The sequence below is a fragment of the Trichosurus vulpecula genome, chromosome 9 (assembly GCF_011100635.1).
Source record: "Trichosurus vulpecula isolate mTriVul1 chromosome 9, mTriVul1.pri, whole genome shotgun sequence".
NCBI classification, from domain to species: Eukaryota; Metazoa; Chordata; class Mammalia; order Diprotodontia; family Phalangeridae; genus Trichosurus; species Trichosurus vulpecula.
The window spans coordinates 37,100,915-37,381,302 of NC_050581.1; the positions used below are offsets into that span (position 1 = coordinate 37,100,915).

General features: G+C 39.8%; 1 protein-coding gene across 1 annotated transcript; it reads right to left on the reverse strand.

The window, feature by feature from the left end:
* Positions 1-2,120: 2,120 nt before the first annotated feature.
* Positions 2,121-234,658, reverse strand: PGM5 (phosphoglucomutase 5). The gene is made up of 11 exons (XM_036739286.1): positions 233,740-234,658; positions 206,257-206,419; positions 198,609-198,755; positions 193,460-193,585; positions 191,747-191,937; positions 188,270-188,424; positions 95,422-95,537; positions 80,683-80,818; positions 74,410-74,593; positions 36,252-36,386; positions 2,121-3,685 (listed from the first exon to the last, which is right to left on the reverse strand). Exons 1-11 carry the CDS (start codon positions 233,998-234,000, stop codon positions 3,596-3,598), a joined length of 1,704 nt encoding a protein of 567 aa, XP_036595181.1. The 5' UTR covers positions 234,001-234,658; the 3' UTR covers positions 2,121-3,595.
* Between the last annotated feature and the right edge of the window lie 45,730 nt (positions 234,659-280,388).

Consider the following 280,388-nt stretch of genomic DNA (forward strand, 5'->3'; position numbering starts at 1 on the left):
AGAAGAAGACAACAAAGTCAAAGCTCCAACAACCGAAGCCTTCAAGAAAATATCAATTAGTCTCAGGCCATGGAAGAGCTCAAAAAGGATTTTGAAAATCAAGTAAGAGAAATAGAGGAAAAATTGGGAAGAGAAATGAGTGATGTAAAAAAAATCATGAAAAATGAAGCAATAGCTTGCTAAAGGAGACTCAAAAAAATACTAAAGAAAATAATACTTTAAAAAATAAGTCAAAAAATACCTTAAAAAATAGACTAGCCCAAATAGCAAAAGAGCTCCAATGAGGACAAGAATGCCTTAAAAATCAGAATTGGCCAAATGGAAAAGGAGGTCCAAAAACTTACTGAAGAAAATAATTCCTTAAAAATTTGAATGGAGCAAATGGAAGCTAATGACTCTATGAGAAATCAAGAAATTATAAAACAAAACCAAAAGAATGAAAAAAATAGAAGATACTCTGAAATATCTCATTGGAAAAATAACTGACCTGAAAAATAGATCCAGGAGAGATAATTTAAAAATTATTGGACTCTTTGAAAGCGATAAACAAAAAAAGGTCCTGGACATCATCTTTTAAGAAATTATCAAGGAAAACTGCCCTGATGTTCTGGAACCAAGGGGTAAAATAGAAATGGAGGGAGTCCACTGATCACCACCTGAAAGAGATCCCAAAAAGAAAACTCCTAGGAATGTTATAGCCAAATTCCAGAGTTCCCAGGTCAAGGAAAAAATATTTCAAGCATCCAGAAAGAAACAATTCGAGTATTGTAGAAATACAATCAGGATAACACAAGATTTAGCAGCTTCTATATTAAGGGATAAAAGGGCTTTTTGAATATGATATTCCAGAGGTCAAAGGGGCTAAGATTAAAATCAAGAATCACCTACCCAGCAAAACTGAGTATAAAATCCTTTAGGGAGAAAAACAGACATTCAATGAAGTAGAAGACTTCGAAGCATTCTTGATGAAAAGACCAGAGCTGAATAGAAAATTTGACTTTCAAAAACAAGACTCAAGAGAAGCATGAAAAGGTAAACAGCAAAGAGAAATCATAAGGGAGTTATTAAAGTTGAACTGTTTACATTCCTATATGGAAAGATGATATTTGTAACTCATGAGACCTTTCTCAGTATAAGGATAGTTGGAGGGAATATGTGCGTGTATACATATATGATATATTCAAATATATATGTATGTTAATATATATATATATATATATATATAGAGAGAGAGAGAGAGAGAGAGAGAGAGAGAGAGAGAGAGGAAGGGAGGGAGGAGCACAGGATGAGTTGAATATGAAGAGATGATATCTGAAAAATAAAATGAAAGGGTGAGAGAGGAATGTACTGGAAGACAGAAAAAGGAAGAGGTAGAATCAGGTAAATTATCTTACAGAAGAAGCAGAAAAAAAGCTTTTACACTGGAGAGGAAGAGGGTGAAGGTGAAAGGAAATGAGTGAACCTTACTCTCATCTGATTTGGCTTTAAAAGGGAATAACACACACACTCAATTGGCTACGGAAATCCATCTTACCCTACAGACAGGTAGGGAGAAAGTGGATAAGAGAGGGAGGAATGATAGAAGAAAGAGCAGATTCAGGGAGGGGGTAATCAGAAGCAAACACTTTTGAGGAGGAACAGGGTCAAAAGAGAGAATAGAATAAATGGGGAGCAGGATAGGATGGAGAGAAATATAGTTAGTCTTTCACAACATGACTATTATGGAAGTGTTTTGCATGACTACACATGTATAACCTAGATTGAATTGCTTGCCTCCTTAATAAGGGTGGGGAGAGAGGAGAAAGGGAGAGAATTTGAAACTCAAAGTTTTAAAAATGAATGTTAAAAAGTGTTTTTACATGCAACTGGGAAATAAGATATACAGACAGTTGGGTATAGAAATCTATCTTGCTCTACAGGAAAATAGAAGGAGAAATGATAAGGAAAGGGGGGAGGTGATAGAAGGGAGGGCAGATTGGGGGAAGGGGCAATCACAATGTACACTGTTGGGGTGGGGGAGGGGAGAGATGGGGAGAAAATTTGGAACTCAAAATCTTGTGGAAGTGAATGTTGAAAACTGAAAATTAATTAATTAATTAAAAAAAACACAACCCTTGATGTAGACTGAAATACAGCATTCCATTTTTTTTTATTAACTACTAAATGTCATTGCAGTTTTTGACAGAAGCATAGATTGAAAACAGGAAAATTTTTACTTCCTGGGGACATTTTCCCAATTGGGCTCACCTTGGCCATAGCCACAAGATCCTGTCAAACAAGTCAGACTACACCAGGCTATCTCAATGGGTGAGCTGATGAGTGAGTGTGTTGTTCCCAAGGAAGCAAAACATATGCAAACAAGTCTCATGCACAACGTGTTTGTGTTTCTTGTGGAGTACAGAGCCATGTCACTACAGCTGCAGTATCCTTTTCCCAGTGAAGAAAGCAAGATGTTTCCATCTTTTTTCCTCATTCTTATGAGGATCCCCTGGCTCTTCTTCTATCCCAAGGTCTACAAATGAATCAAGTGTCCTTCCCAGCATCCATTTCACACCTTAATATGGGTTCTATGTTCCCTTTGGCTCCTATCAAGGAGAAAGTGAGACCAACGAACAGACAAATGCCCTTCTTTGTGAAGTAGGCTCAGAAGGTATACACTGTTCATCATAATCAACAAGATAATGGACCTTGGGGGACTTTGACCTTCCAGGATGAATCTATACAAACACATGTGTCCTGTGATCCTGTGCTAAACATGTGAGACATGTTCAAGGCTTGGGAGAATTAAAAATGTCCATTCCCATAAGGTTTTCCCAATGAATAGTTTCCCTACATGGCCAACAAATGACAGATTTGTAAGTTTAGGAGATTTTGGAAGGAAACTAACATTTTGGTTGAAATACCATTCTTTAGAAAGTTAATGGGGAGAAATGCCCCATCGATGTGTACTGTTGGAAGAGTGCAAGTGTGTTTTAGAGGAAGCTTTGGTGAGGAATTGAGAAGACAAGAAGAGAAGAATTGCTTAGGAGTGGGCAGCTGGTGATCAGTGGGACCTGCTGGGGAGAGTCACATTGGAATCATCTGCTGTAGACAATGAAATCCTCCTAACTATTGAGCTCCAGCTGCCTTGGGTGCCTACTTCTGAGTTGCCCAAGGGAGTCTGTGGTCTTCAAATTCATCTGGCACCCTCCATACTGATACTACTGTTACTCTCTCTGCTCAATTCTGAACCTTTTGTCATATTGATAAGACAAACAGGGCACTCAACTGTTTCTTTTCTCTTTGTGACTGTTGAGAACTAGGGATGGAAAGGAAGGAAGTTTAATTCTTGATTGTGAATTACCTATGAGGGAAGATCTAAAAAGATATTGCAGCTTTAACAGACTACTAAATACACAATTGCACTGGTAAGCCAATGCAACTGGCTAAGGCTGAAATGAAATTGAAGTCTTCTTTTCCCACCCACCTCCCCCCAACAACAAAACACCATTTCAAAGTCATATAAGGCACAAACAAGTAGCAAGAAGGCATCAGCAAAGGCAGCTCTCCCTCCTGGTGCTCTCTTGTGGCCCCAGATCAGCAAGCCTTCCTTCATTCAGGTGATGACAGTGGGGCCCCGACGGCCAGTCCTCTCATGGATCTGGGAAATTTTCAAGGCAATGGCTATGAGAGGACTCAGCACAGCCTGGAAGGGAAAAAAGAAACACGGTGAACAACTGGACTCATTCTTATTTCACAAGAAAATTGCTAAGCTATACAGGCTAGTCAGCAAGGTGGCACAGTGGATGGCATACTGGACCTGGGGCTGGGAAGCCCTGAGTTTTAATCCTGTGCCAGACTCTTAACAACTGTGTGACCCTGAACAAGTCACTTAACCTCTGTCTGCTTCAGTTTCCTCTTCTGTAAAATGAGGATAATACTAGCACTTGGGTTGTTGTAGGATGAAAGGAGATAATATTAGTAAAGAGCTTTGTAAACCTTAAAATACTAAGTATGCTAGCAACTGTTAGGATTTTTGTTGTTAGTTCAAAAACCAGCACTCCGCATGAACCTTATGTATGAAAGAAGAAAGACTAAGAAAATTCCTTAAAGGCTATCCTTTCACCTTCCCTTCTATTCTCCTATAACCTCTTCCATCCTCCACCTCCCCATCTCCAGTACACACACACACACACACACACACACACACACACACACTCATACACGCTTGTACATACACATAGAGTATGGAAGCTTTAGGAGAAAAAAACAAATCCTTTTTGGCCATCAAATTATAGATCTAGAAAAGATATAGAGATACATGGTATTTCGGAGAGAATTATAAATTCTTCAGCAAACATTTAGTGAGCTCTACAGTTTGCAGTAGTTGACCAGTTAGGCGGTACAGTGGCTAGAGCTCCAGGCCTTGAGTCAGGAAGACTTGAGTTCAAATCTGACCTCAGATACTTACTACCCATGTGACCCTAGGCAAGTCACTTAACCCCATTTGCCTCAGTTTCCTCATCTGTAAAAGGAACTGGAGAAGGAAATGGCAAACCATTCCACTATCTTTGCCAAGAAAACCCCAAACAGGGTCACAGAGAGTCAGACATGACTGAAAAATGACTAAACAGCTGTTCAGAGAGTACTGTGCTAGGCGGTAGGGATTCTCTGAAGCTGAGCTAAGACACGGTGTCTGCCCTCAGGAGCTTATATTCTAGTACAGGGATAAGATATAAATACACAATTATATTACAAAATATTACATGAGAAGTATATTAGCATTATAAAAATAAAATGCTGGAAATCAGGGTTAGCTTCCTGAAGGAGGTGCCATTTAAGCAAGGTTTTGAAGATGAATATGACTGCATCAGATAAAGAGAGTATGGAAGGGCATTCCAGGCTTAGGGTATAGCCAAAACGAAGGCACAAGAAGAAGCATGAGAGCTCGGTGGATGATCAGGAACATAGAGCTGTCTAGTTTGACTAGAGCCTGAAGTAAGTAAAGGGAAGTAATACATGATAAGGCAAGAAAGAGACTGATACCAGGTTATGGAGGGCCTTGAATGCCAGGCAAAAGTCATTTGAACTTTACTGCATGGGGGATAAAGGAGACACTCAAGATTTTTGAGAAGAGATATAACATGGCTAGAGTTAAATGTGAGACAGATTCTTTCAGAGGAGTTAGGAAGGATGAATTAAGAGTAGAGGCAGGAAGCCCTGAAAGGAGGTTGGAACACCAGCATATGGCTATGGTACTGAGGGGCTAAGCTAGGGTGCTGAGCAGTAGAAGTGACAGATCCACACCTTGGTGAATCTATCAGGTCCAGGAGACGTTAAACATTCCCTCTCACCACACAATACTGGCTCCATGGCCCAGTGAATACTGAGCTCAAGATCAAGAGGGGAAGGGAGGTGGGATAGTTAAGGCATTAAGCACAGGCAAAAGACTAGACATTTGGGGATATGTCAGAATCCTGGCTTTGAGCACCCTAAGGCCAGTCATGAGCACTAAGAGTCTGGGACACCACCCCCCAACACACATATCACATGAAGGGAATGACCTAACAATTATGTGGTATATTGATTTATTGTAATGTTTCACTATAGGAAATGATACATGTAAGTAATCCAGAGAAGCATGGAAACACATATGAACTGATGCCGGGTGAACTAAATAGAACCAGAAAAATAATATGCACAGTAACGAAAAGAATGTAAATGAAAAGAATGCAGTATCATTAATGGCTGAAAAGGACAACATGCGATTTGCTTAATTGCTTTTCCTTAGATATAAGAGAAACCTGTGGAGTGGTGTTATATCTGGAAATTACTGTGACATAAAAACAAGAAGCATCGATAAAAGTTTAAAAAATACGGGTCACATAGATATATATGTATTTTAAATAAAAATCTTTCTATAAACAACATTAAATGGAATAAAAGATTAGGGACCTAGGCTATTAAAAAGAATCAATATGCTTCCTTGAACCATGTGGGCTACCTGTGAGCGAAGCTGGCATTTTAATACCCTGTGTTTGTATTTTTACGGTCATGAACTCCTAAAGCCTAAAGTGGTATCCACTTATCCCATTTTTCTTTTAAGGTACTTGGCTCTTGACCACTTTCCGCTTTCCAGTTACAGGATGATAAATACTGACTGTCAATGAATATAGATCTATAGATAGGTACAAAACTTCCAACTCACAAACAAGATGTGTTCTAAAATGGGTCTTGAATGTTTGAAATGCAGAATGCCCTGTTCTATTGAAATTATGTTATAAATAGTGCTTAGGGTCTCAGGCCAAGCCATAAATACCTATTTAAACCCTGGTATACATGGAATGTTAAAAGACTTAAAAGGCCTCTCATCTATTGAATGGATCCTCTATGGGCAAGAATTACACAGGGCAGAAAAGCATGCAGGGATTATAATACGCGCTGAGAAAACATGGGTTTATGCAATCACTGAAGCCAGTACCTAAAAAAATCGTTTCATCTGTAATAAGAAGATAGTGGGAAATCACGTTATTGCAAGAATAGTAGTTAAAACAGAAAAAGAATATAGTTGAATAACATGGCTTCTTATTTATCTTGAATGATGAGGCTTCAATTGACTTTAATTCAACCAGCATTTATTTAGCACCTGTTATATGTGAGTACTATCCTCAGTTCTAGACATAAAAAAGAAAATGAACTTTCATCCCATTGGGCTTTAGGAGAAGCAGGTTTAATATGAGGAAGATGAGGGGCAGCTAGGTGGCGCGGTGAGTAGAGCACTGGCCCTGGAGTCTGGAGGACCTGAGTTCAAATCCAGCCTCGGACACTTGACAAATGCACTAGCTGTGTGACCTTGGGCAAGTCACTTAACCCCCAGCTGCCCTGCCAAAAACAAACAAACAATATGAGGAAGATGAAGAGACAGCTAGAGGGTTTTGTGAAGGTCCTCAAGGTTGTGTCATGGGTACTTTCAAGGGTATCCAAGATGTAAATAATGAATACAGTTATTCTACATTAAGCAAAGTATATGGATAGGGAAGTGAAGTGAGCATGTAGCCTGGCATAAAAGAAGTCCAGAGCTCTGATTTCAAGCAGCTCAAAGTATAGATTCAGTTCAGTTTGTCAGTTTCCTTCCTACTTTGCTCCCATCTTTCCTTCCTGCTCCCTTACTTTTTCACTGAAGACTTCTTTTACCACATCATAGCTGGATTTTTGTTTTACCATTGCTGCTCTGGTTTCTGGGACCTGATGGGGCTATTTTGGATAGACAGATTGTAGCTAGATAGATGGATAGATAGTTGGATAGATAGACAGGTAGATAGCTGGATAGATAGATAGATAGATAGATAGATTTGTTGTGGTTCAGTCATTTTTTCAGTTGTGTTGAACTCTTTGTGACCCCATTTGGAGTTTTCTTGGCAAAGATACTGGAGTGGTTTGCCATTTTCTTCTCTGACTCATTTTACAGATCAGGAAACTGAGGCAGATGGGGTTAAGTGACTTGCCCAGGGTCACATAGCAAGTAAGTGCCTGAGGTTGGATTTGAACTAAGGAGGAGTCTTCCTAATTCCAGGCCCATTGCTGTAGCCACAGCACCACATAGCTAGCTAGACAGATAGACAGACAGACAGAAAATAGAGTGATAGGCAAGAAAGAGAGATAGACAAAGAGAGAGATAAAACATTTATTAAGCACCTACTATGTACCAGTCACTGTGCACTTTTACCCTTGGGTACCTAATACAATATCTTGCCCAAAGAATTCCTTGCTCAAGGAACATCTATGGACTGAACGAATGGAAGGGAGAAGAGAAGGAAAGAGGCTAAAAAAGCATGTGTGCATTATGAGAAGTACCGTCTAAGGGAGAATTAAATTAACTATATGAGGTCAAGGAGAAGGAGGGGAACTGGCAGTTATATAGGGAGCTACCAGGTGAGGAAAGGAGGTCACCTACCAATGGAAGCTGGCAGCTTTACTACATCTTAAATAATTGCCTAAAGCATTGAAAAGTTAAAGGACTTTCCCATGGGTCACATAGCCAGTATATGTTGTAAGCAGGACTTGAACCCGGGTCCTGCTGGTTCTGAAGTCAGCTATCTATTACACCACTCTGTCTCTTGTATGTTTGAGTGGAGAGGGGAAGAGGACACAGTCTGTGCAAAATCCTTCTGAGAGGTAAGAAAGCAGGTGGTGGAAAAGAACGGAAAACAATAATTCTTTTTGGTTGTTGCTCAGTCATTTCTCAGTCACATCTGACTCTTGGTGACCCCATTTGGGATTTTCTTGGCAAAGATACTGGAGTGATTTGCCATTTCCTTTTCCAGTTCATTTGACAGATGAGGAAACTGAGGCTTAACCAGTGGATAACACATAGCACTGATCTATAAGTGGAAAAAGATGCTTACTTTTCTAATTCTTAAGCAGCAGCCCTACTATTGAAAAATCAAACCAATAAAATTCTGACGAATACCAGTTAAATTCACTCAATTATTTTTTTTATTCACTGCACTATTTGGGGGAATATATGCTTATTCTGATATGCAAGTTAAATAAACAAACAAAACGACTTTCCTGGAACTTTTTTTAGGCTTCCCATAATAGTCTAACTGCTAGCCAAGAGCAGGAAAAATATTTTTTCCTCCAAAGCTATAAGCCTAACGAATCATACTCTGGCTCTATCATCAACATCTCAAAGCTTAAAGGCAACTTTCTAATTACAATGACCTTCAGATCATTAGGTATCTTTGAGATTCAAGGATAATGTAGCCAGCAACTAAGTCATAAGAATTTTGGGTTGATTCTCTATTAATTTACAAGGTTCTAGGCTTCCAGTGATAAAGTAAACCATCCCTCAACAATAAAACACTGAAATGGAAATACTGAATATGGGAGCAATTTACTTCTATTATAAATCAACTCACCATAAGCCGAAAGAAAACACCTTTTTTCCATGGTGTAAACCTATTTAGCAACCTTGAATTGGAATGGGCCCAATGTTGCTAACCAATATAGACATTGTAAAAGATTAGTGAGGATAAACTGAAACAAAATTAAATTGTTCCTGGCTCACATGGACTGGCTCTCAAAACATAAAGCCTGTGCAAGGAAAAGGGGAAGGGGGACCATTTCAAAGTTTAAAGTGATTAAAACATTCCAGAAAAAGCTTGAGCAGAACAACAACCAAAAAAAAAAAAAGCTATAGCTTTGAGCATGCTCAGCAATGACAAGCCTAACAAAAACCAGACTGGCCAGACAGGGTCTGTTTTCTCATCTACCCTTTCCTGCCTTTGTCAATTGTTTCGGAGTTTCAGGAGCCGAAGGACAGCATTCAGATGGCAAATCCAAACACAAACGAAATTGCATGGAGATGACTTTTTCTTTATTCAAATGTGAGCTCCACTTGGCTCCAAGGGCATAGGAATTGTGTCGGGGTAGTGAGAATAGAAAGAGAGGCTCTAACCCAGTAAAGGATCTGTTTACTCATACATCTGAAAGATATTAAGGAAAATCCCACTGTCCTCTTTTTGATGTATCGTAGTTTAAATATAAATGAGCCGATGATACTAATTTGCAAAAGGGGGCATCTTTACTGTTTTCCATATCCTTCTCCTTCCCACCTTCCATTCAAGAAGAGCTGGGTTCTGCCAAGAGTTGAGGCTGAGCAGGGGATCACCACAACCCCCGCACAGTATGGGGAAAACGGAAGGTTGTGCCAAGTTTCTGTGAAGGTAAGAACTATGAACTGAGACAGGCCAAAGTCATGAACCAGGTGGACAGTGTCATAGAACTGAAAGGATAAAAAGTGGAAATTTGTATCCGAAGTCTCTGGACACAGCTCAGGACAGGCCCAAGGTCTGATGGAACTCCCTTAGCTGGAGAGCACCCATTACCACTGTTTTCCTGATTATGGCAACAGCCAAATCTAGACAGCTTCAGTCACCACTCTCATGCTGTAGAATTTGTTCTTATTATCCTGTAAATTTAACTGATGCTGTTGATTGATATTTCAATTGACTTCTATTATAAATGAATGTTTCAACAATCTGCTAGCAGCTGCTGTGCGGGCATAAGACCCACCAACAACCAGTACTCAGAAAGCTGCCAATACAGGTTCTTTTGATCAGCTTTGCTAAGGAAAGCAACGTTAACTTACTTTAATCCAGCATACAAATATCATTCGCTTAGTTCAGGGGAAAAAGCCAGCACCCTGAACTTCTGAGAAAATACAAATTACAAACATCAACAGACAGACCTTGTCTGATTCAAATCTCCATGCATAGCTACCAGAGTTTAACAAAGTCCAAACATCTGGGTTTACAAGCTGGAGGGCTCTTAACTACAGCTGCCCAGAGTCTCCACTTCAACATGCCTCCAAGAGTGAGAGACCTCGCAAATAACTCTGTTCTAGCTTTTTATACCCTCCTTAGTTGTCATCAAACGTCATCTGAGCAACCAGAACTTAGGCTCCTACTATAGGCTCCGGTTTTAGCAGCTCCCTTTAGGACCCTGAGGGCTTCACACCCACATAGGCTTAGCACTTAGTGGATAGGGGTTTGGGCCTAGGGTTTAGCACCTAGTGAGACTTAATCAAAGACACCCAACTTAATTGATATTACAATGAACTCACCATGAACCCAAAGAAAAAACCTTTTTCATGACATAAACCTATTTAGCAACCTCGAATTGGATGTTGCTGTTTTCCCTTCCCAAACTATAATAAACAAAAATGGAAACTCAATATTTGATTCTAGCAATATCCTTCTTCCATATTGCTCCTCCACATCTCTCTTTTGGGGGGATATTTACCATGTATTTGAGAGTTTGCCTTTATGAGGAACATGCATGGGAACACCAAGAGAAACTAGAATCAAGTTGATTGCTATAAAATGGTTAACAGAAATGGAACCACATAATTAAAACCAGAACTAAACAGAAACAAACTGGAGGCTGCTTTCCATTTTTTTTCAACCTTGATGGACTCACCCAAAACACCTTGCCAGCATTTGCTTTATGATTTGCCCTCCATCCCTTGATGAATTCCAAAGGAACATTTCCATGATATAAATTCCCCACAGTCAGTTGTTATTTTCTTTAAAGTGTGACTATATTTGGAACAATAGCTATAGCTACAGAAAGTTTCTCCATTGCAAGAAAAATAAAACCTTTCACTGATGATGCACACCATCCCTCCTTACAACAGTTCCCTAAAATAACAGTTGGGTGAAAAAAGTTGTTCTTAAGAGATTCTCTAATTTAACCTAGGTTGCAAGAAACAGAGAGATTTTGGCATCAAAAAAGAACCAAAAAAAAGATGTTTGCCATAGGGCGTCATGCCCTAACAGTCACTGGGACTGTGCATCTCCTGACATGTAGCTGGTTAGGCTAGGACAATCCTTAATACATCGCCCTCCACATTCCATGTTGGTTCTAGAAAAGTTGTTGCTACCTCTGAGGTTTTGACTGGTACCATGAGGATGGCATTATAATGAAATAAATGTGAAATGAAATGAATAAAAAAGCAGTTTTCAGTGAAACTATGTGCTGGACTTGGAATCAGGAAGACCTGAGTTCAAATCTGGTCTCAGACACTTACCCTGGGCAAATCACTTAATCTGTTTGCCTCAGTTTCCTTATCTGTAAAATAGGCATGGGTAGCCAGGTGGTATAATAGATAGAGTGCTGCTCCTAGAGTAGGTAAGACCTGAGTTTAAATCTAGCCTCAGACACTTGCTAGCTATGTGACCCTGGGCAAGTCACTTAACCCTGTTTACCTCAGTTCCCTCATCTGTAAAATGAGATGATAAAGGAAATGGCAAACTGCTCCAATACCGGTGCCAGGAAAACACCATAATAGGGTCATGAAGAGTCAGACACAACTGAACGATCGAACAACAAAATAGGGATAATAACAGCACCTACCTCCCTGGGTTGTTGTAAGGACCAAATGAGATAATATTTGTACAGCGCCTGGCACGCAGTAAGTGCTCTATCAATGTTAGCTATTATTATTAGGGCAGCTAGGTGGTGCCATAGTGCATAGAGTGCTAGGTCTGGAGTCAGGAAGACATTTCTCTGAGTTCAAATCTGGCCTCACACACTTACTAGCTGTGTGACCTTGGGAAAGTCATTTAACCCTGTGTGCCTCAGTTTCCTCATCTGTAAAATGAACTGGAGAAGGAAATGGCAAACCACTCCAGTATCTTTGACAAGGAAACCCCAAATGGGGTCACGAAGAGTCCGATACGACTAAAATGACTGAACAAGATTCAAGATATATAGGGCAAATGGAAGGTAATATCAGAGGAAAGGAACTAGCAGCTTATAGGAGGGGTGAAGCATCTTACAGGAGGTGTTTGAGCTGAGTCTTGAAGGTATCCAGGGAAATGAAACCCCAGCAGTGAGGAGAGGACATAAGCAACCTTCTATCTTCTACTATTATGGATGTATTGTAGTCATCCCATGTTCTCTTGGAAATCTCTATTTAGGGAGAACCTACTACCCTCCCTCCAGGTGCTCATCATACTTTGGGACAGCTCTAATGCTTAGATGTTTCTCTTTACATCAAACCCAAATATATCTCTCAATCTTTACCCATCACGCCTGATCCTGTCCTCCAGAGTTAAGCAGGATAAGTCTGACTCCTTGTCTGTTTGTGGTAAATTCATTGGATCATAGAATTTATAAGAGACCTTAGAGATGGTTTAGTACAATTTCTCCATGATACTAAGGAGGAAACTGGGCCCTGGAAAGGTTCTCTTACTTGCCTAACTTTACATGGATAGTAAGTAGCAAAGCTGGGATTCATATTCAAATCTTCCAGTTCCAAACCTAGTGCTTTTTCCACAACTGCCATATGCATTTTTATTCTGTATTGATCTCTCTCTCTCTCTCACACACACACACACACACACATCTCTTTTCTCCTAATATCCCTTCTGCCATCCACTCCATGTCAGTCATTAATTAGTCTTTTGAGTTCTGAAGGCTAACTGATTTGTCTAAGGTAACACAGTCAGAGTATATCAGAAGTGATACTTGAACCCATTCCCCAGGCTTTGGGTGCTCTCCAAGGTGTCAAACTCAAATGGAAATGTTAGCTATTATTATTAGGATAGCTAGGTGGCATGGTGGATGGAGCACCTGGTCTGGAGTCAGGAAGATACATCTTCCTGAGTTCAAATCTGGCCTCAGACACTTAATAGCTGTGTGATTGGGTTCACATCCTGCAGCAAGGCCAATGATGTATGGTTAAAATGTAAACTTTGTTTAATGGTTTGTCAGTGGGTCATAAAGAACATAGGTTAATTTATAAACCAGAGCTACCAATGACCTGAAGCACCACAATAAATCTTATCTTGCAACATCAATGGAAGAAACCCATTCACTTTATTTATAAGCACCTGTGATTGAGCACAAGTAATTGGAGAGAAAGAAGGAATACAAAAAAGTCTGAAAAACAAGCCCAAGGCTCTTGATGGGAGTGAGAGTTTCCTAACTAGGAGGCAGTGAGGTGGTGCACAGGTAAAGTCCTGGACTTAGAATCGGGGAGATCCGAGTAAAAATTACTAGCTGTGTGACCCTGGCCAAGTCATTTAACCTTGTCAGCCTTAGGTTCTCAGCCATAAAATGGTGATGATGACAGTACCTACCTCACAAGGCTGTTATGAGGACAAAATGAGATAGTATTTATAAAGTATTTTGTAAAACTTCAAGTGCTGATATAAATGCTAGCTATTACCAAACAAGGTTTTTATGAACAAGTTATAAGCATAAATTCTATCTATATCAACCTTTAAAATTTTCTGGGCATAGCTGCTTATTAAAAATATTAAGATAGGGGCAGCTAGGTGGTGCAGTGAATAGAGCGCCAGCTCTGGAGTCAGGAGGACCTGAGTTCAAATCTGGCCTCAAACACTTGACATGTATTAGCTGTGTGACCTTGGGAAAGTTACTTAACCCCAATTGCCTTACCTTCTCCCCTCCAATAAAAAAAGTACTAAGATAGGGTTGCTACAGAAGAGGCTGAAAACAGAAAATGGGATGAGCAACAAATCCATCTTGCACAGAAGTTGTTTGTTGAAAACAGAAAGAGGGGCCCTATGGAGATATATTTTCAGAAATATCTTATTATCATTGACTGTTAATGTAGATGTGATATATAGGTTACCATGCCATAGCTGTCAATGTGCATTTCCTCTCTCCCAGAGCCAATCCTCCCCAAAGTATGATTTTGACGAACTAGTAAAATCTCATCAGAGTGATGACGGCATTGCTAGATTTTCACGTGATTATCATTTGACCCTAGAAGTTCACTAAACCTTTGTTTCTGCTGTTCAGTCATTGTGACTCCATGGACTCTGGGTGCAAACTGAAGTATAATTTTCTCACTTTTTAAAAATCTTTTTTTGCCTTTTTTGGTGATATAACTAATATGAAAATATATCTTACATAAAATTAATTGATATTTTGCTTGCCTTCTCAGTGAATGCAGGAGGGGTGGGAGAGAGGGAAAGACTTTGGAACTCAATTTAAAAAGAAAAAAAAACCATTAAAAATAAATAAATAATAAATGATTAAATGTCATGATTCTTAGCAAGATAAGAAAGATCACCTGAAATTTATGAGCCAGTGATATCTATTTTTATGGGAGCAATGACCGAGGTTTCTTCTACCCTCTGGAGCAGAATGTATCCTCGCATAGCTCCAGCAATTTAGTGTACCAACTGAATGCACAATAGTGATATATTTTAAATAACTAACCTTTTCCCTATCAGTTGCAATTGTGCTAGGCACTCTACCCACAATTCTTAGCGAAGCTTAGTGTTTTGATAAGATGAAATTGGAATTTGTTCTATCAGCTCACTATTTAAAATTTTTCAGTTTGACTCACATAACACCATGGAGAAAGATGTGGTTGGTTGCTTGTTTTAATGAAGTTTATAGCAGATTTTCTGTCCTCATTTCTGCTTACCGATCTCAGAAGTAGGGTTGGATCCCTCTGGGGGCAACTAGATATCTGTCTAGATCAGAAAATCACTTTTTTCCAAGAGGGAGAGGGAATCAACAACAGCCTGGCATTTTGGACCATATTGAGGCACTCTGTCCTGGAGGGAATCAAATCCTACTAGGAGGAGGCCCAAGCAAAGTCCCCAAAGGCTGTCCAAAATGATTATAGCATGATGAAAGTAAGCTACTTTTCAAATGCTTGACCTGGGCACAGAGAGAATAGTGAATTATAAATGACTTACAACTGAGAAATTTCAGTTCAAATCATATATACGCTAGGACTTGAATTCAAGAATCACTCACTAAATAGCTAATGTATAAATTCCCACAGAATCAGGGATGGGCTTTAACAATATGGCTGAATTTTCATAGAACGTGACTTAAAGAAGTATAATCATTGGAGGCTAGATTGCCCTTTCCATGTGTGCTTTACCAGCTTAAAATATGAAAAATGTTTTTATTTTGCCAATTATATAATCGTGGGTTTACTAAAGAATGATTTTTTTTAATAGAAGAATCTGGAGGAAACTTAGGGTCCACCTTGTGCAACTGTCTCAATTTATATATAATTGAAGACATGAGAAAAATAAGTAATTTGACCATGGTCAAATGGGTAACAGTGAAGGACAGAGTCAGAATTCAAACCCTAATCTAATTCTAAGTTTGGGGCTCCTTTCCCTATACCACACGACCAGTTGGGATTAAATCTGGTTACGTCTCAGAGCACTTTAAATAGCTTGGTTGCAGATTGCTAATTACTTGGTTACAGATTTCTAATTATTCACAGTGGCTCTCCCATGAAGTCTTCTTTCCGTTTGCCCATATATCCTTCCTAAGTATGTTTTCTTTCTCCTTAGGCATACTGGAATCATGGATCATCTGACTGCCATGTGTAAGCAGTTGCTTTAAATAGCAACAAAAAATTAAAAAAAAACTTTAAATCTCCTAAAAGAAACCAAGAACCTAAAAAAGTAATTCCATGAGTGCAAAAATACTCTAAGAAATGTTCTTTTATAAATTGAAAAAAATGGGGACGGATAAGTTCTATCTTGAGATAGAGTCTTAGGGAATCGGTTTCCAGGGCTGCTTCATATCTTTTCCAAAGCCCTTTAAACTCCTTCTAACATCTCATGTTATGAGATGTTAGATACAAATGGAATACAAATGGAATTTTATCTTTTGTGTAATTTGCTACTTAGGCTCCATTTGAGGCCTGCTTCCCTGTAGTTAATCAGTAATACTCTCTGCAACATATCATATCCAACTTCTTGTGGACCATTTTTGGTGTTCAACACAGTGGAGTACATTTGTTGCTCAACATAGGCAAGGTTCTCCTAGAGCTGCATTGGAACAAGTCATCGTTCACCCCACAGCCTCCGCACCTTCTGAATCTCTTTCCTCCACTCAGTGAGATAACACCATCCGATGAAGATGTACCATGAAAAGTGTGACTTGATTCATCTCTTGGGTTGCCCTATGTTCCAGGTGAGTGAGAAACTCAGACCCATGAATTCTAAATGCTTTAGCAGAAGAGTCATTGAAGGAAGAAATGATGGGATTAATGATTACTCACATGTATGTCATGAGAATCAAATAACATAACATGTAATGAGCCCCAAAGGAACCCCAAAGTCATCACTCTCTTTTTAAAACACCATATAGAGGCTAGCCATTATTATTATATAATCATTAAGGCTTACAAAGCACTTTTGTTTAAAAAAAATCTCTAAGAGTTAGGCAATGTAAATCTCATTGTTATCATCATCATACCGATTTTTTTATATGAGGAAACGGAGGCAAGTTAATCGATTTGGCCACATAGCTAGTAAATTTTGAACTCGGGATTCAAAATCAGGTCTCTTAATTTTTCTAGCCCCATACCATACTCTCTCAGAGAGGCAGCAAGGGGAATATTGGCCATCACCAACTAAGAGAGTGTCAAAGCATTTTGAAAACATCTTAGTACTATCTTGACCAAGATTGAGGTACCCAAGTTACCAGGACACCAGGCACACCCAGCATCCTACACTAGGCATTTATGTGCTGTCAATGCAATTAGTAGCAGTGGGGGAAACCCATCACCTTGTCCAGCCAACTATCCAAGAGCTGATAAGAGAAGAGTAGCCAAACTAGATGGACCTCTTTGTGCACCTTTGTAAATAAAAGGACACTGGAATTGGAGTCAGGAGACCTGGGGGCTAGTCCAGGCCCTGACATGTATCAGCTGTGTGACTTTGAACAGGTTTCCTCACCTCTCCAGGCCCCAGTTTCCTCAAATATAAAATGATAAGTTTGGATTGGAATTTGTCTAAAGTCCCGCTCTAAATCCTTTTACCTGATGTAGTTAAACCTAAGCATCTTTACAAACCTACAGGGCTGACATGTTTTTAGCCACCCTTACCACTTTCTCTGGGGCAGCTGGGTGGCTCAGTGGCTACAGCACTGGGCTTGACATCAGGAAGACTAATCTTGATGAGTTCAAATCCAGCCTCAGACACTAGCTGTGTGTGTAACCCTGGACAAGTCACTTGACCTTGTTTCTCTCAGTTCTTCATCTCTAAAATGAGCTGGAGAAGGAAACGACAAACCACTCCAGTATCTTTGCCAAGGAAACCCCAAATGAAGTAGGAAGAAGAGTCAGACGTGACTGAACAACAACACTTTCTCTGCCTCCTTCTCCCCTTACAGACATATCAACCTCACTCTTCCTCTTGTTCCTAAATCACTGAGCTCAGGAAATCCACGCATCTGTCCGACATAAGCGCTCTCAAGAATTTCTCTACCAACCCAAAGCATCATAAACCAGAACATAAAGGCCTAGCTTTGTGGATCTCCTCCAGGTCTGTGGTTTGTGGGCGTCTACTAGTTAGGGCTCAGCCTCTAGATCTTGCCAAACCTACCACCAATTTTCTAAGGCATAAAGAATGATGGGATACCCTTCAATCGTGTCTATGTTTTCTAATCATTTTTATGATCAGAGAGGAAACCAATCAAAGCCAAGGTGATAGAACCTAGGGTGATGGAAACCAGAGTTGATGCCAATAGGTGAATTAAGCATATATGCTATCCTAGGGCAAGATACAAGCAAACTCCTCCGTGCCCAGAGACCCTTATTTGCTGGATAACCATTCTAGTTCAGATGTTTACAGTGAAGGTCATGGACAACTCCAGGGATAAGTTTCAGGATTAATATTCCAAGATGCAAATGAATCATTAGGAAGGCAAATGACTTACTCCATTTGAAATAGTCACAGTGTTGAGAAGAGTCCTGGGTTAGCCGCACAAGTGGCTACAGTATCCTTTTGTTGAAAGGTTCAGCCAGTTAGCTAATGATGCTCATCTGGGTTTTGGGACACATTTGGGGTAATGTCAAGTTCTACTGTACCAGGTTCATTTATAGGAGAAAAAGTTATTACAACAAACCTTTATACAACATCTTTCATTCAGGGGCCCCAGAGTCATCACCAAACAAAATTCATTTACATTAACTCTCTAGGCTATGAAAACTTAGACCAGCAAGACCAGTCAAATCAAGTCAGGTGAACAAGCATTTATTAAGCACTTACTAAGTGTCAGGCAGTGTGTTAAGTATTAGGGACACAAAGAATGGCAACCCCCCCCCCCAAAAAATGGGAGTGACGACATGAAAACAGCTATGTATACACAAGACATATGCAGGAATATATATTACATACATGGAAACACAATATTTATATGTGTGTATATACATACCTATACATACATGCATACACACACACACACACACACACATATATCTCTCAAAGCAAAGGCAGTAACATTAAGGGAATTGGGGAAAGGCTTACTGCATAAAGTAGGATTTTAACTGGGACTCAAAGGAGATCAGAGACTCCAGGAGGCAGAGGAGAATATCAGCATGGTGGAAAGCCCAAGAAAATGGACAAAGTCAGAAAGCAGAGTGTCTTGTGTAAGGAAGAGCAAGGAAGTCAGTGTCACTGGATCATACAGTGTGTGAAGGGGAAGGAATAAGGTATAAGAAGACTGGAAAGGTAGGAAGGTAGGACCAGGTTATGAGGGCTTTAAAATCTAAACAGAGACTATCATATTTGATCCTGGACATAATAGGGAGCCACTGGAGTTTATTGAACAATATCAGATTAACTGACCTTGACAAGTATACTAGAAAACAGGACTGAAATCCTGATTTCCAACCAGGCACTCAGGCTTCTAGCAAGGCATCCTTATAGCTACAGGGAAATAAGACTCCTTTGTAAATGAAAATGATGTTGCCAACAGAGAGACTTTCTGAGCTGTATTTTGAGAATATTTCCTTTATAATATATGAATTATGTCTTTTTTTAAAAAAAAAATGATTCTTTTCAGCAATCCTAAGGGAATCAAAGAACAGCATCCTAAAGATTCTTTTCCAGTGAAGTCTTTCTTCAATAGGAATATTCAGTAGAAGTCCTTGTTCAATAGAAGTATTTTTCCACCTTCCCATATATAAAGAAAAAGTTAGCAAACCCAATTTTGTGGCTGTCAGGCCATATAACAGGATGAATCTAACAGTGACTTTTTAGAAGACATTTCCAAAGAAGGCACATTTTGGTAGAATAATAACAATAGGAATCTATACAAGAAGCTCACACTTATACAGCACTTTAAGGCTTGCAAAGTGCTTTAAAAATAGTCTCATTTGATCCTCACAACGACTTTGGGAGGCAGGTATTTTGTTATTGTTCTCCCCATTTTACGGATAAGGAGACTGAGGCAAATGGAGGTCAAATGCCATGCCCAGGATCACGCACAACTACCAGGTGTCTGAGGTTGGTTCTGAATTGACTCCAGATCCAGCGCTCTATCCACTAGGACAGCTAGCTGAATGTTGAAGTGTTGCTTCTCAGAGTGGTTCAGTAGTAAGGGCATTGGACTAGATGCACTATCCGGACTAAGGTTTTCAAGGGCTCAGTGAACTATTCCTGACACTTGTACTTGCTGATGGGGGACCCTGCAGTACATCAAACGACAATGAAGGTAAAGACAGAACAGAGGAAGACTCCTTACTGGAAATTCAGCAGCTCCATATGGGGAATAAGCTGAGGAATCTTCTCATACAAAGGGAGGCAGTGTGGGTGGGGATGGGTGGAAACAGTCATCAAGCCACTACTATGTGTCTGCCCCTGCCACTGATACTTAAGCCACTCTCTGGAGATACTAATTTGACCCTGTGATCTTTTCAAAAAGAAGCTACTCACAAGCAATGGGGACCTATATCCAAGCACTAGTTCCGGAGGTTGCTAAAGCAATTCACATCAGTAGCAAAGTCTGAAGCCAAGTTTTGATAGGCAAGAGGGGAAGATCAAAAGGTTTTAGAACCTTTTTACCAAACGTCCATCCAACTTGAGTAATCAAAGAGCCAAAACCCTAAATGTTCTCTATTTTCTCATCCCCCTCCAATGTACCAGGGTCTAGTTGGAATGGGAAAGAGTATTAGATCTGAAATCAGAAGACTGGGCTCAAGTTGACAATTTGTTGCTCCTTAGGAAAGTCACTTTCTTGTCTCTGGGATTCAGTTTCTGCATTTGTATAAATAAGGTGGGTGGGGAATTTGCCTGGAGTATATGATCTTGAAAGTCCCTTCCAGCTCCAAATTCTCAATCCTACAAATTCCAAATGATGTGGATTAAAAAAATAATCTATGTTAAATGCTTCTCTACACCACTAGAGGGAAATCTAACATACCTGACCTTATTTCTAAAAATGATAATTATGGAATCATAATTTCTTAAGTATGAAAAAGATCTCAAGATGGCTCAGCTCTTGACTTTTGGCAAGGTCATATTTAAAGCCAACCTGAACATGATACCAATATCATAATACTAAAAAGAAATAGGACCTAGACTTGCATTTTCATTAGTACAGGGAACTCCTAAATGAATAAACTCCCTTTATCAATGCAGGTAGTACTTCTCAGCAAATTATAGTCTTAGAGAGTTGCCTAGAGTTCTAAGAAGTTAAGTGACTTGCCCAGGATCATACAGCTGGTATGTGTTTGAGATAGGACTTTAACTCAGGTCTTCCTGGCTCTGGGATCAGCTCTCTATTTACTATGCCACTCTGCCTCCTGTCGTGGTAGTAGAGGAGGGTGTGGTGGTATTAAGAGGGGTTGGGATAATGTGACTGGTAAGGTTAAGGGTAGTAATAGTAAACAAAAACCACCTCACATTTGTAGAGCTTTTTAAGATATGCAAAGATTTTTCCTTACAACAATCTTGATGGAAATCTATAGTTATAAATATCTGCAGAAAAGAGAACGCTGCATATACCTTATGTTTGAGAATTTTCACTGATGGAGAATTCTTCTTTGTAGCTAATTTAGATCACTTCTCTCAAATTCTGTAATCATTTATTTGGGGTTTTTTTTTGGAGGAGGGAAAGGTAGGCTACTTGGGGTTAAGTGACTTGCCCAAGGTCACACAGCTAAGTAAATGTGTCAAGTGTCTGAGGCCGGATTTGAACTCAGGTCCTCCTGACTACAGGGCCGGTGTTCTATTCACTGTCCCACCTAGCTGCCCCTATTCATTTATTTTGGGAAAACAGCTAGTAGTATCCTTTACATTCCTGACAGCCATTGTCACCCTTTAGCCTTCTCCCTTCTAAATGAAATGAGTCGGGTTCTCTAACTTTTCTCATGTCTTACAGTTTATGGTTCCACATATATATCCACATCAAATGTTGGCCAGTTCTCTGATGTGGGAAGGAGACTACTTGGAACTCAAAATGTAACAAAAACAAATAAAAAAAAATAAAAATAAATTAGTCTTACAGTTTAACCCATTTACCTTGTCTTGGAACCATTTCCAAACATCTTCCACATTCTTCTTCAACACAGTGCTTTTAGTATGGGTCCGAACTCAGAGTGTAGAATATATATATATATATAGTCTTACCTCACGGTTTCTCGTGTATTATATGCTTATTTGTGTGTATGCATGTATGGTAAATACTTATCTGTGTATATTTAACTCTTCATGGGGAGTTCCCTATAGCAATGAAATTGTAAGTCCTCAGTCTGAATTCAGGACTCTTGATATTATATCACTTTTCCCTCTACATCTTGTTCTGACATATTTCTTAACAATCAGGCACTCTTTAGTCTTTACGTCCTAAGAATACCACCTGCACTTGCCTTTGATAAATTCTATAGTTTGTTTCTAGCTCTATCTCTGTGCGTATATGTGTCTATCTATCTATATCAGACATATATGCATATATATCATTTGTTCCTGTTCTTTCCTCTATTTTACCAAGACTAATTACCAAAATTCTAATTTTGCTGAGTTCCCAACTACCTAGCCTAGGATAATGTCATATGCAAACATATACAGGGATGTGGTGTTGAGAGTACCGTATTTCACTTCATGTAAGTTACAAAATCACTCCCTTTCACTTCATCCTCAAGAGTTTTATAAAGAATGAGCTAATTGTTCTTCACAGACCACAGTTACATTTAAGTACTCTCAAAAATGGCCCTGAAACCAGGTTCAAAATGAAGGTCAAGGGCTGAAATATATGTTGGAATCAATCATCTTGTCCTCATTCCCAGAAATGTCACTCCAACGCAAGGAGTATGCATAGTTAGCAGAAGCTCCCACAGACAGTGTCCATGCTGGGAGTGGAAGACTAGCTCCCAAGGCCATTAACCCATTGACCCAACACATTCTAGAGTAGTAGATGCTCTCATTGGCAAAGTGCATTTTTTTAAAGTTCAGCTCTTTATTGTATTATGTTTCCAGAGATATTTCGGGAAAAAATGAGTTGGAATTTTTTTTTGCAAAGTGTTGTCTCATAAACTTGTTCCTGAAGAAAAAGGACTGGATCTATCATTTCATTGGCATAGGAAACTACCTCTAATAATGCAGATGGGCATCTTCTTCACAACTTCTAGTCTTAGAGGGTTGCTTAAAGCACTTGGGAGTTAAGTGACTTGCCCAAGGTATGTTAGAAAAAGAACTTGAACCCAGGTTTTCCTGACTTTAAAGCCAGTTCTCTCTTTACCACACTACACTTCCCTGAAGAAGAGATAGAAACTGTTGTTCCTTCCCTTCTTTGAAGAGATGGGAACTACGAGTTAAGAATATTGTTTATATACTGTCCGACTCAGTCAATATGCTAGTTTTAAACAACTTATTTCCCTATTTTTTTATTCTTTGTTCTTTGTGGTGCCTTGCTTGGGAGGGATATATTCAGAAATGAAGATGATATGAAAATAAATTATATCAATGAATTTTTTTTAAAATGCAAACTGAGATCACAGATTCCATAATCTGAGAGTTAATCCTGACAGCGCTTAATCATCCAAATCCTGCCTAAGACAAATGGGGTGATCATGGGCAAGCCCCTTGTCTTTTGAGAGTCTCAATTTCCTCATCTGTGAAATGCAGATAACAATACTTGTACTACCTGTCTTACAGGAATGTTATATAGAAAGCATTTTGCAAACCTTAAAGTAGTACGGAAAGGTGAGCTATTAGGGTGTTAGCATGGTGAAGTAAAAGGCAGCTAGGTGAGGTGGTCCAGTGGCTAGAGTGCAGGGCCTGGAGTCAGGAAGATTCATCTTCCTGAGTTCAAATCCAGCCTCAGACACTTCCTAGCTGTGTGATCCTGGGCAAGTCACTTCACCCTGTTTGCCTCCGTTTCCTCATCTGTCAAATGAGCTAGGGAAGGAAAAGGTAAACCACTCCAGTATCTTTGCCAAGAAAATCCCAAATGGGGTCATGAGGAGTTGGACATGACTGAAAAACTACTGAATGATAAATAGTGCAGTGGGAAGAGTCTGAGGACCCACATTTGAGTCCTCTTCTCTGATGCCTTCTACTCATTTCCTCTTTCCTGGGCTTCAGTTATCTCCTCTGTAAAATGAAGGGGTTCACCTAGGTCCCTTTCAGCCTTAACTCTATGATCCTTTTATCATTATTCCCTGAGTAGTCACAGTGCTGCACTAGAGAATCCTGCTTTATCATAATGTTAACATTTCTAGGTATCTTAGCGATACAAATCTAGAGGATTAGTATTTCTGGGATGCTTACTCTGAGGATGACATTTCCTAATAAGGAAGAAAGGAAGGGAAGAAAGGAGAGAAGGAAGGAAGGAAGGGAAAAAGGGAGGGAGTGAGGGAGGAAGGAAGGAAGGAAGGAAGGAAGGAAGGAAGGAAGGAAGGAAAAAAGGGAGGGACGGAGGGAAGGAGGAAGGGAGAAAGGGAAGGAGGAAGGAAGGAAGGGAAGGAGGAAATGAAGGAAGGAAGGAAGAGAGGAAGGGAGGAAGGGAGGAAGGAAGGAAGGAAGGAAGGAAGAGAGGGAGGGAGGGAGGAAGGAAGGAAAGAAGGAAGGAAGGAAGGAAGGAAGGAAGGAAGGAAGGAAGGAAGGAAGGAAGAAAGGAAGGAAGGAAAAAAGGGAGGGAGGGAGGAAGGAAGGGAGGAAGGAAGGAAAAAAAGGGAGGGAAGAAGAGAAAAAGGGAAGAGGAAGGAAGGAAGGGAAGGAGGAAAAGAAGGAAGGAAAGAAGGAAGGAAGGAAGGGAGTGAAGGAGGGAGGAAGGAAGGAAGGGAGGGAGGGAGGGAGAGAGGGAGGGAGGAAGAGAGAAAGGGAAGGAGGAAAAGAAGGAAGGAAGGAAGGAAGCATTTATTAAGCAAGCAGCTCTATGTGCCACATACTATGCTAGGGCTTTACAAATATTATCTAATTTGATTTTCACAACAACCCTGTGAGGTAAGTGCTAATTATTATCCCCATTTTACTGTTGAGAAAACTGAAGCAAACAGAAGTGACTTCCTATCTCCAGGCCTAGTGCTCTTTCTGTGCTTTCTTTTTTGAATTATAAGTATTACCAAGCATACCAGAAAAGGCAATCTAATTATGATCTAATTATTCCACAGCAAAATGAAATGTGATATAAATAGAGATGGAACATCAATAAGTGAATTAAAGATGCAGAAATCCCTCACGTTTAAGAACCCCTAAATAAAGTTTAACAGATTTCTGTTGTCACTCCGGACCTGTGACTTCATTAGTATCGCAGGGGTGGGAAACCTGTGGCCTCATGCCACTTGTGGCTCTCCAGGTCCTCCAGTGTGGCCTTTTGACTGAATCCAAACTTTGTCTTGGGGGATTTGTTCTGTGAAGTTTGTATTCAGCCTAAGAGCTGTACCTGAGGACCTAGAGGGCCACGTGTGGCCTTGAGACGACAGGCTCCCCACTCTTACTTGCCCAGGGTCTACAGCCAGTAAGTATGTGTCAGGAGTTGGAGGTGGACTTGAATGGAGGTTTTCCTGATTTAGAGTATAGCCCTTCCAAACTTAAGTCTCATGGCCTCTCAGAGATAGAAATAGAAATCTCTGAATTTGAAGGAAATACAGAGGACAATCGTCATGTTATAATGGGGGTCATGGGGAAGGGTGTGCTGTGAACGCACAAAGCTCAGTTTAAGAACTACAGTCAACCCCTGATTATTAATCAAAGTTCATTAAAGTTACTGGATTGTCCAAGCCCTTAGAGGTTTCCTCTTCCTTTAGTTGTTTTCACTGCTCATTAGCAATTCTATCAGGGTGGAAAGGGCAAGGAAAAATGTGAAATTCAAATAATTCAAAGAAGTTAATTTTTTTTAACTTCTCATTATCTCCAGTTTAAAAAAGAACAAAATTGATGAAAAGAAATTTGAAATTGTAAGGAAGTTGTTTGTTTCATGAGAAGTGGGAGTTTTCTATGGATTTCAATTATTTAGCTTCTTCACAATGGATACAGCACCAGGCCTGGAGTCAGGAAGACTCTTCTTCCTCAGTTCACATCCAGCCTCAGACACTTACTAGCTGTGTGACCCTGGGCAAGTCACTTAATCCTGTTTGCCTCAGTTTCTTCATCTGTAAAATGAGCTGGAAACGGAAATGGAAAACCATTCCAGTATCTTTGTAAAGAAAACCCCAAATGGTGTCACAAAAATGGAATATGACTGAAACAACTGAAAAATAATTTTTAATTGCCCGGGATTATATAAGAGGGTTTATTAGTCTCAGTAATCCTAGAAAAATAAATATAACCCTACACACCTAAAATTATTGTTTCCCATTTAGTTTGGCCAAAGAGGGGGAAGGGAATATCCAAAACTGTCTGACTAGCATTTAGAATTCTCCTCTCTTCCCTTTACCCTTAGAATCTTAAAGTGAGAATCATCTAATCTGAATCTCCTCCTACACCACTTTACAAATAACTAGGTACACAAAGACTCGTCTTTCCACCTAACATATACTCATGCACACTGGTATCTGATTGAATGACTAGACCCAGAGAATGATGTTAAGTGGCTCCCTGAAGGGACGTCTTTTAGAGAAGTGGCCCCTTCAGGGCTCTGTCCTTGGCTCCATTCAGTTCAACATTTGTCTCAGTAGCCTAAAGGGCTAGATGTCCCATGCATCAAATGTGTAGATGACACAAAGATGAACATGATTGCTAATATGTTATACGGCAGAATTGGAATCCAAAAAGATCTCAGGAGACTAGAATGTCAGGCTGAATCTAATAAGATTCTGATGTAAAACACTTGGGCTTAAAAAAAACTGCACAAATACAAGATAAGAGAATCCTGGCTATGTTAACAAAAGTTCATGTGAAAGAGACCTGAGGGGTTTGGAAGGCTGAATTCTCATCATGAGTTAAGACTGTGTCAAGGCAGCCAACAAGATTAATTGTGATCTAAGATCATGTTAAAAAAAAAAGCAAAATAACTAGAAAGAGAGGTATATATTCCCACTCCCCTGGCTGAACCACACCTGGAATATGATGATCAATTCTGGGCGTTTAATTTCAGAAAGTGGGCTGACTGATGATCTAAGAGATATTTAAGATAGGAAAACTAGGAAAGTTGATGAGGGAAGGAGGAGGAGACTCAGAACCATGGCAAACCATGCCATATGACAATTAGCTGAAGAAACTGGGTTTGTTTAGTCTGAAGAAGAAAAGGATATGGGGGAGACATGATAGTTTTCTTCAAGCTCTTAATGGCTATTACATGAAAGATTAAACTTGTTTTTCTTGGCACCCAATAAAAGAAATAGAAATTTCAACAATATTTCAAAATACATTTCAACCTGATATAAGAGAAGTGGCTGGGGGCAGGGGAGAGAGAGGGAGAGAGAGGGAGAGGGAGAGAGAGAGGGAGAGAGAGAGAGAGAGAGAGAGAGAGAGAGAGAGAGAGAGAGAGAGAGAAGGAGGGAGGGAGCGAGAGAGAATCTTTTAATTAGAGCTGTCCTTGAGTAGAATGGACTGCCTTCTCTTCAATGTCTTGAAACAGAGGCTGGATGGCCACTAATCAAGGATCCCCAGTCAGGTATAAATGTATTAAGTAGCCCCTGAGGTTCTGTCCTGGAGATTCTTGTGATTCTCCACACACGTTGATAGACAACACCTATCTTGCAGGTATAAGGTATGTGTATGTGAGGGAGATTTGGTTTCTCTCTCCATCCCAATTCAGTTGATATAGCTTAAGATGTCATCACAGATATATTAGTGTATTCTCCCTTTATGAATTACAAGTACTTCTCTCCAAATGAGTCAGAAAGGAGCAGTGGGATTAGATGAGCAATGATTGGCCATGCTCCCAGATGGCCCTTAAAAATACTATCAGTTTGAATGTATGGAACACAGAGTCAGCAGCGGGGCGAAAACGTAGTTCTTTCCTCTTAGATGGGAGGGAGGATTTTCTTTCCTTTCTCCAACTCCCAATGGCCATGGCATTTAGCAGCTGGAACTACCTGCCTAGTGTGAGGCAAAAGTCATCAATTGAAGAGTCAGTCTGACACTTTGAGGCATAGATAAGAAAGCAGAGACACAAACTCCAGTCAGACATGGATACAAAGAAACAGTCATTTGAGATAAGAAGAAACCATAAGAAGCATGACCCTTGGCAGCAGAGAAGAGAGCTGGCTGTGGATTCACAAGATTCACATTGTGTGCTGTGAAAAGCTGACCCTGGGAGTCCAGCTGAATAACCTATATAGCAGAGATGATACATCCAGGGGGTAGCTTTGAGGGAGAGAAAGGTCTTCAAGGCTTAGTAGTATCAAAAGAGTAAGTAGCCTTTGTCACGTGTTCCCTACATGTGTACCTCAAAGTACACTGTACTTTAAGTTTATGTCTAATCTTACCACTGCGTGTATTTGTAGAAGATGGCACTTCAGACTCATGGGGGAAATGTTTTGCAGCTACTGTTTGTATTCATTCTTAAAAAATACAATTGCTTTACTCTCATTGGAATTGACTCAAAAACGGCATAACATGCACACTCATTTGGGTATAGAAATAAGTCTTACTTCAGTAAAGTAGGAAGGCAAGGGTATAAGAGAAGATGGAGGTGGGAGTTGATAGAAGGGAGGGCAGATTAGAGTAGGTAAAAGACAGAAGCAAAACACTTTTGAGGATGAACAAGGTGAAAAGAGAGAGAAAAGGATGAAATGGGGGGATAGGATGGAGGGAAATACACAGTTAATAATCATAACTGTGAAAAAAGTTTTACAGAATATTTCTCTGATAAAGACCTCATTTCTCAAATATATAGAGAACTGAGTCAAATTTAAAAAACTAAGAGCCACTCCTCAGTTGATAAGTGGTCAGTTTTCTGATGAAGTAATCAAAACTAGCTATAATAATGTGAAAAATGCTCTAAATCACTATTGATTAAAGAAATGCAAATTAAAACTCTCTGAACTGCCACCTCATATCTATCAAATTAGCTAATGTGATTGAAAATGAAAATGATAAATGTTGGAGGGGATGTGGGAAAATTGAGACACTAATGCACTGTTGGTGAAGTTGTATACTGATTCAACCATTTTATAGAGCAATCTGGAACTTTGCCCAAAGGGCTATACAACCATGTATGCATGTAACCTTTTGACCAGGCAATATCACTACTAGGTCTGTATCTCAAAAAGATCAAAAACAAAAAGGAAAAGGAGCTATATGTATAAAAATATTTATAGCACCTCTTTTAATGGTGGTAAAGAACTGGAAATTAAGAGGATGTCCACCAATTGAGAAGTGGCTGAACAAGCTGTTGTACATGATTGTGATGGGATACTATTGTGCTATAAGAAATGATGAGCAAGATGCTCTCAAGAAAACCTGAAAAGACTGATGCAAAGTGAAGTGAGTAGAACCAGGAGAACATCGTACATAGTAACCTTAATATTGTACAATGATCAACTGTGAATGACTTAGCTATTCTCAGCAATACAATGATCCAAGACAAGTCTGAAGGACTTACGATGAAAAATGCTCTCCACCTCCAGAGAAGAAACTAAATACAGATTGAGGCATACTTTTTCTTTACTTTCTTTATTTTTCTTGCTGTTGTTGTTTTGGTCTGTGCTTTCTTTCACAACATGACTAACATGGAAATACATGTTGCGTGACTACACATGTATAACCTCTATAAAACTGCTTGCTTTCTCAATGAGGTAAGAGAGGAGGAGGGAGGCAAAATTTTTTAAATGAATGTTAAAATTGTTTTTACATGTAATTGGGGAAAAATAAAACACAAAAAAAGAAAAAGAAAATACCATTGCTTTGAGCTAATTGTATCTACTGGTTAACTGTTGGGGGAAAATGCTGGTTGTGGAATTTGAGCTATAGTCGTAAGAGCCAGGACCATAGGACCTAGAACTACCTAGAACCTAAGGTAGTTCTAGAACCTAAGCCAACTTCTGGGGACCTCCATCATGAGTGTGAATATAAGCTGAGGAAGGGCACAGAGGGAGTGCTACACAGGTAAGAAACAAAATATCAATTTGAAAGAGGCAACACTCCTATGACTGCAATATGAAAAAGCTCTAAATGGAAAGCCAAGATACATACCCATGGGGGAAAATGCACAAATTATTAATTGCATGCTTTCCTTGGTACCATAGGAGATGATTCTGAATCTTATGGGATTATGGGTCACTTACCTCAAACTATTTACGAATACTTATGAGGAACTTACTCTATGATTCAAACCAGTGCTTCTCAAATGCCTTAACACATTCAGAAAAGAAAAAAGATCTGATACCTTTAAGAAAGAAATAGCGTCAAAAGAGAAAATTAACTAGTTAAAATTTAATGTCTGTGAAAAAAAAGCTACCACCGTATGCACAGAGAATGGACTGAATTGGTAGGAACAGTATAATGCAGAAGAAACACAGCTTCCTAATCAATCCTTGTTTAGAAGGTGCTCAACTAAGAGTATATGAATATGCTAAGAGTAGGCACTGGAGCAGCTAGGTGGGGCCATAGGGCATAGAGTGCTGGGCCTGGAGTCAGGAAGACTCATCTTCCCAAGTTCAAATCCAGCCTCAGACACTTCCGAGCTGTATGACCCTGAGTAAGTCACTTTACTCTGCCTCAGTTTCCTCATCTGTGAAATGAGATGGAGAAGGAAATGGCAAACCACTGAAGTATCTTTGCCAAATGGGGTCATGAAGAGTCGGTATGACTGAACAACAACAAGAGAATGTAGAATCACTATGAACACTGACCTTTCCTTCTCTCTCCACTGGAGCATGGAATAAAAAGAAAGATAAAAAGGCTAAAAGAGCAATTTAGGACCCCAGGTCCATAGCAGAGCCGAATTCCACTTCTAGATACTCAAATAATAATTAGAACTGCCACCAGGTCCTTTCTCTTTGGTAAATCTTCTTGCTAAGATACTCCTTTCTTCCAAAAGACAGAGCAGGCAGGAACAACAAGGGAAAATGTTAATAGGCCTCCGAGCACTATAGGGTAATGAAAGTTAAAAATTCAAGTTTAAACAGTGATTGAAACAGTTATGTTTAGAGAAAGAAGACACATACTTGGGCATTCGTATTTCTTTAAATCTTGCTCCAATTTGTAACTTGACTTAGGTGTGTTATGGAAATGGTTAGAAATTAGTATGCAGACTGTTTAAGGAGGTCTATTACTATAGAAGAAAGAACAGTGATTAGAATGTGTGCTTGAAAGATCAAAACTCAGTGAACTATGCCTGGAAGAAGCCTACCTAACCAGCCTATTTAACATAACTCAGGAGCCATCATTCACCTAATACACTGGTAACATAAAGTGCTAATACCCTACTGTCTCTCTTTCAGGGAAGAGCTAAGGGGGAAAGTTTAGATGATGACAGTACCTTATCCTTAGAGAAAGCCCAGAGTGGGGCTGTGGGACAAGTATGTGCTGACAGTTTGGAGGTCATTTAGGGTGCTGTTACCAGAGAAGGCACAAATGGATGTTGGGCTGTATTTCCTGCCATCTCTACGTCTTGTATTATCCTCTTTCCCTTAGTTAGGAGTGAGTTGGGTGGGTGTGAGAGATAGTGCAAAATCTGGGAGGGGGGAATTGGAAAAGGGGTTTCAAGGTGCTTGGCCCTTCCCTGAGCTAAGGAGACTATAGGTATGTAGGGTGACAGGCAGACTACCAAGGTGCTGCTCGATCCCTCTTCTTTCTCTTTTTCTTAATAGAAACCCCACTCCACTCTCCCACTTTTGCCCCCTCACCTACTATTGTGTCCACTGGGAGGGAGAAAGGAAGGACCCAACTTTTTTTTTCATTAAAATACTGCCAAAGATTTTTTTAAAAATAAAACAAAAATGCTTTGCCTGTGTCTATCTATAGGTATATGTGTGCAACAAATCTAAAGGAAGAGGCCTAGAAGAAGAAAACTGGAGAACAGCCACCTGTCTCTAAGCCAACTGCTTTGCTGGACCCAAAAGCAGATGTTGTGTTTTTGGTTTCCCCAGCTGAAATAGTCTATTGACCCAAAGTCAAGGACTTAGTGGCAAGAACTGCTACAATCCTTCTTTCAGGGAAGGCCTGATAACTCCTCTCTTCCCATCCTTCAAGAGATCCCTGACCCAGGCAGAGTTTTCTCCCTATAAGGAATTCCTCATTTATCTCTCTAGTCTTGGAAATTGCTGTATTTCAGCTGTGTGTACCAAGGCAAAGAGTACCAGAGATAGGGTGGGAAATATCAGTCATGAGATTCCCTAAACATTTTAATTGATAAATTACGTATTATATACAGAATAGGAAAACAAACATACTGACAGCTGAGTATAATATAAGTTATTAGTGGATATCTTCATAAGAAATCAAGTATATACACAAAAACCCCTAATAGCAGTTCTATGAGTTTCATCTTCAAGGGACATATATGTGTGTGTATGCCTGCACATATACGATGTATGGTGTGTGTGTATATGTATATATATATGTATATATATACACACATACAAATACATACATACAAATGTATATCTATTTACAACTACATGTTGTATGCAATACAAGATATGTAATATGTTGTAACTATATATTTACAACTGTATGACTAGTAATATTTGGCTCTTGTATTAATATCTTTCTAGTTGCTAATTGGTTAGGCTTTATAACACTGGAATCAGTGTGGTAGGGAGAGAGGGAAAGGGAGAAGGAGAGGAGGGGAAGAGAGAGAGAAAGAGAGAGAGAGTTAGCTAGGGCATTTGTCAAAAAGTACAACTTGGCAACTGTTCTGTAGATAGGGAAAGCTGGGTTTCAATCTAACTTCTGTGATCGTATACGAAACCTGCATAGGTAGAAGGTGTTTCTTTCCCCAGGGAATTCTCTATTTCTCCAAGTGTGGTCTGCCCACACCTGGGGGTCTTCAAGACCTTTTCAGGAGATCCTTGGGGTCAAAATTATTTTCATACTAATACTAAAACATTATTTGCCTAGTAGATTATCCCTCCCTCTTCCAACTATATATGTGTGATGCCAGATTTTCTTCATATACTTCAACCATAACAACATATTGCAACAGACTGGATGTGGAAAGCTGATATGAGAATGCAGCTGTCTTCTCTTAAACTGAGCATTAGAGAGATTTGCAAATAACATGTAAAATAATGCTACTCTGCTCACTAATTTCTTTGTTTTATAAAATGTACTTTTTTATATAGAGGAGCGAGTCAAATTTACAAGAATACAAGTCATTCCACAATTGATAAATGGTCAAAAGATATGAACAGGCAGTTTTCAGAGGAAGAAATTAAAGCTATCCATAGTCATATGAAAAAAAGGCTCTAAATCACTTTTGATTAGAGAGATGCAAATCAAAACAATGCTGAGGTAACACATCACACCTATCAGATTGGCTAACATGACAAAACAGGAAAATGATAAATGTTGGAGAAGATGTGGGAAAACTGGAACACTGTTGCATTGTTGGTGGAGTTGCAAACTGATCCAACCATTCTGGAGAGCAATTTGGAAGTATGCCCGAAGGGCTATAAAAATGTGCATATCCTTTGATCCAGCAGTATCGCTTCTAGGGCTATATCCCAAAGAGATCATAAAAATGGGAAAAGGACCCACACGTACGAAAATATTTATAGCAGCTCTTTTTGTGGTGGCCAAGAACTGGAAAGTGAGGGGATGCCCATCAATTGGGGAATGGCTGAATAAGTTGTGGTATATGAATGTAACGGAATACGATTGTGCTATAAGAAATGATGAGCGGGCAGACTTCGGGAAAACCTGGAAAGACTTATATGAATTGATGCTGAGTAAATGGAGAAGAACCAGGAGAACATTGTACACAGTAACAACCACAGTTTGCAAGGACTGATTTTGATAGATTTAGCCCTTCTCAGCAATCCAAGGACCTAAAACTCTAAAACTTTTCCAAGGACTCATGATGGAAAATGCCATCTACATACAGAGAAAGTACTATAGAGTCGGAATGCAGGGCGAAGCAGATTCTTCTCTCTTTTGCTTTGTTTTGTTTTACTTCTCATGGTTTCTCCCATTTGTTATAATTCTTCTATGCAATATGACTAATGTGAAAATGTGCTTAATAGGAATGTATGTGTACAGCCCATAGTGGATTGCATGCTGTCTTGGGGAAGGAGGGGGAGGGAGGGGGAGAAAATTTAAAACTTATGAATGTTGAATGTTGAGAACTGAAAATAAATCAAATATAAATAAAATGAAGTGTAGGGTTTTTTTTATTTAAAAATACATTGTTTATATTAACATGTGATGAGTTTATCATTGGTATTTTACACAGATTTTTCTCTACTTTGCATTTGCTGCCCTGCCGGGTTTCAACTGCCCCACTCAGAATAAGCTCATCACCTCTAAACTCATCACCATGCTACTGATTCAAGCCTTGATTGACACCACCTCCCACAGCCTCCTTTCCCTCTGATTGGAGGTCTGGAGGGTAGAGTACCAAACTCCTCCCAATGCCTTGTCTTATAGAGGGCAAAAAGTGGACTCAAGTCACTCCACTTTACATTTCTGCCCTTCCTGGTTTCAACTTCACAGTGTAAGAACCCCCTGTCCTGTAACTGACCCCCTTTCCTGCATCCTTTTGTGTTGTCTCCCCCTTTAGAGTATAAGCTCTTGAGGTCAGAGACTGTCTTTCTTTTTATTAATTATACCCTCAATGCTTAGCACAGTGCCTGGTACACAACAGGTACTTAATAAATGTTTATTAAATCTAAAATATTTTAAGATTTATCAGTTTTAATTTCTAATATGGTAAATATTGATAGATGCAACCCACATAAACCAAAGCTTTTTGGTGTCTTCAATACTTTTTAAAAGTGTAAAGGGCTTCCCAAAATCAAAAAGTTTGAGAACCACTACCCTATACCAACAAAATTAGAGGCGTAGTCCCTATTCCTTGTCCCCTATTCCCTAACCCCTATACCAGTGGTGCCAAACTCAAATAGAAATGTGGCCACTAAACCATTCATAAGGATTGCTGCCTGTGTATTTAGACTTAGAAAATCACTTATTACATCTAATTATATTTTTATTTATTTTGTTAAATAATTCCCAATTACATTTGAATCTGGTTCAGGTTGTATTTGAGAGTGTTGCAGGCCAAAGGGGTTAGTGAGGGTTAAGTGTGACACCTCTGCCCTATACCACAGCAGCCATTATCAAAATAAGCACTTGTGCCTAACCCAGGAGGGAAGGTAACTTCTCCAATCAGAACGCTTGGAATGATGGGCTGATCTTATCATTGCTACTAGATGGCTGCAAATGGCCACCATGAGGCAAGGTAGCTTTTATCTTCCAGTCTGGGAATGTTTATTGAACTTTCCAAGGGAAAACTTAAAAATGCTTCCTGGATCAAGAGTACTACCATCCTCCTAATCACTCGTGTATGCAATCTCAGTGTCATCCTGGATTCCTTATTTTTACTTACCTCCCTGTGCCCAATCGGTTGTCCAATTTGTCATTCCTGTCTCTACAACATCCCTTGCATAAATCCCCTCTTTCACATAGCCACCACCCTAGTTCTCTCTTATATCATTGCCATAATTTCCTATTTGATCTTTTGATCTCAAGCTTCTCCTCATACCAATCCATCCTCCACTCAGCTGCCAAAGTGGTTTTCCTAAGGCACAATTCTGATCATGTCATCCCCATACTCAATATACACCAGTGGTTCCTTAATACCTCGAGGATCAAATATAAAATCTTGCCCTTCACAACCTGGCTCCAGCATACCTTTCCAGCCTTCTTTCCATATTACTCCCCTTCACACACTCTAAATCCAGCCATACTGTTCTTCTTGCTGTTCTGTGTATATACAATGCTCCCTCTCTCAACCTTAATGCCTTTGCAATGGCTATCACCCATGCCTGGAATGCTTTACCTCACTCTGCTTCTTGGAATCTCTTGTCTCCTTCAAGACTCTGCTCAAGTGCCATCTGCTATAAGAAATCTTTTTCTGAACCTTCTAGCTGCCAACGTACCTGTGCCCTAAACTACCTAGCATTCATTTCTCATATTTTATTTACATATTTACATGTTTTCTCTCCTTATAAAATATAAGCTTTTAAATTTTTGCCTTTGTATTCCCAATCCTTAGAATACTACATAGTACACACTCAATAAATTCTTACTAATTGATTGATTTGAACCTCAACTTTTCACTCTTCCTCCCCAATATTCATTCAGTCACTTGCAAAACTTGATTGTTACCTTCACAATATCTCTTGCCTTCACCTACCCTCTTCTCTTCACCCACCTTGTCAACACCCTAATTCATTCACATATGTCCTCTTTCCCAGACTAGCACAAACTTCCCCTCCTCACCAAGGGAGAATCAACCAACCAACAAAAACCCCTTAACATGCTTTTGAAATAGCACAAGAACCATGTGACATAAAAAAATCACAGAACTTAGAGCTGGACATATGCCAGATGCCAAGAAACATCTGGCACTGTTACCTGTGGTTCCCTGTCATGGTTGCTTGGGTCCTTCTCATAGCTTTCTGCATAGATCCTGATTGTGGCTCTCACGCCACTGGATGCACTGAGCCTAAATATGAGCCTGGAGGCATTTGAGAAAATGATCCGGAGTCCCTAGGAAAGAGAAAATACAAAACAAGTGAATTAATGAATAAATGCATACACAAAATCAAAACCAGCTGTGGAAACCAACACATAATTATGTTCCCAAAGAAAGTGGAGCTGGTTGTGGACAAAAAAAGACAGGTCTACAATCAATGTGGCCTAGAAGCTACTTAACGTTCTGTACTTCCTCTGAATTCTATTCCTTTTTTGTTTTATTTCACGGAAAGTTAAGGTAGAGGAATAAAATGTACAAACTCTGAAAAGATTATGTTTTCTTGTGATGGGAGAATAAAAAGAAAATGGAGGGAATAATTTGGAATGGCATCTAATAAACATCTGCGTGGTCAAAGTCAATTTATGGTATTGTCACCAAATCGCCCACCATAGGACAATATCCTCCAGTCACAGGAGCTTAAACTTGTTTGTGGAGGGTCAGGTAGATTGATGGTTCTCTGGCTAAATCTGTAGGACACATCATTACTACTCAACCCCCCTTTTAGATGTATTCCGTGTCCTGGAGATTTACAGAACAAAAGTGCAGACCATGCAGATAACTAAAGGAACACAAACGTGACAGATGAGTTCCTAACAACCTTGTCTAAAGGGACACCAACCAAGATTGCACACAAAATTAAAGAAGACAGAAGGGGAAATGGTAAACCACCACAGCTGAGTTGCTGCAAGTTTGGATTTACGTACCCAACCTCCTACATGCTGAACTATGACACTCTAGTCTGTTTAGACTACACCAGCACTCAAAACAATGCAAAGCTTTTCCATATGATTGCTTCTCCTCCTAATTAGGTATGGGTAGAGATTCAGAAGGGTCTTTCCCCCAAATCAGTCAATAGATGTTTAACGGACAATAGTAATAATTAATAATAATAATAATAGCAGCTAACATTTTTATAGTACTTACTACATGCCAGACCCTGCGCTAAGCACTTTACAATCATTATCTCATTTGGCACTTGCAGAAACTCTGGGAGGTTTGATGCTTTTAATACCTCTACTTTAAAGATGAGAAAACTAAAGCAAATAGAGTTTATGTGACCTGTCCAGACATATGGTAATGGTGATTAACAAGTCAACCATGTTAGAGTAACTTAATTTGATGTTAAACTCCTTGCCGCCGCCACCATCATCTCCACTACAACCTTTATTTTTAATTAAATTTAATTTTTTCAATAAACATCTTGTTTCTCTCACTCCCACCTTCCCCCTGACCATTGAAAAAGAAAGAAAAACAAAATCTGGTGTCTAGTCAAGCAAAAACAAATTCCCACATTGACCATGTCCTACCACAAAATATTTCTCAGTCTGCTTTCTGAGTCCTTCACCTCTCTATCAAGAGGTGGCTTACATGATTCATCACAAGTATTCTGGAATCATGGCTGGTCATTGTATTGATTAGAGTTCTTCAGAGTTCAAAGTTGTTTGTTTTTATGATATTGTTGTCATTATATAAATTGTTCTCTTAGTTCTGCTCACTCCACTCTGCATCAGTTCATATAAATCTTTCCGGGTTTCTCTGACATCATCCCCTTTATCATTTCTTACCAGACCATAGTATTCCATCACATTCATATAACATCCATAACTTGTTCAGCCATTCCTCAGTTGATGAGTACCCCTTAATTTCCAGTTCTTACCCACCATAAAAAGCTGCTATAAATATTATTGTACATATGGGTCCTTTTCCTCATTTTTAAAAATCTCCTCTGGGTTTAGCCTTTGTATCTACTGCTTCTCATAAATACACCTCTTTGTCTCTTAGCTGATTCCCACATTCCAGTGAGATGGAGGGGCACAACTGATTGCTCAGTGCCAAAACCTCTGCTGGGTTCTGAAAGGGTCCCTGGACACCTCTTCAGAACTTTGATCCACTCTCATTCTTACCCCAAAGTACTAGTAGTCAATGGAATGGGATCTAAGGGCAAGGTTGCTGCTGGACACCTCTTCAGAACTTTGATCCGCTCTCATTCTTACCCCAAAGTACTAGTAGTCAATGGAATGGGATCTAAGGGCAAGGTTGCTGCTATTTCGCTTTGACCAGTTCTAATTCTGTTTCCTTTATAAATCCCTGTTGTTATTGTTGTTGAGTTATTTGAGCCATGTCTGATTCTTCATGACCCCATTTTGGGGTTTTCTTAGCAAAGATACTGGAGATGTTTGCCATTTCCTTCTTCAGATCATTTTACAGATGAGGCAGATAGGGTTAAGTGACTTGTCCAGGGGCCCTGCCTAAGGCTGTATTTGAACCCATGAAGATGCATCTTCCCGATTCTAAGCCCAATACTCTATCCACTGCACCAACCTACCTATTGATGTTAACTAGCTTTGTGACTTCAAGTCACTTCACAGCTGTGGGACATCTCTTCTCACTTGTAAAATGAAGGCTTTAGAAGACATGATCTGCAAGGCCTCTCCCTGCTCTTAACTTCTATGAATCTTCTCTTTTTTTGTGACTATAATAATACTTAGAATTTATGCTGTGCTTTAAGGTTTAAAAAATTCCTTCCATGGTTATCTCATTTGATTCTCACAACACCTGTGAAGTGGGTGTTATCAGGCATGTGCAGAAGCCAGCTCCAGCCAAGCTCTCAAGAACAAATTGTTAAATTTTTAGTATGAGTATTTATACCTCAGAAATCAGCAAATGCTACAAATCAAGGTTTGATTTACTGTCTTGTTGATTGTCTAAATTTCAGAAAATGATAGAGAAAACACTCATGATGCAGATTAAACTAAAAAACGTGCCCTTGCACAATTTTTCCACCCTGGAGAGCCAGTTAAACATTGATCAGTGCACCAATGCTTATTGTCATCCCCACTGATAGATGGAGAAGACATGACTAAGAGAGATCAAATGACTTGTCCAGGATCACATATCTAGTAAATATCTGAGGCAGGATTCAGACTCAGATGTCCTGGACTCTATGTCCAATACCTTGTCCAGTGTACCACCTAACTGCCTGGGATTCTCTCTGGCTTTCTTTTCTCAGACTTTCCCATTAATACCCAACTTTTTCAATGTGACTCTCCAATGCCTAGTAGACCTATCTCAGTCCCACTGGATCATTGTCATCTGAAAGACACCATAGGCATCCTTTCATTCAATTTATTCAGGCCATGAATCAGCGAATGGCTGGTGACTGAAACCTAATCACACATGATTGGGTTGATATTGAGTGGCCTTAGGTTTTTTACCTATAAAATAGAGACAAGAGCAGTCATACTAACTCATAAGGTTGTTGGGAGGATCAAACATAAGATAGATTATTCAGCTGTATGGTAAAGAATGGAGACCATCTTCTATCTATACTTTATATTACCTCCTCTACCCCACCCAAGCATGAGGGTAGTCCTCAGCACAGTCCTTGATAAACTTCTGCGGAATGAATGAACAAAATATTGTAAGATGAGACTAATAAAAAGAGAGCATTGTTCACATGTGAGTTGAAATCTTTCTGTTTGCTTTTCTCTTCTTTTTGGCTATTTAATGAGAATAGTTGGCTGAGTCTATGATGAGAACCGTATTCTAATGGGATTCCTCAAAGGGAGAAAACAATATGGGGAAAGGAATGAGGCCAGGAAAATACAAAGGTCTCGGGGGTGAAGGAGTCAATTACTTTAAAAGACAGCTGACCAAGGGCTGTATATCAGGCCCTTAAGTCCCCGTGTCCTTCATACTGAAGCCTATCAACGATGAAAGAAACTTGGGCATTCAGCTTTGGACCCAGAGGAAGCAATGTTCTTGCAGGTTCCAATCACGCAGGACGTTTGTTTATGCCAGGAAGAACTGCTGAGAGGAAGGCACATAGAGTCCAGAGGGATGGAACCTTGGTGAGAGAATAGATCCTAGTCCCTTGGAGGGACACGGGACAATAAAACCAAACACTTAAGAGCCAATAATGAGAATAATCATTTTAACAATAATTTTGTGTCCATTTTAAAAATAGAGTTTGCTCTTTGGTCCATTGTATATACTGAAAGTATACTATAGAGAGCTTTAAGGTTTGTAAAGCATTTTACACATTATCTCGTTTGATCCTCAAAACAATCCAATGAAGTAGGTTCTATTATTATGACCATTTTAGAGATGAGGAAATGGAGACACAAAGAGGTTAAATTTCCACTTGCCCCAGTCACATAGCTGGAAAGTGTCAGAGCTGGGATTTGAACTCGGTTCTTGCTGATTCCAAGTCTCACACTAAACCTACTATGACACCTACCTCCCTCTTTGTCAGCAGTTCTTAACCTTGGATCCCTTTAGCAATCTGATGGAGTAACACTACTGTGATTACTGACTATGTTCATAATTGAAGGAAATGCTAAATTTAAATTAGAGATAGCAAAAATAAAGATGTAACATTTTTTCCCATCCAGGTTCATGAACCCTCTCAAATGTATCCATGGACTCCAGGTTAAGAAGCCCTGATCTATGTGGAACTGACATGTATAAGAGAGGGAAACATGCACCGCAGGCCAACAAAAGCCCAAGCGCCAATTGAGGGAACTGGGAAATTTTCCAGTATAAATATGTGAATGATATTAGTAAGAAACTCATGCTTTCATCAGCCCTCCTGCTGCAATCACCACCAGCAGCTGTCTGCATAGGTAATATGACTTGAGGAGGCCAGAAAAGCCACAGTGAACAAATAGCTGAACTTTATATATCATTTTAAGGTTGACAAAAGCACTTTACAAACAGTCACTCAACCAATCTTTATGAGGGTCTACTATGTGCCAGGGCACTGATTACTCTGAGTGGTCGGTATTAGCAGTGAAAATTTATATTTCAAGTGTATTATATATCATGATGTCCAGTCTTGTCCCTGAAGAAGTAAACAGAAAACACATCTCCCTCTTTTTGTTGGAGAGAGAACTATGGGTGCAAAAGACTGCACTCTGTCAGATGCCTATTTGTCAGATGCATATTCTCATCATTGCTTTTGATGGGCTGGTTTTCTTGTTACAAGGGAAGATTCAATAGGCAGGTGGGTTGAGGATATATCCAGAAATGGCTGTTTCCCCCCAAGAAAACAAATATCAATAAAACTTTTTTTAGCCGATAGCAATTTAATTTATTTTTAGTTTTCAACATTCATTTCCACAAGATTTTGAGTTACAAAAAAAAAAGATTTTCAGTTACAAATTTTCTCTCCATTTTTACCCTCCCCCCACCCCAAGATGGCATGTATTCTGATTGCCCCTTTCCCCAGTCTGCCCTCCCTTCTATCACCCCACTGCTCCCCCATCCCTTTTCCCCTTTCCCCTTACTTTCTTGTAGGGCAAGACAGATTTCTATACCTCACTGCTTGTATATCTTACTTCCCAGTTGCATGTAAAAACAATTTTTTTAACATTTGTTTTTAGAACTTTGAGTTCCAAATTCTTCAATAAAACTTTAAAAGAAATACAAAGGATCATTCAAGTCACTGTTCAAGAACCTTCTATTTGAATAGACTGTAAGGTCCTCAAAGGGCAGAGACAATTTTGTCTTTTCTTTTCTTGGCGAGACATTCACTTCAGTTGTTTCTCAGTCATGTCCAGCTCTTTCCATTTGGGGTTTTCTTAGCAGAGATACTGGAATAGTTTGCCATTTCTCTTCCACCTCATTTTACAGATGAGGAAACTGAGGCAAACAGGGTAAAGTGACTTACCCAGAGTCGCACAGCTAGTAAGTGTCTGAGGCCAGATTTGAATTCCGGAAGATGAGTCTTCTTAACTCTAGGCCTGGCACACTATCCACTCTCTCAGGGAGCTTCCTGGCACATAGTAGGTACTTTAAAAATGCTTATTAATTTGAATTAAATTAAACCGGATGCTTTTCAGTGGTCAGAAGATGTTAAACTCATTACAGACTCAAAACATTAGATCCAAATTCCTTATGACCTTCCCTGCAACTTAATATTTTCCCACACAGTTTTCTCTTTTAGAATTATAAAGACATAAATAGTGTTCTCCCATATATGGACTTCCTGTTGAAGAAGCTCTGTCCCCTGAAACATCTGATAAAGTAATTTCCAATAAATATCCCACAAGTACTCACATACCACCTCCTCCCTAATATCTTAGCATAGTACCTTAAATGTAGTTGGTGCCCAACAAATATTTTATGAGCTGATATGGAGCAAAACTCATATGTTAATCAGGGTAGGAAGCTGGGCATGTCTCTGGAGCATGAAATTTTGCCAGATTTTTTTTTTCTTGTTTTTGTTTGAAGAATGAAAAACATATTTTTTACCAGGCAAGAAAGGAGGATTCATGAGCTAACCAAAGTCATTGTTATAATCATGACAATTGTCTGATCCAGATCCAAAGATAGTGTCCATCCCAGAGGAAAATGGGACAAGACACTGAACCAGGTTTAATTATGTCATATATACACATACGTGTATATAGAAAATACATACATGCATGCCTATATATGTCACATATACACACATATATACCTACACATGCATGACATATGTATTAGAAGCAAACGTAGAATAAAGCAAATTTGGGGAAGAGTGAATTGTGAGTGGGACTTTTTAGAGATGCAAGTGAATTTGAATCCTCTTGTTCAGGAGTTCTAAGCCCTTTTTGTATCATGGACCCCTTTGGCAGTCTGGTGAAGTCTATGAACCCTTCTAAGAACAATGTTTTTGTTGCCCTCACTCATAATTGAAGGAAATGCTCAATTTCAGCTTGTGGTTAATGAAAACAAAGATTTAATTTTTTCCATCTAAATTCGCAAACCCCTGAAATCTATCTACAGACCACTGTGGGAGGAAGGAGGGCGTCTAGGAACCCAGCTGAAGAACACATCCCCTCATTTTATGGATGAGGAGACTTGAGACAGGTCAGCAACATCGGTTATAAGGGCAGAGCTGGGATTCAAATTCTGGTCTTCCAGAGGTAGCTACGTATTGCGGTGGGCAGAGTGCCAGGCCTGGATTCAGGAAGACTTGCATTCAAATTTGGCCTCAGACACTTACTAGCTGCATAACCCTGGGCAAGTCACTTAACCTCTATTTGCCTCAGTTTCCTCAACTGTAAAGTGGGGATACCTTCCAGGCCTGTCGTGAGGATCAAATGAGATAATTATTATTAAGGCACTTCACACAGTGCCTGGCACGTAGTAGGGATTATATAAATAACGTATTCCTTTCCCACTTAATACAAAACCATCACCATTTCCTTGATGGCCTTATTTCATATATTATCTCCCGCAGGACATCCCAATAATATGTCTATAAAGCACAAAGGGAAAAATATTGCTATATGACATGTGAACTATATTTCATATGAGGAAAACAAACAATGTCTTAAGGATACTATAAAAGGCTTGGATTAAGCTGACACATCCTCCAGTGAAAAGACTGCCCAGAACTATCCGTTCACCTTGATTTATATCGCAGAGTTAACCATGGGCTCTTTCTTGTTCAGAACTTATTTAAAGCAAGCCTCTTAAAAGAACCCACATTACAAAAATATTTATGGCAGCTTTTTTTTTCTGGTGGCAAAAAAATTGGAAACTGAGGGGTCGTCCCTGAACTGGGGAATGGCTACATAAGCTATGGTACGTGAATGTGATAGAATACTATTGTGCTATAAGAAATGATGAGGGGATGGTTTCAGAAAAACCTGGGAAGATTTGTATAAACAGATGCAAAGTTAAGTGAGCAGAACAATTTATTCAGTAATAGCAATATTGTAAAGATAATCGATTTTGAAAGATTTGGTAACTCTGATCACCACAATGACCAATCACAATTCCAAAGGACTCATGATAAACAATGCAGTTAAGCTTCAGTTAGAGAGCTGATGAACTTGGACTGCAGATTGTGACATATGTGTACGCACAAACATATATACATGTATGTGCACATGTATACATATGCACAGAGAGATAGCTATACATATTTTGGACACAACTAGTGTGGGAATTTATTTTGCATGACTTTTGAAATGGGTTTTATTTTTCAAAGGGTAGAAGAGGGGGAGGGGAAGGGAGCGAATTGGAACTAAAAATAAAAATAAAATTGTATTATATATATGCATATATATGTGTGTGTGTGTGTGTATACCTATGTATCTATCTATATCTATCTATATATAGATATAGATATATATCAAGACAGAGAGAAGGGGGGAAAGAGAAAGAAAAAGGGAGAGAGGGAAGGAAAAGAGAGGGAGAAAGGGAAGGAGAGGGGAGAGAGAAAGGGAGGGAGCAAAGGAGAGAGAGAGAGAAAGAGAGGAAGAGAGACAGAGAGATAGAGACAAGAGAGAGACAGAGAGACAAAGAGACAGAGACAGAGAGAGACAAAGAGAGACAAGACAGAGAGAGACTTTTCCAGATTATTTCTTGGTCTTTTCTACAGTTCAACACTGCAAAGATATCAGACCTTAACCTATAAACCTGAATTGAGGCCAAAATGTCTGCCCCAAAGTCCACACATCTAGTGCTGGAGCCCCAGAGGCCATCTTGTCTAACACCTTCATTTTACAGCGGAGGAACCTGGGGCAGAGGGAAGTAAAGTGATTTACCCAAGGATACAGAGATTGCAAGCATTATTGGTCAGTCAGTCAATAAACATTTATCAAATGCCTATTATGTGCCAGGCATTGCTGCTAAACCCTGGGGATACATAAAAAGGCAAAAGACAGCCCCTGCCCTACTGTCTTCTGTCTTCAGGACCAGTGCTCTTTCCAACGTCCCACGTCACCTCCTAAGGTCACAATAAGCCTTCATTCAGTGGCTACTGCAGCAATATTCCATAATAACTCCTCTCAGGAGCCTAAAATCCAGGAGCCTTCGCTCATGGAGAAACTAAAAATCAAGTTAGGCACAACGGGCCACCCATTCCAATTTCTCATCTGGCTCTCATTTCCTGTTAAAAGAATGCTGACTACATCCGTGAGATGTTTTGGACTCATACCTGCTCCACCCAATCAACAGGGGGAGCTTCCTCTGCTGGTTCCTGTGCTATTTTCCAGCTTTTCTCCTTTGTGGTTCCTTCTCCTAGTGATAGCTGCCTGACAACCACCCATACAGAAGCATTTGTGTCAGAGAAGGAAATAGCAGCTGATGCATTTCCGCAGGCCTGTAGACTTCTGCTCTACCGGACCACAGCTGAGAATATCTTAGATAGCTCCCACTACTCAGGGAGGCTAGACGTTATTCTTTATAATAATAGGCTTGGGCAGGGAGAGCAAAGCCATCAGAATTCACCTGACAAGAATTTCTAACTCACTGGAATTTTTAAAAATTCCATTTTCAAATAATAGTTACATTTACACGGTACTTTAAGGTATACAAGATGTTTTCTACAAAACGACTTCATGAAGTGGGGAAGTGTTAGTATTAATGTCCTCATTTTAAATAGGAAACTGAGACTCAGGAAGGTTAATGATTTGCCTTAGAGGTCAAAAGATCTTAGGTTTAGAGCTGGAAGGAGCCTCAGAAATCATCTAGTCCAACCCCCTGATTTTACAGATTAGAAATCAAGCCTGGAAAGGTCACCTAACTTACAGGAGATCACACAGGGAGTAAATGTCAGCTAGCATTGGAACCCCGGTCCTCAGGCTTAAAATCCAACATGATAAGTGTCTACGTTTCTAACAATAGTGCTGTCTAAAGCGTATTAAGCTTCTAAAAATTTACCTGAAGACATTACAAGTCCACCAGCCATCAAAAACAAACGAACAGAACAATCTTCAATTGCCCTCACTAGACTGTGCTAAATTATGCAGGAAAATGAACAAAGGTACTTTAGAAATGTTTTTCTGTCTCTGAAGCTTAAAACAATTATTTTGGTTATATGGGTTTGGTCTGAGTTATTTAGGAAATTATATATTATGCAGGATATATTACTTGGAATTACATAGGTAATGAATTTAAACGTGGTACCCTTTTCTTCAAGCAGTCTGTTGTAGATAACCACTTTCATAATCCTCCAAGGTTTATCTACAGGCAGGTCAATTAGAGTAGTGAATGACAAAAGAGATAAGCAAGTTATTATTAGAGTGGGTCTCTGTCCCTCAGTTCAGTTGATTAGAGTGTTAGAGCCAAAGTGGTGGTGGGGAAGGGGGGTTTGTTTTGTAGAGAGAAAAATTCCACTCCATGGGGTGGGGAACCTTCGGCCCTGAGGCCACATGCGGCCCTCTAGGTCCTCAAGTGCGGCCTTTTGACTGAATCCAAACTTCACAGAACAAATCCCCTTAATAAAAGGATTTGTTCTGTAAAACCTGGACTCAGTCAAAAGGCCTCACTTGAGGACCTAGAAGGCCTGCATATGGCCTCAAGCCCACAGGTTGCCCACCCCTGGACTACACTCTGACTCCTGTCAGCTTCTCCTCTGTGAAGCCCTGGTAACCAGGTTAGAATATGGATAATTCATGGGAACATAAAACCACAATTGGAAAACAATTTATAGATCATGTTAAAAAGATTAGGGGGGTAATGATACTGCCTTTGCACATAGGACCAAACACTCCAGAACTGAAAATGATGTTAGAGATCATCAAATTCCGGATTTTACAGATATGTAAACAGAGGCTCAGAGTGGTGAACAGACTTACACATGAGTTTCCACTGTTATAAGTATATAGTAGAATTATCAATATTTGATCTAGGTGCTAGGGGGGTCCCTGATGTCACAGTGGATAGAGCACCAGCCCAGGAGTCAGGAGGATCTGAGTTCAAATTTGACCTCAGCCACTTACTAGCTGTGTGACCCTGTGCAAGTCACTTTACCTTGTTTGCCTCAGTTTCCTCATGTGTAAAATGAGTTGGAGAAAGAAATGGTAAACTGCTTTAGCCTCTTTTCCAAGAAAACCCCAAATGGGTTCATGAAGAGTCAGATATGACTGAACAACAATCTCTGATTCAAAATCTAGCACATTCCCCAGTTATACCATGTTGCCTTTCTAATTGGATCACCTCATTAGTTAAAGTGATTTATATCTATCACACAGGAAACATTAAGTAGGCACTGTGCTAGGCAATGACATTAAAGTATAAATGGAAACAGTCCCTGCCCTCAAGGACCTTACATTTTCCTGGAAGTATGTATAATGTTCACAGATAAGCAAATACATTCTAGATTTAAAATAAGTACAAAATGTTTTTGGTAGGGCGCTAGCAGCTGAGAGAATCAGAAAAAAGTTTTCTTGAGCTGACCCTGGATGTGGGAGTGAGGGATTTCACAGAGAAGAAAGGAGGATTCCAGATTGGAGTGCTAAAGGTACAATGACTAATGGCAGGAGATGGAGTATTGTGCAAAGGGATGCGACCATAGCCACTTTGGCTGGAGCGTGCAGCACACAAAGGGAAGTGATATGAAATCAATATGGGAAGACAAGTTGGAGCCAGATGTGGAGGGCTTTAAATGCCAAACAAAGGCAGTGGGGAGCCACAGAAGATTCTTGAGCAGATGGAAGGAATTTCAATTTAGCAGCTGTATGGAGAATAGTTTGGAAAGGGGAGAGAATGGATACAAGGACACCAATTAGGAAATGTATTGCGATAGGCTAGATGAGAGGTGATGAGGACCTGAACCACAGTGATTGTTGTATGAGTACAGAGGAGACAGATGTAAGAATCAACGGAGCTTCTGGATGCATATATCTCATATAATGCAGAAACTTTAAAAAATAGTTTTTCTTAAAAAAATACTAATTCTAAAAGCTAACCAGCTACCAACACAAAACTCATAATGTTTCTCTTAGCTCATTTCCAAAGAAGCTACACAGCAAACTGGACAACATTGGGAAGCAGAGCTGGAGTCAGGTAGATGGATTCAAATGCTGCTTCAGACACTTGCACTTTGTGCTTTGCATATAGTAGGTGCTTAATAAATGCTAGTTGGCTTGACTTGAATAGCTACATGACCCTGATTCACTTAACCTCTCTATGCTTCAATGTCCTCAGCCACAAAACAAGGGGGCTGGACTTGTCTAAATTTCCTTCCAGCTCTAAATGGTTAATTTCTTAGGCTGGAAGCAACATCAAAATACTTAGCTATCTTTTATAACTGAAAGGGGTAGTATATCCTCACAGTTAATCTGACCTAATTAAATTGGATTTATCTTTCCACATCAGCGCATTGGCATGCATTTATGTGCAGCCTGCTTTTAAAAAAAATTATTGATTGGCTCTAATACCAGCCAAAGTGCTACTTACAAATGACTTCAGAATTGGGAGAATTTATAATTTCTGGGCCCTTTCTTGATCGAAAAACCCAAGTGTTAGGAGAGTCATGAAAAAGAATCCAAGTTACTTAAAGTTGCACTCCAGAAATGGCAGGACTTCTTATTTCCAAAGTTCAGATTCCCACTGCTAGACATAGCAGAAAAACAGCACATAATTCCAACATTTATTCTGTTTTCAACAAGTGTATTGAAAGCCTGAGTGTTATTTAGATCGACTCAAGCCTTTTCAATATTACCTACTGCCTTAAACACAATAAAGAACATCCCCAGATTTATACAGGAGGCAACCAAACCTGGATACCAGAGAGAAGATCACTAACTTTAATGTGAGAAACCCTGAGTTCAAGTCCAAGAATCATAGATTTAGAGCTGGAAGGAGTCTCTGAAGCCTTCTGGTCCAACCCCTTCATTTTAGTTCTCACACTATGTGACACTAAACATGTCACTGAATGTCTGAGCCTCAGTTGCCTCATTTGTAAAGCAATGATAAATTAGCGCTGCTCTTACCTCTCTAGGTAGTTTTTAAAAAGTAATAAAAAAAACCCATAAAAACAAAAACAAAAAAACCCACAAAACTTCTTGCATTCCTTAAAGCACTTTACAAATGCAAACTATTATTATTAATTTTCTTGCTCAGAATCCAAGACTTAAGCATCACAAGTGTGAGTGGATTTTGAAAAAAAAATTAATTGGGGACATCCTCATTGGGAAAATCTAAGAAAAGATGGTTTGTATAATAAACATTGCCTCTTTAAATTGCTTTGACCTCAAGGAAATTGGATCTCTCAAACCATCTTCAATAGCACACATACTTTTGTCTTCATAGGATCCAATTGATTTAGGGCTGGAAGGGGAGGTTAAAGCTCTCTAAATCTAATCCCTATCACCTCTAGGATCAAATATAAAATCCTGTGCTTGACATTCAAAGCCCTTCATAACCTGTCCCTCTCCTTTTCCAGCCTCCTTCCACCCTACTCTCCTCCATATACTCTGATCCACTGACACTGGCTTCCTTACTGTTCCTTATTCAAGATAGGCCAACTCCTGACTCCAGGCATTTTCTCTGACAGGCTCCCATGTCTGGTATGTTCTCCCTCCTTATCTCTACCTCCTGGCTGTCCTGCCTTCCTTCAAATCCCAGCTAAAATCCCACCCTCCCCAAGAAGCCTTTCCTAATCCTTCTTAATTCTAGTACTTTTCCTCCACTGACAATCTCCCAACACATTCTATTTATAGTTTTTTTTGTTCATAGATGGTCTCCCCCATCAGACTTGTGAGCTCCTCAAGAGCAGGGACGATTTTTTGCCTTCTTTTGCATCCCATGCTTAGCAAAGTACCTGGCAAACAACAGGCACTTAATAAATGCTTCTTGACTGATGTGCGTGTATGTGTGTGTGTGTGTGTGTGTGTGTGTGTGTGGTGTGTGTATTATGGTATAGTATGAAGAGTTTGGTCACTGTAGCTTTGTGGTCACTGAAATTTTTCTTGGGAGGGAAGTGGGCCAGAGGAGAAAGAGCATCAAAGGTTCAAGTGTCCCTGGCATCATGTAGCATCATATATTAAATTATATCATATATTGTATTAATAATATAATATATAACCAAACACATAATAACAACTATAATTTTATATATGTATAGTACTGAATTTGGAGTCAGAAGATTTGGGTTTTGTCACTTGATAGCAAATTATGGGCAAGTCACTCACCTCTCTGGACCTCATTCCCTCGCCTATAATATGAGGCAGGATTGATCTAAATGATCTCTAAGGCTTCTGCCAGCATTAACATTCTACAATTCAATACATACTCAATTCTACGTGACCCAACTAACTTAAGCAAACGCCCAGGATCTGACTTCTGCCTCTGAGAGCTTCTGTAGTTCCTTCTTGATCTCTGAATGAGCCCCTGGAGTCCTAAAGGCAGAGGAGATTATGCTGAACGTTTCCACAGAAGGGGAAAAAGCCTTATCACCAATACATTTTAACATCATTTTGGATGGAGAAGGATTTCTGCCTTATCTCTAGAGACGTGTGTGAAACAGTTTTTTCCACTGTTGGTTTCCCGGATTGGGCAGCAAACCAGATTTAAGGAAAAAAAATCCTGAGCTGTGTGAAAACCTTTTTCCTTTTGTGAAACTAGGGAAAGGGTAGACAAAATGTGAATCTGAGTTAACCTACGGGTCACTCAGACACCAAGAAGGACTCATGATAAAAAGCTCAGTTGGTGTTCGCCTGTTTGTAATAATTTATTATTTGTAAAGGTGTTAAAAGAGATCATCTCTTTTTCTCTGGTGAGCATATTTTAATAGCATCAGGTGTTCAACTTAAAAGAACACACAGTGAAAACCTGGATTAAATGAAATGAGATTATTATTATTGATAATGATAATAATAATAAATAACTACTATTTATATAGTGCCAGGTACTATGCTAAGGGCTTACAAATATCACCTCATTTGATAGTCATAATTACTCTAGGAAGTATATGTTATTATTATCCTTATTTTACAGATGAGAAAACTGAGGCAAGCAAAATTTAAGTGACTTACCCAAGGTAAGTGTCTGAGGTTGGATTTGAACTCGTGTCTTTCTGAATCCAAACCCAGCACTCTATATACTTCACCACCTAGCTGTCTGAGAACAGGATGCTGAAGCTAAATCATTTTAATAGGGTTAGCCTGAAGTCAGTTTTTGTATTAAACTTTGCTACTAAAAATCTTACAAATAGTAGCTCACTTTTTTGATTTAGTAAATTTTTTTAAGTCTTTTTTCAGTTCTGTCTGACTCTTTGTGATTCCTTTTGGGGATTTCTTAGCAAAGATACTGGAGTAATTGGTCATTTCTTTCTCCAGGTCATTTTACAGATGAGGAAAATGAAGCAAACAGGGTTAAGTGACTTGCCCAGGGTCATACAGCTAGTGTCTGAGACTGGATTTGAACTCAGGTCCTCCTGACTCCAGGCCTGGCACTCTATCCGCTGCTCCACCTAGCTGCCCTAGTAAATATAGGGAAGCCAACTCAATGTTCACAGTATCGTTAAAGATTTAAAGCTAGAAGGGACCTCAGAAGCCATGTAATCCAAACTCTTTTTTTTTAGGTTCACTAAATTTATTTTAAAAATCATAAAACATTTCTTACAAAAGAGCATTTCATTCTGTACACTGCTCTGAATGGATGCCAGGGACACATGAACTATTGATACGCTCTCTTCCAGCCCACCCCCCTCCCGAGAAAAATTACAGTGACCACAAAGCAAATCCAAACTCTTCAATTTTACAGAAGACGCAAATGAAGTCCAGAGAGGTTAAGTGACTTGTCCCCAGTCTCACAGCATATCAGCTAGCCATCTGTCAGCTGGATCTGGGATGCAGTTTAATCCTCCAATAAGCACATACTCTGTGAGTGGCTTTAGCAGCAATATAAATTTTCTCCTCAGAACAATAGAAATACTCACAAATACCCCCAACTCACCACAACAAAGCCACAGAAGAATGATATAAGCCCCAGTACAATGGGTGGCAATGGGTGCTCCTCTTGTCTCTGAAAATGCATTGTAGGCTAGAGGAAACAGGGCTGGACTTGTAGTCAGAGAACATGGGTTAAAATCCCATCTCTGACATTTACTGACTGTGTGACTCTGGCCAAATGTAATAGCAATTTAGATTTGAAGATCTTTCCCACCCATTAATAGGCCATGTGACCTGCTTACATCACAGGAAGCCTTAGTCACATGTGGTGGGAGGAACTTGCTGAGAGGAAAAGGCAGTTGTGTCACAGGAAATATTGAGAAAGCCGTTATGGCTGTTATGACAGTTAGAAGCTGAGGTAAAGAGAGTCAACCTGTGGTAGCTGTACTGTGAGTTTTGGGGAAGGCATCAGCAGGGGGTCAGAGAGGTTTTGGGATGGCAAGGCTCTATGCTGTGATATTGTGTTTTAAGTTCCTTGCTGTTATGATAAAGTGGGCCCACTGGTGGTGGGAGCAGATTGCCTGGTTATGGGACGTGGTTCTCTGGTGTCTGAATAAATGTTTTACTTCTTCTACCTTCTATACAAAGGGTCATTCATACTTTGCAATACAGAACGACATAGGCATATTCACAATTATCGTTGATATTGTGTTTATTGCTTTACTGATACACCAAGTCACTTGACCTCTGTACCTAAATTCTGTATGGCCCAACAGATTTGGTAAATGCTTGTTGATTTGAATTATGTGTTTGATGCTTCTGTGGTTCTTTTCCTTTACAGATATGTTTCCTTATCCATAAAATGAAGGGGTTGGATGCAATGACCTCAAGGATCTCTTCAAATGCTAACTCTATGATTATGTTATCTCTCCAAATACCTGTGGTACCCCCTTGGCAAGTTCCTCTGACCCAAGACATTCTAGCCCCATTCCTAAAATTCATTCCAATGTAGAGAGCTAGTTGGCATAGATATAGATAATGCCGAACTTGGAATCAGGAAGATTGAAGGTCAAATTGGGCTTCAGATGCTACCTGTGTGATCTTAGACAAGTCACCGAACCTCTCAGCCTCAGTTTCCTGATTTGTAAAAGGAGGGTAATAATATCACCCACCTCAGGGTCATTGTGAGGATCAGATGAGATAATAATGTATGTAAAGTGTTTTGTGAATCTTAAAACACTGTATAAATGCTATCATCATCATCATCATCTGGTTCCCCAAAATACTCTGGTGGAGGTGTTTCTATATTCAGTTGCCACTTCATTCACCTGTGACACCAGGGACTGTCAGAGTAACCTAGAAGAATCTACTAAGTTCTTTATATCTTTATAAGGCACTGCTTCCACCTCTATGCTCAGTAACACACACAGACACACAGACACACAGACACAGACACAGACACACACACACACAGACACAGACACACACACACAGACACACACACAGACACACAGACACAGACACACACACACAGACACACACACAGACACACAGACACACAGACACAGACACAGACACAGACACACACACACACCCCACAGGCTCACATTAGTACACCCTCGGTTAAAGGATGAGAGCACGACCCTAGTTCACTGGATAGGTCCCCTATGGAAAATTTAACAAGAAACAAATCAGAATCATGACAAATGAAAAGGCACAGAGAGGTTGTGATCACTCTTTTTTCCTTTTAATCTTTCATCATTTGGCAGGAAGTCACACTGCCTATTTGTTATCCTTCGGCATTAGTATTTTACTGAGCCAGCTTTTTGAAAATTTTAAGTATATACAAAATTTAGCACGTTAGTTCCAAAAGCTGTCCTCCCTCTAAATCTCCTTCTGGTGTATGTGTTTTCTCACATTAGCATTACAGCACATACTACTGTTATTTTAAAAGATAATCCATGATGCATTATGATATCTTAGTTTATATCAAAGACCAGCAAAGGACTGTGTGCAAAGCAAACACTCAGCTATCTTTAGGACAAATGAATAACCCTATTTGAAAAATTGCATCAAAGTGTATTATTATTGTCTTTTATTACGTATAAACCATAATACTATAGAATAAATAAATAATACTATAGAAATATAACACACCACATACTTCAGTACCTGAATGGACATGTGAACTCATCAGTGTGGATACCCTTCTAGCAATGAAGATCATAAACCATCCATGCCTTCTCTTCCTGTGAGATTCTTGTCTGTTACTTCATAAATCCTCTGTAATCAAGTCAATGCCCTGCTAACCTGCCTTCCTTTTAAGTCTTTTAATATTCTATGGGTACTCACACTGTCCATCTTAGACACTGTTGTTATTGAGTCATTTTTCAGTCATGTCAGATTCTTTATTACCCTATTTGGGGTGTTCTTGACATACTAGAGTAGTTTGCTGTTTCCTTCTCCAGCTCATTTTACAGATGAGGAAACTGAGGCAAACAAGGTAAAATGACTCACCCAGGGTCACACAGCTAGTAACTGTCTGAGGCCAGATTTGAACTTAGGAAGATGAGTCTTCTGACTCCAGGCCCAGCAGTCTCTCCTCTTTCATTGAGGCTTGACCAATTGACCTCCTTTTTCAATTTTGTTTTGGCTTTGTTAAGTATAGACTAAATTTAACATATTATTTCAGTCAATCAATAAACATTTATTAAGCACCTACTATGTGCCAGACCCTGAGCTAAGGACTGTTCTAAAGGCTGTCCTGCCTGTTTCCCTTTAAAATGCCTTGCAGGTTTGTGTTGGGGTTTTTTTTTTGGTATAGTTTAAAATGCTCCATCAATATGTTTTCTTCCTTCTTTTCTTTCTTCCTTCCATTCCTACTTTCTTTCCTCCCTTTCTCTTCCTTTCCTTCATCTCTTCCTTCCCCTTGGTTCATTCCTTTCTTTCTTCCTTCCTTCCTGGCTATCATTACATCCCCCTTCTCAATTCTTCCATCCCAAAAAAGGTATTAAAACTTTACATTTTTCTAGCCCTTTATTAAAGTTTACAAAGTACTTTCTTTCAACAGTGAACTAAAACCATATATTTGAGAAATACTGTAAGGGTCCTACTTCTCTCTCCAAAAAGAAGTTTTAAAAACTCTCTTGTAACAAGTAGGCAGTTCTGCAAAAAGTATTTACATTTTGACAAATTCTAAAAATGTCTGTCTTATTCTGTACCTCTGGTCAATCACCTTGGTCTTCCACCTTCTGCCTCTGGAGATATGGTTGGTCACTACACAGATTAACACTTAAATCTTTCCAAATTGTTTTTCTTTACAGTGTTAGAGTCATTGTATAAATTATTCCATTGGTTCTGCTCACTTCATCAGTCCATACAAATCCCACCCCTTTTTCCGCTCATATATCTCCTATTCTGCCACACACAAGTTCATTTTAGTTCAATATGCATCTCTTGGGAATCTAATTTTGGTCATTTTGATATGATTTTAAAAAGGAAATGCTAATTTTAAAACTATTTCTGCATGAAATAAGGTTTTATCCTGCCTATACTAGATATCTCTTTTCCTCTCATTTGAGGAGATTTTAAATTATTAGTGGAAATGTTTTGTAAACCTTATGGGGCTAGAGAACTTTAGCTGTGATGATGGCAGTGGAGACTTGAAAATCTCCCCCTGAATTCTACCAGTGAACCAGATGGAATAACCAGGAGTATAAGAATCACCCCATAATGGGGATGACAATGAATGCTAACTTGCCTCTTTTCTAGATCTATTTTCTAGATCACTTCTATAGGGACCTCCAGGTAAGAAACTTCTTCTACCAATGCTTTCTATTAGAGAGTTGCTTAATTAATTGAGAAGTTAAGTGACTGATCCAGGATCACACAACCAATATGTATCATGGGTGGGATTTGAACCCAGACCTTCTAGATTTCACCTCCCCCTGCCATGTCTTACAATTCTCAATAAAAAAAAAGAAAAATGCTCCCCCATAACTGAGAAAACAAAACCATCAACAATCGCAGCCATACTGTGGCCATGCTGCAGCCCAACTACATTATCTAATAATGATGTCATTTAGTCCTTGAGTTTTTGAAAAATGAACCATCTTCTTTGCTTCATTCCTGGGTCTACCCCAAAAACCAAGCTCTGGTAGCACTTATCTCCTTATGGCTGTGTTTGATCTCACACCAAATTGCTTAGCTATCCTGACAACATATTCCACATGTAAGTCTTACTCAGGAAAGTAAAAAAAAATCAATAAATGTCCCAGTGTAAAAATGGAAACGGATTTTCAATGTGTTCTGTTGGTCATGAAGAAAGCGGGTGGGGGTGGTTATGGAATAAATGAGAGAATCAGTCTCAGCTCTACTGAAGCAATTAGCCTGACACAAAACAGCTAAAGAAAACAGAAGAAAAATGCAGTGAAATGTCAAGGCATAAAAATCATACCTCATATTTTTTTTAAATATTGGACCTATGATTTCATTGGTGTAAGGAATTCTCAGTTATGAAACTCTCTCTAACAATGCAGATAAGTAACTAGTCTCTAGCTCACAGTCTTAGAGTTACCTAGAGTATTACAAGGTTAAATAACTTGCACTGGGTCTCAGTAAATATAAGAGATATGACTAGAATCCAGGTCTTCCTGACTTAGAATCTGGCTCTTTATCCATTATGTCATGCTGTTTCTTTTACATTATAGTATAAGAGAATTTTTTCAAGTCTATACATTGGACACATTCATAAAACTAAAAATTAGATTCCTAAATCTCCATTAATATTAATCCCTGACCATTCCAAAGATAGAAGAGTAGAGGCAGAAACCTATCTGAACTCTCCCAATACTCCCAAACAATTATAAAATAATGCATCAAAATGAATTCTGGAGAGGCATAGACAACAAAAGGTCAAGGCGGGACATTCTTCCAGCCCCAGACAACTTAGGAGGTTGGCAGGAGAGCTCTGTGACACCAGGGTGAGGGTTGGCCCAGAGCACATATGTTGACAACACTAGCCTTGGAGGTGGCTGTGACAGCAGCAATAACTTTGGGAGCTCTCAACCCAGAGATAGTGAAGGAGTCAAATAGCTGCTCATAAAAAGATTACAAGAGACTCTGACCTGATACAGGGTCTAGGACCTGGCAATTTTGGGCAACTCCATTGCCTATACACAGTTCTGGGCTGCAGTTCCATGGTAGAGAGGAGTGCTAGCTCTTGGGGCTGCAGGGGATCAAGGGTCCTTCCTGGGTAAAGACTAGAGCCAGAACAGGAGAACAGTGACCGTACCTCTCCCCAGATCTCCTTGGAACCACTAAAAACTTAGAGACACCAAGAATTGGCTTTGAAAACAGCAGCACATAATTGCCTGAAATTTAGGAGAGTGCCTTCTCGTCTTCACATGAGTAGAGTTCAACATTAACATAAAGTTTAAAGTCAGGGAATAAGCTGAAAAATTATCAAACAACAAAAATAGGAACCTGACCATAAAAACTTACTGTAATGACAGGGAAGATCAAGACTCAAACTCAGAAGAAGAAAAGATGAAAACATCTACAAGCACAGCCTCAAAGAAAAAATGCAAATTTGACACAAGCCCAAAGAGAATTCCTGGAAATGTTAAAGAAAGAGATTAAAATGGCAGAGGAAAAATTGGGGAAAGAAATGAGAGTGACACAAGAAAATTGAGGGTGGAGGAAAGAATTAAAAGCTTGCTAAAAGAGGCACCAAAAAAATGAAGAAAATAATTCCTTAAAAAACACAATTGGCCAAAGTATAAAAGAAGCACAAAAATTCATGAAGAAAAGAACATCTTAAAAAGCAGAATTAGCCAAATGGAAAAAGAGGTATAAAAGCTCACTGAAGAAAATAATTCCTTAGAAATTAGAATTAGGGAAAGTAGAAGCTAATGACTCTATGAGACATCAAGAAATAATAAAACAAAAACTGACAATCAAGTGAAAAGAATGAAAAAATAAAAGAAAATGTGAAATATCTCATCAGAAAAACAATTGACCTAGAAAACATATCAAGGAGAGATAATTTAAGAATTGTTGGACTCCCTGAAAGCCATGATCAAAATAAGGACCTAGACATCACATTTAAAGAACCTATAAAGGAAAATTGTCCCAAGATCTTAGAACCAAAGGGTAAAATAAAATTGAAAGAACACACCAATCACCTCTTGAAAGAGATCCCAAAATAAAAACTCCCAGGAATATCATAGCCAAATTCCAGAGCTCCCAAGTCAAAGAGTAAATATTGCTAGCAGCAAGAAAGAAACTATTCAAATATTGTGGAGCCACAGTCAAGGTCACACAAGATTTAGCAGTTTCCACATTAAAAGAGCAAAAGGCTTGGAAAATGATACTCCAGAAAGCAAAGGATCTAGGAATGTACCCAAGAATAACCTACCTAGCAAAACTGAGCATAATCCTTTGGGGGGGGGATGAACATTTAATGAAATAGAGGAATTGGAAATATTTCTGCTGAAAAGACTGGGGCTAAATAGAAAATCTGATATTCAAACACAAGATTCAAGAGAAGCATAAAAAGGTAAACATGAAAGCAAAATCACAAGGGACTTAATCATGTTAAACTTTTTATATTCGTATATGGGGTGATACATGTAACTTCTAAGAACTTAATCATTATTAAGGCAGTTAGAAGGAGTCTACATAATTAGAAGGCATGAGTATAAGTCAATTATATTGGGATGATCTAAAAAATGAAGGGGAAGATGGGAGAAGAGGGAAAGAGAAGAAAAGGCAGAATGGAGGAAATTATCTCACATAAAAGAGAAGCTCAAGGAAGAGTTTTTACAGTGGAGGAAAAAATGGGAGGGGGAGGGGGGCAATGCTTGAACCTCACTCTCATACCAATGGGTTCAAAGAGGGAAGACTATATATACATACTCAGTTGGTTATAGAAATCTATCTTATCCAACAGGGAAGTAGGAGGGGAAGGAGATAAGAGAAAGAGAGCAGTGATAAAAAGAAAGGGGGAGGGGTGGATTAAAGGAGGCAGTGATCAGCTTTTGAGGAGGGACAGGATAAAGGCAGAGAAGGATAAACAGAATAAAATAGAATAGAGGGAAATACACAGTTAGTAATCATGACTGAATGTGAATGGGATGAACTCACCCATAAAATGGAAGCAGATAGCAGAATGGATTAGAAATCAGAATCCAACAATATATTGCTTACAAGAAACACACTTGACACACAGAGAGTTAAAACAAGGTGCTGGAACATAATCTATTATACATCAGCTGAGGTAAAAAAATACAAGGGTAGCAATTATGACCTCAGACAAAGCAAAAGCAAAAATAGGCCCAATTAAAGGGGATAATCAGGGGAAATACATTTTGCTAAAAGGTACCATAGATAATAAAGTAATATAAATACTAAACATATATGTACCAAATATCTGAGTATCCAAATTCTCAAAGGAAAAGTTAAATGAGTGACAAGAGGAAATATCAAAAACTATACTGGTAAGGGATATCAGGTTTCCCCTCTCAGAACCAGATAAATCTAACCATAAAATAAATAAGGAAAAAAAGTTGAGGAGCTGAATAGAATTTTAGAGAAGTTAGATAGATAGACCTCTGTAGAAAATTGAACGGGAACAGAAAATAGTATACCTTTTTCACATCTATACATGGCACCTTCACAAAAATTGACCATGTATTAAGGCATAACAACCTCACAAACAAATGTGGAAAAGCACAAATTTTAAATGCATACTTTTCAGACCACAATGCTATAAAAATCACATTCAATAAAGGGCCTTGAAAACATGGATTAAAGATTAATGTGAAATTAAATAATCTCTTCCTAAAAATGGGTGGGTTAAAGAACAAATCATACAAACCAATAATTTCATTAAAGATAATTACAACAATGATACAACATGCCAAAATTTGTGGGATTCAGCCAGAGCAGAATTTAGGTGAAAATATATCTCTAAATGCAGAAAGAAAGAGAGAGAGGGGGGGGGGGGGAGAGAGAGAGAGAGAGAGAGAGAGAGAGAGAGAGAGAGAGAGAGAGAGAGAGAGAAGGAGGGAGGAGGGAAGAGAAGGAGGGAAGGAGGAGGCAAGGAAGGACAGACCAAGAAATTGGTCATGTAATTAAGAAAGCTAGCAATAGAACAAATTAACAATTAAAGCACCAAAATAGAAATCCTGAAACTCAAAGGAGAAATTAATAAAATAGAACTAATAAAACTAGGAGCAGGTTTTATGAAAAGACCAATAAAATAAATCAGTGGTTAACCTGATTTTAAAAATATAGAAGAAAACTAGATTATTGATACCAAAAACAAAAAGGATATATATAGCACCCATGAAGAGGAAATGAAAGCAAATATTAGGAGCTATTTTACCCAGTTATATGCCAATAAATGGACAATATGTGTGAAATGATTGAATAACTGCAAAAATATAAATTGTCCAGATTAATAAAATAGGAAATAAAATACTTAAATAACCCTATCTTAGAGAGAGAAATTAAACAAGCCATAAATCAGTTTCCTAAGAAAAATTCCCCAGAACCTACCAGATATATTTACAAGAGGATTCTAACAAACAACTATGGAACAATTAATCCCAGTATTATAAAACTATTGGGGGGAAATTTTTAAAAAAGGAGTTCTATCAAATTCCTTCTATGACATAAACATGGTTTTTATACCTAAACCAGGGGAAGCAAAAACAGAAAGGAATAGACTATAGACCAATTTCCCTAATGAATACTGATACAAAAAAAAATTAATAAAATACTAGCAAGGAGATTACAGTACTATATTATAAAGATTATACACTATGACCAGGTGAGATTTATACCAGAAATGTAGGACTGATTCAATACTAGGAAAACTATAAGATTAATTCACCATATCAATAACAATAATAACAAAACCACATGATTATCTCCATAGATACAGAAAAGACTTTTGACAAAATACAACACCCATTCCTATTGAAAACACTAGAAAATATGGGAATCTATGGGAATTTTCTCAAAAGTATAAACAGTATACATCTAAAACCAAGAGCAAGCATGGGGATAAAGCAAGTATGGGGATAAATAGAGCAAGTATGGGGATAAATAGAAGCCTTTCCAAAAAGATCCCTGGTAAAGCAAATGTGTCCATTATCACCACTATTATTTAATATTGTATTAGAAATGCTAGCTATAGCAATGATAAAAAAAAGAAATTGGTGAAATAAAAATAGACAATAAGGAAACAGAACTATCACTCTTCACAGATGATATGATATTATACTTAGAGAACCCCAGAGAATAAACTAAAAAACTAGCCGAAACAATTAACAATGTTAGCAAAATCATGGGATATAAAATAAACTCACATAGATCATCAGCGTTTCTCTATGTTACCACTAAATACAGCAGAAAGAGACAGAAGAAGAAATTCCATTTAAAATAGTACTAAAATACTTGGGAGTTTACCTACCAAGACAAGTCCAGGAACTGTATCAATGCAATTATAAAATACTTTTCACACAAATAAAGACAGATCTAAACAATTGGAAAAAAAATTGTCAATATAAGAAATGACAATTCTACTTACATTATTTTACTTGTTCAGTGTCATACCAATGAAACTACCAAAGAATTATTTTGTAACTCTAGAAAAAATATTAAAATTCATCTGGGAGGACAAAAGGTCAAGAATATCAAAGGAATCAATGAAAAAAAATCTGAAGGAAGGTAGCCTAGCAGTAGAAGATTTCAAACTATATTACAAAATGATAGTCATCAAAACTGTCCAGCACTGGCCACACAAAGTGGTGGATCAGATTAGGTATCCAATACATAGTAGTAATTGTCCTTAGTAATCTAGTGTTTGATAAACCCAAAGATTCAAGCTCTGGGGGCAAGAACTCTCTAACAAAAAATAATTGTTAGGAAAAACAAAACTCAGTTTGACAAAAAAATAGGCATAGACCAACATCTCATACCATATGTCAACATAAGTTCAAAATGGGAGACATAAAGGCTAACATCATAAGCAAATTAGAGAAGCAAGGAGAATTTTACATGTCAAATCTATGGATAAGATAAGAGCTTTTGACCAAACAAGAGATAGAAAGGATTATAGGAAGTATAATAGATAATATTGATTGCATGAAATTAAAAGGTTTTTGTTGGGATTTGGGTGGGGGTGGGACGCCGCTTAGGGCTGGGTGGAGGGTGGGGCAGGGACTACAGCTTTCCGGGTATAACGCTTTTCCGGGTATATCGCTGGGCGGTGCCGGCTTAGGATGAAGCCCGTCCATATAAGGCAATGTTATAGCTCTCGCCACTGGATTGGCTGCAATAGGTTATATAATGTACGGGGATAGGGGAGGAGTCGGAGTCGAGCAGTCGCCGTGGAAGATGTACCAATAAAGACCGTGAGCGAGATCCTCTGGCGTTCTGTCTGGTGAATTCCGGTCTGGGTGGAGGCCAGGCCGGCCGGTGACGACCGAAGGCTCGGTGTAGGAGCAGAAGAGGTCCCCCGGGGAGGACTGCCCGCGACCCCCGGCCCAGGAAGAGGCCTAGGGGGAACGCGGCAGGTTGGCGCCTGAACAGGGACCGGCCTAGGACGGCTGGACCGTTGCAGAGTTCCGGAAGAGCCCCGGTGGTAGGGGGGACTAGCCCGACTAGGGCGGACCAGACAGCTTCTCCGTGCAGGTAACGGGGGAAAGGCCCGGAGATGGGGCAAGCGCGCAGCCTCCCTTTGCTGCGGCCAGAGGATCGGGACTTATTAACTTTACAGGTCAGAACTGCTTTGTCTAAACGGGGGTTGTCCGCCTCCACGGAGCAGCTAAAGCGGCTCGTGGAAAAGTTGCTGGTGGTGGCTCCGTGGCTCATACACTCGGGGTTTCAGCCGGACCGTTTTCCGGTCTTACAGCAGCAAATGCTGTCTTATCAAAAACAGTGCCCGGGTTTTCTTCTTCCGGAGGACTTTGGCTTGATGGCCGCCATTAAGGGGTTGCTCGACCCCAGGCCTCCTCCGGACACCAGCACGGCAGAGACTCAGACGGAGACCCGGCCGCTCGGTGGGGGCCCGGGAGGGGAGACTGATCTGACTGAGGTGGTGGTAACTGGGCCAAGGCCCGCGGCCTCTGCTCCCCCGTTGTACCCTTGGGAGGATATGCAGGAGGCGGGAAATGAGCGGCCTCAGGCGGAACATACAGGACAATGGCCCCTTTTTGAGACGAAAAGACTAGTCTCGGAGAACTGCTACCACGCTTCAGGCGCAGTTCGACTTTTTGGAGCGGTGGGCGCACCCAGCAAAGATGGCGCCGGTTTCCGGCCGAGGGAGGAGTCGCGGGCGATTCCCTCCTGCGGGGAAGGGGAGGCGCGAGGGAGGGGTGGTGTGCCAGAGGGCCGCCCACTGCCCCGCCCTCCAGAACAGGAACGCAGATCTACTTCCTCTTTTCCCCACTCTGACGGCGAAAGCGAAAGCCGCTATGAGCGGCTCAGCCTGGGGGATAGATCAGGCGGGTACCTTCCTCTGATACCTCGCGCAATCCGCGAAGCTATGCGGTCCGGAGAGGTGGTGGACTCAGAAATCTCTGAGGCATTTCCATTATTTCTGGATAATGGTACCCGAGTTTTTCAGCCCCTGCCGCTGAAGACCATTAGGGAATTTAAGCAGGCGGTGCAGGAGAATGGCCCCGCTTCCCCGTTGGCACAGCGCCTTCTTTCTAATATGACTGTCTCCACAGTCTGGACCCCGCGTGATTTCGATGACCTCGCGTTGGGGGTCCTGAGCCCTGTGGACTACACGGCGTTCCAGGCTATCAAAGAATCGGAGGCTAGAGCGCTCCAAGCGCGCACCGGGGGGCCCCCGGGGCGGGTAGACCTGTTGTTGGGCCGGGGACAATACAGTGATCCCCGGGTACAGGCCACTTTTAGTGACCAGGAGCTGGAGGATGTGCGGGTAGTGCATCAACAGGCATGGCAAAGGCTGGGGCGTACCTCTGCAGGAACCCCAGCTGGCCTGGCCGATATGCGCCAGAAGCCAGGGGAGAGCGCACTTGAGTTTGCCACGCGAGTGCGGAGATACGTGGACAGCACGTTTGCAGGGCCGGGCCGGGAACTCATCATTAAGCAGATCCTCCGAGAGGGGTTCCGGGGGGAGGCGAAGACAGCTCTGGCGGCCTTGCCCCCCGACGCCACCCCGGACCAAATGATAGAAAAGGTGATGTCCCTCGCTCCTCCCTGTCCCATGGAAGTCTTGGCGACGGCCATAGAACGGGACCGGAGGGATCGCTTGAAAGAGGAGGCCGCGAGAAATGACGCCCTGGTAGAGACTTTGAACCGCCTCGCGGTCTCCCGGGACTCCGGATCCGACCGTCGGTGCTTTAAATGTGGTCAGCTGGGTCACTTTCGGGCCCAGTGTCCACAAAGCTGCGGGTCGGGACGAGGCACCCCAAATTGCTTCCGCTGCGGAAAGCCTGGCCATATGGCGAAATTTTGCCGCTCCGACCAAAGGAACCCCACCCAGGAGTCGGGAAACGAGCACGGGGGGCCGAGAAAGCGGGCAACTCGCCCCCCCCAGGTCCAGTCCTTACGGCCCGAGACTCAACCACCCTTCCCTCGTGGGGGGCAATAAAAATCCCGGTCCAAGGGCCAGCAGGAGTGCTCCTGGCCACGGGGAACCCTTTTCAGTCCCGCTATACCGTTCCCACCCAGGTGCTGGCCCCCGGTGACCCGTTACTGGTAGTTAACCCACACCCTATTCTAGTTGATATTTTCCCAGGTGAGGTCCTCGCTCAGGCAGTGCCGTTCCAGGACACAGAGGCTGATTCTTGCCTTTGGATGGAGAAGATCACAATGGACCGCCCCATGATGATCCTCCTGGTGGAGGGACAGCCAGTGCGGGGTCTAGTAGACACGGGAGCCGATCGCTCCGCGCTGCCCCGCAACCAGTGGCCTCCTCAAATTCCACGCCGACGAGCTGGCAAGCCAGTAAAGGGAGTGGGAGGAGTAGTGGAGGCATGGGAGGCCGCCAGGCCTATGACTTGGAGACGGGACGCGCTTGAGGGCCAGTTTAGCCCTTTGTGCGTTCCCGGTCTCACCTATGCACTATGGGGTCGTGACATCCTTGCACAGCTCGAGGTTACCTTGTCCGGCCCGGATACTTTAAACTCTTGAGGGCCACTGATCGTGACACGGGCACCCCCACACCCCGAATCACTTGGACATCTACCACGCCAGTGTGGGTAGACCAGTGGCCCCTCCCGTTGCAAAAGCTCGTTGTAATGGAGGAGATTGTCCAGGGTCTGCTCCTTCAGGGCCAAATTAGGCCCTCCACTAGCCCTTACAATTCTCCTGCCTTTGTCATTAAAAAACGCGGTGGAAAAGGCCGCTGGAGACTCCTGGTGGACTTGCGGGCCATCAACCGTATTATGTTACCAATGGGGAAGCTCCAGCCCGGGCTTCCTTCTCCCACGGCCATTCCGGCTGGATGGCCTTTGGCCGTGGTGGACATAAAGGACTGCTTTTTCTCCATTCCCCTCCACCCGAAAGACACCCCCAAGTTTGCGTTCTCTCTGCCATCTACTAATGTTTCTCGTCCCCACAGGCGGTTCGAGTTCAAGGTTCTCCCGCAGGGAATGGCCAACAGCCCTACGCTGTGCCAGAGACATGTGGACGGGGTGCTGGAACCGGTCCGTCGGGACCACCCTTCAGCTCTCCTTCTTCATTATATGGATGATATCCTGGTGGCGGCGCCTACTCAGCAATTGTTGGACCCTTGCTTGAGAGATGTTCGGAGGACGCTACACCGTGCGGGCCTGTTCCTGGATCCTGAGAAGGTCCAACTTACGGTCCCGGCTAAGTATCTTGGCTCGGTGGTGGGGGAGACCTCCGTGCGGCGCCCCTTTCCTGTGCTACAGGAGGCGCGCTGCAAGACTCTTAATGATTTTCAAAAACTTGTGGGCTCGGTGCAGTGGGTCCGCTCTTATCTTCCTATTCCCCCCGGGGATATGCAACCCCTTTATGACCTTCTCAGAGGACCCACGGACCTTAAATCTCCTCGAGCTTGGACCCCTGCAGCCCGCGATGCACTGCATCGCATCATTGCTCGAGCCACGTCCGCGCTGACACGATATGAGCCAAATAAGACAGTTTATTTTAGGCCCCTGCAAGACGGCCTATTACCATGGGGTGCCTTGTATCAGGCCCATGGAGTAATTGAGTGGATCTATGTTTCAGGCGCGGCCTCCTCGCTGGAGGGGCGCTTGGATGCTTTGGCTCGCCTTGTAATAGCAGCCCGGCGTCGCTGCCTAGCGTTGCTAGGCTGTGTGCCCACCCTGGACGCACCGTACCTTGTTCCCGTCCTTCCTGAACTGATGCAGGCGTCCTGGGCGTGGGCGGTGACACTGCTTGACGTCCCGGTGGGCGGCGGCCCTTTGCCCAAACTCTTGGAGACCATCCCCCTTTTCCCCATCTCCCTCGCCCCGTCCCCGGTGAGCCCGCAACCGGTACAGGGGCCCCAGATTTTTACCGATGCTTCTAAGGACCACAGAGTGGCGCTGTATATCCCCCATTTGCAACAGTGCCTGCGACTGCTCTCTCCATATCCCTCGGTGCAGCCCAGTGAGTTGTGGGCGATCCTTCAGGCGCTCCAGTTGTTCCCTGATACGCCTATTAATGTGATTTCAGATAGCAAATATGCCGTGGAGCTTGTTTCTGGCCTCCCAGACTCCTTTATTTCTCCCGGTGTACCGCTCCACCCACTCTTTTCACAGGTCCAACAGGCTCTGCAGACTCGTTCGGCCCGCGTTTACCTCCTCCATGTCCACTCTCACCGGACGACCGCGGGCCCCATCTATTCGGGGAATGCTGTTGTGGACGCCGCCCTCAGGTCGCCGCCTGAGACTTTCCTTGCTGTCGCGGATGAGGTTTCCGAAGATCCGGCCCAATTAGCCCATTCCCGTTGGCACCTCTCCGCCCGATCTCTCCGTCATCTGTACGGAATATCTCGACAGCAGGCCAGAGACATTGTCAAAGCTTGTGCCTCTTGCTCCCCCTTTCAGCCCCGCATCCCGGAAAGAGCTCGCAACCCCAGAGGGGACAGTTCTAACGCTCTCTGGCAGATGGACATGACGCACATTGGCTCCCGGGTTCTCCACGTCTCAGTGGACACGTTTTCGGGATTTGTCAGCGCCTCCTTTCAGCCTGGGGAGACGGCTCGCTGTGTTATTGCTCACCTCTACCAGGCGTTCGCACACATCGGCGTTCCTACGGAGATAAAGACGGACAATGGCCCTGCCTATGTCGCAAAGGCCTTCGAGGACTTCTGCCATGAGTTCGGCATCCTACATACCACGGGCATCGCTTATAATCCGCAGGGACAGGCGGTGGTCGAGCGCACCAACCGCAGCCTGAAGGATTGTTTTACTAAAATGTTCGGCAAACTCCCTCGTCGACCGTCGACCCCAGACCTCGCCCGCGTGCTCTTCGCCCTAAACTTTTTGTCTGTTCGCGCAGACGGGACGACACCGGCGGCCCGTTTTTACGCCGGTCTCGTCGGACACTCAGACCCCACCTCCATACTTCCGCCTCCGGTTCGCGCCCGGGAGGGGTCTTCAGTTCTTTGGAAAGACCCCCAAGGACAATGGCACGGCCCAAGTCGGGTTGTGGCCCGACGCCGCGGGTGCCTGGCTGTACAGGGCCCCCAGGCCGGGGACGGGCCCTTTTGGGTCCCTCTCCGTCAGGTTCGGGACGTCCTCATCAGGACGGACCCTAGTGACTCTGAAGAGGTAGAGCAGCCCTGACTAATTCCTTTTCTTTCCTTTTTCAGCCATGTGCCCGACACCTGGACTTCGCCTGCTCTGGGGGTTCCTCATCGTTCACCGGGAGCGGCGGTTCTCTCTTGGGAGAAAGAGGGAGAAAATTGGACCTTGACTCCTCAGACTGTTCCCCCCCCCAGGACGTTTGCGTCCAACCCCCTTTCTTCTGGCTGTGTGACGAATGCCCCTTATTCTAACTCCTCTATCGCGGCCGAGCTCAGCCGCAACCTTTCCCGGGCCCTGACCGGGACCTGGGATGAGGATTTTTGGGACACGCCGCACAACCTTCGGCGGGAGTACCAGGCCATCAATGGCACTAGGGTCTCCCCATGGGTCCCGCCCAACCTCTCCTCCTGGTGGCCTTCTTGGCTTTCAGGTCCGTGGTTCTCCTGGTGGCCCTACCTGGCTGCTGCGGCGGCCTTCCTCGCCCTGCTTATTGCGGTCCGCGTTCTTTGCGCCTGCATCTCCCTGCTTTCTCGCCGCCAGCGGGTTGGTTACCGCGCCCTGCGGGCCGTAGGTGTGGGGGAGGACCCCTCAGGTTAGTTGGATCTTGATTCCGCTTTATGAGCACTGCCCTATGTTTCCCCTTCTTCCTTTTAATTTTAGTTTAAGGGGTGAATTGTTGGGATTTGGGTGGGGGTGGGACGCCGCTTAGGGCTGGGTGGAGGGTGGGGCAGGGACTACAGCTTTCCGGGTATAACGCTTTTCCGGGTATATCGCTGGGCGGTGCCGGCTTAGGATGAAGCCCGTCCATATAAGGCAATGTTATAGCTCTCGCCACTGGATTGGCTGCAATAGGTTATATAATGTACGGGGATAGGGGAGGAGTCGGAGTCGAGCAGTCGCCGTGGAAGATGTACCAATAAAGACCGTGAGCGAGATCCTCTGGCGTTCTGTCTGGTGAATTCCGGTCTGGGTGGAGGCCAGGCCGGCCGGTGACGACCGAAGGCTCGGTGTAGGAGCAGAAGAGGTCCCCCGGGGAGGACTGCCCGCGACCCCCGGCCCAGGAAGAGGCCTAGGGGGAACGCGGCAGGTTTTTGTAAAAACAAAATCAATGCAACCAAAACAAGAAGGAAAGCAGGAAACGGAGGGAAAATTTTTATAGCGACTGTCTCTGATAAAGGCCTCATTTCTCAAATATATAGAGAATTGAATCAAATTTATAAGAATACAAGTCATTTCCCAATTGATAAATGGTCAAAGAATATGAACAAGCAGTTTCCAGACAAAGAAATCAAAGCTATCTATAGCTATATGAAAAATGCCCTCAATCGCTATTGATTAGAGAAATGCAAATTAAAACAACCCTGTGGTCCCACCTCACACTTACCAGATTGGCTAATATGACAAAAAAGGAAAATTATAAATATTGGAGGGAATGTGCAAAAATTGGACTACCAATGCAATGTTAGTGGAATTGTGAACTGATCCAATCACTCTGGAGAGCAATTTGGAAATATGCCCAAGAGATATAAAACTGTGCATACCTTTTGACCCGGCAATATCTCTACTAGAACTGAATCCCAAAGAGATTTTAAAAAAACAAAGAAAAAGGACCAATATGTATATTGTGGTGGCAAAAAATGGAAATTGAGGGGATACCCATCAAATGAAGAATGACTGAAGAAGTCATGGTATACAATTATGATGGAATACTATTATACTATGTCATACTATGAAAAAATGATGAAGGGGATGGTTTCAGAAAATCTGGAAAGACCTATATGGATTGATGCATAATAAAGCGAAAAGAACTAAGAAGAACATTGTACACAGTGCAGCAATATTGTAATAATGACCAACTGTGAAAAGACTTAGCTACTCTGATCAGTACAACGATCCAAGACAATTCTGAAGGAATCATAATGAAAAATGCTATCCATCTACAGAGAGAAAACTTATGAACTCTGCATGCAAACTGGAGTATAATTTTTCACTTTCTTTCTCTTGCTTTTTTCTTTGCAACATGGCTAGTATAGAAATATGTTTTGCATCACTTCACATGTATACTTGATATAATATTGCTTGCCTTCTCAATGGGTAGGGGAGGAGCTAAGGGGAGGGAAGGAATTTGGAACTCAAAAGTTTTTTAAATGTTAAAAATAAATTATAATTTTTTTAAAAGATTAATCCTTTCAAGGAAAGTCTTCAAGTCTCCATGATGATCATTACAACTAACATTTTCTAGTACTTTAAGGTTTACAAAGCATTTTATTTCATCGATGAACTAAAACCACATATGACTTTAGAAATACTGTAAGGATCCTACTTCTCTTTTTTGACTCTTGTACAGAGTCAAAATAAAGTTATCTAAAGTTGGATTGAAGTCCCAGAGTGAAAAGGAAGGATAAGCTCTGCTTCAAATGGTGGGAAAATGATGATTTAGGATAATAGTCAATTGGAGTGTGAATATAAATTTTAGAACAAAGAAAATGCATGTAAAAGTAAAAAAAAAATGAAAAGAGGCTTACCTAGACTCAGCACAAAGGCTAAATAAAGCAGCTACATGCTTCAATTATCAAATTCTCACCCTCCCAAAAAAAATTGAGAGTTTCTCCCATACTAGTATTACTTATTTCAAAAGACAATTCAATCCAATCTCCTAAAGTCATCATAGAGATGCTAGTATGTGACCAAAAGAATAGTAATACAAGTAAAGATGAGCTTACTTGTTCAGGGGATAGAAGAGTCTATAGAAAGAAAAAGCATTATGAAAGGGAAATGTCTTGCATAGAATTCAGCTGACAAAAGGAAAGCACATGAAACAGACCATAGATCAAACTTCTTCTTGAAACTCGAAACTGAGAAGAACCACATGGACATATATTAAGAAACAAGACAAGATAAAAATGGCAGTGACTATGACTTTATCCTTTAGCTTTTCTGAAAGGCCTTGAATCCACAACAATTCATTTGCTTTAGTCCATTCTGCTTCTGACAAATGGACAAAGAAGGGTTGAAATTCTGGGATTTCAGACAGAACTTTTCTTAACCTATAAAAGGATGAAAAAATTGGTCTTGTTTGTAGAGCAAGCCTAAAAATGCTTCCACGGCAAGTTCAGTGATAATCATGCCCAATAAATAAGCAAAACTCAGTAGAAAATTACAGTGTAATATTTCCAGTTGGTTCCTACATGGTTTGCAAAGGCAAGGTAAAGAAAGAATCCAGTGTCAATAAGGCACAGCTGCCAGACCCCTGACTGGCCCTTCCCTCCCTTTGGTAGGGTCTAGAGGGTGCTTGATGAAATGAAGCGATATTCCAATTGCCAGGGGTAAGGGGTGGGGAAGGCTGTCTCCACCTTTCATGAGGCACACACAGAGAAATTGGCTCTCACATATTGAGCTGGCAGGAAACCAGGAACGCCTAGGCATGCTAATAGGGAAGGAAAGCAGGAGATGGCACATATGAGTCCTAATCAACCTCCCCAGCCCCAAACCAGGAGCCAATAAAAGGCAACCTCAGCCTGGCCTTGGACTTGGTCATTTGACCTGGCCTCTTGCCCCAGTTTCACAAATCATTATTGCATAGAGAGAGAAGTTGTAGGTTACTTCATGGAAAGGTCTAGAAAAAAGGATGACTCAAGAATTCAAGACCACCATGGCCACCAAGTCAAGACTTGGGATATCATATGCAAACCTTCAAGTGCTATATAAATCCTGGCTATTATTCCCCCTCCCCAAACCCTTCCCTCTTCTAGCTTTCCTATTTCTGTGGAGGGCACCGTTATCCTCTCGGTCACTCAGGTTCACATTCTGGGTGCTCTTCTCATCTCCTCACTCTTTCTCATCCCCCAAAGACAATTTGTTGCCAAGTGTCTCCATTTTCTTTTCTATATGCCCCTTTCCTCTGAAACTTCTGCTGTCCTGGTGCAACACTTCACGACCCCAAGTCTGGACAAATGCAATACCTTTCCGATTGGCCCCTTTGCCTCAAGTGTCTGCTCACCCCAGGCCATTCTGTACTCAGCTGTCAGCCTGATCTTCCTAAAGCACAGGTAGGACAATGTCACCACCAACATCCCTGCCAAGGACCTGGGTTCGAATTCTACCTCTGACATGGAGTGATTTTGGATGAGTCATTTAACTTGCTTTAATTTCAATAAACTTCAATGGTTCCAACTATCACCTCCAGGTAAAAACCTCTGTTTGGCTTCCAAAGCTCTTTATAACCTTCCCCTCTCCCCTCAGTGCACACACACTTTTCCAATCTTTGTACATAGTTGTTTATATGTTGTCTCCCATTAATCTATGAGCTCCAAGAAAGCAGGGACTGTATTTTGCTTTTCTTTATCTCCCCAGCACTTAGCACTGCGCCTGGCACAAAGCAGGTTCTCAATAAATACTTTTTGACTGCCTTCCTCAGACACAATAGCTATGTGACTGAACAAATTCAGTTAACCTACCCTCAGCCTTATCTTCCTCGTCTGTAAAACGGGAATGATAGTATCTATCTTAGGGTTACTGTGAGAATCAAATGACATAAGCTATGTAAAGTGCTTCACGAACTTTAAAGCATTCTACAGGGTGTCTCAAAAGTCTTAGTGTAATCTTTAATGATCGGCTTTGTGGCACAGTGGACAGACTGCTGACTCTGGAACCAGGGGGCTGTTGTTTTTCAGTCATTTTCAGTAATGTCAGACTCTTTGTTTAAACTCATGAAGATGGAGCCAGGAGGACCTGAGTTCAAATCTGGCCTCGGACACTTACTAACTGTATGACCCTGGACAAGTCACTTCACCCTATTTGCCTCAGTTTCCTCATCTATAAAATGAGCTGGAGAAGAAAATGGCAAACACCTCCAGTATCTTTACCAAGAAAAACCTTAATGGAGTCATGAAGAGTCAGACATGATTAATCAACTAAACGACAATCTTTAGCAGTTTAAAATGGTACTAAGACTTCTGGGACATCCTGAATAAATCTTAGTTATGACTAAACCAGGTTCTCTGTCCACTAATGTAAATCGGTATTGTCTCTGTCGAGCTTGCCCCTCTCAAATTTAGGTACCAGGGCAGTCCTATGGTATTTGCTCACAGGGCACAGTTCTGTTTATTTGTGTTTCCCCATAGGTCAATAGATAGGACTGAGAAGCAGAACTTCATCAGGTTGGGAACCACTGGAGTACAATTAATAAAGCTGACCAAAGACAACCTCTTGTTTGAGAAACTGTGCCCACGGGAAAGAGTGAGGTGGCTACAACCAAATATGATGTGATACTGGGGATGGGAAACTTTCATACATCCAGCCTGGGTGAGGTCAGAGCCCTCAGGGCTCAGAACAGGATATAATTAAGGGGAGCTTAGTGTTTGACTTTTGGGGCTCACTCATGGAAGGAGTGTTGAGACTCTGGGCAAGCCATAACTGCCCCAGGCTTTGATAACCCAGACAGATATTGGTGTTTCTTTAGTAACTATGAATTGTGATTTGAATCAGACAAGGTCTGTCTGTTGATGTTTGTAATTTTTGTTTTTATTTGCCTTGAAGTTCAGAGGGCTGATCTTTTTCCCCTGAAGTAAGTGAATGATATACGTATATGTATGTTTGATTAAATTGAGATTGTTAACCCCTTACAGTTGCTTTCCTTAGAAAAGCAGATCAAAGAACCTGTGTTAGCAGGCCTTCTGTGTGCTGGTTGTTGTAGGTCTTCCACAGCCACAGTAGCTGCTAGCAAGATTGTTACTACAGCTACTTAGCTACCTAAGTACCTTTGTTTGCTCTATCCCCCCAGGCACTTACACCACTTTTTCTTCCACAGAATTTCCACTCATCCTTTAAATTATATCTCAAATAACTATGTGTATCTCTCATTCTTAAATATATTTCTTGTAAACAATATATTGTTGGATTCCAATTTTTAATCCATTCTTCTGTCTGTTCTCTTTTATGGGTAAGTTCATTCCATTCACATTCAAAGTTATAATTACTATTTGTGAATTTCCCTCCGTCTTATTTTTACTCGCTATTGTCCTCCTCAGCCTCTCTTTTTACCCTATCCCAATTACCTTGATCCTTAACCCTTACCCTCCTTTTCCTTATTTTACCTACCCCTCTAAGAGTCTCTCAAATACAAGCTCTACCTGAAAGCCTTCCCAGGTGCCTCCTGTCAATGATGACTTTTCACCTCAGGATCTCATGCAAATACTTTGTTACACCCTCTTATACATTTATGTACTAACTATCTCCTTCACTAACTACCTTATATTTACTTTGCGTATATTTCTTCTGCATATTCTTATGTATATACATCTTGTCTCCCTCAATAGAATGTTAGCTCCTTGAAGGGATTGTTTCTTTTTTTTTTTTAATCTTCATGTCCCAGCACCTAGTCCAGTGTCTGGTACATAGCAGATACTTCAGATGGATTGATTGATTATGTTTATTTGAGAATGCATTCTATCCCATTACACAATAAACTGCATGAAAACAGGGACCACATTATCTAAACTTTGCATCTCTCCCAAACACCCAGCAAATGCATAATATTTATTTAATTGAATTGCAGAACTGAAGTTTTCCTTAAAAGGAAGTGGTTGTCAATGTGAGACACATCAAGTACACTTTATTCACCAAAGTTCCCACATGCCTTGACTCCCATCCAGTACCTGTTTTTTGGTCACAGTGCCATCCACAGGGTCCACATATTCAAAGCTGTCTGTTTTTTCCACACTGTAGACATGGCTCCCCACAGCAAACTGCTGGCCAGTGAATGACTTGTCAGTGATCAAGGCCTCCAGGTCTCGCATGATGTAATATGTTGTTTTTGGCTCTAGCCCCTCATAATCAAACCTGGTATGAAGAGAAAGACCCAGTGAGAATAATCATAGAACCAGAAGGTTGGAAAGAACTTCTAAGGTCATCTGATCTTCTACCAATCCTTCCAGGCAATATACTGAGCTGAAAAACATCTCATTGAACTGGAGAGAGGGAGACTCTAATTCCATCCTTAGCAATCAATAGGTACTTTCTGCAACTGTCATACCCAGGCAAGCCTTTCAGCAAATAAGCACTTTCTTATAATAAACTTAATAAAAGCCCTCACACAATACAAATAGAACATTTGAAACTGTGCTATCTCTTCCCAGAAACCCAATTTGGAAAACACTGACTCTCCAGAATGTCCTTTCTGAGTACCCTGCAGCCATATCAACCTGGCTGTATCCTCTAGTCCAGGATGCCAGGAATGTCTGGCTAAGCCAGTAAACATATGGAAGGTCTTGGAAAAACACCTGTGCTCTACAGGAAGTACTGTGGACACAAGCAAATGATCTTATTTCTGGGTCTTGGAGAGGAATTGCCTAAAGAAGGAGGCTGAATGTACATATGAAGCAACCAAAAAGAACTGAATGCCTGAAGTCTTGGCTAGTTGTTGCTAAGGTTCACAGGAGAATAGATTAGGAGCTGGGAGAGACCTTAGAGATCCTGTAGTCCAACTTTCTCATTTTACAGATGAGAAAACCATAGCCCAGAGAATTAAAGTGGATTGCCCAAGGTAACGCAGGTAGTAAATTAGAATCTAAACTCTTTGAGGACAGGAATTGCCTTGCCTGCTAGTATTTGTGTCTCTAGCACTTAGCATAGTGCCTGGCACTTAGTAAATGTTCTATCTAAGCCAAGATTGGAACCCAAGTTCTCCAATTCCAAATCCAGTGTTCTTTCCCCTCTACAACTCTCCAAAAACTATCAACAATCTCTTAATTGCCAAAAATAATGGCCTTTTCTCACCTTTTCTTCCAGGGTACTTTATCCTCCCTGGGCTTTCATGACATTGCTCTCTCCTATCTGTCTGACCACTGCTTCTCACAATTATAGGTACCTTCCAAGGCTCTGTCTTAGGCATCTCTTTTCTCTCTACTCTTTTTGCTATTTCACTTGTTGATCTCATCACCTCCCCCAGGTTCAACTATCATCTCTATGGAAATGATTTATATATTCAGCCCTAGCTTCTCTCCTGAGCTGTAGTCATAGATCACAATTGCCTTTTAAACATCTCAAACTGGATGTCTTATAGGCATCTCAAACCTAACATACCCAAGATAGAACTCTATCACTATCTTTCTCCCCAAACCCTCTTCTCTTCCCAACTTCCCTATTGCTATCAAGAGTATGACTACCCTCCTAGACACTCAGACTGAAAATGCTTGTGTCACTCTTTAATGTCACTCATCTCACACATGCAATCCACTGACACCTTGTTTTTACCTTCACAGCAGCTCTTTTACATGTCCCCTTCTTTTGACTCATATTGCCACAGCTCTTGTTCAAGTCCTCATCAATTCTTGCCTAAACTATGTCAATAGTTTATGACTTCTTACTGGTCTCTCTGCTTTGATTGTCCCCACTCCCATCCATCCTCCACTTAGCTTCCAAGCTGATTTTTCTAAAGCATAAGTCTGATTGTGTCAACTCCCCAACCACCACCCCTGCTCACTGAACTCCAGTGGCTCCTTATTATTTCCAAGATCAAATAGAAATCCTCTATTTGGTGTTTAAAGTTCTTTATAACCTGGTTTCTTCCAACCTTTCCAGTCTTCTTTTTTCCCTCTCTATGTTCTATAATCCAACTGCTTTTAGTTCCTCAGACATGGCACTCCATCTCCCATCTTTGTACTAGCTGCACCCCATGTCTGGAATGGTCTCCCCTTCCACCCACTTGCCAAAAGTAGGTTACACCATACCTGAGAAGATTGTACATTTCAGTAGTGAATTATTTTTAAAGTCATTGACAGAGACAGAAAACACCCAATAGATGGAGTGATCACTGCTTTCCCACATGCAAAACAACATAGCAGCAATAAGGTTCCATAAAATTTGAGGAGGCCCTGAGTTAGAGAGGACCACAGACATGGAGGACATTGGCATCGTTAGATGTGAAATGCTCAGATCTCACTCAGTTTACTTATTTGCTGTTTACAAATACGTTTCTCTAGATAAACCAGTGTGACTCAGTCTAATAGAAGAGACATGCAAACAACTATGTACAGACAAGCTATATCGTGATAATGATGAAACAATTAACAGAGGGAAAGCACTAGAATTAAGAGGGATTGGGAAAGGTTTCCTGTAGAAGATGAGAATTTCAGCTGGACTTGAAAGAAGCCAGAGATGAGGAGGGAGGCTTGGGGGATAGCCAGTAAAAATACCTGGAACTAAGAAGTGGAGTTTGAGGAATGACAAGGAGGTCAGCATCAATGGATCTAAGAGTATGTGGTGGGGTGTCATGTGTAAGAATATTGGAGAGGTAGGTGGGGAAGGGTGAAGGGAAGGAGGTTATTAAGGGCTTAGAATGCCAAACAGAGGACTTTACACTTAATCCTGGAGGTGATAGGGAACCATTGGAATTTATTACGTAGGGGGGAGTGATATTGTCAGATCTGTGCTTTAGTAAAATCACTTTGGTGGCTAAATAGATGACAACTGGAGTGAGGAGACATTTGTGGCAGATAGACCAGCCAGCAGGCAAATGCAGTAGTCCTAGTAGGAGGAGATGAGGGCCTATTTACTAATATGCTTATCTCTATACACCAATACACAGGGGCATGAGACCAAATACTTTGCACACTGAATTCATTTGCAGTTTCACTCACCCACATAAAATGGTTTTCTACAAGGTCACTCCCTGAACAACTCACATATTTCTACAAATTAATTTACACAAGATCACTTGATCACAGATTTAGAACTGGGTGGTACCTTAGAAGTCATGTAATCCCACCCCCTCATTCTTATAGATGAAGAAACTGGGACCCAGAGAGATTAACTTGGGATCTTAGAATCATAGATTTGGTTCTAGAAGGAATGCCAAGGGTCATATAGTCCATCTAGTCTTTTGTTCTGCAGACTAAGAAACTGAGACTCAGGTTAAGAGATTTGCCCAAGGTTACCCAGTGGCAGAGCCAGGATTTAAACCCAGGTCCCTCGAGTCCACTTGGCCAAGGTCAAACAGATAGTAAGTGACAGAGGCAAGATATCCTCACGATTCACCTTAATAAAACAGCACAGCAGCATTTAATTGTTTTATAACCCTCCTAAAAGACAAAAAGGTATTATAGTCAGCTTCCTTCCCCAATAAATCTTCTATTAGTCATTGGTTGGGGTAAAGAGTAAAATTAACTTGGTATTTGTACCTACTTCTCCTTTCTTTTTCCTTTGATGTATGCAATGTTTTGTTTAGCAAGAATTTAGTGCCTTAGTACATCTTCATATACAGACTGAAAATGTCCCTGTGTGATAATCTCTTATATGGTCCTTGTTTTGAGAAAAGTGATTAGAGCATTGGCCCTTGGTATAAAAAAACAGAGTAATTATAAACACATTAGTCATAACGCAATTTCTTCCCAATGCTGGCAGCAGGCTAAATGATCACCATATAAATCAGGAGATAGAAAACGCTTATCAAGCAGGGAATAATCAGACCATGCCTTGCTGGGAGAGACTGGCAATACAGGGACGATAAAGTAGATCAGAATGTGCTGCACTGGACCAGGAGGTTTAGTGTGCCTTGAGTCCCTTAGCCATAAGAATCTAAGTTCCTGGGCCCCTGTCATGAATAAAGAAAGGAATCTTTTCCTGCCCTTGGATTTCTCATTTCAGCGACACGATAAGTATTTTGGAGGCGTCCATTGCATCTCAAACCTCCAAGACTGAACGGGCACAGCCAACAATCTAAAGTTTAATTTTCACTGAGTGTTGCATAACTGGAATTCAAAGTCACTCAGATGTTACTTAGGAGTGTCATGGATTACTTTTTTCTCTGATATTTATCTCAGCCCATGACCTTTCAAGATGCAGAAAAAGATTCTTTAAAAGAGCAAAGCCTATTTTTAAACCTACTTGAAGCTCAATTAAGCACCAAGTTCTAGCAACTCTCAACCGTGTAATTTGTGTTGTTTTGTCATTCAATCATGTCCTGCTCTTCATGACCCCATGGGCTATAATGTACCAGTACTGTCCATGGGGTTTTCTTGGTGAGGATACTGGAGTGGTTTGCCATTTCTTCTCCAATGGATTAAGGAAAACAGGGGTTAAGTGACTTGCCCAGGGTCACACAGCTAATAAGTATCTGAGCTTGGATTTGAATTCAGGTCTTCCTGACTTTAGGCCCAGCACTCTATCCAACGAACCACCTAGGGGCCTCAACAATGTAAAAAAAAAGAACCAAAATTTCTCTGGGATTTTCCTACATTAGTGGAATGTAAGCCTATGAGGAGTAAAATATAAGTTCCCTGAGGTCAGGGACTGCTTTTTCTGTTTGGTTTTTGTATCCAGAGTGCCTAGCAAAAAGCCTTACTCATTCATAGCAAGCACTTAATTAACACAACAGAATTGGTGTTATTGTTGTCGTTCAGTCTCGTCTGACTCCTTGTGACCCCATTTGGGGTTTTCTTGGCAAAGTTACTGTAGTCATTTGCTATTTCCATCTCGAACTCAGAAAACTAAGGCAAACAGGGTGAAATAACTTGTCCAAGGTCACATGGCAAGTATCTGAGGCTGGATTTGAACTGGATTTGAAGAATCTTCCTAACTCCAGGGCCAGCACTCTATCCACAGCACCACCTGGCTGCCCAGGATTAGTAATACTCAAACTTTTTTTTCCCATGAGCCATCCATCCACCCTCTAAGCTTCTATAACTCTCACTAGTTGTCATCTCTTAAATAAATCCCATCTTCTCTACTTCTCCAAACCCCCAGTTAATTTTTAGCACCCCATTTTGTGCTATGTGCTCAGTGCTGTGATTTCTATCCTGAACTTGAGGTGCTGAATTGGGAAACACAAGACCTGAACTATAGCCCCAGCTCTGCTACTTACTGCCAATGTGACCTTTAGCAAAGTATTGATCCTTTTAGGCCTTAGTTTCTTCATCTGCAAAATGAGAAGGTTGTACTAAGCAACCTTTAAGATCCCTCTGGATCTATGAACCTATGATTTCAGTTGAAGAGAAGCTATTAAAGGCAATTGTGCACTTGGAAGTCATGAAGATATTATCTGAATAACGGTATCAGGGATCCTAGGAAGAAATGACCCTTCTCTTTATAAAGATGGAAACTTTTCTATTACAGTATGTCTAAAGTATTGAAATATTTAACATTGAAAAATGAGATTTGTGCAAAAGGACCACTTAGGTGAAAAGAAGAAAGAATGGATGTCGATTGGTAGCCATCAACCTAGGAACTTGGGAGAGTAGGTGGAGCTAATATTACACTGGACCTGATAAGTGGTTCTAATGGATGTCAGTCATTCCACCTCTGCATATAGAGTGAGAGTTAAAGCATGCCCCATAGAACTCTTAATCTAGATGGAAGAATCTGATTGGAAGTACAGAGACAGTGTAGAAGAACTGGAAAGAAAGGTGGTGGTAGATTCTCAGTGTTACATAGAGAATTGTGCACAAGGAAAACTTGGGGCTTAAAACAGAATTAGCACTAAGGTCGCAGCTAAGTGGTACAGTGGTTAGAGCGTTGGACTTGCAATCAGAAAGATTCATCTTCTTGACTTCAAATCCAGCCTCAGACACCGACTAGCTGTGTGACCCTGGGCATGTCACTTAACCCTGTTTACCTCAATTTCCTCATCTCTAAAATAAGCTAGAGAAGGAAATGGCTAACTATTCCAACTATTTGCCAAGAAAACTGCAAATGGGGTCATGAAGAGTCAGACATGACTGAATAACAGCAAAATTTATAAAGCCCATAGTTTGCAAAGAATACTACTGCTATTCGTTTAAGTTTGCTGCTTCACAGAGCTACTCCCTATGGTTCCCTAGTATCTTACCTGAGACTTCCCTATAGGCATTCTAGTTACCTAGAGCATTGATCAAGAACCACTTTCTAAAAAGTTTCTCCAAGGTCCATATTTACAACCTTGATCAAACTCTCACCTGCAGTAGTAGTGGCGGCCAAATTTGGCCCAGTGGTCTCGAACAATTTCCTCCACGCTTTGTTTTCGGGCTGCAATGATTGAAAGCCAGACCAAGACTGCCCAAAGTCCATCTTTTTCACGAAGGTGATCGGAACCTAAGGGACAAAGAAATACTCTGCTTAGAGCTAATCTTTGTTTGTAAAGGCAAACTTTAAATAAAATCAGAAGTCTAGCTTAGAATTTTTTGTTTGATTTTCAATGAAAATATCTGGCTAAATCCTTTGAGTTAATATTGATATCCATGAATACATTTGTATTTCTGCAAAAGACAAAAGTAATTGCATTTCAAATAAAAGCCAAATGCACATACATGTCAATATATATAAACATACACATACATGACTTGATATATCCTGTCTGTAATGAATGAGATAAAAGAGCTAAGATAATTCATGTATGGGGACAAATCGTACTGTTACTTAGAAGGAGAGAAATAGAATTAATTCCATGAAGGCATCTGAATAAATGAAACATGAGTGTGAATGGGTAGAACTCCATGCAATAAATCATAGTGGAGAGAATGTTGGACTTGGAGCCAACCTCAGTTCAAATCTCGCCTCTAAAACTTAGTAGTGGGAGCATAGACAAATCACTTGATAACCTACGCATCTCAGTTTACCTTATCTATAAAGCCGATATGAAAATAATACCTGAAATACCTTCCTTACGGGGCCATTGTGAGTCGGTCAGTTAATAAACATTTATTAAGCACCTACTATGTGCCAGGCACTGTCCTAGGTGTTATTATTATTGTTACTATTTGGTTCAAATGAGATAAAATACATAAAGCACTTTGAAAACTTTAAAGTGCTAAACATCAGTTATTTCTGCTCCAAAACATTACATGGCAATATTTAAACAAAAACAAAAAAAGAGCCACTTTATTCATTAATGATCTACAAAATAAATTTCACTGATATTGGCCAATTCCCTAGAAAACACACTGCATAAACTCTTTTTTGCAGTAGCAAAGAATTGGAAGCTAAGGGGAACTCATCAATTGGGAAATGGCTGAACAAACTATGGTACATGATTGTGATGGAATACTATTGAGCTGTAAGAAATGATGAAGGGGGAAGTTTCAGATAAACCTAGGAAGATTTACATCAACTGATGTAGAGTGAAGTGAGTAGGACTGGGAGGACAATTTATCCAATAACAATATTGTAAAGACAAACAACTTTGAAAGACTTAGGAATTCTAGTCAACACAATGACCAAACACTATTCCAGAGAACACATGATGAAATACACTGCTCACATCCTGACAAATAAATGATCAATTCAAAATATGAAATGAGACATAAAAAAAAGCATAAGCAATGTGGGAATTTGTTTTGCTTAACTATACACATTTATAACAGGTTTTATTTTTCTTTGTTTCTCACATGGGGTGGGGGGAAGTGGGTGGGAGAGAAGATGGATTTTCATTAATTGAAAACATAAAATTAATTTTAAAAATACAAAGAAGAGAGAAGAAAGGTAAGAAAGCAAGGCAGGTATTTTGAATTACATTTATGTATACATATAAATATATAGATGTATTAAAGCAAGCTATGTGGTTTTATAATTTTTTATTTTTAGTTTTCAACATTGATTTCCACAAGATTTTGAGTTACAAATTTTCTCCCCATTTCTGCCCTCCCCCCCACTCCAAGATGGCATATATTCTGATTACTCCTTTCCCCAGTCTGCCCTCCCTTCTGTTGCCCCCCCACCCCCTTTTCCCTTACTTTCTTGTAGGGTAAGATAGATTTCTATACCCCATTGCCTGTATATCTTATTTCCCAGTTGCACATAAAAACAACTTTTTTGAGGATTTTTTTCTTAGAATTTTGAGTTCCAAATTCTCTCTCTTCTTCCCTCCCCACCTACCCTCCCTAAGAATGCAAGCAATTCAACATAGGCTACACATGTATCATTATGCAAAACACTTCCATAATAGTCATGTTGTGAAAGACTAACTATATTTCCCTCCGTCCTATCCTGTCTCCCTTTATTCAATTTTCTCCCTTGACCCTGTCCCTTTTCAAGAGTGTTTGCTTTTGATTACCTGCTCCCCTGATCTGCCCTCCCTTCTATCATTCTCCCTCCCTTATCCCCTTCCCGCCTACTTTCCCAATTGATTGTGTATGTTATTCCCTCCTCAAGCCAAATCCTATGAAAGCAAGACTCACTCATTCCCTTTCACTTGCCCACTGTTCCCTTCCAATAGAACTGCTTTTTCTTGCCACTTTTATGTGAGATATTTTACTCCATTCTATCTCTCCTTTTCTCCTTCTCCCAATACATTCTTCTCTCACCCCTTAATTTAATTATTTTTTTAGATACCATCCCTTCATATTCAACTGACCCTGTGCCCTCTGTCCATATATGTATTTCTCTTCAAATACCCTAATACTGAGAAAGGTTTCATGAGTTACAAATATCATCTTTACATGTAGGAAAGTAAGGGCTTTAGTAAGTCCCTTATGATTTCTCTTTCCTTTTCATTCTTCCCTTTCATTCTTCTCTCGATTCTTATATTTGAAAGTCAGATTTTCTATTCAGCTCTGGTCTTTTCCTCAAGAAAGCTTGAAAGTCCTCTATTTTACTGAAAATCCATATTTTGCCTTGGAGTATTATACTCAGTTTTTCTGGGTAGGTGATTCTTGGTGTTAATCCTAGATCCTTTGACCTCCAGAATATCAGATTCCAAGCCTTTTGATTCCTTAATGTAGAAGCTGCTAGATATTGTGTTATCCTGATTGTGTTTCCACAATATTCAAAGTGTTTCTTTCTGGCTGCCTGCAATATTTTCTCCTTGATCTGGGAACTCTGGAATTTGGCTACAATATTCCTAGGAGTTTCTTTTTGGGATCTTTTTCAAGAGGCAATTGGTGGATTCTTTCAATTTCTATTTTACCCTCTGGTTCTAGGATATCAGGGCAGTTTTCCTTGATAACTTCTTGAAAGATGATGTCTAGGCTCTTTTTGGATCATGGCTTTCAGGTAGTCCAATAATTTTAAAATTATCTCTCCTAGATCTATTCTCCAGGTCAGTGGTTTTCCCAATGAGATGTTTGACATTGTCTTCCATTTTTTCACTCTTTTGGTTCTGTTTTATAATTTCTTGATTTCTCATAAAGTCACTAGTTTCCACTTGCTCCATTCTAATTTTTAAGGTAGTATTTTCTTCAGTGGTCTTTTGGACCTCCTTTTCCATTTGACTAATCCTGCCTTTTATGGCATTCTTCTCCTCATTGGCTTTTTGGAGCTCTTTTGACATTTGGGTTAATCTATTTTTAAGGTGTTATTTTCTTCAGTATTTTTTGGAGTCTCCTTTAGCAAGTCATTGACTTTTGCATCACTCTCATTTCTCTTCCCAATTTTTCCTCTACTTCTCTTACGTGCTTTTCCAAATCCTTTTTGAGCTCTTCCATGGCCTGAGACCAATTCATATTTTTCTTGGAGGCTTTTGATGTAGACTCTTTGACTTTGTTGACTTCTTCTGGCTGTATGCTTTGGTCTTCTTTGTCACCAAAGAAAGATTCCAAAGTCTGAGTCTGAATCTGAGTCTGTTTTTGCTTCCTGTTCATGTTCCCAGCCAACTACTTGACCCTTGAGCTTTTTGTTGGGGTATGACTGCTTGTAGAGGGTACTTTGTCCCAAGCTTGAGGAGCTTGCACTGCTGTTTTCATAGCTACTTCTAGTCCACAGTCACCACAAGCTCTGCCACACCAGCGGTCCTCCCCCCCACCCAAGAATTGCCAACCAGGACCTCGACCCAGATCCAAGCAGGGCAAAGCAAGAGAACCCTACCTCTGCATCAGCAAAGCAATCCCTGCACTCCCTCTCTGATCCACCACTTGATTCCTCTCACCATGTGGGCCTGGGGCTGGAAGCAGCCTTCACTGGAGCTCTGGAAGCAGCCACAGGAGCTTCCTGCTCCTGCCGCCTCACCACCTCCACTGCCTCCAGGGCTGGGGCTGGACAGGGCACTTCTCTCACCCAGATTCAGCAGTTTTCCCACTGACCTGCTCAGTTGTCTTTGGAGTTTGTGGGTTGAGAAATCTGGTAACTGCCACAGCTCAGTGATTCAGGGCCCTAAGGCCTGCTCTGCCCAACTCCAGGGTCTGGTCGGTCCTGGCACAGCCCACACTGGGTTGTGCTCCACTCCCAGTACAGTGTGATAGACCCTTCCCAGCAACCATTCAGGCTATCTTGGGCTGGAGGCTTGTTTCCCTCTGTTATTTCATAGGTTCTGCAGTTCTAGAATTTGTTCAGAGACATTTTTTTACAGGTGTTTGGAGGGATTTGGGGGAGAGCTTAAATTAGTCCCTGTTTTCCAGCTGCCATTTTGTCTCTACCCCCTATAATTTTTTAAATGTTAAAACAAGAAAACTTCCTGCATAGTTACTCAAACATCTAATTGAGGATCATTAGTATTTTTCCTCAAGGAACTAAGGTATCAGTTATTTACCTGACAATTACTTATTGTTCTTATCCACAAGTACAAATGATGAAATGAATAGCTATTAATTTATTTGACTATTAGGCCAATAGTTCTTTTTTTAACTCTTTAAGATTTAAGTACTTTCCTGATAGAAAACCTAAGTAGTAAATAGTATAAATATTATTTACTCTGTTTAGCAACTAACTAAACTAAGAGAACTTAATTAACCTTCCTAGTATCACACAATAAATAAAAGAGGCATGATTCAATGGAGGTGTTTTGAAGCCAGATATATACACTTACCACCATACTACATTGTCTCTTAGAAAAGATGACCAGGAATTTATCAGTCATTGGATTTCAGAGAATGAGGATGTCAGTCCAGAGACCATTTGAGGCTTTTGCGACTAAGATATCAATCATCAAAGATGGACATGTCTTTAAGTGCTCTCAGACTCTAATTAGCCCTGATACAGTAGAAGAAAAGAGAGAAAGAGGAAATGAAGAGATTAAAAAAGAAAGAAAAGGAAAGAAAATAAATGAAGATAGAAAGGGAGGGAAAGGAATGGGGGGAAGAAAAAAGGAAGAAAGGAAAGAAGGAAGGAAGGAAAGAAGGAAGGAAGGAAGGAAGGAAGAAGGAAGGAAGGGAGAGAGGGACAGAGGGAGAAATGGAGGGAGAGAGGAGGGAGGAAGGGAGGGAGAGAAAGGATGGAATGAAACAGAGAGAGAAAATACTTGAATCATCCTCACTGATACTGTGCAGAAAGGCTATCTTGACATCTCTTCCATTTAGCTGCAATTCTATTTCTCCTCCTTGTTATATATACCATATTATTTGTTGTTGGCTCAGGGAACTTTGGTGGCAAGCTATAAAAGCACCTACACAATTGAGAGGCAAGCACTAGCCAAGATAGTTTAAATCAAAAGGAAAATGAATTACCTGTCCAGCTTTAAAAGCCAGTGCTGATGAATAGGCAGCTGATGAAACGTCTAGGCCAGTGCCCATGGCTGCCTCTGTAAAGTGGACCCTCAGCATTACTAATCATACCATCATGTTACTCTAACCTCATCTAACAAACTCTCACACTGCTACAAAAATGGAAGTCATTTGGAAGGCATTGGTACAGCTCCACGATTAGCTGCCAAAAAGACAAGGCTGGGAAATACTGCCCAATAGGACCATTTCAAAACCTTTTGTCCTTTTATAGCCAAAAAATTACATTTATTTACTGGCCAGAGTGAAATACTCTCTTATCCTAAGACATGAACTTTGCTTCTTAAATAATAATAATAATAATAACTTTCAGCTGGATTATATTACCTGGAAATCTAAACATTAGTGGCTGCTAAACTTGTATGATAAGATGTCATAATTTAGCATCAGGGAAATGTGAAGTGCTTTTAACTGCTTCAAAATAACACCCTAACCATTTGCAGCCAACTGCCTAGTAAATTTTCTCTTGGCTTAGATTTTCCCTTGTAAGACTTAAAGATTTGCCAAGTTTCACACAGGGTCAAAGAATCAGGTGAAAAAAAAAACCATGCTGGTCTAATCCCTCTTACAGACTGCAGTTGGTCTGGGCTGATACCTACATGGAAGTTACATAGATATTTTCTCTGGAAGATCTTGGTGTGCTTTTGAGAAAAGGAAAAAAAAACAACCTTCCTTTTTAAAGTCTATATGAGGTAGTCGAACCATATTCTTGCTTCACTGACAAGCCATCTAAGCCAAAAAAGCAGAACTTGGAGCTTCAAACAGCTTACAGTGGTATGGGGAAACTGGTGCTTGGAAACATTAAACTGAATTTGTAAAAATACTACTTGGGATCCTCAAGCAACCAGTTTCTCTTATGAGTTCATCTGAGACTTACGTCTACTGCTATCCCCAGATCATTGCATCTTCTCTGGGTTCATTACTATCTAATTATACTGCTAGCCCACTGGGCTGGTACAAAAGCTAACTCTTTTATTTTGGGCACCTACTATATCTTACATTGTATAATCTATATGACTGAGGAACAAAAGAGATAGTGAGAAGACATCTATGAACTAGCTCAGAGATCCCTTCCAGCTCTAAACCCTTGGTCCTATGATACAAAGTAAAATAAGCAGAACTAAGAGAGCAACATTCACAGTGATCACAATAATGCAAAGGAAAATGTAAAAAGACGCCAGAATTCAGGTGAGTGCAGAGATTCAATGGAGCAATGCAGTAATGCATTGACCAATCTTGACTCAAGACACCTGTGAATGAAATATAAACTCCTTCCCCTCTGCAGGCGGCAGAGGACTACAAGTATGGAATGAAGCATATGATAGTAGACATGGTCACTGTCTCAGTTTGCTTTGTTTAACTTTGCTTCTTTGCTACAAGAAAAAGTTCTACGGTGGATTGGTGGGTGGAGGTATAAATTGGGTAGTGCAATATTGTTTTTAAAAAAGGTTTAAAGAGTAGAATGAAGAATCAATTAATCAATAAACATTTATTAAATATCTAGGATGCAAAAAGAGGCAAAATTCAAGTCAACAAACATTTATTAAGCACCTATTGTGTACCAGGCACTGTGCTAAGCACTAGGGATACAAAAAGAGGCAAAAGACAGTCTTTGCCCTCAAGGAGCTTACAATTCAATGGAGGAGACAGCACGGAAACAGAAAGCAAGCTATATAGAGTATAAAGAGGAAATAATTAACAGAGGGAAGGCACTGGAATTGGGATGGGGAAGGCTACCTAGAGAAGGCAGGATTTTAGTTGGGATTTAAAGAAAGCCCTGGAGATCAGGAAAAAAAAGGGGGAGACAACTGACTTTCTGATCACAAGGAAGGAACATGGAGAGAGGAAGGTCATTTTGTAGCTAGGTGGCCATAAAACCTGGAATCACTTCAAGTGTTAGAGAAGGCAAATGTTCATAGGCTCAGAGATCTAAAGCTAGAAGGAACCTCAGAGGTTGTCTAGTCCATCCCCCTCATTTTGCAGAGGAAGAAACTCAGGCCCAGGGAAGTTACTTAACTTTCTTCCTCTAGTTTCCTCCTCTGCAGAATGAGGGGGTTGAACTAAATATTTACATAGTATTACATAGTAATAAGTACATAGTAAGGGTCAGAGGGAGGATTTGAATCCAAGTCCTCTGACCAAAGAGCCAAGGTCTTTTCTTATATCACGTTGCCTATAGGTCCCATTATTGCTGTCAATATTGCAGGAAGCGCTCTCTCTCTCATATCTCTCTCTCTCTCTCTCTCTCTCTCTCTCCCTCAAGATGAGAAAATATTAAGGTCAGAAATAATTAGATAATAGTTCAAACAGGCAAAAGCTCTCCCTTATTTTGCAAACATCACACACACTGCTAATGGATCAAGCCATCGCCACTAAAACTCAGATTCAGAAATTCTGGATTTGTCTGATTAAAAAAATGTAAAAAGTTTCTCATCTTCAGCTATACTAAGGTACCATGAAAAAGTATCTTAGAATGATGAACATAAATAACCTTCTTGTTTGGAAGAGAATGCTTAGAGATGATTGCTATGAATTAGGCCTCTTCTTTTTGTTCAAATTTGGTGGTAAAAGAGAATGGACTCTGAGCTCTAGCTGGATGCCATGGGCCTTCCTCAGGGAGGTGACTCATTCTGTAGTCAGCCACAGGAATATGACTTCTCCTAGCCTATTTGCCTAAATAACTTGTGAAGACTTTAAGCAACTGTGCTGATCTAGAAAAACCATTCAAAGAAGGTCACTCAGCAGAAGTTTCTGGCAGGTTTTTGCAGCTGCTAATAAGACAGGAGACATGAATTAATAGCACACGACTTAAATCGTGCTTTCTATGAAGCCAGTAAGGATCAACTATTTTCTCTAAACGATCAGCTTTACAAATGTGAGATTCCATACAGGGCAAAAGAAAGAGAACTGAGCCAGAAGACACAAGACCTGAATTCTAACCCAAGCTCATCCATCATTTAGTGAGAGGTATTTGACTCCTTTGTATAATCTCTCTGGGCCTCAGTTCCCTATAAAATGAGAGGGTTGGATTAGATGATCTCTCGGATCTCTTTCAGCTTTATAATTTTATCAAAGAATTTTTAAAAATTATTTTAAGTTGTGAATAGTAAATAATAAAAATTAATAAAAATAATAATAAATAATAAAAATAAAAATTCAGTGGGTCATGATTGGACAGGAGGCTTCCGAGGCCATAGGGTTGGCCAAGAATCTTTTCTACATTATCCCCCATAACTGGTCACATAGCCTTTGCTTGAAGACCTCTAGTAATGGGGAAACTCCCTATCCCTTGAGGTAATCCATTATACTTTATGGTCACTAGGTTTTAGAAATCTTTTCCTTATACCAAGCTGAAATCTTGCTCAATGAAATTTTCACTCACCACTTGGCTCTCAGAAGCCCAAAGTACCAAATCAAATCCCTCTTCCATATGACAGCCTTTCATATTCGTGAAAATAGTTATTATGTTCTCCTTAAAGTTTTCCATATTAAACATATCTGGTTCCTTTTAACCATATTTCAGATTGGTTTCCCTTCACCTTCCTGACAGACCTCTGGATGATCTCCAGACTATCAGTATCCTCCTTAAAATGTGGTACCCCAAATGAATAAGTAAGCATTTATTAAGCACTTACTGGTTGCCGGGCCCTGCTCAAAGCACAGGAAATACAAATCCCAAAGTGAGGTATTCCTTGTTCTCAACAAGTTTATGTTCCAAGACATTTTTAGTCCAATGTCATGTGCAAACTGGTTATGTTATTATCTCTGGCTTATATTAATCTACTGCCAAGAGCCTAAGTTAATGTCATCACCAAAGGGGCACATTTGGAGAAGAACTCTAGGCTCAACTATACTCTCTGCATCCCTAATACCACTTGTGCTTAACACAAATACTTCTGTCTTTCCAACTTTCAAATTAGAAATATATCTATATCTATATGTACACACATATATGCATGCATACATATGTACAGACACATGTATACATATTTATACATATACACACACATGTGTTTGTGTGTGTGTGTGTATACATGCATGCATAGGGCAGCTAAGTGGTACAGTAGATAGAGTGACAGGCCTGGAGTGAGGAAGACTCATCTTCCTGAGTTCAAATCTGGCCTGAGACACTTACTAGCTATGTGACCCTGGGCAAGTCACTCAACCTTGTTTGCCTCAATTTCCTCATCTGTCAAATGAGCTGGAGAAGGAAATGGCAAACCACTCCAGCATCTTTGCCAAGAAAGCCCCAAATGGGGTCACGAATCGTTGGACACAACTGAGCAACATTAACCAAAAACATGTGTATATATATACATATACATGTGTATATATATATATATATATATATACACACATATACACACACACATACACCCACATATAGATATTATACATGTATATACATGCAGATATATGTATATATGTGTGTATGTGTATAAATATGTATATACATATATATATATATATCTACACACACACACACATATACATAATGGATAAGAAAGAGAGTCAGGCTCAGAATCAGGATGAACTGAATTCGATTTCCCCTTCCCTTTTGAAAAACAAACTGATTGGATGCACAACCTTGGGCAAGTCACTTAATTTCTCAGTTTCCCAAGCAACCCTCAAGACTCTAAGTTGCAGAAAGTACCAATCTGCATTAGCAGACTTGCCTACACTGATATAATCACAGGTCTGGTCAAATTTTATTTCATTGATTTAGAGAGCTTCTCTATGAATAAACTCCCCATGCCATTGCTGATATGCAAGTATTCTGTAACTTATGTTATTAGAGCATTGCCTGAGAAGCTGGGGACTTACTGAGCTTGCCCAGGGTCACATAGTCCATCATGTGTCCCAGAAGGGACATGAATCCAGGTCTTCCTGACCTAGAGGCCAGGTCCTTCTCCACTATGGCATACTGCACTCACTTGTTCTGAGCCTCACATACACAAACGTCCTCATATAGCTACCTCCTCACCCCTAAATGAATATATAATTTGTAAAATATAACTAATTAAAAAAAAGATTCCCCATCTCCCATCTGAAACATTATTAGCTATTATACCTTTGGAGCAAGGGATAGTGCCTGCCACCTGACAATCCCTCTCTCACCCCAGGTCTATGCATCTTTTCGGGGAAATGTGCTTGTTAGACAACTCTCCTTTTACAGTTCTCTAATTCCATTTCTCTCCCACGAAGGAATGTGCTGAGGATACTGGCTTGCTAAGGACTTCAGCTGGCCACAGCATAAAAGAGGAATCTCATGATGGTTATTTTTTTTTGTCTTTTGCTCTCCTAGAACAGATAACTTGGGGCACTTCCCTTTGATACAACTTGGGACTGTGTTCTCTATTGGGACATCCTAGCAAGTTCCCTTAGGAGGCAGAACGATAGAGTAGATAGTGTATTAGAGTTGGGGTCATGAAGAACTGTGTTCAAATCCTGCCTCAGACACTAATTAGTTATGTGACTCTAGACAAGTCACTTAATCATCTGCGCCCTGATTCTTCCAACTGCAAAATGATAGGGACTGGACTCAGTAGTACCTAACGTGCTTTCTGGATCTAAATCTATGACCCTATATGATTTTAAGAGCTCTAATCTTTGGTTTTGGAGAGTCACATTTGGATTAGGAGATGAGGGCGTAAGCCTTCGTAGGAAGTGTCCATGCAGCCACTGGAATAAGAAACGCTGACTTCTGTAGGGCTAGTGAGCTTTAATTCCATCTTGTCTAGACCATGTTGTTGAGATTCTCCCACATGGTGTTAGGTCCTGGCCTGCATGATAACTTGGCCTGCAAGATATCGTTCCTTAACCCCATTTGCTGTCATGCAGTCATCTTCCCTCCCTATCACTTTCTATCAGACCCTGATCTGATCCAGGAAACAATAGGATCCTAGCTGCTGCACTAGCAGACCTAATACTGTGGCTTTAAGTGGCTTTTCAGACTCTTACACTGGACCCCATCTTTTTCCAGCACAGAGGTTGATAGTTTTTAAAGGATGCATAAGGGAGTTTCAGTTTTCAGGCTGTTCAAGGAGGCTCCCGGGGATGTCAGTCACAGCACTGCTGAGCTCTGGCCCATGTCATACTGCATTGCACATGTGGGCAGACAGCCCACCTCCTTCAGAGAAATGGTTCTCCCAGCGCTGGTAATACTGTCAACATGGCCTCCGTAGCCCACTTCTGCACCTCAGATAGTACTCTTCTGGCCAATGCTAGCAAAAACACTTTTTTTTCCCTTCATATAAATTCTTAAGAGTCTCTGGGAATTCAGGAAAGTTTACAAAACTGATCACAAATGAAGAAAAGAAAGAATAAGCATATGAAAGCATTTACTAAGAAAACAATCATTTGAAAGACTGCGGTACAAGGGAAAGACCATTGGGTATGGAGGCAAAAGACATAGGTTCAAACCCCAGTTCTGCCCAGTTTCATCTGGGGTTGTCGCTTCATTTCTCTGGGCCTCTGCTTCCTCAGATATAAAATAAGGTTTTGGGCAATGACCTCTAAAAGGGCCTCTTCCAATCTGAATCTATGATCCTTCTAATACAGATTGTCAAAAAGTTCTATTCAGAACGACCTTATGGGGCAAGTAGTGACAGAGAAGGAAATCAGAATTCGGAAAAGCTAAGTCCACCATCATGTGATCATAAATTTATGCTGGAAGGGACCTTTGGAGTCATCTAGACTAACCTTTTGATTTTAAAAGTAACTGAGGCCTAGAGAGGGGTAAGTCACTCAACTAAATTCACATAGCTCAGAAGTCTCCAAACTGAGATTTGAACCCAAATCCACCGACTCGGACCCCGTTGCTCTTTTCACTATGCCATGTGCCGCTTCTCTCGAGAGCCAAAGTGCTATAAGGCAAATTAAAAGCATCAACATGAGCCAAGTGAAAACGTCAGCCTACTTCATATTTTTTTTTCAATAAGTAAATTCTGAATTGAGTGAAAGCCATGATCTCTGTTCTGAGGAAATCACTCTCCGGTTAATAACAACTTGAAAATTATTTAGGGCAACATAATAAGGTCTTACATAGATTGTAAGTATTAACTCAGGCTACTTGATTAAGGGGGGAAGGCAAGGCAATTGGGGTTAAGTGACTTGCCCAAGGTCACACGGCTAGTAAGTATCAAGCGTCTGAGGCCGGATTTGAACTCAGGTCCTTCTGAGTGAATAGAGGGTGGTGCTCTATTCACTGCTCCACCTAGCTGCCCCAACTTAGGCTTCTTGGAAGCCCTTTGACAGCATCCCTCTGCTTAGAAATATCTAAAGAAACTTCATTTATCCATTAAACTAGGTTTATGGGCAGCATTGTGGGGAAGTGCAAAGAGTCAGAGAGACTGAATTTAAATTAAAGCCCTGCCATTTACTATCCGTGTGACCTTGGGTAAGTCCCTTAAGCTCTCTAGGACTCAGGTTCCTCAACTGTGAAAAGAGGGAGTTGGAGTGAATGACTTCTAAGGACCCTTCCAATTTTAATTCCATGATTCTGTGGTCATTAGGAGCACTGTTAGGCCTGAATTTATCCCCTTTGTTGTGCTTCCTCCTGTGTGACCTTGACTTTACTTCTTTAGTTCTTTTATTTGTGAAATGAAGGCATTGGGATTTCCCTTCCAATTCTATACCCTAGGTAGTTATTTGTTCAATACTTTATGGTAACAAACTGCTTTTATTTACATTACAGCTTTTTTTAAAAAAAAGTTATGGATTAATTTATTTATTTTTAGTTTTTACAGCATTCAGTTCCACAAGTTTTTGAGTTCCAAATTTTCTTCCACTCCCTCTCCTCCTCCCTCTCCCGCAAGACGGCATGCAATCCGATATAGGCTCTACATATACCTTCACATTAAACATATTTTTACATTAGTCATGTTGTAAAGAAGAATTATAACCAATGGAATGAACCATGAGAAAGAAGAAACAAAAAAACCAAAAATACATTGTAGCTTTTTGAATGAAGTTTATATTATATCATACTGTATGAAGTATCAGCATAATTTCTAAAAAGAAATTATATTGGAGATTGTTGCAATAGAATTACTTGCAATCCCTCCTACCACTACTTCTGCTATTGATACCTAATTGTAACTTTTCCTTTTTGGTGACAGATTTACTTGTATCCTTCTCCCTCTGATAACTCAGACTTATGGTATCCTTTGTCTTGGGGCCCTCTTTTTCTATCCCTATTACTCAGTTCCAAGTCCCCAGATGTCTCATATTAGACCTCAAGCTTTCCTTTGTGTAAGTCAAAATGCTGCGATACAGACTATGGCTTTTAGCATTATTAGACTTCATGACTCTTTTGGGAATGCCCTGAGTCCCAGGATGGATGGAATGGACTGAGATATCCATGAAGTAAATGACAAGTGCAGAAGAAGGTGCTGATTTTTCTCACTGTTCCAAACTTGCAATCACCGGTGGATGTAGCACAACTCAGGGTGGTGCCAGGAGACATGACTTCAGTTCTCAGCCCTAATAACAACTTGCCTGTGACCTTAAAACCATATGCTTAACTTCTATGCCTTAGGGTCCTAGAGCCAATAGGAACTACTAATCCCATTTCTCACACAACTACTGTAAGACTTTTGTCCTTCCACTGGACTTCAATGACTCTGGAAGAGAGTGAGGCCGACAACTTTGTGCAACTTTGCCTCACTTAAATCTAATTCACGGGAAAGTCAAGACATCATCTCGTGACGTCATTGATCCTCTTAGAAAACACAGGACAAATAAACAATAACAACAACTGTAATATTCTATAAAGATAAAGTCATATCTGGTGAAGGGGGAGGGAAGAAAAAAAAGAAATTTACAGAACTTTGTTGTATGTTTGGAGGGGAACGGCAAGTTGTACATGGTAGATTTGAAGTTTCATGCACAATCATCTTTTTTATTGTACTGTTATGGAAATGCTTTGTTCTGTGAATTGAAGATAAAATAAATTCGAAATATAAAATAAATAAATGAAATATATGAAGACAAAAAAAAGATAAAATCACTTCTGCTATTGGAAGGCAGGTATTCTATGAAAAGGGTAGAAAAAGGTAAGTGTCACGTGTGTGTGTGTGTGTGTGTGTGTGTGTCCATGCTATACATGAAGAAACATATACCCAGAGGGCTTACATGACTTTTCTACAGATACACAGATATTAAGTGTCACTGATTGGAATTGAACCCAGATTTTGTTTTATTCCAAGTCCAATGCTCTTTCCATTATTCCATGTTGCCTTTCATAAAATCAGATATAATAAAGCTTACCTGTACCAAAGCTCTCTTCTCCACACAGAGAACACCTTCCTGAGTCCATCAGATTTGAGAAGAATCGCCACCCTGCTGGGGTCTCATATACAGGGACTTTCAGTGACTTGGCCACCCTAAAAAACAAAAAGAATACAGCAGTTAATTCATATACTCCTTTCCTTTTTCTCTGTGTAGCTAAAGGTGTCCAGAAATTACTGGACCAGTACTTATCATTCATAAGCTTATGGGCATCATTTGACAATTTTCATCTATGTGGTGAAATGGGAAAAGTGTTGGGTTTAGAAGTCAAGAAAATTAGAGATCGGACCCCACCTCTGACATTTAATAACCCTGTGATCATAGACATAACTTCTCCATACCACAGTTCCCTAATCCATAGGATGGGAATTATAATATCTGCAGAACTTAACTCACAGAGTTGTTGTAAGGATCAACTATGATAATATATGTAAATTACCTTGTAAGCCTTGAAAAACTATATAAGTGTTATATTAAATTAATTGTTATCATTATAAATTTCAGGATATCACAGCATGGTGTAGGAGGTGAAAGTGGTTAATTAAATCAATAAAATGTAAGTCTGAATTACACAATATTTTTTCCTCTTTTTTCTTGATGAAAAGGTTTAGAAATAAAAAAAATTTCCCTAAGGACTACTTTACTTGCATCCCATAAGTTTGGGTATACTGTCTCATTGTTGCACATTATTTAATAACATTTTCTATTGTTTCTATGATTTGTCCTTTGGCCCATTAATTCTTTAGGATTTAATTATTTAGTGGCTCCTTGATTTTTAATACTTTAAGACCTTTTTTTGAATTTTTATCCAAACAAACCCTAAGTATCTATCATCATCACATCCCAGTGAGGAGTACAATCAGGTTTTCCATTGACGTGCCAAAAGTGATTCAGTAAGGTTAAGACAGGAATTTTCAGAATTTCAGGCAATTTTAGAAATACCGAAAACTGGCAAGAAAGGAAGACTTCAGATTTCTAAGAAAGCTAAATGATTCTGGGTATCTTTCAAAAGGAGGGGGCATGGAAATTCCACATCTTTAATATCACATCAAAAATTCAAACTGTTAATCTGAAACCATAAAATTAAGGGATGGTAATTGTTTTTATGAGTTAGCATGAGTCAGGATTTCCTAATCTAACTAGACTCCCAGCTGCTTCAAAATAAATCCTGTGTACTTTCTGGCAAAAAGAGAATCTAGTTATTTTCAAAGAATCATTTTATTACAGCTCTCCAGTGATCCTAGGCCCCCATTTTAGATGGATATAATAATCCAGAGCTCTTTATTTTAGTAAAATCAACTGTATTAATAAAAAAAATTTTAGAATTGAAAGAACATATTTCTTTTAGGAAGAAGCTTTAGATATAGTTTATGTAAATTTAAATCAAATATCTCTCGGAGAAGTAGACTGAGGATGATTGATAGTAGATCTCATTTCAGAAAAGCAAGCTCCAATTCCATCTCAATATCACCCAGATTTCACTTCTTTCTAGGATCAAATTCATGAAACTTGTCTAAATTCTGGGACATCAATTTACTCTAAAATTACTCTGCTCATTCATGTTTTTCCTAACATTGTTTATTGCCGTATGCCTTCTTGAAATAAGCTGTGACCCTGAAATGCTGTTCTTGGGATCATCCTTCAACACCTTAGGTACAAAGATGATGGATTGTTTTAGGCTACATTTTGCAAGAGGATTGTCAACAAGTAATTCAAAACAATTCTGGAACCCTAATACATAGTAGTGCCCTTCACACTAAGTTAACAGTCAAATGATGGTCCTATACATTTTCATATCAGCTGTCTACACCTGAAGAGAAAATAAACATTTTCTGATCATGGTGAGTTGATGGTTTTCAACATTTCCAGGATGCTTTTAAAAGTAGCAGCAGAAAACTGGCTATGGTAAAAGAAGTGTTGAAGCCTAAAGTTATAGAGCATATATGTATAATTAGAATCACAGAATCTTAGGGTAGGCAGTAACATCAGAGGTCATATCTAACAACTGCCTACCCTGTGCAGAAATCTCGTAGACAAAATGCGTAACAGATGATTGTTTATCCACCCTCTATTTGAATACTTCCATTGTTGGATAGTTCTAACAATATTTTTAAGCCCCCCTTATATTGAACCAAAATCAGTATCCCTGCACCTTCTTCCCACTGGTCCCAGTTTGCCCCTATGGAGTAATGCAGACTGACTCTACTCTCTCTTTCATCTGATAGCCCTTAAAACGTTGGAGAACAACTGCTCTTTCCTCAGTGTAAGCCCCACCAGCTCTTTCAACCATTTTTCACATGATAGTTTTCATGATTCTCACTATTCTGACCACTCTTCTCCATATGCACTCCAGTTTGTCAATGTATCCAAATTGAACACAATATTCATCTTCTGGGCCAAACAGGAATACTTCAAAAGATCTGTGTTTTTAGCAATGGGTATAATCCTTCAACCAACTCCTCTACACCTGCCCTTAATAAATGATTGTAGACAAAAAAAATCATTACTTGGTGACCAAAGCCATGGAGATAAGACTCACTGAAATTGGCAAGGCTGGCCCTTGGAAGCCAGACACACAGTCTTGAACTCTATTATATAAGCTTGAAAATTCATTATGATTTTGAGCAGCCACAGAGTTGGCTTATATGGAGCTTATGGTTAACTACAAGTCTTTTTATGTGAAATTCCATCACCCTTCTCTGTCTTGTACTAATGAAATTGATTTTTTAAAACTTAAGTACAGGACATTGTATTCATCTCCATTAAACTTCATCATATATCTTTTGACCATCACTGCATCCTTTAAGTATAATTTTGGAACTTGATTCCATCATTCATGTTATTAGCTATTTTTCCTATTTTTATACTATCTGCGAAATTAAAAATATGTCCCTTCATCTAGATCATTAATAAAAATGCTGAGTAAATAAATCCAAAGATAGGTCACTAAAAATCATTCTTCAGTTTGACATTGATCAATCAATAAATTAACATTATTACTTATTAATAAATATCTATTAATATTGTTGATTATTCACTGTAGTATCTGTTGATCAATTCTATTTTATTAAAGTTCTTCAACCAACCATGAATCTATCCAGTGTATTATCATCCAGACCTTGTTTCTCTATCCTGTCCACAAATATAAAAGACTATCAAAAGCCTCATTGAAATAAAAATACATTGTCTGTTGCAATCTCCTGTTCCTTAAGTCCAATAATCTTATTTTTAAAATTAATGCTCTACAGCCTTACGAGCAGGGCGGAGCCTAGATGGAGGCTGGAAAGCAGGGACTTGCTTAAGCTCTCCCCCAAATCCCTCCAAACACCTGTAAAAAATGGCTCTGAACAAATTCTAGAGCTGTGAAACCCACGAAATAGCAGAGAGAAACAGGTCACCCGCCCAGGAGAGCCTGGATGGTTGCCGGGAAGGGTCTATCGCATGGTGCTGGGAGGGGAGTGTAGCCCAGCATGGGCCGCTCCAGGACAAAACAGACCCAGAGTCAGCCAGCTGGAATAGGCCTTGGAGCCATGAATCACTGAGTTGTGACAGTCACCAGACTTCTCAACCCACAAACGCCTAAGAGCAGGTTAGTGGGAAACTGCGGGATTGAGTTCAGAGAGGTCCGGCCACCAGCTCTGGGGGTGGCGAAGGTGGTGCAGCAGTGGCAGTGGCAGCAGCAGGAAGCTCCTGAGGCTGCTTCCAGAGCTCCAGCATTAGCTGCTTCCTGAGTCCCTGGCTCACACGGTGGAAGGAATCTAGCAGCAGATCAGAGTGGGAGTATAAAGAGCGCTTTGTGGACACAAAGGCAGATTCTTTTGCTGTGCCCTGCTTGGATCTGGATTGCAGTCCTGGTTGGCAGTTCTCGAGGGAGGAGGAGTGCTGCTGTGACAGAGTCTGGGGTGATAAAAAGCTCAAGGGTCAAGTAGTTGGCTTGGAACATGAACAGGCAGAGAAAATGAACTCAGACTCAAATTCAGACTCAAACTCAAACTCCAGATTCCTTTTTTGGTGACAAAGAATATCAAAACATACAGCCAGAAGAAGTCAACAAAGTCATAGAGCCTACATCCAAAGCCTCCAAGAAAAATATGAATTGATCTCAGGCCATGGAAGAACTCAAAAAGGATTTGGAAAAGCAAGTAAGAGAAGTAGACGAAAAATTGAGAAGAGAAATGAGAGTGATGCAAGAAAACCAAGAATAACAAGTCAATGACTTGCTAAAGGTGACCCCCAAAAATTGAAGAAAATAGCACCTTAAGGAATAGACTAACCCAAATGTCAAAAGAGCTCCAAAAAGCCAATGAGGAGAAGAATGCCTTGAAAGGCAGAATTAGCCAAATGGGAAAGGAGGTCCAAAAGACCACTGAAGAAAGTAACACCTTAAAAATTAGATTGGAGCAAGTGGAAGCTAGTGACTTTATGAGAAATAGATCCAGGAGAGATAATTTAAAAATTATTGGTCTACCTGAAAGCCACGATCAAAAAAAGAGCCTAGACATCATCTTTCAAGAAATTATCAAGGAAGATTGCCCTGATATTCTAGAACCAGAGGGTAAAATAGAAATTGGAAGAATCCACCAATTGCCTCTTGAAAAAGATCCCAAAAAGAAAACTCCTAGGAGCATTGTCACCAAATTCCAGAGTTTCCAGGTCAAGGAGAAAATACTGCAAGCAGCCAGAAAGAAGTAATTTGAATATTTTGGAAACACAATCAGAATAACACAAGATCTAGCAGCTTCTACATTGAGGAATCAAATGGCTTGGAATCTGATATTCTGGAGGTCAAAGGATCTAGGGTTAAAACCAAGAATCACCTACCCAGCAAAACAGAGTATAATGATTCAAGGCAAAATATAGATTTTTCAATAAAATAAAGGACTTTCAAGCTTTCTCAATGAAAAGACCAGAGCTGAATAGAAAATTTGACTTTCAAATACAAGAATCAAGAGAAGCATGAAAAGGTAAACAAGAAAGAGAATTCATAAAGAATTTACTAAAGTTGAACTGTTTCGTTTACATTCCTACATGGAAAGATGATGTGTGTAATTCATGAGACCTTTCTCAGTATTAGGGGAGTTGAAGGGAATATACATATATATATAGACAGAGGGCACAGGGTCAGTTGAATATGAAGGGATAATATCTAAAAAAATGAAATAAACTTAAGGGGTGAGAGAGGAATATACTGAGGGAGAAAGGGAGAGATAGAATGGGGCAAATTATCTCACATAAAAGTGGCAAGAAAAAGCAGTTCTGTTGGAAGGGAAGAAGGGGCAGGAGAAAGGGAATGAGTGATACTTACTCTCATCGGATTCAACTTGAGGAGGGAATAACATACACACTCAATTGGGAATCTTACTCCACAGGAAAGTAAGGGGAAGGGGACAAAAAAGGGGGGATGATAGAAGGGAGGGCAGACAGGGGGAAGAGGTAATCAAAAATAAACACTTTTGAAAAGGGACAGGGTCAAGGGAGAAAATTCAATAAACGGGGACAGGATAGGATGGAAGGAAATATAGTTAGCCTTTCACAACATGAGCATTGTGGAAGTGTTTTACATAATGATACATGTGTGCTCTATGTTGAATTGCTTGCCTTCCTAGGGAGGGTGGGTGGGAAAGGAAGAGGGGAGAGAATTTGGAACTCAAAGTTTTAAAAGCAGATGCTTAAAAAAAAATAAGTTGTTTTTTGCATGCAGCTGGGAAACAAGATATATAGGAAATGGGGCATAGAAATCTATCCTGCCTTACAAGAAAGTAAGGAGAAAGGGGATGGGGGGGTGGAGTGGGGTGAAAGAAAGGAGGGCTGACTGGGGAGTGAGGCAATCAGAATATATGCCATCTTGGAATGGGGGGAGGGCAGAAATGGGGAGAAAATTTGTAACTCAAAATCTTGTGGAAATCAATGTTGAAAACTAAAATATTAAATAAAAATGATTATAAATGAAAAAAATTAATGCTCTAAATTATTATTGATTAGAGGAATGCTGATTAAAATAACCTTGTTTTATCATTTTACACCTACCAGATTGGCTAAAATGATAGAAGGGGAAAGTGACAAATGTTGGAGAGGATGTGGGAAAATTGAGACACTAATCCATTGTTGGTGGAGTTGTAAAATGATCCAACTGTTTGGAGAGCAGTCTAGAATTATGTCCAAAGAATTATTAAACTATCTATACCCTCTGACCCAGCAATACCACTCTTTGGACTATTTCCAAAGATAATTAGGGGAAAAGGGAAAGAACCTATCCGCTTTCTTTGTGCCAACAAAGAACTAGAAATTGCAGGGATGCTCATCAGTTGGGGAATGGCAGAATGAGTTGTGATATATGATTATGATAGAATACTACCATTTTATAAGAAATGATGAGCTCATGGAAAGACTTGCACAAAACAATGAAGAACAAAATTAGCAGAACCAAGAGAACATTGTATACAGTAAAAGCAATATTATTTTATGAATGACTTTGAGTGAATAAGTTATTTCGTCTATTATAAATACCCAAATTAATTATGAAGGACCTATGAAGAAAGACACTATCTGCATCCAGAAAAAGAACTGATGAATGGAAGTATATGTAGAACAATTTCAAATATATATATATCTATTTGTGTCTAATGATAGCCATCCGAGGGCAGGGGAGGGGGAGGGAAGAAAAAAAAGGAAATTTACATAATAATTTTATTGCATATTTGAAAGGAATAGGAAGTTATGCATAGCAGATTTGCAGTTTCATGTACAATCATCTTTTCATTGTACTATGTTATGGAAATTCTTATTTTATTACATAAATTAAAATTGAAGCTAAAAAATTAATGGAGATGAGTTTAGCATGATTTATTCTTTGTGGGCCTATATTGGTTTCTAGTGATCACAGCTTCCCTTATTTCAAAGCTAATCACTAAACTTTTTCATTTTCAAATCTTTTACATACTACTCAAAATTTATTTTTTCACAAATGCAAAAAAAAGTGGAAACCTGAATTACGTCTCATAAAAACCATATGCTCTTAACATGCTTTTGTGTTTTCCTATATCTGTGCCTCTACCTGGAATACCTACCCTGCCATCTTCATCTATTACAATAATATTCACTTGACAGTCTCCAGCTCATGGTCACCTCTTCAATGAAATCTTACCTTGTCATCCCAGCCAGAACCGATCCACCACCTTTCTTTAAACTACTACAACAGGTCTAATAAACCAAAGGATACCAAGTACTGGGTAAAAATCATTTCTTGGACAAAAATTTCTGGAAATACCAGAAAGCAGGCAGGAAGACATAGGTTCAGATTACCATTTTATACCACCTATCACAATAACTTTCAAAGAGATACATGGCCTAAATATAAAAGATTACATGATAGAAAAAATTAAAGGAAAATAGGAGGTATCTTAGAATACTCTGGTTAGTGGGAGAATTCTTAACTAAATAAGAGACACATGGGATCATAGAATATAAAATGACCAATTTCAATCATAAAATTGAAAAGCTTTTGCGTGGACAGAATCAATGCAGCTGGAATTAGAAGAGGAGTTAATTGGGGAAAACATTGTTGCAAATGTCTTTGATAAAGGTCTGATATCCAAGATAGTTAGAGATTTAATAGAAATCTATAACAGTTATTTCCCATTAGGTAAATGGCCAAAGGATATGAATAGGTAATTCTCAAAATAAGAAATGTAAGATTTCTCCAACAATATGAAAGAAAGGCTCCAAATCACTAATAAAAAGAGAAATTCAAGTTAAAACACCACTAAGGTTTCACTTCACACGCAGTCAGATCGACAAAGATGGCAAAAGATGTAAATGGTCAAAATTGAAGGAGCTATAAAGACAGGCACATTAATGGACTGTTAGAGCCATGAATCATTCTAAACATTCTGGAAAACAATTTATAATTATAAAATCACTAAAATGTACATATATTTTGATGCTACAGTACCACTGCTAGATATATTCCCCTGAAGAGGTTAAAGAATAAAGGACATGACTCATATGTGCAAAAAAAGAATACATAATTAAATAAATAAAGGACTTAGAGCAGCACTTTTTGTAACAATGAAGAACTAGAAACAGTGAGTACCAATCAATTGGAGAATAGCTGAACAAATTGTGGTCTATGTGTGATGAGATTTACTAAGCTACGACAAATGATGGAGATGAATTCAGAGAAGTATGTGGAGACTTATATGAACTGATGCAAACTGAAATAGAACCAGGAAATAACTTATATAATGAACAAAATAACATAAAGGAAAGCCTTCAGACTTCAGAACTTTGATCAATGTAGTGACCAACCATGACTTCAGGAGACTGATAGCAAAGCATGCCTCCTACCTCTCAGAAGTGATGGACTAGAGGTTCATAATTAGGCATACATCTTCAGATAGAGTTAATGTGTCAATTCGTTTTGCATGATTATACTTACAGGAATGGGTTCTGTGGTGGAAAAGTGGGGAATAGAGTAGGTGGCAAGAGACAGTGATATAAAAAAACAAAAGACCATCAACAAAATTTTAAAACACACAGACTACTATAGAACTCTTGTAATACTTATTACCTACTGCTTTGCATTGTACTAATGTTATAATGCTTATCTCCTCTACCAGGCTATAAATTCCTTGCTGGAAAGAACCACATCTCATTCAGCTTTGCGTCCTCCTTAAAACACATCTAGTTGTTTGATTTTCAGCTGTAAAGCCATTTAATCTCTCTAGCCCTCAGTTTGCTCATCTCTAAAATGAAATGATCGGACTAAATCATCTCTAAGCTTCCTTCCAGCTCACACATTATGTTATTCTATGATTCTAATCATTATTTACTGAATGAAATTATGCAAAATATATCAGGTACATTTTTGAACATGGGCAATGTGGGAATTTTTTGGCTTGATTATACTTATTCAATACAAGAGTTTTGCTTTTCTTCTTTATCTTTTCAATTGAGGGAGGTAGGAGGGAAAGAGTTGGGTGAAAAATAAATCTAATTATTTTTTTAAAATAAACTATATCAGGTTTTAAGGGATGGGGTTCTGCTCAAGCAAAGAGTCAGAGACTAGAGCCTTAGTTGGATTTGGGAACCTACATCTCCAACCAAAGATTAAGCCCCATTCAATGTCAGCCCACTCATTGGATGGGCAGATATGATAAGTCTTCATGCGCACAATTTGTAGCTAGTGGAAAAAGGAGATTTCTCCCGGGACTATGTTCTTCTCTTCTGTCTCATGTCACTGTTGCTACCATCTTCTTCACCCCCAACAGTACTGCCTTTTCCTAGTTTTTGTCAATGATATTTCTCATTCCTGCACATTTTCTACATATGAAGACAAGGTTCACAATAACTCTAGGGCCCCTTTGGCATCCCTGAGAATTCATGACAAACTGCCTATCAAACTGACTTTAAAAAGTCACAGCCTGCAAGGTCCAGAATTAGGAATATCCACATAGGTGAAATTTTATAAAAGGAAAACTGAGAATAATTCTCCTTCGGTCTTACAGGAACTCTACAACAAGAAAAGGATTTTAAGACGTGACCATTTTTGGAAAACCTTAGGGACATGTGGACCTTGTGCAAGCCAAATATATTTAGCGTAAGCAGACTAAGTCATTTCAGTGCTTCTGGAAGTATGTCAGCAATATATGGCACATTGAAAGGTACAAAGTGGCTTTCTCACAACAGCCCTGTGAAGCAGACAATGCCAATATTATCACCATTTTATAGATGAGAAAACCGAGGTACATAGCAGTTAACTGAGGCAGCAGGGTATGGGAAGAGCATCGGACTTGGAAGTGGGACTTGAACCCATGTCTTTTGACTGTAACACTTATTAGCTCTGCAAGTATGAGCAAGTCGTTTTAGTTTTATCCCCTGTAAAATGGAGATGCTCATAATAACATAATGTATCTCGTAGGATTGTTGCAAGGAAAGTCCTTTGTAAATCCAAAGCAACATAGAAATGTGAGTTATTGTTGCAGAATCTCAAAGCTGGAGAGGATCTCAGAGGCTGCCTAGTTCAGTCCATATTTGAATAAAAGTCAGCTGCACAATATATGCAAAAATGCATTTCCAGCTGTTGCTTGAAGATCTCCAATAAGGGGAAATCCACTCCCCCTAAAGGCAGCCCTTGGAGAGCTCTTTTTGGATAACTAATTGTTAGGAAGGTGGTTTTTTCCGCTTACATCAAACTTAAGCTTGTCTCTACACAACTTGACCTGTTGCTCTTAATTCTGTTCACTGGACTAAGCAGAACAAGTCCAAACCTTCTTTCATATTACAGCCCTTTACACACTCAGAAAGAGCTGTCTGTCTTCCTAAAGTCTTCTCTTCTACAAACTAAACACCCCCAGTTTTTTAACCACTCCTTATATGGAATGATCTCAAGGTCATTTGCCATTCTGGTCAACCTTCTCTGAATGTTCTCCAGTTAATTAATATCATTCTTAAAATATGACACCCAAAACTCAACACAATATTCAGCTATTGTGTCCTCATAGGAGAGGAGAGGAGAATTATCACCTTCATAGTACTGGCCATACACTTCTCAATAGCTCATACACAGTCTCATTAGCTTTTGTGACTGCTCTATCACACCGTTCATTCAATATTCGTAGTCCACTCAAAACCTCCAGGATCTTCTTCATTCAAACTGTCATAGAACAATGCCCTCTTCCATCTTGTATTTGTGAAGTTGATTTTTTAAACCAAAATGTAAGATGATGTGTGTATCCCTATTAAAACTTCATCTTTCTAGATTAGGCTCAATGAAGTCTTCAGGAATAGGAATACTCTCTTGTCCAATGTCTTAACCATTTCTTCTAGTTTTTTTCATCTGGTACTAAAAGAGTGACATCCATTTATATCTGGATACATTTACTAAAAACAAAACAATGTTAAATCACATTAGGACAAGAATATATGCTTGGGATGCTTTGTTGGAGACCTTCCAAGTTAACAACTGATTTTGTCCTCCTTGAAGATAGGAACTGTCCTTTCCCTTTCTTTGCATCCCAGTACTTAACACAATGCCTGGCACATACTAGGTGTTTAATAAATGTTTATTGACTGATTGAAGCAACAATGTCTACTATTTGGGTCCAACCATTCAACTATTTCTGAATTCATCCAATTGTGCTAACAATTAGCCCACATCTCTCTATATTTCTCATAAGAAGAGTATGATAAATTAGACGCTTTGCTAAAACAAAAACAAACTATATCTCTAGCAGTTCCCTGCTCTACCAGTCTTGTGACCCTGTCAAAAAAAAGGAAATGAAGTTAATCTGGAATGTCCTCTTCTTTATAAAGCCATTCTGGCTCCCTGTGATCAGTATTTCCTTTTCTAAATGTCCACTAACCCTCCCTTTAATAATAAATAACAGTTATGACATTTTGCCAAGGAATAGAATTCAAACTCACTGGCTTATTATTTGCAGACTCTATTCTCTCCTCTTTTCAGAAAAAAATATTAAGCTGCATGTACACATCTTCCAGTCCTGGGGTATCTCTCCCTCCATTCTCTAGGAGCTTTCAAAGGTCACCAATAATGATCCAAGGTCACACAGCTGGTACATGTCAGAGTTTGAACTTGAGCTCAGGCAATAGTCTTCCTAACATGTTATGTTGCTTCCTTCATTAATTCAGGAGAGCCAGGGGTAGCAAAGGTCATGAAGGGACCTCAACTCAATTATCTAGTGGTTAAAGTATCCACTATTTTATCCCTTAATAAAAGAATTTGTTCTATGAAGTCTGAATTCAGTCAAAGGGCCACACTTGAGGACCTAGAGAGCCACATGTGGCCTTGAGGCCACAGGTTCCCTACCCCTGAACCATGTAGGCAACTAAAAGAAAAAGTCCTTACCTGGATCACACTTATAGGCTTTGAGACTTGTGAGTTCTAATAGGGCAACAGGTAGATATTGGAAATTGTATGGAAGCACAGAGAGGCAACAGAGAAGGCACCATGATGGTAACATTTCTTCTAGAAATTTCCTGTTAACTATTCAACTTATAATTTTATCTGTGGAGGGCATTCCTGGGGGAAAATTGACTTTCAAGACAGATCAGAGACTACTTTGCAGCTTCAAGTCTGAGAGTTCCCCGAAGCCTGAGAGATTAAATAACTGGCCCAGTGATAGTGCCAATATGTGTCAGGGGCAGGATCTGAACTCCAGGACCAGCTTCCTCTCCCCTGTGCCTCATTCTCTTCTGGACATTTCAGGGGCTGGCTAGAGGAAGAAATGGCTGCAAATGAGCAGTCACCCCTTTTCCATGAAATTTTGACATAATCCAAATGTTTGAAAATCCAGAAAATTTAAGTTTCAAACCTACTGTAAATGGTATCCAGCTTTATTTTTTGTTTTTTGGAGACAAACGGGGTTAAGTGACTTGCTCAGGATCACACAGCTAGTAAGTGTCTGAGGCTGAATTTGAACTCAGGTCTCCCTGACGCCAAGACCAGCACTCTATCTGCTTCACCATCTAGCTGCCCCTGGTACTCACTTTCCTAAAGCCCAGGTATTGCTTGATGGGCCATTAACTTAGTCTAGACATAGATGGAACTTCAGAGGCCATCTAGCCATAGGATCAACGACTAGAAAGGGCCCTAAAAGCCATTGAGTCAAACCCTCTCATTTTGCAGATGAGAAAACTAAGGCTGAGGCAGAGTAAGTGATTAGCCCAGGGTCATACACTATCTAAGGCAGGATTTGAACCCAGGTCCTCCTGACTCCTAGGCTGGCACTCTATCCATTTACACTGTGTTGTTTCTTCAGGTCAAACAATCCACCACCACCCCCCACTTTACAGTTGAGGAAACAGGTCAAAGTAAGCAAATGGTCCAAGGATACCCAATTAATAAGTAGCAGAGCCAGCATTTGAACCCAGGGCCTCTGACTCCAAATCTAGCATCTCTGAGACGTCAGTTGTTAAGAGGCACACTGGGTCTTTTTCCCTTTTTCATCTGTTTAAGACACAAGCAAGAGATCACTAATTGAAATTACTGAAACACCTATAAGAAATGCACACACACACACACACACACACACACACACACACTTTAAATTAATATAACAAATAAGAGTGCAAACTACTACCAAACACAGTATGCAGGGTGGGTGGGGTATGAGAGAGGGGTACAGGGTGTGGGGAATCACATTCTCTGGCAAGTAAATCAGTGGAGGTTCTGTGCCAAGGAATGAAAGATTTAAGGGGGTGGAGAAGAGGATTTCCCTGGCTCCCACCCTCACCAATAAATTATTGTCAGGAGGTCATCAAGACTCAGGCCACTGCTTGATTTTGAAGGACCGGATGCTTTTATAACTATTAGCGACAGTTGCAGCTATGCAAGCTAGGATAACTCTGTGGGTAATTAGATCCCACGTTCCTGTTCATAAGTTGATTGTCTTGGTCCAGCCAGGAAGGAATTCCCCTCCCTCCTCCCTCTCCTGAAGCTGGGACCCAACCCAAATGCAGCATTCAGTAGATACCAGGCTTTAGACTTGTTGTTGGCAGGAGGCCACACTTGTGTCTCCCTGACACAAAAGCCACAAACTTACAAGGGAACCCACATCCAGGGTCTGCTCTGCTCTTTGCTCTATGGCTGCCACATGCTAAGAGACAGAGATGTGGAAACAAAGTGCATTTGATGAGAAAAGCCAGGAGTGGGAAAGACAAGAAAAAAGGTAACCGAAGGCAAATTGACTAGTAACAGGAAAACCATGTTATCTATTAAGTGACAGCTTTCAGCACTGTGGGGATAGGGGAGGGGAGGGAGATGAGGGAATGACCAGGTCCCTGAAACAGAGAGCCTTGGAAACAGCAGCATCCCTAAGACCTGCTTCCAGCCTGGGCCAAGGGTCTCACTCTCCTGGACATCACCAACACTATCTGCCACCTATAGGCAGGTAAGTCCAAGAACCCTGAGAGTGTTATCAATCTCCCCCTACCAGATCCCCGCTCCTGCCTTCTGGTCTTTCTTGTAGCCCAGTCCTCAGAGCATCTTGGAGATGAGGCCTGATAACTACTTCTGCCGGTCCTGCAGCCCCAACCACTGATAATCCAGAAAAGAAAGTTCTTGCCACTAGTCTTTAGCACTATCAAATGGTTCAACATCAGAAACTTATATGATTTTCTCAGGGGAAATGACACCCAGGGTGATGCATTGCCATTCATTTTGGTTCTGTACCATCAGCAACAGAGGATCTGTCCATTACCATATGTGTTGTCTCTCCCATTAGAGTATGAGCTCCTTGAGAGCAGGGACCATCTTAATTTTCTATTTGCATCCCCAGAACTTAGTACAATTCTTTACATATTGCAAAATCCTTTTTCATTCTTTCACTCAAAATTAAATCTTCCTTTTTAAAGGACTATTTATCCCTTCCCTTTTATAAAAGAAAAACAGATTTTATTCTATGATTTCAAGAAATAGATTGTAGCCTTGGAGCTGGAAGGGATGTCCAAAGTGATCTAGTCCACACCCCCTCATTTTACATATAAGGAAACTGAGGCCCAGAGATCAGGTGATTTGTCCAAGATCACATGGGTAGCAAGGATCAGAAGTAAGATTTGAACTCAGGTCCCCTGACTTTGGAGTTATTATTCTTTTATACCATACTATGCTGTTCTTTGGGAGCAGCAACTTGTCCCAGCATTTATTTTTAAATGTGAGTGATGGAACCCAAACTGAAAAAATTTCCCTGCCCAACAACTAACAGGAATAGGGAGGGTGGATGAGAGCCTTCTGAATGGTAATGTCCTAAACAATCAGGGAAGAGAAAATGAACAGGAATCATCCCTTTCAGAAATAGTAATGTAGTGTTTTGTTTCACAAGTTTGGTGATCACCGTAACCCAGAACCTTAACTAGGGCAGAGCATCCAAGCTTTGCTCAGGGTGTGCAGTTGTCCAAGGTCAGGAAATTTGTCCTAGGTTGGAAGAATTCCAGGGCCACTACCCAGTGACTGTATTCCTCTGAGGAAGAAGGCCTGAGCAGTGCCTGTTGTCAGGGAAGGTGGTGCTAGGGCTGCAAAAGAGAATGGTTTGGGGAAAGGGAACAGAGCTGTTGCCCAGGACAATGCAAACTGAGGGGGCAGTAGTTTAGTTACGATACAGTGTTCACTGGGCAGAGAGAAAGTTAGTAGGCCCAAGTTCTACCCCAGCCTAGAGGGCAAAGGAGGGAACCAGTTCCTACTGGAGGACCATGTTTTCTTCTGGAATTACTTCTGTGTGTCTCATCCTCAGAACTTTTCTTTGCCTTAAAGCTTTTTATTTCTCAGCTGGTGGTGCAGTGAAAAGAGTGTTAGACTGAGAATCAGTTTGAATCATACCTCAGACACTTACTAGTTGTATGACCCTAAGTGACTGAATCTCTCAGCCTCAGTTTCCTCATTTGTAAAATGGGATTAGTAGTGACACCTACTTCATAGGGTTGTTGTGTAGATCCAATGGGAACACACATGTAAAGCATTTTCTAAACTTCAAGAAGGATGCTCGTCATTATAAGATGCTTGAACTTTTCCTAAGTTGGAGAATAAAGTGAGCTTAGTGGGCAGTATATCCCTGGAAGACAGATGGCCCTCCCAGCTCGGCTATTTGTCCTGAGTCAAGAGACCAGGAAGGACTGGTGTCCCCATCCCCAGAAGAGAGGTCAAATTTCAACAATCGGACTGAAAGAGAATATAGCTGGAAGTCAAGACAACCAGGTCCTAATTCCTCTTCTGACACTAACTCTGGGCATCTGTCTCCTCCTCTGTCAAATGGGGGTGGGGTGTGGTGGGCAAGGTCTCTTCCAGCTCTTAGATCTGAGCTCCATTGGACTCCACCTCAACTCAGCATGAACTTCAGTAAGAGTTGGAGCCATGGGCAAGTCTCTTCCCCTCCTTCCGGCTTCAATTTCCTCCCCTTTAAAGTGACAAATCAGACTAAGGTCCCTCTCTTCTCTAGGATGGTACTTTTAGGGTGGATTTTGGGGAGGAAGAGGACTGGATTTCAAGCCCTATTTCAGCCCCCTCTCCCCCAAACACCTTATTTGCTTGCTTCAAGGTTTACTGCTCAAAGCCCCATCCTCTGGTAATCAGATTTCTTGAGACAAGTGTAGAGAGATGATTCATCTTAGCACCGAGTCATCAAGAATAATTCATCTAAATAAAAAGCTACCAAATGGACTTCATTCCCTGGGTAGCCTCCCCAGCAGCTACTTCTCAGCATTCTGATGTCTTTGTCTTCCCTGGAAGGGGGGATGTCAAACCATCCAACCACTGACGGTGCTTTTAGTGCTACTTGGCACAGTCTTTGTGCTTGCCCCAGGTGCAAAAATTCCTAGCTATGACTCTGCTCTAACTTTTCCTAATCGAAGGAGAGACAGACAGAGACAGAGAGACAGAAAGAGAAAAAGAGGGAGAGAAAGAAAGAGAGAGAGAAAGAAAGAAAGAGCAAGACACACAGAGGAAGAGATGGAACGGGGCAATATGATACAGTGGTAACAATGACTTTGGAGCTAAAGAACCTAGGTTTGAATTCCAGCTCTGCTACATTCTCCCTTTGTGACCTTGGAGAAGTCATTCAACCGTTCTGGGGCTCAGTTGCCTCACCTGAAAAATGAGGAAGTTGGACTGGATGCCTCTACTCATTTCTAGCTCTAAGAGTTTGTGGATCTATGATCCTACTTTCTACCCGAGGGCTCACCTTGTGTTAAACACACACACACACACACATGCATGTGCACACTCAACTACTTATTCCATAGTATTTATAAATAACTCCATGTTTAGTTTGGCCACGTTTATAAGGTATGGGAAAATGAGCCATTGGGACAGGAATTCAACAAAATCCAAGGCATTCTGGTTAATGTCTAACCAGACATTGAACAAAACACACTCAAATTCCCTCTCCTTCAACATTTCCATTGTTTATTGATGAGTTTGTTCCATGACCCAGTCTTTGCTGTCTGCAGAAGATTGGCTGAGACTGTCCTTAGGGCAAAAGATTTCATGTGATTTGGTAGTTAGAGAACACAGCCAGTCTCATGAATATGAATTAAGGTGGTTTTTCACTATGTCTTCCTTTCACAATCACTGCCAATATTATACATTTGCTCTATATTGGCACCAGAGTGAGCAATCTTAAATTCCTTCCATCCCTGCCATTTAACATTTTATGCAATTATACGTCCAAGTAAAAGAAAAGAGATCATCAAAACTTGGGCCTGTCACAACAGAATGACTACAACAGCATTAGTTCAAAAATAGCCAGGAACCTTCTTACCTTGGGGCTGCCAAACACTGGAGTCTCTATTGTCTGGGCTTGGCCAAACTTAAATGATGAGGAGAAAAACAGCAAAGAAATTGAGAGTGTGCTATTCACGTTTAAGGTTGTGAATAAACTTTTTATGTCACTGAAACCTTGGACAAGAAGTTGGAGCTGGAAGGAATCTTAGAAATCACTATGACCAAGACCATAGTCTATCCCTTCCCCCACCCCCCACCCCCCGCATCCCAGTTTTACTGAAGGAAGAAAATTTTTACTGAGGAAACTGAGACCAGGGAATGTTAAGCATCTTGGCCATGGTCTCACCAGTAGCACACAGTAAAATGTGGGCTTGAATCTGTAAGAACTTAATATGGATTATAACAGTTGGGTTTTGGCCTGTACTTAGGATTTCACCAGTATAGAAAACTCCCAGTATAGAAATTCCCTCCAGTGATGCATCCCTACCACTTTTAGTCTTAGGGTTGCCTGGGGCCCTTAAGTTAAGTGACTTCCCTATAGTTACAAAGCCAGTTCATGTCAGAGATAGGACTTGAACCCAGGCCTTCATAACTCCAACAATGGGGCTCTCTCTACTATACAGTAATGGCTCTCTCTTTAATGGTTAATAGTTAAAGAAAATGACTCTACAGTACCAGCTTCTACTTTTTCCCCATGTCAGAAGAAGACATATATCCCAGTCTGTGCATTAAATAAAGACATTCATCTAATCAGGAATTCTGTCAGATCCTCTGAGACCCATTTCAGTACGAGCAGTGGTTCTGAATGATTGTTCAAAAGGAAAAGCAGTCTGGTGAGGGGAATATGATATTCACCAGGAATTCCTTCAGCTTCTCTCTTCCTGTCTGCCTAGACCCTGTGTTAAATGGGAAGCCAAAGACTTCAAACCTGGGATTCCATATCCATCCTCAGCCTCAAACAGAGCTGAAGTAACCAGTTAAAAGAGGGTGTATATAATGGGCTGAATGATGTAGAGAAAAGGGCGCTGGAGTCAGGGGAACTGGGTTCAAATAAGCTCTTCTATTTACTGCCTGACATCAACCCTTCAGGTCCTCAGTTTCTTCATTTGTAAAATATTAGGTGATCTCTAAGGTCCCTCATAACAGCAAAATTTCTCCTAGGTTGATCACTGTCAATTGTGTTTAGAAACCAAATGTGGCCATGACCATAAAGTTAAAAAGAAATGTATTTAAGTGTGTGGATAAATATATAAAAATGTGGTTGTGTGTGCATACATACACATGAAATTAATGCATGTGTATACACACACACACACACACACACACACACACACACACACACACATGCTACCTGTCCCCTCACAACCAAGATAGAGAGAGAGGTAGGACAGATGATAAATAGATTGATAGATGGAGGGATAAATAGACAGTAATAGGTAAAAGAAAGAGAAAAAGGAAGGAAGGAAAGAAGGAAGAAAGAAAGAAAAGATGAAAGAAGGGAAGCAAATGGAAGAAAGGAAGGAAAGAGGGAAAAATTAAAAAGGAAGGAAGAGAGAAAGGAAGGAGAAAGGAGAGAAAGAAAAAGGAAGGGAAGGAGGAAGAAAGGAAGGGAAAGAAAGAAGGAAGGAAGGAAAGAGAGAGAGAAAGAGAAAAAGAAGAGAGAGAAAAGGAAGGAAGGGAAAGGAAGGAACAAAAGAAGGAAGGGGAAAAGAAAGAAGGAAGAAAGAGAGAAAAAGAAAAAGGAAGAGAGGAAAAAAGGAAGGAAGAAAGGGAGAAAGAAACAAAGAGAGAGAGAAAAAGAGAGAAAGAAAGAAAGAAAGAAAGAAAGAAAGAAAGAAAGAAAGAAAGAAAGAAAGAAAGAAAGAAAGAAAGAAAGAAAGGAAGGAAGGAAGGAAGAAAGGAAGGAAGAAAGAGAGAGATTAGGGAGGAAGGAAGGAAGGGAAGAAGGAAGGAAGGAAAGAAGGAAGGAAGGGAGAGAGGGAGGGAGGAAGGAAGGAAGGAAGGAAGGAAGGAAGGAAGAAGGAAGGAAGGAAGGAAGGAAGGAAGGAAGGAAGGAAGGAAATTGAGGCAGTTTAAAGAGTGCTTCCCTTGAGGTCAGGAAGCCTGGCTTTAAGTCCTGCCTATAACATATACTGGCTGTATAACACAATATTCCAGTCAACTCTTTCGATTAATCAGCAATCACTTTAAGTACTTTTAAGTACTCATATGCCAGGCACTATGCTAGGTCCTAGGGAAACAAAGGCAAAAATAAAACAGTCTCTATCCTCAATAAGTTTATATGCTATCAAGCAGAGACAACATGCATATATGTAAATATTTGCAAAATATATACAAAACAATTACAAGATTGTTGTTAGGAGTGGGAAGGAATCACAAGCTGGAGGAATCAGGAGTAGCCTCTGATAGTAAGCTGTGCTTATGCTAATTTCAAAGGAAATTAGGTATAAATCAATGTTATATCTCAGATGTAGAAGTGTAAGGGACAGATGACTTGCCAAGATGCATTGGTGGACAGATTTCTCACACAGTGAGTTCTCTAAACTGATGAAATTCCAGCTCCAAACCAAATGTGAATACACACATACATACATATATACACATATACATACACATGCATGTGCATGCACATGTATACACACACATATTCCTTTTTGTAAAGTTTGAGACCTGAAGATGTATTTCTCTAAAACAGCTACCACAGTCCAAATCCTAGAGCCATTAAAGGGGATGCTTGACATATCCATAATACCTGATGAATTGCAGGAGAGAGTTTATGGTCACACATACCTCATTAAAAACACACACACACACACACACACACACACACACCAAACAACTTTGATTACTTAAAATAAACGACCATAGCTTCTAATCAGCTGCAAAGGATCATGCTGTCATATACAACAGAGTCAGAAGGCAAGCATACACCCAAGTGGCCTCCTTTAGCCAACTGTTCTAACTCAGTGCTTCTCAAAATGGATTAGATACAGACCACTGAATACTGCCCACAGGGAGTCTGGGGATGGGAAGAAAGGGAATACCTCTAAGGAAAAGAATCTTATTTAACATTGGGATGAGCCTTGGGGGTGGAGCTGGCTTGTCTGGTGATTGTATCAGCACTTCATAATCAGAAAGGCCCCAGAGCTCCACTAATCCCTTCCTTGACCACCAGGAAGGACCAAGCCAGTCATCTTATTCTGCTTCCCTTTCCCCTCTACACTGACCAACAGTCCAGCACCACATGATTACTCACCCTAGGGGATATAATCTACTTAACAGTGGGGTGATCCTTGCTTGGGGCAGAGCTAAATACGAACTGAAAAACTGATGAACCTAAAAACGGTTCCCAGAACACATAGGCAAGCAGTTCTATGACAACAACGATCCACATTGCTTTGTTTTCAGCATGGCATGGTGGATAGATTGCTGGACTTGTGGTCAGAAACATCTGATACCTTAGATATCTATAAGCTGAGTAACCTTGGGTAAATTGCATTATTTCCTGAAGCCTTAGTTTCTTCATCTGTAGAATGGAGAGAATAGTACCCATAGTGCTTATACCACATGTTGCTGTAAGCCTCAGATAAGATACAATATATAAAGTACTTGATAAGTTTCCAAACGCTACAAATATCAGTTTTTATCATCATCATCACCACCATCTTGGCCCAATCATCTTTTTAGAGAAGTTCAGATAGAAATGGTCCCAACACATGTCACGATTCTGCTGTGATTCCCTCATAATCAGTGTTCTTTGGACTATTGCATAGGTAGATAAATTCGCTAATTTTTGTAGTTGCATAAAAGCAGCTAGGTGGCATAGTGGATAGTGCATCAGGTCAGGAAGACTCATCTTCCTGAGTTTAAATCCGGCTATGTGGTCCTGGGCAAGTCACTTAACCCTACTTGTCTCAATTTCCTCATTTGTAAAATGAGCTGGAGAAGAAAATAGCAAAACACTCCAGTATCTTTGCCAAGAAAAACCCAGATGGGGTCACAAAGAGTTGGACACAATTAAAATGACTGAGTAGCAACTGAATTTTTATAGTCTGCAATATATGTTGCACAGTCACTATCATTTCCTTACATAATCTAATAAATCCAAGTCTCTTAGGGCTAATTCTTTATTCTCTGGAATAATATTCTCTATTTCCATAAGCAAATCCATCCGACTCAGGTATTTGTTTAATGCTTCTTTGGGAATATATCATTGACTGACTTCATGCACATGTGACCCATGACAGATCTTTTGATCACATGCTTAGCCTTTAGTTATTTCAGGGTCTCCATTAGAAAGCAAGCCGCTTTGGTGACATACAACAAATCCAATGATGTGTATCTGCTCTAAATCTTTAACTACTGCTGGGTGAAATGATATCTGCTTATTCCAAAAAGATTTCTGTGGGTTTTACAACTGTTCATCTCTAAATCTGGCTATAATCCTCTTTCTCTTTTTTGGTAAGGAAGTATTGATCTTTCTGTACTTGCTTTAGGGTGATGAGCCCTATATTTCATTAATATTTATGGTCTTTGTTAGAGTATTGTCCACATTTGTTATGGTCTATTTTACAATTCTGAAGGGTACATCACATTTGGTTTTTCCTCATTGTTATTTGCTTTAAATATCTTCCCATGAGCTTTGATTGCAGGATGCCAGTAGGTCTCTCGTTATATTTAGCTACAGATTTCTTCTTAATAACTTTATGCTCAATATGTCTCATCTGGAAGAGATCAAGGTATTTGTAGGAATCACCTTTATCCATCATTTAACAATAATATTATTACTATCATCAACAGCTAAAGTAGGAAAAAGTAGACATAATTTTGTATATTCTTTATTATGTATAGACAGGAAGATTTTAATGGAAACTGACCTTGGAAGTAAATTGACCTTGGACAAAGCTTAGCCTTGTGGAACTGGCTGCACATCAAGGAAAGAGATAAGTCATCTAGGTTGCCAGAGTTAATCACAGGTGTAGAATCAACTCAATTAATGATCTTAAACCTCAGTATGTGGGGAAGTGATGACATTTATACTCCTACCATGATGCTCATGGATGATGCAACCACACTCAGAAGCAGATGAAGAGTCAAGGCTAAAGAACTTTCTATCCCTGGGTATCTAGTAGGGAATAGTAGGGCTAATTCAAACCATCAATTGTACAGAATCTTCTGAGGCTGGTCCCATAATGGTTAAAAGAGAATTTCTTCTTGCCCCCTTTTACTGTTTTGCCTTAAGCATCCCCCTTCTTCAAAGTGACCAACTATTCTAACAATATTTAGAAGAAAAGATTCCAAAACAAATCATCAAAATCTCTTAAGTGAAAAGACCACATCGGGAACTGATATGGCTTCTCCTACTAAGACATGCCATTTCACTAAAACCTAGGGTGCCCTATTTCACAGAACAATTGATATATTGTGTTCTGTTCACACAGCAATTTTTCCTAGAAGATGCTTTATAGATATTGTTAAGGAAGAAATCTTAATTAGGTCTATTTTTATGAGGCAAAGGGATGGAGAAGCTAAATGAATTTATATAATGAATTTTACAAAATCTCATTGTGAAAAAGTAAAAAATCCAGAAGATATTACCAGTCTCCAAACTCCCACACAAGTTATTAATCCTCAATACCAGAAAATTGCTGGCTTTTGGAGTTGGAAAAAATCTTAGAGATCATATAATCCAGCCCACCCATTTTGCAGATAAGAAAACTAAGTTTAGCACAGACAAGTGATATTACTTGCCAAAGTTTACACAAGTGCTAAAGGACAAGACTGGAACTTGAACCTGGGTTTTAGGAGTCCAGAACCCATATTATATCCATGATGCAACACTATTGAATTTGTACAGAATCATCTATTTCCCCAAACCAAACAGTTGCCTCTTGCTTTTTATTCCACTCTGTCTTTCATATAGATTTTGTTTTTTAGCCAGACCTGGGATTTCATCAATGCAGGGAGGTTCTCCTAAGACCTCCCTCTCCAGATGTCAATCCATTAATTCCAGCAGCTTCTTGGCTTGTCCTTCATAATCTATCTTGATTACAATCACTTCTACGCCAGATGGGTGTAAAACTGGGGCAGCTTTCTTTTCCAAAATATTTCTAGCTATTCCTTTGCAAACTACAGAGCTGAGAAAGATAGTTGCCTTCTTCACTTGTGGATTAGAAGCACTCCAAAAAGCCACCTGGGGCACTGATGGGTCAAGGGATTTGTCCAGGGTCACAAAGCCACTATGTGTCCAGAGGCAGGACAGAAAGCCCAGTTTTCTTGACTCTGAGGCTAGCTTTGCATCCATGATATCTGTATACCTTTCCACATACACTATATTTGCTCATCATTTGACCCTCAGATTCACTGAGCTTGTACCTAAGTTTCTAGTGGCTTAATTCAGTTCCAAACATAATCCTGAACCTGGGGCTTTGTGACCCCTTCTCATCACTGAAATACTTTGGGACCATCTTGAAACTCCTACTCTATGAGACATAAGCTATGGGAAGGCTTTAAGGAACTTCAGGCAACCTAATGCCAACATGTGATCCTAGGCACATAGCTAGCAGCTGTCAGACAGCCCTGCTCTAAGGGCTCCAAGCTGTCAAATTCAAAATCACTATTAAAAAAAAAAAACAACTGAACACTTACTTCAGACTCAAGACCATGACATTCCCTATTTTGTTTTCTCACCCAGAGAAGTTCCCTGTTGGCTTCTCTTATCAGGTGACGGGTTTAGTAAATCAGAAGAAAAAAGAGAGAAGAAAAGAGACAACACTGGTTTGCTGACAATAAAGAAAAATGCTGCTGAGAATTCCACAAAATTTTCAGAAATCAAACCTGGAACCCAGCAAGTACCTTCCAAAGGCAGGCATCTATACATACTCATTGGCTTCTCCAGCTGTTAAGTAATAATGGGGCATTTTCCAAAGTCCTTAGTGCTTTTCATAGATGTGTTGATCTTTAGCAACTTTTCTTTTAAATGATAGCAATGCTGATGACTGTCATGCCAAAATGAATCTCTGTCTAACGTAATATAAGCATTTCCCCCCTGCTGCTAACTTTTTCTCCAGCATCAGAGAGAAGGAATCCCTAACCCTGTGTAAAATTCTTCAAGATTTTCATTTAAGCTCCCCTATATGGGAATGACATATATTGTATGATAGAAAGATGGAACTTCTCCCTAGGCCAATGTGCTTCAGAGCCCAAAGGAAGAAGTTTGAAACATTCCCAGACAAATACGTCTGCTTCCATGTCCACCAGGACTCTCATTAAAAATATTTCTCAGTACTGAATGATTACATGTATTAAGAGCAGTTGTCAGTTTCCTTTTGGAATACTTAGAACTGTGAAGGTATCATTCCAAAGATCTCATCAAAGAACAAAACGACTTAAGAGGCATTCCAATGTATAAAAATGTAAGTAATAGCCCCGGGGTTGTTGATGCCCACAAAGTTAGCTCAGGATACTCAAGAATACAATCATCTTTAAGGGAGTTTAGGAAATCTGGGCAATTGATTTGGGCAACAAAAACTAACTTCAGATTCAAAAGCACAAAATTTAACACGGCTTAGGCACAAGGGAAGGAGAAATTAACCCCACCAGGATGTTGATCACTGATCGAGGTTGTAAGTTCATTCCGCAGACACTCACAAGGAAACGAAAAAGCTTTTCAAATTAATTCTATTCTAACTTTGTTTTATCTAAAAGGCCTCTGTTTAGTGAAACACAGTTCTGAGAAAACAGACTACCTAGAGGACCAATGGTTCCATGAGAAAGTCAACATTGATAGCAAAATCTAAAACATAAAAAGATTATAGTCTTTACTCAATAGGTTTCAAGCATTTATAAGTGGGAAGATGGGGGTAAAAGGAAAAGCACAGAATTACAGAATTTGAAGGGAATTCAGATGCCACCTAGTACAATCATACCTGAACTAGAATCTCTATCTTTATATTTAACATGGCAGTAAGAATCTTTCTTTCCATGTTTTTCCAACTAGGAAAAGAAGGGATTTTTTCCAATGACATCTTTAGGCTTCCTCTAACTCCACATGGCAGGGGGCAATGATAGGTGGCAGGCAGAGTATGACAGCTCCCAGAACTCTGAAGATCACTACACCACCAGCATATACCCAGGATCTAAGGGAAAAGACTTACCTTCACCATCTCCTCTCCCACCCATCCCATTCAATGACTCTGGAAGAGAGAGTGAGGCTGATGACTTTGCACAACTCTACCTACCTAAATTCAATTCACAGGCAAGTCAAGACATCACCCCATGATGTCATTGGTCCTCTTCCAAAACAAAGTATGAGCAACATTTGATTTGTAGTCACAAGGGCTTTTGTTTTTCTGCAGCAAAACATTATCATTTATTTGCAAAAGCATTCTATCCTTTTATTCTGTCAGTTACTATATTCTCTATCAACGCCTATCAGTCAGAATGCTTTCATTAGCAAGAAAGACTGCCAACATATATCACAAACACTCCACACATGTACATCAAACATGTGGCCTATTAAATCAGTTTTAGAAAATATTTGAAAATGGATTTTCAAGACAGAAAAGATATGTGTTTCCTTACAGTTAATTTGATAAATTTCCTAACTTTGGAAGGGCGTTATCTTTCCCTTATGAGACGGAAAGTATACATCTCACCTAAAAGAAAGAAATGAAACGAAATGACAGCGTGTTCACTTTGACTTGATTTTAAAGACTAATCTAAAACATGCATGCAATGTTTCTTTCTTGCAGTATCTACTGTTCTCAGTCCAGTCAGAAGACATTCTAAGAGTCACTTCCCTCTCTCCCTCTCCTCTGAAAGTACCTTGATATTTAAGAATGGATTCAACCATAACAGACTGAATGCAAACTTAGAAGAGCCAACTGAGAGAGATTAAAATATATGGACCATAGGGCTTAAATGCTTTCATAAAAAATATTGCATCCTTGCATTCTATTTCCCATCTCAGATGTAAAAAAATACCCTAGTAAAAAGCAGAGTCAGGACTAGAACCCAAGTCATCTGGCTCTAAATCCAGGGTCCTTTCCGCTATACTAAACTGCTTTTGAGAGCAGGTATTTATTCATTTTTTAAATTTTATTTTTTTATTCTGAATTTAAGAAATAAAATAAGCATTTCCATAACACAGTAAAATAGGGGAGAAAAGATGATTGTATGTGAAACTGCAAATCTATTAGGTACAATTTGCTGTTGAGCAGAACCAAGAGAACATTATATAAAGTAACAGCTACATTTTTTCAAGAACAACTTTGAGTGACTAAGTCATTTTGACTATAATTCATGGTTTTTAATCACAGAGTCAGATTCCAAGCTCCAGGACTAGCACTGGGGTGGGAGAACAGGAGAGGTCCTGAGGCTGACAAAAGTTCTAGCATCAGGGACTCCAGCAAGAGGCATAAAACAGAATATGGGGAGATGGAGGGGGTACAGGGAAGGGGAGAGATGCTCCCAAAGAACTGGCAGTTAGTCATATATATATATGGGTCAGATGTTCATAAGTCAGTGATCTATAAACAACACCATCAACAATCCTCCGTGTCCTACAATTTAATCCTCATCAAATATGCTGCAAGTCAAGCAAGTCCTTTGGGACTGAATCCAACTCCATATTAATCTAGGTTTCTTGACTCCTGACTTGCAACAGCTTAAGGCTTCTCACAACCACAGCTGGCCCAGTCCCCAGGCCTGATGAAATATGGGAGGACTATGGAGTGAGAGAACATGGATTGATCCTTCTGATGGCATCTCACTCCTCTTCCCCCCTACCCAGGCATTTTAAAAAAGACTGAAGCTTTCAGAGCTAGATTTACATTCGTAAGGGGATTGTTATAATTCCAGGGGCCTTGGGAAAGACCACCAAACCAGCCACAGAGAGGGAGAGAAAGAAAGACAGAGAGACAGAGAGAGACAGACAGACAGAGACAGAGAGAGACAAAGACAGGGACAGAGACAGAGAGACAGGGAGAGAGAGACAGGGAGAGAGAGAGAGAGTGAGAAAGAGAGAGACAGGGACAGAGAGAGACAGAGACAGATAGAGAGAGAAAGAGAGAGAGAGAGAGAGAGACAGAGAGAGACAGAGAGAGAGAGAGAGAGAGAGAGGAGGGAGGGAAAGAGAACCACTTCTATATCTGGATTGTTGACACCTTAGGAAGCAAAGTCTGTCATTCAATGAGAAGAGAACCAGACTTCTCTACCATTCCAGTCTTCTTATATATTACTCCTCGCCATGTTCTCTACACTATGAACATACTGCTCTACTTGCCACTTCTCACACACAATGCTCCATCTCCTGACTCTCTGCCTTTGCATGGGCTGTCCTCCATACCTGGAATGCCCTCCCTCTGCCTCTTAGCATCCCAGGTTTCCTTCAAGACTGACCTCAGGTGCCATCTTCTGCAAGATGTAGTGCCTGGTCCCTCTAACTACTGCTGTCTTCTTCTCTAGGGTATCTACTTTGTGTCTTGTCATGGTTGTTGTTGTTGTTGTGTCATTTCAATCTAACTAGAAGTATCACGACAGGTTTCTCAAATGAGATGGCTTATGAAATAAACTCCTTTCCTCCAGCACTTAAAAATTACCAAGAACCTCAAGTATTTTAGATAGCCTATGACAATATGGAAAACATTATGGAATCATAAGATCATAAAATTATTTTGAAGAATGTTTTTATTTTTTCTCAATTGCATGTAAAAACAGTTTTTTTAACATTCTTTTTTTATAGTTTTTGAGTTTCAAATTCCCTCTCTCCTCCCTTGCCTTCCTCTTGAGGGGCAACCACTTTGATATAGATTATACATGTACAGTCACATGAAATATGTTTCCATATTAGCCATGTTGCCAAAAAGAACACAGACCAAAAGAAAACAAAGAAAAATCAAGTTTTTAAAAGTATACTTTGATCCGCATTCAGACTCTTTCTCTGTTCTTTCTCTGGAGGTAGATAGAATTTTTTATCACAAGTCCTTCAGAATTGTCTTGTATTGTTGTTATTGGTCCTTTGTTTTCAAAGAGGACCAAAAACATCGTAGGTTGATGTCTTGACTCTCTTGTGAATTAGATCTAAGTGAGGCAGAGTTACACAAAGCCATCACCCTCATTCTCTCTCTTCCAGAATCATTGGAAGTCCAAAGACAAAACAAAAGTCTAGATGACTGGTAATGGCCAAGGATATGGTGGATGGCCTTGGCATCTTCAATGTCTGACCAACAGCACCTGCTTCAGCTTGCCTGTATGTCCAGTGGAATAAATTGTGCTCATCCACCTAGTCCACAGGGGATATGTCCACATGCTTGGGGTAGATATTCCTTTAGCCAAATGGTTTGAGGCTCATTGGTTCCCTTCAACCTGGTTTCCATCTGCCAGGGCAGTGCAGCTTCTGTGCATGCTACACTTCTTGGAGCCACAGGTGAGAGCTGGCTGACAGGTGGACACCCAAGGTGGATGAGCAGCCCTGAAAAGGGCTCACATCAGAAGGGCTAGTCTTCCCTGAACACATTGTACTGCACAGTAGGTCATCATATGATATTGCTATTATCAGGAGATCACTGTATGCAGTAACAGCAATATTGTAAGATCATAGGTTTGGAGCTAGAAGATATTTAACAACCCCCTCATTTTACAGATTCGGAAACTGAGGTACACAAAGATTAAGAGATTTTCCCAGGGTCACACAGAGACTACGTTTCTGGGGCAGTATTTGAACTCAATTCCCCCTGACTCTAGGCTCATTATCAGCCACAGAATCACAGAGCTGGAAAAAATCATGTAGTAGTCCAACCCCCTCATTTTACTTATGGCAATACTGAGACCTAGAAAAGAATAATGATTTCCCAAGGTCACATAACTTGCCAGAAAAAGAATTTGAAGTCAAATCTCTTTCTTCCAAGTAGAGTACTCTTTGCCACTCCAGGACATCTAATTGAAACAACTACTGGGTATACCAAAGCGGAGTGTTAACAGCATTGCTAGGAGCCAATAGGAGGTTATGAAAATGGACCTTATTATAAAAAGTTATAGGAGTTCCAGGGGAACAAGTAATCGGTGTTTGGAGAAATGGGGTACAGATGGCAATTTTGACTATTAAAAAGATTCAATTCAAAAAGCATTTTTAAATCAATTGATATCTTTTTGTTAATACTGTCTACATTTCCCAGTGCTTTCCTTCCCCATCCTCCTCCAAGAGGGGGATCATTGACAAATAATAAAATAGGGATGAGGGAAAAAATTCAGAGAATATGACATTATGTGCAGTATTCTACACCTGTAGTCTACCACCTCTGTAAAGAAATAGTGTGAGGCGTCTTCTCTTATTCCTTCTCTGGGCTCAAGCTCGGTCATTATGATTTCACAGCATTCTTTTTTTTTTAACTTGCTAAGCCCCTACTATGGATTAAGTGCAAAGAACTAAGGAAAATAATAGAGTTCCTACCATTAAAGAGATTGTGACATGAACAAATATAAGGGATCTAGACAAAGGGCCTCAGGAAAACTTGAAGAGGGAGAGGACATTGTAAGCTGGAAGGAAGGAGGAAAGTTTCTTGGAAGAGGTACTTGAGATGAGCCCTGAAGGAAGAGGATTCCAAAAGACAGAGCCAAGAAGGGAATGTGCTCAGTGTGAATAAACAAAGGTACAATGGAACAAGACAAAAATTTGGGGACAACTACCAGTTAAGTCTATGAAGTAGAATAATATAAAATAAGGTTCAAAAAGTAGCTTAGGTTAGAGTCAGTTAATGGAGAATATTAAAGGCAAGGCAAAGGTGTTTGAGTTTTCTTTTACAGGTGATAGGGAGCCACCAAAGGTTTCTGAGCAGAGGAGTGACATGGGCATATCTGTGTCTCAAGAATTTTATTTTGACAATTTGTAAAGGAGGAATTGTAGAAAGAAGAGAATGGAAGGAGAGGAAATTATCACAATAGTTCAGGAGAGAGGTGATAAGTAACTAAACTAAGATGGTAATAGTGCAAGTGGAGAGTGGGTGAAAAAATTAGGGAGATATTGTCAGGTCACATCAACAGTACTTGGCACATAATTGGATGTGGAAGCAAATTATCAATAAAAAGAGGGAAGCAGAAAAGGAAAAGCAAGTTTAGCTGGGAAGATGTTTTGGATTTATTAAGATTTAGGTGTTGCAACATGAATAACATGGAAATATGTTTTGCATGATTGTGCATGTATAACCTACATCAAATCTCTTGCCTTCTCAGTGAGCGGAGAGGACAGATGGGAGGGGAGGGAGAGAATTAGAAACTCAATTTTTTAAAAAAAATAAACATTAAAAATTGTTTTTACATGTAATTGGGGTAAAATTAAATATTAAATAAGTAATTTTTTAAAAGATTTAGGTGTTGGTAGGAGATTGAGGTGTATATGTCCAGCCATCAATTGGAGATGTGGGCCTGGGGAGAAGTTGGGACTGGATACATAGATTTGCAGATCATCTACATAGAGATGATTATTAAACCCGTGGGAATAGATAGCATCGCAAAAGATAGAAAGGACCCATATATGTCCAAATATTTGCAGTAATAGATTTCGTTGTTCAGAAAAAATAGAAACAAAGTGGGTGCCCATCAACAAGGGAATATGGCACAGGAATTCTATGCTGTGAAGAACAAACAATATAAGAAATTTAGAGAAATGTAGGAAAATTTACATGAACTGCTGAAGAATAAAGTAAGCCAAACTAGGAAAATAATATATCTAATACTATTTGCAATAATATAAAGGAAAAGATCAATAAAACAAAGTGAGTTTTTGTCTAATTATAATGACCATCCCGGACCTCAGAAGATAAGTGAGAGGTGAGGTCCTTTCACTGGAGACGCAGAGATTGTAGGTATGGAATATTGCACATGCCTTCCCCATGCACATTATCATACCACTCGGTTATGTTCATTTATTTAGCTTCATGGGTATTCTGTTTCAAGGGAAAGCTGAGTAAAGATGAGGCAGAAAAGGGCGGTGGATCACAGCAAGGGAAGATGGAATGTGTATGTCTCGAAATGAGAGTGATAGGATAATAATATTCAACAATAATAACAGTGATAGCTCATGTTTATATAGCATTTAAGGTTCGCAGAGTGCTTTCACATTTTATCTCATTTGGTCCCCATAGCAACCCTGTAATGTAGGTGCTACTATTATCCCATTTTACAGATGAGGAAACTGAGGCTGAGAGAGGTTAAGTGACTTGTCCAACATCACGCAGCTGGTAAGGGTATGAGGCAGGATTTGAACTCAGGTCTTCCTGACTCCAAATTCAACATTCTCTCCACTGTGCCACCATATACAAGGAAAACAAAAGGCATCAATTAAACCAATTTAAAAAAAATTTAATGTGCATACTCACCTAGTGCCATCCACCAGCTTTTCTCAAACGCACTCAAACACAGAGAAAGTTTTAATGTGATTTTCCCCCTTCTTTTTTGTAAATAATGTACATACTGTTAGTTTTATTCAAAAAATGATTCTTTGACGAGCTGGCAAAAAGGGGGGGATAGAAATTCTTGGGACTTTCTTCTATCCTTCATTCACACATATTTGTTTAACAGCCTAGCAGTCAGTCAGTCAATAATCATTTATAAAGAATCTACTATGTGCCAGGCACTCAGCTAAGTGCCAGAGATACAAATAAGAAAAAGAAAGAGCCCTCAAGGAGTTTACAGGAAGACAAGAAAAAAGCTGAAGAAGGCATAAGGGGAGTCATCAGAGGGTACCCAGAAGGGTGAGGGGGTGCATGATGTTGACAATAGATGAGAAATGAAGTTAACTGGAAAAAAGTCTGAGCCCTCTATAAAGGGAAGCCTCATTGCTCTGCCCTCCAGCCCTCCAATCAGAGGGTAGAGGGAACTGAGTGTGCTGATGAGGTACTGAGCCTCAAAACAGAATTAGTCTCCTGGAAGAGGCTTGATGTTCCAAGCAGAGCAAATGATGATAAATGAATGGGTCCCTAGCAGAAGAGTCCCTAGGCCCCTGGAGAGCCACTTGAGAGCATAAATAAAGGCAGGTACTTCAGTGATAAGGTAAAGTAGCAAGGGCCCAGGGAAAGGGAGTGATACTATAGGAGAAAGATTCACCAAACTGCAAGGAAGGGGGTTTCCAATCAATCAATAAACATTTATTGGTGTAGTGGATAGTGGGCCCTGCCTGGAATCAGGGAGAACTGACTTCAAATCCAACCTCAGACACTTATTAGCTGTATGATCCTGGGCAAGTCACATAACCCTGCTTACCTCAGTTTCCTCATTTGTCAAATGAGCCAGAGAAGGAGATGGCAAACCACTCCATAATCTTTGCCAAGAAAACCCCAAATGGGGTCACAGAAAGTCAGACAACTAAAAACAGCTAAACAACAACAAAGCCCCAACTGTGTGCCAGGCACTGGGCAAAGTGCACTTCTGCTGAGGACCAGCCCCCCAAATTGCACTCTTACCTTGAAAAATTGACCTAGTGGTGTCTTTGATGTTTTTACAGTACTCGCAACCCAGTGAGTGAGTCAGGGACCCAGAACTGTAGGAGTCACAGCTTGGAAGTACAGAAGGCAGCCCATGTTTGTGCATTTGGCTGGGCTGCCCAGCACTTCAAAACCATTTTCATTTTGGTTGACAGCAGTCTTACTAAGAAATATTGCTCCAGGAGGCAGAACTCAACCCAAGAACTGGAACTGTGATTGAAGGACAATCTGGGAACAGTCCATCTTCCTGCAAATGAAAGTGTTCTGCTTTGCATCATTTATCCCTCTCAGCTTTCTTTATCCAACTGTCCCTTCTTATCTACATAAGCCTCTGTCAGGTACAGCCCCTGAAGGCTCTTTCTCAGCTCTTACTTTCCCTGACTCATAGAATATAAGTGTAGAAGGGTCTTTAGAGGTCATCTACTCTTGTTGCTATAATCCAGTTGTCTTCATCACATCTAACTCTTCGTGACCCCATTTGGGGTTGTCTTGGCAAAGATACTGGAGTGGTTTGTCCTTTCCTTCTCCAGCTCATTTTACAGAAGAGAAAACTGAAGCAGAGTTAAGTGACTTGCCCAGGGTCACACAGCTAGTAAGTATCTGAAGGCAGATTCGAACTCAGGTCTTTCTGACTCCAAGCCCTGCACTCTATCCACTGTGCCATCTCACCTTAGGAAACTGTAATATCAATTAAGTTGGGACTTTTTTACTGTTTTAGAATGATAAATTAATTAAGTGTCTTTGATTGAGCCTTACTAGGTGCAAAGCCCCATGCCCAAATCCCTATCTACCAGGTGCCAAACCTATGTGGGCATGAACCCCTCAGAGTCCCAAGGGGAGCTGCTAAGACCTGAGCCAATAGTAGGAGCCTAAGTTCTGGTCGCTCAGATGACGTTTGATGACGACTAAAGAGTAAATAAAAAGAGAGAACAGAGCTATTTGCTTGGGGCTCTGAGTCACAGGAGGAATGGCGCATGAGTCTGGGCCAGCCGTTGTTATGAGCTCCCCAGCTCCTGAACTCTGATGTTGATGGGTTTTTTGGTAACTATGAATTATATTTGGTCTGTTTATAATGTATGTTTGTAATTTATTTGTATTTGCTCTGAAGTTCAGGGTGCTGGCTTTTTCCCCTGAACTAAGTGAATGGTATTTGTATGTTGGATTGAAATAAGATCGTTAACCCTTTAACGTTGCTTTCCTTAGTAAAGCAGATCAAAAGAACCTGTGCTGGCAGTGTTCTTGTTATTGGGCTTCTTTTGGTCTTTCACCCCCACAGCAGCTGCTAGCCGAATTGTTGAAACAGAAATTCACTTCCCTTCTCTGGAATTCAGCTCTATTTCTATAAAAGGAAGGGGACCAGATAAGGTCTAGGGAAAAGTACATAGCACCTATTATGTGCCAGGCACTGTGCTAAGCTAAACACTTTACAAATATTACATCATTTGATCCTCACAACAACTCTGCTGGGTAAGTGCGATTATTATCCCCATTTTACAGTCGACAAAATGATGGCAAACAGAGATTAAGGGATCTGCCCAGGGTCATACAGACAGTAAGTGTCTGAGACTGGATTTGAGCTCAGGTCTTCCTGACTCCAGGCTCACAGCACCATCCACTGTGCCATCTAGCCACTTAGATGATCAGATGACTATCCAGGTGATTTCGGACTCTGACCTCCAATGACATTTGGCATGGGAACCCTGAAAACAGAATCTTCACATTTAAAGAGGATATAAACTCCACGAAGGCAGTGACTGACTCATTTTTGTCTCCGTTTCCCTGGAGCTGAGTACAATACATCGCATTGCATTTAATAAATGCTTGTTGACTTGAATCCAACCATTTCTTGGAGTATTGTCTTACGTCTTCTTTGCCCAAGGAAATTTAGTTTTGGCCTGAGTAGAAAATTGTCATTAATTCCTTTATAGATAAAGAGCGGTCTCATCATCGCTGCGTGATGCTGTGGAAAGTGATCTTGATTTGGAGTCAAAACCTCACTCTGCCGCTTCTCATCAGTCTGATGTTGAGTAGATCGTAGGTGAATACCACTCGGTATCCCCATTTTCTCATCTGGAAGATGAGGAAGTTGGGTTAGATGCTCTCTGGGATGCCCTCAAGCTCTAAATCTGCAACGTCTGCCCGAAACAACATGGGAAAAATCCTACAAATTCTTACCATGTGCTGAGGAGACCCAAACTGTATCAAGCTTTGGGTAAAGAAAATCACATTTTACTTAAGTTTTGTACATTAAAAGCCTCCAGTACTATGGACAAAATTTTCAAAACTCCCTTAAAACAGTAGTTACTATGTGAAATTGTCCTTACTGCCAATTTATTGATTTTAAACTCCTTGGGACTGGGATTGTTTTGGCAGCTAGGTGGTACAGTGAATAGAGTGCCAGGCCTGGAGTCAGGAAGGCTCATCTTCCTTAGTTCAAATCTGGCCTCAGACACTTACTAGCTCTGTGACCCTAAGCAAGTCACTTAACCCTGTTTGCCTCAGTTTCCTCATCTGTAAAATAAACTGGAGAAGAAAATAACAAACCACTCCAGTATTTTTGCCAAGAAAACCTCAGATGATGTCACGAAGAGCCATCACTATAACAACTGAACAGAGATTGTTTCATTTATTTTTGTATCCCCAAGACCTACCATAATTCCTAGACCATAGTAGGCATTGAATAAATGCTTGATTCATTATAAGAGTTTTCTTGGGGAGAGAGGTGGGAAGGAAAAAGAATAAAGGCTTTATAATTGAAAAACATTTAATACTAAAAAAACCCCAACTTGATAGATGGTTAGATTTACATGCTGCCCAAGTGCTTTGGGGTTGATTTCCCAATTTGATGGGGAACACAACAGCTCTGTAAGGACATGTGACACCTGAAGTGTGATAGGATAATAGGATCATAGATTAAGAGCTGGAAGGAACTTAGAGGGCATCAAGTCTAGCTTTGTTTTGCAGATAAGGAAACTAAGGAACAGAGATGTTGCATGATTTGTCCAAGGGCACACAGAGAGAAAGTAGCTGAAGCTGGAGTTAAACCCAAGTCTCCTTACAACAAGTCATATGCCCTATCCACTACGTGCTATCTCTCAATGTAAGAGGTATAGCTCAGAAGTTTCCCCTGCTGTCATTCCTTTAAAAACTCACCCAGGCAAGGTGTGACATGAACTTTTAATTAAACATAAAGATAACGTCATAGTAAAGCAGTTAGCTCGGTCCTCTGTGGTCTCCCTCCTGCATGCTGAACCCTAACCTTCTTACACTACTGAGTCGCACAGACAGAGTTTGCAAGCCACCCCAGCACCAAGTGAAATGGAAGCAAGGGCTGCTTGGGGTCATCCTCCCCCTGCACAGCACTGCATTCCCTTAAAAGGCTTCAAATGTACACACAAGCCTGACATGAGGGCAGAACTAAACAACGGCTCAGCCTCTCCCCCATATATGGTCAAGTATTAAAGTGGTACCATCCTCTTCTGGTTTATGAAGCAAAAAAAAGGAGAGGAATGTGGAGCTCCAGCACGCAGAGCAGAGGACCCAAGGACGTTTCTCCGGCCAGAAGACAGAAAGCTCATCTTGTTGGCAAAGAACTTATAAGACCAAAGAGAACTGACTGTTTGCACAGAGTTTTGATTCTTGTTGTTTTCTTTATAATAAATTATGTTGCCCTTTACCAAATATCACAGCAGTTTCATAAAGCCAATTCATTTTCACTGTTTTACTGTACAAGGCAACTCGTTATGATAGTATCCAAACTGAGGCTTGGGGGGGAAGGGAAGCATAAATAAGAAACCAAAGCCTTAGTCCTTTCTTATATACTCTAACCTGATCTCTGACTCTTTCCCTCCCTCCAAACATGTAAGGATATGTACACCCACACCCACACAGGCAAACACATACATACATATGCATACTCTACCCACACATTCACATAGGCAAATACATATACACATGCAACCAAACACATACATATGCATGCACACGTATTATGTGTCATTAATTCTCAAGAATGGAAGGAATGGTGATAGAATAGAGATAGCTACAAAGAATTCTGTTATCTATAACAAGGCTTATCCATGCCTTCTGATGATCCAAAGTAAGTTTTCTCATCCAATATCTGTCCAAGCCTGGAACCAATAAAGCCAAGAAAACTCTGGATGGACCCTAGGTTTTGTGAGACATAGTTCATTTATGTCTTGATGGCAGGTTTTACTATTTATTATTATTTCTCTAACAGACACAAATAAGCCTCTTGGACCAGACTAAGTATAAATTATGCCACTATTTTCCACTCTTGCAATGATTCACTTTCTTTAGGTTGGGTTCTTTACTTATTATGGAGTGCAGGCAGCACCATGTTATCATTTAGAGTAGTATTTTCTGCCTCTGAGGGCCAAGTAATCTCAGATGTACACAACAGTTTTCACAGAATCTCAGAATTGGGAGGGACCCTGGAAAATGCCATTGTCTGACCCAAACCTGACCAAGAATGCCCATGACATCATCCATGAGTAGTCATTGAACATTTGCTTGAAGACTGCTAGTGAGGCAGAATCTACTACCTCTCCAGGCAATCCTCTGCATAGCCCATTTTAATGGAGTGGTGAGCAAATAAGCACAGCAGAAATCCCATGGTCTGAGCCCTTTCAATACACACAAAGCATATACACAAAGCACTTCTACGAACACCACACTGGGAATACTTATAAAATATTGAGATGTTTCTAGAGAAACAGCTCTCTGAAGGCAAATAAGCATCAAAACTCATTAGCAGCATTTTCTTTTTAAAATGTCAAACTTGGGTACGTGAATTCAAAGTAAAATTAAGCCTGGAGCCTCAAATTCTTAGAGCCAAACACTGATGATGTGAAATCTCACTTGAGTAAATTTCCTTTTTGGACTCACCTGAAAAGGCTCTGTTGAAAAACATCATTGGACTGGAACAATAATTAATATACTCAAGGTATCCATGTATCCCTGAGCCTTAGATTTAAATACTCTGTTCCAGGCTGCCACATATTTCCAGAATGCCTTTCTACCAGGCAATCTCTAGGTTTCTTAAAGGAACTTAGTAAAGGGGATAGGAATAATAAAGGAGAGAGGGAAGGGGAGACTACTCAAGCATTCACTAGCTAGAATAAAATACCCCAAAGCCTCCATTGAAGCCCCACTTCATTCCAATGACTGGAAGTACAATGAAGCCTCCAGTCCTCCCATTCTATCTATCTACAAGGCAACACAGTATTGAAGAAAGACAACGACAGAAGACTTATTCTTCTTGCCCAGCTCTGCTACTAATTAGCTAGGCAACTTTAGACATATCTCTTAAACTTTCTAAGCCTCAGTTTCCTCAACAATAAATCAAGATAATGTTACTTGAACCACCTCCCTCAGAGTTCTTGTAGGGAGTTTTACAAATGTGAAAACTGGGCCTCAGTGGACATCTAACCCATACCTGAAAGGAATTCCCACTGTTACATGCCCAACAAATGGTCATCTAGCCTCAGCTTAAATACTTCCAACAAAGGGGAACCCATTACCTCTCTAGCAAGCTCGTTTCACTTTTAGATAGCTGTAATTGTTAGGAAACTTTCACAAAATCTGCCTCTCTGCAACTTCAACCCAGTGCTCCTACTTCTTCCTTCAGGAGCCAAACAGAAAAAGTCTATTCCATTTTCCACATGATAACTCTTCAAATACTTGAATACTGGTGTCATACCCCATTTGAATCTTCTTTTCTTTGGGGTAAATATCCTCAGATCCTTCAACCAATCTTCGTATGACATGAACTCAGCATTCTTCACCATTCTGGCTGCCCTTCTTTAGATACTCTGCAGCTTATCATATCCTTCTTAAACTTTGGCATTCATCACTGAATATAGTACTTCAGATATGACCAGAGTACAGAGCTATTATTTGTTCCTGGAAGCTCTGCCTCTCTTAAATTCTTGGATTTTAAAAATCAACTTCACAAGTTGACTTTTAAAACCCAAGTAAAATAAATGCAAAGTCTTATACCTGTGTTCAAAAAATAACCTCGTGAAGCTGATTTTTTAAACCCAAATTTAAGACCTTGAATTTATTCCTACTGAATGTCATCTTATTAGATTCAGCCCAATATTCTAACGTGTGATGGCTTCTTGGAACTTCAGCTAGTTCTGTGTTAATATGCAAATTTGTTGAGTATGCCATCTCTGCCTTTTTTCTAAGTTATTAATTTAAAATTTTAAATGACACAGAGCCCAACATAGATACCCAAGGCACTCCAGTAGAGACCTCTTGCTAAGCTTACATTGGACTCACCTGAAAAGGCTCTGTTGAAAAACATCATTGGACTGGAACAATAATTAATATACTCAAGGTATCCATGTACCCCTGAGCCTTATAATTAAATACTCTGTTCCAGGCTGCCACATATTTCCAGAATGCTTGTCTACCAGGCAGTCTCTAGGTTTCTTAAAGGAGCTGAATAAAGGGGATAGGAATCACAAAACAGAGAGGTGAGCTGAGCCTGTCCAATCAAACAATTTGGAATCTGTCAAACAGTATATTAATCTAGCCCAAATCTCTCCATCTTTTATACAAAAACAGTATACTTCCAAATTCTTTGCTAAAATCTTGGTAAACTATGTCTACAAAATGCATACAATCAACCAGTTTAGTAAACCACTCAAAAAGAAAATAAGGCCATTCTGACATAATTTGTCCTTAAGGAAGCTCTGCTAGCTGTTTGTAATCACAGCTTCTCTTTTTAAATGTTCACTGACCATCTCTTTAATGATTCATTCAAGAATTTTTCCAGGACTCAAAGTTGAGCGTACTGGCTCTTTCTTTGAAAAAAATCATGATGATATATTTCCTGGGAAAATTTGAGGACAAATCATATAAATATGAGATGATTATTATTAGCATCTGTCAGCTAAGGAAGGGGTAAACATGGATTTAGGAAGCTGAACGTGAACATAGAACCCACTTTAGCTTCTGGCATCAGGATGGCATGGATGAGGCATTGGAAAAAGTATGATTGGGCCAAGGAGACATGACTATAGGATGAGTCAATGGGTCCATGGTCATAGGCTAAGTTTATAAGAGAGGAAAATGATTTTTAAAGGTGTGCAAAGTTTAGTTTTGTGCCCTCAATTTCCACTAAAAATATGTTCAAATGCCTCCAGTTTCAAGAATAAATACTATGTGCCATTAAGGTGTGTAATAAATGATTTATAAGGTTCCTTCTAGTTCTAAATCCAACTATAGCAGGTGTATGGCAAGTCTACGCCACCCTGCTCCCAAAGCACACTTTTCACACAATCATAGAGTACTAGATCTTAATTGGCCTCTCTGACTCAAGTCTCTCACCTCTCTAATTCATCTACCCCACAGTTGCCAACATGAGTTTCCTTTAATGCAGGTCTATGTCATGCCCTTCATATTACTGAATAAACTTCAATTGCTCCTTCTTACCTCTAGGATAAACTCCTAGCCCTTTACATTCTAGTCTTGACCTTCCTTATTATGACCCTTCTAGTACTCTAGGATCAAGCCAAACCAGTTTTCTTGATATTCCTCACTATGACCCTCTATCTCCCACCTCTATGCCTTTGCTCTGACTGTTCATCATATCTAAAATACATTCCCTCCTTGCTGCCACCTCTCAGACCCCCTTCTTTCCTTCAAGGCTCAGTTCAAGCAGTACTTGCACGCTCATTAACTTTTCTGACCCCACAGCTGGTAGCATCCTCCTTCCCCAAAATACCGTGTATTTATTTTTCACGTTTCCCAATTACATGTTAAAACAATTTTTAACATTTGGCTTTTTTAAATTTTGAGTTCCAAACTCTATCCCTTCTTCCCTCCCCCCTCCATGAGACAGTAAGCAATCAGATATAGCTTAGACATGTGCCATCATATAAAACATTTCCATGTTAGTCACTTTGTACAAGAAGACTCAAATAAAAGAAAAGAATGAAAGAAAGAAAGTGAAAAATAGCATGCTTCAGTCTGTATCCAAACAATATCGGTTTGTTCTCTGGAGGTGGACAGTATGCTTCATCATTAGTCCTTTGGGTCTGCCTTCGATCAATGTATTGTTGATAATAGCTAAGGCATCCACAGTTTTTCATTGAACGAAATTGCTGTTACTGTGTACAATGTTCCGGTTCTGTTCACTTCATGTTGCATCAATTCACGTAAATCTTTCCAGGTTTTTCTGAAGTCATCCTGCTTGTCATTTCATATAACACAATAATATTCCATCACAAGCATATACCACAGCTTGCCTACCCATTCACCAATTGATGGGCATCCCTTTGAATTCCAATTCTTAGCCACCACAAAAAGAGCTGCTATAAATATTTTTGTACAGATAGATCCTTTCCCCTTTTTTTGATATCTCTGGAATGTAGACCTAGCAGTGGTATTCCTGGATCAAAGGGTATGCACAGTTTTATAGCCCTTTTGGCATAATTCAAATTGCTCTCCAGAATGACTGGATCACTTCACTTCATGGCTCTGCCAACAATAGTGTATGAGTAGGACAGGGACATTTTGCTTTTGTCTTTGTATCCCCAGGGCCTAACACAAAGACTAACGCATAGTAGGAGCTTAACGAAAGTGAGTCAATTGATTGCCTGGCTGACTGATTAGAAAAGAACTTGGAGAACAATTAATCCAACTTTCTCTTTTTAAGACTAGGAGACTAAAGAGTAGGGAGATTGTGATTTCCTTTCCATTTCTGTCCCTAATTCTGTTCTTTTAAACCTTCTTTGGGAGATTCTTATCTTCAATTTCTTTTCTCATCATCTACGAGCAAGCTAAGGATTTCCTCATTCTTAAAAAATTATTACTTTACACTATTTCTCCTCAAAATATTTGTCCTCCTTTTCATTTCTAGGCTTACAGAGTCATCTAATCTGTCTGCTTCTACTTCTTCACCAGCCAGTCATTTTTTAAACCCTTGCAGTCTGGTTTCTATTGGCCTATTACTCTGCTGAACGATTCCCTCCCTACCTATGCCAAATCCTTAACTATACCTTTGTTGATCTGGGTTAATTTCATTTTTTTCATCTTGATATTTTCTGCTGTATAAACTTGGGCTTCCTCCTCAAGAGTCTCATAAAGACCTTGTGGCTACCCTGCCAGACATCTGCAAAACTCACGCAATTAAATGCAGTAAGTACAATTCTTACAGTCTGACTTTTCCTTACCTACAACCCTTTACCTCTGAATGAACAGACCAACATAAAGGACTTCCCTAGCTCTTTCTTTGATTTATTTTTTCCAAGTTTAGTTGCAAGCCAATTCCTGACATAACCCCCAATTTCTTAAGACCAATATCTCTTTGGTGATGCTATTATGTCTGAGAATCCCGAAACACCAAGAACAAAACTGTGAACACCATGCAAATGGTAATGGACAAACACACGCTGGAAACTGCGGAGTTACCAAGGATGACTCACATATCAGAAGGGGCAGAAAAGATATGAGCAGGTAATTTATGACTGGAATGAGAGGGGTGTCAGTCGTGTAGCACAAGTAAGGCTTAGCAGATAGTAGACAACGGGCTTCACTGAGATTCACAAAATGGTGTAACACCTTAAGGAAGGCCTTTAGCATATTAGGTAGATTTTCTTTGTAGGATGTATGAGAGGACCTAGAAAAGGATTACAAAGGATGGGTCAAAATTTTCACACTGGAAGGAGTGCCCATTCTGATTACATCCCAGATCACATAGATCCAGGTATCAAAGTAACAATATATTAAATGTTTCCTTTTTAAGTAAAATCTACTATAACATTACTGTGATATTTGATATTTAGTGAGAATCATGGCCCAGGAAGAAATCTCTCCTTTGTTTGCTGCTCTTAAATGATTTGGTCAGAGCTCATTTGATCTTTCATAAAGCTCCTGAATTAAGCAGAATAAACAAACCTCTGTTAATCTAGAACAAGTTCAGTTGACTTCCTCTCTCTATTTTCAGAGTCAATTTCCAAAAGAAAAGTTTTCAAATCTGAAATGCCTCACTAGGAATTTGAGTTCAAACTCTAATGCATTTTATCTTAGGAAGCTAGGTAGCCAGAGATGCCCAAGGAGGTATCTGAGCTGCAGTGGACAGGCACAAGCTTCCCAGCCTGACATTCCAGTCTTTATAGTGGGCCATTATTCAATTTATTCTTAGCTCAAAGCAGAGTCAACCTAACATTTGCCTTCCCAACAGCATTCTTTAAAAGAATGCTGACAATAATGCTGGCTTTCCATAGACCTAAACAATTTTTGGAAGGCTTCAATCACGGGAGAAAGTGAGGCTGGTGACTTTGCACAGCCCTCCCTCGCTTAAATCCAATTCACTTGCATGTCATGGCATCATCTTCCTGATGTCATGGTCCTCTTTGAGAATGGAGGACAAACAATACCAATCAATCATGGGCAGGTTTCCATATGGCCTTTGCCATAACAAACACATTCCCTTTAACAAAGGAATCCAGGGGTGGGGAACCTGCCACATGTGAATCCATCCAGTCAAAGGGCCACACTTGAGGACCTAGAGGACCACATGTGGCCTCGAGGCTGCAGGTTCCCCACCCCTAGAATAGACTATGGAATTATATAAGCCTTACTGAGTTTAGCTCAGGAAAAAAAAAAAAGATAAACTGGAAGACTCGAGCCAAGGCAAAGTCATCCAAGTTTATATCTATACTCTCTCCCTTTTCTGCTAGTTGATGGTTATAAACATTTTAACGGTCCAAGCAAAACAAAGTAATGGCAAACATTAGAAATTAGTCATTAGAAAACAGAGATCCTTCCATCTGGGCATATAGACATTGATGATAGAAAATTAAGATCTATAGATAGCTTTCCTCCTTTTAGAATATGTATGTTGGTAGCGAAGGAAGGAAGAGGTTAGGGATACAGAAAGTCACTTAGTCAAACCAGAGCAAAAACCTTTAAGAAATGGCAAGTCATCAACCAGCATTTATTAAGTGTGTAGGTATAGTGGTCTAAAAGAGGGAACTGGAACCCACTGAGGAAGACCTATTTTCAAGGCCCACACATAGGAGACATATGATCCTGAGTACATTAACTTCTGAGAGCTCACAAGCAATTTTCTAAGAAGGAACTTGATCTGCACCAGTAAAGAGACTTTGTTCGTTAGGAGTTCCCAGTACCAGTGAAATAATCTTTCTCATTTAAGAAAAGAAAAGGAAGGGAGAAAGAAGTGAGGAAGAAGGAGAAGAAGGACAGAAGAAGAGGTAAGAGAGGGAAAGCAAAAAGGAGAATACATCAGAAAGATCAGCAATGCAAAGCTATCTCCAAGTACCCTAATTCTTCAGATGCTACAGAGGCCCCAACTATAGAATTAGACACATTGTTCCATTCAACTGCTTTAAACCCCTTCTGTTCACATCCCTCATTTCCTCTCTTTTATGGCTTGGGCTCACAACTAATTTTTGCCCCCACACCTGGATCCTATTGCTGCCTGGCACTCTGACCCACTTTACTATGTGGCCTGATACTTTTGTCTCTGGCCTCTTCACACTCTGTTAACTGACCCATTGAATACTTTTCCACTAGAGAAAAGGTGCAAATCTTACACCTCCCTGATCCAACATCAGTCACCTGGTCCTGGGCCCACAGTATCAAATATCTCAACCAGGACCTTAGAGAATTCTTAGTTACTTCATGAGAAGCCAAGTTGGATGGGGTAGATTTTTGATATCTGACTCAAAGTTCGAGAGCTTCAAAAAAGCTTCAAGGGGATCCAATTCCGATGCAGATTTAATTAGCTATATCTATTCAATCCAAAGCCAGACAGACTTAAATTAAGTAGGAACTAAGATATTTTAAAATTAGAAAGTGAGCTCCTCAATTGTATTTAGGCATTATATTTCTTCAAATCTTGTTCCATAATGTGTAACATTTTAAAAAGTCATACTAATGCCAGCTAATATTTAAACTTAGCTATTTTAATAAAGAATTTTACTTTTACTAAAGAAAAGCATATTGTTATCCTGGGTTTGTGTCTCAGGTATTAAAGGGAATAAATAACTACTAAGGACCTTTGCATGTTAACCACACCTAGGAAGAAGCATAAACTCTGTGACCACAAGGTAATAATAGCCCAAGCGTATCGACCTCATGGCTAGTAGCTTCTGCAATGCTAACCATAAATCTACATGTAGGATCGTGTAACAGCAATTTAGATTTGAAGATTTTTCCCACCCATTAATAGGACATGTGACCTGCTTATGTCACAGGAAGCCTAAGTCACATGTGATGGGAGGAGCTTGCTGAGAGGGAAAGGAAATTGTGTCACAGGAAAAGCTGAGAGAGCAGTTACAACAGAGCTGAGGGAAAGAACAGAAGTGTGGTGGCTATGAGTATATTTGTGAGAAGGCCCCAGCAGGGAGTGAATGGTTTTGGGATGACAGCCTCCATGCTGTGTTATTGTGTTTTAAGTTCCTTGCTGTTATGATAAAGTGAGCTGACTGGTTGTGGGAATTGGTTGCGTGGTTATGGGATCTAGTCCTCTGGTGCCTGAATAAATGGTTTACTTCTTCTACCCTCTATGTGGAAAGTCTTGTATATTTTGTGATATGGAACTACATAGGCATTTTGACAATTATCATCTATATTGTGATTACTGCCTTGCTGATACAGATGGGCACACCAGGGGTAGCTAGGTGGCACAGTGGATAGAGTCTTGGGCTTGGGAGTCAGGAAGACTTATCTTCCTGAGTTCAAATCTGGCCTCAGGTACTTACTAGATGTTTGACCCTGGGCAAGTCATTTAACCCTATTGGCCTCAGTTTCTTCATCTACAAAACAAACTGCAGAAGGACATGGTAAACTACTCCAATATCTTTGTGGAAAAAAACCCCAAATGGCAGTCAGAAAGAGTTGAACATGACTGAACAACAAAAAAGGGCACACAAGAAACATTTTATTTAGGCTGCTGGAGCCATCCCAACCCTATAAAATGAGTGAGCATTGATAAATTTCAATAAAACATAAGACATTAAAATGTCCAGAATATAGATCTTCTTTTTGATAACTCCCTTTTACACTGTGTTTATGTCTTCAATATTGGCAGGGGGTGGGGATTTTTTTCTACAATGTCAAAAAAAAAGAGATAATAGAACAGGAATTTTTAACCTTTTTGGTGTCATGGATCCCTTTGGCAATCTGGTAAAGACTGTGGTCCCTTTCTCAGAATACTATTTCTAAAAGCATAAAATAAAACAGTTAGCTTTATAAAGGAAACAATTTTATTGAAATTGTTATCATTTTTTTAAAAAAAATCATGGATTCCAGTTTAAGAATTCCTGATCTAAGTGCAATTAATATCTTACAATCTCATATGCTAATGATAGGGAGTTCCTCTCACTGGAAGTCTTCAAGGAGACATATGGCACATACTCAAGAAGACTGAAATAACAATGCAAAAAAATTTACACAAATGTAATTGAAAATATTACAAGAAAATATCACATAAATATAAATCGTCTGTGCAAGTTGTACATGCAATTAAGTACTGAAAGCACTCAATAGAAGGGAGAGGTCATGTTCAGTTGTCTCAGTCTTGTCTTCTTTGTGACCCCATTTGGAGTATTCTTGGCAAAGATACTGGAGTAATTTGCCATTTCATTCTCCAGCGTATCTATTTTGTCAGGTAATCAGAGTTTAATTGACTTGTTTAGGGTCACACAGCTAATAAAGGTCTGAGGCTGGATTTGAACTCAGTTCTTCCTGACTCCAAGCCCAATGAGCCACCAGCTGCTTTTTATAAGAGAGGTCACTATAGGCTAAATTGAAATCATAATATTTAGAGCTAGAAAGGACCCCAGGTTAAGAATTCCTGTAACAGAAAGATGAGAGGAATGGGTTTTTATATTAGAAATCAGCTGAGAAGTGCTAGCTGCAATTAAGGCACCTGAGAGAAAATAGCATCAATATATTGTCAGAATAGTCAGAAAACCTGCCATTATAAATTAAGCCTCACTCAGGACCTCCCAGAAACTGAGCTTTCCCTTCCCCCACCAGTGCAGAGTAAAGACTCAGCTACACTAGCTGCCAACAAGAATAACAAAGGACTAGATGGCCCCCAAAAAATCACTCCCAGCTGTCAAACTAGGATCCTGGGATGGAGGACCTTATTTCAAACAAGAATGAAAAACAAGGGGAAATCTGCAGTGACCTTCAGAGAGTGAGTCATGTTTCTGTTGCTGGCGGTACCAAATTACAGCTCGGTATACACAGAGCACAAATGAGTCTCTGTTCTAGAGGGGAGAGTATCTCAATAATGGATCAGGGGTTCAGAGCTGGAGAAACCATCTTAAAAACTCCCATCATTTTAAAGATGAGGAAATTGAGGCCCAAAGAGATTAAGTGACTTGCCCAAGGTCACAAAAGTAGCACTGGTGAGATTCAAACTAAGGTCCTCTGACTTCAAATCCATCATTCTTTCAGCTCCCTCTTTTAGCCCACAAATCGAAATACAGGAATAATGGCTTCTTGGCCAGGGATGGAATGTACCTAGAAGGACTGATAAAATACTATTTGCCTGGAGGTGTGAATGTAATCAAGAGGGCTCTAAATTAACAGGGGCAGGAAATGGGAGAAAGCTGACTACATATATTTCCCAGTTCGGAAACCACAGAGAAAGCGTGTATAACAGAAGTAAGGACCAGTAATCCAAAGAAGATGACATTCAAGAAAAGAGACAGAAAAACCCCAAGAAGTCAATAAACATTTATCATATACCTATTCTGTGCCAGGTATTGTGCCCAAGGCTAAGACTATTGAGACAAAAAAAAAATAGTCTTCTGCGTTGAAGGAATTTATATATGCAAGAAAATTTGTACATATTGACTCTAGAATATACTTAAGAAGAAAAGTTAACTGTACATAATAGACATTCATATTTTCATGCCCAATCCCTTTTTTCTGCTCTATTATAAATATAGAAATGGTCATTTTATTTGTTGTTAGGTTCAGAATAAAAACATTTATAACATGTTAGGTTCAGAATGAGTAACATTTTAACACATATCTGCAAAGTAAATGTAATTTTAAAGGGAACTAGTAACTGGGAAAAATCAACAAAGGTCTAGGGGGCGGTGCTTGAGTTAAACTTTGATAGAAGCTAGGTATTCTAAATGGGGCGGTAACAGATAGAGTGCTGGACCTAGAGTCAGGAAGACCTGAGCTCAAATCCTGCCTGTGTGACCCTAGGCAAGTCACTTCACCCTGTCTGCCTCAGTTTCCTCATTTGTAAGATGAGCCAGAGAAGAAAATGGCAAACCACTCCAGTATCTTTGCCAAGAAAACCTCAAATGAGGCCACAAAGAGTCAGACACGATTGAACATCAACCAGGAGAAAGTATGTAGCAGGATTGATGGGAGGGGCAAGGGCAAAGCCTGTGAAAAGGTACAGGGATAAGAAATGGAACATTGTTTGAGAAATAACAAGGAGATCCATTTTGTGGAAATGTAGAGGGGGCAAAGTGAAATAATGTGGAATAAACTAGAAAGGCAGACTTGAAGCAAGATTATGAAAAGCTTTCAATGCCAAATGCAAAAGTTCATGTTTTATATTATGGGCAATGGGGAGCTACAGTTTCTGGAGCAAGAGACAGACATGACATATTTGGAAAAATCACTTTGGGGGCCATGCAGAAGAATTGGAGAAGGGAGAGACCTGAGGCAAGAATTGGGAAAGGGGAAAAGCAATACATATATACATATATATATATATATATATATATATATACACACACACACACACACACACACACACATATAGTGCTTCCTATGTGTCAGGCACTGTGCTAAATACTTTACAAATCTTATCTCATTTGATCCTCACGACAACCCTGGGAAGTAGGGTCTGTTATTATCCCCACTTCTGCTATTATTCTGTCCTCACTTCTGCCATTACTCTGCTATTTTTCTTCTTAAATTGTACCTACTACTCTCTATGGTGTCAGAACTGGGAAGGATATGTAGGCAGTTTTCCCCTTTCTCCTCCACTGTTAATTTAAAGCCCTCTAGATTAAGCCCTTGATTAAAGCCCTCGGGAAACTGAGACTAACAGGTTAAGTGACTTGCCCAGCATCACACAGCTAGTAAGTGTTTGAGATGGGATTTGAACTCAGCTCTCCCTGACTTTAGACTCAGTACTCTATCCACTGTGCCACCTAGCTGCCAATTGGGAGGTAATATCAATTAAGAAGTTTTTTTTAAAGTCTAAAAGAGAGATAATAGGAGACTGAATTAAGCTAGTTGCAACAAGTAGCACTGGGAGAAAGGGGACATATGCAAGAGATATTGCGGAGGTAGAATCAACAAGTCTTGGCAAATGATTGAGTATGATAGGGAAGAAAAACTAAATACCTAAGGATCAAACCCATTTGTCACACACGTGTCTTAGAAGTCTGTCATGTGTCAGACACTATGCTAAGCCCCAGGAGTAATATGAGCAGGAAGCTGAAAGTCGTGGCTTGAAGAAGCTTACGTTCTGTAGTGGGGAGACAACATGTACCTCTAAAAATAGGTAGATAGGACAGACAAAATGAATACATCTGGGAACACATCATAGAAGGTCCAAAAGACCTTCCATTACAATTCTGTTAGACTTAATCTATTATATATGAAACTCTGTATAAAACTTCATATAAAAGGTGGTACTTGAGCAGAGTCTTGAAGGATATTGGGGCTTCTGAGAGTCTGGGGGTGAGGGGGGAGTGAATTACAGTCATAGGTAACAGCCAGGACAAAGGCAGGAAGATGAGAGATGGAATATACTGTATGTTAGAACTGCAAGTAGGCCAGTGTGGCTGAATACAAGAAGAGCAGAAAATTAGCAAAGAATCCTTTAAATTCTGTCAATTCTACCTTTGTAACATCTCTTATGTATGCTGCACCCTTTTCTCCTCTGACTGCTTTTTGCCTTTCTTTGTATGCTTAGAAGAGGGCCTGGCACATAGCAGGTGCTTATTAAATGTTTGTTGCTTTGTTGACATGTGTGTTTTGCATGCTGAGAGGTGCCAAGGCAGCTTGTTGGTGCTGTGGATCGAAGGCTGCCCCTGGCATCAAGAAGACCTGACTTCGAATTCAGCCTCAGAAACTTACTGTGTGACCCCAGGCAAGTCACTTAATCTATTTGCCTCAGTTTCCTCAAGTGTAAAATGGGGGTAATAATAGTACTTAACTCCCAGGGTTGTTGTAAGGATCAAATAATATTTATAAAGCTTTTAGCACAGTGACTAGCACAGAGTAGATGCTAAATAAAGGTATGGTTCCCTCCTCCCTGAATAAAAATGATGAAAATGTTTTTTAAAGTTCTCTATTATCACTTTGTGTTTGATGAATTTCTTATTATCAGTAAATTCTCTTAGGGGTTGGAGTATTGCTTTAGCATCAATTTTTTGAAATCACAAAACCTTTTCTATGATATATATCATTGGCCCTATGGACTGCAACTCCCTTCCTTCTCTCTCTACCCCTGTCAAAAAAAAGGCGGGGGGCGGAGGGGGCGGAACTCAGCTAGTATTGATCTGATTTAAGTATAATTTCATATAAAGATTGTGGAATGATAATTTCATAAAGACTCGGTACCCTGAATGGGAACAGGGAAGCATGCAATTTCTACAAACACAAGTAATCTTAGAAATTCCATAAATTAATCCATAGTATATGAAATTCTGGAACCGTGATTTATAGGATTACTTACAGCCTCAGGAAGATTTGGTTTCTCACAGCTGCTTTAGGTTAACATTAGAAACAATCTCAAGAAATGAAGACAAGATTGTATATCCAGATAACCCAAGACAGTAAACTACGAGAAAAATAATTAAGAGGTAGGATTTAAGGCAAACCACAAAAGTGGTTTTTCTACATACTACATCATATTTCTATAGACTGCCAACAAATAGCAAGAAAAATTAAAAGAGAAACAGCTCTTCTGATAACAAAACATATTTTAAATTGAGGTTAACTTATTAAAGATATATGAGACATTTATATAAAAACAACTTCAAAATTGATTTTTAACAGAAATTAAGGAAGAATTAAACAAGTCAGGTGATATCTTCTACTTATGGCTAAGTCAAACAACTATAGTAAAAAGGTCAACATTTCACAAATTAATTTATAGGATTAATACAAATCAAATCAAATACTAACACCAATCAAAGCTCTAGTAGGCTTTTCACATAACTAGATACAGCCACAACCAACTCTGAAAAAGAGAGTGGTTGGAAGGGAACTTGAACTATCAGATTTCAAAGTTTATTATAAAGCAACATTCATTAAAACTGTCCTATACTAGAGGAGAAAAATAAATAGATTAATGGAACAGAATAGAGACAAGAAAGTCAATGGCTGACTTTCCAATAACCAAATTATGGAATCATACTCAATAAAAACCACTGGGAAGATTGGATAATGATGAGGCAAAAAAAATAGGTTTAGAGCCATGCTTCATACCCTAGTTAATAAACTCTAGCATGTAAATATCTTAAATTATTTTTTTGAACTGAAAGAAAAGGGAATATTTATCTCAATTGCCTCAATTTTATCAATCAAGCTAAGGCAATTGAGTTAAATGTTAATATAATTAATGAATATAATTATTGAAAATAAGAAATCTATGGATTTGACTATACTCACTTAAAAAGATTTCATACCAAAAAAGTGACATCCATTTAAAAAATAAAAAGAAAGAAAAGAAACCCAGGTAAAATTAGAAAGAAAAACAGTTAACTGAAGGGGGGAAATCTTTGCAGCATATCTCTCTGATAACAGTCTAATTTCCAAGATATACAAGAAACTGATTCAAATGTAGAAGAATAAACCATTCATCGATTGATTAGTGGTCAAAAGATATGAACAAATCATTCTCAAGGGAAGAAATCCAAGTTATCTATAGCCATTAAAAATGCTCTAAATTACCAATAATTAGAGAAAATCAAATTAAAGTAATTCTGAGCTTTTACCTCACACTCATCAGGTTTTTAAAGTTGATGGAAAAGGGCAATGACAAATGTTGGAGTTGCTGAAGGAAAAGAGGCATGTTGATGGAGCTATAATTGTGAAAAGTAATTTGGAACCCTATTGTGTATATCCTTTTATCCAACAAGACCAGTACTCAACCTACACCGCCAAAGAGATCCAAGAAAGAAGAAAAGGCGCTATATACACAACAATATTTAGAGCAGCACTTTTGGTGGTGACAAAGAACTGGAAACTAAGGGGATGACCATCAATATGGGAATGGCTAAACAAATTATGACATACAAATGTAACAGAATTCTATAATGCTGTGTTTATAAGGTGGATTTTAATGTAGACAAGGTGAATTTGTTTTCTTTTTAAGATACTAGTTCCCAGGATCCATGGCCATAAACAATCTACTAGCTCCCAGACTCATGGCTTGTAAAATCTCTCTATGCTTGCACATCATATTATAAACTTAAGATAATGTAAACATTTGTGCTTAAGTTGTAAACACCTACTGTATCTGGCCTATGCTGAATCACCATGATACTGCTAAAGTTAATGTAAACTTGTGAGGCTCTTGCTGGCAAATTGTCTTCTTTGTGTGTTCCTTTATAAAACAAGTGAGTGCCGGTCAGTAAGTGGGGGATGCACAGACTTGAGGGGATGTAAAGATATACTTGCCTTGACTGGCCTCCATCAAGATTTAGGAGGGGGAATGCACAAGCTAGAATGCTGTGCCTGTCTCAACTGGCCTCCATTGAGACTTAGGGGGATGTAGTAGGAGTTGAAACTCCCATTCTTGCCCACCCCTGGGAGAAGAGTAATTAGGGGATGCTGTGGGAGTTGGTGCTCCCGTTATTAGCAACTCCTTTGAGAAGAATAAAGTAAACCTCTTATTACATCTCCAATGCTGTCCTTCTGGTGCCCAGATCAACTGCCAGAAGCTGAAGCCAAAAAACTCCTGTGGCTCCTGTCTTACATGCTGTAAGAAAAATTATTTCAGAGAAATCTGTGAAGACTTATAAGAACTGATGCAAGGTGAAATCAGGAGAACAATTTATAATATAACATCAACATTGTAAAACTGAATAATTTTGAAAGACTTACAAACTCTGATCAATGAAAATGATTAACCATAATTTCATAGAACCAAACATAAAAAAATACTACACATATAGAGGTAATGGACTCAAAATGCAGAATGAGACATACATTTTGGGCATAGCCAATGTGAGAATTTGTTTTGGTTGACTATGTTTATTAGTCACAAGGGTTTTGCTTTTCTTTATTATTTTCCAATGGGGAAAGGTGAGAGAATGTGGAAGGGAGAAGAAAATAAATGTTCAATAATTGAAAAAATATAATTTAAAAAGAAAAGCAGACTGGCAAAATACCGTAATAACATATAGGATAAAGAAGACTGCCATCTAGAATTTAAAATAAATTGATAAATGTGTGTGAGTAATATGCTCTCCACAATGAAAAAACTGTCAAAGAGCATAAAAAGACAATTTTCCATGGAAGAAATACAAATTAGTAATAACCACATGAAAAAAGATGTTTAAATTCCCAAAGGAAATACAAATCAAGACAACCTTAAGATACCACCTTATATCCACTAAATTGGAAAATTTTTAAAAACAAGTACAAAATGTAATTTTTATGAGGCTGAAAATAAGTAGTAACAATGCTTATGGGACTCAAATTGTTGCTAAACTCATGAAGAACAACATACAAAGGCAATATATGATGGGAGTCACAAAACTGGCATCCACTGACCCACTGATCCTATTGTGAAAATATTATTCTAAAGATTTTACTAAAAGAGAAGAAGGACCTATCTACCCCAAAATATTCAGTTGCTTTCTTTCATGCATTTCTAGAAATTCTGTTTCCATGTAGCATCAAACTTTGGATATATATTTCCATAGTCATGACAATTTGCAGCTGAAGAACAAGGAATGCTCAGTCTTAAATGTATAATACCCATTGGTACACTTCAACAATTTGGAGTGCAAAGAGTACAATATAAAATATACCTCTCAGTAACGACAACTAGTAACTTCTATGTCACTTTTTAAGGTTTCCAAAACATTTTGCAATATATTATCTCAGTAATTAACATTACCAAGGTATTTCTCTCAGGCCTCCATTCTCCAATATCTGTTGTCTTAACAATTAGAATGTATCCTCCTTGAGGGCAGGCATTGATTCATTTGCTTAGCACAGTGCCTGGCACTTAATAAATGCTAGTAACTAACTGACTTCCTGGATTCAATTCCTGCTCTACCTCTTACTCCTTCTTGTAACATCAGGCAAAGTCACTTCATTGATCTGGTAAAATGGAAGGTACATTGGATTTTGAGGCAGAGGACCTGGGTTCAAATTCCACCTCTGTCATTTACTACTATGTGGGTGACCCTTGGGCAAGTGACTCTCAGGGTTTGTTCAATGATCAAAGGAGAGAGTTGGGATAGACGGCCTCTATGATCCCTTCCAACTCTAAATTTATGAGTCTAGAATTAGATGAGTTCTAAAGTTCCTTCTAGAAATAAATTATATATGTTCTTACGGGGCAGCTGGGTGGTGCAGTAGATAGAGCGCCAGGCCTGGAGTCAGAAGGACCTGAGTTCAGATTCAACTTCTGACACTTAGTAGATGCACATCTTGGGCAAATCATGTAACCATTTGCCTCAGTTTCCTCATTTGCAAAATGATCTGGAGAAGGAAATGGCAAACCACGCCAGTATCTTTGCCAAGAAAACCCCAAATGGGGTCACCAAGAGTTGGACATGACTGAAAACAATTGAAAAACAACATGGAATAACAAGACAAGGGTAGAGGGAGTAAACAAAATTTCCTTGGCAGATGATGCATATTCCCTGTCCAGATACCTGAAAGATACGATGAGAAGAGTTCCAAATCCCTTCCACCCATGTGAGGATTTTTTTGTGTATTTTGTTCTAACAAAATACATGGTAGTAAAACCAGGTCTGTTGGATTGGAGGTGAGAGCTGTTTCAGCCTGATTTCTCTGCAAAATCATACCAAGCATTTTTGTCCCTGGGGCAGAAAGTCAGAAGCAGCTTGGTGCGGTAGATGGAGAGCTGGCCTTGGAGGCAGTAAGACCTGGGTTCAAGTCTTGACTCTGGTTGTGAGACATTTAACTTTCTATGATTACAAGTTGGAGAAAAAGTGCTGTCCTGAATTAGTAAAGGGAGTTTCCTCATTTTTTAGTTCCCTAAGCCAAAGAAATCACAGGTCTGGTGTCTACCTTGTGTAGGAAATCAGTTTGTCATCCCTGTCCCTTACCTTCTAATGTGAGTTTGCTTAAAAATAGAGCTTTAAAGTTTTATTCATTTCTAACTCATTCCGCATGAATAAAATTTAGAAATAAGATTAATAAAGCATTACCATGCTTTATTCAGGGAACGGTGATTTCTACCACTCTGATTTTGGAGAGTTTCTCAAGTTGGTGAAGAGTCTCTCTGCACCTAGCTCAAGGAGACAATTCATCACCTTTGTCTAATAGTCAATAAATTAGAGTTGACTAATTCGACGAACTTTTCAGCCTCACTCTAAGCTAATCACATGTATTTAGCCTCTTAGTTTAATCTCATTATGCTTTCATTTCTCTATTGGTAGGGGAAAAGAGGGAAGAACAGTAATAATAATGCTTTCTCCCTGTCTAATTTGCATGCATAATGGGGTGAATGAATGAGCTCAATGTCTCCAGAAGCTTTTTTATAAGTTCTTTGCAGAGAAAAAAAATATTAATATAACCACAGGAGTTCATCAAATTAGTCAATCTCTCAGGACCTTAGTTTTGACAGAGGAAGATGGAGCATGATTCTTGATTCAGAAAACTTGAATTCAAGAGCACCAGATCTGCCATTTGCAAGCTGGGTGTCCTTGGATAAATCTATTAACCTCTCTGAGTCCCAGTCTCCTCATTTATATCCACCTCATAGGATTGTTGTGAGAAAAGTGTTTTATAAATTGACAAATATTTAAGCGCCTACTATGTGCCAAGTGCTAGGGATACAAATACAAAGTAAGACAGTTCCTGACCTCAAGGAGCTTACATACTACAGGAAGATATAACATATTCACAGAAGTAAATCTAGAATTGAGGAAAAATGCATAATTGTTGTGTCAGGGCTGGTGAGGAATGGTTTTTGTGGGGAGGAGTGGAGAAGAAGAGAGGATAACCAATTGGAGAATCAGGAAAGGCCTCTTGGAAGAGATGTATTTGAGCTGAAAGGGAGCTAAGAGTTCCAAGAGTTGGAGTTGAGGAAGGAGAATATTCCAGGGATGAGGGACAGCCTATGCAAAGGCATAGAGGTTGTAAAGCACCATAGAAACACCAAATTCCAGAACTCCAGACTTGAAAAGAACTTTAAAGATCATCATAGTAGGTTCTGAGGAAATACTTCTTAGTAGACTGATTTATCCCAATCCCATATAAGAAAATTGAGGCCCAGAGAAGAGAATTCATTTGTCCATGGTTACACAGTAATTGACAAAGCTCAGATTCAAACCCACATTGGTTGATTCCAATTCTAGAATTCTTTCCACTAGTATTATCCCAGTTCTTTGGTGTTCAAGAACAGTCTGGTTTCTCAGACACACACTCTGACCTGCAAAACCATCAAGTCACATCAAGTTAACAAGTACTTTTCAAGCACTTCCTATGTTCTGGGCACTGTGCTAAGTGCTGGGGGTCCAAAGAAAGTCCTGAACAGTCTTTACCCTCAAGAACTTCACAATCTAAAGTGGCTTCTATGTTCTCTTGTAAAACTCAGTCTGTCCCACCTCTTGGGTTTGATTGCAAGCAGTAACAGAATTCAAGAACCTTCACGGTCCCAAATATAGATGGAGAGCATATGGTGGCCCACCCACACCACAGGAAAAGCTGAACCTTTCTCATTGAATGGTGTCTCCTATCAAATAGTTAACATTCTTCTTGGTGTGCGTTTGGATACTCAGATTGCCAGGTCATGTTTTGAGGAAGTCCTTAAGCAGAGACAGTTCTAACCATTAAGGTCAAGGGACTTAGGAAGATCTAAGGGAAGTATTTGGCAAAGATTATTCTGAAGAATGACAAATCAAGGGGGAACAAATTATTTGATACAGACCATTCAGATACATGACTGACAGCTGGGTACAGTAAATGGCTTTCCAGCAGGATTTACACTCAGTAGACTGATCGGGGAAGGTATTTATTTCCCTCTATTAGGTCCCATGACTTCTCATGGGGAAAGCACTCAAAGGAGACGATGAGGCTGCCCTAACAGTGATGCGGAAAATTTCTCGGCATGAGAATGAAAGGCGTGTTCTCTATTTGCTGAGAAAATATTCAGAGGGCAAGACTCTTCTATGTGTGACTGACACATTCACACATGGGAAGCCCTTCAGTGCTATGTGATAACAACAGCAACAGCTAGACAGTGTGGTCCCTATAAGAAGTGAGAGGGAGATAGACAAGGCATTTGTTTTAGGGAAGGGCAGATAGGGAGTTCTCTCAACTCCATGTCCACTTCATCCTTTATCTCTCTCCCCACACCAGCCTCTACCCCTCCCTTTTGAGCCATCATTTCTTCCACCCAAATATCTGAAATGGCCCCATATTCAGCTTTATCTATGGACCAACTATTCTTGAAACTGATCCTGGCCCGGGTCCCAGGATCATCTCTTCCACCCAACTAAACTCTCCCCAGTGTGGCCCATCCACTTTCAGTCAGTGGGGTTGGGACTGAACTATGGATGAGGTGTTGTTACAGAACTCTGAGCTTTAACTGCTATCTCTGTCATTGCCAATGGCACCGTCACAGATTCAGAACTGGGAGGGACCTCTCAAGTCAACTAGTCTAATCCCTTCATTTTACCGATGAGGAAAGGAGGGTGAAGTGACTTGCCTAATGCCATAGGTCTTCTGACTTCAAGAGAGTACACTTTCCACTGTACTATTTTGTTGTTGTTGTTGAGTTGTGTCTGACTCTACATGACCCCACAGACTTTTGTCCATGGGGTTTTCTTGGTAAAGATATTGGAGTGGTTTGCCATTCCCTTCTACAATGCATTCCCATTTTACAGATGAAGAAATGAGGAAAATAGGGGTTAAGTGACTTGCCCAGGCTCACTCTGCTAATGTCTGAGGCCAGATTTGAACTCAGATCTTCCTGACTCCAAGCCTGGTGCTCTAACCACTGCACCACCTAGCTGTACAGTACAGTACCACTTTGTTATGCTGCCTCTCAAGGAATAGGGCTTGGAGTCAGAAGACTAGTCCAAGCCCAAGCTCCACCACATACACACACACCACACACATACCTGAGTGACCTTAGTAAGTCACTTTATGTAACCTTATAATCAGGTGCCTAAGTGAAGAGGTGTAATGAAGATTCAGAGGAGAAGGGGCATCAGAAGATGGTGCTCCACATATACTGAGCATTCATCATATGTTAACACTGCTGGTGAGAGGGCTCCATAGAACATGGAAAGCGTTTTACTGAAAGTGGCATAGCAGATTCTAATTAAATTTACCTTGTAAAAAAAAAAAGTAAATGGTTTAACTTCTTTTAGTCTCCGATTCCTCAATTATACAATGCCTACTTTGTGAGGTTATTGGGAGAATGAAATAAAATATATTTTAAAACTGTAAAAGGTAGGCTAATAATTAATCAAATAATTAAAGTCTGCAAAGCATTTTACAAATATTATTTCATTGTATCCTCACTCCAATACTAAGAGGTAGGTGCTAAGGCAGACAGGAATTTAAGTGCTAGAGGCCAAATATGAATTCAAGTCTTCCTGACTATCCACTGTGCCACCTAGCTGCCTGACCCTTATAATTCTTTACAGTTGAGAAAGAGAGACAGGGACAAAGGCAAAGAAAGACAGAGAGATTCACATACACATGAGGAAGCAAGTGTGGTGGGAGAGATAGAGTGCTGGCTTCCAAATCGGAAAGACCTGGATTCGGTCTCTGACTCTGACATATACTGGCTGCATGACTAGGTAATTTACTTCCCTCTCTAGGCTCCCACACTACTCTCTAAGACTTTAAGGTGCAAAGCAGGTACTGCATTGGTTGAGGGAGTTTCCTTGCCAGGAATTCTCTCTATAATTTTTTTAGGGACCATGCAAATACGATAATCTAGTGCATGTAATCATATTTCTCTGCCTACAATACACCTGGAAAGTCCAACACTCCTCACTCAACACTCTAATTCATTTGACCTTCTAAGCTTTACCTCTTTTTTCACCCAACAGGGAAGCCTGTACGACACAATCTCACTTTCTCTGGCTTTCCCACACTTCCACAGAAAGACCTCCTGTCTCTGATATTCCAAACCAGGAAGCCTTGCAGAAGCTTTTGATGAAGGATTAAGAGGATATGGGCAAATGACTTGGCAGTCAGGCTACCACTTCCACTCAGTACCATAAAAGAATAGAAAGGAGGATTTTGGCAAAGGTCTTGCTATTTTCCAAGTTCCCTCTAAAAAGACCTGGTAAAACTGACTCCCCTTGGCTCAGATAGGATTAAGTGAAGTGCCATAACAGGCCAGGAGAGGTTGGCACAGTGCTACGAAGCTTAAACAGAGAGTACAGCACTGCCTAATCTTTTCAAATAGTGAAACCTATTCAAACAATTAGAAGGCATCATGGGGAGAAACCATGTCAAGAGAAGATTCTCATGGCAACTCTGGGCTCTCTCTGAGCTTTCTCTCTTTTACACAAAACAGGCTTTTTTTTCTTGAGACCTCTTCCATTGAGTATATCCAGGACAAGCTATCAGTGACTGGGTCTAATTTCAAATGTGCATTTTCTCTCACACTCCTAACACAGTAGGATGTGACCTAAAAGATTTGCGTGCTAAAAATAATACCACTTGTCTCCAAAGCTGAACACAGAAGGAGAGATACTTTCAGAGTTCAGAAAATACCTTCCTCAAACCAAAAACAGACATAGTGACCACTGGGGAGGGTGGGGAAATTTTCTAGGAAATTTCCTTAACTATCCATGCTTAAGGGAGAGTATTTCTGGTGTGTGCAACTTCATGCATTAGTCAAGCCAATGCTTTTTTTTTTTTTTTTTGCAATGCATCGCAATGCACTGCAAGAAACTTGGAAAATCACTGCGGAATATGACTCTGGTCCAGATAAACTCAAATGGGATGAGAGAGATCCCAACCCACTATAATAACCATTCAAAACATGGGGTTAAAGCCACTTTCTCAAAATCACCCATTTTTAGAATTAGAAAGGACCATCAGGGCCATCTAGGTGAACTCTGAACCTGAAGAGGAATCTTCTCTATGGCATTCCCAACAAGTGGTCATCCAAATTCTGCTCAGACTTGAGGCAAGAAGCCCGTTCTAGATTTGGATATTTAGGAGACATTTCTTAGAGACGACTCTCAACAAGTGCCGTGTATTACTCCTAATTCTGTCCTTTCTGGCCATTTGGAATGAGTGTAATTGAAGAGATGTGGAGATTTGGAGTCAGAGGAATTGAGTTTACATCTTGGTTCATCTTATTATATGTGTGACATTGAGCAGGCAATTTGGCCTTTCTTGGCCTTAGTTTCTTCAACTACAGAATGAAGGGATTGAACTAGAAGATGTCTAAGGTCCCTTCTAGCACTAAGTTTATGACTCTATGATCCTGTGTATTATTCCATGTGGCAGCCCTTCAGTTACTTGAAGAGAACAAATAAGACTCCTCTAAGCCTTCTCTTCTCCAGGCTAAACACCCCATCCTTTCAAGCAACCAATCAACAAACATTTATAATACTTTATCCCTGGCACTGTGCTAGACACTGGGGATACGAGGACCAAAATGAAACTGTTTCTGCCTTCAGGGAGCTTATATTCTATTGGGGGAGACAAAGATGCACATTATGGCATGATTTCAAAGCTTTTACCTTCATGGATTTCTAGTTTTCTGAATATCACAAATACGATTGTTTATCCTAAAATGTGGCACCCACGATGGAACACTTATAATCTAGATGTGGGTTGACCATGGACAAAGTACTCTCACTGACGCTTCTTCAACATTTGCTCATTCAAATTCCACCTCCTACATGAAGTCTTTCCTCCAGCTGCCATTACCTCCTCACAAAAAAGTCCCTGTATTTATTTTGTATATATTCTCTATTTACTTATTTCTTTATATCTGTCTTTACCAGGACGCTCCATATGCCACTTAATTCATAGGTCCAGTTCCTATCCCTCTCCCTATTTCTATATACATATGTGTTCGCTCCCCCAAGAGAACGCAAGTTCTTTGAGGGAAGAGACTGTTTTATTTTTAATCTTAGTGTCCCCAGTACCTAACACAACACCTGGCAGGTGCTTACAAAATGCTTGTAGGTTGATGAATTGACTCTTTCATTTGGAAGGAGCCTTGTTGGTGGTAGGTATGAGAACTAACCAAGGTGCAGACTTAGAACCAATACTTCCCAGGAAGCTTATCCTTTTCCTAGTGATAATGTAAGCTGTAGTAGAACCTACTATGTAAAAGGCACTATGTTAAGTGTCTGACAGTCCATATGAGATGGCCTACTTTTAAAATCCCAAGATATATTTTACCATTTTAACAGCAAAGTCAGCTAGGTGGCACAGTAGATAGAGGCTGAGCCTAAAGTCAAGAAGTCCCAAGTTCAAATCCAGCCTCAGATACTTCCTGGGCAAGTCATTTAACTGTTTGCCTCAGTTTCCTCAATGGTAAAATGGGGATAATAACGCCACCTCCCTAGCAGGGTTGCTGTGTGAATCAAATGAGATAATATTTATAAAGCACCTAGGACAGTACCTGGCACACAGTAGACACTAAATGATTATTTCCTTCCTTCCAGAGGAAGTTTTAAATAACACCCCAAAGCCCTGTCTATATCAGACTAAGTCAAAGAGATCCTGGTTGCATCTTTTTCTTTGTTAGTCATAAAAGAGCAAGAGAACCTCTCATGCACTATCCCTCAATTCCCAACATCTTCATTAGCTCACTGGTGTATGTTTCTGGCTTTCCAGACAACCTATTGTCCTTCATCTTGAAAACAGCCATCTTTTAGCACCAAGACTGGAGAAAGAAATAACATCTTAAGGCACAATTCCTTCTATAGCAGTCCTATATTTCATTAGATTTACAGAGTGCCTTTCCTCTGCAGACTTGACGTTCTAATTCGATAAAGTCTCACTGCACCAGAAGGCAGCTGAGGAGAAGGGGGGGGGGGGGGGGAAGGGATTGAAGATAGAGCTATTGACCTGGGGTCTTTTTTGTAAGTAATCTCATTGTGATTCTGCTAAGAGTCTCATTGAGCCTTCCTTCCTTCCTTCCCTCCTCTCCATAATATTATGTCCTTATTGTTGTTGTTAAGTCATCAGACGTGCACACACAGGAACATTTTTCGAAATGTAAAAATCACACACACAACATACACACGTATATATACACACATGTATATACACACAAGCAAAAAAATAATTTATATCTTACTACTTAATTTTCTCTTATTGTTTCAGCATGTTTTACTGACAAAATGAGGACAGAAACTTAATGATAAAAATCAAAGATTAGAGTGCTAATGGAAAATGAAAGTTGAATGAAATAAGAAGTTAGCTTGAATTCTTTGCCTTTCCATTAATGTACTTATTCAATGATCCTATCAATGTAGATACAGAGAGAGACACAGAGAGGGGGGGGGGCGGAGGGAGAGGGGGCGAAGGAGGGAAGGAAGGAAGAAAGGAAAGAAGGAAGGAAGGAAGAAAGGAAAGAAGGAAGGAAGAGAGAAGCTCAAGTCTAAACCCATTCACCCCCTCACTCTGTGTGATTCCTATCCATGTTCTCCCACAAATACTCTACAGAGGTACTACCCAATATGCTGGAGGCTTCTTCTCAGTCTTTTTATTGTTTATAAAAACATAGCATAGCATTCAGGATATCCATCTGTTATTCCTTGTTTTCAATACATGACAGCCCACCTCATTTTCCAGTCATAGATTTCCTGAATGGTTCCATCGGCATAAACAATGTATTTCATGTGTATGTTTTGAAGACAATTCTTATCTCCTGCAACTTGACCACCATTACTTAAACATTAATTAAGGTTTGAATCCTATCTCTGATGGCTTCTAGCATGTGACCTTAGGCAAGTCATCTAATTTTTCTCAGTTTCAGTTTACTTCATCTGTAAAATGGGGATTAAAATAACCCTTGCCTCACAAATGCACTGCAGTCATCATCCTCATTGATTCCTGTACCACAACCACCACCACCACCACCAAAAAAAAATCCTTGTTCTCTACCCCTGGAACCATCCTGCATTTTGGTAAGAGCTTCTACCTCATCTTCCCAAGAAACAGGTCTACACATCACTTCCTGGCCACCATTCCCAAACCATGTCACCTTGTGAGTCTCCTCAGTTTTTCCAATTCCTTTTTATGTGATATGTTCCCCTATAAAACACACATTCCTTGAGGACTACTCTTTCTTGTTTGTAGCTGTATCCTCAACACCTGGCTCAGTACCTGGTAAGTGCTTAATTAATGTTTTATCTATCTCTTTGAATGAGATAATACATGTAATATGTTTTAAAGTGCTATCTAAATGTTAGCTATACATTCACCTACTGTATGAAGAGCAGTGTGATAGACCCTGAGGTGGATATAGAGTTTACACAAGACATAGTCCTTATGCTCCCAGGTATATAGTCTAGTACAGGAATAACACACAAACAGATCATTGTAATGCAAAAGCATATATGATAAATGCATTAAAGAGATGCAAAAGAAAGTGTGATGTGAGGTCAGAGGAAGGAAAGACTATTACTGACAGGCAGGATCAGAGCAGGCTTCCTGGAGGAGGGAGCATTCGAGATGCATTTCCAAGGCCAGACTGCAAACAATTCAACAGCCTAAAAGGGAAAGGGCAGACATTTTGGACATAAGGAATGGCGTGAGCAAATGTACTAAGATAAGAAAGCAAGATGGGAAAGTCTTTGTTTAAGAGGCAACTTCTAGTTTGGCAATACCATTGAATGTGTGGAAGGAAATTATAGGAAATAAAGCAGATTATGGCACCGAAGCATGGTGGCCCCAATTATAAGAGGACCTAACTACCAAGTAAAGGAGTTTGAACTTTATTTAGTCAGTTAACAAACACTTGAATGTTTATATTGCCAGGAACTATGCTGAGCACTAGGAGAAGAAAGAGAGAAGTAATCTAAGTACTATGTGAGCTCTGAAGTGTAAGGGGAGGTCATATTTTCCTGGAGGAGTCTGGAGGGGCAAGAGAAAAAGAAAGCTGCAAGGGCTTAGAGCCAATGAAAATTTTGGAGCAGACAATTGATGGAACAAGGAATTTGAATTTAGCAGTATGAAGAATGGTTTGAGAGAAATAGCTCTGGTTCCTACATATTCCTGTTAGCACAACCTAGGCATTTCATATACTGTATTTGAAAGCAATTCTATTCACTGATCTATAAAATGAGATTGTTCTCTTCTAACTCCAAATCTATCAACTTGTGCATCATTAATGTGGCTGCTATGATGTGATGGTGAGTGTTAAATACACTGAAATTTCAAACATGACAAACCTGAGGAGTAAAACAACCTTCCTTTAAATTATTTCTAGGTCCTAGAAAACGTGGGATAGGGGCAGTGGGGTTGGGGGTGGGGGCTGTCCCAGTGTAGGATAAAATAATACACAAATAGTTCATGACTAATAAAGGGGTTAGCCCTACTATCCACACCTCTTTTTCCAGCAGTAGAGAAATCCACACAACCTTTGCTGATTGAGTCAAGTACAAATATCATCAAAGATCAGCTGGCTTCCCACAGCTGCAGAGTGATTCTCCCTCCATTGACTTTATTATACTCCATAGAGCTGTTGTTTCAAACCTCTTCTCTTCTCCAGAAAGACCTATGCTAATTCCTCTGACTCTACTCATTAAAAGACATCACCTCCTACTTTAAAAGAGGCCCTCTGTCATGAGCTCCTCTTCTCTCCTGTTCTACACATCAAAACCTCTCTTCAGTGTCCCTTTCTTTCTTCCTTTGCTCTAGGCCCTGCTGGAGCAATGGCCATTCTCCATGCCAAGGCCAACAGTTCAACTTGTGCCCTTAATCTTACCCTTTTTCCCTTTCTTCTAAGAGCTTGACCTTTCAATCATTCACACCCTTCACATCTTGATCTCTATCTACTGACTCCTTCTCTGCTGGGTGCAAGTATACTCAAGTCTTCCCCATCCTTAAAATGTCCTGACTCAACCCTGCCTTCTCCTCAAGCTATTTTCCCATTATCTTTTTTTCCCTTCCTCCACTGAACTACTGGAAAAAAGTAACAACTCATTACCTCCATTTCTTCAGCTTGCACCCACTTCTCAATGTTTTGAATCTGCTTGCTGGCCCCCGCATTCAACTGAAACTACTCTCTCCAAGGTTCCCAAAGGTGTCTTAACTGCCATATCTGATTGCTTTTTTTTTTTGGTCTCAAACTTTACAAGTTTTCTGCAGCTTTTTACACTGACAATCATCCCCAACCCCACCCCTAGGACCCAGGACTCCCTCCCTTCACTGACTTAATACTTTTTCTTTCTTATTTGTCTCTTCTCAGTACTATTTGCTGGACCATCATCCCATTCCCCAAGCATGGAAGTCCCTCAAGACTGTCCTTTTCATCTTGTGTTTTCTCACTCTCAGTGATCTCACCCACTCCCATAGTTACAATGATCACCTCCATGCAAATTATTCTCAAACCTTTATATCCTGACCTAATCTCTCTCCTGATGTCCGGTTCTGCCTAACCAACAACCTCTTGGACATCTGCGCCTTCTTTCATTCATCCAATAAGTATTTATTCCAGTAGCATTTCAAAGTTGACATTTCCAAAAGAGAAGTCATGGTCTTACCCACTAAACCTGTTCCTCTTCAAAACTGAGACCTTAATTATCTTTCTAATAATATAGAGGTTCTCAACCTCCACATCATCTTTGACTTTTACCTTTCTCATAACTTCCTCGATTCACTTAATTTTCAAGTCTTATCAATTCTACCTCCACAGCATCCTTCTATCCATCCGCTTCTCTGCAGACACATGTGACTGCCTTGTTCAGGTCCTCATCACTTCTTGTGAGAACTGTTGCAGTATCCTCTTAATAAGTCTCCCTGTTTCCAGTTTGTTTCTTCCTTCTCACTGTCTTCCACACAATAAAAGAATCTTCCAAAGACATAGGTCTGATCACGTCATTGTTCTGCTCCAGAACCTTCAGGGGGCACCCAATTACCCATAGCATGAAATGCAAACTATTCAACATGACATTTAAGGTCCTCCATGATCTGACACTTACATGCCTTTCTAATCTTATTGCATACTATACCCCTTCATGAACTCCACATCTCCAAATTGGATGATTAGCTATTACCCAAACTCAGCCCGCCATCTCCCAAGTCCAGTCATTCAAAAAAGCTACACCTATGCTGCACATTCCTCTTTATCTCCACCTCTCAGAATCTTTGTCTTTCTTCAAAGCTTGGCTCAGAAGGCACCTTGTTGGCAAAGACTTCCTTGATTCTTCCAGATAGTGTTGTTTCCTCAGTTTACCTGGAATGATATTTATCTATTTATATGTTGTATCTCCCCAGTAAACTCCTGAAGGGAGGGCACCATTAGGGAGTTTTTGTCTTAGAATCCCTATCTTCCTCTCAAAGCTCAGCTCAGGTGCCCCTTCTTCCATGAGACCCTTCCTCATCATCCCAGCTACTTGTGACTTCTGTTAAAATCACTTTGAATTTATTTTGTATAATGTTGGGTTTACTTACATGTTTACTTGTTGTCTCCCCTGACAGAATGGAAACTCCTTAAGGGCAAATACTGTTTCATCTTTATATTTCGGGTGCTGAAATAGGCTTGATACATTGTAGGTGTACAATAAATGCTTGGTTGGTTATCTTTGTACCTCTAGCACCAAGAACGGTATTTCGCACATAGTGGCTACTTGGTAAATGTTTGCTGAATTAAATTGGATGACTTCTCCCCCTTTTCGTAGGGTTAGGGGACTATGGCTATAGAGTATTTCATATACTATCAGACTCAGTGAGTAAGTTTTATTAAGCAGCTAGGTGGCACCATGAATAGAATGTCTGGCCTGGAGTTAGGAAAATCTGAGTTCAAATCCACCCCCAGATACCTACTAGCTATGTGACCCTGGGTAAGTCACTCAGTTTCTCAGTTTCCTCATCTGTAAGATGAAGATAATACTACACCTCTCTCACAGGGTTGTTGTGAAGACCAAATGAGATAATGATTGTAAAGGACAATTCCTGAAACGTAGTGAGCGCTAGATAAATGTTAGCTATTATCGTTTCTCCTTTTTTATTGTTTGTTACATGGAATGCCTCTCTAGGTAAGAAAGGGAGGAAAGGGGAAATATATTTGGAAATGAAGGTGACATAAAAACAAAAAAATGTCAAAAATTTTAATTAATTGAATTGTATGAAGAATACTGATGAGTTGATCTAAGAAAACAAATTGGAATGCTCTAAATTCTCAAAAGATGACTTTAAGCTACAAACTGCCACATTAATCTGTCTTTTTATTTAAAAAAACACAGAATAGAAAATAAGAGATTGACTCCAGTCCCAGACCAATTCTGCATCCCCCAAATAACAACTTTAAAGATCCTAGCCATTGAAACTTAACTGCAAGGATATTCTTCAGGGAGACATTTGAAATAAAAATGACTTTACACTTTTAACCACAGGAATCATCCTTGCTAATGCTCAAATATGACCCGTTGTTATTTCCAAAGTTTGATAAATGGGACTACATTGTGTTCTCTGTCCAAACAGCCCTGATCTCAGGATAAGCTCTCACTGGCGAAATGAAGCCCACACAGTATCAGCAGGTTTCCTACTCCATCAATCCTGTTGATGTTGGAGCCGAATGAGGCAGATGTTTCCTGTCAAACTGTGCATCTTCCCCCAAAGTACACATGAGTCCTCAATCTCTTGAAACCACACATAATACCATTGGCTTCCATGTAAATACTGTAACAGAACTTTCCCTTCATCTTGTGTTCCATTTGTTAGGACTATTATCCCCAAACAGTTCAATATATTCTAGAATACTATGTCCTTCTATAAATGGAATATGGAATTCAGGGGTGAGGGTGGGGGTAACTCCACAAAATGGGACTTGTGGTGCTGAAGGTAAACTTGTTTTGAAACAGAAGCCAGAACAGTTGTTGACACTGGCAACTCACATATACAAAAGAGTCTTGGGAAGAGAGGGGACAGAAAGGAAGGGAAAGCCCCTAAAAGTATTCTAGAACTACACATGGAAATAGTTATCATTGCAGAGGGATGATTTCATCCACCAAGGTGAAATACAGCCACCTGTGGAAAAAATTTATCAGCTCCTCAGGAGAGCACCCAGCCCCATTTTAGGAAATACAGGACAAAAAGAGGAAGAAAGCAGGTCTCTCCCCAGCCAAGGGAATGCAGTGAAAGGGAGACAGGGACAGAAAGGCAAAGAGAGAAACGGAGACAGAGAAGACAGAGACAGAGACGGATACACTCAGAAAGTTCCTAGTCAACTTAACATATGAGCCTCAGAGACTTAGAGCTAGAAGAGACCTCAAAGGATCATAGGCTCATGGATCTCGGGAGACTAAGGAAAGGAGAGAAGGCGGCACTTGAGCTGAGCTTTGAATAGAGAAAGAGATTCCAAGAGGTGAAGTCAAAGAACATGCTTTCCAATTAGGTGAGACACCCAGTACCTAGGCAAAAGAGTAAGAACTGTGCAGACAAGTTGGCCTGTTTAGTTGGAAGGCCCAACGAGAGAAGGAGAGTATGGTGTATTAAAGCCTGGAAAGAGGATGGAGTCAGATCATGAAGGGCTTCAAAAACTAATATATGTTCATATATTATGTTCATGCAAGAGAGAACCACCAAAGTTTCTTGAGCAGAAGCATGACATTATCAGACCTATTTTTAGGAAAAGGACTATACTTGTGATTTTATAGATGTAGGAAACTCCCAGATGAGGAAATGACCTTTACTGATGCAGGTGGGCACCTTTGCTGCAACTTATAATCCTAGCAAGTTGGCCAGAACAGCCAGTATGTGTCAAAGGTAGGTCCTACTGGCTTTGAGGCCAGCTCTCTATCTACTATAGCCTAGTTGCCTATTAATCTGTTTTAGGAATATCAATCAAGAAACTGTTTGGAGGAAGCAATGGAGAAGAGAGAGAATGGATGTGGGCAGACCAATTAGGAGGCTTTGCAAAGTGACCAGGATGATTGTGGTGTGGATGGAGAAAGACTATTGAAAAGATAGAATTGATAAGACTTGGAAAATTACTGAATATGGGGGAAGGAAAAGGAGAAAGATAAATGAAAGTGAATAGTAAAAGATGACTCCTAAGTTGCCTTCAACAAAAATAGGGATGATAGCAGGAGAGATGGAACTGGAGGGAAGGGAATTAGTTCTGTTACAGACACACTGAATTTGAGAGTCCTAAAGGGAAAAGTAGAAACATCCTATAGACAGTTGGAGGTATAGGACAGAAGTTTAGGGGAGACATGATAGATGGATATGTAAATTCATGAGTCATCTTCATAGGGATGATAGTCGAATCCATGGGAGTTGTTGAAATCATACTTTCACAATGATGTATAAGATTCTAAAGAATTCACTACTGGAATAGAATTTTAAAGCCAAAAAGGACCCTTGAGATATAGGTAACATGGGTGGACTTGGCGTCAGGAAGGACTGAGTTCAAATTTCTGTGGTTCTGGGCAGGTTACTGGACCTGTCAATTTCTTCATTTGCAAAAAGGGGGTGAATATAATAGCAGCAACTTCACAAGGTTTCTGTGAGAACCAGATGAAATAATATAGGTAAAGCACTATTTAAATGTTAGCTATCATTATTACTAGTTAGTCCAACCTCCTCCTCTTACAGATAAAGATACTGAAAAGCCAAAGACATGAAATTACACACAGAACATAACAATTATGATCTAAAGAATTAGGGATGAAAGACAAGTAAAATGTTTGATAGCTAGTCAGCAGTGTTACATTATTAGGAAAGAATGGTAATCTCCATTATCTTTTCTCTTTTCCTATCCCCACTTACTCACTTACATACTCATGTCACAAAATAATGTATCTATCCTTGCCATTCTTCTCTTTTTACATTTTAACTTTTGGCAGAACTCTACAGATTATAGAATGAACAAGTGCTTACAATATGGACCCAAATCTTCTTATTTGTTTAATGGGATTTGTGTGTAATCCTAAATCAAAAACCTGTCATCAATGCAGTTACTAATGGAGAGAATTTTTCTTTAAATTCTGTTTGGAAAATGATGGCTTTTGTCCAGAAAACAAATGCAAACAGATTTTTTTTCAATAGAGGGAAGAAAGAAAGAAAGAAAGAAAGACAGAAAGAAAGAAAGTAAGAAAGAAAGAAAGAAAGAAAGAAAGAAAGGAAGGAAGGAAGAAAGGAAGAAAGGAAGGAAGGAAGGGAGAGAGAAAGAAAGAGAGAGAAAGAGGGAGAGAAAGAGGGAGAGAAAGAAAGAAAGAAAGAAAGAAAGAAAGAAAGAAAGAAAGAAAGAAAGAAAGAAAGAAAGGAAGGAAGGAAGGAAGGAAGGAAAGGAGGTAGGGAGGGAGGGAGGGAGGAGAGAGGGAATGAGGGAGGAAGGAAGACGTGTATGCAGGGCAGCTAGGTGGCACAGTGGATAGAGCACCAGCTATAGAATCCAGAGAATCTGAGTTCAAATGCAGCCTTAGACACTTCCTAGTTGTGTGACCCCAGTCAACTCACTTAACTCTGATTGCCCCCAGAAAGAAAGAAAGGAATGGTATTTGCCCAGAGGCAAATCATTTCTCTAAAGATGCCTGGGTTCCAAGTCTTGGATCTGCCACTTAACTAGCCAAAATTCTGGACTATAAGTCGGGAAGAACAAGTTCAAATCCCTGCTCCCATAGTTACTACTGGTGTGGCCTTGGACAAGTCACTTAAAATCTTTGCATTTAACCGTGCTAATTTCTGAAGTGAGGGAGTTAGACTATGATGACTTACTAAATCTATGATCCTATGTATTTTATGATTCGTAGTCCAATAGCACCAGCAGAATATTGGTGTTAAAGAGAGGGGTTTTTTGCAGCACCAACACTCGTTTGCAAGAAAAGAGCTCAGGAGCTACTTCCCCAGCCACAAAAAGTAGATAAGAGAGCTACATCCCAGTTGTCATGGCCCTGATCAAACTGTAACTGATCTGTACCTTCATCATTTATTTTTCCCCAGTAGAAGGTAAGCATCTCAAGGGCAAGGACTGTCTCACTTTTTTATTTGTGTCTCTAAGGCCCCCAGCACTGTGACTGACACATAGAATTAGGGATATGGATCGGGCCTGTGATTTCATTAGTATAAAGAACTTCTAGGGCAGAGAATTCCCTTTAAAGGAAATTAAATATCCTTGAGGTATTAAAGGAAATTATAGGCAAAGGGTATTTAATAACCACTTCATCTCTGCTGTAACAAGTCTACCATGTTGTTCTGTGAATTGTATAGGAACCATCGTAAAGACTTTGTGTCCAAGTTGCAAAATACAAAGTATATTATGAAATAAATGATATACACAGGGAGAATTTTTAATTGGTATTTTTGCTCAAAAAGTATCTTCTAGATAACAACCATCTATTGTTGTCCTCCTTTGTGTGAAAACTTTGCCAAACTCCACAGGCCTTCATGCTCTGGCAGCTTGACAAGGCATATGGTTCAGAGTTAGCTTGGGTTATCCGGTGTCTTCCTTACATCTTTTATGTCACTAATAAAAGTGACTAATGACCATTAAATGTCAAAACTCTCAACTTTAAACACGACTTGAATCTTTGCCAAAGAAGAAGGCCTTACATGTAGTGTTAGTACATAAGCCTACAACAGGAATAGATTCAGTGAACAGTGAATTCAATGATATGAAGGTACAAAAATGGGTTGGGGAACATTGCTATTGTTCTATTGGGAGTGGACAAAGGATGTGTTCTATTGTAAGTGTCAAAGAATGGGGGAGGTGGTATTTTAAATACCAGAATTCAATAAACATTTATTAAGTACCTACAGTGTGTATGGACTCTTGAGCCTTGCCATCCACTCTTTCAAATAGGCCTTAGGATTTGTGGGCCTTTCCAACTGCCCTGTAGCTGGACGATCTTAAATGTTGTCTTCCCCAGTGAGACCATGAGCTCCTTGAAAGCAAGAAGCTCTATTTTATTTTCAGAACAGTACCTGTCATGTAGTCAGTGCTTGATACTTTTTCATTCATTCATTCAAGGCACTATGTGCTAGGTACTCTGGATAAAAAGCCAAAAATATAGGGCACACACCCTGCCCTCTAGGAGCTTCCATTCTATTGCCACTATAAACATGGATGAGTGAATACTGACTGTATAGAGTACTCCAAAGTAATTTAACAGTCAGAAAGTAACTGGGGAGAAATAAAACTAGAGGCCTAGCTGAGAAGTGACGCCTAGGTTGTGTGCTTTGTCTAGGTGGACAGCTAGGTGGTGCAGTGGGAAGACTGTCAGGCCTGGAGTTTGGAAGACTTATCTTCTTGAATTCAAATCTCTCCCCAGACACTTAACTAGCTGTGTGACCCTGGGCAAGTCACAACCCTGTTTGTCTCAGCTGGAGAAGGAAAGGGCAAACCACTCTAGTATCTTTGCCAACAAAACCCCAAATGGGGTCACAAAGAATCGGACACAACTGAACAACCACAACAGTTTCTAAGAGGTAGAGGTGAGAAGGGAGTACATTCCAGACATGGAGAACACCTTTGCAAAGGCCAAGAGGTTAAAAGATGGAATTTAATTTAATTCAACAAGCATTTATGTATCAATCATTGTGTTATACACTAAAGGCAAAAAGACAAGAATAAAATAGTTCTTAGCCCCAAGAAGCTTATATTCTACTGGGTGGGGGGGGGATGGAGGGGAGGGAAGAGGAGGAGAAGTAATATAGAGATAAGAAAATACAAACATAAATAAAATTAAATTTCTAGAGTAGAGGAGCTACTTGCCCTGAGGGAATCAAGGAAAGCTTCATGTAGAAGGTCACATTTGATCTGACCCTTGGAGAGATTCCAAGAAGCAGTGATAAGGAAGGAAAGCATTCCTGGCATGGGGGAAAAGCCTGTGCAAAAGCAAGGGGGTAGGACATGGAATATGGTATGTGAGTAACAGAAAGTAGTCCAATTTGGTTAAGAGGTAGAGTCTTTGAAGAACAGTACTAGGTAATTAATTTAGAAAGACAGGTTGGGGCCAGACTGTGAAAGATTTTAAATACCAAATAAAGAACTTTAAATTTTATCCTAGAGGCAGTAAGGAATCACTGAAACTTCTTATGCAGGTAGAAGGCAAGGTCACGCTTGTGCTTTAAGAATATCAATTAGTAAACTACAAAGTGGTAATTATCCAAAACAATCTGGTTTTGGCTAAGAAATAGAGTGGCTGATCAGTAGAATAGAGTGGAACACAATCCACTATAGTAAATGACCATAATAATCTAGTGTTTGATAAACCCAAAGATCCCAGCTTTGGGGATAAGAACTCAACATTTACCAAAGACTGCTGGGAAAATTGGAATATGGTCAAAATGGGTATGTGATTTAGACATAAAGGGAGAAAGCATATGCAAATTAGGAAAGCATGGAATATTTTACCTGTCAGATCTATGGGTAAGGGAAGCATTTATAACCAAACAAGAGATAAAGAACATTATGGGATGTAAAATGAATAATTTTGATTACATTGAATTGCATAAACAAAATTAATGCAGCCAAAATTAGAAGGAAAGCAGTAAATTGTGGGGAAAATTTTTTACAGCAAGATAAAGGCCTCATTTCTCAAATATATAGAGAACTGAGTCAAATCTATAAGAACACAAGTAATTCCCCAGTTAATAAATGGTGAAAGTATAGGGACAGGCAATTTTCAGAAAAAGAAATCAAAGCTATCTATAGTCATATAAAAATGTTCTAAATCACTATTGATTAGAAAAATGCAAATTAAAGCAACTCTGAGGTTCCACCTCATATCTATCAGATAGACTAATATGACAGAAAAGGAAAATGACAAATATTGGAGGGGATATGGGAACCAGGACAAAGTAGTGTACAGAAAACTCAGAAAGGAAAGAGAATACGGGAAGAGGGAGAAATCAACAGTGTCTAAAGTTGTATAGAGGTCAAGGGGAATGACTGAGAAAATATCATTGAATTTCTCAATTAAGAGATGCTTAAAGAGAGAAGCTTCAGTCAAGTGGTGGGTTCAGAAGTCAGACTGCAAGAGATTGAGAAGTGGGAGATAAGGAAAGGGAGACAGTGGATATCAATAGCTTCTTACAGTGATTCAGCAGTGAAAGGAAAAAAGATATAGGAATATTGCTTGAGATGATAGGAGGATAAAGTAAATGACTGGTTTTGTTTTAAGAATGGGTAAGTGTTGGGCATGTTTGTAGACATCAGGTATTGAGTCAGTGAAAAGAGTTTGGAGGTTAGAAACAGGGAGATGATTGAAGGGACAAGCTCTAGGAGGAAACAGGAAGAAATGGGGTCAAGGGCACAATTACAAGGGTAGGTGTGAGAAATAATATTGGTGAAAAGAGAGAGTTTACTATAGATGACTTCAATTTTCTATTTAAAGTATTAGGTGATATCCTCTGCCTGGGGATGTGGGGAGTGGGGTGATTCAAGAAGAAAAGAGAAGAAATGGAGCAATAGAAAGGGTGATAGGCAATGAATCAAGGAATAATAAATTAATTAACTCAATCAGCCCATCATGTGATATCTCCCAGCTGCACATGAGTAGAAGTAAACAAACATGATGACAGTAGTCTAAAGCTGGGGTCTAGAAGGGCATGACCAATGATAAGGCCCAAGGGCCCAGGCGGAGACAAGAGTAGGTGAACTGTTTAGCAATCAGATTTCAAAGGGAAAAATATAAAGCTAAGGCAGACATTATGAACTCAGAAAGCATGGAGGGGTAGAACATCTCTAGCATCTCCCATATCTCACAAGCAATACTCTATATAAATGTTTATTTCTTTCCATCCTTTCTTTTTATAATTGTTGCTACTATCACTGCAGTCCACCCCCACTCCCAGCCAAGCTGCCTCCACTACCATTAGAGGTTGAAGTGAGGATGAAGAGGAGGTTCAAGACGGAGGAGGCACAGGGAGAGCTGTAAGGACAGAAAGTTATAATCTAAGACTAATCTGAAGGGTACAGCATGTTCTATAGTAGGAAATCAAAAAAATCTTAACCATCAAGCTTCCAGAAAGCAAAGCTGAGATTATAAATAAAACCCAAAGTTAAGGTCCCACAAGAATGTAAAAGCATGTCGACACAATTTAGACCATTAGGTACGAGCCTTAGATTTTGATGGCAGGAATCCACTAAGGGGCAAAGTGATTTGCCCAAGGCTATGTGCTAAGTCAACAGAAAAACTAAGAATAGGACTTAGGTCTTTTCTTGATGTTGACAAATCTCCCTCCCACAGATTTGACAGTGACTGACAAAAAGTGCTTGCAAATATAGTGTGCATGACGGAGCTAGCTTCTAAAAGTGGGACATGGAAGGACGGTGCCATCAGTATTATTTTGGAACTCATGGGACTTAATATTTATCCCATAGTGTTTCAGCAGTCTACTCAGACATCTTAGAAATAAGATGGAGTCAGATGAGCACAATGTAAAACCAATTCATACAACTTAAGTTTCTATGAATGAACAGTTCACCCAAAGCACTTCCTGCAACTCCTACTCATTTAGTAAGTGATATTTCCCACTATGGCCAATCGTGACATACAATCATTTCCTCATCAAATAGTAGCACAAAGTTACAGAATTTAAAAATAACCTTTTATTACTCCAGGCTTTGCAAAATGATGGCTTATTTACAGAAAACACTGCAATGCCGCTTCTTTAGTTGATACAAAGAGCGCAGCAAACTAACCTGTCAGAAAATGAGCAGGAGCATATGACCAGCAGTACTGGACAGCAGACATCACGTTAAGAGAGAGAAGATACAAAGAATGATACAAATTCCAAAATGGGCTTTTAACTCTTTGGTTGGTTGCTGTTTTGCCATTATGGACTTGATAACTAAAGAATGAGAATCCAACCTCTTACTGATTGCCCATTAACATTTTAATGTGGTTGCTATGTAGCCCAAGAGCTTCAACACTGATTTATCATTACTGAAAAATGTTTCACTTTAAGTTCATATAAAGCAAATGTAGCCTTCTTGATTTCCCCTATCATGTTAAATGAACTTCTCCAGTGAAGGAGATGAACTCCAGGTGGGAGATCCTTCACATAAGGATCCCAGTTCATATCTTTTCTTTCATTGATTACTCTTTGATGTACAGAGATATTGCTAAAAGATCTATCATTTCAGAACTTCTGGTATAGAAATTCCCTCCATTGACCTATCTTTGACTTAGTAAATAATAAGCTCATAGATTTAAAGCTGTAATAGAGGGGAAAACAAGCATTTATTAAGCACCTACTATGTACCAGGAACTGTGTTAAACAAATACAACTCTCTATTCCACTGTGCTGAAATTGCCTGAGAACCATAAAGCTTAAGTAATTTACCTAGGGTCACTTAGTAAATTTCAGAGTTTGAATGTCCAGCACTCAAATGAGATAATATTTGTAAAAACACATAGAACAGTGAAAGGCACATAATTGTCGTTCGTCCTTCATACTGGAAGAGGACTAATGATATCCTGATGTCGGGGTCAAGGTACAGCATATTCGAATATGGCTGATCAGCCCAATACAAGCTCAGAAAGCTCCACCACAGGTCTTGCACAAATAGTCTGAACACTTGAAATGGAGTTGTATCTAGATTTGCACACATCATGTTTCCTTTGTGCTGCCGCAACTCTGCTTTTCTTACAGAGCACAGCTTCTTTTCTGATGCAGGCACATCATGCTGGGTGGTCCTGTGCCAGCATCTCCCATATCTCACAAGCAGTGCTCGATATAAATGTTTATTTCTGCTATCACTGCAGCCTAGGCCCACTCCCAACCATGCTGCCCCCACCACCACTACTAGTACCACTGTTACTATTACTGCTTTATTATTATCATTATTACTTAAAATTTGAAAAAATCAAAGCGTCCCTAGCAATAGCCATAGGAAAGTAAGCGATCATGATGGTGTGGTAAGAGCAATATCCTAGGCTGTGCCTCATACAAACTAGCCTAGTTTTTCCTTAAAAGGTATCAAAACCATCCTGGAGAGTAATTCTGCTCAAGGGACTAGGGATCAACCATTGCAGTAACTGTCTGGTGGCCTAAATACAAAAAGCCAGTTCAGGAAGCATCAGGAGTTCCTCCCTCTGGCTTCTGACCAGAAGACCAACATGGCTAACCTAGAAGCCGGGAAGTTATACCCAGATGAATTAGTGATCAACTCTCGTTGACTATCCTTTCCCTGCTAGAGCTGAGAAAATCTCCTTTTATTAACTGATAGATCCACGAGTGTCTCATTTTGTTCCATTCTCAGACCTGAACTATTCACACAGATCAGCCTGAATGGGGTCTGGCCTACCTGAGAAGGGATATCCTTTTAGTGAGGATACCAAGTAGGCTCTATAGGGACACAATAACAGCTTACATTTAGACAGCATTGTAAGGTTTAGGAAGTACGCTGATCACAACAACCTTGTGAGGCAGGTCGTACAGTATCAATCTCTCCATCTTATAGATGAGGAAATAGGTTCAGTGGTTTGCTTGCAGTCATATAGCAAGGCTAGGATTTGAAATCACGTCTCTTGTCTCCAAGTCCAGCCTTCTTTCCTCTAGACCTGGAGTTGGAAAATAAGGTCTTGCCTTGGAGACCTAAATAAAAAAAAAATCTGGCCCTAAATAAAGTTGCATTGTATTTTAAAATGTAAAAACCACTTTCACAAACCATACAAAAACAAGCAGCAGGGCAGATTTGGCCCTCAGGTCAAAGTCTTTGGATTCCTGATCTAGGCCAGATATCATTGGTTCTTTAGAGAGAGAAAAAATCAAAACCTGTGATATACACCAGTTAAAATTACCCCGTCAAGACTCTGAAGGTGACTTTGCAAACAGAAATGAGGCTTTACAACAGGTAAAGCAGATCTTGCATTTCTGAATCAAAGGAAGGCAGGAAGGCGATAAACAGTTATAAAGCATTTACTGTGTGCCAAGCACTGTGCTAAGTCAGTGCTTATGAATCTTGGGTATTCAATAATCTACACTGGAGTTAACCAGTTTTATTTAGAAGTTTTATAATAATACACACCTGTTTTTACTCCTCATCCTCACCAATATGTCTGTCTTCTCTTCCTGTCACACTTTTCCCTGGTGTTAGCTTTTATTCCTATTCTTTAAAATTCTTCCTTGTTGAAATGTCACAGCCTGGTTCACACCCACCACAGACCCCCTTGGAGATGAACTTACAGGAGGACCTGGCCGAGAGTTACCTCATTGAAGGGAACATTCCAATCAATGAGATCACACATCTATTTGCGTATTTAATAAGATCATCTTACATTCATTCATATGAGGTTTTCATGTAAGATGTTTCATTGGAGTCTCACGACAACTGTGTGAGGTAGGAACGTATTATTATCATTCCTATTTTAGAGATGAGGAAACAGACTCTGAGAGATTAAGTGATTTACCCAGCATCACAATAAAAGCACGGATTTTAATCCAAAATCTAGGTTTTCCAACACCTATTCCAGTAATCTTTCCACTATACCATGTGACTTGTTATAGAAATTAAAGCAGAGATTGTGCCAGTAAAGTGAATCAATATGCTGACTGCTGACAAGCCAGTCAGTCAAAAAGCATGTATGAAGCACCTACTATGTGTCAGACACTGACCTGAGCAACGGAAATACAAAGAAAGGCAAAAGAGAGTCTCTCACAGATCTCACAATCTAATACAGAAGGAGACACCATGAAAACCACTATATACAAACAAGATAGATTCAGGATGAATTGGAGATAGTGAACAGAGGAAAGGGACTAGTATTAAGGAGAACAGGAAACACTTCTTGAAGAAAGTAGGATTATTGTAGACCGGTACAATACCAGTGAAATAGTTTCTCTCTCTCTCTCTCTCTCCAAATGGGAAAGTAAAGGGCCTATGGTTCTATCATTTAGAGCTCCCTCTTCAATGAATGGAAGGAAGGAAGGAAGGAAGGAAGGAAAGATAGGTTTTGTCTTTGATGTTCTTATATTTTAATAGAGGAAGACGACACACATAGGAGTAGAATGATGGCCAGGGTGGATTGCTTTGGTCAGGGAGGTCACAGGGATTTTGACTGGACTTACAGAACAATTGACTGACACGTCCTTTCCTGGAGTGGTAGTGTTGAACTGACTGTTGTAACCAGAGCAAATGCTCTAAACTTCAAAAAAAAATGACATATCAAAGGCAAAAATGACCTCCTTCAGGATTGTTTTAGGTCAAACACTTGCATTTTTTTTTGCTTTTTTAAAATTCCAATTACAGTTCAACATCTTACCCCCATCTAGATAGAAATATAAAATATTTGGTATGGACTCTTTTTGAGGACATGACTAAAAAACTATTGCCAAAGGTGATGAGGCTTTCTTTTCATTTCAGAATGTCCTATTATTCTTGGGCAAATGACATCAGAATACAGTCTGTTGATAACCATGTGCTGAGGAGCTGAAGTTCATCAATACAGCGGAAGCAACAGAAGGAAAATAATATGAGCCATTGGCTGAGCTGTTATTCATCATTCTCAGCCAAGGTATAAAAATAAAACCAAACCAAGGAATGAGCTCCCAGCTGGTCATTATAGATCAGTAAGAACTTGCATAGATACTTGCAACATTTACATCTGCATTCAGACAGGATGTTGTCCATATTCAGTTCATATTTTAGACTGGTGTTGGCAATTATTTGCCCCTGGACCACATTCAGAGCAAGTAATATTTTCTAAGCCTCTATGGTCTCTTTTAGTCATGTTTTTCTGATCTTCAGACCCAACTCTAATTCAATTCAAATGAATTCAATTCAACAAACATGAAATACCAATTCTGTTCAAAAAGTATTGTGCTAGGCAATAGGGATACAAAGAACAAAATAATCCTTAGCCTCAGATAGCATACATTCTATTAACCTAAAATTCCAATCTCACCCTAATGTAGGAGGTAAAAGAGACCAAGGCAAACGAATGACTAGAGAAATGAAAACAGGATGGGAAGGGGGTGGGGTGCAGCAGGGGCCAAGGAAGGAAAGAGAAGGAAAAGGAACTTCATCTCCATATTTTTAAAAATGGGACCAAATCTGACCCTCTGTGGAGTAGAAATATGGTTATTAGGGCATCATCAAGAAAATGTAGCGGACTCCATTTTAGATTGTAAATATCCCTAGAGAACAATGCTCCTAACTGATATGCTTCATGTACAAGCCCTTCATAAGATGATCACATTGAAAGCTGATATAAGATGATGTAACATTTTGGGATGGGGTAGAGAGGAACCTTGGGGCGCTAGTAAACTTCCAATTTGTTTTTCTTTGAAAAACATTCCCTTGCAACCACAAATCAGACTCATCCAGAATGACAAAGGCCCAAAAGAATGCTAAGTCCAAGACTGAAAAACTGTCCTATCCTCTCATAAATGGAGCCCTTGTTTGAGTAAGCAGAAACTAAAGACACAGCATAGCTCGCCTCAGGGAACTACGATGACCATACAACAATGGGAGTTTGTCTGAATAATTCATCAGCTTCAAGGGTGCTTTGAATTCTAGGGTTCTGCAATCCTCATTTCACTCAAAAATGCCACAAAGTACAAGGAAGGGTGCCATTGAGTGTCCCTTTCTTCCAGTCAAGTCATTGTTCTTCTGAGGCTTTGGTATTTTAGTCCTATAAATGCCTGCCTGATGTTTCCTTGGCACATTTCTATCATCTTCTTCTTTGCAAATAAATAAATAAATTATATGGGAAGCCACAGTCAAGACCTGCTCTCAGCTCTGAGATTTAAAGTATTTCTTTTACCTACCAGTAAAGAAATTTACAAAGCATCCATCACAAAAATCCACCTGGGACCTGTACAAGATATCAAATTAGCCAAAACAAATCAGCAAGTCAGAGCCCTACAGAATTCTGAATCCCAACCAGCAAGCATGAATAATCCTTTTAAATGGTCACTTACATATCAGAACAGGTCCTTTGTGAAATTTCTAAGCCAGGCCTCCAGTTTCTGACTTAAACTGAGATTTCAGGGAAGGGAAGGATAAAGTGAAATCAAGAAGGACTGGGAAACTTCCACAAGAAAGAGGCCAAGTAGTTTCTATTGTCAGAATAAAAGCAGCTTCTCCTGGTCAGGTTTTTGGATGGTAACAGGCTGTCTCCTCTCTAGTAGGGAACTGCCTCAATTGGTTTTGGGGGTAAAGGGTAGAGTGTCATCCCAAATTATAGACAGGGAGTCTCAGAATCATAGAATTTCAGGAATGAAAGGGCTATCAGAGAACATCCAGTCCTTTCTATAGCCCTAAAACAATCCCCTCTGCCATACACAGAAACACTCACTGAGCCTCTGCTTAAAGACCTGCACTGGAAAGGGGAAGAGTTATGACCCAAGTCAGCCCATTCCGCTTCCAGTGAGCTCTGATTGTCAGGAAGTTTCTCCTTACATGCAACTGAAATCTCTCCTTTCACAGCTACCCCCCTTGCTCCAGTGTCTTGCAACAGGACTAATTCCTTTTCTACATGAATGCCCAACAAATACACCTATCACGTCCTCCATTCTTAGTTCCTTTAATCAGTCCTGGTGCGACCTAATCCCCAGTCCTCTCTCCATTCTTAGCATTCTCATTTTGGCCCACTCCAATGTCAATGTCAGTGACATTTTTAGGATATGATGCCTAGCCAGAACTGAACACTATTCTCCAAAGTACAGTGCTTTGCACAAAGTAAGTGCTTAATAAATGTTTTTTCATTCATTTCATTTCTTTATCTATCTGTTCATCCATCCATTCATCCATCTATCCATTCATTCCAGTTGTAGTGGTGTGGTTCCATGATGTAATGGTTAGCAGTCTGGACTCTGGATCCAGCAATACGAGTTCAAATCTCAGTGGGACCTTCTCTCTCCAGATGTGGTCTGACTAGGTCAGATTACAGTGGGGTTCCTACTTCCCTCATTCTTGACAATCCCTTGATATTAGTACAGTCGAAAAACATTAACTTTGGGGAAAATGCCACGTTACATTACTGCTTCATTTTTAGCTTGCAATTCTTGGGGGGAGGGGGGAAATCCAGATGTTTTTTCATACAAACTATTGTCTACCCACATCTCCTAATCATGGATTCATACAGGTTTTTTTCTTTCATCTGGGTCAGACTTTGCACTCATTTCTCTTAAACGTAATCTTAGTAGATTCAGCCCATCATTCTATCCTGCCAAGATCTTTTTAAATCCCGACTCTGCCATTCAATACATGTTCTGCTCTTTTCTGTAGTAACAGTAGCAGCAGCAACAGCAGCATTTATATAAATCTTCAAGATTTGCAAAATATTTTATATACATTATATCATCAGACCCTCACAACAATTCCGTGAGGTAGGTGCATTTTACATATGAAAAAATTGAAACTTAGCTACACGATTTACAAAACAACACATAAGTAGGCCTGTTACAGCAGACCTGAAATGTTTATTTCACTTTATCTGTAATTAATAATAATATAATAATAATTATTATTAACTTTTAAGCAGCACCCACTATGTACTAGGCACGGTACTAAGTGCTTTCCGATTATTGTCTCATTTGATGCTGTAAGTTTTGCAATCACTTTAAAAATATTATCTCACTTTATCCTCATAACATAGGTGCTAATGATTACCCCCATTTGACAGAGAAGGAAAGTGAAGGTAAAGGAGGCAACATGACTAACACACAGTTAACTGAGGGAAGATTCAAACTCAGGTCTTTCAGACTCCAATTCTACCACTCTTGCCTGGCATGCCATGTATATTTGCAAATTTGATCAATACTTTCAAAGATCTTTAATTTTACTGGCCTTGATGCAGAATTATTTGGTGGTCTTCTAGAGTTGCTATGACCAGAAAAATGATTATCACTTAGTGGCTGATGAGCTATCTGGCAATGAGCTTCTCTGAACTGATCCTTAGATGGCTGTCCATCAATGGGTCAGTATGAAAAAAAGTCTTTTCAGCTTGATAGAACCTACCAAAGCTTTTGTTTCACTAGCTGTAACCAGAATGGCCTTTGTTTTCTTTGAATGACTCAGCTTACCTCATTGAGCTTCCCTGGACGCTGGGGCTTGCTCTTCCGGGGCAGGACCAGAACTTCCTGTGTGATGAGTCATGGGGCTGGCTGAGGGGAGGTGTTAATGTCTATGCTAGGGGGAGGGGCCAACTCAGGAACCAATCGGCCCTGGTCATTCGGGCGGAGCTTGATGATGTCAAAAACCCTATAAGAGGGGAGAGGACAGTTTGAAGAGCTCTCTTTTCCTTTTCCGGTTGGAGCCAGCGACAGTTACGACAGTTACATCGTCAGTTACAGCGACCGTTACATCGTCAGTTTCAGTTGCAGTTTCAGTTGCAGACACAGACACAGCTGAGGCAGGAGCTGCCAGTAGCAGAGCTGACCTACGGGAGGAAGCTGAACAAAGACTTCAGTCCAGTGGGTAATCTTATTACCATAAAGGGGGAAACATGATTTTGCTTTACGCAATCATGTTTCTCTGTAGCCTCCTGGTTACTCTTTCAAGGCGTACTTATTGGGCCTGGAAGATTTTGATCAACATATCAAAATGGGGCTTCTGGTTCATGGGTTGGTTACTGTGGAGCCTAAATAAATGTTTTGATTCTTCTGCCTTCTACTTTGAGAGTTTCTTATATCCGGCGGTTCCGAACCTTTCAGACATGTTTATGATCCTCTTTGAGATTATAAACTCTGCCCTCCTGATACATTTGGCGTCACGAACAGGATCGCTAGGTATAAGATCTCTATTTAGAAGCAGAACAATTTCAGAGGAAGAGATGAATATCCCAGGATGGGAGGATCCATTTTATTCCTCCCTAGCAAAAGAATTGGCTAAAAAAGCTGGACCCTGTGAAAACTGGGAACCAAGGCTACGGAGAGGAGATCCTAGGGATTTGGAAAAGTGTTTACGAGAAGTTGGGATTCAGTCAGGGGCATCACTATCTAGGCAAAGCTGGATAGTGTTATCAGCCTACCGGCTAGTATACGAAAGATTGAGATTAAGTGAAAGACATGGGGGCACTCCTACCCCACAGGAAGAAGAGGAATCTCAGATAGCAGAAGACCAAACTGACTCAAATGAGAACTTTTCTATTAATGCGGCTAAGAGCAACAGGAGACCAAAAAAGCCCAGAGTGCATTTCAACCCAGCCCAGAAAGAGCCTGACTGCCTGCTTCGTCCTAGCCATGGTGGCAGAGGAAGTGAGTGGGGAGAGAATGAGACAATGTTAGGGGCTGAGGCACAAAACACTACTGGGGTTCAGGATGTGCCTCACACAGAGAATAGGAGATGGTTAAATGATCAGACAAGGGCTCGACCCATACAAAGGAGGAAGACAGAAACCCGAGGTGAAGATTCAGTTACAAGGGAAATTCAGGAAGATTTCTCACCGCAAGAGGTCACAGATATTTTGAGTAGATTCAGCCAAAGAATAGGAGAACCATTGATATCTTGGATGGTAAGACTCAGTGATCAAGGGGCCGGTGGAATATCAGTAGATGGGACAGACTGCATGAGATTCATAGGTATCAGCCATGATCCTCTAGTTCAACAAGCTTTTAGGGAACATCATCAGCAAGGAGATGGTGATAGCAGGACTACTCTGTTGGCATTAGCCGCTGTGGGATGCAATAAGAGATATGCTACTGATTCTATGTGGCCCACTGAGCACAGACCCTGGTATTCACTTAGAGATTGTATCATGAGACTAAAGGAGGAGGTAATGAAGACTGCCATTATGACAGGAACTGCAGACAAATATTACAATGATTCAATGGAACTGCCTCATAGGAATTTAATAATTAGGACAGCTCCCCCTGCTTATAAACAACTAATTTTGAATTTATTACTTGGAGAAGTAGGGAGCCGTCTTACAACAGTGATAAATAAGATTTTACAGTTATATGACTTAGGTGACTGGGGAAGGGATAGATCTCCTCAAGAGAGAAGGGTGAATAACCAGCAAACTTGGCGCCAAAGGAGAGTAACAAGGAAAGAAATGTTTACTGCTTTATTGAGAGCAGGAGTAGGTTTTGAAATGATAGATGGAATTCCAACCAATGAATTATATAGAATGTACAGAGATAAAGGCCTTGATAACAGGAGAGATAGGGAAATCAGAACTGCTCCTGCAAATGCTACAGATGTTGAACCTTCATACCCAAGTGAATCACATGAAAGGGAATACTAGGGAACAGGCCAGGCCCCAGCCCAAATTAAGGAAATACACAGGCTGGATTGTAGACCTCACATTAACTTGACCATATATTGGAAAAATGGGTCAAGTACGGTAACTGAGGCATTAATAGATACTGGGGCCGAGGCCACCCTTATTTATGGAAATCCAGACAAGTTCAGCCATGGAACTCCTATTACCATCACAGGACTAGGAGGGACTGAAATATCAGCCAGACAAGTTAAATTGATGATGAAAATTGGACAGTTGCCCAAGAAAGAATATAGTGTGGTTATTGTGCCTATTCCTGAATACATCATTGGAATAGACATTTTGAAGGGTATGACCTTAAATTTACCTGAAGGGAAATACCAATTTGCTGTGAGGAAAATAGGCATTAATGCAGTCTTAGTGGGGAAAATCAAGATGGATCCAATCACTTTGCCCGAACCTTCTGAAGTAATTACTTTGAGGCAATATCGTGTGCCAGGTGGGCAAGATGAAATTGCCAACACTATAAGAGAATGTGTTGAGGCAGGAGTGTTAGTCCCTACAACTACTCAATGGAACAACCCTGTCTGGCCAGTCCGAAAATCAGATGGAACATGGAGGATGACAGTAGATTATAGACAGCTGAACAAAGTGACTCCTCCCTTGTATACTGCTGTCCCAGACACGGTTACTTTAATAGAGAGAATACAAAAACATGAAGGGACTTGGTATGCAGTTATTGATTTGGCCAATGCCTTCTTTACAATCCCAATAGACCCCAAGCAATGGAATCAGTTTGCTTTTACTTGGCAAGGCCGACAGTATACATTTACACGCCTGCCGCAAGGATATATTCATAGCCCAACTATTTGCCACAGGATTGTAGCTGAACATTTGGATGAATTAAAGTTACCTGGTGTACAGCTTACACATTACATAGATGACATCATGATACAGGGAAAGAATATAAAGGAGGTGGAGGAGAGTTTAGCATTATTAATTGACCATATGAAAAGCAAAGGATGGGAAATCAACCCCGCAAAGGTTCAAGGGCCAGCTCAAACTGTAAAATTCTTGGGGATACAGTGGAATAGAGGACTGCGAGAAATTCTCCCACAAGCTCGACAAAAAATCCAGGATTTTCCCACCCCTACCAATAAGAAAGAGGCCCAAAAGTTCATAGGGCTGTTTGGTTATTGGAGACACCACATCCCACATTTGGGACAGATTTTAAAACCCTTGTATAAAATCACCAGAAAGAAATATGAATTTGACTGGGGACTTGAACAAAGTAGAGCTTTTGAGGAAGCAAAGGCTGCTATTCAATTAGCTCTAGACTTATGGCCTATGCAAAATGGGCCAGTGGAGTTACAAGTGACTGTACAAGATGACTATGCAAATTGGAGTCTGTGGCAAAAACAACAAAGCCGAAGTGTACCTTTAGGCTTTTGGTCAAGGAAACTGCCCTCATCTGGAGTGCAATATACACCTTTTGAGAAGCAGCTGTTAGCTGCATATTGGGCTTTAGTAGAAACTGAGCAACTAACTCTGGGTCATGAAGTGGTATTAAGGCCTGGAATTCCAATTATGACTTGGGTAATGAGTACCCCAGCTTCTCACAGAATTGGACATGCACAAGAGGCAAGCATAATCAAATGGAAGTGGTATATTCAGAATAGGTCCAGAGCAGGCAAAAATGGAGTTTCTGCTCTACATGAATCTGTGGCGAACATTGATACTGAGAGCAATGAAAAGCCCCTTGAATCTAAGCAACAGATGGTACCATCCTTAGTGAAATGGAATAATGGATATGACGGACTAAATGAAGAACAGAAGAAACATGCTTGGTTTACTGATGGGACAGCAAAATATTTAGGACAGAAGAGACATTGGAAAGCAGTAGCCTATAACCCCTGTACAAGGAGAACTCTGGAAAGTTCTGGGATAGGTGGAAGTAGCCAATATGCTGAACTGATGGCAGTGCATCAGGCCATCAGAGCAGAGAAAGGAGGACAATGTCATATATTTACTGACTCGTGGGCGGTAGCTAATGGATTAGCTACGTGGATGCCTATATGGAGGAATCAGAATTGGGAGATTCATGGCAAACAAGTTTGGGGTAAAGAGTTATGGGAAAATATATGGGACATGTCTTTGGTTACAGATCTGTCAGTTTTTCATGTTGATGCTCATGCAACCCTGACCACACCAGAACGTGAGTACAATGCACATGCGGATCGACTAGCAAAGATTGCTACTGAATGTATTGTCCCTACTCCGACTTCAACTGATGACCCAGCCTTAGCAAGATGGGTCCACCAGACTGCTGGCCATTTAGGGGTCCAGGCCACCCATCGATGGGCACAGGATCGAGGTATCAGTATTTCTCATGCGTTGTTAAAACAAATAACAGAGGAGTGTTGTATATGCCAATTAGAAAAAGAACGAACTCTTCCTAGGATAGTTACTGGAGAAATAGCAAGGGGAAAAGTTCCAGCCCAAATTTGGCAGATAGATTATATTGGCCCACTACCCCAGGATAAAGGATGTAAATATGTATGTACGTGTGTTGACACCTATTCAGGTGTACTAGTGGCTTGTCCTTATAAAGACGCAACTCAGAAAAACACCTGTAAAACTCTAGATATTGTAAGTTTATATTATGGAACCCCAATGCAGATTCAAAGTGACAATGGGTCACATTTCAAGGGCAAAGAAGTGAAAAGATATTGTGTGTTGAATAATATAGAATGGATATATCATATTCCATATTACCCACAAGCATCTGGGCTAATTGAAAGAATGAATGGATTGTTGAAAGAACAGCTGAGAAAATTAAGCTCAAATAATTCATATCGACATTGGAAGGATAATTTGTCTATTGCCTTACGTAATTTGAATAATAGGCCCTTAGGGGGGAGTACACCTCTAGCCAGAATGATGACCCCAAATCTGCAGATCAGAGAACAGCAAACATGTGAGATCCAAAACATTGAATTTTGGACTGTGAGGGAAGATGTCCCACTACCAAGTCCAGGAACACCTGGTTCAGCAGGATATGATTTACATTGTATAGAGAATTTTAGGTTAAATAGGAAAGAGATAAGAAACACCCCTACTGGAGTATGTATGAGAATCCCCAAGAATCATCTTGGACGGATATTACCTAAACCAGGATTAGCGGCTCAAGGAATACATGTATTGGCTGGAGTGATAGATTCTAATTATCAAAAAGAAATTGTTGTGACACTCCAGAATATGGGTAAAAAACCTGTACAATTTTGTAGAAATGATAGGATGGTTCAAGTCATTATTATCCCCTGTGAAAAAATACCCTTTGTGAAAACTAACCCTCCTCCCAAAATAACTACTAGAGGGGCAAAAGGGTCTTGCTCCATTGATAGAATAAAGTCAGGAGCTAAGGTATGGGTAAAACGGAAGCCAGATGATATTCCAAAGGCTGCAGAAGTTATAGCCCATGGGAAGGACAACACTGTAACAGTTGTCTATTCAGGGGAAAATAATTACCAAATCGTACCCCTGAACCATATATTTTACCGTGAATAGGTTATAATAATAGATTCACAGACTATTCTTTTTGTCCTTTGTTTTGGCTAACCTTGTTGCTAGTTTTGTTTCCTTCAGGCTTAAGCACCCTGCACTTTCCGGTGACTGCCTAAGCATGTAGCATTCTTGGAATTCCTGCCAGCTGTTAAAGAAATGACCTCTGGAATGGGACTTTTTGGGGGCAGGGCCATCTCTACATCCAATTTCAGCATGAAGAAGCTATGGAAAATGAGACCTTCACCCCTCACCCCAAGATTTTGAGCCCCAATCGTTCAAGGGGGGTGGAAATGATGATAGTGTTCTGTTTACTTATTTTGTGTTATCCTTGCTGTGTTGTTTTATTGTTATGATATTATTGATCCTATGTAATGGATACAAGGATTTAGGGGTGGACATTTGAATTATTAATAATTATTTTGGGGATGATTGATTGAAGAGATTATTTTGCTGGGATCTAGGGGTGGATCGCATTTGAATCGTTAACCAATGTTTGGGAATGTCACTGAATGATATGTTTTGCTTTATAATGAATGATATGTTTTAGTTTCCTTTGTAATTGGATCACAATGTATGTTCTAGGATACATGGCTGATTAGATTATGTATCCTATAACAAGGGGTGGAGTGTAACCAGAATGGCCTTTGTTTTCTTTGAATGACTCAGCTTACCTCATTGAGCTTCCCTGGATGCTGGGGCTTGCTCTTCCGGGGCAGGACCAGAACTTCCTGTGTGATGAGTCATGGGGCTGGCTGAGGGGAGGTGTTAATGTCTATGCTAGGGGGAGGGGCCAACTCAGGAACCAATCGGCCCTGGTCATTCGGGCGGAGCTTGATGATGTCAAAAACCCTATAAGAGGGGAGAGGACAGTTTGAAGAGCTCTCTTTTCCTTTTCCGGTTGGAGCCAGCGACAGTTACGACAGTTACATCGTCAGTTACAGCGACCGTTACATCGTCAGTTTCAGTTGCAGTTTCAGTTGCAGACACAGACACAGCTGAGGCAGGAGCTGCCAGTAGCAGAGCTGACCTACGGGAGGAAGCTGAACAAAGACTTCAGTCCAGTGGGTAATCTTATTACCATAAAGGGGGAAACATGATTTTGCTTTACGCAATCATGTTTCTCTGTAGCCTCCTGGTTACTCTTTCAAGGCGTACTTATTGGGCCTGGAAGATTTTGATCAACATATCAAAATGGGGCTTCTGGTTCATGGGTTGGTTACTGTGGAGCCTAAATAAATGTTTTGATTCTTCTGCCTTCTACTTTGAGAGTTTCTTATATCCGGCGGTTCCGAACCTTTCAGACATGTTTATGATCCTCTTTGAGATTATAAACTCTGCCCTCCTGATACACTAGCCTAGCTTTTAAGAGACTTTTTTAAAGAGTTCACTTCCACAGTGAAGCATCTGGGTAGGACCTGAGTGGAGTGTGGAGATCTAATTGTCTAATTACCCAGAATGCTAAAAAGAATGCACAGTACTCAGTGGAATAAGACATCCTGCTTTTCTAGCTTAGAAAGACTTGCTTTTGCCTTTCTGGTCCTTAGAGTTTCCAGAAACATTTTTAGCAATGTAATCCACTCCTTCAAGAACATTTTCTTTTTTTAATTTATTTTTTATTTTTAATTTACAATACTCCATTCCACAAGTTTTTGAATCCCAAATTTTCTCCCTCTTCCTCTCCTCCCCCTTCCCTCCCAAGACCGCATGTAATCCGATATGGGTTCCACTTCAAGAACATTTTCACTGACTCATAAAGGATCGTGGAATTGGAGAAGTCCGGGGGACCTTCGAAAGGAAGAAATGAGGAACTAAGTCATACTCTCTCAGTCTATCCTTTAAAGGTGTGAGACAGGACTTTCAACCTGAGGTTTGCCCCCCTTCATTGGGTTACCACTGTTGACTTAGTGAAATTGATCAATCAGTCAATGAGCATTTATCAGGTACTTACTTTGCCCTGAGGGCTGTGCTAAGTCCAGGGGATATAAAGAGAGGCAAATATAGTCCCTGACCTCAAGGAGCGCACATTCTAACAGGGGACATAACATATACACATTTAAGTGTAAGTACAAAATAAATCTAAAGTTGTCAAATATAAGGTAATTGTGGAAGAAGGACCCTAGCAGTTGGGATCAGGAAAGGCTTTCTAGGGAAGGTAGTATTTTAAGTGTATCTTGAAGAAAGTAGGGGATTCTGTGAGGCAGAGCTGAGAAGGGTATGCTCTCCACTCATGGGGTACAGCTGGCAGAGAGAAGGGAGATGAGTGCTGGATATATAAGGAATCAAGAGATGAGGAATAATGTACAATGAGGCTAGAAAGATAGGCTGGGACCAAGAAGGGGAGAAGAAAGTACCATTCATCAAATAGCTGATTCCTCTCCCCATAGGAAGCCAGGACTAGAGGTCTATTTTTATTCCTTTTATGTCAAGTCTGGACTATCCTGGTTTACTTACTATAAAAGAGGTTGCTTTTGCAACCCAATCTGTCTGTAATTGGTAGCATGAGGAGAAAGTCAGTGCAGGCCTGCTTTTCAGATATCATGCCCTAAGAGGCTTGTAAAGGATGGATCACAGGAGAGGAAGAGTCTGCCTACAAAAGTAAGTGTCCCGATGAATGGGAGTGGGATTGATGGGAAGGGAGAGGAAAAGAGAGAGAGAGACAGAGTCAGAGAGACAGAGAGAGACAGAGACAGAGAGAGAATAAAAGAGGGTGAGACAGAGAGTCTGTGAGAGTCCTGTACAACTAGGGAAATGGAAATAGATAAATATATGAAAGGATGAGTAAGACAAAATTTGCAAATTAAAGGAGAGGAGAGATAGATGGAAAAGTCTTTGAAGATATACATAGGATCATACATTTGGAACTAGAAAGACCCTGGCGGCCACCAAAACCAGCCTCCCTTATTTTAAAGATGAAAAACTGAGGCACAGAAAGGTTAAGTAATTTGTCCGTGGTCAAATGTCTGTGGTAGGTGTCAAAGGCAGGATTACGAACCTAGGTCATCCTCATTCCAAGACCTATCTGCTATTCTGCTTCTCTCTCTCCCAACCCAAGACATTGTCATATTAGTAAAAGCATCTGCTTTACATGAGCATAGTAGATACAAGGTTTCATTTTACTTTACTTTCAAATTTTGCTTGAATATGGTTTCACGAAAATAGTAATTTTCTAATTTATGCAAATCATACATAAATATCAATGGCTCTCTCTTTTTCTCCCATACCCCAAAGGAGCTTTGGAAAGGCAAAGCTTTTTCTAAGGCAAGAAAAAGTTAATTGATGACTACCACCCAAACGAACCCCCATTCAGAATTCAAAATCACCTTGAAGAAAGAGATGATTCTAAGAGATGCCTTTCTTTTTTATTTTTTAATTTATAGAATAAAATAAGTATTTCCATAACATAATACAATAAATAAGATGATTGCACAAAAAACTATAAATATATTGTGTACAACTTGCTATTCCTTTTCAATACATCATAGTTATCATGTAAATTTTTTTTCTTCCTTCTCTTCCTTCTCTTTCCTTCCTTCCTTTCCGTCCCCTCTCTAGAGATGGCTACCATTAGACACAAATAGGTATACATATGTAAAAATACATTCTTCTATTTATCAGTTCATCAGAGATGCCATTCTAACATTATTTTCTATGGCTGAGTCCCCTACTCCATTCTTACTTCAGCAAGGACTCTGAAAAAACCTAATCCAATTTGAAACAAGAGACAACATAAATTCACTTTCATTCTTCTGCAGATTGCCAACCTAGTTTTTCTAAAATCCAAAAATTTGGGTGAATCTAGCATATTCTCCAACAGTTGCAAAGCATTACCATCCCTGACTGAGAGCTACAGCAAGTAAAATCAACGAATGTGTCCAATAGCCCCAAACCAGATAAAATGCAAGCCAAAGCAGAACTTCACACAAGATCACCTCACTCCTATGAAACCGACAAGTCGCATGCAATCATGTTCAACAAATAGAGGAAAAGAAGTGATAGTCCCAAAGGCATGACTGAAATGAGTTTCAAAGAACAAAAGAGGTTCAGCATGAACGCGTCTTCCTTACCGGTCCAGCGCTGTGCTGGTTGGCATACTCCTCCCAAATCCTCGAACTCCCATCTGACGAAAATATGGAATGCAAGGGAGGTTGGCAGCAATGATAGCCAGTGAATCGGAAGGACTTACAAAGAAGCCATTTTGGCCTAGGATCATGTAACGGTCCTGTAGGAAAGAAAATATGGAACATTACCAAGCAGAGGCATTACAGCAACCCATCCCAGTTGCCAGAGTCTGCCAATTCCCTGCCTCTCCTGTGCCCAAGCACCCTTGAAGGCGTTTCTTCAGACCTAATGGTGGAGTCTCAAGGTTGCTTCTCAATCCCAGGCTCTCTTAAGATATTAAGATTTGCTTGACTAGGATTTCTTCAGTAAGAAAGGTCTATTATATACCAAAATATCAACCCATCAAGAAACACTTATTAAGTGTCTATTATGTGCCAAAGGAAGACCTGAGTTCAAATCTGGCCTCAGAAACTTACTAGCTGTTTGAACTTGGACAAGTCTCTTAACCTCTGTTTTCCTTAATCTACTGGAGAAGAAAATGGAAAGCCATGCCAGTATTTTTGCCAAGAAAACGTCATGGAAAATACGGTCCATTGGATCACAAAGAATCAGATGCAACTGAACGACTGAACAAGAACAATGTGCCAGACGCTGTACTAAACCTGGGATACAAGAAGAGGCAAGAGACAGTCCCTGCCCTCAAGTAGTTCATAATCTAATGAGGGAGATAGGTAAAGAAATACAAAATAAGATATATATATATATATGTGTATGTATATATATATATATATACAAAATAAGATATGATGTGTGTGTGTGTGATAAATAGGAAATAATTAACAGAGGGAAAGCACTGGAATTAAGTGTGGTTAGGGAAGTCTTCCTGTAGAAGGTAAGATTTTAGTTGGGACTTAAAGGAAGCCAGGGAGATCAGTAGTTGGAGAGGTAAGGGAACAGCATTCCAGGCATGGGGGGGCAGCCAAAGAAAATGCCAGAGAAGAGAAACGGAGTGACTTGTTCATGAAAAAGCCAAGAGGCCACTGTCACTGGATCAAAGAGTATACGCACAGGAGTAAAGTGTAACAAGACTGGAAAGGAAGGATGGGGCTAGGATATAAAGGACTTTCTTTGAGCGCCCAATGGAGCATTTTGTTTTTGCTCCTAGAGGCAATGGGCAGCCACTGGAGTTTATTGAATAGAGAGGTAACAGGGTCAGACCTGTGTTTTAGGAAAATCATGTTGGTGGCTGAATGGAGAATGGATTGGAGTAGGGGAAGACTCGAGGCAGGCAGCCCTACCAGCAGGCTGTTATAGTAATCCAGGTGTGAGGCAATGAGGACTTGGTGGCAATGTTAGAGGAGAGAAGAGAACACATATGAGAGAAGTTGCAAAGGTGAAATATGTTCATAGCAGTATTTCTTTTATAGTTGCAAAGAACAAAAAGCAGGATAGGTGCCATCATACGGTGAACAGCCAAACAAATTCTGACATATGATATTACTGCACCATGGGAAATGGCGAATAGGCAGAATTCAAGGAGGAATGCAAAGACATAAATGAACCGACGCTGAGTTAAGTAAGCAGAATCAGGAAAACAATATAAAATAATATAAGCAGGAAAAGGGCAGCTAGGTGGCACAATGGAGAGAGCGCTAAGCCTAAAGTCAGGAAGACTCATCTTTGTGAGTTCAAATCTGGCCTCAGACACTTGCTAGCTGTGTGATCCTGTTTGCCTCAGTTTATTCATTTGTCAAACGAGCTGGAGAAGAAAACGGCAAACCACTCCAGTATCTTCACCAAGAAAACCCCAAAAGGGATCACAGAGAGTTGAGCATGATGGAAGCAACTGAACAACAACAAAAACTGAACTCTGCATAAATCTAATGGCCAAGCCTGGTCTCAGAGTTGAAAAATTCACCTCCCTTATTTTGTTGCAGAAACAGGAGAGAGACAGAGACGATGAGTATGGAATACTGCATATACTGGTCAATGTGTTTATTGTTTTGCTCAGCTGCAATGTCGACATCAATAAAAATAATTTTAAAAGGAAAAAATCTTTTCGATGCCTTTTCAGAGCTGAGGCTGATGCCTCAGGCTTTCATTAACTTCCTTTCTCACAGGTGCACAGGCACTCCTTTAAGGCACCAAGGGCTAAAATAGCAGACTGGAAACAGCGATGAAATGACAAGAGCGCTGGACTGGGCGGGTGGAGGTCAATCTGTCAATAATTAACAAGTCTATATTAAATGTGAATGCTTGTCCCAGCTCTGCCAGTACCTAGCTAGCGAAGAGACCTTGGGCAAGTCTCCTAATTTCTCTGAGCCTCACTTTCCTCATCTGAAAAACATAGGGTTGTTGTTTTTTCATGTTAATTAAGATTTCTAGCTGTTCTATGATTCTCTGATTGTACCAATGAACGAATGAAAATAATTTATGATGCATAATATATATCATAATATGTAAGATATTATAATATGTAATATTATATGTTATATATCATGTTATGCTATATTATATATTACAATATATTATAGATCATAATATGTAATATTATGATCTATAACATATATTATATACATTATATATAAGTGCCAAACACTTGGATAAATTCTTCAGATACAAATAGAAAAAGAAGCCAGTCCCTGCCCTCAAGGGGCTCACAGTCTAACTGGGGAGAATAATACATGTGGGAAAGTTCCATTCCAGGGTGAATAGAAAAGTCTAAAAGTCCAAAGCGTCCAGTTACAAGGCCAGAGGCAAGGCCCAGGAATCCTTAGATTTCACCAGAGTGGCTGTCCCGCAGGAACAGTCTCCGCCACTGGCAAGGACGTGGGTCTCGGGGTCCACGTGGAGAGGGACTTCTGAAATGGCTTGTCATTGGCCCTAATAACACAGTCCATAGGTATTTGGTACACAATTTGGAATCAGTGAACGGATACCAAAAGCACTAAGAAATAGCTCATTTCTAACCCGATGCTCCTTCTAAACATGGAAAAGGTACTAAGCAAAATTTAGCAAAAAGGAGATTGAAAAGACAATATAATTCGAGTCCGGGTGTCATTTATGCATTTTCTGTGTGTGCTGAAGCCACACTCATTAACTCTGGTTACAGTTAGGGTTGTGGGAACATGGATTTAAAGCTAGAAAAAGGCTAAGAGGTCATCTAGTCCAGAGGTGTCCAACACACAGCCCACAGGTCAATGTGCAGCCTGCAGGGATCCTTATACATGAATCAGTGGCCCCATGTCCGTGAGTTTGACACCACCTGATCTCATCCAACCCCTTCATTTATAAATGAAGAAACTGAAACCCATAAAGGCAAACATCACTTGTCCAAGGCCACACAAGTTCTAAGTGGCAGATTTTGAACCCAGGTCCTCTGAGTCTCAATGCATCACCCATTCCACAATACCACAAACACCTGACATTTAAGTGTACTAGTAAATGGTTAGGAGGGAAGAGAACCAGCCCTTTATGCTCACCCCATCAGCATCAAACGCAGCACCGAAACCATATTCTCCACCTTTCATTGCCTCCAGAAGGGTGGTTGCATATGTTAGGTTTGGATCAGGGTGCTGTCCTCCAAAATCCTCCAGGGGAACACAGTTTATTGCAGAATTTGCTGGGGCCCCTAGCTCATCGCACAGGATTTTCCTTACATAGGGTCCCATAACTGAAAGAAAAGACAATGTGTCACCCGACTCCAAATCTTCACAAGAGAGTGGAGATCTCTTTGTTCCCGTCACAGACAAACACAGTAACCCATTTAAAACTCCAGGACAAAATAAAAATGCTCTGGTCATAATTCAAAACACAATATAAATTAAAACATGCAAGTTCCGTGACCTTTTTTCAAAAAATATCCTTGTGGGCCCACACACAGAGCCTCTCAGAAACTGTACTCTAGCGTCCCAGCCTTCAAGGGTCCAGGTTCACTTCATAAACACGAAGCTTCTCCTGATTCCCCCTGACAATTAGCCCAACTGCTAATGCCTTCCCTCACTAACTACCTTGTATTCAAGTACCTTATATTTATTTGTGTTTATTCTGTATATATTTATATGTACTTACTGACTTCCCTGATTAGATTTTAAGCTTCTTCAGAATAGAGATTATTTTATTCTTTTGTATTTGTATCCAATGAGCTGATAGTGCCTGGCACACAGTAAGTGCATAATAAATGTTGATTGGTAAAGTTGAGTAAAATCAATAGAGTTCTGAAATTTAGATGTCTGAAAGAATTATCAGGAGTAAGTAGGTTACATGATGCTAAGATCAAGTTTTTTTCCTCAAGCTGTATGTTAATTTATGTTACAAGTATTTTGTCTACCAGCTATCTATTTCTGCAAATGCATTATACTTTGCAATATATTTTAACTTTGCATCAATATGTTTATTGGTTGTCTAAACTATAACACAACATCAATAAAAATAATTTTGAAAGAAAAACATTTTCAATGGTGTATGGTGTTACGCTAGCCTCACTATAAAATCAAAACAATCTATAGTCATATGAAAAAATGCTCTAAATCATTATTGATTAGAGAAATGTGAATTAAACAACCTTGAAATATCACTTTACACCTACCAAAATGAAGCTAATTGTTCTAATAAATGTTGAAGGAAGCATGTTTTGGGTTACCCTTTTTTACCTCTGTAAAGCAAAAATCCCACACGATGCTAATTTCCGAAGTGAGCTTCATAGACTTTAGCTCAGACACACAAATTACTACTGAGAGGGAATACTGCAGGTGAGATTCATGCTCTAGGTAGTTGGACCGCGTAGCTTCTGAGATCTCTTACAACTAACTCTAAGAATATAGGAGTCTACAAGGTGTCTTTAAAGATTTAAAGCAGCATTAAGTTACTAAAGCTTAACAATGCCCTAACACGTAAGCTTAAGACTTTTGGAGCACTCTATTGATGTTTAAAAATTAAAAGAAGCAAAGAATACAGCTTCATCATATTTACACGTAATAACTTCAAACTCACTTTTTCACAGTCTATTCTCACCAACATTATAAGAATGAAACTAGAATACTAAAGCCTTCCAGAGCACTCTTCACATTGGAGAACACATACATCATCAGAATGCCAATGAATCTATTATTCCTCATTATCGGAAGAAAACAAGAAGAGCCAGTTAAGAGTCTGAGGGCCCATTTTAACTTCTCTTGCCAAGCCAATGAGCTCACCTCCATGCATAGCATCCACCCGGATCTTAAGTTGATTGGGTCCAGTCAGCAAACTCTTAATGGTGTTAAAGTCAAAGATGGTCCGAAGAAGGTTGAGATAAATGTCCACTGGATCCACTATCTCCACTAAAGGCAGGAAGTGAAAGGAAATCATGGTAGTCATCTGCGTGAGTCCCCTCCCCCATTAGACTGGGAGTCTACTGAAAGTAGACACAACTTTCTGCCTTTCTTAGTATCCCCAGTACTTAGTATGGTGGCCTGGCACATACCAAGCATTTAAAAAATACTCGTCAACTAGACTGGACTTGACTTGATTCGACCTGGTGGTTTAAAAATGGACTTGACCCTGTTGAATCTAGGAGATATTTTCACACATTACAGGTGCAGTTAAGTCTACAGATACTTCCTAGCTGTGTGTCCCTGGACAAGCGACTTAAGCTCTGTTTGCCTCGGTTTCCTTAACTATAAAATGGGGATAATAATAGAACCCACCTCCCAGGGTTGTTTTGAAGATCAAATGAGACAATATTTTGAAAGCGCCTTACAAGAACCAAGAATATAGTAGACACTATGCAAATGCTAGTTACCATAATCATTACTATTATTTCCAGATGCACTTTACAAACTAGAACATAACCATGATTTTATAGCATACCCTTTCAGAGTCAAGCACTGAGTAATTACAATAAGCAATCTTGATGCTGCCAGAAAATAGATAATAAAATATATGGGGAACTTTAGGGGTTGAAGAATGTTTAATGTATGTATATATATATATGTGTGTGTGTGTGTGTGTGTGTGTATGTATGTATGTATATATATATATATATATATATATATACATACACACACACACATATATATAGTCAGATGCCGTCATTTACTGATTAGTTTTTACTAAATTGTTTTTCTTTGTTATAGTGGAAGAGGGGAGCTCAGTGGAGAAATATGTGAGGTTTAAAAAATTGAGAGCACCAATACAAATGATCATAAATAAATAAATAAAATTACCTTTAAAATTATCAATAGGAATAAACTACTCTGAACATAAAATTCTTTTCACCAAGGAGGAAAATCACCAGAGGTTTAAGTCTTTGCTCTGCTCCCTATTATGTGATCTTGAATCAGTTTCTTCTTTTAGTCTTTTAGACTAGATAATCTTGGAGGTCTCTTTGATGCCAGACATTTTTGATTTATTTTAATTTAAATGATTATGTCTATATACTATACAAATATCTTTTCATCTAATAAAATGATTATTCAGTCAGTCAGTAAGATGTATTGAGCATTTATATAAGCAAGTCCTCCAAATAGCTTGCAGAATATTATATTGCAGGGTTACATTTACACAGATAATTGGAGAAGGGATAAAGAACTACTCCTCTTGGGCCACAGCACCTAGGCTAAGCCTGGAACAAAACCAAGGTAGAACTGAGGAGGGAGTCAATTCTAAGTATGTGCAAAGGAATGAGGATGAGAGATGGACAAGTTGAATTCAGAGAACACCAGGTAGACCGATTCACATAGAACTGAAGGGTATGTGAGTATGTGAAGAAAATTAATACGAAATAGACCTAGAAATGTAGCTTGGAGTCAGACTCTGAAGGTCTATAAATGCCAGTCTTTGGGACTTCATATGTTACCCTGGAGGCCATAAGGAGCCACTGAAGATTTTTGAGAAAGGGAGTGGCATGGTCAGATAGGTACTCACTTAAACTATTCTTCAGGAAAATTAAATTAATACATTGGTCAGTTTTTAATGTTTTTTTTAATAAGTATAGATATCACCCTAATTATCTTTGGTTACACAGCAGTATGCTGGTAAATTTTTAAGTGGCTCTCCAGAGGAAAAAAAACTATACACACACAATACACTGTAAACCTAAGTTTATTCTGCATTATTTTCTCATTCGCTTTCTTAAGTCTAGACAATCCACAAAACAATAAATCAAACTCTGATTTGTAGTGTTTTAAATTTCCGAGGTATAAATGCTCAGTCCCACTGAAATTTTAACAATTGGCTATCTCCAGCCAATATGAGCTGGCTCCAACACACCTCTGGTTATGAGGCAGGTGATATGACAAAAAAAAGCCTGGCACCAGAATGGAAGTACACAAGAAAGCACACAGGAGTCATTGAAAACTGGACGTTTCTCCTTGTTGGATAGGTGAGCAGCAAAAGGATTTGGTTGACTTTTAATTAGTCAAGCCTACAATGAGGTGCTGACTGTTGAGCTCTTAAAACAGCAAGGGAGGTCAGTGCATAAATTGTTCCAAACATACCTTCCCAAATTCTGCTTTGGTGCCAAGGAATCCCTGCCCCTGCTCCTTTCCTGGTAACTGCAGCTTCTCAGAGCTCAGCTATCTCTAAAACAGCAGGGCCAGGACGATGGGACTAAACGTGAGATACGTGGACCTTGCCAGGTTTTTTAGGACTTTTTTTTTTAAATTGAGAAGGAACAAAAATCATGCCTCCCATTTTAAAATGCCCACTCTCTTTCCCAATAGAACAGCCTGAGTCTCAAAGTCGGCCTTGCTGCAGGGCCTCAGACAACACAAGTATTCAGTTTGGGCTGGATTACGTTGCACTGGTAAATCTGACTTCATATTATTCCCAAGTCATTTTGTCTGAGTACTTTGGCTCTCTGCCTAGGTGATAAACAAGGGCAGGAATTTATGTTCTCTTGCCTCCACCAGGGTCTCCTACTGCATCCAGGGTCATCTCCAGGCGCCCTGACCTATGACTTGCCACTGGACTCCAATAACTCTGGAAGAGAAAGTGAGGGTGATGACTTTGCACAGTCCTGCCTCACTTAAATCCAGTTCCCTTGAAAGTCAAGACATCACCCTCCTGACGTCATCGGTCCTCTTCGAGAAGGAAGGACAAACAACTCTAACTCTACCGAGCCTTGTCTAAGGACGTCAATCATTTAATAGTGGCATCTAAGCTACCTTACTTCTAAAATAAGGACATCATCCAGGTATTGAAGAGGATAGAGCACTGGGCCTGGGTTCAAATTTAGCCCGTTTGAGCTTGGGCAAGTCATTTTACATTTGTCTGCCTCAGTGTCCTCTGCTGTAAAATGAGGATAATAATAGCACCTACCTACCAGGGTTGTTATATGGATCAAATGAGATAATATTTGTGAATAGCTTAGATCAGTGCCTGGCACATAGTAAGTGCTTAATAATTGCATGTTTCCTTCTTTCCTGAGAAAGTACCAGCTCCTCCACGAGGCCTTTCCTGACTGCACCCCACTCACACAAAAATACTTCATGCTTGCTTTTTATATAATTTGTAAATTCCTATATGTGTACCTGTTGTGTCTCCCTTGGTAAACTGTAATCTCTATGAACACAGAGACAGCTTTACATTCAACTATGCATCCCCAGTGCCTAACATAGTATGTGTCACACAGTAGGCATTTAATAAATGCTCAATGGTTAATTCATAATTGTGAGGGACATAAACAGTAAAGAAAATTGTTTTCACAAGGGGAGTATCCAATAATTCAGGAAATAGCTTAACAAGTTGTAGTGTAGAGTAATGGAATGTTTGCTGGTCATAAATGATGACTATGAAGAATTCTGGGAAATTCGGTTGGACTTGTGTGAATTAATGCAGAGAGAAGAGACAGAACAATTTACACAGTGACCACAGAAATGTGAAGGAACACAACTTTGGAACTCTGATCAATGGAGTGACTGATTGTGATTTCAGTGGATTGTCACTGAAGCTTAAAACTGCACCAAGACTTTTGGGACACCTGGTATAGAAAAGATCTGTGATTCTCCTTTCAAGAGTGAAGAAGCACCTCATAACCCATCTTCTTTATCCGAGGGAGTTGTCTGAGGCAAATAGAGATTAAGTAACCCAACCAGAGTCACACAGCTAGTAGGTGGAAGCAGGATTATTATTAGCAGTTTCATTCTAAATTTTATAAAATTAATTCTCAAAATTAAAGTTTGATCATTTATTGTTCAGGCCTAAGATTTCTCTAGCATGGGCAACTCCCAGTAAGAAAATTCTCCCTACCAATGCAGATTAGCAACTGTTTGGCAACTTATCAACTCAGATAGTCCCGGGACAAATAATATTGCATTTGGCATCCCTGGCCCTGTATTAAATCTTTCCTGAACTATTCGAGGGTTGTATAGCACATCCCCTTTCACTCTGTGTGTGTGTGTGTGTGTGTGTGAGAGAGAGAGACAGAGACAGAGACAGAGAGACAGAGACAGAGACAGAGAGGGAGAAGTAGTGAGAAAGAGAGAGGAGTAATGAGAGAGAAAGAGAGAGTAATGAGAGAGAGAGAGAGAGAGAGAGAGAGAGAGAAGTGTAATAAGAGACAGAGAGACAAACAGAAAGAGAAGAGTAATGAGAGAGACAGACAGACAGAGAGAGAGAGAGAGAGAGAGAGAGAGAGAGGAGTAATGAGAAAGAGAGAGGAGTAATGAGAAAGGCAGAGAGAGGGAGAAGGTTTGGGCAGGTTGTTTATTGAGATTCTCCAAAGTTCCATAAAAGATAAGTCAATCAAGTCTACATGGCTTTTCTAAGCGGTGTTCTGAAAAGAATGATAATGATAATAGCCATCATTTACATAGTGCTTTAAGGTTTGCAAAGCCCTTCATCTATGTTCCTTCATTTGATTTGCAATCTCACATAGCGTATGAGAACAGATTTTGAAGGAACTTTGAGTACCCCGTAAACTTCCTTTTCAGGCTTCTAGGTGGCACTTTCTGCCTAGAGGCAGAAAGACTTGAATCCAAATGCAGCCTCAGACACTTGCTAGCTGTGTGACCCTAAGCAAGTCACTTAACCTTTATCTGCCTCAGTTCCCTCAACTGCAAAAGAGGCATGATAATAGCACCTACCTCCCAGAGTTGTTGGGAGGATCAAATGAGATTACATTTATAAAGCTCTTAGCAGGGCACCTGGCACACAGGAGGTGCTTAATAAATGCTTATTTCCTTCTTTCCTTCCTCTTAACAACAGATGTCATCCATCAATAGCTGCACTTCAGAGATTTGGTTCAGCATTAAGCATCTCTGATTTAGTTTCCCACATAGTAATGATTCCAGGACAGTCCTAGTTCCCATGATCCATAGAGTTGCTATGCCTTATCAGTTGACTTGCAGGACAATCTGTTACCTCTGAAGGGTTTGAATTTGTTCTCCAGATCAAATTCTTGTCTTCCTAGTCGGGATAAGTCAATTCGGAGATCCGGACAGATGGCATACTCCTCAATTGTTCTGCTGATCTGGTAGATCTTATCTGAAACTACATCTGGTGCAGGACCTAAAATGTAAAAGAGCATGTGAGCACACACACACGCATACACACACACACATACAGACACACGCAAAGAGTTCACTTGCAGAAGCAATAGCCTCCCTCCCCCAACCAGCAAAGAAAACAATCCATTTGCCCTCCCTCATAATCAACAGAAAATTACTCAAATAGCCTCTGTTTTTCTGATATCCAAATTCTCTTTAGCAAGAATATGTCAGATTAATAGCCCACATACTGGGGAATTTTTGTTTGTTTTTTTTTAATATCCACCTCTGTGTAAAAATAGTTTTACTCCAATCAAGGAGACCTGGTTATATAATCTAATCCCTTCCAGGCTAAGAGACCAAAGCAGGGTATGAAGATCACCAAAAGAATCTGAAATAAGACTAACTTTTCATGTAGCCTTGAAAAGAGTTATATTGGGTCAGCTGGGCGGCGCAGTGAGTAGAGCACCAGCCCTAGAGTCAGGAGGACCTGAGTTCAAATCTGACCTCAGACACTTGACACACTTACTAGCTGTGTGACCTTGGGCAAGTCACTTAACCCCAATTGCCCTGCCTTCCCCTATTAAAAAAAAAGAGTTATATTGAGTTTTACAGTTTAGCTGAGTTATTTAATCAACCTCATACTTCAGCCAATCCCAAATTTATCTTTAAAGTAGGATGCAACTACAAATGTTTGATATGCTCCCTCAAAAAAAAAAACATGAAATAACCTATTTCTTGCCATCTTGGGGAGGGAGGAAGGAAAATTTGGAACTCAAAATCTTTCCAAAAATGAATGTTGAAAATTGTCTTTACATGTTGCAAAAAATAAAATATTATTTTTTAAAAAGAACATGAAAATTTACTGCTGATATACAACAGAGGGGCTAGTCCTCCCTGAACACCCCATACACCCTGGAGTCAGGTAAACATGGCTTCAAATCCTATCTCTGATGCTTATTGACTTCCTCATCTCAGGCATGTCTCAACCTCTCTGAGCCTTAACCTACTCATTTGTAAAATGGGGGGAAAATGCCTGTAATATCTACCTTTCAGAGTTGCTATGAGTCTCCAAAAAGATAATATATGGAAAATGCTTTGCAAACTTTAAGGTCCTATATAAATGTCAATTGTTATTTTAAAATAGAGTTATTTTTATTGAAGAGACATCGAGCCTATAACTAGTTATTTTCTAAGTGTAAGCCTTACCTTATATCCTCAAGAAAATATAGAGCAGAAACCATATTTTATGCTTCTAAAAATTCCTAGCCAGCACCTAGCACAGCACCGATCAATTAATACTTGCTGAACCTAAGAACCCAATCTCAATTTATTATGAGAAGAATGTTACAAAACCAAGATCTCATTTTGCAAGAAGGGAAACCAAGGCCCATAGAGAGGCTAAGTAACTTGCCCAAGGTGACACAGGTAGTAAATGGAAGAGTCTACATTCAAACTCAGACCCTGTGAGTGCAAGTCAAGTACTCTTTATGCTGTACCAGGATGCTGCTGGTTTGCTTACCAAGATATCACTTGAGCTGGTTACCAATACAGGAAGACTGAGGAAGCCAGAGAACAAAGCCCAATCCCTCGTCCTTACTCCGTTCCTTTTTTTCTTTATAAAATTGGAAAAGTGTGTTGGGGTTTCTTTGTTTATGTGTTTGTTTTTGTGGTTGCTGGATAAGAGAATGTATTAATCTCTCCCTGGCCCCTACCCAATATACTGTGTTCCTTGGGATGATCCATGTTTTTAAAAAATATTTTTGGCTGAATATTGATGCCAAAGTCACGACCGATTTCTCATACCCAGAGTAGGATTAGCAGAACGGTGCAAGCTGTACATATTTGCATGATGTTATAAGTAATGTTTATGGACTAGACAGACTTTTAAGGCTCCAGGCCTCACATTCTATGAGTCTTTTATTGTTCTGTGGAGACTCTTCTGACATTATGGACTCATCAGTGTAGGTGTTACTTCCACTGACCCAGATAACAACCCCTTTGTAACTTAAGAGATTCCGGGGACAAAAAAATTTCTGTGTACCCAACCTGGCAATGGACTTCTCTGAATTTCTCTAATCTAGTCCTCACACAGCAACATTTTGTCCACCACCCAGCCCTTATTCAGTCTTTCCAGCTTGGTAGAACCAGCCAGCGCTCGTATTCTTTTGGCAAAATCTTTAACTACTTAGGGTTATGTCCTTCCACACTACAATGAGGTATTAGGTTAGAATGGTACGTGAGGAATGTTCTAGCTAACAGTCACGAACCTTGACCTTTCTACCCTCATCACCTGCTTTTGGTGCTCCCATATCCAAGCTGTCAAGCTTTCCTACAGAAAGTCACAAAAGTCTTCAAGTTTGGTACACCCAAATTCATACTGGTGAAGCCTATAGACTCTCCAGAATAATGTTATTAAATATGTAAAATAAAATACAAAGGATTACAAAGGAAGCTAATTATATTGAAATACAATTATCAAAACATTTTTTAAGAATCCATGGACCCCTGGTTAAGAACTCTTTATCTACTTCAAACCCTTCATTTTACAAATAAGGAAACCAGAGAGTAAAGAGATTCAATGGTGTAATTCATGAGACTGTTCTCAGCATTAGGGTAGTTGAAGGGAATATATATTGACAGAGGGCACAGGGTGAGTTGAATATGAAGGGATGATATCTAAAAAATAAAATAAAATTAAGGGGTGGGAGAGGGAGAAAGGGAGATAGAATGGGGTAAATTATCTCACATAAAAGTGGCAAGAAAAAGCAGTTCTGTTGGAAGGGAAGAGGGGGCAGGTGAGGGTGAATGAGTGAATCTAGTTCTCATCATATTTGACTTGAGGAGGGAATAACATACATACTCAATTGGGGTATCTTATCCTACAGGAAAATAGAAGGAAGGGGATAAAACAGCGGGGATGATAGACGGGAGGGCAGATGGGGGAGGAAGTAATCAAAAGCGAACACTTTTGAAAAGGGACAGCATCAAGGGAGAAAATTGAAATAAAGGGGGACAGGATAGGATGGAAGGAAATATAGTCTTTCACAACATGAGTATTGTGGAAGTGTTTTACATAGTGATACATGTGTGCTCTATGTTGAACTGCTTGCCTTCTTAGGGAGGGTGGGTGGGAAGGGAGATGGGAGAGAATTTGGAACTCAAAATTTTAAAAGTAGATGCTCAAAATAAAAGTTGTTTTTGAATGCAACTGGGAAATAAGATATACAGGCAATGGGGCACAGATATCTATCTTGCCCTACAAGAAACTAAGGGGAAAGGGGATGGGAGGAGGGGGGATGACAGAAGGGAGGGCTGACTGGGGAATGGGGCAATCAGAATATATGCCATCTTGGGGGGGTAGGGTAGAAATAGGGAGAAAATTTGTAACTCAAAACCTTATGGAAATCAATGCTGAAAGCTAAAAAAAATATTAAAGAATGTAAAAAAAAAGAGATTCAATGACTTGTTCAGGATCACTTCTCCCTCCCTCTTCATGTGTGTGTGTGTGTGTGTGTGTGTGTGTGTGTGTGTGTGTATGATCATTGAAAGCACTCTGAAAACCTTAAAAGTGACCTGAACTAGGGAGATGATAAAGACAACGAAAAAGAAAGGACATTTGTGAGATACTTCAAAAAAAGATATCCTAAGAAGAAGTTGTAGGAGGCAGATGAAGAAATTAAAGCTATCTATAGTCATATGAAAAAATGCTCTAAATCATTATTGATTAGAGAAATGCAAATCAAAACAACCCTGGGGTATCATATCACACCTATCATATTGGCCAACATGACAAAATAGGAAAATGATAAATGCTGGAGAAGATGTGAGAAAATTGGAACACTAATGCATTGTTGATGGAATTGGGAACTGATCCAACCATTCTGGAGAACAATTTGGAATTATGATGAAAGGGCTATAAAACTGTGCATACCCTGTGACCCAGCAATACCACTTCTAGGTCTGTATCCCAAAGAGATCGTAAAAATGGGAAAAGGACCCACATGTACAAAATTATTTATAGTAGCTCTTTTTGTGGTGGCCAAGAACTGGAAATTCAGGGGATGCCCATCAATTGGGGAATGGCTGAACAAGCCATGGTATATGAATGTAATGGAATACTATTGTGCTATAAGAAATGATAAGCAAGCAGACTTCAGAAAAACGTGGAAAAGCTTATATAAACTGATGCAGAGTGAAATGAGCAGAACCAGGAGAACACTGTACATTGTAACAACCACATTGTTCAATGACTGACTTTGATAGACTTAGTTCTTCTCAACAATGCAAGGATTTAAGACAACTCCAAAAGACTCACAATGGAAAATCCTATCCACATCCAGAGAAAGAACTTTGGAGTCTGAATGTAGATGGAAGCATACTATTTGCTCTCCTTTTTTTGTTGTTGTTTTGTTTTGTTTCTTCTTTCTTGTGGTTCCTCCCATTAGTTCTAATTCTTCTTTACATCATGACTAATGTGAAAATGTTTAATACGAATGCATAAGTAGAGCCTGTTGTGATTGCACACTATCTTGGAGATGGGGGAGGAGAGGAAAGGGGAGAAAATTTGAAACTCAAAATCTTATGGAAGTAAATGTTAAAAACTAAAAATAAATTAATTAAAAAAAATAAAATGAAGATCATAATAGCCCCCCAAAAAAAAAGTTGTGGGAGGGATCAAGGATGACTATGAGATTTTGAGCCTGGGTGACTAGGAGGATGATGGTGTTCTTAACAGAAATAAGGGCCATAGGAGAAATCTTTGGGAAAAGGAAGATGATTAATTCAGTGTTGGAAAGGTTGAATTTGAGGAACAAATTCATACTATTTAATCCACTGAGACCTTAGTGCCCCTGATTCATTCAATTCATTCATTCAAACATTAAGCTACTATGAGAAAAGTATTGTACTAGGTCCCAGAGGTTTAAAGATTTTTTAAAAGGGACCATCCCACCCTAAAGTAAGTAATATTTTGTTGTTGAGTCATTTCAGTCGTGTCTGACTCTTCATTACCCCCATCTGGGGTTTTCTTAGTAAAGATGTTGGAATGGTTTAGCCATTTCCTTCTCCTGATCATTTTATAGATGAAGAACTGAGCCAACAGGGTTGAGTGACTTGCCCAGGGTGACATAGCTAGTAAGTATCTGGGGCCAGATTTGAATTCACAAAGATGAGTGCTCTTGACTTCAGGCCTGGCACTCTCTCCACTGCACCACCCAGCTACCCTAGTAAGCATTGCTCATTCTCAGCAGCTAACCTTGCTTCTTAATTTACTGAAAAGATTAAAGCCATCTGAAAAACTCCTACAACTTCTCTCCTACATACCTCAAAATTTCTCTACATTTTCATCTAACCTCTCCTCTCCTTTCCAAGATTAACCCCCACTAAACTGTACTTTAACCCCATCCCCCTGCCTCCAGTGAGGTCCTGCCCCATCTATTATGCTCTCTTTCTTAGATCTTCAACCCAAAGGCTCTTAACCTGAGGCCCATGAAGTTGTTTTTTTAAAATATATTTTTAAACTTTGTTTCAATATAATTTATTTCCTTCACAATCCTATGTATGTATATATGTACATATATATATGCATATATTTATGCATTTAAAAACATTATTCTGAAAAAAGTTCCATAGGCTTTGCCATACTGCCAAAGGAATTCATGACATTAAATTTTTTTTAAAAAGTAAGCTCTTTCTTTAACCACTCCTTTACTGGTTCCTTACCTTCTACCTACAAACAGACATACTCAGGTCTCCTCTATTCATACTGGAGGGGGAAATACCTTCCCCCAACCCTGCTGCCTCCTCAGACTATTATCCAATCTTGCCTTCCTTTTATTGTCAAACTCCTAGAATGATCTATACTTATTGATCCCACTTCCTTACTATTCATTCATATCTGAATTCTTTGCAATCTGGCTTCTGTCCCCACTCATTGTTTGAAACTACTTTCAACTTATCCTAAATTATAAATCTCAGTCTTTCTCCTCATTTTTTCTGATACATTTGATACTGTCACAGTCCTCCAAATCTCCCTTTGATATTTATTCATCCTTAGGTTTTTCTGGCACTGCACTGTCCTAATTCTCCTACCATCGTGGGTATTGCTCTGTCTCAGTCGATTCCTCTTCTCTTGTCCCTTAATTGTTGGCTTCCCCAGGTTCTATTCTTTGGCTAAGCCTCCTTCCTCTCCATATTCTCCTTCCCATGATGATTTCTTTCACTCCTGTGTCTTGTTATCACCTTTAGATGGATGAATCCCAAATCTCTATCTCTATCTGAATCTCGCTCAAATTCTCCAGCTTCAGCACTTCCAAGGGCCTTTTGAACAACTCTGTCTAGATGTCCCATATGTTCTTCAAATTCAACCTTTCCAACACTGAATTAATCATCTTCCTTTTCCTAAAGACTTCTCCTATGGCCCTTATTTCTGTTAAGAACACCATCATCCTCCTAGTCACCCAGGCTCAAAATCTCACAGTCATCTTTGATCCCTCCCACAGCTTCTAAGTGTACTTATGACATCTTTTTTGAAGTATCTAACAAATGTCCTTTCTTTTTCATTGCCTTTATCATCGCCCTAGTTCAGGTCACTTTTAAGGTTTTCAGAGTACTTTTAATGATCTAATACATAGATTAGATCATATACATGCATATATGTGTGCATATATATGTATGTATGTATGTATATGTAAAGAGAGAGGGAAAAGTGATCCTAAACACATCATTGAATCTCTTTACTCTCTGGTTTCCTTATTTGTAAAATAAAGGCTTTGAATGAGATAAAGACTACTTAACCTGGAGTTCATGGAATTTTTGAAAATATTTTGATGATTCTATTTCAATATAATTAGCTTCCTTTGTAATCCTATGTATTTTATTTTATGCAGTTAATAACATTATTCTGGAAGGTCCATAGGCTTCACCAGACTGCCAAAGGCGTCTCTGATACAAAAAAAAAGGAAAGGACTCCTATACTAGGTAATCTCCAAAGTCTCTTGCAACTCTAAAATTATGTGAACCTATAACTCTATTAAGACTCTCCCCCACTGGTTTTTTTTTTGGTCTGTTTTCTTTCACAACATGACTAATATGGAAATATGTTTTCATGACTGCACATGTATAACCTATATCAAACTGCTTGCCTTCTCGATGTGGGGGAGGGAAAAGAGGGAGGAAGAAAACTGGAAACTCAAAATTTTTAAAAAGTGAATGTTAAAAGGTGTTTTATGTATAATTGGAAAAAAATAGAATATTTTTAAAAGAATGTTAAAATTAATAATTTTTAAAGATTAAAAAACAAATAAAAAAGGAATCTTTCCCATTACAATGTGAGCTTTTTGAGGGCAAGGATCATATTTTAACCTTTCTTTACATCCCCAGCGCTTAACAGAGATACTTAATAAATGTTTGTTGAGCAACTATTAAGGGGGAAAGAGGTAAGTGGACATTATATGTCAACACATGTCACAATATTTTAGATATATAAATATGTTCCATGTATTATATAAATATGTACCTACCTCCATTAGAAACATTAAACTTGACTCCAAACTCTCCCCCTGGTCCTCCAGGGCAATGACTGGCAGTAAGAATGATTCCACCAGCTGCTTTGATCTTCCTGATAATACACGAAACAGCAGGAGTGGACAAGATGCCATTCTGGCCAATGATCAGCCGACCAATCTAAACCCAAGAAAAATCAATCAAGCTGAATGAGTCTGAAAGTAATTAAAACATGAAGATTCACATTCAGAAGTAGCCAGAAATCTTTGGACATAGGGCTGTTTGGGTGAAGGCCTATTGGGGCTGAGTCAGGAACCCAAAAAGTCAAGGGAAAGAGCACCAGATCAGGAATCAGAGGACATGGGGACAAATCCCGCCTTTGATGCTGGCTAATGAACAAGATGCTGCACCTCCCTAAGGCCCCTTTTTTTCATTTGTAAAATAAGAGATTTAGTACATGAAAGAGTATTCTAAATAAATAAATAGTAAGAGAAATACAATACAAATGATTGATGTTTCATTTCATGCTGAGAAAATTGACAAAGATTGGGAATAGTCAACATTAGACTATAGTGTTAGCTACGGAAAGAGAAGCACCCTAATACATTATTGGTGGAGCTGTAAATTGGTCCATCCATTCTGGAAAGCAATTTAGAATCATACCAAGAAAGTGACTAAAGTATCCGTATTTTTTTTTTGCCTCAGAGATGCTGTTACTTGGTGTTTATCATACTCTCCCTAATGAGGTCAAAGAGAGAAAGAAAGGTACCATATACCAAAATTTCATAGTACCACTTTTTGTGGTAGTAAAGAACTAGGGGGAAAAGATAGATTTTGATCAAATGGTGAATGGCTATACAAATTGTGGTACATGTATGTAACAGAATATATTGTACCATAAGAAGCAAAGAGTATGAAGAATTCAGAGAAGCTTGGGAAGACCTGTATGAACTGATGAAGAGTGAAATTAACAGAACCAGGAAAATAATATGCATGCACAATGAATACAATAATGGAGATGAAAAGGAAAATGTAAACCCTGAACACTGTATAATTGTACCAATCCTAGTCCTGGAGAAGAACTTAGAAAATGCATCTCCCTACAGAGGTAACAGACGATGGATGTAGAATATTACCTATATTGTCAGATTCAGCTAATGAATTGTTTGACTTTACCAAACTACTTTTTCCCTTTTTTGGTTTGTTATAAGGGGTAGATCACTGGGTAGGAAAAAAAGAGAAACATATTAGAAAATGAAGGCAATTTTGAAACAAAAGACATCAATAAAAATGTTAACTAAGTGTTTAGGACACATGGCCTCTGAGGTCCTTCCAACTAGATCCTTTGATCTAGGACCTCAGCCATCTTCTTGTCTCTCACTCTGTCACTTCACCCTCTGGACCCATAAGACTTAACCCATTCAGCTCTGGAACCCCATTGCTGCAGCCCATGCTGTCCTGGATATTAAATCCTACCGGGCCCATCTGCCCAGCCCCATCCATGCTTCACTTAAATCAGCACCCTCTAGGAACTAGCTTCTTTTTCCCAACCCCTCCCAACTTTCCAAGTTCTAAAACTGTAATCATACAAATTCTGTTTTAAAATATAGTACCTTATGGTAAGTTGTGTTCATAAGAATTATCTAAATGTACATACAAGCATCGTGAGTGGCACAGATAGAAATGATCTTGCCTGTTTCTATAGAGAAGAAGAAATCCAAGGAAGTTGCAGGGGCAGGGTTGGGGGAAGGAGGCGGGTCCCAGATTCTAAGCATGATTTTCTCTTGTTTTAGAGGGATTTTGAGCTAGAATTATACTTATCTGCCCCCTCGAACATCCAGGGTACATATCTGAGTGTAGAAGGAAAATCTTGTCTATCTTAAGCAGGAAAGTGGCCCTTAGGTTATTCTTGACATTTTAACTCCTTCCCATCAAATGCTAACACAAAAGACCATTACAAATAGCTATTATTGTGTAAACTCATTATCCAAGCAAAACTGCAAACAGAAATTGGAAGGGTTATATAGACTCTAGAATATACTAGAAAATGTGCAAGAGTGAATGAGCTCTTTAGCTGGGAGGAAGGTGGAATCTCAGCTCAAATCAAAAGAGGAAAAACACTCTCATTCAAGGGAGATCCATTCTAGCAGTCTCTAGAATTTCAAGCCAATTCAGGGACATGATGGGCCCTGCTTTCCACACACGTTTGCTATTTTCAAGTCTTTATCCTTTGCCTCCTTAGACTGCCCTGTGGAGAAGCTCTGGAACCAACTCAGTAAATCCCTTACACAAATATGCTGCATTTTGCTCAGCCTTCTTTCCACTAATAAATAATCGTGTCTCTCTCTGTATACATGGCAGCTCCCCAGGCTTGGCTGGAAGCCAGGTTATACTTCCATTGCTCCTGGTAGATCAGTCTACTCCCCTAGGGCTCATCTCATCAATTTTCCAAACTAAAACACTCTTCTTGGACCACCATTCCCCTACATATGTTGTCTTCCCCTATTTGTATATAAATAAGCTCCTTGAAGACAAGGGATTATCTTGATTTTTTTAGATTGGTTTGGTATCCCCAGCACCTAGCACAATGCTTAGCCCATAGTAAGCACTTAATTTTTTTTCCTTCATTCATCAATTGTTTTGAACTCATTTATTTTCAGTGGTTGAATATCTCTGCTTTCAATGGTTAAATACCTATAACCTTTTAGGACTCAACATTGTGTTGGCCTTCATTTGAACACGTCATTACATGAACTAAAAATCAACCTATCAGCCAATAAGAATTTACTAGGCACGATTCTAGGTTCTGGACATACAATGACAAAAAGTGGAAAAATCCCTGCACTCAAAGAGTTTCTTTTCTGTAATGGGGGGGAAACAACAAGCACATATATACGTATATGTAAAACACAGATAAAGCAACAGACTCAAGGTACCATGAGGGAAAGACATTAGCAGCTAAGGAGACCACAAAAAGTCTGATGTAGACTATAAAAGTTGAGCTACATCTTGAAGGAAACCAGAGATTCAAAAAAACAAAAGTAAGGGAGCTATATAATCATGGGAGACAGCCAATGCAGAGGTATAGAGATAGGAGGTAGTGTTGTGAGTGACCTACAAGAAGGCCCGTATGGATAGGCCACAGAGAAAGGAGAGTAATGTGTAACAGGACTTGAAAGGTTGACTTCACGGGGCGGCTAGGTGGCACAGCAGATAGAGCGCCAGCCCTGGAGTCAGAAGGACCTGAGTTCAAATCTGGCCTCAGAACACTAGCTATGTGACCCTGGGCAAGTCACTTAACCCCAATTACCTCAAAAAAGGAAAGAAAGGTCAGCTTCACCCCAGATATTATTACTGTGTGACATTGCCACACCCCTTGAATTAGAACTATAGATACCATTCCCTGAAGGAGTTATGACACTCAGCTTTAGAACCACTACTGGGGGCCTACTTTCCTGACAAGTAAGCACAGACTAGCCTATCCCACTATATCGAGCAGTCTCAAGCCTTCTGACCATGTTTCACTCTGTCCATCTTCCTGCTATACTTCTCCATGTGTCATGCCCCGCCACCCCTTTCCACCTTTTGCCCTGGAAATACAAATCAAATCTATACTACCATGCCTCCTAAGAGGGCATGCCAATCACTCGCCCAATAACTCCATTCACCATCTCTGTGATTTCCCAGATCAAAACACTCTGCCCTAGTCACCATTCCCCAATATATGTCGTCTCCTCCTATTAGGACATAAGCTCTCGGGGGCGGTTTGCCTCTACATTATGGTTACATCTGCAGGCTAAGCAGAGTTCGTGGCACATAGTAAGCACTTAAATGCCTTTTCATTCATCATAGGGTCAGATTGTAAAGAGCTTTAAATGCTCAACAAAGTTTCTATTTGCTCCAGAGGTAACAGAAAGCCACTGAAGTGGCTTATTGAGTTTACTGAGTAGTGGAAAGTGTCATGACTGACCTGCACTTTAGGACAATCACTTTGTTGGTTAGATGGAGGATAGACTGGGGTGGGTAGATATTTGAGGCAGAGAGACCATTTAGAAGGCAATGAAATATTCCAGGCAAGGCCTTGAACCAGGGTAGTGGCTGTGAGAGTGAAGGGAAGAGGCTATGTGAGAGACATACGATAGTTAGAAGCCATGAGATCTGACAACTGCCATCATGCCCTTAGTCGCTCCTCCTATTTTCACTCCCTTCCCTCTCCCTCACCAATGACTAGATTTCTAATATAGCACCATCATTTGCAGCCAAAGGCTTTTAATACATATTTAAACTCTCCCTGGAAGAACAACTACTCTCCAATCAGGAATTCTGGCCTGGATTTCTGCTGCTGAATATCAGAGGCAATCAGTGACATGGGGTGATGCTGTCCAGCCATCCCAAACAATGGTCCCAAGAGCACCATGGGTGTGGCAAGCATATTTCTACAACTGCAAAACAGCAATCTGGCAAAGATAAGAAAACAAGCCTGTATCATAGCTCATGACTTGACATGTTTTGCTTTAAAGCCGAGATCAGCAGTCTCTGGGCCAGACTTAACCAGATGAGCTATGGCATCCAGTGGCCTTTTGCCCCACCCCCACCCCAGAACCATTAAGTCTATACTGAGGCAGCAAACAGGGTAAGCTGAATGATGTAAGACCAGGAGGAGAAGGTCCTGCGCTGAGATGCCGGCAGTAGGCTACTCTGCCCAACTTGCACTACACAGGAGGCTGGCCCTTCAAAGAAAAAGATTCTTAACCCCTGTTTTCAGGAAGCTATAGCAGCATGCTGGCCCAGTTCTGAAGCCTTCTGTGCCAATTTCAGAACTTCTACCAAGAGGATCGTATGGGGCAGACAGGAGGTGCTGGGACTGGAGTCAGGAGGGCTCAAGTTCAAATACAGCCTCAGACACTTAGTAGTTATGTGATCCAGAGTAAGTCACTTAACCTGTTTGCCTCAATTCCCTCATCTGTAAAATGAGCTGGAGAAGGAAAACTCCAGTATCTTTGCCGAGAAAACCCCAAACGTGGTCACAAAGCTATAGACATGACTGAAAGACAACTCCATAACAACAGTAGAAATAAGAGGGTTGTACCTGTACCTCAGTTTTCACAGAGACACTATAGAATTAATCAAAGTCTTCCCATCTTTACACTGGCTCTCCCCCAGGCCTGGATTGCTCTCCCTTCTTAACCCAGCCTCATAGAGTACCTCTCTTCTCTTAAGATGCAGTCAAGCACCATCTTCTACATGAAGTCTTTCCTCACACCCTCAACTTCTAGTGCCCTCCCTCCCAAACCACCTTGTTTGTATATAAATATATATGTGTGTGTGTATATGTATGTATATATGTGTATATATATGTATATATATTTGTATTCATTCTATATAAATTTATTCTGCATATTCTTATGTATGTACTTGTCTATCCCATTAGAATAAAGTTGCTTGAGATTAGAGATTATTTAGTTCTTTATAGTTGTATCTCCAATGCCTAGCACAGTGCTTGATGCATAATGTTGTTGTTCAGTCATGTCCAACTCTTCATGACTCCATGGACCATAACATGCCAATGGTGTCCACAGTGTTTTCTTGGCAAAAATACCAGAGTGATTTGCCATTTCCTTCTCCAGGGGATTAAGGCAGAGGTTAAATGACTTTCCCAGGATCATACACTTAGTAAAGTGTCTGAAGCCAGATTTGGACTCTGCTCCTCTTGACTCCAGGCCCAGCACTCTTTTCACTGAGCCACATAGCTGCCTTTCCTGATGCATAATAGGTGCTTAATAAATACTTGTTGGTTAACTGACAAAAACATTAGAAAGTCTATTATAACCATTAATTAAAAACAATAAAAATTAAGTCCTTAAGGGACAAATATTTAGTTCGTTTGTGAATACATATTTTCCTCCCAATCAATTGGAGGAAAAGAAGGGAACTGCACATGTAAAGCAAGATGTGTTGGAGGGAGCACTGGATGAGCAATTAGGAGGGCTGTGTTCCCCGGTCTCTGCTGTGGCGCTTACCAACTATGTCCTTGAGCCAGTCATAACTCATCTGCTAAGAGGAGACTGAACTAGAGTGTCTCTAAGTACCCTTCACTTCCTATATCTGATGATTTTGGAGTCAATATCAATATGCCCCTGCAGTATCGGTATGCCCTGCGGAAATTCATAAACCACATACTAGCAAACCAGGACTGCAGAGTAGGCTAGGTGATGCCCGCTCCCACTCTCTCCACCATGGTTGTGGCTAACAATATCCTAGGGTGATTTATATACCCCCAGGCACTTGCCTTAGTGAGATTCTTTGAGATTTGGGAGATAACTAGAGAGAAACTAAGGTGCTTTGTGAGCTCCTGAAAAAGAGAACACAGAACAATGGAAAGATTATTGAACACGGAATTAGAAGATGTGGATTCAAATACCCCTTCTGATGCTTACTAGCTGTGTGACCTTAGACAGACAACTTAATCTCCTGGTGCCTCAATTTTTCTGTCTGTAAAATGGAGGGAGGGGTGACCTAGAGAGCCTCTGAGGTCCTTTCCAGATCTAGATCCATGATGTTATGCTCTTATGATTCAGGTGTCTGACAATCAGAAAGGACTTGTCTGGCATTGATTTGTCCTTTATATAACTCTGTTTTTTTTAAAATTTTGTGAGCTACATGCTTGGATGAGGAGTCAGTGTCAGTATTCAAGGTGGCATTAAGTAGTCATTTCTCCAGGTTTTCTGGATTATGGCTACAGGCCAGTAGTAAGAAACCCCCAAAATGAACCAGACCCTTTGGGTTCTGTTACAAGAATTCCAGGTCTCGGGGGCAAAGCCAAGATGGCGGCTGGAAAGCAGGGACTAGCATGACCTCCCTGCCGAGTCCCTCCAAAAACCTACAAAAAATGGCTCTGAACCAATTCTAGAACGGCAGAACGCACAAAACAGCAGAGGGAAGCAGGGCTCCAGCCCAGGACAGCCTGTATGGTCTCTGGGTGAGGTCTATCCCACATGGAGCTAGGAGCTGGGAGCTGGAAGCTGGGAGCAGAGCAGAGCCCAGCCTGAGTGGCTCGGACCAACCAGACCAGGAGTCAGGCGGAGCGGGCCCTAGCGCCCTGAATCAGTGAGCTGTGGCAGTAACCAGACTTCTCAACCCACAAACACCAAAGACTGCAGAGAAGGTTAGTGGGAAAAGCTGTGAGAGTGGAAGGAGTTCGCGGTTCGGCTACCAGCGGAGGTGGGGCAGCTATAGCTGTTGTTGCTTCCGGCCCCAGGCCCACCTGGTGGGAGGAATTAAGTGGCGGATCAGAGCAGGAGTGCACAGCCTGCTGAAGATCTAAGCCCAGTCCGGTTTGGGGGTTCTTGGGGAAGGAGCAGTGCTGGTGTGGCAGAGCTGGCACATCCCCCTCAAACGTGGAACATAGAACTCTTTAGTCTACAAGCAGTCATGCCCCGCTGAAAAACTCAAGGATCAAGTTAGTTGGTTGGGAATATGGCCAGGCAGCGAAAATGCACCCAGATTCAGTCTCAGACTTTGGATTCTTTCTTTGGTGACAAAGAAGACCAAAACATACAGACAGAAGAAGTTAACAAAGTCAAAGAGCCTACATCAAAAGCCTCCAAGAAAAACATGAACTGGTCCCAGGCCATGGAAGAGCTCAAAAAGGATTTGGAAAAGCAAGTTAGAGAAGTAGAGGAAAAATTGGGAAGAGAAATGAGAAGGAAGCAAGAAAACCATGAAAAACAAGTCAATGACTTGCTAAAGGAGACCCAAAAAAAATACTGAAAAATACACTGAAGAAAACAACACCTTAAAAAATAGACTAACTCAAATGGCAAAAGAATGCCTTGAAAGGCAGAATTACCCAAATGGAAAAGGAGGTCCAACAGACCACTGAAGAAAATACTACTTTAAAAAGTAGACTGGAGCAAGTGGAAGCTAGTGACTTTATGAGAAATCAAGATATTATAAAACAGAACCAAATGAATGAAAAAATGGAAGAAAATGTGAAATATCTCATTGGAAAAACCACTGACCTGGAAAATAGATCCAGGAGAGATAATTTAAAAATTATTGGACTACCTGAAAGCCATGATCAAAAAAAGAGCCTAGATAGCATCTTTCAAGAAATTATCAAGGAGAACTGCCCTGATATTCTAGAGCCACAGGGCAAAATAGAAATTGAAAGAATCCACTGATCACCTCCTGAAAAAGATCCCAAAAAGAAATCTCCTAGGAATATTGTCGCCAAATTCCAGAGCTCCCAGATCAAGGAGAAAATACTGCAAGCAGCCAGAAAGAAACAATTTGAGTATTGTGGAAACACAATCAGAATAACCTAAGATCTGGCAGCTTCTACATTAAGAGATCGAAGGGCTTGGAATATGATATTCCGGAGGTCAGTGGAGCTAGGATTAAAACCAAGAATCACCTACCCAGCAAAACTGAGTATCATGCTCCAAGGCAAAATATGGACTTTTCATTAAAATAGAGGACTTTCAAGCTTTGCAGTGAAAAGACCAGAACTGAATAGAAAATTTGACTTTCAAACACAAGAATCAAGAGAAGCATGAAAAGGTAATCAAGAAAGAACAAGAAATTGCAAGGGACTTACTAAAGTTGAACTGTTTTGTTTACATTCCTACATGGAAAGATAATATGTATGATTCATGAGACCTCAGTATTAGGGTAGCTGAAGGGAATATGCATATATGTATATATGTTTATGTATATATATATATAAGTGAATGTGTATGTATGTATATATTTATGTGTGTGTATATATATATATAGAGAGAGAGAGAGAGAGACAGAGAGAGAGAGACAGAGAGAGAGAGAGTGGACACAGGGTGAGTTGAAGATGAAGGGAAGATATCTAAAAGAAATAAGATAAAATTAAGGGATGAGAGAGGAACATATTGAGAGAGGAAGATAGGGAGAGATAGAATGGGGTGGATTATCTTGCATAATGGTGGCAAGAGGAAGCAGTTCTGTGGGAGGAGGGGAGAGGGCAGGTGAGAGGGGAATGAGTGAATCTTGCTCTCATCAGATTTGGCCTGAGGAGGGAATACCATACATACTCAATTGAGTATCTTACCCCACAGGAAAGAAGAGGGAAGAAGATAAAAAGGGGGGGGGATGATGGAGGGGAGGGCAGATGGGGATGGAGGTAATCATAAACAAACACTTTGGAAAGGGGACAGGGTCAAGGGAGAAAATTCAATAAAGGGGGATGGGTTGGGAAGGAGCAAAATATAGTTAGTCTTTCACAACATGAGTATTGTGGAAGGGTTATACATAATGATACACATGTGGCCTATGTTGAATTGCTTGACTTCTTGGGGAGGGTAGGTGGGGAGGGTAGGTGGGAAGGGAGGAGGCGGGAGAATTTGGAACTCAAAGTTTTTAAAAACAGACATTCAAAAACAAAAAAAAAATAGTTTTTTGCATGCAACTAGAAAATAAGATACACAGGCAATGGGGAGTAGAAATTTAGCTTGCCCTACAAAAAAGGAAGGGAAAAGAGGAAGGGAGGGGAGTGGGGTGACAGAAGGGAGGGCTGACTGGGGAACAGGGCAACCAGAATATATGCCATCTTGGAGTGGGGGGGGAGGGTAGAAATGGGGAGAAAATTTGTAATTCAAACTCTTGTGAAAACCAATGCTGAAAACTAAATATGTTAAATAAATTAATTAAATTTATTAAAAAAAAATAAAAAAAAATTCCGGGTCTCCTCCATAACTGAGCTAAAATTGTGCCTTCTCCTTTCTTTGTTTTTTTTTTGCAAGATTATTTTCTCACTGTACTGCAAAGTGAGGATTATGAGTTTTGAGTGCTCCACATTTATTCCTTTCTGACTTATACCTCCTAGAGAAGACACTTCTGTTTCCCTTAAACTTAGTGTTCTCCTCCTCCTAGAATTGTTTCATATTTATTTATCTTTTTATGTGTTGTATCTCCCAAGAGAATGTAAGCTTCTTGAAGGCAGAGACTGGTTTTTGTTTGTTTTTGCACTCCTCCCCTCTTGTGTCTAGTACAGTGTCAAGCATAATTTTGGTGTTCACTAAACACTTATTGAATTGCTGAAGAATTATCCATGAATACAAATATGTCAACAAGCTTGGAATGATAAAAGAGGTCATATTGCCACCTCCCCCATGAAATAGGCAATCTGCACTTAGCACGTTCTAGAAAGATGGAGTTCTATCGAATTTTTTAAACATTTCCCCAGAAAGATCTGTCTGTCTCTGTCCCTGTCTGTCCCTGTCTGTCTCTGTCTGTCCCTGCCTCTCTATCTCTGTCTCTCTCTGTCTCTCTTCACCGCCCCCCCTCAAATTCGGCCTCAGGAACTTAGAAGCTGTGAGAACCTGGTTAAGTCATTTAACTTCTTTCTGTCAGTTTCCCCATTTGTAAAATTGGGATAATAATAGTATCTACTTCACAGGGTTGGCATAAGAATCAAATGATATATTTGTAAAGCACTTTGCAAAACCTTAAAGCACTGTATAGATATCCACCACTACCATCAGCATCATTGGCATCATCATTATTATGATTAACAAACTTTCCATTAAGAAGTTCTGCTTTATGCCAGATTAAAATATAAATATAAACATACAATCCCAATATTTAAAAACAATGTCTCTCTTGGATAGTGTTTGTTTTCTCTGTTCTGTGGGTGGTATTAGTTTCCACTATCAATTGTTTTAAGTTCTCTGTCTCTCCGTCTCTCTCATTCTCTGTGTGTGTGTGTGTGTTTCCTTCTCTGTCTCTGTCTCTCTGCTTATCTCTGTTTATCTCTGTCTCTGTGTGTTTGTGCCTTTCTGCCTATTTCTATCTCTGTCTCTCTTATCGTCTGACTCTGTCTCTGCCTCTCTCTGTTTCTCGATCTCTGTTTCATTGTCTCTGTCTCTCTGTTTCTCTCTATGTCTCTCTCGCTGTTTCTATATCTCTGTCTTTCTGTGTTTCCCTCTCTGTCTCTCTTTCTGTATCTCTTTCTCTCTCTGTCTCTTTCCCTCAAAAAGAGATCACCCACCTAGATCAACCAAACTCTCCCCCAAGCTGTTTAGAAAGCAGTCACTGTCCATTTGCTCAATCTGCCAAATGTGCTGTTTCTAGACACACACACACACACACACACACACACACACACACGCACGCACACACACCACCGCCTTCAACTTATGCCACAGATACCAGGGAAATACCTCTGGGAATCAAAGATTTACAACTCAGCTAGATGTGCAACAATTCACTGTTATTTATGATGGCAGAGCGGTGCCTTGTGTATTATATTCCCCATCAGCATCTGTCACTTTGCCTTCAAGAGTTCCTATCAGAAAAAGACCATGACTCCTACCCAAACATTCAGTGGGGCTGCAGCAGCAGTCATCCGGACAAAGGTCCTGCCAGAATCCTTGTAAGCACTGGGAGCTTGGGCAGCTGTACATTTTTAGACATTTCAGCAGCTTAGTGTGGAGTCACTTAGCTTCTTCTGGGCCTATTCCTCCCAGTAATCTCTCACATGTTTCAGTCAATTAGTCCTGGAAATCCTTATGAAACAAGAAATTAGGACCTAGACATGGTGGGGTGGAGCAGAAGTGGAGGAGGGGGTTCCTGCATTTGCTGCAGCTGGACATCGAGATGGCTTGAGGTAGAAGGCCACAGCTATGACTATGAGAATTGATAACTATAGATCGGATTTTAAAGCCGTAAAGGGAATGGTAAAATCAAGGCCTTAGTGAGGTGACATGATGTGCAGAGACACCCTTCAGGAGAAGCCTCTGAATCAAGTTAAAACCTCACTTAAGAACAAGGTAAATGCCTACCCATCGGGGGATGGCTAAACAAGTTGTATACGTGAAGGTAATGGGAAATCACTGTGCTATAGCAAGGAATGCAAGGCAATAGAAGAAGACCATGAGACAACTTGTATGAAAGGATGCGAAGTCAAGTGAAGAAAATCTATAAAATGTGAGAGTCTAACTCAATGGCCTCTGAGGTCCCTTCCACCTTGAAGTCTCTGATCCTATGATTCCACGAGGAAGGAAAACAATATATACAATGATTTCAACAATGTAAACAAAAACAACCCACCACTAAAGCTGAATGCTACAAAGTTATAAGGACCCAGCCTGGCCCTAGAGAAGAAACATGAGAAAATACCTCCTTTCCTGTTTCTCTGCAGAGGTGGGGGACTTTGGGTATGGAGCACTACATAAACTTTCTGATTTTTTGAAGGTCTGCTGAATTTTTTTTCCAATTCACTGTTATACGTGCTTGTTCTCTGGAAGGGAGGGAGGATAGATATGCTGGGAAATGTAAGGGTTATGAAAACAAAAAATGTCAATCAAAATGTATTTTAAAATAAAATGAGAAGCAGCTTGTATTATCTCCTCAAAAAACCATACTGGGTATGCTGGGAGAAGGGAAGAATGGAGATGACCTTGACTTAACGCAGCCACCCACAATCCGACCTTGTCAGTAGCCCTGGGGAGTGCCTGAAGCCAAGAGGAAGCCTTATGAAAACAGCTATGATTTCCAAATCACTAATGGACTCAGAATAGTAAAACTACCTAGATAAAAAAATTATATCTCCTTCCTCCTCTATTTTACTCAGAGAGAAATCTTTTGAAAGCAGCCATTGTTTTTGCTTTGCTAAATATTTTGTTTTTTTCCTTTTACACATAAAAATAAACTTTAACTTTTTAAAAAATTTTGAGTTCCAAATTCTCCCCCTCCTCTCCCCCTTCATTGAGAAGGCTAACAATCTGTCACAGGTTATCAACTGAAAAACAAATCCTGACTCTCACCATGCCAATATGAATATATAATGGTGTATACACTTAGACATATAAACACACCTGAAGCAGAAGCATGCATATACACTGTACATATGTACATTCGTATCTATAGTATATACGTGTGTGTATATATGTATACTTCCAATGAACACAGAGCTAAAAGAGAGCAGAGATTGCCCACATGTTTTGAAGGTGAATAGGACTAGATGTGTGAGTTCATTGATATAGGGAAGTCTCAGATGAGGAAATTCCCTATACCAACACAAGTCTGCATTTTTCACCTTACAGTTACCTAGACTCTAGGGACTGAGAGGTTAAGTGAACTGCAAGCATCACCTAGCCAGTATATGTCAGTATGTGGGATATGAACCAAAGTCCTCCTGATTCAGAGTCCCTCTCTCTATCCATTGGGTCACACACTGCCTCTTTCACCTCCATCTACCATCGGTAATATTCTCCTCCAAAGCCTCACTGTGGCATGCAAGCAACCAAATTCTCAAAGGCTATGCCAACCCAGGGCAAAACTAAAAAGAATTCAGGTAAAAGCCTGGTGACTGACTTTATGAATCAACTTTATTAAGTCCAAGAGGCTTTTCACCTGAGTTGGCCACCAGATGATGAACTTTATTTTGGAGAGATGAACACACAAATATCATATACTAAGATAGGGAGAAATTGTGATCTGTGCAAAAGTAGTGCCCACCATAATTAAATATTCTACAAAGGAGTCTACTAATGGAGAGCTGAAAAGGACCTTAGTGATCATCTAATTAAAACGCCTCATTTTATACACAAGAAAACTTAGGTTAAATGACTTATACAAGATCACACAGGTAGTAAATTACAGAGAGGGTTTGAACCAGGTCTTAAACTTCCAGTAATCTTATATGGCTTCTAGTCATGGAATACCTCAATCAGTCAATTAATAAACATTTTTTAAGCACCTACCATTCAAAAAAAAATCTAGATGCAGTGCTCTTCTTGATCTTCTCTCTCTCTCTCTCTCTCTCTCTCTCTCTCTCTCTCTATCTCCACATATATATATATATATATATATATATACGTGTGTGTGTGTGTACATCACATATATACACATGCATGCTCACATACACACATACTCCTGTGTATATTTCTAAACATATATATATACATACACATGTATGCATATGTGTGTGTATAACGGTAGTTTTGCAGCTAGTAACCTCAATTCCCAAAACTGACACCACTAAAGACATAATGAATGAATATGGTAGCCTTTAATAGAGAAACTAAGAGAGACCAAATCAAATAAAAGGGCATGAAAAGTATTCCTTGGCTAAGCAGACAAATGCAATAGGCACGCAGTGGGGGCCACGTGTGTCTAACAATACTCCCAGTACCACTGAACTAGATTAAAACATAATTGTGAAATATATTATCAAAATATATGAAAATACGATAGAACATAGATAATGTTAGTTTGTGGTTTTCTAAGTCAATGTGCAGCAGGAGGGATCTTTATGTATGGTTTAGTGGTCCCATTCCTATTTAAGTTTGACTTCCTAGTAGTAGAGAGCAAACAGGCCTCAGAGTAAGGAAGACAGGGTTCAAATCCCATCCCTGATAGCTGTATGACTCTAGGCAAATCATTTAATCTCTCCATGCCAATGAGACAATACTTTAACACTCAGCTGCATAACAGTTGCTGATCTGGTAGAGAGTTTTCTTATCTGGAGTCCTCAAGCATTTATTACGCACTTACTAAGTGCCAGATTCAGATCAAACAAAACGAAACAAAGCAAAACCACAGCACCCCTTGTTAACTGGTCACATAATAAAATTGCCCAGTACGAGAACCTCAGCCTCTACTCTCCTATTTAAAAAGTGGTTGGCAACAAAGGCTACCCACTTCTGTCAGTCTTTTCTTCTTTCCATTCCAACCCCACTGACACAACATATATATCCCCAAATTATAATAGCAACGCTGCAAATGTCACCAAACAGTAACAGGACTTGGTTATTCTGCTATTGACCCGACCAAAGGGCAGCTAGGGCCTAAAGGTAGAAAGTAAGTGTTAAAATTAGTGGCATACATAATGTGACTCTTTAAGTTTGCTTGGAATCCTCTCATCCTCCATTCCAATTTCTTTTGGGTGGAGACTGCTTCTTAAGTCTCTGTTTTGTATATGCAGCCCCTAGCCAATTATTGGACCTTCTACCATGCTCAGAAAGAACAAATGTTTTAGGGTAAATTCTTAGGGCAAGTTTCATTCATCATATCTTGGATATATGTATCTGACTTTCAATAAGCATAATTAAGTTTCATTACAAAATCTAATAAAGCAGCATTTTTTTTAAAAATGCCATCTGGGTCTTTGGATACAGCTAAACAAAGCTTAAAATAACCCATCCCAGCAGCTGGGAGGCCCCAGCTGTTCTCCAAACCTCCCCTCCCTTCAACTTCTCCATAAAAAGAGTGAATGAGGAGTATAGGTTAAAAGAGCCAAGAATGGACTGACCCAAAAAGAAGACAAATGGGCCCCAAAGGTTACTAATACAAAATCTTCAAAGACAAGCCTATTTATTCACAAAATCACGAAGATGGCTATACTATCTATCACATATCCTATTGAAGTACCACAACTTAAGAGACATTAGGGGAAGGGAAAGTTTAATTTTGTTGAAAATTTTTTGGCACTTTCTTTCCCTGACTATGACTGTAAGTAATGTTACCATTTATTCTGCAGTAGATAATTAGGACAGAGAAATAAAAGTACTCTCTCCCTTCTATAATTAAGGATCTATGAATAACTGGGTTTGAATTCTTCCTCAATGGATTAGCTGTGTGACCTTGGGCAAGTCTAGGTAGCACTGCAGCTAAAATATTGGGCTTCCCGAATTCAAATACCACCTCAGACACTTACTTGCTCTATGACCCTGGGCAAAACACTTAAGCCTTCTCAATCTTATCTGTAAACTGGGGATAACAGTATCAGGTAACTCACAAGATCCTTGTGAGGACAAAATAAGAAAATGGATGCAAAGTACATTGTAAATTTTAAAGAGTCATATAAATTCTAGCAATTAAGTCATTTAATCTCTCTGAATCTCAGTTTCTTCATTTATAAAATGAGTAGGTTGGGCTTAAAGATCTCCAGCTCTGAATCTATGATTTTATAATCCTATGCCCAGGTCAGATCCAGGAAAGAAAGGTCAAGTGACAAAAGCACATTTTATGTTCTTCCTCTATTCTCCATCTACTCCATCCACTGCAGGACTGATACAACCAGCGCTCACCTCCATTTGACATGTTCCTTGTCACTTGGACTGGACCAAGTCTATCATTCTCTTCATAGGAGCCCATCAAAACAGCAAGACACAAAGTTCTTTTAAACACATGAGCTTCTCTCTGGTCTAATAGAACCAAATAATTAACTATCCAGGACAATTCCTACAACCAGAAGGCAACGTTTCCAAAGCCTCTATCCTCCTCATATCACTGGCAGATGAGGAGTGAAGCATAGGGTTGGAAAGGCAAACCGAATAAGAAATTCAGATTAGATAGAGATGAAGAAAATGAGGCCCAGAATGACTGAAGAATTTGTTCAAGGCCATACAACTCCTAAGTGGCAGAGCTGAAATCTGAACTCAGGACATCTAACTCAAAATCTATTGTTCTTCATACTCTGATGCTTCATCAGCCGAATCAATGATTATAGAAACACACGGAAAGACTTGCACGAAATAATGAAGAGAGAAATGAGCAGAACCAAGAGAACATTGTGTACAGTAACAGCAATATTGTTTTAAGAATCACTTTAAGAGAATAAGTCATTTTGACTATTGTAAATACCCAAATTAACTATAAAGGACATATGAAGAAAGATGCTATCTGTATCCAAAGAGAGAACTGATAAATAGGAGCATGTATAGAATAATTTTACATATATGTCTACATATATATAACGCAAATACATACACACACACACACATATGTACCTATTTGTGTCTAATGGTAGCTCTCTCTAGGGTAGGGTGGGTGGGAGGGGAGAAAAAAAGGAGGAAAAGGAATTTACATGATAACTTTATTATATATTTAAAAGGAATAGCAAATTGTGCATAACAGATTCCAGTTTCATGTGCAGTCATCTTTTCTATTATTCTATGTTATGGAATTGCTTGTTTTATTCCATAAATTAAAAACAAACAAAAAATACATGTAAGAGCTTGCTATCTACCAGGTACTCTGATAAGCACTGGAGATACCAAGAAAGGCAAAAATTTTCCCTGCCTTCAAGGAGCTCACAATCTAATGGGGAAGATGAGATGCACACAACTATGGAAAAACAAGATATTCATAAGATAAATTGGAAATAATCTCAGAGGGAAGGCACTAGCATTATGGAGGAGCAGAAAAGGCTTTCTTGTAGAAGCTGGGATTTTAGCTGGGACTTGAAGGAAGCTGGGGAAGTCAAGAGATTGAAAAGAAGAGGGAGAGAATGCCAAGCATGGGGGACAGTCAGTGAAAATGCCCAGAGTATAGAGATGGAACATCATGTGCCAGGAAAAGCAAGGAGGCCAGAGTCAGCACAAAACCCTACATTGCACTTCATGACCTTCAAGAATGCTGTCCTAAAAGGTTTCTCTCATATGAACAATCAATTTTTATCTATCTGGAAATTAGCCATCCACTCCCCCCAGTTGGGCCTCAGGTTACCTACAGGAGGGCTGAGTTAGAAGGGCATAATTTTTTTTTAGTACTATGGGCATAGTGAAATTTATTTTGTGGTTGTTGTAAGTGTTTGTAGTGTTTGGTAGTCTAAGTGTGTTTCATCTATTTGGTTTTATTATAAAACAGCCTGACTCTTTCAAGAATTCCGATTGTAAAATGCCATTATAACTTATCATTCACCCAAAGAGAATCTTAGAAAGAATTAGGAACAGCTGGGAACATAAAGGGTAATATCACACGTCTCTAGCTTAAAAGAAGTCCCAAAAAGAGAGAAAGAAAAAAAGGAAGTGTTCATTCATAGGCTGATCTGTTTGGAAGAAAGACAAATCAAGCTGAAAAACTTAGGTAAGCCACAGTCAGGGTTGAAATGGTATTGAGCACTTAAATCCTAGTTACATAGATGAGATGCTTTAAATAAAAAACTAATCAGAAAAAAAGTGAGGAAGAGAGGCTATGGCAAAACTGTAGGTCAGAGTGAGATAAACAAAGGAAATGTTTGGAAATTGAATTTTATTACAGCTAAGTAATACAGTGTACCCTTGGTACTTATAAGTCTTTTTTCATTTACCATATGTGGTTTGTGCTAAAAAGATGATCTAGCTCATTTTGTAATGCAAAGGATTTACACTTTGGATGAGATAATCAGTGTAAGGTGCTTAGCACAGTGTCTGGCACATAGCAAGTTCTATATAAATGTTCGTTTTTATTATTATTTAAGGCTACTTAGGATGAGACTTTAATTACTCCATCTAAGAAAACCTGATTTTTATATAGAAAAGATTAGAACCTAAATGTCCAAGAATAGTCAATTAAACATATAAAGTCAACCCTTGATTGTTCATACAAATGAAGGAAAATGGGATCATAAAATTACAGTTAGAAATGACATTAGAGTGTGACTAAGCAATTCATTTAACCTCTTGGTGACCCCAGATAACTCTCTAAGACCAAAAATCATAGTTGAAATGTTGATCTGCATCAGTGAATCTGAATCAATCTGCATCACACCAGAAGTTCCCTTTAAATATAAAATCACATATAACCCCCTCCCCCCAGAAAAGTCCTTAGATGTCATTTAATGCAACCATCTCAAAGAACCATTGAATCTCCAGAGTTAATAAGGACATAAAGTTCAAGTTGGACTGATACATGATCAAGAAATCCCCTTTAGAGTTTCTGTGGCAAAAAATCGTCCACCTTTCACTTGAGGATGATGATGATGATGGTGATGGTGATGATGATGGTGAAGGTGATGGTGATGGTGATGATGATGATGAAGAAGAAGGGCAACTAGGTGGCATGGTAGGTAGATGGGCCTGAAGTCAGGAAGACATCTTCTGGAGTTCAAATCCAGCCTCAGATGCTTTATTAGCTGTGTGACCCTGGGCAAGTGACTTAACCCTGTTTGCCTCAATTTCCTCATCTATAAAAATGAGCTAGAGAAAGAAATGACAAACCACTCCAGTATATTTGCCAAAAAACACCCAAATGGGGTCATGAAGAGTTGGATACAACTGAAATGACTAACAACAACAAATTCCTAGAGATCATTTGTTAGAGCCTGAAGGATGCAGGAGGTGGGGAGAGGGATTTATTTGCCTCATGTAGCTTCTGTAAAGAGCAGTGATTTCTAGGTGTTATTCACAAAATTTTGGAGTTGGGAAGCACTGCAGAGATCATCTAATCAACTCCCATTTTTAATGCAGATATACCTTCCACTGCAACCCTACTAGTTCATCATCCACCCTTTGCTAAAACACCTTTGGTCACATGGAACTCACTACTTCAAAGCCAAGTCATTTCATTTTTTGAAAGTTCTCATGGCTAGAAAGTGTTTCCTTACACTGAGCCCAAATTGGCCTCTCTGAAATTTCCACTCATTGATTCCTAGTTCTTCCCTCTGGAGTCAAACAGAGTAAATCTAGTCCCTCTTCCATATAACACCCCTTTGCCTGCATAAAGATACCTATCATGTTCCCCATAAATATTTTTTCTTTAGGCTACACATCTTTAATTCCTTCAACTCTCACTTATATGACAGAAAAAGAAGCTGAGGACCCAAAGTGGTGAAGTAACTTACTCAAGATTACATAGTTAAGTGGCAAAGTAATAATTTGAAGCCAGGTCTGCTGACTCCAGATTTAGAGCGGTTTCCACTTAATGATATTAAGTGGATATATAATATATAATGATACTTTCTTCCTTTCTTTTCTTTTTTTCTTTAGGCACTGGGGTTAAGTGATTCACTCAGGGCCACACAGCTAATAAGTGTCTGAGGCCACATTCGAACTCAGGTCCTCCTGACTCCAGCCCCAGTGCTCTAGCACCATACCCCCTACCTGCCTCAATAGTAACTTTTATGCAGAAAATACAGAATCCAGAATTACAAAGATAGCATAGGAAATAAAAAACCAGTACTGGAATCCAAAAGACAAGGATCAACTCAACTTTGAAACTGGATGTGTGACCACAGACAAATAGCTTAACCTCTCAGTGCCCCCAAGTAGCCCCATAAGATAAATTCCTGAAGATTAGCTATTCTGCAATGGTGGAAGAAATTAAACAATGCTTGCTTCATTGACCTATATTAGATCTTCACTGGATATGAAAAAAATATTTTAAAAACCTATACTCACCTTTCTAGCTCTAGCAATCAATCAAGACCAAACCATTTCAAATGCTTTAAGGTGTGCAAAATGCTTTACAAATCTTAACTCACTTTATCCTCATAAACATCCCTGGAAGCTAGGTGCTATTTTGTTGTTGAGTCTTTTCAGTCATGTCCCACTCTTCATGACCCCATTTGGGGTTTTCTTGGCAAGGATACTGGAGGGGTTTGCCATTTCCTTCTCCAGCTCATTTTACAGATGAGAAAACTGAGATAAACAAGGTGAAGGAACTTGCCCAGGGTCACTACATCTAGTAAGTGTCTGAGGCTCGATTTGAACTCAGAAAGATGAAGTCTTCCTGACTTCAGGCCTGGCTCTCTAGACACTATGTTGCCACCTAGCTACCCCATTTTACAGGGGAGGAAACTGAAGGATACAGAGATTAAGTGACTTGTTTAGGATCATGTAGCTAGTAAATCTCTGAGATTGGATTTGAACTTGAGACTTCCTAACTCCAAGTCCATTATTCTATCTACTGTGCCATCTACCCATTCCAAACATTTCCTGTTTGAATATCTAAAATACATTAGTCAAGCCTCCATTGTATAAGGGCTACCTTAAGGATAAATGGCACCAGCTCTTGTTAGAGACTGGGTGGTACAGCAGAAAGAACACAGAATCTGGAGTTCTGGGTTTGAATCCCTGCCCTTGCACCTAAGCTAGTGGTTAACATCTCAACATTCTCTTAATCTCCCATAGCACTCCATTTCCTGTGAAACGGTGATGATAATGACTACACTGCCTGCCTCCAGAAGTTATGAGGAATATATTTATAAGCCACAAATTCCCAAAGTGAGCTCTTATCATCATTACCACGCTAAAGCCCTCTTCTCGAGCCTCATCTACGTCAGTCAGAGGACCCACAAAAGTGAAATCATGAATCTTTTAGTTTTTGAGTATTATTAGTATCTTTGTTCAATTTGGCTTCAGCTATTAGTCTTCTGACTTTTCTGCATGTAATTAGTAGCTGCCCAAGAAGATGAGAGGGGAAACAAAAGATAAAACTCAAACCAACAAAGTTTGGGACTGATTGGAGGAAGAGGAGGAGGAGAAAGAGGAAGAGGAGGAGGAGGAGAAGGAGAAGGGGAAGGGGAAGGAGAAGGAGAAGGAAGAAGAGGAGGAGGAGGAAGAGGAGAAGAAGGAGAAGGAGAAGGGGAAAGAGAAGGAGAAGGAAGAAGAGGAGGAGGAGAAGGAGGAAGAGGAGGAGGAGGAGAAAGAGGAAGAGGAGGAGGAGGAGGAAGAGAAGGAGAAGGGGAAGGGGAAGGAGGAGAAAGAAGAAGAGGAGGAGGAGGAGGAGGAGAAAGAGGAGAAGGGGAAGGAGAAGGAGAAGGAAGAAGAGGAGGAGGAGGAAGAGGAAGAGGAGGAAGAGGAGAAGGAGAAGGGGAAGGGGAAGGGGAAGGAGAAGGAGAAGGAAGAAGAGGAGGAGGAGAAGGAGGAAGAGGAGGAAGAGGAGAAGGAGAAAGAGGAAGAGGAGGAAGAGAAGGAGAAGGAGAAGGGGAAGGGGAAGGAGGAGAAGGAAGAAGAGGAGGAAGAGAAGGAGGAGAAGGAGGAAGAGGAGGAGGAGGAGAAGCAGCTTAGTAGGAGTGGAAGCAGTAACTCTAGGATGAAGTGAAGCTTGGAAATAAACACACTCTGTCCCTGACTTCCTACCGCTACTAATAAAACCTTGCTGTGTCCCTCCCACCAAAAATTACCATTTTTGTTATCCTCTACATATTTCACCGAATCTTCCATCAAGAAAAATAAATTCTGGGACAGCTATGGAGAGCAGTGGATAGAGCACTGTTCCTGGAATCAGGAGGAACTGAGTTCAAATGTGACCTCAGACACTTACTAGCTATGTGACCCTGAGCAAGTCACTTAACCTCAATTGCCTAGCAAAAAAAAAAAGCTTCTCACTCTTTCAAAACATTTCTTCAAACTTTAAACGGAAGTTGAATCCCTCTGCTACAAGAGGGCCCTTCAAAGAAAGATAAGTATCCTTTCCCCATTAGTCATCTCTTCTTCAGACCGAGTATCTTCAGTTCCTTTAATGGTTCTTCCATGGTGTGAACTCAGGGCCTTTCACCTTCTTGGTCGCCCTCCTGGAGACATTCCCTGGCTACTCAGCGTCTAGTGGTATCCTAAACCAAACACACCACTCCAGATGTACAGTGGGGCTATCACTTCCCTTAGAAGTCTAGAATTTATTTCTCTCCTAAAGGAGTTGGTCATGTTGGTATTTTTGGCTGTTCCATCACACTGTTGACTCATCTTCAGTTTGCAATCCCCTGCAACTCCCAAATCATTTTTCAAATGAAGTGCTATCTAACTATATAAAATAGGATTTTGTTTTTGGTGCTGTTTTGGGAGTTTTTTGTGATTATTTTAGCAGCCAAGTGTAGAACTTTATAGTTGCCCCTGTTAAATTTCACTGGTTGGATTTAGCCCAACTTTCTAAACTGTCATAATGGTTTTGGGATCCCGATTCTAGTAATTGAAGCATCAGCTTTGCCTCCTACAACCTAGTATCATCTGAAAGTCTTCAAAGAACTCTACCTATGCCTTTATCCGAGTCGTTTATAAAAATGGTATATAGCACTAAGCCAAGGACAGTTTTCTAGGGAACTCACTAGAGGCCTCCTTCCAAGGTGATGTTGGATCGTTAATGAGTACTCTTTGAATCTGAATGATCATCCTGTATCCACCTGTCTAATCCACACCCGTCTGTCTTGTCCCAAAGATTAAAGAAAGAAATCATGAGAGATATTATCAAATATGTTGCTGGTATTCTGGTAGCATAAGACAAAAAAAGAATGAAAGAAAACTCACATGACCTGCTTTTGATGGTGTCATTCTGTGATCACTTTTTTCCCTTCTAGAGTCACTAACAATATCTCAGGCAAAACATTCTAGATTTTTACCCAGAATTGAAGTCACATTTACTGCACTACGGTGAGTAGGCTCTGCCATGTTCCTTCTTTGAAAATCTAAATGTTTGCCTTTTTTCCATTCATGCAGAGCCTCACCTATTCAGCATGGCACCATGGAAACAGCACTGGCTCTGGATCCAGATGACCGAGTTCTAAGGTTATCTAGGTGGTGTAGTATAGAGAATAGAGCACCAGGCCTGGAGTCAGGAAAACCTGAGTTCAAATCCAGCCTCAGATACTTACTAACTGTGTGATCCTGGGCAAGTCACTTAATCTTTGTTTGCCTCAGTTTCTTTATCTGTAGAATGCGGATAAGAATAGCACCTAATTCCCAGAGCTATTGTGAGGATGGAATGAGAATAACCTTAAAGTACCCAGCAAAGCGACTGGAACATATCAAGTATTATTGTAAATGTTAACTATCATTAATCCCATCTTGGATCTCTACTACCTTTGTGATCTTGGCAGATAGGTAGTAAAAATGGATTGAGCACTGGGCTTGGGATCAGGACGACTCATCTTTTTGAGTTCAAATCCCAAACCCCAAATGGAGTCATGAAGAGTCAGACACAACTGAAAACGACTGAATGAGGATGCAATCTTGAATCATTCACTCAACCTTGTAGATCTCATTTTCCTCATCTGAAAAAACTGAAGGTTGAACTGGATGGCCTCTGAGGTCCCTTGCTGTTTTAGAGTCTATAATCTAAGGTCTTTCAGACATCACTAACAGTAACTCCAAAATCACATCTGCTGGTTCTTTCAAGATTGGGATGTAATTTTTCAGAGCCTAGTGACTTGGACTCCTCAAAGATAGAGCTCTCTTGTTATTAAGAGTGAGGTGCAACTCTGTTAGCCAATTTTGTTCTCTTTTTCAGTTCAAAGATTATTCTTATAAAGGTTTAAAAAAATATATTTCAGTTGTGTCTGACTCTTTATGACCTCATTTGGGGTTTTCTTGGCAAAGATACTGGAGTAGCTTGCCATTTCCTTCTTCAGCTCATTTTACAGATGAGGAAACCGAGGCAAACAGGCTTAAGTGATTCACCCACGCTCACACAGTTAGTTAAGTGTTGGAGGCCGGATTTGAACTCAAAAAGCCAAGTTTTCCCGACTCCAGGCCTGACTCCACTGCACCACCTAGCTGCCCTTAGATACACACACACACCCATATAGGCATATATACACACAGACATATATAAAGCATATATACACATATATAAAGCAAAGTAAAAGTTGAATGTAACTATCTTAACCCCATCAGTTGTTATCTCATCCACCTAAGCAGTGATACCATCCCCTCTTTGATCCTCTTCTTATTGTAATATCATTTTATAAATCCTTTCCTGCTTTATTACTCTATACCATATTCTTTAATATAATAGTCATTATAAAATATATTATATATGTCATATATAATACTCATTAAATAGAATCAACAATCATTTTTAAGCTTACCAGGCACTATATGATGGAAAACCTCTGAAGGTTTAGGACAAGAAAAGTAACACTCCCAGCAAAGTGCATTAGGCAGACTATAGGGGTTGGAGTGTGGAGAATGGATTAGAAGAGGGATGGATTAGTTAGCTAGTCTAGTACTATCAGAATAGGCCAGGTAAGAGGTGATGAGGTTCTTCCCATTAGAATGGAAGGGGTGGTGGAACAGATATAAGAGAGGTCATGATGGCAGACTGATTAGAATCTGAGGAAGGTAGGAGAGGGAAGAATCTAAAATGACTGATACTTCAAGGCAGGGTGACTTGGAGGATAAGCGTGCCTTCAACAACAGGAGGGGAAATTTAGAGGAGACCCGACTGTACAATTCTTGAGTTGGAGGCGCTGGAAAGACATTTAGGAGGTGGATATGTTCAGCAGGCAGTTGGAAATAAAAGCATAGAGCTCTGGGAAAAGGTTAGAACAAGGACTATAGATTTGGATGATAGTTTTTCAAAGTTTTTTTTCTTTTTGTCTTCGTTTCTTTTCTTTCTTTTTTTGCTTGTGGCACAGTATCCTTCACTATGAAGAATAACAGGACATTGAATGTTCAAATTGCCCACACAAGAGGATGGTCAAGAGATATACACAATGGTTTCTCTTCCATAAGAGCAGCTGCTTTGAAGAGTTCTTAGCCAGCTCATGGCATGGCAGGTTTTGTGGCTGATGCATGCATGTGGCAAGCTGGTTTTGTTTCTTTTGCAAACACCACACCAATCTATGTACTGAGTAAATAAAAGTTATACTAAACCAAATTTATACAGTTTCTTTTATTTGAAATAATATATCGAATTTTTCATGGCATGCCTCTGGAAACATGCAGCACATCCTTAAGAACTACTGGATTAGGGAGCCTAAACTTCTAACAGAAGCTCAAGAGCCCTTACGATAAAGGAAACTACAAAATTTCCTAGGCAAATCAACCAAGAGTGACTTTAAAAATATCCCTGTGTGCAGCCAGCAGCAAACAGCCTCCGTTGCTCTCATTCCCTTGAAAAATTGGCCCAAGAAAACGTATGAAAGCAGTACATTTCCCAAAGCTAGTTATCCTCAATCATTCCACAGGGAATGGTTTTGTCAGACCAGAGTAAAAGCTCATCTATCAGCTTCCTTCCAACTCCCTGCTTAAAGCCAACTTTCATCAATCCCAAGTGAGGAGACAGAGAGACAGGTAAGTACTGTATCCCAAAAGCAGTGTGGCCTGCTGTGGTCATCTCTCACAATTGCCCCTTCATTTCTTCCAATCTCTCTGGTTATTCATCAAAAACTTCTAAACTCCCTAAAACATTGAGTAGAATGCTTAGGAAGGGTAAGAATGAAGCACACGTTACCAGAACGTTAGCCTTTAAAAAAAATCTACAGTGAGAAAAGGAGAGGGGGAAGGGAGGAGAAAGAAAGGAAATAGCATTCACTACCAGGTTTTGTTTCCCTTTTAAAGAGGTTCGTTCTTGCTCATGAAGAGGTAAAGAAATTTCTCATAAAGAAGAGTTTTATTAGGATAGGTCTGGCTTTACCAACAACTCCTAAATGGTTTTAGAACAATTCCATCTAAAAATAAAGGTTTAGGTACTGGGGTCCCTGGAGCTCTATCTAGGATGATTCTTATAGGATACTCCAAGACGTTTAGAGGTTGGGGGCGGGGGGAAGAATGTGAACTGAAGGGATAATAAAAAAAAGGTAAGGATGGGTCAATTTGACCATGTGGGGAAGGGAAAATAGGAAAAAATGAAGGCCTACAGGTACATACTGGAGAGAAACCTTTATATTGAAGTAAAAGAAAATAACCATGAAAACTCCAAGGAGGGTGGGGAGAGAATTCATGAATTTGTTAAATCAGTCAATAAACATTTATTAAATGCCTCCTATGTGCCAGACACTGTGCTAAGTGCTAGAGATACAAATAGGTAAAAAATACTCCCTGCCCTCAAGCAGTTCACAAGGTAATAAATCAAATGCCAAGAGAAAGTCTATAACAAGAAAGACATAGGATCACTTTTTTAGACTTATAACCTAAAATCGTTGTGCATATCCCTTCTCAATCCATGTACAGATATGTTCTATATATCATCAATGACTAGCATGTAACATGATACCTCAGAGTCATCCTCGCTGCCCCCATGCCACCCAGAACCAATGAATGATTAAAGAAAGCCTATCAGTTTGACAGTCTCCATTACCTTAACGCAGATAAGCATTGATGGTGTTTTCAGAGGCCAAATAGGCTAGAGAAATCTCTGGGGGCAAAAACTGTAGGAGGGAAAGGGAGTTGTAAAATGATGCACTAGGTTGGGGGTCATAGACATGAAATCATCTAGTCTAATTCCTTCATTTTACAAGTAAGCAGATGGGGAAACTGAGGGTCAGTTATATACTGAGAGGCAGAGCTGAGATTAGAACTAGTTCTCCTGCCTGGGAGACTAGCGCTCTTCCCTTAAGAAGCTGAGAAAAGTACAACGGGTAGATCGGTGCAACCAAAATAAAAAGTAACTGGGGGATGGCGGGGAGTGGGTGGCGGCTTATGGGAGCCGGAGCCCACGAGGGACGGGGAGCTTTCCTGCAAATCAAGGAAAGTAATAAGAGGAAGAATTGGGCTGAGGATGCTTAGATAGGGGCAGAATGAGGCACAGTACACTAGGAAAATTAGATTTAGGTAGCACATACTAACTGAAATCTTAATAAGATGGGATGAGGAAAAGGTATAAAGATAGGATATAAGAGTGGGAAAGAGGGCTCGAGTGGGAATAAAAGCCAGGGCAAAACGTGGATGGCAGTAAAGATGAATGAGTGCAGGTAAGGGAGTGAGGGGTGAATAGCCATAGAGGGAAGGCGCCGTACCAGGATACCTGGAGATGCAGGGTTGGGGAAGCTGAGGCAGGAGGTGGCTAAGGGGGTGAAGGAGGTGGGTGTCCACCTCCCCCACACTTACCCCGTTGGCCGCTGCCATCTGGACCACAATCTCGGTGGCCGCCTTGCTGAAGTACCTGCCGTCGCTGCCCACCACCATGGTGCAGCCCTGGCGGTCTCGGAGGTCGATGGACGACAGGACGCTCTGCACGAAGTTGGGCAGGTAGTTGCGCTGGCTCTCGAAGAGGCCGGTGGGTCGGCGCAGCCCCCCGCCCCCAGTCGGCTTCTGGTCTTCGTAGGGCGCGGTTTGCACCGTCAGCACCGGTATGGGGCTCCCCTCCATGCCTAGACCTGCCCGCTGCTAGCCCGGGCCGTGAGAGCTGGACCGAAACCTCTGGGCCACTGGCCCCGATTACCCCAGTAACCTGGCGAGGGCTCCGACTGCTCCCTGCCCCAGCCTAGACTTCTCTCCTTTGCCCCAGCTGGGTCTACCCCTCACCTCCCTCTCTCCGCTCAAGTACAGCGGTGTGTCCAGATGTTCCCACCCCCCCCCACCCCCTCCTCCCGCCTTCTCCCTGCTCTTGCCCCACAGAGTTTAGCAGCCTTCCAGGAAAGTATCCCCCTGCCCCCTGAGGCAGGCAAACTTCCTCTCCAGCCCGCCTGCCCACTCTGGACCTGGTTTCTTCCCGGCAGGGAGAAGCAGCTGTACTCTCCTTCGGGGTTTCCAACACCACCACCACTACCACCACCACCACCACTACCACCACCACCCCCTTCCTCCCGGGACGCCTTCTAGGCCGTGTCCGCCCTTTACAATCCTCCCACTGGGGCTCTCCTCTCCACTAAACTCCTCCTTAAAACTTAAGCAGGGGTGGGGTGGGGGTGGGGGGTGGCGGGAGGGAGAGAGCGATGTGAGAATTTCAGGAGAATCCCCTCCCCACCTCCTGCCGTTCCTGCCCTCCCACTTGTTCGCTCCCTTCTCCCAGTCTCCCTAGGAGTGCACCGTTGCACGCACGGGTTTTTCTTTTGAACAAGGGCAGGGAGGGGTTTGAGAGGGGGCTGAAACCTTTTGCCATCAGCTAGCAGCTTCAGCCAAAAATAACCCTGGAAAGAGGAGCTGAGAATTGTTATCCCCTGCCAGGACTGAAATTGGAGGCGGGGTTGGGGTGTGTGTGTGTGTGTGTGTGTGTGTGTGTGTGTGTGTACATGCGTGCTCCCCCCCGGTCCGTGAGTGTGTGTGTGTGTGTGTGTGTGTTCCTGCACTGACATTTGTTGCTGGGAATCACATACTGTCAAGCCCTCTAAGCCAGTAAGAGGACACACAACTATCTACCCCCGGCAACTACCCAGTTTCCCCAACATCCCCCAACACATTGCCACCCCAATCCACTCTACCCCTTAAAAACCCCCAAACACTCTAGTACCCATAGAATCTTTGGTTCACTAATTTAGAGATCTAGGAAAGACCACAGAGAAGTCATGAAAAGTAACCTATTCCTTTTATAGATGAGGATAGATGGAGGAAATTGCACGAGGTGACCCTATACATTCAAACCCGTGTCCTCTGAATCCGCCTGGACTGTAAGACTTTTTTTTTTTTTTGGCAGCTGCACCAAGGCAATTCTAAGTCTCTTCCCTTTCTACCTAATCATCTTCCTTTTCCTTATCTTTCCTTTCTCCCTATCAGAGTCCACATCTAGGAAAGCAGTTTGGCAGTTATTTTGTTTATTTGTTTAAACTGTTAGGCTCTCTAGCTCAGCTTCATACGTTCTGATTCAAAAAGGATGAATCTGACCTTGGTCTGCAGATTCTGGGGAGCTTCTGCTTAACATTCATAATAAAATCCTAAAAACAAAAATTACTTATTTTCCCCCTAGGAAATGAGCCCAGGAGTGGACAGGCAGAAAACCTGGACAGATGAAAAAGATTAAATAATAAAATATGAAAGAAAAACATACCAGAAAAAAAAATACACAATTCACTTAACTTTATTTCTACTTTATTTTTCTCCACTCCCACATTTTTTTATTGCTTAATTAGGAAGTTCTTTATTGCTCACTTAGGATCATAAATCCAGAGCTGGAAAGGACCTCATAGTCCACCCCTAGTCCTCATTTTACGAATGATGAAACCAAGGCCCAAAGAGATTAAGGGACTTGTCCAAATTCACATCAGATAAAGAGCAGTATTGGTGGGATTTTTACTTCAGAGATCCAGTCTTCTTTCCACTAAAGCAGGCTATATCCTCATCTTTTACTTTCATCTTACTACAAATAGTCACAGCCTCTCCTCTCCCAAATGCTGTTCTCTACCTGAGAATTAGTCATTTACTTACTGAAGGTTAAATATTAGGACTTTGCAAAGCGACATTTTCCTAAAGAGTCTTCAGATTCCTAAAAGCAAACAGCTTTAATTCTACAAAATGGATAAAGTACTTTCTTTGTGCAAAGCTAGGTCCTCTTGCCTGAGATAGAAATTAAAATTGGTCTAGAATTAAGTCCTTATACAGGCCTTCTGCCTACTCACCTTTACTCATTTCATTTTCTTTCCCCTAAATACAAATCTTTAGCCTTGATCAAAGTGATGTGCTTATAAAATATTCTGAACGAGAGATCAATATCAGAGACCTATGAGAGAGCAGTCAGGATAGGAAACTCCAGTAGAAAAAGGAATCCTGATGTTCAGGGGGCCTCTTTCTCTGCAAAGTGAATTTGAAACTCGCCTTCCCCAGGAGCATGCCTGAACCAATCTTATTCTCCACTAATCACCCCAACAGCTCTTCAACATTTGTGTTCTAGAGAGATAGCCACAAATTGTTAGGAGTATTGCTGTAGTCTTGTGTTCTAGATATTTCTACCAGCAATCTTTAACAGCATCAGACCTCTGGCCTCAAATGGGGTTACTGAGTAATAAAGGAGAGATAATAGTCACTAAAGGAAAGATCCTCCTGGGGGAAAAGAAAGTGTAGTTTTAGGCAAAATCTGAGAAAGTGAAACCAAGTTTAGAATAAGCATAGCCAAAAGAGACTAGAGAACTAAATCCAGACTATGATGCAAGAAACAGGGTTTGTGGCAGTGGGTCTAAAGCCAGAGAAGTCAGTCCAGAGCGCATTGGAGTGAAAGAACCACAAAAGGAAAGTTGTCTGCTAGTGGGGTGGGCTCATCGTGGCTCCCTCCTTGCTCTGCTACACATCCTGTGGAACAGAGCACAGTCACCCACGGTAAAAGCTTTGAAGTCATTTTTGTCTCTTCCCTTCCATTCACCCATTACATTCGATCAGCCATCAAGCCCTGTCTACTCATCCTCTATGACTTTCTCAGGTATCTTATGTTCCTTCCATTTCCCCAAACACCGTAGTGGTTCAGGCCCTTTTTATGAAAAGAAGATCATTGGATTTGGCATCAGGAAGATGCAAATTAAAATTCCACCTCAGACACTTCCTGTGTGAGTTTGAAAGTGTCACTTGGTTTCTTCCTCAATAAAATGGGGGTCATACTAGCACCTGCTGCCCAGGGTTGTCATGGGAATCAAGTAGAAGCATTTTTCAAACTTTAAAGTGAAATACAAATGTTGTCTTTATAATTATAATTTTCCGCAGTCATGTCCAATTCTTCTTGAGCCCATTTGGGGTTTTCGTGGCAAAGATACTGGAGTGGTTTGCCATTTCCTTCTCCAGCTCATTTGACAGATGAGAATAGCGAGGGAAACAGGGTTAAGTGACTTGCCCAGGGTCACACAGCTAGTAAGTGTCTGAGGCCAGATTTGAACTCAGGTCCTCCTGACTCCAAGGCTGGTGCTCTAATTGTGCCACGTAGCTGCCCATTTGTGTATTATTATAGGCAAAATAGATGTAAAGTGATTTGTGAATAAACCATTAGCATCTGGGGAAATCAGGAAAAATTTCATGTAAGATGTAACTTTGAACTCAGCTTTGAAGCAAATTAGGGATTCCAAGAGTCAAACATAAAGAAAAGTACAGTGCCAGGCAAAGAGAATATCTTATTCGAGGAATAGAGATGGGCGATGGAATTCTGTGTATAAAACTAGTAAGAAGACCAGTTTGACTGGACTGTAGTATTCATGAAATGTATAATAAAGCCAGTAAGGAAGATTGTGGCCAGGTTGTGAAGGGCTTTCAATGTCAATCAATCAATCAACAAATACATTTATGCATTACTATGTTCCAGGCTCTGTGTTAACTGTTGGATATACAATAAAAGAGCAAAAACAGACCCTGCCCTCAAGGAGCTTACTTTCTAATAAAGGATACAACATATATAAACCAGAAAATACAAGATAAATACAGAATATATGGAAGATATCAATGATAATTTTGGAGGTGATAGCCAAAGCAACTGAGGTTAGAGTACCAGGAAAGATCTCTTGGAGAAGGTGGCATTTGAATTGAATCTTAACGAAACTCAAAGATTATAAGAGTAGGAGGTTGGGGAGGAGATCATTTGAGCCATGGGGAACAGCCTGTGCAAAGGCCCAAGGATGCAAGATGGAGTCTCATGTGGGAAGAACAATTAAGATCATGGAATGTGCCGAGGGGATTAGATTATAAGAATATTGGACAGGTAAAAAGCTACCACGCAGGGAAAACTTTTAAAAGTCAAACAAAGAAATTGAAATTTGAACTTAAAAGTAACAACTAGCTGTTGGATTGGGGTGAGAGGGGGAAGGAGTAGGGGGAAGACATAGCCAGACCTAAGGTTTATTAAAATTATTTTGGCAACTGAGTAGAAGATGGACTGGAATGGAGAGACATTTAAGACAAGCTACTGCAATAAGCCAGAGTATCTCTACCAGGTAACCTCCTCATCATGATTTCTCTACTCAGATCACCATCTCCATCATCCTCTCCATTGAAAACTTAGACTCCTCCCTCTGAGTCACCTGACTGTGACAGGGGAGCTTTCCACTTAGCTTTCTGGGGTCCAGGCCTTCATGCCACTTCTAGAACATTTCCTCACCAGGCTCCTGAGCAGGTACCCTCCTCCCGAACCCTTTCTTCTCTTCTAGTAACCCTTTGTGTGTATCTTCTTGAATTAGAATTTCAGCTCCCTCAGGGCAGGGGCTACCCTGTTTATTTGTATCTGTGTCTTCCAGAGTTTAGTACAGTGCCAGGCACATAATGAGTGCTTAGTAAATACTGCATCTTTCTATTAGATAAAAGATGATGAGGGGCTTGAGTAGGATGAGGGAAACATGCAAGAGATAGTGGAGAGAAAGAAATTACAAGATGTGGCAAATAATGAGACTTATGTTTCATCTTAGAGATGTGAGTGAAAATTCAGAACAGTGGTGGGTTGGTAGGGAGAGAAGAGAGGAGTTCAATATTGTAATAATAATTTAGATCTAAAGATCGTTCCCACCCATTAATAGACCATGTGACCTGCTTACATCATAGGAAACCTAAGTCACATGTGGTGGGAGGAGCTTGCTGAGAGGAAAAGGAAATTGTGTCACAGGAAGTGCAGAGAGAGAGCAGTTAGAGCTGAGGGAAAGAGCAGACGTGTGGTGGCCGTGAGTGGGAGGCAGATGGTTTTGGGATGGCAAGGCTCTATGCTGTGATGTTGTGTATTGACTTCTTTGCTGCTGTGATGCATTGGGCTTATTGGTTATGGGATCTGATCCTCTGGTGTCTAAATAAATGTTTTACTTCTTCTACCTTCCATGTGGAGAGTCTTGTATATTTTGTGACACAGAACCACACGGGCATTTTGACGATTATTATCTATATTGTGATTATTGCCTTGCTAATGCAAATATGTACCAAAGACAGGATTTGAACCCAAATTTTCCTGACTCAAAGCCCAGAATGCTACTTATTATTCCATAAACCTCCCTATATCTTTTTGAGATCCTTGTGCCAGAGACTTTTATGATATAATGTGTTTGAGTACACCTTTTTTTTAAACAAGTGTTTGTTATCTTCTCTGTCCCACTGCCCCTTTTAAATTTTTTTTAAACTTTCCTAAGAAATGTCAACAGTACAGCAAAACAAATTCCCTTTGGCCATGTATAAATATGCATGTTCCATTCTGGATTTTAAGTCTATCGTCTCCTAGTGGAAGGTGAGTAGCATGATTCATCTTCAGTCCTCTGGACTTGTGGTTTAATATTGCATTTATAGAATTTCTAAAGTCTTTCAAAGTTACTTTTCTCTATTCTGTTATCATCATGTAAATTATTTTCCTTGCTGCTCACTTGACTCAGCATTGAATCATAGAGGTTTTCCCTGGGTGCACTTTGGAAAATTTTCTCAGAAAAAATGGTTATAGTTTGGGGTATTTTCTTACCTTTCTTGACCAATATGGCCCACCCAGAAAACCTAGGAAATTTTTCTGTACCCAGCATGCTGAGACAGAATCCATATCTACAAGTACTCTCATAATATAAAAAAAGTTCTTTTGAAAGGAAAAAAAAGCAGAAAATATTTTTTAAATTCCAACTTTTTTTGTTTTGAGTTCCAAATTCTCTCTCTCCCACCAGCCCCTCCCCATCCCATTGAGAAGACAAACAATATAATACCCATTCTATATGTGCAGTCTTGCAGAATATATTTCCTTTTTAACCATGTTGCAAAAAATAAATAAATAAAGTGGAAAAATATTGCTTCAATCTGCACTTAGAGTTCACCAGTTCCCTCTGTGGAGGCGGATAGCATTTTTCCTCATAAGTCTTTCAGAATTGTCTTGGATCATTATGTTGATCAGAATAGCTAAGTCATTCACAGTTGATCATTGTTGCAATATTGCTGTTACTACTCTCTTCACTTTGGATCAGTTCATACGTCTTCCTAGATTCTTTGAAACCATCCCCTTCACCAGTTTTAGAGCATAATAGTATTCCATCACAATCATGTACCACATCTTCTTCAACGATTCCCCAAGTAATAGGCATAGCCTCCATTTCTAACTCTTTGTCACCACAAAAAAGCTGATGGGGTACTTGGGTGCTTGAACCCTAATTCTAATAGCCTCTGCTTGGGTGCCTGTGCCTGAACCCCAATTTCAAAACCACATCCAGTTCTAAAATCACATCTCTCCCTAGCCTCAAAATACTGTCTCTCTAGCTCAAGGGCAGCATGCCCCAGGAACACACTTATCTCTACTCCTTTCACAGTAGGCAGTCCTGTGTACTGATAATTGGCTGTGCACTGGGTCATGACAATATTCTCTACTTACTGACCTTACTGATATGTATCCTAGATATAGTCAAATATATACTCTCTTACAGTTATTTTGTCGAACAAGACATTTGATGAAAGCCACTTAGATATACCTAGCCAGCCCTGACCGCTAGTTAACTTAGTGACATTTCACAGTCAAAACCACACCCCTAGTAGCCCCACCTTGGGCTATTTCCCAGTGAACTCTGGGTAATATGCCTGCACAGTAGATACAAAAAGTACATGTTCCTTTAAGAACTGACCATCCCTTAACCACTCCCTAATCCCACCCTAAAACACCTAATTGACATGTTTCACCCCTAAATCTCTTATAAGAGCTCTCCCTGCACCCCTCTAAGGTTGCAGGTTCCCTAAGAACTATTGCCCACTGTAAAGCATAATAAATCTTTGCCACCTTGACTTAAAGAATGCTTGAGATCATGAATTCATTCCAGATGGCCCCGACCCTCTCCAGTACTTGGGTCCTTGAGGGGTACTCCCCCTCAACCACGAACTCCAGTCCTGGGAACTTTAGTTTTGGGATTCCTGAATCACTGGTTTTTTCCCCCTCAACAAAGCTGCTATAAATATTTTTGTATATATAGGTCCTTTTCCTTTTTTCTTGGTTTCTTTGGGATGCAGACCTAGTAGCAGTATTGCTGGGTTAAAGAGTATGCCTAGTTTCATAGCTCTTTGGACATAGTTCCAAAATTTTCTCCAAAATTGTTGCACCAGTTCACGACTCCACCAACCCTATATTAGTATACCTATTAATGGGAGAAAGATTATAATATTAATAATAAGAAAATATCTAAGCACACCCCTTTTATTGTTCAGTGCTGTCCAACTCTTCATCCCATCTCTGGGGTTTTCTTAGCAAAGATATTAGAGTAATTTGCTATTTCCTTCTCCAGCTCATTTTACAAATTAGAAAACTAAGGCAAACAAGATTAAGTGACTTGCCCAGGGTCACACATCTAGTTAAATATCTGAGATCAGATTTGATCTCAGATCTTCCTGACTCCAGCCTGGTGTTTTAGCCACTGCACCACCTAGCTGGCCAAGCATAGCCCTATATTACACTAAAACTCAGGCATGATGAGAATGAATATGGTAAGGAGACTGGATTTGAATTCAAATCTTCACAATTCTAAATCTAGCACTCCTTCTTCAGCCTGGTTCCCTCACCCATCTTGAACTTCTTTACAAATCCCCCTTTCCAGCTCAGTTGAATTTACTTTAATTACTCAATTTTCTCACTTCATAATTTACAAAGTTGATTGGGGGAGGAGGGCAGGAAGGGGAGTCTAGCATATTATGACTCTGCCCCACTGTTCCCCTAATTTCCTGGTTTAACACCTGGGTGGGATTATTCAAATTTCCCTAGGCTGTCAACAGTCTCTGCTGGTTACTAACATGGTGCCAAGCGGGAACTCTGGTTTTTAGTAGTTCTTTAGTCATGCATGACCTTAGACCGAAGTTTTCCCCTAAATCAGTTCAAGGGGAGAGGAGAATGAAGGGAAAATACCAACAATGACTAGATTTGGAACTAGAGTGTTTTGTACATAGTAGATATTCAATAAATAATTATTTTATGAATTTCTCATGTGTGTCTATACTATTTCTGGGACTGTATTTTTATGTTAAAATACCCATCTATGAACTCTGCCAACTGAAACCTTAATCTAGCCACTTATCCATCCATCATCTCTCCATGCATTCATTCATCCTATGTGGGGTTTTCATCTTTAGGGAGGTTTCTTCTATTTCTAATCTATACAATGCAGTGGAAAGAATGCTGCATCTGGATCACAGGACCAAGGTTTGAACTTGATTTTGCCACTTTCTACTTGTATAACCATGACATAGTGGATAAAATACTGTACCTGGAGTCAAGAAGATCTGAATTCAAATCTCAACTCAGACACTCAACTTAGCATAACCTCTCTGTGACTCAGTTTCCTTATTTATAAAATGAAGGAGCTGAGCTTGATGACCTTTTAGAGCCTTTCTGGCTCTTAAATCTATGATCCTAGAAGTGACTTAATATCTCCAGACCTCAATTAAAATGAAGGGGTTGCTCTAGATCAGAGCTCCTTAAACTTTTTCCACTCTCGACCCCTTCAGAGCTTCTTAAACTGTCTAGATGACTGTTGAGACTTATTTCTCACTCTAAATGTATTTTTTCACTTCCTTTTGCCAGCAGATTTTTCTTTTCAGTGTGAATTTTTAACATGTTGACTGACTACCTTTAGAACCTATAGAAAAGTCCACTCACCTCCAAAATGGAAGGAATCCAAACATAGCCACATGCCTTGCTAGAAACTCATAGTAGGAAAGAAGAAAACTAGAAAAATGTGATCATTTTGGATAGCTCTGGATCTCTCATTAACTACCTCTCATTAATTACTGAGTAACCTTAGGTAACTCATTTTTCTCTGTGTCTAAGATTGGGTTTCTACAAAATGAAAAGGTTGGATACATGACCCACCTCCCCAAATCCCTCCTGGAAATTCATAAAGCATCAAAGTCTGCTGGAGTCAGGACTGAGAATCAGAAAGTATTACCTTGAGTCCTAGCTCTGTTAGTTAATGTGTTTGATTTCAGGCCAATCACTCCTCATCTCTGGTCCTCAGTTTCCTCATCTCATCTGTAAAATGAGAGGTTTAGACCACATGGTCTCTCCCAGCTTTGCCTTCAAGGCCTGGTATTTAGCAAGTGTTTAGAGAAATGCCAAGCAGGCATCTGAGGCTTAAATGTTTCCCTGGGCAGCATCACACAGTTTATATCCACAGGCTGCTGCCTATAAACTTTCCCTTCCGTTGAACTGAGGGGTTAAGGAGGAGGGGAGGGAAGGGCAGAAGAATGAAACTAAAACCTTTCAGAAAAGCATTCTTGAAATCCTGGTCTCTGTCTGGCTGACTATTAATCAGCATCAAGTCTGTTGGCCTGATATAACCAACCAATTAAAACCATCATTAGCTGGCCTAATGCTGACTAATAACTCTGCTTCGTACTGGGTTAGTAATCGATGGAAAGAAGAGGGTATTCCTTCTGCCTTCCTCTTTTTTGGCAGCCCGTGGCTGTTTCTGTAATTCCACTAGTACAAAATCCTGTAGACCGCCCTGATGAGCTCTAAGGACTCTTCTAGCTCTAAAATTAGATTTATTTTTCTATAAGACACAAAGAGAAGCTATTTCTGCCAGGTTTCTTCCATCTAAGAACACATAATCATCGTAGTAATTACCCATATTTATATAATGTTTTAATGCTTACTTTGTCCAAAAGGGTAAGGAGAGAAATGCCAAATTAACTAAGAAACATGACAGAAACAGCTTCAATGACTTGGAGACTGGGCATGAAAGTTTCCCCTGGGTGTCTCATACTTTGAGTATGTATTTAATATGGTCCTAGCCAATGAGCCCAGTCTTTATAAGAGCATGTCCAGAACACCTCTGATACCATTCCCACATGGAATCACATTTATTACCCTTTCTTTTTTTAAATTAAATTCAATTTATTTTTGTAAGTTCCAAACTATCTCTTTCCTTCCCTCCCAACTCTGCACTAGAGAAGGCCACCATTTGACAATATGTTACCCTTTCTACATACTCTTCTGAGTGACATTGAGCAAGTTCATGAATCCCTTTGGTTCTCAGTATTCCCATCTGTAAAATGAAGGATTATAAAGCCTCTGAGATCCTTTCTAACTCTAAATCTATAAATTTATGATTCTTCTTCCTGGAGCCTACAAAGCATGCATTTATTTGCTTCCATTAGACTGAAAATCCTTCTCACCCCACAATAATCCTTCTAAATCTCTGTAAACAGCAGTTTTTAACTCAATATGCTTAAAGAATTATAAGTTGAGGGCTAGAAGCAACCTTGGAAATAATCCATTCTACTATCACCACTTCTCATTGTAGAGACAAGAAAATTGAGTCCCTGAGACAGATAGGTGGTGCAGTGAGTAGAGCACCAGCCCTAGAGTCAGGAGGACCTGAGTTCAAAGTGGGCCTCAGACACTTGACACACCTACTAGCTGCGTGACCTTGGGTAAGTCACTTAACCCCAATTGCCCTACCTTCCTCCCTCCAAAAAACAGAAAACTGAGTCCCAAAGAAGTAAAGTCCTCTATAGTTACTTAAGAAAGTGGCAGAGCTGGGATTCTAATCTAGTGCCAACCCTACTCCACCCACCAAATCCAGTCCTGTTTTCATTGTACCAACAACAGCTGTTGACTGCAACAATGGGAAGGAATACCAGAAGATATAAAGGATGAGAGATATAGAAGCAGGTGACAAGATGTCAGAGGAGAATCCTCTAGTCCTTTTTTTTGAAAAAGTTCAAAGCCTTGCTATTGGTAAAAGGTTATTTATATTCCTCAACCTCCTCTTAAAATACTACCTCCTCCATGAAGTCTTCATGAAATAAGTGAAGCAACAGGTTCCCAACAATATGTAACATCCCTTACCTCGAAATGTCTAATTGAACCTTGCTTTCACTTAAGGTAAAAACTTACTTAACTGAGTTATTTGTTTAGTTTGTGAATTTGCTTATCATTTGTTCACGAACCTAGAATCATAGAATGTTCGCGCTGGAAGGGAATTCGGATTATCTGGTCCCTCATGACAGCTGGAATCAAGTGATATCATAACGGAAAGGGTACCGGAGCTGCATAATATTAATGCTCCATTACACTGAGGCTTCCAAAAGCTTACTGCAGGAGGTTCACCCAACACACTGGACTTGTAGACAGAAAACCTGGATGCCAGTTCTGACTCCAGCCCAAATCAGTCAGCAAATGTTGTCCATTCCATTTTCACATCTTCTCTTTCACCCATCATACAGCCACCACTCTAGACTTTCAGCATCCCTCATCTAAAACCAGCACAATGTTCTTCTAGTCTCTCTCCATTCCAATTCATCCTCCTCAAAACTGCCAAAATAACCATCTAGCCTAAAACAAAGGCATGACCATGGAATGCCCCTGCTCAAAGATGTTCATTGCCTCTAGGAGAAAATAACAAAGTCCTCAGCCTGACATTTAAAGCCAATCACAATGTGATTCCAATTCACTTTTCCAGATATTTCATATTACTCCTGTTCATGAGCTCTACACTTCAGCCAAACTGGCCTACTGAGCTCCTCAAACTCAAAATTCCATCTCCAAACTCCATGTATTTCCTCCTTAGCTTGTCTAAGAACCCTTAGTTTCCAAAAAAACTCAACTTAAGTGTTATTTCCTATAGGAAGTCTTTGTGGATTTTCGCAGTTGTTCATGCTGTGTCCTCAAATTACTCTATATTTACTTATCTGTACACATATAAATCCCCCAGTAAGCTCCGTGAGAAGGTGGAATATTTCATTTTTATTTTATATAATCTCCAGCTCCTACCATAGTTTCTTGCACATAGGAAATATTTAGTAAATGTTCAGTGAATTTAACTAGTAGGTAAACTAGTTGTGATTTTGGTTGTTATTTAATGGCTGTAAGACTGTTTCCTCATCTAAAAAATGGAAAAAGTCACATTCGTTCTACCTCACCAAGCTCTTTAAAAGACTAAATAAGATAATAAATGCAAACCTAAATACTAAAATGGTCTTATGATCTCATCAATTTCAATGAGGCAGATCACAATCCATCCGTGTACAGCTGTTCTCCATACTGTCTCAAGAGTTGACTACAGGGAGTCCACCTGACATACTGGAGGTTCTCCTTTCTTTCTCCTGACACCATGACATGTTTTCATGGCAGCTCGTAAAGTAATTATGAACCTATTTTATAAATTTTAAGGTGCCACAGAAATGCAAACTATTACTTATTTTACTAACAATGACACATTGTTATTTCTCCCCAAATGCCTATTCCAACATTTCTTCATGGCATGGAAATGACCCCGTGTGCTCAAAATTATACCAACAAATCACAGACCCTAGCTCTATCATACTGGAAAAAATTTAAGTAAGTCACTCAATTAAGAAATAAGTATTTATCAAAAGCCTACTAAGTGTCTGGTGTGGCAGACTGAGTCTGCTTTCCAGGGACCAGTTTAGCTAACTGTGGAGAGGCTTGTCATCAGTAAGCTGGCCATTTGGTGATGTAACCCACGAAACAAAAAAAAAAAATGGCCCCATTTTCCAGGTGAGAACAACGAAGTTTAGAGAGACTGAATGACTTATACATTGTAAAATGGAGATTACACATGGTAGATAGTGGTAGAACTGGAAATTAATCTGAAAAGTAGCCCAAGGTAATCTTCAGTAGCTCCTGATGCCCACAGGATAAAATTCAAACTTCTTTGACCAGCAAACTCATTTCCTTTGTAGAATCTGGTACCATCCCACCTTGCCAACCTTATCTCAAACACTCAATACTCCAATCAAATTGTACCCCTCTGATGACATCCTGCACTCTCCTACCTTTGTTCATGCTGTTCCCTAAGGATGAAAATTCCTCCTTCCCCTTCTATATATGTGGAATTTCTCTCTATCCTCCTTTCAAGCTCACTCAAATAAAAGTCTCTGGGAAGAATTCCCCAGTCCTCAGAATCAATAGTGACCTTTCTTCATTCAATCTTTTCTACTATTTTTACTTTCTCTAACACACTTAGTATGCATTATTTTTTTTATTACACTCTTTTGGGAATGTCAGGAGTGCAAAGATTGTCTCATGTACACATCATTGCATCCATAATACTTAGCACAGTGCTTTGCACACAGAAGGCATTTAATAAATGTTTGTTTTTAATAAGTTAATTTATATATTTTTAGTTTTCAACATTCATTTCCATAAGTTTTAAATTTTCTCCCCATCCTTCTCCTCTCCCTCCCCAAGATGGCATGCAATCTGACATAGGCTCTAAATATACATTCCTATTGGGGCAGCTAGGTGGCCCAGTGAGTAGAGCACCAGTCCTGGAGTCAGGAGAACCTGAGCTCAAATCCAGCCTCAGACACTTGACACATGTACTAGCTGTGTAACTTTGGGCAAGTCACTTAACCCTAATTGCCCTGCCCAAAACCAAAAAAAAAAAAAAACAAAATTAAACATACATTCCTATTAAACATATTTTCATATGAGTCATATTGTATAGAAGAATTAGAACAAAGGAGCAAAACCATAAGAAAGAAAAAACAAAACAAAAATAGAGCAAATAATCTGTTTCGATCTGCATTCAGACTCCATATTTTTTTTTTCTGGATGTGGATGGCATTTTCCATCATGGAAATTTTAGAATTGTGTTAGATCATTGTATTGCTAAGGAGAGTTAAGTCTATCAAAGTCAATGTGGTAGTTACTGTGTACGATGTTCTCCTGGTTCTGCTCACTTCATTCAGCATCAATTCATGTAAGTCTTTCCAGGTTTTTCTGAAGTCATCCATTCATCATCTCTTATACAGCACCATAGTATTCCATTACATTAATATACCACAATTTGTTCAGCCATTCCCCAATTGATGGGCATCCCCTCAATTTCCAGTTCTTGGCCACCACAAAAAGAGCTGCTATAAATATTTTCATACATGTGGGTCCTTTTCCCAATTTTATGATCTCTTTCAGATACAGCCCTAGAAGTGGTATTACTGGGTCAAAGGGTCACAGTTTTATAGCCCTTTGGGCGTAGTTCTAAATTGTTCTCCAGAATGGTTGGATCAGTTCACAACTCTGCCAACAATGAAATAGTGTTCCAATTTTCCCACATCTTCTCCAACATTTGTCATTTTCCTGTTTTGTCGTGTTAGCTAGTCTGATAGGTATGATGTGGTACCTCAGAATTGTTTTGATTTGCATTTCTCTAATCAGTAGTGATTTAGAGCATTTTTTCATATGACTATAGATAGCTTTAATTTCTTCCTCTGAAAACTGCCCATTCATATCTTTTGACCATAAATGTTTGTTTAATTAAATGGAATGCAATGAAAGGAATAGGAGTGCTGGAGGCAATGTCATACAAATAAGTGGCTTTTATAAGTATTCCTGATATCATCCCCTTTATATAAGGTTGGCCCAGGTATGAAGGTAATGCCTGCATTCCACTTAAGAATGAAACTAGAAAGTGCAGTTATGTTTGTGTTCAGATTTGACTTTCTGTTTTGGTTAATGTTTCAACAATCTGGCTAGTAGCTGTTGTGGGGGTGTAAGACCAACCCAAGCCCAACAACAAGAACGCTACCAGCACGCTGCAAAAGCACAGGTTCTTTTGATCTGCTTAACTAAGGAAAACTACGTTAAGGGGTTGACAAGCTTACTTTAATTCAGCATACAAATATCATTCGCTTAGTTCAGGGGAAAAAACTACCACCCTGAACTTCAAAGCAAAATACAAAGTACAAACATGGACAGACAGACCTTGTCTGATTCAAATCCCAATACATAGTTACCAGAGTTTAACAAAGTCCCAGCATCCGGGTTACAAGCTGGAGGGCCCTTAGCTACAGCTGCCCGGGAGTCTCCGAAGGCCACCAAGAGTGACAGCCCTGTGCAAAAGCCTCTGTCTTCTCTTCTTATAGGGTTTCAGATGTCATCAAACGTCATCTGAATGACCAGAACTTAGGCTGCTACGATTGGCTCTTGAGTTAGCACCTCCCCTTAGTTAGCCCCACCTTGGGCCCCACCTTGGTTACCAATCCACACCCACATAGGTTTTACACCTAATAGGGGTTTGGCCTGGGGCTTAGCACCTAGTAAGACTCAATGAAATACACTGAATTACTCAAAGGAAACAGAAAGCCAAACTCTTCAAGGGCACTTGGTCGAACTAAGTGTTACCAGCACAGTTAACACCTCTTTAGATACTAAAAAGTTTCATCTGTTTCCATTTGTTTCCATTTGTCTCTGTGAATTGATTTTTTCCAAGTTTCTAAAATGAACCTGGAGGCTCTTTTTCAACAGCTTTACTCACCAAATAGTCTGTTAATCCAAATTAACTTGATTTAGTTTCTTCATCAATACATAAGCCCTTCAGAGTGTTTGCTTATCAATAGCTGCTAAACAACCATCTAATCCTATTCTCTTAATTCCTTGTACCCCTCTTCTGAAATAAGTCATACACTGTGATCATTTCCTCTTCCCTTTCTAGTTTTTCCTGGCCCACTGACTCTCTTTTTAATTTTTCTGGAGAAGAAAGAGTAATATGGGTTTTTTTTTTTGATAAATTTGTACTACTTTGCAACTTCCTCCTAAAGTGACTCTTTTTAACTCAAAAACACAGAAAAGCGGTGGGGATGAAGAGGAACATGAGGCCTGGCATCAGGTCCTTTCCCTGTATGTCTTGATTTTCTCACCTGTAAAATACCATAATTAAAGATTTATTACCTAGCTCCCTTGGTTATTGCATGGGCAGTTGTTAACAACAATGCTACTTGCCACTACTGTGGCTGTGCAAGGCCAATAACACCAGCACACAAGAGGGCTGCTAGCACAGGTTCTTTGATCTGCTTTTCTAAGGGGTTAACAATCTCACTTTTAATCAAACATTCATGTATCATTTACTTAGTTCAGGGGGAAAAGCCAGCACCCTGAACTTCAGAGCAAATACAAATAGAAATTACAAACAGAAAATATCAACAAAAAAAAATATCAACAAATCAAATAACACAATTCAACAGACAGGCTTTGTCTAATCAAGACATCATATACATAGTTACCAAAAAGAGAAGCACCAACATCTGGATTTTCTGCAAAGGGGGAGGAGGGGGAGGGAGGTTAACGATGGCTGCCCAGAGTCTAGTCAAATCACTCAACACTCTTCCAATGAGTGAGAACCCCAAACAAAATGCTAACCTCTGAAGCTATATACCCTTCTTAGGGCCCCAAGGCTTCACACCTAATCAGCAAAAGGGTGTGGGCCTGGGGCTTAGCATCTAGCAAGACTTAATCAAAGGCACTTGATTACTTTAGCATTCTAAAAGAGAAAACAATAAAAAAAAAAGTCCCACCCTGCTTAACATTACAGTGGTATTCTGTAAACAAAGTGTTATAGAAATGCTGTGGTTATGATTTATTATTATGTTTCTTTAGACATGTCATTAGACTCATCACAGCCTCAGTTTCCCCATCTATAAAATGGAATCATAATAAGCATCTTGCCTACTTCAGGAGGACTATAGATTTAGAGCTGGGAGGGAATTCAGGGGCTACCTAGTCCAATCCCCTCATTTTACAGTTGAGGAAACTGAGGCCCAAGGAGGTTAAATAACTTATCCAAGGTACGCACACAGGTTCCACATGTCAGAGGTGGGATTTTAATCCAGATTCTCTGACTTTAAGGCTAATGTACATTGCTTCAAGAATCAAATAATCATTCATATTTATGTCATCTTACAGTTATAAAAAGCATTTTCCTCACAAACACCTTCGGGGTAGGTAATGCCATTGTTGCTATCCCCATTTCACAGATAAGAAATCTGAAAAGTAAAATGAGTTGCCCAACATCGTACGGCTATCAAATGTCAGAACTGAGATTCAAACCCATCCATCACTTTCTAACTCAAGTCCAATACTCTTTCTGTCCTGCAGAGTTTATAATGCATTTAAAATGCTATGAAAAAACATATACAACTATGTGCTATTATCATTTTCTTGCAAGAAAGTGGTTAAAAGTGACAATACCACTTCCTAGTACAGAATTGCAAATGATTTACTTAGTGATTTGTTATAATTTACCAAAAAACCCATTCTCATGCATTTCTCCATTTTCTAACACTCCTTATCATTTTTTTCTTATTAAAAATTAAAAGTGATTTTTGAATGTAGTTCTGTTGGGACCATGTTCTTGGAGGTGTCATTATGATGATGATGGTGATGATGATGCCATGATCATCATCACCATCATCATCATTATGATTATTAAGGCTACATCTCTCTATCTCAGTCAGGGAGATTCCAATCCCAATACTGATCCACACAAAAGCTTTAGCCTGCTCTATTTTTCTTACTTGGGCCATTTTGTCCCTCCTTAGGCTGTCTGGTGTCCATCCACATTCAGGGGCTCACCATATATAACTTTTATAACTTTGGACAAGTTATTTTACCCATCTAGGAGACAGCTCCCTCCTCCGTAAAATAAGAGTTGGATTTCCAAGTTGGTGATCTCCAAGGTCCCATTTAGCTCTTAATTTATGATCCTATGACCTTTTACAAGCTCAGATGACTCATTAAGAGCATAGATTTTAAGATGGAGAAGGCCTTAGAAGCCATAGACTCCAATTCTTTCATTTTATAGATTCAGAAAAAAAAAAACCTGAAGTGCACTTAAGTGACTTGCTCAGCTAGCAAGTATCTAAGGCAGGATTTGAACTCAGCTCTTTCTGAGTCCTGGCCCAGCTCTCTAACTACCACACCATGTTACCTCTAAAAGAATGGGGGAAATGTTACTGGGTTTATAGGGCACAGGGTTCAGATAACTATGACTGCAAAGAAAGACTATATTTTGGTTCCAAGTATTAACATGTATAAATATTTTGGCTTACTTGCTGTTTAATAAACAGTCTCTTAATGTAGAATGTGAGCCAGGATATCATGCACCCTCCCTGCCTTCCCTCTGGGTTTCTTTTGAGAGACAAGAAGCCCACCAGTTAACAACTCCTTCTGTTGAAACCCAACTCTCTGAGGGAGGGTGAACCAAAAGGCACAGAGCCCTGATGCTCTTCCTCCTGGAACTGGTGCTCCACTTTTACTATCCAAAAAGTCCACACCCACCTTCTAATGACAAACATCCGAACCACCAAGAATTCTCCTTTGTAAGATTACATTTGCTTCTCACTTGTTCTGTGCTATACACAATGTGCATTCTCCATGAGAAGGAAGTAGCCCTGCCAAGAGAGCAAAATTCCGCCAAACCCTGAATTAGGGAGAGATTTCCCCATCATCCATCCCCCTGTGCCATCTGGAAGTCTTCCACTTCCTATTTACAAGTCCAATCCATCTCACTCATCTAGATTCCAGAGTCTAATTCATTGCACTGAAAAAAAGAAAAAAAATTGACCAGAATAAATCAAGTATGGTAACTCTAATCCACCAAAGGACCACAGACCAAAGCTGTTAGGCTTCCATCCTAGAAGAGATCACAAAATAGGCTTTGCAAGTAAGACCAACCCAATAGCCGCCTTCTGCTGGTATGACTTCAACTTAGCTGCCATTTCATCAACCATGTCAGATGGGGCAGGCAACAGACAATAAGCATTTCTTAGGCACTTACTGTGTGCCAGGCACTGTCCGAAATGCTGGAGATACAAAGCAAAAAGAAAAAAGGGGAAAAAAACATGACCAGGGTAAATCAAGTATGGTGACTCCAACCCACCAAATGAAGATGGCTAAAGTTGGGGAAGGGAAGTGGAGAGGGATCAGATACCCAAGAAACACGGTGGTGAAGTCCAGGAGAGTAAGAAACACAGCCCAGAGGGGAATGAATTACGGCCAATCTCAGCCCATCCCCCAAATGGAAGCCTGAGAAGCAACTTACTAATAGAAGAAGCGTTTTGGCATGCTACGGGAATATTCCAGAATGAGAAAGCCTCAATCACAGAGGGAAGTTCCAGAGTGAAAAGGCAGCTGAATCATTAGACAAAGCAGTCTGAGAGAGTCAGAAGCACAAAACGTCCCTCCAGCAAACAAAATTCACTTTTCAAATGCTAATACTTTAACTCTTTTTTTTTCCTCTAAGACCAGACCTGGGATTTCATTGGTAAAATGAACTCCCCATGAGGAAACCCCAGGTAACAATGCAAATCAGTACCTGTTCTGCAATTTATAGTCTGAGAGAAAAACTAAGAGTTTAAGTGCTTTGCTCAAGATCACACAATCCGTATTCATCAGAGGCAAGACTCACATGCCTGTCTTCTTTATGCCTAAGCTAGCTCTCTAACCATTGTACCACAGTGCCTCTGACTTGCTCTTATGAAATAAAATTCTACAAAATAAATCGCTAGAAAGAAAAAGTTAGAGTAGGTGATTCTATGTTCTATAATCCTATGAAAACACCTTATTGCACTTCGAAGACCTGACACGTTTCATGGCTCACTTGTCTACATTGCACTAATACCTAGTAGTATTGGCTGGAGCCAGAGATGTCCCAAGGGGAATGTGGCAATTGCCCTGGCCCGGTGCTTAGAGGGGCCCAGCTGCTGATGGATGAGCAGTGACTCAAGAAAGCAGCTGGTAGGAGAAGAGTTAGCTGTGCCAGCTGTCGATAAAAAAGATCTGAGGTTCACATAATGTGCGATCAACACACAGACCTGCCCTTAGTTATTACAGAAGCAAAGCAGACAGGACTCCAATTGCTCTCCTTTCTGGGCCTTATTATCTGTAAAATGAGCAGGTTGGACTATGTGTCTTCAAGGTCCCTTTTTAACTCATACAAGCATATACATGTATGTATATATATACATATAAATTCATATATAAGCATATATTCTTACTTTGGCACCACACACATCCTTCACAATCTTTTGCTCTTTTGTGCCTTATTTTCCATTCCAAGGTAGTTCTCATTTTTTATAAAATGATTTAGCTTCTAAGGGGTAGTCCACAGCCTTACAATCCTTTACAAATATCTCTGAGTAGATAGCATTAATAATTGTTCAGTCATCTCAGTCATGTCTGACTCTTCATGACCCCATTTGGGGTTTTCTTGGCAGAGATACTGGAGTGGTTTGCCATTTCCTTCTCCAGCTCATTTGACAGATGAGGAAACTGAGGCAAACAGGGTTAAGTCACTTGCCCAGGGTCACATAGCTAGTAAGCGTCTTGAGGCTAGATTCGAACTCACAAAGATGAGTCTTCCTGATGTCAGGCTTGGCACTCTATCCACTGCACTACCTAGCTGCCCCAAGATTAATAACAGTTAAAGTTTATATAGCACCATAGGGTTTACAAAGTACTTTAGTCCTTCTGAAAACTTAAGTGCTATTATTATCACAATCAATTAACTGAGGTTCAAAAGTTGAGTGACTTGCCTAGGGTCTCATACCACAGTCTATAAGTATCTAAGGCAGAGTTCCAATCCAGATCTATCCTGATTCCAAGTCCAACATCCTCCATCACAATATGCTACTACTACACGCTAACGTACTGTTGGTGGAGTTGTGAACTAATTACCATTACGTAGAGTAATTTGGAATACATACATATATATATATATACACACATACATATACATATGTATATATTTATACATATGCATATATATGCACACATAGCAGCTCTTTCATATTTTTATGTATGAATTGACAATTGAGGGGATGCCAATCATTTGCCGAATGGCTGAACAATTTGTGGTCTATGATTATGATGGAATACTATTGTGCCATAAGAAATTATGAGCTAGATGCTCTCAGAAAAACCTGAAGAGACTTATATGAACTGACGTTAAGTGAAATGAGCAGAACCAACAGTACATTGTACACAGTAAGAGCAATATTCTAAGATGATCAACTGTGAATAACTTAGCTATTCTCAGCAATACAATGATCTAAGACAACTCTGAAGGACTTATGGTGAAAAATGCTATCCATCTCCAGAGAAAGAACTGATGAAATCTGAATACAGATTGAAGCCTATATTTTTTAACTTTATTTTTCTTGGGTTTTTATTTTGGTCTATGTTTTCTTTTACAACATGATCAACATAGAAATATGTTTTGCATTTTATATATATAACCTATATCAAATTGCTTGCCTTCTCAATGAAGGGAATGGGGAGAGAGGGAGAGAATTTGGTACTTAATTTTAAAAACAAATGTTGAAAATTATTTTACATGTAACTGGGGGAAAAGTAAAATACTAATTTAAAAAATGTTGCCTCTCTCTGATAAAGAGTTAGCCTCCACTAGGCATGCCCTACTTTGATTAAATTAGAAGATCATTTGTTTTACAGATGAGGGAAACTGAGTCCCAGGAGGGGTTTATTGATTTACTCAACTGATTGACTACACAGAAAAAAACTAGAACCCCTTTCTCCTGATTCCCATGTATGCAACTGTCTTTCCACCAGGCCACATAACAGATTTAAAAATATCAGGGGAAATGCTTGGGAGAAGGCTACTGTCTAATAATTTTCATATAAGAGAAAATGAGAACGTTGAAAGTTCACACAATTTGTCGTCTATAGCAGAATATTTATGGGGCCAAGTACTGCAGAAAGGAGACGAAGGCATTTTCTAATTCCGGGTGAATGATAAACTCACGTTTGTTACTTTATAAGGCTCGATACACCTGCAGATGTTGTATAATATTATTCCTCCTTTCCCACACACACTTTTCCTTCGGTAACTCCATCTCTGTCCAAATTAACATTAGAAACCCCCAGCTGGAATAGTCTTCAGAAGCACAGCTGCTAATCGTTCCTCAATCTATTGGCTTCTCGATTTGATCTCAGCAGACAGACATGACCTAATAGCCACCGTTACTTAATCCATATTGCTTTATTTATTTATTTGTTAGAAATTCAGCTGAAAATCTGAGCTAGGCAAGCTAATTTGACATAAACCTTTGTACCACTTACAATAAGAGAAGAGTGTGACGTAGAAAACTAAAGCAGTTATTTTTCTAATCAAAACAACCGGTTTCAAATGACACTAAGCTAATCCTCCAACTGCCCCTCTATCTCTTATTTAATTAATTATATTGGCAGTTGAATGAATTTAAATGTTCAAATAGTACCACCTAGTGTCAGAACATGGAACTGCAACCTTGGTCTAACTTGTCAGTTCTGGAAAAGGCTATGCTTAATTAAGGAGGAAATCTCAGAAATCTCAAAGAGGATAGGGTCTCAGAGCTCAGCAGTTGGACTTTGTACCTGAGCAAGAATCTCTTTTCTAACACTATCAACTAGTGGCCAGCCATGGGTTTTGTTTGTTTCTTTGTTTTCTTGAAGACATCCATTAAGGGAGAAACCATTAGCTCCCAAGGCAGATCTTTCTATCTCTAGTTAGGTCTAATTGTTAAATAGTTTGTATATCAATCTACAACCTCCTTCTCTACTCCTTGTTTTGCCCTCTGAGGCCAAGCAGAACATATATCTAGTATTAAGAAACCACTGATGAGACAAGAATCTGAGGTGCTCAACACTACCATATTCTGTGCCCAGGCACAACATTCAGCCCTGGGGTAGCTTGCCTCTAATGAGAGAGCACGGGCTCCCTATTTTTGCATTTGTTGGTGCATTAATAATAATAATAAATAACATTTTTATAGTGCTTCCTATGCACACACATACACATAAATGCTAAACACTCAGGACACTCAGGAGCTTACAACAACAGAACAGGAATCAGTAACTTACTATATGTTAGGTACTGTACTAAGTGTTTTACAATTATTATCTTATTTCAAAAATTATCTCATCTCCAAAATAATTCTATTTTTTTATTTTTATTATATTATATTAATTTATTTTATTTATTATATTGTTATATTTCTATTATTTATTATTCTATTACTTATGCTATTATTATCCTCCCTTTACAGATGAGGAATCTGAGGCAGATGCGGATTAAATGACTTGTCAAGGGTCATACCGCTAGGAAGGGTCAGGCTGGATTTGAACTCAGGTCTTCCTGACTCTATACCCAGCACCCTATTCACTATGACATCTAGCTGTTCAATTAGGTCTCCCACTACAGAGCACAGGGAGATGATTTTAACTTATGACTCATATTAAGGGCCTCCCCCAAAAAGAGGAATAAAAGAGGTACTTAATGTACGATATGAATCCTGATATAAGACAAGTAATTTATTCCTATACATGTGCATGCACACGCTCACATGTGCACACACACACACACATAAATGCCAAACACAGGATACTCAGGAGTTTACAACAACAGAACAGGAATCAGTAACTTTATTTATAGTTCCTGTTCATACTTGTGTCTTTCCTCTCTTAATTATCTCCAATTTACTCTCTACATATTTTGTTTGTACAAAGTTGTTTGCATGTTGTCTCCCCCATTGGATTGTGAGTTCCTTACTATGGCCAAAGGGCAACCAAACTGTACATATCCTTTGATCTAGCAATACCACTACTAGGTCTGTATCCCAAAGAGATCATAAAAAAGGGAAAAGAATCTACATGTGCAAAAATACTTTTTTTATGGTGGCAAAGAATTGGAAATTGAAGGGATGCCCATCAATTAGGGAACGACTGAATATGTTGTAGTATATGAATGGGCTATAAGAAATGATGAGCAGGCAGATTTCAGAAAAACCTGGAAAGACTTATATGAACTGATGCTGAGTGAAGTGAGCAGAACCAGGAGAACACTGTATATAACAACAGCAACCTTTTGTGATGATTACCTGTGATTGTAACAGCAAGCACCCTGGCACATCCAGCTTGGCCTGCTAGCACGGGTTCTTTGATCTGTTTTTCTAAAGGAAAGACAACTTTTTAGAGGGGTCAACAATCTTACTTTAATTAAATTCACTAGTTCAGGGGAAAAGTCAGCACCCTGAATGTGGAGAAAATACAAGCAGAGAAATTAGCACAAAGATCAATAAACAGGGCTCCAACTATCTGAAAAAAGTAATACGACCACGTATATACACCACTGGACTGAGAGAACACTAACATCTGAGTAGTCAGGGGAAGGGGGGAGGTGCTCTTAACAAAATGCTACTCAGAGTCCCATGCAGGGGATCAAAAGGTCCTTCTCATAAGAAAGCAAAATACCAAAAACAAAATACCAACCTCAGAATATATATACACTTTTGGCTAAAAGGCTCAGAGCCAGAAAGTATCGCAACCCTCCTGACTCAGTGCCTAATTAGCTTAGTACCAAAAAGCATGAAAGCCTTGCTTCAAGCTAGCCTCGCCTAAGCAAGCTTCCCTTTAGGCAAGTTCCTCCCCCAAGTATAACACATGTGGTCACATTGGCCTATTGATAAACTGGAAATACTTAGCTCTCCTCAGCAATTCAATGATCCAACACAATTCCAAAAGACTCGTTATGGAAAATGCTAATTACATGCAAAGTACTTTGGAGTCTGAATGCATACTATTTTCACTTTTTTTTTTGTTTTTTGTTTTGTCTTTCTCATGGCTTTTCCCTTTTGTTCCTATTCTTCTTTCACAATATGACTAATGTGGAAATATGCTTAACATAATTGTATATGTATAATCTACATCAGATTTCTTGCTATCTTGGGGAGGAGGTGGGGCAAGTAGAAAAAATTTGGAACTCAAAATTTTACAAAAATGAATGGTGAAAACTATCTTTACATATAATTAAAAAAATAAAATACTACTAAGGAAAAGAATAAAATATTCTGAGCTGAAAAAATAAAGATTGTTAGTTACTTGACAGCAGGGACTGTCTTTTGCCTTTCTTTGTATTCCTAATGCTAAGCATAGTTCCTGGCACATAGTAGGTACTTACAAAATTCCTTTTTGCTGACAGTTGATAGGAGGCTGCTTTTAAACTTCATTAGGGCATAAAATAAAAGTGCTACTTTTATGTCACCTCAGTGCTCATCAATGATGCCAGAGCTGGGAAATGGACAGACCACCCCTTCCTCACCTGCCTCTTAGTATGCTGTTTGAAATAACCTTGCATGATTCATAGTTGGAAAAGAAGTGAGAATGAGGGGACAGGTGGATCTCTAATTGTACAGACACTGATTCATCAGCTTTCGGGGCTCTGCAGCCAATAAAGGGGGCTCTTTACCATCTCAGCAATGAGTCACATGTGCCTGGAAGCAGACTCCATATGCTTCCTTGTGGCCACCTAGAACTAGAAATGGTGACTGAGCATGCTGTGGGGGTGGGAAAGTGGGGAGAAATGGCCTCTGCTATATCCAATATATTATCTATAATTTCCATCTTCCACATGGAAGTCTTTCAAAGCCTTGAAGAAAACTAATATGCCTTCCCCAAGCTAAACATCAATCTTCACATGTCAAGGTCTCTAGTCCTCTCACTGCCCTGATTGCCATCCTCTGGATGTTCACCAGTTTGTCAGTATCTTTCCTAAAATTAAATCATTAATGTGTCATCTTATAAGCTGATAACAAAACAATATTTTATAAAACAAGGCCCAAATAAAGCCTAGGGAAGGAGAACATTTCTAATTTTTCTCTGCTAATTTTTTTAATCATGATTAACATGAGTTATTTTCATCAGAGATCAATAGGGCCTGAAAAACTGGCATAAACAAATGTTCTGTGTTTATCCTTCTGTACATAAATCAAGTATTTTCTCCTTTGCATCCAAGTAAGATATTAGTGACTTAATACAGTCCAAACAAATTCAAATTTTCCCATGGAAGATAAGCTCTCTCAGGATCCAGCCATCTGGCTTTCAGGGTCCATGATCACTGGATCATAAAGAGAGACAATTCCAAAGAAATTTCTCCTTAGAAACAACACTGGAAGTCACCTGGATCCTTTTCTTCTTCAGAACAGTGAACTAAGTCTCCAAAGACTTCCATTCTTCCTTTCAAACTTGGCTCCTTCTTGGCTTAAGCAAGATAAGTCTCAGTTGCTCACTGCCAAATGACTGAACTCACTCATAGACTGGGGCAGAACGCCAAAGAAATTACTCCCAATGGCTCCACCTACAAAGGCCATCAAGTAGAGAGTTAAAGCAGTCATCTGCAAAATTCAGGTGCAATTAAAGAAAGAGCATTTTTTGGTTGAGGTTTCTGTTGGTGGTAGTGGTGGTTGGTGTGTTGGTTGGTTGGTTGGTTGTTTGGTTGTTTGGTTGGTTGGTCATTGGAGACTTTTTGTTTGTTTGCATCAAGGGGAAGCTAAGTTTTCCTGTTTGGTTGCCTATTCTGATCGAATTCACTAAGCAATGGGGCAAATTCTCCAGTTTACTTTTCCTGTATAGGCCCCAGGTGAAATGTTTGCAAAGAAATTTGAAACTCTAGATAAATGAGAAGATGCAGAGACATAGGATGTTACAGGTGAAAGAGACCTCGAGGGAATAACATGGTATGACAGAAAGAACACTGGTCCTTTAATCACATGACTTGAGTTCAAATTCTGCCTCTGAGGTTACCTATATGACTTGGGTACTTTGTTTATTCTTCCTAGGCTTGTGTGCTCAGCTGTTAAATAAGCTCTATACACTATTACTATGACTATTTAGATCACTTGGGTATGTTTAGGGGAGAATATGTACGAAGAAAAGGAAAGTGCTTTTTTAAGATTTAATTAGGAGTTGTTGTTTTAAGGCAACTTTTAATGCAGTTATCCTATGTTGGGATTCAAGGGTGAGGGTAAGGGAGTTAAGGAATATAGATCTATAATTTGACAATCAATCATTCGCCCCTTTCTCTCTCCATTTTTAAATTCCTCTGAGAAGTTCTTCTTCAGGGCTCTGAGTACTTGTGCAAAGTGCTGAGAATACAAAGACAAAAAAAAAATTGGTCCCTGCCCTCAAAAAACTTACATTTTCAACTACCCAGCAAAACTGAGCATGATTTTCAGGCAAGGAGATGGACACTCAATGAAACAAGGGAATTCCAGACCTTCCTGATGAAAAGGCCAGAGCTCAATGGAAAAGACATAAAAAGAGACATAAAAAGAGACATAAAAAGGTAAACAGGGGGAAAAATCCTTGTTAATCAATAAGGCAAATTATTTACATCCTTATATAGGATTATATTCTTTTATATACGTTTTATATATATATATGTATATATACGTCAATCTTGAGAATAGCACAGTTATAATGACAATTGAAAGGGATATACATAGACTGCAGATGTCAGTATAAAATAACTGATATAATGATAAAAAACATAATTAAGAGATATAAAGGGATGGTTCTGGGAGAAGAGGTAAGGAGGTAGTAGAAAAGGATAAATTGTATCACATGAATTGTATTACATGATTGTTATCACATATTACAGTAGAGGGAAAGAATGGAGGGAGAAGAGCAGTATTTGAGCTTTACTCAAGAGGAATCAAGAGGAAGGGTAAACTGAGGAAAGCAGTGGTCAAAATCAAAACTCTTGAGGAGTGGAAGGGAGAAGGGAGAAAAAAAAGCATAAACAGGGGGGAAATAGGATGGAGAAAAAGACACAGATAGTAATCATAACTGTGAATGTGAATGCGATGAACTCTCCCATAAAACAATATGTTGTTTACAAGAAACACATTTGAAATAGGGGGATACACACAGTGTAAAGGTAAAAGGCTGGAGCAGAATATATTGTGCTTCAGCTAAAGTAAAAAAAGCGGGGGTAGCACTCCTTATCTCAGACGAAGCAAAAGCAAAGATAGATCTAATTAAAAGAGATAAGGAAGGACACTATATCCTGCTAAAAGGCACCATAGACAATGAGGCAATATCATTATTTAACATATATGCACCAAGTGGTATAGCATACAGATTCTTAGAGGAGAAGTTAAGGGAGTTACAGGAAGAAATAGATGGCAAAACTATACTAGTGGGGGACTTCAACCTCCCCCTCTCTGAACTTGATAAATCTAACCTCAAAATAAACAAGAAAGAAGTTAAAGAGGTAAATAGAATTTTAGAAAAGGCAGATATGATAGACCTCTGGAGAAAACTGAATGGGGATAAAAAAGGAATATACTTTTTTTCTCAGTGGTACACAGCACATACTCAAAAATTGACCATGTACTAGGGCATAAAAACCTCACAATCCAGTGCAGAAAGGCAGATGTAGTCAATGAATACTTTTCAGATCATGACACAATAAAAATTATTTGTAATAAAGGACCATGGAAAGATAAACTAAAAATTAATTGGAAACTAAGTGATCTAATCCTAAAGAATGAGTGGGCCAAAGAATAAATCATAGAAACAATAATTTCATTAAAGAGAATGACAATAATGAGACAACACACCAAAACTTATGGGATACAGTAAAAGCAATTCTTAGGGGAAGTTCTATATCTCTAAATGCTCACATGAATAAAATAGATAAAAAGGAGATCAATGAATTATGCATGCAACTGAAAAAGCTAGAAAAAGAACAAATTGAAAATCCCCAATTAGATACCAAATTAGAAATATTGAAAATCAAAGTAGAGATTAATAAAATTGAAATCAAGAAAACTATTAAATTAATAAATAAAACTAAGAGCTGGTTTTATAAAAAAACCAAAAAAATTGATAAACCTTTGGTCAATTTGATTAAAAAAAGAGAAAGAAGAAAACCAAATTACCAGTATCAAAAATGAAAAGGGTGAATTCACCTCCAATGAAGAGGAAATTAAAACAATAATCAGGAATTATTTTGGTCAATTGTATGCCCATAAATCTGACAACCTTAGGGAAGTGGATGAATATTTACAAAAATATAAATTGCCCAGGTTAACAGAAGAGGAAATAAAATACCTAAATAACCCCATCTCAGAAAAAGAAATTGAGCGAGCCATCAATGAACTCCCCAGAAAAAATTTCCAAGGCCACATGACTTTACATGTGAATTCTATCAAATATTTAAAGAACAATTAATTCATATACTTTATAGACTATTTGGGAAAATAGGTGAAGAAGAAATCCTACTAAATTCTTTTTATGACACAACTATGGTACTAATACCCAAACCAGGAAGAGTCAAAAGAGAGAAAGAAAATTATAGACCAATTTCCCTAATGAATATTGATGCAAAAATTTTAAATAAAATATTAGCAAAAAGATTGCAACAACTTATCAGGAGAATAATATACTATGGCCAGCTGGATTTATTCCAGGAATGCAAAACTGGTTCAATATTAGGAATACTATCAATATAATTGATCATATCAACAACAAAACTAGCAGAAACCATATGATCATCTCAATAGATGCAGAAAAAGCCTTTGACAAAATACAACACCCATTCCTATCAAAAACACTAGAAAGCATAGCAATAAATAAATAACATCTACCTAAAACCATCAGCAAGCATTATATGTAATGGGGATAACCTAGATGTATTCCCAATAAGATCAGGGGTGAAACGAGGATGGCCATTATCACCCTTATTGTTCAATTTGGTACTAGAAATGTTAGCTTTAGCATTAAGAGGAGAAAAAGAAATTGAAGGAATTAGAATAGGCAAAGAAGAAACTAAATTATCAATTTTTGCAGATGATATGATGATTTACTTAGAGAATCCTAGAGAATCAAGTAAAAAACTACTTGAAATAATAAACAACTTTAGTAAAGTTGCAGGATATAAAATAAACCCAGATAAATCCTCAGCATGCCTATATTTTACTAACAAAACCCAACAGTAAGAGATAGAGAAATTCCATTTAAAGTTACTGTAGACACTATAAAATATTTGGGAGTCTATCTGCCAAGACAAACCCAGGGCCTATATGAACACAATTATGAAACACTTCTCACACAAATAAAGTCAGATCTAAATAAATGGAATAACATTAGTTGTTTGTGGTTAGGCTGAGCTATTATAATAAAAATAACAATTTTGCCTAAATTAATTTACTTATTCAGTGCTATACCAATCAAACTACCAAAAAATTATTTTACAGAGCTAGATAAAATAATAACAAAATTCATCTGGAAGAACAAAAGGTCCAGCATATCAAGGGAATTAATGAAGACAAATGCTAGGGAAGGTGGCCTAGCCATACCAGATATCAAATTGTACCATAAAGCAGCAGTCCTCAAAACTATCTGGTACTGGCTAAGAAACAGAGTGGTGGGGGCAGTTAGGTGGCACAGTGAGTAGAGCACTGGCCCTGGAGTCAGGAGGAGCAGAGTCCAAATCTGGCCTCAGACACTTGACACATTTACTAGCTGGGTGACCTTGGGCAAGTCACTTGACCCCAATTGCCCTGCCTACTCTCCTGCAAAAAGTGAAAAAAAAAAAAAGAAACAGAGTGGTAGATCAGTAAAATAGGTTAGGTACACAAGACACAGTAGTCAACAACTATAGTAATCTACTCTTTGACAAACCCAAAGAATCCAGCTTTTGGGCTAAGAATTCACTATTCCACAAAAAATGCTGGGAAAATTAGAAAATGGTACAGCAGAAACTGGGTATAGACCCATATCTTGTACCGTATACCAAAATAAAGTAAAAATGGGTTCATTATTTAGCAATAAAGGCTAATACTATAAGGAATCTGGGAGAGCAGGAATAGTTTACCTATCAAATTTACGGGAAAGGGAAGAATTTATGACCCAAGGAGAGACAGAGAGCATTACAAAATGCAAAATGGATCATTTTGATTATGTTAACTTGAAAAGTTTTTGTATAAACAAAGCCAATGCAACAAAGATTAGGAGGAAAGCAGAAAATTGGGAGAAAATCTTTACAAACAGTGTTTCTGATAAAGGCCTAATTGCTAAAATATACAGGGAACTGAGCCAAATTTATAGGAATAAAAGCCATTCCCTAATTGAGAAATGGTCAAAGGATATGAACAGGCAGTTTTCAGAGGAAGAAATTAAAGATATCTACGGGCACATGAAAAAATGCTCTAAATCACTATTGATTAGAGAAATGCAAATCAGAACAACTCTTAGGTGCCACATCTCTCCTGTCAGATTGGCTAACATGACAAAACAGGAAAATGATAAATGCTGGAGAGGATGTGGGAAAATTGGAACATTAATACATTTTCGGTGGAGTTGTGAACAGATCCAGCCATTCTGGAGAGCAATTTGGAACTATGCCCAAAGGGCTATAAAAATGTGCATACCCTTTGACCCAGCAATAACACTCCTAGGGCTATATCCCAAAGAGATCACACAAGTGGGAAGTTTGTATGTACAAAAATATTTATAGCACCTCTTTTTGTGGTAGCAAAGAATTGGAAATCAAGGGGATGCCCATCAATTGGGGAATGGCTGAACAAGCTGTGGTATATGACTGTAATGGAACACTATTGTGCTATAAGAAATGGGGAAGATACGGACTTCATAATAACCTGGAAAGACCTACATGATCTGACGCTGAGTGAGAGGAGCAGAACCAGGAGAATATTGTACACAACCACAGACATATTGATTCTGTAATGACTAACTTTGATAGACTTGGCCCTTCTAAACAATACAAGGCTCAAAGACAGCTCCAAATGACTCATGATGGAAAAAGCTATCTACATCCAGAGAAAGAACTATGGAGTCTGAATGTAGATGGAGGCAAACTATTCGCTCTCTTTTTTTTCTCTTCTTCTTTGGTTTTGTTTCTTCTCTCTCATGATTCATTCCATTGGTCATAATTCTTCTTTACAACTTGATTATTGTGTAAATAAGTTTAGCATGAAGCTATATGTAGAAGATATATTGGATTCCATGCTGTCTTGGGAGGGAGGGGGAACAGGAAAGAGGGAAGAAAATCTGGAACTCAAAAACATGCAGAACTGAGTGTTGTAAACTAAAAATAAAAAGTCTTAATTTAAAAGAACTTACTTTTTTTGAGTAGATACTGCAGACACAGCTAAGTAAATAGGGGTCTTCTTCAAAATAAATACAAAGTGATTTGGAGGCACAGAACTAAAAATGGAGTTACCAAGGAGAAAAGAAGAGGTGGTGTTTCAGCTTAAGGGGAGAAAGGGATTTTAAGTAATGAAGTCAAGGATCTTATCCATCAAGTCTACATGATTTCTTGTATCCCTTGTATCCTTCTCACCTCTCATAGAACCTCCAATCTAGTTGAAGTCCTACTCCTCTCTTATCTGGATTATTACATCAGCCTCTTGTTGGTCTATTTCCAGTCTCTCCAATTTTCATTCCATCCTCCCCATGGTTGAGAAATTGAGATTCCTAAAACGCAGGTCTAACTGTTATCCTGTTGCCCTCAAAAAATTTTCAATGACTCCCTACTGTCTCTAGGATAAAATACAAAATCTTCAGCCTGACATGTAAGACTCTCCATTGACTGGCTTCCTGCTACCTCTTTAGTTATATTTGTGGAAATGGAATGGTTAATGACTTTACTAACTACCTTGATTTCCTTGAGCTCCCTTACTAACCAGAGGAAGCCCAACTAACTTGGGAATCAGAATCAGCCAATCAGGAGACAGACTGAGAATCTCTTGAGCTTGACATACCAGAGATCCTTCGCAGTGTTTGGTTGCTGATCCCAGAACTCCCTCTGCTGTGCCAGAGACCATAGAACTGAGAAGCCAGTTCATTGCAGCTCTAATGGACAAATCTAGCACAAGCATCCTAGTTCTGGGACCTTAGGGACTTTTCCACCTGACTCTCTTCCTTGTTCCATGTACCCTGGGGTGCCTTGTGACTTCTGTGAAACAACCACTTCTCCAGGAAAATCAAACCCCCAGTGTCAGTACCTGATTGGGCCACAACACAGCCATTCCCGCCCAGGTTTGAGGTTTCTTTTTGTCTTTATAATCTGTGCAGCCTAACCCCAAAGTGAGCTCAGTTCTGACTGCAGCTCCACGTGTCTGCCACCAGCTTGAGAGAAATCAAACAGGCATATAACCAAATTCTGTTCATCTTTCTTAGACCAAACTCTGGGGCTAACATTTCATGCTATATTACAGACAAAATACTTCAGTCAAATTGACCCTTTCCCTGTACAGGCATACTGTGGAGATACTGTAGATTCAGTTCCAGACCACTGAATATCACAGTAAAGCAAATCATGTGAATTTTTTGGTTTCCCAGTGCATATAAAAGTTATGTTTACTATACTGTAGTCTATTAAGTGTGCAATAGTATTATGTCTAAAAAAACCCAATGTACATACACCTTAATTAAAAAATAATTTATTGCTAAAACCGCTAACCATCATCTGATCCTTCAGTGAGTTGTAAATCAATATTGACGGCTGCTGAGTGATCAGAGCAGTGGTTGCTGAAGGTTGGGGTGGCTGTGGCAATTTCTTAATATAATATAACAATGAAGTTTGCTTCATTAATTGACTCTTCCTTTCACTTGAACACTTAGAGGCTATCGTAGGGTTATTAATTGACCTAATTTCAATATTTTTGTATCTCAGGGAATAGGGAGGACTGAGGAGATGAGTGAAGCACACAGAATACACAACATTTATTGATTAAGTTCACTGTCTTACATGGGTGTCTTTTGTGGCGTCCCAAAAACAATTACAACAGTAATGTCAGATTGCTAATCAAAGCTCTCCATAAGAGATATAGTAATAATGGAAAAATTGAAATATTGCAAGAATTACCAAAATGTGACACAGAGACACACTGTAAGTACATGATGTTGGAGAAATGGCACCAATAGACTTGTTCAATGCAGGGTTGCCACAAACCTTTGATTTGTAAAAAACACAATTTTTATGAAGTGCAATGCACAATAAAATGAGGCATGCCAGCACAGGAGATTCCCCAATGCCTCCTACCCTGTATTTATAGAGGCTGTTCCTCATGTCTGCAATGTGCTCCTACATTTAGAATCTCTGGTGACCTTCGACAGAAAAATTGTTAACTTAAGGATAGAAATTGTCAATACCAAATGTAATATTACTTGCCACTCCCTTCAATGATCCTAGTAATGTCAGAATAATGTCCTTACATTCCTACTCTTAAGCTATTTACTCTCAATTAGGTTGAGCTGAACCACACCCTAAGCTGTCTCTTTCTACCCCCCACCCCACACACATACCCTCTCTATATCACAAGTTTACTCTAGGTCAGTTCTTTACTATTACTGCATAGGTGCCTACTACTTAGGGACAGTCCCTTCTATTGTTTTGGGGTCCACATCCTGCTCAGACATCCTGGTAGTGATACTTTCTGATTGGCTGAGTATTGTGGTCCTGTCTGAGGCTAGATGGATGTGGTTATGGTTGATTGCATGGACACACCTGCTGTTTCTGTGGGAAGTATGAGGAATGGGTCTGGGGGCAGTGGCTAGCTAGAGGCAGTGGCTGGGATTACATCACATGGACATGCCTGCTGTTTCTGTGAGAAATATGAGTTCATGGACACACTTATTGTTCTAGTGATCAGTGAGGCATATATGAAGAAGTTAGGCGATTCAGTGGGGTGGGGGGTGGTGAGTGGCTAGGTAGGGGCAATGGGCCTGCTGTTCAGTGGGGCCTATAAGGAAGTTAGAACACTGGGGCTGGGGGCAGCTTTATTAGGATTCCATCAGGGGGAAATTGAGAGTGCGTTCAGAGATATGAGTTTTAGTTAGAAATCAATTGTGCTCGTCACTCTCTGGTGTTCACTGGAGCTGGAGACATCAGGAACTATTCTGGCTCTCTAAAATAGCAATTAACTCTACAGAGGTAGTTTTAAATTTCATTTTCAAACTTCAAAGTCATTTTTGTACTTTCCAACTAAATAGAGGAATATTTACCCATGGAATTCTGCAAGTAAAGCAGTTTCAAGAGACATGTTGTCCTATAGAAAAAGCAGTAGCCTGAGAATGGGAAGGACTGCGTTCTAGATTTGCCGATTATACTAACATGAAGTGGTGGAGGTGCCGTGGATTATCGCTATTCTGATGAACTTGCAACTTTTTCAATGCACCGATTACCTTACTCCTAGGGTCTTTCATTTCTCAGCCTGCCTTTCTTGTCCTTGGAGGCAGCTGCATGGCACAGTGGATAGAATGCTAAGCCTGGAGTCAAGGAGTTATTCAATTGTGTCCACTTGGATAAAGATACTGAAGTGGTCTGCAATTTCCTTCTCATTTTATAGATGACGAAACTGAAGCAAACTGGGTAAAATGACTTGCCCAAAGTCACATAGCTAGTAAGGGTCACCTAGGTAATAAGGTCTTCCCCACTCTAGGCCTAGCACTCTATCCTCTGAACCACCTAGCTGTCCTAGTCCTGTAACTAATTTCCTCTAATTTCCTCATGCTTTTGGCCGTCTACTGTAGCATCGCAGGTGTGTTTGTCCTAGAGTCAAATCTGGCTCGTAATCATAGTTTTATTACTTAGCTCCTAGCTCTCATCTGTGCTATGTCAAAGGAAAGGACAGAGAGGGAAGGGGGGGAGGGAGGAGAGAAGAGGGGGGGAGGAAGGGAAGGGGGAGGGAGGAAGGGAAGAGGGAGGGCGAAAGGGAAGAGGGAAGGGAGAAGGGAAGAGGGAGGGGGAGAACGGAAGAGGGAGGGGAAAGAGAGAGGAAATGGGAGAGCTTACACAGAGATAGATTGCAAGAGAAACCAATTTTTTTTTAAAGTAGGAGAATCCAGGTGGGGAGAGAAGTTGAAAGATAGAAAAAGGAAAAAAATACATCACTTACTCTTGGTTTCCATAAAGTTTACGAAGCAAAAGCAAAGTACTCACCAAAATGATAAAAACTTCTTTTATCAAGCAGCAAGTTTCCTGAGCATACCTTCCTAAGTCACTTTTGCAGATGTGTATAACACTAATAAATCCTAAATCAGATTTTCTCCCAAAGGGCAAACTCCCACCAAACCTCATAAGGGGAAAATTTGGCTCACATGATAATACTTCGTTAAAAACCTATAATTTCCATATGTACAAGAAAAATAAACAGATTCCTCCTTTGGGCTTGCATCCATCAACATAAATTCAAAGACGTGGAACAATATTTCCTAAATTCATCCCAATACCATAAATGAGGGATAGAGGAGATCTGCAGAACCTCAGAAAACTTAGAGCCTGTGTGACAGTTTTCTTAGGCCTTGTGGTCTATGGGCTCAGCGTTTCATATTTAATTTTTCAAGAGTAAAAATGAAATGACACCTAGTTTGTGCAAGATTGGGTAAATGAAGGTTCTAGAACACCCCTAGCTCTGGGAGGTACGAGGGTCAACCCAGAAAATTAAACCTGCATGGCTAGAGAAAGCTGAGTTAAATGTAGATTAAACGTTGCAGGCCATAAAAAACAACACAACGATAAATTATAAGCTCAGTGTTTTAAAAGTCCCAAAATGTTCTAGAAATTATGCATGTCAGTCTAAGCAGGTCAGCTTGTCTCCCACTGGTCACCAAGAGAATCCCACTTTGAACCTCAAAGAACACTCAAGGAGGAATCTGTCCCACATACTACACAACACACTTCTGATTCATGGGGACAAGCGTCCCAAGCCACAGGTAGACAGGAGAAGTTCTTTACCTGCATTCTTGAAGTTAAAAAAAAAAACAATAGGTATAAGATTTTCGATTTGTAATTCATCATTTCTTAGGAATCTGAAGTTCAATCTGGACATAATGTAATTATCCTCTTTTCTTTTTCCTGTAACACATGAAAGAAATGAGTGTTATTGTTTATGGGAAGGAGAGGCAACCTGGCTTCTGGTTCTGACTTTGCCCTTCAATTGCTGTGTGACCTTGGGCAAATCACATGAACTTTCCAGACATTGGTTTCCTCATCTGAAAAATAAAGGGGCTGGACTAGACTACATAAATGCTCTCTAAAGACTCTTCTAGTTTTCAAATAATATGACTGTAGCTAATTGAGATGATTAATCTTTACAGCAAGGTTGCAGGATGAAAAATAAATCCAAAAATTAAAAAAAATTAAAAATATATAAAAAAAGAAAAAGAAATCCATAAAAATAATCCAGTCTAAGACACTTACTAGCTTTGTGACCCTAGGCAAGTCATTTAACCTTGTTTGCCTCAGTTCCTCATCTGTAAAATGAGCTGAAGAAGGAAATGGCAAACCCCTCCAGTATCTTTACCAAAAAGACCCCAAATGGGGTCATAAAGGGTCAGCATGACTAAATAACAACATTCTTTAGGGCCATTAAATGTTCTAAGAATCCTTTCTTGCACATGGACATTAGCCCAAATTCTATGGTAAATTTTTTTTGTATGTGTTTGTTGTGTTTGTCCTTCATTTTCGAAGAGGACCATGGCATCAGGGAAACGAGGATGTGACTTGCAGTTGATTTTGATGTGAGTGAGGGAGGGCTGTGCAAGGTCACCAGCCTCACTTTCTCTTCCAAAGCCATCTGGATCCAGAGACCAGATATTCATCAGGATGACTGGAGATGACCCAGGATGCAATAGGGGACTTTGACCCTTTTAGGCTAAGGCTTTTGCATGTACTCACTTAGAGTGAGGCAACGCCCATTCAGTGAATAGGCCTCTTCAAGAAGTGAGTCAAGGGATGGCCCCTTTAATTAGAAAAAAGGAAAAAAATCAAGCTGGGAGGGGAAGACCCTCAGGGTAGCAAGAGAAGAGAAACAGTTACCATTGACATTCACTGTAAGCCAGGAGGTCCCAAAGTACAGCCATTAAGTGGAGCTTGGGCAGGGACCTATTGTGGTCCAATCTATGAGCTTCAGAGTGAACTGGGTTTAAGGTTTTGTGAAAGAGCAGAGAGAGAGAGAGAGAGAGAGAGAGAGAGAGGGAGGGAGGGAGGGAGGGAGAGAGAAATCCACTTGGGGAGTGGGAGGAGAGTTGAGTAAGAGCTTATGAGTAAGCCTCCAGTTCCAAGAGACATGATTCACCAGTTCTAAGGAACTGCACCAGCTAAAGCCTAGCTCTATCCTGACCCTCTTAGTTCCAAATCTCCTCTCCCACTACCTTTGGTTTCTCTTTCTCTGGAGTGGAGCACCTGCTCTGCATCTCAGAGTCTTAGAGAGCAATATGGGATACTGAGAGGATAAGTGATTTCTCCAAGGTCACACGGCTTGTATGTGTCAGAGGCAGCACAACTTGAATCCTAATCTTCTGACTCTGAGATCAACTCCCTATCCATGATACCACATGGCCATTTGCTTTGAAAACACCAGAGCTCTCAGTCACTGATCACTTCCTCTGTTGTCACACAAGGACTGAAGATTTTCTTTAGACCAAGAAGTTGGTGTCAAAATCTAACCCTGACTCCTGTTCAATTTGTAATCCTATGTAGTCAGTCAAGTTATCATACTCACAGCTAGCCATTTAGAGCAGTGTCTTCAAACTTTTTATAGAAATAGAGAAATATATAAGATAGGGTACTGGACTTAGAGTCTGGAAGACCTGGGTTCAAATGCTACCTTAAACATTTAGTGTCTGTGTAACTCTAGCCAAGTCACTTAACCTTTCTGTTCCTCAGTTTTCTCATTTTTAAAATGAGGGAAGTTGGACTCCATTGTCTCTAAAGTTCCTTCTAGCACTAAATCTGTGATCCTATGACTGAGGGTCCCATCAGCAAATAAATTTTGAGTACATACTTCCAATATATACAATATATAAATTTACAAATTATATACATATATTAATTATTACGAACATTGTAAAACAGACAGAAAAAGAAATTGCAAAAATTTGAAATAAAGATGAAATGAATGAAATTTTAAAATATTTTTGTTTTACCTTATTAATTTATAGTACAAAAAACCCTTTTGGCTTTAAAAATATGAATGCAACTAAAGCAATGCAGTTGAATAAGCTTCATTTTTTTATAATCATAGTTTAATACTTTGTGATACATATATAGTAATTTAAAGGTCTGGTTCTAAATTCTAGAAGGTGGACAATGCAATGTGTGCGAGATACACTTGCTTACAGAAGTCAGGTTATGATAATTCTAATACAGAAAGAATGATCGATTAGAATAGGCCTCTTTAATTTATTATCGCAATACTTGTCTGAAAAACACAGCAAAGTATGAGTATTTTCCTCCTATGTTCAAATCTTCTGCCCCGCTATCCTTTCATCAGTCGTGCTTTACAAAGTCCCAACCTTGGACTACTCCCACCATCTGTTGCCTTTTCTCCTATCCACATGCTATTAAATAGAGCTGGAGAAAAATTACAAAGGCAGGCTGACTGGGTCTTAAACAAATTTATACTACGTAATCTCAACTGAGCCCTCATTGCAGCAAGGCAATCTTTTTTCTTTAGCAGTCTTCCTTTATTGACTCACTATCCCATTCACCATAGCAGTTATTCCAAACCTTCTGTAATATTAATGGAATAGGAAGATCTTCCCCATCCATTAACAGGCCTATGTGACCACAAGTATCCCCATTTTTCCTGGAACAGAGGCCATGTTCCCAGGTCTAAAGGTACACAGGTATTTCAATCATGGATGTCTTGCTGCTTTGAGCTCTGGCCCAGCTCACAGATGTGATACATCCTCAGTCACATAGAGCCCATTGGGTGAGGAACTTGCATAAGGAGGAGCTTGCTCGGCAGGGAGGCTTGCTTGCAAGAAGGCTTCCACACCTTTTGGTGCTAAGCTAATTAGGCACTGAGTCAGGAGGGTTGTGATGCCTTCTGGCTCTGAGCCTATTAGCCAAAAGTGTATATACATTCTGAGGTGAGATTTTGCTTTGGGGGTTTGCTCATGAGATTCCCTGGACAGGACTCCAAGTAGCCATTTGTTAAGAGCCCCTCCCCTCCCCCCACTACTCAGATGTTGGTGCTTTCCCTATCTGGTGGTCTATATAGGTGGTTGTATTACTTTGTTCAGACAGTTGGAGCCCTGTCTGTTGAATCTCTGTGCTAATTTCTCTACTTGTATTTTCTACTTATCTGTAATTAAAGTAAGATTGTTGACCCCTTTAAAAGTTGCCTTTCCTTTAGAAAAGCAGATCAAAGAACCTATGCTAGCAGGGCATCCTGGGAGTGCCAGGGGGCTTGCTGTTACACCTTCTCATTCCTTCTCCAGCCTCCTGAAGCACCCCTTACTTCTATCTTTCAAACTTCATAGAAACAATTAAGGCTATTTAAAAGCTCTTCTCCCCTCTTTATTTCACATTACCCAGATACCTCCCACTCTATCTCCTCCTTCACCTCTGTCTCACACAAGGAAATGGCCCTTCTTGCAAAGGAATACTCCTCTAACAGCACCTTTGATCTCATTCCACCCCTTCTTCTCCAGCCAATTGCTCTTTCTATTATCCTCTCTCTCTCACTAATCTTCAAACTCTACTATCTACTGGCTGCTCCCCTGTTGCCTACAAACACATCCATATCTTCTCTATTCTTAAAAAAAAAAAAAGGCTTACTTGATTCTACTATCCCAGATAGCTTCATCCTGTGTCTCTCTTCCATTTCAGAAGGCTAAACTCCTTGAGAAAGCCATCTACAATTAAGTCTCCAATTCCTCTTCTCTTACTTTTCTAAGCACTCTACAATCTGGCTTCAGACCTCATCACTCAACCGAAATTCCTCTTCTAAAGTTACCAGTGATCTCTTAATTGCCAAATATAATGGCTTTTTCTTAAGCTTCAATTTTCTTGGTTTCTCTGCTACCTTTAACACTTGATTGCCATCTTCTCCTTCTCTCTTCTCTCGGTCTTTGTGACACTCCACTCTCCTGTTTTTCTTCTAACCTGTTTGACTATTTCTCAGTCTTCTTTGCTGAATTTTCATCTAGGTCATGCCCAGTAATCTTTTGTGTCCCCCAAGGCTCTGTCCTGGACTGTCTCCTCTTCTCCCTCTATCTCACTTGGTAACTTCATCAGCTTCTAAGGATTCAATTGTCAAATCTATGCAGATGATTTTCAGATCTATTTATTCATCCCTAACCATTTTCTGGAGCTCCAGTCTTTCATTACCAACTGCCTTTTAGACATCTCAAGCTTGACGTCCCCTAGAGATATCAAACTCAACATGTCCAAAGCAGAACTTATCATTTTTCTCTCCATATTTTTCCCTCTTCCAAACTTCCCTGTTACCATCAAAGATACCACCATCCTCTTAATTATCCAGGATCACATCCATTGGTGTCATCTGCATTTCCTAAGTCACACCCCATACACCCTGTTGCCAAGTCTTATCATACCTATTTTCACATTTCTAGTATATATCTCCTTCTCTTCACTCACACAGTTGCCAGTCCTATTACCTATGCTTACAATATTTCAATAGCTTGATGGTTGGTCTCCTTGCCCAGTCTTTCCTCACTCAAGTCCATCTTTCATTCAGCTGCTAAAGTAATATTCTTAAAACCCAGATCTGACCATGTCTCACACACACACACACACACACACACACACACACACACACACACACACACCCCTACTCAATGAACTCCAATGACTTCTTATTACCTTCAGGAATGAAATAGAAAATCTGTTTAGTTTTTAAAGTCCTTCAAAATCTGGCCCCTTCCTATCTTTCCAGGTTTTTTACACTTTACTCTCCTCCTCATACTCTTAAGATCCAGTGACATGGTTCCCTCTCAATCCCTTTTTACTGGCTTCCCTCTATACCTAAAATGCTCTCCCCCTTCACCTCTTACCCAGTCTTACCTGACTTTCTTCAAGATTCAGCTTAAATTCCACCTTCTTCAAGGTGAATCTTCACCTTCAATAGCTGCTAATACCAACCTTCCTACCCCACCCCACACATTACTATGCCTCTCCTTTGAAATCACCTACTATATGTACATTGTTAGTAGTTGTCTTCTTCGTTAGAATGTGAGCTCCTTGAGGGCAGGGACTAAGTTTTCCCCTTTATTTATATGCCCTGAACTTTGAACTGTGCTTCGAGCATAGGAAGGAGTGTTTAAAGAATGACTATTGAGGGGCAGCTATGCGATGCAGTGAATAGAGCACCTGCCCTGGAGTCAGTAGGAACTGAGTTCAAATTCAGTGTCAGACACTTGACACTTAACTAGTTGCATGACCTTGGGCAAGTCACCTAACCCGGATTGCCTTGCCTTCTCCCCTCCAAAAAAAAAAAAAGATTGTTGAGAACTATGTCTAGTGACTGAAATGGCCTGTTTTTGTAATTAGTTCTTCCTGAAGTACCATATTTCCCCAAATATAAGACACAACCCTTTTCGAAAAATTTGGGGGTCTAAAAACTGGGTGCATATTATACAGTGGTTGTAGATTTTTTTACTTGCATTTCCTGCTTTTTCGTGCTTGCTGTCTTTGCGCTCATTGTTTCGCATTTGTTACCGGTATATTAGTTTATGTTTTGCCACGTTCTGCCCAGAAATGGCTCAGAAAAGATTTTGGTACAGTGCTGAATTCAAGTTAAAAGTGATCCAGTTTGTAAAAGTTGAATGGAAATCGTGCTGCTGAATGTAAGTTTGGTCCTCCTCCAACTGAGAAAACTATCCGAGACTGACTATGGGAAGAAGAAAACCTACCGAAAACGTCACAGCCATGACAGGCAAGTCAGCAAAATGGCCTGATTTAGAGAGGGAATTGAAGATATGATTTGAAGAGCAAAGGGCAATTGGAATTCCTGTGTCCACAAAGATGGTTCAGCATGAGGCAAGAAGGATTGCTGATGAAAAAGAAGTTACTGATTTCAAAGGAGGACACAATGGGTGCTTCGGGTTCATAAAACGGAATGGACTACGCATGCGTACGTGCCCCAGATTTACCCAAAAGATGCCTGAAAGCTATGAGCAGAAGGTCCTTGAATTTCATTGTTTTGTCATTCAATGTCGGAAGACACATCAGTTTGAGTTGGAGCAGATTGCAAATATGGATGAAGTTCAATAACCTTATTAATACATTTTTTTCACATTTCAGGCCCCAAAATTAAGGTGTGTCTTATACATGGGGAAATACAGTACATCCTTGTTCTCTCTCATCATCTCATCCATAACTAAAAGCAAAATGACACATATTCAGGTACTTGTTTTTCTTGAAAATATTATAGCGTCTAAATTATATCAAATGTTCAAACAATTCCAAAATTGCAGAAACTGATTGAAAAATAAGAAAAGAAGGGGTCCTACAAAGTTTCTTCTATGATATAAATATGATCTTGATATCTAAAGTGAGGAGAGTCAAAACTGAGAAACTATAGAACAACATCCCTAATGAACACTGATGCAATCATTTCAAGTAAAACATTTTCATGGAGACTATAGCAAAATACTACAAATATCATATAGTAAGACCAGATTGTATTTAAATGAATGCAGATTGGTTCAATAGCAGATAAACTACAAACATAATTGACTATTAGTAATATGAACAAAACTAATAATCATTATCAATAAATTCAGAAAAAGCTTTTGAAAAGATATAACACCCATTCCTGCTTTTCAAAAAAAAAACCACACTGGAAAACATAGAATAGAATAAACAGACATTCCCTTAATAGGATAAATAGTTATGTATACAAAAACAAACTCTAGTATTATATGTAATGAGGATAAACTAGAGACCTTTCCTATAAGATTAGGGGTAAAGCAAGGATGTCCATTATTACCAATGCTATTTTATATAGGGCTAGAAATGCTAGCTATAGTAATAAGACAGGAAAGAGAGATTGAGGGAATACGTATAGGCAAAAAAGAAACAAAATTATTGCTTTTTGCAGACAATATGATGATTTACTTAGGCGAACCTATAGAGTTAACTATAATTAATTGAAACAATAACTTCAGCAGAGTTGCTAGATATAAAATAAATCCACACAAATCACCAGTACTTTAGTATATTACCAATAAAACTCATCAGGAAGAGATAAAAAGAAAAATTCAATTTAAAATAACTGCAGGATGTATAAAATACTTAGGGGTCTGCCAGCCACGTCACATACAGAAACTATATGAATACAAGCACAAAACACTTTATGGTAATAAAGACAAACCTAAATAATCAGAGAAATATTAATTACTCATGGATTGGCAAAGTGAATATAATAAAAATGACAAAACTACTTAAATTATTTTACTCAGTGCTATACCAAACTAACAAAGGATTGCCTTATAAAGCTAGAAAAAAATAATCAAATTCTCTTACAGGAACAAAAGTTCAAGAATCTCAAGATAAGTAACGAAAAAACTGGGAAGGAAGGTGACCTAGCAATATCAGATTTCAAACTATGCTACCAAGCGGTAATCACCAAAAAGATTTGGTATTGGTTAAGAAATAGAGAGATTAATCATTGGAACAAATTAAGTATACAAGGGACAAAAAAAAGAAATGAACATAGTAGACTTACCTGATAAACCCCAAATTACTAGCTAACGAAGTAAGAATTCTATTCAACAAAAATTTTTGGGAAAACTAGAAAGCAACCTGGGAGAAAATATGTATAAATTATCATCTCAAATTGTATATGTGTCTAGATAAGTGTCATAAAGATACATCATAAACAAATTAGAAGAGCAAGGAAAAATGCCTTTCATATCTATGGATAGAGGAGCAGTTCATGCCCAAACAAAGGATAGAAAGAATCACAGAAGATAAAATGGACTATTCTGGTTGGGAAAAATTAAAAAGGTTTTGCACAAATAAAAACAATGCAGCCAAAATTAGAAGGGAAAACAGGTAACTTGAAAAAATATTTGCAGCATTTGCCTGATAAGGGTCTCATTTCCAAGATAGTAAAGAGCCAATCCACAACTGATAAATGGTCAAAAATATTAACAAACAGTTCTCTATTTTTAATGTTTATCTATTTATTCATTTTTGCAAGCATTTAGTGTCTCTGTTGTGCCTTCTCCCAATTTAACAATTAAAAGAAAAAAAATCTTCATGAGAAACATGCACACCCCAACAAACCAAACTCTCATAATGGCTATGTCCAAAAATGCATTACCACTCTGTGGGATACAGGGTACCACGCTAGAGGCTTTTTAATTGCATTCATTTTCATTTTCTTTTTTAAAATTGAGTTATGTAGTAGCTATTAACCTTAATTTTTATTTTAAATGATACTTAGAGATGTTTGCTGTTATGTCATTACCCAAATGTTACAGTTTAAAGGTTCACAATGACTATTTTATTAATTAAATTTTATTTTAATTTATGGATTAAAACAAGCATTTCCATAACAGTACAATAAAAATGATGATTGTACAAGAAACTGCAAATCTGCTGTGCATAATTTGCTAATCCTTTCAAATATACAACAAAATGATCATGTAAATTTCTTTTTTTCCTCCTCTTCCCACCTCCCCCAGTCCTAAAGATGTCTACCATTAGACACAAACAGGTATATATATGTGTGTGTGTGTGTGTGTGTGTGTGTGTGTGTGTGTGTGTGTGTGTATATATATAATTATCTTATACACACTTTTATTTATCAGTTTTTTCTCTGGATGCAGATAACATCTTTCTTCATATGTCCTTTATAGTTAATTTGGGCATTTATAATAGTAAAAATAACTTATTCATTCAAAGTTAATCTTAAAACAGTATTGCTGTTACTATATATAATGTTCTTTTAGTTCTGCTCATTTCAATCTTCATCATTTTGTGCAAGTCTTTCCGTGTTTTTCTAAAGTCACTGAGTTCATCATTTCTTATAGCACAGTAGTATTCCATCACAATCATATACCACAACTTGTTCAGTCATTCATGGGCATCCCTGCAATTTCCAGTTCTTTGCATCACAAAGAGAACTGCTATAAACATTTTAGAACATATAGGTTCTTTTCCTTTTTCCCTAATTATCTTTGGAAATAGACCAAGTAGTGGTTTTGCTGGGTCAAAGGGTATAGGTAGTTTATTAACTCTTCGGGTATAATTCCAGATTATTCTCCAAAATGGTTGTAGCCATTTGCAATCCCAGCAACAATGAATTAGTATCCCAATTTTTCCACAATGAATTAGTGTCCCAATTTTTCCACATCCCCTCCAACATTTGTGCCTTTCTCCTTCTATCATTTTAGCCAGTCTGGTAGGTGTAAAATGATATCTCAAGGTTGTTTTAATTTGCATTTCTCTAATCAATAATGATTTAGAGCATTTTTATATGACTATAAATTGTTTTAATTTCTTCATCAGAAAACTGTCTCTTCATATCCTTTGACCACTTATCAATTGGGGAATGACTCATAT

What these genes read in the sequence shown, in the direction of transcription:
- PGM5 (XM_036739286.1), bottom strand. Translation starts at nt 234,000, where the DNA reads ATGGAGGGGAGCCCCATACCGGTGCTGACGGTGCAAACCGCGCCCTAC. An exon ending in GGTGGATGCTATGCATGGAG is followed by an intron (nt 191,938 to 193,459) that starts GTGAGCTCATTG and finishes CTTTTCTTTCAG; the next exon opens with TTATGGGACCCTATGTAAGG. An exon ending in ACCAGCACAGCGCTGGACCG is followed by an intron (nt 95,538 to 188,269) that starts GTAAGGAAGACG and finishes TTTGTTTTTTAG; the next exon opens with GGTGGCCAAGTCACTGAAAG.